The sequence below is a fragment of the Brachycentrus maculatus genome, unplaced genomic scaffold (genome assembly GCF_059751285.1).
Source record: "Brachycentrus maculatus isolate JH-2025_06_01 unplaced genomic scaffold, ASM5975128v1 h1tg000185l, whole genome shotgun sequence".
Lineage (NCBI taxonomy): Eukaryota > Metazoa > Arthropoda > Insecta > Trichoptera > Brachycentridae > Brachycentrus > Brachycentrus maculatus.
Window position 1 is genome coordinate 1,086,703 of NW_028280936.1, and position 288,358 is coordinate 1,375,060.

The 288,358-nt window shown below is 32.5% G+C and overlaps 16 protein-coding genes and 4 long non-coding RNA genes across 24 annotated transcripts; 10 read left to right on the forward strand and 10 right to left on the reverse strand.

Annotated features, from left to right (window-relative positions):
• Positions 1 to 449: 449 nt before the first annotated feature.
• LOC148307922 (protein Mo25-like) lies at positions 450 to 5,175 on the reverse strand. Its single transcript, XM_088262621.1, has 6 exons — positions 4,648 to 5,175; positions 4,448 to 4,566; positions 4,221 to 4,363; positions 2,696 to 2,864; positions 1,197 to 1,466; positions 450 to 1,021 (listed from the first exon to the last, which is right to left on the reverse strand). The coding sequence occupies exons 3-6, from the start codon at positions 4,226 to 4,228 to the stop codon at positions 842 to 844; spliced, it is 627 nt and encodes a 208-aa protein (XP_088118747.1). The 5' UTR covers positions 4,229 to 4,363; positions 4,448 to 4,566; positions 4,648 to 5,175; the 3' UTR covers positions 450 to 841.
• Positions 5,176 to 11,229: 6,054 nt separating this feature from the next.
• LOC148307923 (platelet-activating factor acetylhydrolase IB subunit beta homolog) lies at positions 11,230 to 17,019 on the forward strand. The gene is made up of 4 exons (XM_088262622.1): positions 11,230 to 11,458; positions 11,536 to 11,742; positions 11,861 to 11,983; positions 15,893 to 17,019. Exons 1-4 carry the CDS (start codon positions 11,393 to 11,395, stop codon positions 16,172 to 16,174), a joined length of 678 nt encoding a protein of 225 aa, XP_088118748.1. The 5' UTR covers positions 11,230 to 11,392; the 3' UTR covers positions 16,175 to 17,019.
• Positions 17,020 to 22,408: 5,389 nt separating this feature from the next.
• Positions 22,409 to 23,522, forward strand: LOC148307924 (deubiquitinase OTUD6B-like). Its single transcript, XM_088262597.1, has one exon. The coding sequence runs from the start codon at positions 22,492 to 22,494 to the stop codon at positions 23,350 to 23,352; it is 861 nt and encodes a 286-aa protein (XP_088118723.1). The 5' UTR covers positions 22,409 to 22,491; the 3' UTR covers positions 23,353 to 23,522.
• A 1,346-nt stretch (positions 23,523 to 24,868) lies between these two features.
• Positions 24,869 to 29,875, reverse strand: LOC148307925 (lysine--tRNA ligase-like). Of its 2 annotated transcripts, none has more exons than XM_088262572.1 (8): positions 29,774 to 29,875; positions 28,657 to 29,032; positions 28,264 to 28,515; positions 27,018 to 27,410; positions 26,337 to 26,519; positions 26,085 to 26,245; positions 25,733 to 25,973; positions 24,869 to 25,035 (listed from the first exon to the last, which is right to left on the reverse strand). In XM_088262572.1, exons 1-8 carry the CDS (start codon positions 29,806 to 29,808, stop codon positions 24,940 to 24,942), a joined length of 1,737 nt encoding a protein of 578 aa, XP_088118698.1. In that variant the 5' UTR covers positions 29,809 to 29,875; the 3' UTR covers positions 24,869 to 24,939. The 2 variants fall into 2 exon arrangements, with proteins under 2 accessions (XP_088118698.1, XP_088118699.1); XM_088262573.1 differs by having other exon boundaries at positions 29,490 to 29,875.
• A 632-nt stretch (positions 29,876 to 30,507) lies between these two features.
• LOC148307926 (uncharacterized) lies at positions 30,508 to 31,601 on the forward strand. Its single transcript, XR_015837766.1, has 2 exons — positions 30,508 to 30,812; positions 30,942 to 31,601. It is a non-coding gene; the product is annotated as an uncharacterized LOC148307926 (long non-coding RNA).
• A 5,120-nt stretch (positions 31,602 to 36,721) lies between these two features.
• On the reverse strand, positions 36,722 to 37,974 carry LOC148307927 (uncharacterized). The gene is made up of 2 exons (XR_015837763.1): positions 37,511 to 37,974; positions 36,722 to 37,381 (listed from the first exon to the last, which is right to left on the reverse strand). It is a non-coding gene; the product is annotated as an uncharacterized LOC148307927 (long non-coding RNA).
• Positions 37,975 to 37,996: 22 nt separating this feature from the next.
• Positions 37,997 to 43,159, forward strand: LOC148307928 (NADH dehydrogenase (ubiquinone) complex I, assembly factor 6-like). The gene is made up of 5 exons (XM_088262591.1): positions 37,997 to 38,369; positions 38,462 to 38,693; positions 40,300 to 40,532; positions 41,437 to 41,599; positions 42,209 to 43,159. The coding sequence occupies exons 1-5, from the start codon at positions 38,269 to 38,271 to the stop codon at positions 42,386 to 42,388; spliced, it is 909 nt and encodes a 302-aa protein (XP_088118717.1). The 5' UTR covers positions 37,997 to 38,268; the 3' UTR covers positions 42,389 to 43,159.
• A 5,029-nt stretch (positions 43,160 to 48,188) lies between these two features.
• Positions 48,189 to 55,882, forward strand: LOC148307929 (tyrosine aminotransferase-like). The gene is made up of 6 exons (XM_088262575.1): positions 48,189 to 48,402; positions 51,906 to 51,993; positions 52,366 to 52,624; positions 53,140 to 53,613; positions 54,553 to 54,735; positions 55,480 to 55,882. Exons 1-6 carry the CDS (start codon positions 48,261 to 48,263, stop codon positions 55,648 to 55,650), a joined length of 1,317 nt encoding a protein of 438 aa, XP_088118701.1. The 5' UTR covers positions 48,189 to 48,260; the 3' UTR covers positions 55,651 to 55,882.
• Positions 55,883 to 56,640: 758 nt separating this feature from the next.
• LOC148307930 (ER membrane protein complex subunit 4-like) lies at positions 56,641 to 59,073 on the forward strand. The gene is made up of 2 exons (XM_088262576.1): positions 56,641 to 56,828; positions 57,763 to 59,073. The coding sequence occupies exons 1-2, from the start codon at positions 56,770 to 56,772 to the stop codon at positions 58,223 to 58,225; spliced, it is 522 nt and encodes a 173-aa protein (XP_088118702.1). The 5' UTR covers positions 56,641 to 56,769; the 3' UTR covers positions 58,226 to 59,073.
• Positions 58,235 to 60,190, reverse strand: LOC148307931 (uncharacterized). The gene is made up of 3 exons (XM_088262578.1): positions 60,051 to 60,190; positions 59,474 to 59,527; positions 58,235 to 58,465 (listed from the first exon to the last, which is right to left on the reverse strand). Exons 1-3 carry the CDS (start codon positions 60,063 to 60,065, stop codon positions 58,367 to 58,369), a joined length of 168 nt encoding a protein of 55 aa, XP_088118704.1. The 5' UTR covers positions 60,066 to 60,190; the 3' UTR covers positions 58,235 to 58,366.
• A 1,322-nt stretch (positions 60,191 to 61,512) lies between these two features.
• On the reverse strand, positions 61,513 to 70,395 carry LOC148307932 (zinc transporter ZIP5-like). Its single transcript, XM_088262596.1, has 4 exons — positions 69,846 to 70,395; positions 65,165 to 65,315; positions 62,933 to 63,130; positions 61,513 to 62,582 (listed from the first exon to the last, which is right to left on the reverse strand). The coding sequence occupies exons 1-4, from the start codon at positions 70,017 to 70,019 to the stop codon at positions 61,696 to 61,698; spliced, it is 1,410 nt and encodes a 469-aa protein (XP_088118722.1). The 5' UTR covers positions 70,020 to 70,395; the 3' UTR covers positions 61,513 to 61,695.
• An 848-nt stretch (positions 70,396 to 71,243) lies between these two features.
• Positions 71,244 to 78,174, reverse strand: LOC148307933 (esterase B1-like). The gene is made up of 4 exons (XM_088262586.1): positions 78,053 to 78,174; positions 75,898 to 76,038; positions 72,698 to 73,992; positions 71,244 to 72,620 (listed from the first exon to the last, which is right to left on the reverse strand). The coding sequence occupies exons 2-4, from the start codon at positions 76,030 to 76,032 to the stop codon at positions 72,446 to 72,448; spliced, it is 1,605 nt and encodes a 534-aa protein (XP_088118712.1). The 5' UTR covers positions 76,033 to 76,038; positions 78,053 to 78,174; the 3' UTR covers positions 71,244 to 72,445.
• A 3,265-nt stretch (positions 78,175 to 81,439) lies between these two features.
• Positions 81,440 to 87,208, reverse strand: LOC148307934 (juvenile hormone esterase-like). The gene is made up of 3 exons (XM_088262583.1): positions 86,939 to 87,208; positions 82,833 to 84,136; positions 81,440 to 81,949 (listed from the first exon to the last, which is right to left on the reverse strand). Exons 1-3 carry the CDS (start codon positions 87,071 to 87,073, stop codon positions 81,802 to 81,804), a joined length of 1,587 nt encoding a protein of 528 aa, XP_088118709.1. The 5' UTR covers positions 87,074 to 87,208; the 3' UTR covers positions 81,440 to 81,801.
• Positions 87,209 to 92,532: 5,324 nt separating this feature from the next.
• LOC148307935 (large neutral amino acids transporter small subunit 2-like) lies at positions 92,533 to 114,224 on the reverse strand. Its single transcript, XM_088262579.1, has 5 exons — positions 113,239 to 114,224; positions 99,971 to 100,189; positions 98,243 to 98,513; positions 96,654 to 96,978; positions 92,533 to 96,258 (listed from the first exon to the last, which is right to left on the reverse strand). Exons 1-5 carry the CDS (start codon positions 113,522 to 113,524, stop codon positions 95,866 to 95,868), a joined length of 1,494 nt encoding a protein of 497 aa, XP_088118705.1. The 5' UTR covers positions 113,525 to 114,224; the 3' UTR covers positions 92,533 to 95,865.
• Positions 114,225 to 114,892: 668 nt separating this feature from the next.
• LOC148307936 (uncharacterized) lies at positions 114,893 to 116,973 on the forward strand. The gene is made up of 2 exons (XR_015837761.1): positions 114,893 to 115,217; positions 116,290 to 116,973. It is a non-coding gene; the product is annotated as an uncharacterized LOC148307936 (long non-coding RNA).
• On the reverse strand, positions 116,964 to 121,567 carry LOC148307937 (angio-associated migratory cell protein-like). Of its 2 annotated transcripts, none has more exons than XM_088262580.1 (5): positions 121,416 to 121,567; positions 120,285 to 120,902; positions 119,222 to 119,399; positions 118,374 to 118,490; positions 116,964 to 117,404 (listed from the first exon to the last, which is right to left on the reverse strand). In XM_088262580.1, the coding sequence occupies exons 2-5, from the start codon at positions 120,897 to 120,899 to the stop codon at positions 117,097 to 117,099; spliced, it is 1,218 nt and encodes a 405-aa protein (XP_088118706.1). In that variant the 5' UTR covers positions 120,900 to 120,902; positions 121,416 to 121,567; the 3' UTR covers positions 116,964 to 117,096. The 2 variants fall into 2 exon arrangements, with proteins under 2 accessions (XP_088118706.1, XP_088118707.1); XM_088262581.1 differs by lacking the exon at positions 121,416 to 121,567 and adding an exon at positions 121,231 to 121,367.
• Positions 121,568 to 122,683: 1,116 nt separating this feature from the next.
• Positions 122,684 to 124,678, forward strand: LOC148307938 (uncharacterized). The gene is made up of 3 exons (XR_015837762.1): positions 122,684 to 122,817; positions 122,904 to 123,416; positions 124,360 to 124,678. It is a non-coding gene; the product is annotated as an uncharacterized LOC148307938 (long non-coding RNA).
• Positions 124,679 to 126,058: 1,380 nt separating this feature from the next.
• LOC148307939 (homeobox protein Mohawk-like) lies at positions 126,059 to 129,678 on the reverse strand. 2 transcript variants are annotated; one of them, XM_088262594.1, is made up of 4 exons: positions 129,471 to 129,678; positions 128,723 to 128,981; positions 127,733 to 127,892; positions 126,059 to 127,022 (listed from the first exon to the last, which is right to left on the reverse strand). In XM_088262594.1, exons 2-4 carry the CDS (start codon positions 128,791 to 128,793, stop codon positions 126,351 to 126,353), a joined length of 903 nt encoding a protein of 300 aa, XP_088118720.1. In that variant the 5' UTR covers positions 128,794 to 128,981; positions 129,471 to 129,678; the 3' UTR covers positions 126,059 to 126,350. The 2 variants fall into 2 exon arrangements, with proteins under 2 accessions (XP_088118720.1, XP_088118721.1); XM_088262595.1 differs by lacking the exon at positions 129,471 to 129,678 and adding an exon at positions 129,323 to 129,463.
• Positions 129,679 to 134,780: 5,102 nt separating this feature from the next.
• On the forward strand, positions 134,781 to 152,031 carry LOC148307940 (large neutral amino acids transporter small subunit 2-like). Its single transcript, XM_088262623.1, has 7 exons — positions 134,781 to 135,133; positions 138,150 to 138,448; positions 139,902 to 140,027; positions 142,258 to 142,399; positions 148,507 to 148,630; positions 149,820 to 150,020; positions 150,472 to 152,031. The coding sequence occupies exons 1-7, from the start codon at positions 134,988 to 134,990 to the stop codon at positions 150,868 to 150,870; spliced, it is 1,437 nt and encodes a 478-aa protein (XP_088118749.1). The 5' UTR covers positions 134,781 to 134,987; the 3' UTR covers positions 150,871 to 152,031.
• Positions 152,032 to 156,716: 4,685 nt separating this feature from the next.
• On the forward strand, positions 156,717 to 170,929 carry LOC148307941 (sorting nexin-21-like). 2 transcript variants are annotated; one of them, XM_088262625.1, is made up of 6 exons: positions 156,717 to 158,164; positions 159,125 to 159,362; positions 159,768 to 159,989; positions 161,834 to 162,042; positions 163,180 to 163,303; positions 167,255 to 170,929. In XM_088262625.1, exons 2-6 carry the CDS (start codon positions 159,141 to 159,143, stop codon positions 167,255 to 167,257), a joined length of 780 nt encoding a protein of 259 aa, XP_088118751.1. In that variant the 5' UTR covers positions 156,717 to 158,164; positions 159,125 to 159,140; the 3' UTR covers positions 167,258 to 170,929. The 2 variants fall into 2 exon arrangements, with proteins under 2 accessions (XP_088118751.1, XP_088118750.1); XM_088262624.1 differs by having other exon boundaries at positions 163,180 to 170,929.
• Positions 170,930 to 288,358: the final 117,429 nt, after the last annotated feature.

Consider the following 288,358-nt stretch of genomic DNA (forward strand, 5'->3'; position numbering starts at 1 on the left):
ATAAAAGGATTCTTTTGCATGGCTTGAAGATTTTTCAGCTTCAAAATAATAAGATTTCTTATATGGGTTTTTTTAATAATTGCTGCTGAAATTCTGCAGTATATTTTTAATGTATTTGCCATCTCTGCTTAAGGCTCTAGCCATTGAATATTTAGTATATTCATTAAATTTTTAATGGCGAGTAAAATCTGTACATAATTTTTTTATCACGCTATATTTTCCAATACCAATCCAATATTAATCGGTTTTAGCTGTAAACACATTACTTTCACAAATAAAAGTGTATACCCGATCAAAAGTAAGTGATAATGAATACAGATATTCAAAAGCTAAATTTTTGGCGTCCAGAAAACAGAAAATCAGCTCCATCCTAAATCAAAATTGATTCTATTATGACAATCTCTACCACTCAGCCACAACTGGTTAATGGTAGTAAATATACTAAAAGGTTTCATTTAAAATACCTGTAATTTCACTCCGCCACTAACTGTCCTAATTCACATTGACATCATTCTTAAAATCTCAAATTTTCTCCCGGGAACTTTATTCACTTCTCTTTCAACCAATTTCCAGCAATATAAATGGATATGTTACAAGATACTAATAAATTAGTATTATGAAAATTGTACCGGTTAAACTATTGACTACTTTACATTGCAAGTTACCAAGAATATAAATTACATTCATACAAAAAAAACTGTTTCAATTATTGGTTGAAATAAGAAATATTATATTTCCATTACACAGCTAAAATAATGATATATTCTAATATTCTATCAATTCGAAGGCATTGTAGAGAAGTTTTGGGAGGAAGAGTGGGTTTCATCAAATGCATTAAATGTTAGTGATCTGATGGCTTCAATTCTTTTATCTGTTTAATGAGATAAGCCTTCTCGTCGTTGAATTGTTCATCTTCTGAACGGTCGGTATGGAACTTTGTAAGGAAGTCCACAAGCTTATCTTGGTTCCGTAGTAATATATCCAAAATTGGCTTTGGTTTATTCGGATTTGCAACAAACACCTAAAATAAAGCCACATTATTAATAGTGTGGAACATTAAAACAATACACATACAACGGGGGAAAATTGTTTCAGATTTTAAGGACTCAAATACATTTTTATTCAAAGTCAAATAAAGTTATTATTTTTATATGAATTAAAAAATAGAGGTATAGAGCATATAATGAAAATGTCACCTTAAAGACGTGGAAAGCCTCAAACTGTATATTGCGTGATTTTTCTTTAAGCATGTTCATCATAAGCTTAAGATTGTCAGGATTAGAAATGTATCTCGTCATGACGGAGAAGTTATGCCTATCGAGCAAAAGTTCACCCAAAAGTTTTAGACTTTGTCTTCTCGTAACATAGTTTTCAGAATTTAAAAGTCTTTGATAGTGGCCGAAGACTTTGTCATAATTCGCTTCCAAAAATTCAGAGCATAGCAATTTATGTCTTGTCAGCAGTTCCTGGAAATAAAATTTGATAATTTTTATTTATTATTAGAACAACAATAACTTCAAAAACTTATTATTAACACCTTAATTTTGAGTATTCATTACAAAGCAACTTAATTTTCTTCAAACCCAGGTAACATTTGATGTTATTGTTTTTTTTAAACACCATTTTTGTACTGAAAAAATAAGTTTTTCTTCAAAATAAATATGTGGTTTTGAAAAGAAAAGAGTCATTTGTGTCGGGTTGTGGTTTCTCGGTTCGAATCCACTCTACCACAATTTGATACCTATTTCTAATAATGAGCCGCTTAGGCTCACATATTTTTTCAATACATATTCAAAAAAACAAAAAACATGTATTCTAAAAAAAGTTGGGCATGACCTGACGTCTAGGTCTATGCATTGTCGGAAGCTAACTGACTTTTATTATTTCGAGTATGGCCTTAATCACGGCGGATGCATACATCTGAGATACTAGCCAATGTGTCTGATATAGTATGATTTGGCAGTACCTGGGATTTCAAATTTTATTTCTTAGAAAGGAATACCGAGATTGTAATATATTTTTGTTTAAAACATGACTTTCTACAGGATTATCTTGCAGGAGATTATCAATTATTGCATCGAAAGATTTCATGTTGAATAATAGTAAAAATATTTAACACCTTTTTGATTAGGCTTATCTTGAAGGACACTATCAATTATTGCAATGCGAGATTTTACATTGAATGAGAACACAAAACCACAATAAACAAATCAAAAACATTAACGATTATCTGTAAGCCACATTAATGGAGACCTTCGACAATACAAAATCATTGAAAATATTATTTGCTCAAATGCAAAACCACAAAGTTTTAAATAATTGAATATGAATATAGTTTTTTTTTTAATAATACATTTTAGCTAAAGAAACAAAACTCTTTGTTGATAAATTATTGAGACCTTTTTATTAATTTTTTATTGCAATAAATTATTGGAAATAGCAGTTAGAATAACCCAATACCTGCATTGTTATTTTGACGACGTATCGATTTTTTATAACATTTTTTAAAAATATATATGAAAGTTAAAAAGGTGACTTCTTCCAATAGTATTTTAGGAAAAATATTAAGAAATGGTCCAGCTGTCATATGACATTGATATATCTAGAAAGAGGTACTAAATATGATCTTTAAGAAGCTGAATTGAACATGAAAGTTCCAAGATTTTTGTTTACTGTAATACATCATAAATTCTACCTTAAATGTAGAAAAGGCATCCGAGGCAATATCAAAAGTAGAAACTTCAACATATCTAAAGAAGTTGAAAAAATCTTCAGAATAAAGCATTATTTTTGCCAGAGCTTCATATCTGGCACATTCTCTTAGCATTGTTCCTCCGTTTAAGGCAATTTCTTGATGTTCATATCTGGAAAAATATCAAACATTAGATGTATTATAAAGTCATTCATATGATACATATTTCAATATTGCATTTATATATAAAATGTTGATATCGTTCCATGTCAAAAGTTATTATAATTTATGTACTACAATAGGGATCTAAACACATAATTTAATTTTCACTAACTTATTTGTACGATACCAGATTGTAACTGTGGAATTATTTAGGCAAAACGAGACGCAGGCAGTATTGGACATATTCTCATTTTAAATTAAAAATTTTAAAATCTCACATAAAAAACACTAAAATTAATCCATTTTAATAATGAATACTTTGATATTTGTATATTTATTGGCAAAGAGTAGTCGAGATTATTATCTGGGCAGCTAATCGGCCAACCCACAGAACAAGCTTCCTACTGTGAGTGCCAACCCTCTGTGGAGAGATCGCTAAGTTAACTAGACAAGATAAAATGCCTGACCTCGTTCATAATATAAGAAACTGTAATGTATGGCGGTAATTCTAATATATTTAATTTATTTTTAGCAAACGACAATTTACAAAATAATATTTGAAAATGAAAAATCTCCCCAAACTGCAAGGCTGGCTTGTCAGGTTTTCTATGTACAAAATAAATTCATACATAAAATAACATTCTTTGGAAATAACAAAATAAGCAGTCTTAATAATTTATAAAACATCTTTGTATGATATGATCAATAAAGATCGTTCCTATTCATCAACAATAGCATAATTTTTCATTTAAGCATTTTTAAATGTTGTCCTAAATATAAAGTCATGCAGAAGATTATTTTAAATGTTTGGTATTACACATTATTATGTTAATTAACCATATTTATAATCTAGGGTACAAATAGTTTTTCAATCTACGCTTATGCACAAATCGTTGTTTTTATTATTGTATCCAAGGTTACCAATTTAGACCATTCGATAGATGGTTAAATATTTGCTTTTTAAAAAGTTTAGGCATATGCCATTTTATGCAATTTTAAATTTATTATTAATTTCGTTCTCAAAACATCACCCTCTGTACACCATGCGCTTAAATCTGTATAATTTTTTTTTGTGTTTATAAAAAAAAACAGCATTATGAAGCAGAAATAAGGATAAATTTCATAATTTCAGCACTGTCTCTATGCTTTTATTATTTCAGAAAACTTTTGGCTGTTGGCTTTTGCAAAATTGCTTTGTAATTACCATTTTCTTTTCCTGATAAATGATGAAAAAATACTGTTTTACTTTCAAGCAACACTTTGGATACTTTAAGCGCGTGACATAATAGAGATTTAGTTTTTCATTATGCTAAAAATGATGGTGAAACTCGTGTGGAATAGACACAGTAGACAGAGAGATATTTACCCTGTCATAAGGGTGAACAGAATTTCAGGTTTCGTACAAATGTACTCGACAGTTGGCGATCTGGTACCGATTTGTCGACGGAGAACATTGTTGAACACTTGAGCTACATCTTTCTTCCCTTCGAAGTCAATTCGATTCAAATTCTAAAAAGACAATGTAATATTAATATCAGTATAATAGTGTATATTGGTGGCAGTCGTTGTGTGCGGTGAATATATTGAATTAACCTGAATCAAAAGTAGCAGAAGATTAGTGTTATACAGCTCTTGCGCCAGCTGGGCACAACGATTATGTCAGTTTGTGGTTCTGCATCAGATGTGCCATACAGCATATTCTTTATCAAAACCTGTAAGATATGTAGAGTTATTGTACAAAGCTAAAATAGTGAAAGGAAACATATATTGTGAAATCCGAAATCAGTACTTACAAGATTTTTGCTGGCATCTTCTTGAGCTTTTTCCGCTTTCTTGTCTCCTCTCTCCAAGGCACTGACGGCATCTTTCAGAGATCGAACTAACTCCGAAGGACTTTTTTGAGACTTACCGAAGAGAGGCATAGTCTTATATTATTTCGAAGGCGAAATTTAGAAAAATCAATTTTCTACATATGATTACGTTCAAACTATTTCACTCGTATGACATGAAATATTTACAGTAGAATAAGGTGACGGGCACTAAATGAATCACTTGAAAATGTCCAAGTACTGATAAACGAAAATATGTTCACACAAGAATTGCCAATGACATTTAAACGATTTCAATCCTTTTCGAATGTTAGCGATAATACGAAACTACACACCTTTCAATCGTGAACATTAATACGCAGTAAAGCAAATATTTTAGTTTGCCAACTAAAAGTTTTAATGTTTTAAGTATTATATTAATTATATTTGAAATCGTAACACACAGTAATACCAAAAAACTATCGCCATAACACACTGGGACAAGTTCAAGGTAAAAATCGGAGTTGATATCTATGGAATAAGTCGACAGAGCCAACTGATAAAAATGGCAAGTTTATTAAGTAAGTACTAATTTTCATGTTTGCCGCGCACACATAAGTTTTACGCTGGCGTTTTTATCTTTCGGAATTTCAAATCTAAATTTCATACAGAAAGTACAAACCAAGCACACAGTCTCATTTCCTAGAAGAAAGTGTTTAAAATTGCGATTATCGTATTGGTCCCAGCATTTGGAAGTAAGAAACAAGAAGATAGTAGGAACACGCGAGTTCTACTAACTCGCGTGTTCCTACTATCTTACAAGTACCTACATTTGTATGTATATATATATATATATATATATATATATATATATATATATATATATATATATATATATATATATATATATATATATATATATATATATTTATATAAATATAAATATTTATATATTTAAATATATATATATATATATATATATATATATATATATATATATATATATATATATATATATATATATATATATATATATATATATATATATATATATATATATATATATATATATATATATACATATATATATATATATATATATATATATATATATATATATATATATAATATAAATATATATATATTTAAATATATATATATGTATATATATATATATATATATATATATATATATATATATATATATATATATATATATATATATATATATATACAAATATATATACACATACATACAAATAATAATACATTCCAGTTGCTAGTGTTTTTGCCTAGAATTTTTACTCATGAATTACATGAAATTATGGTAACTTTTAACAAAAAGAGTAAATGCACTCACGAGTAGGCATAGGCTACGAAACTTAAAAAGTTGAAGCCTGAGTAGGGTCATGACAAGCGGTGTCTCATAAGCCATTAACAACACTCTGATTATTCGGGATTGCTATTCGGACATAGAGAAGGGGTTTGATCGATAATTTCGGAGGGAAATCATCCTGACGGCTACGTTCTGGAGAGATAATGGGGGGGGGGAATCGCCATTGATCGTTCTCGCATGGCGGCGAATACGAATTCCGGGAACTCGATTATCCGCGGAAAAGGAAGCCTCGTGTACCGTGTTACCCCGCTATGTACAATATATTAATATCGCGCTTGTTAAAATCTAATCTGAATGAATTTAATCTTTGTTTATTTGAGCCCGGAGGAAGTATGCATCGAATTGAATACAATTACAATCAAGATAAAGGTAAAAGAGGGGGAAGGATAATTAAAACTTGAATGTTTCATGTACCTGGTTTAATCGATTACGTAGACATATTATTAAAATGACTTACCCTAGATTACAACACTTAGAAAATAGCTTATACTAAACGAAAGGTCCTCAACACAGTCCAAAGTTCACTTTTCTAGCTCATGTCTTGTTCACAGATTCACTTAACGAAACACCGTAACGAAGATTGAGATTGTTCCACAGTTATGAGCCATGAACGGCTCCGGGGTTGTGGAATCCCGTTGGGCGTGACGGCCACAGGTTGTAGGCTGGGCGGTCTTCGAGGGGCAGGAATCTGGTGTTCCTGGAGGGGCAGGAATCTAGTGTTCCTGGGTGGACGGCGGACGTCCTAGATGAGCAGTTCCTTCGCTGTTGGAAGGAATCTGGCGTTCCTCGATGTGAAGGATGAGGGATGAGGCATCTTCGCGGCTGGAAGATGGCCTTGTAGTGCTGGCTACATCGTGTCTTGGAGAAATGAACACTTTTCACTTCACACGATTTCTCCTCGCGGCTGAGCACTTAGCTGATGAAGTGCCGGGTTTGGGCTCGGGCCGAGCGCGACGGCGTGCGCGTTCGACCTGCGCGGTCGGGGATTTTTCGTCGACTGGGGTGAGGCGTCTTCAGCTCGCGTGCTACCCCTACTGTTGCTAAAGCAAGAGGGTCGTACTACCCCTCTCGCTTACTCTTTACCCTAGTTAACTTAAGAATAATCTTATCGTAGCTTACTTACTATAATCTTAAACCCATATCTGCTCCCTAGGTGGAGCATATGGTGTCCACAACTACTAGTTAATAGTAACCGAGTTATAGACTTACAAATAATTAAAAGTTAACAAAACTAATTATATCACGACTTATTATTAACTAACTGATTCTTAATTAACTGATTATGATAACTAGATTAACTTATAATTATTACATAAAATAATGAATTAATAGAGACTCCTTTCAGAGTAGTGGTTGACGCGTTTGTCAACCACTCGAAGTTCAGGTTCGATTCCTGACAAGGTTGATTTTAATGTAAAGTTTAATTTTCAATTTTAATTGCTATTTCAAGTTTCCTAAATGGAACTTAGAGCGTGATGTATATATATATATATTTTATTTTTATTTTTTATTATTGTTTATTCATCCATATGTATTGCCAGTACACACGGGAGTGCCTTATGGACGCGTACAAGGAAAGATGGCGGAAGTTAGACAAGGTAGTGTGACGTTCTATCCTCTCTCTGCCTTCCACTCCCGAGAGGCGGCGCGAGGGTAGTTACAAAGGCGGCATAATATTTATGATCGTAGCCTTGGGTCCGTGGGTCAGCCCGTTTTTAACGACCCTAGACGCGGCCGACGAAATGCATTATTCCTAACGGCCGAAAATTCCCTTAATTGCCGGTCTTACCCATCGTAAACATTGATGGTCTGTTGTCATTGTTCCGAAGCAAAATTATTTTACAATTCGAAATAATAAAATATATTTTTCTAAAGAAAGGTTAGGCTTTGAAGAAACCCGCCGTCGTTTTATTATATTTTTTTTTTTGTCTGATAACGAACAAATGATCTATCTGCGCGCCTAGAAGTGAATATTTTAATGGGAAGAAAAACGATTTTTAATGTAATATTTTAAACACCCAAATTATGCAATATATCAATCGCCACCCCTTGGAATGTTTAAAATATACATTAGAGAAAGGAATTGATTAGAGTAGTTAGAGATTAGGTAATGCGATTGTTTAATTATTATTGGAAAAATTTAGATATTTTTAATAGTAATTTTCTTTTTCCTCCTTTTGAAATTTCGAACCAACCTCTTGGCGAATAATTTACCAATCGGCAGGTTCCCTGTTTTAATAACTAAATCCGAGTTAATCTTCTCGATAACAATATGAAAATTCGCATTTGTTTTGTCACTGAGAAAACTAACGATAATTATCAAAAATATAAACATCTTTTCAAGTCGTTGTGATTAGGTACATGAAACAATTCCGTTTAAAATTACCTTCCGTTGATAAAAATAATATGGGATTTTAAGAATCTATAAAATAATTTATTCTTCAAAACGTAATTCATGCAATAATGATTTAAAACTTTAACCTATTTCGATATCTCTTTATCAAAACATTATGTAACCATAATTAAGTTGTATCGTTTTTCAATAATTACGACATAGAATCGCGATTTTACAAATGGAAATTATTCGATCGAGGGGAAAAAAAAATACTAATTCTATCGTTTCTATTTAACTATATTGTGCGATTTTTTTTTTGGAGAATATGAAAGCCGTTGTACTCTCGCTTGAGTAAAACATTACGTAAACATAATTTGCTATCGTCAACTCGTGAAAATTACAATTATAATCGCATATTACAATAAGAATTTAATTACGGGCGCCAGGATATTTTTGAATAAAAATAGCCAAAATTCGGGTGCAAGAGATTATCATTGAATGCGAAAGAAATGTGATGCATAAAATTTGAGAGGATCGGGCATATAATTAAGAAAATAAGATCGTACTTATAATATTAATTTGGCTAGTCGAAGGAGCATTGAGACGAGAAAATTTTTGTATGTTTCAGGGCATGAGTAAGGAAAATCGCACTTGATTTTTCCGATTTTATTGGTTTTGCTAGAGGGCGCAAAACTAATCAAATCGCGCCCCACGTGCGGGCGACAATTAACAACACTCTGATTATTCGGGATTGCTATTCGGACATAGAGAAGGGGTTTGATCGATAATTTCGGAGGGAAATCATCCTGACGGCTACGTTCTGGAGAGATAATGGGGGGGGGGAATCGCCATTGATCGTTCTCGCATGGCGGCGAATACGAATTCCGGGAACTCGATTATCCGCGGAAAAGGAAGCCTCGTGTACCGTGTTACCCCGCTATGTACAATATATTAATATCGCGCTTGTTAAAATCTAATCTGAATGAATTTAATCTTTGTTTATTTGAGCCCGGAGGAAGTATGCATCGAATTGAATACAATTACAATCAAGATAAAGGTAAAAGAGGGGGAAGGATAATTAAAACTTGAATGTTTCATGTACCTGGTTTAATCGATTACGTAGACATATTATTAAAATGACTTACCCTAGATTACAACACTTAGAAAATAGCTTATACTAAACGAAAGGTCCTCAACACAGTCCAAAGTTCACTTTTCTAGCTCATGTCTTGTTCACAGATTCACTTAACGAAACACCGTAACGAAGATTGAGATTGTTCCACAGTTATGAGCCATGAACGGCTCCGGGGTTGTGGAATCCCGTTGGGCGTGACGGCCACAGGTTGTAGGCTGGGCGGTCTTCGAGGGGCAGGAATCTGGTGTTCCTGGAGGGGCAGGAATCTAGTGTTCCTGGGTGGACGGCGGACGTCCTAGATGAGCAGTTCCTTCGCTGTTGGAAGGAATCTGGCGTTCCTCGATGTGAAGGATGAGGGATGAGGCATCTTCGCGGCTGGAAGATGGCCTTGTAGTGCTGGCTACATCGTGTCTTGGAGAAATGAACACTTTTCACTTCACACGATTTCTCCTCGCGGCTGAGCACTTAGCTGATGAAGTGCCGGGTTTGGGCTCGGGCCGAGCGCGACGGCGTGCGCGTTCGACCTGCGCGGTCGGGGATTTTTCGTCGACTGGGGTGAGGCGTCTTCAGCTCGCGTGCTACCCCTACTGTTGCTAAAGCAAGAGGGTCGTACTACCCCTCTCGCTTACTCTTTACCCTAGTTAACTTAAGAATAATCTTATCGTAGCTTACTTACTATAATCTTAAACCCATATCTGCTCCCTAGGTGGAGCATATGGTGTCCACAACTACTAGTTAATAGTAACCGAGTTATAGACTTACAAATAATTAAAAGTTAACAAAACTAATTATATCACGACTTATTATTAACTAACTGATTCTTAATTAACTGATTATGATAACTAGATTAACTTATAATTATTACATAAAATAATGAATTAATAGAGACTCCTTTCAGAGTAGTGGTTGACGCGTTTGTCAACCACTCGAAGTTCAGGTTCGATTCCTGACAAGGTTGATTTTAATGTAAAGTTTAATTTTCAATTTTAATTGCTATTTCAAGTTTCCTAAATGGAACTTAGAGCGTGATGTATATATATATATATTTTATTTTTATTTTTTATTATTGTTTATTCATCCATATGTATTGCCAGTACACACGGGAGTGCCTTATGGACGCGTACAAGGAAAGATGGCGGAAGTTAGACAAGGTAGTGTGACGTTCTATCCTCTCTCTGCCTTCCACTCCCGAGAGGCGGCGCGAGGGTAGTTACAAAGGCGGCATAATATTTATGATCGTAGCCTTGGGTCCGTGGGTCAGCCCGTTTTTAACGACCCTAGACGCGGCCGACGAAATGCATTATTCCTAACGGCCGAAAATTCCCTTAATTGCCGGTCTTACCCATCGTAAACATTGATGGTCTGTTGTCATTGTTCCGAAGCAAAATTATTTTACAATTCGAAATAATAAAATATATTTTTCTAAAGAAAGGTTAGGCTTTGAAGAAACCCGCCGTCGTTTTATTATATTTTTTTTTTGTCTGATAACGAACAAATGATCTATCTGCGCGCCTAGAAGTGAATATTTTAATGGGAAGAAAAACGATTTTTAATGTAATATTTTAAACACCCAAATTATGCAATATATCACCGTAGCTAGATTTCAGGGTCACTTGGACGTTAGGTAATTTAAAAAAAATACTCTTCATGGCAACTTAAATACGATACTCAACAACTGTCAAAACTCGATAAAAAATATTTACTGAATTTCGGTCAATTTCGGCTGTCAATTGACGTTTAGCGCGGATGGTCGTATTTAATGATTTTATTAACAGTTTTAACATTCTATCGGATCATTTATTTTGATTTGCTAGTATTTAAGGTTTTATAATATTATTTTTTAACTTCTTTATCACTTTTGGCAATGAATTCATGTGCAGTGGCAGCCGCTGCAAAGGACAATGATGGGGATGATAGGTGGATCAGTATAGTAAGACCTTTAGTGTACCTAAAATGCTGTATGTAAAGTGTTTTTGGATATCAATGAAATGTATTTAAATTTTCTAGCACAATCGGTTTCTTTCGGATGCCAGAGATAAAGACCCCGAAGTGCTCTTTTTGGGTGATTCGATTCTCCAATTCCTAGAGCATACAGATATTTGGAATCAGTGGTTTGCACCATTACATTCCTTAAATTTCAGCATTCATAGCGATCAAACTCAAAACGTGCTATGGAGAATCGTTAATGGAGAATTGGATAATGTCCATCCAAAGGCAAGTACATTTGAAAACATAAACCTAATAAATAAAAAGCACAACATATTTACTTCCTGCACTTTCATCCGAATAGCAAGATCTTCTCAGTATTTATATTGTTTATCTTGTATTTCAGGTCATTGTATTACACGTCGGCACGAATAATATTGATTTCTCTGCAGTTGAAACTGTTGAAGGAATCATGGAAATAGTGCAAACAATTAGACAAAAACATCCAAACGTGTATATTATTATTCCTGTAAGTATTTTTATTGATTTATAATAACAATCATGTGTTAATATGGAAAATTCTCAAAAAATCACATTTGTCTGATATCTATGGACATAGAAAATAAATTTAAAAAGAGAAATATGTATATTAAATACAGAATATGTCCATGGAAGCCAAGCTAGCGGTTCACAACGGCGTGCTGGTACCGACCTAATGTATGGAAGCGAAATATGGAACTGGCAAAAGAAGGATGAAAGCAGAGTGAACGCTGTTAAAATACGCTCCCTCAGACGAATGTGTGGAAAATCATTGTATGACAGAATTAAAAATGACGATATAAGAAAGGAATGTAAGTCTGAACGAGGAATAATTGAAAAGATTAGCAAGAGTTCTTTGCGGTGGTATGGACATGTGGAGCGAATGGGTAACGAGAGAATGACTAAGAAAATATATGTGCCGAATGTGAGAGGGAAAACAGAACGAGGATGACCAAAAAAGACTTTGCACGATCAGATCAATCAGAACCTAAAATCTGGCGGTGTCAAAAGTCTGCGTAATCGGAGGGCATGTATGACTAGATGTATGGATGTGAAGGAGGCAAGGAGTGTATGTCAGGACAGAAAAGTGTGGCGTTCCATCCTCTCTGCCTACCTGATGGTAGTAGTAGTAGTAGTAGTAAATATTTAAATTTTAAACTATTTTTGTAGGCCCAAATGGCCTGTTATTAAAGTTGTGGTAGAGTGGGCTCCAGTATAGAAATTGATACAGAGTCTGTGACACTTGACTCCGGCACCGCAACCCGACTCCATGGAGACCTCATCCAAATTGACTAACTGGTTGCACCCATCTTTATTTTCAACATCTCATTGTCACTGTTAGAGACTTTGAAAACATTAGTAATAATTTTTGTCTTTGATTGTGAAAAAAATTGCATGATGTATCAAATACTGATAAAAGATTTTTTTAATAAAAACGTTTTTGCACGGATGGGTCTGAATGGATTCCGAGAATTTCTATACTGAACCAGGAAATATGGCGGGTCCTTACGGAGCTCATTGTTACTGTGTGAAAAAAGTAAGTGCAAAGTACTAAAAAGTGCAATTCAACATTAAATACTGAATTACAGCTGTCCCTCATACAGCACAGTTAATTCGTACTGTGCTGTATCGAAACCATATTATATGAGACTTTTTATTATTTATTTCTTCTTCTTTAGCTAGGACTGTGTCCTGTTGTTCTCGGAGGAGGATGACCAGCTATCTTTCCATCATTCAGGTGGTCTTCCTGGGGGTTTGTTAACTCTTATGCAATCGTCTGCTGCTATCCTCACTACTCGATACTAACTTGCTCTTCCCTTATGATCTCTCCAGAAGCGTCTTCTTACTCTTCCCCATTGCACAAGATCTTCGACATCACATATTCTTCTTATTTCAGAGTTTCTTATTCTGTCACAAAGTGTTAGGCCTGCAATGGGTCGTAGAGTCTTCATTTCAGTGGTTCTAAGAAGGCTTTTCGTTCCCGTGGTGTCCGCTCTTAAACAAGAGTATGTCATGATCAGTATTATGCAGGTCTTGTAGATTCTCACCTTACTCTCTTTCAGCGTGTGTTTATTTCTCTATACAGCATCCAGCCACAGCGGTGGCCTTGTTTGCTTGCTCTCTTACTTCATCATAGAGGTTAATGCTGCTGGAAACTTCGACACCCAAATACTTTAATTGCATCACTTGCTCTATGATTTTATTGTTAATTTATTTATTTATTACATTAATTATGTATGTGCATAAATAAATCAGGGTAATATGTACTGTGTTGTATCTAAACCATGTTTTGTGTAACATCGAAACCGTGTGTTGCAAAACATTGAAATAATATAAATCAAGGCAATGTGTTTTGTGCTATATCGAAATCAAGTCTTAAGGTATAAAATTTTATGATAGCTGAATTTTTATTCCAATAAAACATACAAATGCAAATTTAAGATAATTTCCAGTTTTTAATAAAAAATAAAAATATGAAATACAGCATTATGATGAAATACAAAAAAATATAAATACAATTCAATAGCTGGGTTGAAGTGTGCGAGTGGAAAAGTAAAACAAGACTTGTCGAGCAGTGCATACCCTTTATTTAAAAAATATCCATGCTTAGCCGCCACGGTTTTATACCGTTCCGTCAGCCGTCCTAACCGAACCGAACTGATCACATCATACAGTGATAAACATGAATAATTAATTTAACAAATATCCCGGCGCCTGTAGGTGTTGTCTGCATAGCGGAAAAGTCCTTTATTGGGAGACAATCGCCCTACAGACATGCGCTGGGTTCCTAATAATTGTTAAATACAAAATTTAAGTAATGGCGGCTAGACGTCTGCTACAGATCCTATTAGAAGTTTGGCCTCTTAACAAAAGGTCCATGCAAAAAAGAGATTAAACAGATCTGTATCTGTACCAAGTGTTAAAACTTCTTTATAAAACAATACTTTTTATTAATATCTGACCTATTCAAGCGAATTCATTGTAAATAATTCCTCCTGATTGTATAACGGTGATCATTTCCTTCATGTTGCTACAACTCTGGTGCACTTTCTTCGGTCGATGCTCTTCAGGCATCTTTCACTATGAAGATTGAGATTTTATCTTGAGATCATTACCATTAAGCCACGTCTTATCCCCAATAATGACCTTTTTTAATCATTTCCAGATTGTTTCTGATTTTCAGTGTACCGGGTGACTTCCACATGGTTGCTCCTTTGGTTTTTTGTCAACAGCCTTAGATTGAATTGAGATCCATAACATTTGGAACTAATTCTCCAATCTTCGCTTAGAACTCTTGACACAATTTTTTTTAAATTCCTTTGTCTTCTACCTCTCAAACAGTCCAATAAAGGTTTTCATTAATTAAAACTTAAACTCACTCTTTCTTTGGGAGTTTTTACTATTGCAAGTCTACCAGAACAAGAATTGCTTTGATACGATGTATGATCACTTATATAACCTTAACCATTCTTCAATATGTGTAATACTCATGGATTAATTGCTATATTCTTTAGAATAATGTTTTTAGTTTCCGATAACAAATGGCCGAGTATTTGGCAAAATTTCATGCGTACTCTTGTTCCATGCATTAGTCATCATGAAATACATGTTCTCAATACATGTTCTCATGCGTACCGTTGTCTACTAAAGATTCGCAGGACCATGTTACCTGGTAGAGGTACTCGCAAAGGTTCACTACACATTGTGAATTTTTAACTATCGTACCCCTAAGTTTGAGGTTAGAGCATAAGGTTGTATACGTATTTTAATTTCGACATTTTTGTGATTATGGATATTGTTGATTAAATATGGTTTTGTCAGAAAATCATAGATGAAAAATCATATTGCTCAGTTATTATTTTGAATTCACTATGTAATTTTTTGCTGTAAAGTTAAAAACATATAATTCGTAAAAAGCGGTAAATTTTATAAATTGGGCATATTATCATTTTATCACTGAGGTGTAATGTTTTCATTAGTTACATTGAATTAGCTTTTAATTGACATTGATATATTGGGAGAAGTCCTTTTCTTTATATTTAGTATTATTTATCTTACAATAGAGTGGATGATGTAGAATTTCATTTTAAATAGTGTCATCCTATTTTCTATGTTTACTGGTTATAAATATCGTGGCCGAAGCAATCTATAGTGACATTTGAACTAGCTGATAAGATAGGCCATTTGACCCATTGAGATCTTATAAAATGCATAACTGCTAGCAAGATCTCTATAATGTGATTCATGGGCAGAGTTGATTTGAAATGTTTCTGTAGTGTGTTAATCTTATTCTAGTGTGTTAATCTTATTATATCACTCTGAAATACACTTTTGTATTTATTTTTAGTAAAATGTGCTGTTTTGAAAATTTTGTTAATATTTATTGGTTTTTTTTTAGAGTTTGCTTCCTAGAGGACAACATCCAAATAAACTTAGAGATAAAAATAATAAAGTAAATGAACTATTAAAAGAAAAGGTTTCGAGCATGAATAGAGTGGAAGTTGTGTCGATCGACAAAGGATTTGTGCAACCAGATGGTACTATTAGTCACTATGACATGCATGATTATTTACTTCTAACTAACGCCGGATGTCGAAAAGCTTTCGAACCGCTCTATGAAATCCTTACCCAGATTTTATCCGAAGGAGAAGTGGAAAAAGATCTTACACCATCTGAATGAATATTAATTTTTAGATTAGTGAGTAATCTGTTAATTTATTTTAAACTTAAGATATTTAAATTGTGATTCAAAAAAGTTTTGTAAATTTCTATACGACACTCCTACTCGCATCCAAATATACTCTTTGAATAATTCCATTTATTTTTCTAATGAGTTGTGTTTTAAATGACCTGATTAACTTTATATAATATTTGCAATCTCAGTACATTTACATTTTTCTGCGCTTTTAATCGATTCAAAGTGGATCTAACTGTTAAAGTGTGTTTACTTTTTTTCTGTTCTAAGCTTTAAATTAACATACTTTAAAAGTTAATAGCTTTAAGGAATCAAGTCACAGAATTCCTTACACTTTGTTGTTTTCAAACGATGAAAAATTTATTGTTTAGACTTAGATTTAGGTGTCTGCTTTTTGTAAAAGTTATGCATGAATTTTAGAAACTTATTTTGTTCCATTATGTACATATATTTTAGCCATATAGAAACGTGTAGATGATTTATTAATTCTGTTTTAGTAAAAATATGTAGATTTTTTTTTATTCTACGTATGAGGTAAACTGCATATTTTAACTTTTCATTGCTCATGAATTTAAATTATTTAATATTATTGGTGGTACCATTTTTTTATGTTTTAAGTCAGGCATATTTTTTTTTTAGTTTTAACATAATTTTTTTTTTAAGATTGATTTTTACTTCATTTTTACAGTACATTTATATGAAAGGTGTTTGAACATGAATGAATGTTTATTATGTATAACTTAATACTGTTTATTCCAAATTACTTAAAATGATGTGTTCTCAATTTTTGTATAAATTATGATTATATAAATTCCATTCCTAATAAATACTTAAAATAACCTATTATGTATTATATACGGGGACTGCTGGATTACAGGATAAACTTGTTTGCAATAAATTCTAAATATGTTCCTTCTTTGTTGTGCATACTCTATTGCAATAAATATAAATACATTGAATTATCTAGAAAGCAAAGCATATTGGAAATTTCTGAAAATTTTAAGATCTACATTATACAATCTTTATAATCAGCAATTGATTTAGGGACCACTGTCACAATGGTTTATAAAACATTATGATAGTGGATCTATATTTTTTATTAACCTAACATTCTACATTGGAGATTCTTTAAATACTACAGGGTATTAAAAGTATTTTATTACCAAATAATTTATACTACCTCACCAAATAAAATAATTTAATATCCCTTAATATATGCAAATTAAGTGTAATTAATGTTATAAAGTATTTTTATTTTCATTGGCATTTAACATTTCTTACCTTATTTACGGCTGTTTTCTTATCGTTGAGGTAATATTGCAGATTGACCTTCTTACTATAGTAATAATGTTGCGGGTCGTGACATTTTTATTTATCTAGCAACCGGCATTACTAATATTTCAGTGATTGTTAAATATTTTTTCCAAATTAATTAAAGTCCTAATTTCCATTTAAGAAGAATTTCTTCTTTGAGTATTGAAGTAAATAAAAATAAAATATATGCATATTTTGTATATCACATTCCTCTTTACAAAAATTAACACTGTTTAGTTATATTTTGATAATTTAATTAATATGTATGTATAATATTTTTATATTGCTTATTTTGTATGTATTGGTTTTGTAAAATTTGATAAAAGTGACTAAAGTAGTTGCATTGATCAGAACCCTGCTCAAGTTAATGATTGTAGTGTTTCAAATAGTCAACCCCACTCAGGACTTCAGGGTTGGACTGGAAGGCGCCCGGAAGGCCTTATGGAATAAGAAAAAAGATGTAACATAAAAATTCTCAATTTGAAATTTCTTATTAAATATTTAATTTCACACACGCAAGATGGTTTTCAACATAATTCTTTACTTTTATTGCACAATGAATTGTAATTTTTTTTTAAATTTATTCCTCAGTTGCAGAAAAAGATCTAAATAAGCACTACAAACCTAAAGATATTCTGACTTTTTGCATTAACATATTTTTCTTTTTCTTAACTATTGTGCGTAGGACAGCAAAAAAAATACCTTCACCTTAATCCTATTGCTAAAATTTTAGCCGCCTACCTCTGGCCCTACTCCCATCTTCCAAATTTGTCCTCGCAATTGTAAGTTTGTCAACACCTTTGGACAAATAGAAATGTAAGCAAAAATTGGCGGTTGATGTTATTATTCAGAAATATAATATTGATTTTTGCATTTGAATTTCATAGATTATTAGAGTGAAGGATGGGGATGGGAGAATAGATCTAAATTATACAGATCTTCTAAGCAGGAGTTTAGTAACTTATTTACAACACAAACAGCTTCCATTCAAACACTGTTAATCTGATCCCCCTATCTATATCTTTTAGGGTTCAAATAAACGAATCTCTTTTGTTTATCTTGTTCTGTTACTTGAAGATGTACGTACATGCTGCCACGTAATGAGATGGGATTTAAACTAATCTTGTGAATTGTTTAAAATAACCGGGTAGATAATTAACAAAAAAATCATCAGATGAAACCTTGACTTTTGTCTAATTTAATCTGGGGATAATATTTACATATAAAATGATATTTTTAACTGAATGCAATCATTTTAAGGGTATTTATGGTTTATGGGATAATCGATTGTAATCTAGAATAATTTTATGTTGAGTAATGCTGAATAATATGTAACTAGGTTAGTAATTTATCCCACACATCAAATATGTAATGCTTTACACATTCATAAATCCGTATTCACTAATCTTGTCAAAATTTAACCTCGTAACAAAACTCCATATAAAAAAATAGGCGGTACCTCATTCCGTGTATCATACCATCATACAGTTAAATTCTGCTTTCAGGATTCTATTTTACCATATTGGTGTAAAGCGCTGATAATTTACTAATGAATATGATGATTTTAACTGCATGAGAGTGGTATACAGTGGGTGTGAACCGGCCTAACAAGTTTTTTGTTATTGGAAGTTCATATCGCTCACTCCTTTCAAGAACGTCATAAATAAAAAAACTTGATTTTTCAGGAGAACGTTTTTGAAGTTTAAAAATATAATACAATGTAATAAAAATAAATTACTAGCCACTTATTGAACTTTTTGCTGTGCAACAGATCTTTTTAGGTAAAACTTGAAGATTTTTTCTCCATTTGAAAAATATTTAGTACATTTAAAAAAAAAGTTAAACAATACCATTTCTTCAAAATGCAAAAAAAAAACACTTTCTGCCCTGTAGCGGGTAAATATTAAGTTAAAAATATGCCTCTTTTGCTGGGATATAGTACATTTTCTAGCATTCCGAAAACATGCACAACTGAAAATTGACAATTTTTGATTTATGACGTTCTTGAAAGGAGTGAGCGATATGTTACTCCAACTACACATTGTATATATGTTTTTAAAAGACATTTAGTTTTAAGAATACTACAAGTATGCTTAAAATAATTTGGAAGTATGCAACGGCTGTTAGGAATTAAATTAGCATTTGTGATATTTGAATAAACATTATCGTATTGAATAGCATTGCTTTTTCATGTGGTGAATCTCAGAAGACTGTCGATTTGAAATGTGATGTTTGTTTTCAAATTATTGTCAGAAATGCTGGGCAAATACTTTTCGAGTTTTGTAAAATTTGGATGCTGCTTGGATATATGTACATATGTTGTGTGCCTGGTATATCACCAAAGACAAGCAAAGTAAAGCTCAATTTATAATATGTCGTATTTCATTTTTACCCCTTACTACCCTTACAAAAATTAGAGGATATTCATACCTTAGAGGACATTCAGGTACCCTGATCATATATTCACTTTATGATCTAGGTACCTGAGTATCTGTCATCTACCCAATACACCCATACCTCGCTTTACGGCCTAGATACGTTCCACGAAACTTGGCCGTAAAGCGAAAAGCCATATAAAGAATCAATTATTCCAATACAAATTCAATGGGATCGGTTCCAAAATTCTTAAATATGTAAAATGTGTTATCTTTCAAAATACATTTTATCTTTTTATTTCATTTAAATAAAAAATACATTCATAACACCTACAAACATTAGTACATAAAATAATGACAGACTCCAAAAACTGACAATAATCTATAAACAAAAATGAAACAACTTCATGTTACATAAAATATGTGCATGTTTACATACATAATTTTGAGAATTGGTAACCTGCAGATCACTGTTATCATTTTTCGCTGGTAAGGATGAGTCTGGCTTAAAAAAATGTCCGACGTTCTTTGTCTTGCCTTCTTGTCTATTTCGTCCTGTAGTGATTGGCAACGTGTAGATGTACATCGAAAATATTTTTTTTGCCGTTATAGCGAAACATTGTAGGCCGTAAATCGAAAATGTGCGAAGAGGGCCGTTATAGCGAAATGCCGTATAAAGAGCGGCCGTATAGCGAAGTATGGGTGCATACATGATGTTTGTAAAATAACATTTTGAAAAACTTTTTCAGTAAATCTTCTTCTTCTTCTAACCCTTATCAGCACCCTATAGTGCATAGGGTACTGCATCATATTGTCGCAGTGTTATCTTGATCGTTACTTACATGAAGGCAAGGTGATCACTCCTGCGCTTCGGAGACCAGTCCGGGGTAATATTAAATAAATATAAGAGTGAAATCACTAATATTTATTTTTACCCCCCCTGGGAATCGAACCCGGGACCTCCAGCACGGTAGCTAAACACGCTAACCATTACACCACTGAGGTTTTAGTAAAAATCAACAATCTTCTATATAATATTATTTCATACTATCGGCCATGGAAGAGGGCTACCAGGTGGACGCCATATATACTGATTTTGCCAAGGCCTTCGACAAAATAAATCACAATGTCTTGATTCGTAAGATTTGCGAAATGGGTATTCATGGTGATCTTCTTAGATGGCTCATTTCTTATGTTGAAAATAGAAGCCAAGCGGTAGCGGTTCTAGGATTTACTTCTAATTACATTATGATTCCTTCAGGGGTTCCCCAAGGATCCCACCTGGGGCCATTATTATTTTTAATAAATATAAACAACATTAACAAATATATCAATCAAAATTTTCTCATGTTTGCTGACGATACCAAGTTATTTATACGAGTCAAGTCTATAGACGATTGTTCCATGTTGCAAAACGATCTCGATAATCTAGTGTCTTATTGTAATCTTAATCAGTTTTTTTTAAATGTCAATAAATGTTTTAGCATTACGTTCGCAGAAAAAAAAAAAAAGTTTGATTATGAAATTAACAATAGTCGGCTGACCAGGAAAACTGAATTAAGAGACCTTGGTGTCATAATGGACGAGAAACTTTTGTTTTCTTCACATATTGAAGCCTGCGTTAATAAGGCCTACAGAAACTTAGGTTTTATTTTTCGAACCACTAAACCATTTAAAAATACATCCTCTCTTGTAACTTTATATAACGCTTATGTTCGTGGTCACCTCGCGTGGTCAATTCGCCTCAGTCGTTTGGAACCCTCAGTACGCTATATATATAGCTCAACTTGATGGTATTCAAAATAAATTTCTAAAAATGTTGAATGGTAAGCTTCATTTAAACTCTTACGAAGAATCTTAGCCTTCCATACATTATCTTCACTTAGTAAACATAGGAATATATCAGATTTATGTTTTTTGTATAAAGTTATAAATAGTATGACTGAGAGCCCCTATCTTCTTGAGCAGATACCTTTTCACTGTCCAATTAGAATCAATAGACATAGTCATACCTTTTATAATCCAGCACCAACAAAGAATTATTTAAAAAATTCCTTTATTTATCGAAGTTGTGGAAAATTTAATAAATGTTGTACCCACCATGATATGTTCTACTCCAATCTTTCAAAATTTAAAGCTAAATTGTTCGAAATCTTATAAACCTAAAAAAGTAATTCTATTCCCTGTCCTTTCCTTTTCTTCTTTTCCTATCACTGCCATCTCCTTTTCTCTTTATCCCATCCTTGTCTCATGTCTCTTCCTTTATATAGACCTATATACAACATTTTGAGTGTGTCCAAATACTTGTTCACAAAATCTGGATTATCCCTAATTACAGGAGTAATAATAGACCTATATATATTGTAACTGTTGTTCTTCCTTCCAATAAAATAAAATATAAAATTACGTTACATTTGAAAATACGGTAGTACTTACCTGACGTTTCATAAATTGGAAGCCTTTGTCTATGGCGTTAAAATGTAGATTTACGTTAATTTGGTTGTCTTTGTCCTTTTATATAAATTAGTTAGTCTGTGGTCCTTTGTTGTTGACGTTTCCGAGGTTTGTGTTCCGTTTTTCTTCATTTCTTTTAAGTTACCATATACAATTACGATGTCAGATGATGAAGCTAAATTAACAATTGATCAAAAACATAGAAAAGAAAAAAAAGAACTTCAAGCAAAAATACAAGCCCTTAAAAAAGTAGCATCTAAAAGTGATAAAAAGAAAAAGAAAGACATCCAAGAAGAAATTTTGAGGTTAGAAACCGAACTGGAGTGTAGACATTTAGAAGAGTTAAATGTTTCGAAACAAGAGTCTCTTCCAAAATCTGAAAATAATATTTTACTTGAAGATGTTGCACCGAGGATATCCAAAGCACAAAAACGCAGAGATAAGAAGGCGGCTGAAGATAAAGTTAGGGAGAAGATGATTTTAGAACAAGAGGTCGAAAACATTAATGGACCTCGCAATATTGAAATTCAAACAATAAAGAAAATTCTCACAGAGAGGGGATTGACTCTTCATATTATTCCTTCCAATGGTGACTGTTTGTATGGTGCAATAGCTCACCAATTATTAATCACTAATAGGCAACCATCCTCCGTAGTAAGTTTAAGAAAACTAACCGCAGATTACATAAGGAATCACAAAGATAATTTCATGCCTTTTTTATCCGATTTAGAAACTGGAGATATGTTAACCGATGAACAATTTGAAGAATATTGCGATAATGTTGCCAATACTACAACGTGGGGAGGACAGGTAGAACTACAAGCATTGTCGGAGATCCTCAAATGCAGCATTCAAGTTTTACAATCAACGATACCTTCAGTTATTACACAAGGAGAAAAATTTGAAGGTGCTCCTTTAGTAATTACTTATCATCGACACATGTTTGGACTGGGTGAACATTATAATTCTACTAAAGCTATAGAAACAGAAAATAAAACAAGTGATGAATTTAATAACTGACTATAGTAGACTCCCGCTAATCCGAACATCCGGTTAATCCGTACATAGTAATGAAATAATTTGTTTTTTAATGTGACAAAAATATGCATCTTAAGGAATTCATGCTGAAAAGAATTAAAATAAGTGCATGTTGTCAAATCAATTCATGGCTCTACTCTCACACATAAAAACACAAACACCGAACAGAAAATCTGACGCTTACACTAAACAATAGGTTAACCTATGCACTGGCGACTGATGGATGACAGAAGTGGTGTTGGCGTGCAGCGCAAAGAGGGAGAGGGAAAGTAGTGTAGTTCGAAACTGAGCATCTATTCACAATACGCTCACATTTAATTACAGTAGATACTCAACGCTAAAAGCAATGAGCTGCATATGTACCGTATTGAAACAACTGTTAGCCGTGAACTGTATTAATGTATTATTACATAGATACAGAAGAGTAGTCTGTTCCGAAAACGTATATCTACATACTATCCGCCACCATTATAACACAAGAGACTGGTTCTTTCACTTCCAACCACGTTATCAGTTATTTTGGCTAATCCGAACAAGGTCCGGTCTCAATTAGTTCGGATTATCGGGACTGCTGCATATCACAACTTTTCTATTTTAAGACTGCTGTAATTATTATACAAATATTTTTTTATTGTATTTCTGCTGGCGTTTGACTTTTATCCCTCTCTAGGAGATTGTTTATTCTTGTATCCATAAAACATTTTTCGGGGTTTTAAAAAAAGAACACCCTTATCGTAAGTAAATGTCCCCTCTCTAACAAAATTAATAGAAAATAATTACAAATTAATCAATTTATTTTCCCTCCTTTTTTAATTACTTCCGGTTGACTGTTGCCTTAATTTCTTATGTGCTGTTGCTGTTTTTTTTTTATTATAATGTAAGAATATGTTAATATGTATAATGTAATGTGTATTAATAGCGAATTAGTTTTATACACAAATTTTCTAAATATGTATTTATTTACAAAATCATGTAAAAATATCAATAAATACAAAACAAAAAAATGAATTTATTGTATTTAGTTCATTCATCAATCAATTTTTTGATCATTTACAGCATGTATTTTAACCTCCCTGCATAAGAAATACACAGCAGAATCAAGTGATCCCTTGAAAGGATATGTTACAGCTTTGTACTAATTTACTTGATTTATTAACTCATTGTTTGCGGCTAGTTTTTTCATCAACCCCGACTCTAATTAGTACACTAATTAGGGTCGTATACTAATCACAAGTAACCGCAAACCCAACTCCGGTCCATACATTATTTTTTGGCGTCTCGCGCTGTACCAAAAGTGAGCAAAGAGAACGCATATAAGCGTCTCCCGCTCTATACTAACAGTATGTTAAAGACGCCTTTAAGCGTTTCCCGCAAACAGTAAAAAGCAAATGTGGTTGGCAGTAGAAGCAGAGGAAAACCGAAGAAATCTTGGTATGATTAAGTATTTCAAATGTTTGAAGGTAGTCAAGGTCAGGAGTCGGAATAATCGGAATGCCACTTAGTGTTTGGTTATTTATTTTAGGTAATAAATATATGATAAAATAGGTTGTTGCAAATAGACACAATAAATCAGACTGGCTTTGCATCAATAATATTACTTTCCACAGATTCAGTGTTGTGTTTATTTGGGTCATCGGGCTTCATCGCGGGGAACAATAGCACTTCCTAAAAATAAAAAAAATATTGAAATAAAATGAAGTTCTGAAAACAGACAAGTGTGAATTTTCCTCTCGATAATCATAGGAGTTTTATAAGTCTCATTTTTTTTGAGAATGTGAAAACAACTCTCCTCACCCCCCTTGATAATAACATTAATAATAGTCCTAAAAATATAGGAAAAGAAAACCCTTTTGCCCCTTCCCATCAATATAAAAATTGTTGGTGTGAAGATATTTGGACGGGATCTCAGGTAAATGTAGTAATCCTAATTTAATACTAAAAAATAATCCAGTCAAAACTATATATTCAACACTCCCATGTCAGCCACCGGTGGCTGAAACAAGGCATTTCAATTGCGTCTCGTTAGCCGACAATACGCAATTCCCTTGTGTCAGCCACTGGTGGCTAATGTAGCCAATGTGTTAACTATATAATTATCCAATAATTATTGATATCTCAACATAGATGAAGAAGAATATGGAGGTCTGAGTATTTACAGGGCTTACGACCTATCACAAGCTGATTTTAAGTGGTCACTTTATACACATGTAATATCCACATTACTACCCATTACATATTGACAACCACACTACTCAAATTTAGGAAATTGTATTTATCCTTCAATTGACACCTTCTTTCACATGCTAGATCTCAGGACCATCAATAGAGATCTTTATAAAATAACTTATTTCATAATTTATACCTTGATATTGTTGGCGTCCGTGAGGAACATGGTAAGCCGGTCAATGCCCATTCCCCACCCTCCCGTGGGTGGAAGGCCATACTCCAGAGCAGTACAGAAGGATTCGTCCACTCCTTGTGCTTCATCATCTCCGGCCGCCTTGTCTTTAGCTTGTTGATCAAACCGCTCTCTCTGGACAACTGGGTCATTCAACTCTGTGTACGCATTACAAATTTCCTTCTTCATCACAAACAGTTCAAATCTGCAAAACAATTACCATTATGTTTAAATCAGATGACATTTCTGGGATGCGTTTGGTCAGATGCAAGCATTTTACACCGCAAAAATGGATAAGTTTATATATTAAATTAACCTTTCCGTAAGTCCTGAATCATTCCTATGATACTTGGCAAGGGGACTCATAATTTGAGGATGATCACAAATGAAAGTTGGGTTGATGCAAGTCTCTTCCAAGAATTGTCCAACTAGCTTGTCTAGTAACCTTGCCGTAGTCCTGGGAGGTGGGCAATCCACCTGCGCAAAACAAGGACACAATAAATATATATAATATAAATATAAATATTCTCATTTACTCATTTCCCAATTGCTTCGAGAGAAACATTACCTCATGTTTCATACATAACGAACTTAGAAATTGATTTGCTTCTGGTGTTCCAAGTTGGTCAGACTTAGGGAATTTGACTTTCAGTATTTCTTCTAGAGAAGAAATCATAGTTACTTTCTTGAAAGGCGGAGTGAAGTCAATTTCTACTTCCTCACCAGACGGACCGTCGGGATGGTATTTGATCTGAAAATATAAAGAATTAAAAGCCATTCTATTAAGTATTTAAGAAAATTCTTATTTATACCCACATCTAAATACAATGGCGCATAGAGGATTGCATTATATTGATGCCTATTACCTTGATTGTTAATTATGTAAAGGCAAGTCCTACCTTTAAGGTAACAGTCCGGGGTGACATCAAATAAATACTAGAGTTAAAAATCACTTGTATGTATTTATTTCGACCCCACCGAGAATTTAAATAATAGTGGAGAAGTAATTTTTTAAGTTATCTGTATAATAGTAAAATACATAGATGTTAACTTCCATATGTAATATGTGCCAACAGAAAAACTTTGGACCTCATAAGAAATATTTATTGATGTGCTCTGGCAGATAAATATCCCATAAATGATATTTATCTGGGACCGGCACATTAGTAATGGCATCCTAAAGGAGGGATGAAATTTTATTTAAATAAGCATTTACTTTTTTCACATAATGTAAAAGTTTTATGCAAACCTTGTAAGACCCATGAATACTCTTGACCATTCCAGAGACCATAGTTTCTGTAATAGACATTATATCATGATAGTCTGCATACGCCATGTAGAATTCACAGGTAGTAAATTCAGGATTGTGAGTTAAATCAATTCCTTCATTTCGGAATTGTCTTCCTATCTCATAGACCCGATCCAATCCTCCGACAACTAGTATTTTATGGTAGAGTTCAGGGGCTATTCGCATGAATAGATCCATGTTCAAATCATTATGATGAGTCACAAAAGGTTTAGCAGTAGCTCCTCCCGCAATCATGTTCATCATCGGCGTTTCAATTTCTAAAAATCCCAATTCATCCAGAAATCTTCGTACGTAGGCAATTATCTTAGCTCTGGTGTAGAAGGTTTGTCTGACCTGTGAAAACACACACATTTTTATAGCAATCATACGCAACACAAGACACAGGGTCATCTCTAACCAATAGATAAACACGACTGTGACTAACTCTTAGCAGTACTTGCAAAGGGTGGAATAAAGATTTTACAATAGTAAAAATCTTCATAACATTAAGGGTGACATTTCTTGATTGCCTAAGGGTAGAACTAAAACAAAGGGATACCTCCAATACTTCCAACTAAAACTGATAAATAAAATTAGGGTACTAACTTTTACCCTTTATCTCTAATGCAAAAAGACAAATTATTTTTGTATCCTTAGTACTTTTTAATTTTTGAATTATTTTTCATAATTATTTTGAAAATCAATTACTAATTGATAGATTTATAAAAAGTGTTACATTACATTAGTTTTTTATCGGAACATTGTAAAGTGTGTTAATTTATTCTTCATATTATTTTAGATATTTATTTACATAATTTTAGAAATCGCATAAAATATAAAGTCAAGCGAATGTCGAAATCGGAATTGGCGTAATAAATACGATATCGAGCGGCACTAGACGTAGGAGTGGTAAGGATTGAACAAAATATTTAAAAATTCATCTCACAGAATGGGAAGGTTCCATACATATTATTCATTACGTAGCAATGTTACATGTAATATAAATATGTAAAGAAAGGCCAAACGAAAGCTATGCATCAAAATAAAGTAATAAAACATATTCAGAGCATTTTTGGGTTTGTCCAAATCCTTGTTTACGAATCTGGGTTTTTCTACTTCGGAGTTATTTTTACATTTTGACATCTCAACATTCTTCTCCATCAAAATGTAATAATAAAATATACATTGTTATTACATAATAATTTACCTTATCATTAAGAATGAGATCCAAATAACGCTGCCTGAATCTTGTCTCCTTGTCTTTAAGACCAAAATGTAAATGAGGAAGCATATGAAGACAAGGAGATAATAATGTTAATTTTGTGGGCATAATAGAAAGCTCTCCTTTTTTTGTTTTTCCGGGGTGACCGACAACGCCAATTATATCCCCTCTCCGAAGTTTGGCCGTATCTTTCTCAAATTTTTCATCGGATCCGTATATCTTAGCGTTTGCCATCACCTGCAACCATTTACAAATTGACATTGGTTTGTGCATTTAAATTGAATGGAGAAAACATAGTTTTATTGCTTTGAAATACCAAAATGTGTCAAAATTTAATTAATTGTATATATCAGTGGTTATTTAGAAAACATTTAGAACCTGAATTTTAACTCCTTCTCCACGTAAATCATAAAATGCTAACTTTGCGCCAGATTCTCGGATGGCATGAACTCTTCCTGCAACTGATAAAGTAATGTCTTCCAACATCTGGCCATCGTTCAGATTTGAATATTTGGCTATAAATTCAGAAAGTGAAGTATCAACATGAAATTTATGAGGATATGGGTGATCTTCGGGAATTCCAGTTGATTTTAATGCTGCAACAGCTGCAGATCTCAATTTAAAGAATTCATTGGGACTTATTTCCTCCTCTTTGGGTTTACTTTTATCAGAACTCTGGTTTTCCACAACTGTGGCTGCTTTTTCTGATTTAGTTTTAGCCTTTTGTTCAAGTTTCAAACGCCTTTTCAGCTCACTGAAAATATAAAGCGTTAACATTAAACATTATCTCGCTGATTTCAATGATTGAAATAATCAGCAGTGATTTCCGAATCGGCAAATTTGGACACCGGCAATAATTAAGATTGGTCAAAAAAGGCAAACTATGTCGGTGATAAAAATATAATAATGATTTTTTATGCACCAATTACTTAATAACAATATAAATATTACCGGTTGTACACACACATATGTTTTTATCTGACAATGTCAATTCTATTCTAATCCTCTTTTCATTGTGTAAAATTCATTATATTTTTTGATTTGAAGGATTCTAATTTTATTTTTAACCATATATTAAAAATATCCTTAAATAAATAAGATCATTGATCAATGTTTAAATTTCAGAGATAACTGTAAGTGATCAAAATGCACGCAACAAAAAAGTAATCGACCGATTAGGAAACACTGATCGGGTTAAGACTCTTTAATACCGTTCTTCGCTAACGAGTTCATATTTGCTCATCGTACGTGGATGTAGATATATCCTGTTTAGATAAGTTTTAGGTATACGCGTTGCAATCAAAACTTTACATCCCGCTCTAAACATGATTATTCGAAACCTGAGTCGTATGCTTAAAAATTTACATCATCCAACCATTCGACACGACTCGGAATTATTATAGGTTATAATGTGATAAAATGATATTATACTTAAAGCATAACCGACAACTAAAGAGGTAACTATAAATAAACGTTTGTATCAACTTCAACTCACTTTTTTGATAACTTTTCATTGACTTCATCGGCCATGGTGGCAAATTTAAAAAAATCAAAAGTGCACAACGTGACCGGATTCGACAAACGACAAACTAAATTTGACAGCAAAAAAAAAATATTACCAAAGACAAAGATCATATTCATTCTGGCAACATCCGTTTCATCGACAAAAGTGGACGAAATTTAAATTGGAAACGGGTGCTACCAGACATGCGGAAATATTGTTTGACCAGGAGTTTGTTGAGACCCATGCAACAGAAGCAGTACTAGAGACCAAAGAACTAGCTCTCAAATTAAAAATGGACAGATGCTTAAAGTTACATGAGAATACATATATACCGTTTGGAAAAGAGTTTTGGTACAATCAGAACAAAACAATAATAAAGCAGCAAAAGATATTGAAACAGATTACGAAGACATAATTTACGAAGTATACAAATCCCCTTGGGGATTCTCTCCGATACCCACAGTAAAAATTGATCAAGTTTTCTTCGGTCAATTAATAAGTTTGAAATCACAATCACAGGGACTTCAGATGCACTAGAAATCTATGAAATCCAGAAAAGGTAATGCTGGTCACTCACGACGAGGAAAATAGTAGATTTTGTTACATTTTCTCTGGTTTTGTAACGTTCAAGTACGAAATTTGGAAAGACGAAAGATTTCACTGCCAACCTGGCGATATGACGCGAAATCGAATACCTACAGCGCCATCATTAGTATATAACCTTCGTATATAAGCTTCGTTCGAGTCTGGCCGGGCGGCCGTTATGAATTCATTGCACAAACTAATTTATATAATTCATTGTAAACAATAAATGACAAGCCGGGTGATCTCGTGTTGAAAATAACTATTATATATTGGAAATGTGAGTACTTCATTATTGGTAAGGCGTTTCCTCTCATTCCGCCGTTTGCTAAACAGCTGTCAAACAAATTACGCAAGAAATTTGTCTCGACTGCTGCTCAAATAAGCGCTAATTAGAAGAAATATGTATTCTATAACCTCCGGAATGACCCCATCAACAGCATTGCAGGTAATCAACTGTTTTTGTTGTTGTTTTTCATGCCTGAAAAACTGTGCAATCTTCTTTGTGTGAAATGTCATTTTGACAGTCCGTTGACAGCGAGTCTGTTTTTATTATTGTTTTTATGTTATATTTTAGGTAAAGTACGGACAACCGGCATAGTTACAAGCACATTTATAAGCCATAAATAATATTGGATATATGATGTAAGAAGACCAGCCCGACGAAGCTTGCAATCGCAAAACCGGACTGGACTCTTTTGCTGACAAATTTCCAGCCCCCATCTGTGCTCCACGAGTAGTTTTATGATGAGGTTGGAACTCTTCATATCAACCCCTCCGAGAAGCCTGCCACTGTATACCTTATAAGACCATCTTAGTGTATACCGGTGTCTGATATCCTCATCATCGGAGATCGCTCAGTGGGTCGTAATGCTCGCAATTATTTTTCAAACATAAAAACTAATTCTGTAACTTTGTTACCTTTTCAGACTCTTGCAACTATTGGCAAATGACTTGTCGCGGCAGAAGGGTTCCATTTCCCCCATCGTGTTGGCGCTTTGGACAGTTTCATTTCCTAGCGCTGGATCAGAATATATAAACTACAGAGGACGACTCGGCATTGTTTTATTTGGATGTGTAGCCAGTAATTACTGTTTTAGTGTTTGCAGATATGTATAGGCAGATAGATGATATAACCATGAAACGTGTGTTATTGCACAATTTTCTTGGGAGTTATTCATCGTGACTAATATATGTATACTCTCCCCCCTGAAAATAAACATATTATGCTCTTAAATATGTTTTTATTTTGTTCATTAATGACCGAGATCCTTGAAAAATATCATCCTATCCCGCTCTCTGTGATCTTACAACATTGACCTTAATTTTTTACAGAAATGCAATCTAAAGTAACTAACTGACCATCACGCCGCTTCCGCAGGGATAGGCAGAGAGAATAGAACACCACACCACGCTACTCTTGTCTTTGTACACATTCTTCTTTACGCATCCCCTCACACATCCTCCTCCCAACCCTTGTCCGCACCCCAAAGGTGCATAGGGCACTGCATTATATAGAAGCAGTGTTATCTTGATCGTTAAATACACGAAGGAAAGGTGATCAGCCTTTCGCTTCAGGTACCAGTCCAGGGTCATATTAAATATATATTTGACTGAAAAATCAATAATATTTATTGCGACCCTCTTGGGAATCAAACCCGGGACCTCCAGCATGGTAGCCTAGAGCGCTAACCGCTACACTATGGAGGCGGACCTCATACATACCCGCCGATTATTCGGATTCCTGAATTGACCACTTTCAATTATTTTGAATACTTGATCATGCCAAGTTTTGCCCGGTCATCCTCTGCTCATGTTCCCAACAAGATTCGCCTCATAAATTTCTTTTACAGTCCTTTCTTCGCTCGTTCGTTTAGATCTTTTATAACTAACTAACTAACCATCACGCCGCTTCAGGCAGAGAGAATAGAACGCCACACCACTCTGTCTTTGCAAACATTCTTCGCCTCTTCCACGTTCATGCATCTCCTCATACATACCCGCCGATTACTACGACTCCTAACCTGACCACTTTCAAGTATTTGGCATACCTGATCGTGCCATGTTTTTCTTGGTCTTTCTCGGCATAAATTTGTTTTACCGTTCTTTCCTCACTCATTCGTTCCACATGTCCAAACCATCTCAACGCACCTTTCTTAATTTTATTGATAATGGTTATCTCCGCTTTGCATTCCTTCCTTATTTCACTATTCGAACATCTATCATACATCGTTTTGTCGCACATTCTTCTGAGAGATTGCATTTCGACTGCACTCAGTCTACTTTCATCCTTCTTTTGCCAACTCCATGTTTTACTTCCATACATTAGAGTTGGAACCAGGACTTCGTTGTGCACTGCCAGTTTAGCTTCCGCTGATAGGCTTTTATTTGCCATAACTGATATTATTAGAGGGTATTTCTTTTTCATCGAGAATTTTAATGACTTCCTTTAATCCGACTATCGAATGCTTTAGTAAGACCTACAAAGCAGAGGTAAGCTGTCTTATTGAACTCTTTTGCTTTTTTAACTAATTTGTCTAACAACAAATTTGTTGATCTTATTTACGTCCGAGTTCACTCGGTTTCTCAGCGTCACATATTTAGCATATTCTTCTGGTGACGGTGAGCTTCTGTATTTCAGATGGCTTTTCTTCGGCGAGTTCCTTGACTTCATCAGTAAACCATTTTATCAATAATGATTATCTCAGCCTTGCATTCTTTCCTTCTTTCACCATTCGAACATCTATCATACATCTTTTTGCCTCACATACAAATAATGTATGTAAAAATAAAAATAATAGTTCAACCTGGCTGAACGGTGATAATATGCGTGAATAGCCTATAAATAAAAAAAAGACATTCATAATAACAGCAATGGGGGCGCGAGATAGAGACAGGCATGAATATAGAAAGAGGTAGAAAGACATTCGCCGGAGCTAGCGGTTGAGTTCGGCTTCGTCCACAGAACCAAAGATCAATTAACGAACATCTATTTACTTATATTTCTTCTTTTTTTATGGCTATTCACCCTTCTAGCCAGTGAGAGTTATTTTTTAATTATATATAATTATTCTACACTTTTTACAATTTAAAAAAGATAATTGTTTGAGTTTTTATTATTTACAAAAAAAAACTTCAATTTCATACTATTTCTGTGAGCCTGAGCGGCTCATTATTAGAAAGTGGTATGAAATTGTGGTAAAGTGGTTCGAACCGAAAAACTTTGATTAAAAAATCCGAGACACTAGCCACGGGACCACAACCCGATATGATTTAAATTGAAATCGTTTGTTTTCCTGTAATTGGGGTTAGCTTCATTATTAAGTTGGTTTGTTTAGTTAGTTATTTTATATATTTCATACACATTTACAAATGATTTTCAATTAATTTTGTTTGTTAGGGGAGGTCGATGAGATTGAGATGTTAGTGGAATATGGAATTGGATTGAGAAGACAATACTTGACATGTAAATTTATCTTAAAATTTTCGACTAAAAAATATAATATTCTGATTTAAAAAAATGATAGTTAATAATTCCGAGGGGGCGTCAGAGGCCTGCACTTGCAGGGCATTAATTGGAGACCTAGATCTTATTTCATTGGGCGCCCGTTTAATGACGGCTTCCTTTCAGACCTCTCCAGCATTAGCATTCCATTTTCCACTAACCTCTCAACCTTATTAACCTCCCAAACATGTTTGTAATAATTTTTATTTCTGCTAATAGTTTGGATGCAACTGGCTATCCAGAAGCATAAGATAAATTTACATGTCAAGTATTGTCTTCTCAATCCAATTGCATTTTCCACTAACATCTCAATCTCATCGACTTCCCCTAACAAACAAAATTAATTGAAAATCATTTGTAAATGTGTATGAAATATATAAAATAACTAACTAAACAAACCAACTTAATAATGAAGCTAACCCCAATTACAGGAAAACAAACGATTTCAATTTAAATCGTATCGGGTTGTGGTCCCGTGGCTAGTGTCTCGGATTTTTTAATCAAAGTTTTTCGGTTCGAACCACTTTACCACAATTTCATACCACTTTCTAATAATGAGCCGCTCAGGCTCACAGAAATAGTATGAAATTGAAGTTTTTTTTAGTAAATAATAAAAACTCAAACATTTATCTTTTTTAAATTGTAAAAAGTGTAAAATAATAATATATAAATAAAAAATAACTCGCACTGGCTAGAAGGGTGAATAGCCATAAAAAAAGAAGAAATATAAGTAAATAGATGTTCGTTAATTGATCTTTGGTTCTGTGGACGAAGCCGAACTCAACCGCTAGCTCCGGCGAATGTCTTTCTACCTCTTTCTATATTCATGCCTGTCTCTATCTCGCGCCCCCATTGCTGTTATTATGAATGTCTTTTTTTTATTTATAGGCTATTCACGCATACTATCACCGTTCAGCCAGGTTGATCTATTATTTTTATTTTTACATACATTATTTATTATTTATATATATTATTTATTATTTATTACATTATTAATTAAGAAAGGTGTGTTGAGATGGTTTGGACATGTGGAGCGTATGAGTGAAGAAAGAACGGTTAAACAAATTTATGGAGCGAATGTAGTTGGAAAAAGAAGCAGAGGACGACCGAGGAAAACTTGGCACAATCAGGTATGTCAAATACTTGAAAGCGGCCGGGTCAAGAGTCGTAATAATCGTCGGGTATGTATGAGGAGATGCATGAATGTAGAAGAGGCAAAGAATGTTTGCAAAGACAGAGTGGTGTGGCGTTCGATTCTCTCTGCCTACCCCTGCGGGGAAGCGGCGTGATGGTTAGTTAGTTAGTTAGTTTTATTTGTATGTGAGGCAAAAAGATGTATTATAGATGTTCGAATGGTGAAAGAAGGAAAGAATGCAAGGCTGAGATAATCATTATTGATAAAATGGTTTACTGATGAAGTCAAGGAACTCGCCGAAGAAAAGCCATCTGAAATACAGAAGCTCACCGTCACCAGAAGAATATGCTAAATATGTGACGCTGAGAAACCGAGTGAACTCGGACGTAAATAAGTTCAACACATTTGTTGTTAGACAAATTAGTTAAAAAAGCAATAGAGTTCAATAAGACAGCTTACCTCTGCTTTGTAGGTCTTACTAAAGCATTCGATAGAGTCAGATTAAAGGAAGTCATTAAAATTCTCGATGAAAAAGAAATACCCTCTAATAATATCAGTTATGGCAAATAAAAGCCTATCAGCGGAAGCTAAACTGGCAGTGCACAACGGAGTCCTGGTTCCAACTCTAATGTATGGAAGTAAAATATGGAGTTGGCAAAAGAAGGATGAAAGTAGACTGAGTGCAGTCGAAATGCAATCTCTCAGAAGAATGTGCGACAAAACGATGTATGATAGATGTTCGAATAGTGAAATAAGGAAGGAATGCAAAGCGGAGATAACCATTATCAATAAAATTAAGAAAGGTGCGTTGAGATGGTTTGGACATGTGGAACGAATGAGTGAGGAAAGAACGGTAAAACAAATTTATGCCGAGAAAGACCAAGAAAAACATGGCACGATCAGGTATGCCAAATACTTGAAAGTGGTCAGGTTAGGAGTCGTAGTAATCGGCGGGTATGTATGAGGAGATGCATGAACGTGGAAGAGGCGAAGAATGTTTGCAAAGACAGAGTGGTGTGGCGTTCTATTCTCTCTGCCTGAAGCGGCGTGATGGTTAGTTAGTTAGTTATAAAAGATCTAAACGAACGAGCGAAGAAAGGACTGTAAAAGAAATTTATGAGGCGAATCTTGTTGGGAACATGAGCAGAGGATGACCGGGCAAAACTTGGCATGATCAAGTATTCAAAATAATTGAAAGTGGTCAATTCAGGAATCCGAATAATCGGCGGGTATGTATGAGGTCCGCCTCCATAGTGTAGCGGTTAGCGCTCTAGGCTACCATGCTGGAGGTCCCGGGTTTGATTCCCAAGAGGGTCGCAATAAATATTATTGATTTTTCAGTCAAATATATATTTAATATGACCCTGGACTGGTACCTGAAGCGAAAGGCTGATCACCTTTCCTTCGTGTATTTAACGATCAAGATAACACTGCTTCTATATAATGCAGTGCCCTATGCACCTTTGGGGTGCGGACAAGGGTTGGGAGGAGGATGTGTGAGGGGATGCGTAAAGAAGAATGTGTACAAAGACAAGAGTAGCGTGGTGTGGTGTTCTATTCTCTCTGCCTATCCCTGCGGAAGCGGCGTGATGGTCAGTTAGTTACTTTAGATTGCATTTCTGTAAAAAATTAAGGTCAATGTTGTAAGATCACAGAGAGCGGGATAGGATGATATTTTTCAAGGATCTCGGTCATTAATGAACAAAATAAAAACATATTTAAGAGCATAATATGTTTATTTTCAGGGGGGAGAGTATACATATATTAGTCACGATGAATAACTCCCAAGAAAATTGTGCAATAACACACGTTTCATGGTTATATCATCTATCTGCCTATACATATCTGCAAACACTAAAACAGTAATTACTGGCTACACATCCAAATAAAACAATGCCGAGTCGTCCTCTGTAGTTTATATATTCTGATCCAGCGCTAGGAAATGAAACTGTCCAAAGCGCCAACACGATGGGGGAAATGGAACCCTTCTGCCGCGACAAGTCATTTGCCAATAGTTGCAAGAGTCTGAAAAGGTAACAAAGTTACAGAATTAGTTTTTATGTTTGAAAAATAATTGCGAGCATTACGACCCACTGAGCGATCTCCGATGATGAGGATATCAGACACCGGTATACACTAAGATGGTCTTATAAGGTATACAGTGGCAGGCTTCTCGGAGGGGTTGATATGAAGAGTTCCAACCTCATCATAAAACTACTCGTGGAGCACAGATGGGGGCTGGAAATTTGTCAGCAAAAGAGTCCAGTCCGGTTTTGCGATTGCAAGCTTCGTCGGGCTGGTCTTCTTACATCATATATCCAATATTATTTATGGCTTATAAATGTGCTTGTAACTATGCCGGTTGTCCGTACTTTACCTAAAATATAACATAAAAACAATAATAAAAACAGACTCGCTGTCAACGGACTGTCAAAATGACATTTCACACAAAGAAGATTGCACAGTTTTTCAGGCATGAAAAACAACAACAAAAACAGTTGATTACCTGCAATGCTGTTGATGGGGTCATTCCGGAGGTTATAGAATACATATTTCTTCTAATTAGCGCTTATTTGAGCAGCAGTCGAGACAAATTTCTTGCGTAATTTGTTTGACAGCTGTTTAGCAAACGGCGGAATGAGAGGAAACGCCTTACCAATAATGAAGTACTCACATTTCCAATATATAATAGTTATTTTCAACACGAGATCACCCGGCTTGTCATTTATTGTTTACAATGAATTATATAAATTAGTTTGTGCAATGAATTCATAACGGCCGCCCGGCCAGACTCGAACGAAGCTTATATATGAAGGTTATATACTAATGATGGCGCTGTAGGTATTCGATTTCGCGTCATATCGCCAGGTTGGCAGTGAAATCTTTCGTCTTTCCAAATTTCGTACTTGAACGTTACAAAACCAGAGAAAATGTAACAAAATCTACTATTTTCCTCGTCGTGAGTGACCAGCATAAGAACATATCTCAACCGACTGTCAGTGTCAAAATCTCATATTTCTGAGCTTTGACACAGTGGAATGTGCATAATACATTATTTAAATATCAAATGTGTTTTAGTGGGAAATAATTAATTTTTTACTAAGTTTAAACGTTTCTTAAGTAATTGAAAATACACAATAACTACATTTATATTCGAAATTAACAAAAAACTCGTATAAAATTGTTATTTAACCGCATATCTTAGGCTAAATATAGTCATAATTTAATTTGTTCCCGAAGTATAAATTTGGAGTTAATTGAAAAATGATTTTAATGAAACCTCAAAAATTGTTACCTTGTATCGTTCTCAGAAGTATTCGATATAAATCAAGTAGTTCTTTACAATACTGCTTAGATTCTGTAAGGTAAGGTGTTGTCTCATCAATTCGATTTCGAGGAGAAACCTTTTGTATGATATAATTTTATGAAGTTACTTTATTAATATTTTTTTAGGTAGACAGCACGACTATGAAAACTATTTGTCAACCCTTTTTCTCGGAAATCAATTACGATCATGCGCATTTATCATCCGAGCATTCAATGTCGAAATTTCAAGAGTACAGGAACAGGCCAGTGAAGAAAACATTGCCCTCATGCGCTTTCAGTTTTGGACTGACACACTTGAAAAAATAAATGAAAAAAATATCAAGAATTTTCCTGCTCATCCCGTGGCACAGGAACTATGTCGGGTAAAAAGTTATTTATGTATTTGAAGATATAGATACACTAGTTAAAGTTGCCAAATTAAAACCAAACAGTAATAATTAGAATGTAATCCAACACTTGATAGCATTTCCAACGCACCACCAAAATATTTTACTATAGAATGTTACTACTCAAACATGTTGGTTAATTTATTCACATGAACTTGTTAACTTATTTAATGTAAAAAAAAATATGTGGTTATTTTTTAAATATTGAGTTTTTTCCTCTCCAGAAAATATTTACATAAGAATTTTAGCATTTACTTATAATAGTAATAATATATTTGGATAATTTATATAGCGCCATTTTCGTAAAATACTACCTCAAGGGCGCTTCACTGTGAATGAATTGTGGAAAAAATGGTTGTAAGTAAAAAATGTTGTAGCAAACAAATGTATTTTTAGATTTTTTTAAAGATCATCTCACTCTCATTATTTCTAACCAGTGGTGCAAGAACATTCCCCGCCATCAGTCCCGCAACAGCAAAGACACGCTCGCTAAATTTAGTGCGCTGGTTGCGAGCTGGTAAGATCACTTTGGCCACTTCAGTTATTGTAGCCGGTTGAAGCGTGAGACGTCTATCAACCAATTTGTCTGAAGCACACAGCTCTTTTAGATACTCTTAACTGAACTTATAGATAAAAACATAAATTTTACAGTTCGCTTGCTAACCCATCCGCATATCAGTTTTTTTTCAAAATATGTATATAAATACACTAATTGAATGTATCCCCGCAAGTAAAAAAGTTGCCCCGCCCGGAGGGGAGGTGATATGGTTTGTCAAACAATGAGGCGTTAATATTTTGTACCTGATACAACGAGAACAAACATAGAAATAATCTTTAAATGCAGAAAAAGGTAGCACGCACTAAACAGTTTAATTTTTGTAGTACAAATCAGTCCGACAAATCATAACGCTCGCGTGTGACTCATACTTTGAAGCGTCAAAGGCGTTAAAATTCAACCGAGTTATAAAAATAAACTATCTCATAAAATTATAACTTTTACTGTTTTATCAATAAATATGGTACATATAACTATTATGCATGTATTTTATCGTGTGTCTAGATCAGAAATGTGACAAATTAACAAGAAAACTTAAAAAATAGCTCATTAAAACATTATACCTATGTAAAGTTTTGATTTCTAACTGATATTAGTTGATATTTTAATGAAAAGGATAATTCTATCCTTACAGGGACATCTTTGGTCAAGTGTTATCAAAAAAATTGTAAAAAAATTATAAGAAATAATGCATTACATAAAGCTTTCTTTACTGATTGTAGATATCACACTTAGTATCTTTATAATATGAACCACCACGGATGGAGGTGTGCTTTAAACCGCGACTGATATGGGAATGTAAAGTTTTCTTAGCTGCCAAGATATGGCGGCCGGTATGCCGATGGGTTAATAATCAAATATTACTTTTTTTGGTAATTTTACCATATTATATAGAGTACATAATAGGTTACTACATTCCATATTAATTAGTTTGTCAATAGCCCCATAAAGTAACCCATGAGAAGATGTTTTAAAATATCTTTGTATATATATTAATAGTTTTCAATGTGTGAATGTTTTTTTCAGGCCTGTTACAATTTCAACATTTCAAAAAGAAATTTATCCAAGCTGGTTAAAGCTCGCAAAATGAACATAACAAAAAAATACTACAACAGTCTTGAAGAAATGGAAAAATATGCAGATGAAACTGTATCTCCAATATACTATATTCTTTTAGAAATTGCCGGCCATAAAAATGTGCACTGTGATCATGCTGCTTCGCATCTCGGAAAAGCACAAGGTCTTACAAATATGCTCAGGTAAGCAAATTACCACCTTAAAGACGTTTGTGCACTGCACGGAATTTTACCATCCGGCAGTCTATTTTTGAAAAATGAAAGCAACTACGAAAGTTGAGCATGATTGAATTTACGCGCAACGTGTTCACGCACCGATCAAGAGCACCGATCCGAAGAAAGATGGACAAAAGCACAAGCCAATCCAAGCCAATCATCGTTTTGTATGCTAACTGACGTGCTGGACGGTAAAATTCCGTGTAGTGCACAATTGCCTAAGATGGATATTTAAATGTGTTTATAATTAGAGTACTTTTTCAGAATTTTAAAAACATATATATAAACTCATTTAATTGTATAAACTTATCCAACAGTTAATAAAAAGAGCCACAGTCTTCTAGTGATGCATCATTACAACAAATTTTCAAAATTGTTGAATTATTTTGACTCGTTTTAAAAAATAATTACCAACATAAATGCCTCAAAATGTAACCCAAAAAAGAGAATTGTTTCATATATCTATTTATATTTTTAAAAAGGTAATAATTAATTCTGGTACCTGAAGCAGAAGGCTGATCACCTTTTCTTTATGTGTTAACTAACGATCAAGATAACACTGCGTTTATATTATGCAGTGCCCTATGCACCACCGGGTGCAGATAAGGAGAGATAAAAACAGTCTTACTGATTTAAAATATGCACTGATTTAAAATATGCATTTCTATATTACAATATAGAAAATCTTTAACAGTTGTGGCAACATTAACTGAAATACCAGCAGAATGACGTTCAGTATGACACCCTTACATCTACTTATGATCCATTCTTTGGATTAGTTTATAAGAGTACTGCGAAATAATTTAGACTTTGCATTTTGTGTATGTCATGCTACTTTATAAATTTATTAAATGTTAATGATTCTTTATAGATCTGTGGAGCAGTCAGCCAAAAATAGATTTGTCGTGTTACCATTGGATCTGCTTGTGAAGCATAATCTAAGCCAGGAAAATGTCCTTCGTTGTGTTGACAATCAGAATATGAAAGATGTTGTATTTGAAGTGGCTTCCCGTGCTAATCAACATCTAGAAAAGGTATATTTATTTAGAAAAAAATACAATTCTAGAAATTACATTAAAAAAACCTATGAAATGACATATATCGCTCATTCCTTTCAACAACGTCTCATATCAAAAAACTTTTTTTTTATATATGACGATCATTTTAAAGTTTAAAAATATAATAAAATGTATTAAAAATAAATATCAAGCTACTTATTGAACTTTTTACTGAGTAACGGATCTTTTTAGGTAAAACCTGAATGTTTTTTCTCCATTTTAAAATATTTAGTATATTTAAAAAAATAATCAAACAAAACCTTTTCTTCAAAATGCAAAAACAACACTTTCTGCCCTGTAGGGGGTAAATATTAAGTTAGAAATATGCAGCTTTTGCTGGGATATAGTACATTTTCTGAGCATTCCGAAAACATGCACAACTGAAAATTTACGATTTTTGATATATGACATTGTTGAAAGGAGTGAGCGATATGAGATGCTAAATTTTTAATAAAAACAAACTTCATTCTGAGATAAATATATTTTAAGGATTTACAAAAATATCATTTTTATTTAATAAAACATATCTTCATATCATTAAGTGACTGATAATTTTTATATAATAATAATATATTTTGTTTTCAGGCTCGGAGCATTGATGTCCCAAATGATGTAAAGTCAATTCTCCTCCCAGCAGTGGCAATAGATAAATACTTAAAAAGATTACAGATAAATGATTTTGATTTGTTCCATAAAAAAGTCAAGGAAAGAGATAATTTATTGCCATTTAATCTATTTTTTAATAAATTAAGATCAAAATATTAATTTTTTGTATCATTTTCTTACATCAATTTTCGTTATTAGTGTTGCAAGGAAATTATCACTACTCTATTCTATGTGATTCCCCGATTTCCTAAATCACATTTTGCAATGACGACAAGTTATGACAATAGATCAGTAGTACATTTGTTATGACTTATTTGAAATCCCTTCCCAGTAAAAAATTTACATGCGATGTACGTGCCTTGTTTTAAGGTTTGACCTCTTGTATTATTTTTATTGCTAGATTAATTCCTTTCAAATAATATACTAGATCTGTTGGATAAATGAATATATCGTATGTCGTATTATTTTTCATAATTTCATACAGTAAGTCAGGTGTGTGTTTTGACCTCTGCTGGACCCGGGAGACTGGCTCATTGAACCCCTGGGGTTCAATCAAACCCAATTTAAAAACCACTGGTTTAGATTGTTCCTTTACGATGTAGGCAATTATATTTTGTTCCAAACAGGAGATACAAACTCTACTTTCCTTATGAAAAAATAATATATTTACTGGTAGAAAAAATACTATAACACAATAATACATAACGCAATAATAATAATAGCAAAGGATGCTATAACTCTTAACTCTCTTATTACCAACATCTTTCCAAGTTATACATGTAAGATTTAACTTACCCCCAAACTCGGAGCAGTGCAGATTTATCCAGAATGTGCCACTGTTTGGTGTTGTTGTTGTAGGAACATTGGATCATATTTCTTTGACAAAGAATAAAGTCCAACAATTTCTGTTTTTCGTATGTCATGATATGATTAATTTTTTGCTGTTGCATCAATTTTAGATTTGCTAAGATTTGGAACATGATGGGACTACTTCTCATACTGCTGATGAAACCTGCAATAAACAACTTTATTGCAGGAAAAAATCCCTGACTGTAATTTCTAATTGTGAAAATTTCAATCGGCCACAGCTTTAGAAGTTTTTTTTTATCTTAATAGTATGCCAAGAATCTAAAAACCATCATTGACCTCAATATTAATATCTCTGGTCATAACAGATATTACACAGATTTAAATAAATGGATATTGTACATAGGGATTTATTTGAATTCGTCGTTGTTATTATTTATTTATTTTTATTAAAAAAGAGAAATATTTGTGTTTTTAATATTTACATAAATATTTCAATTTCATACTATTTCTGTGAGCCTAAGCGGCTCATTATTAGAAATAGGTATCAAATTGTGGTAGAGTGGATTTGAACTGAGAAACTCTGACTTAAGTGTCCTCGACACTAACCACGGGACCACCACCCGATACAATAGTTAAAACAAAAGTTCGAAGAGTCACCCTTTGTTAAAGCCAATATCATTTTCCACACATGATTCTAATTAGATTGATACCAATAAACATTATTATTTTTATATCTTAGTTTTATTATTGATTATATAATTCAAATTAATTTTGTGCCAACCTATAGTTGCTCAATAAATTTTAGGTAATTGAGACATTAAGGTGTTTAAACTGTTGTATTTCTAGGTTTGATTCTTTCTGTTCAAAATACTAAAAACAAAATTACAAGAGATGAAGCGGATACCCAGTTACCATCCGGTATCCGGCCAGAAATCGGATACTACAAAAAGCCGGGTTCCAAATCCTCTATTAAAGTAAACGTTTATTATTTATTATTCCGTTTATCATCATAATCAAAAATATAATTTTTGTACATTTTGAACATAGATGAAGAAGAATATGGAAGTCTGGGTATTTACAGGACTTATACTGTCATAGGCTGATTAAGTGATCAGTTTACACATATCACTCACTCCTTTCAAGAACGTCATAAATCAAAAATCGTTAATTTTCAGTATTGCATGTTTTCAGAATGCCCAGAAAATGTACTATATCCCAGCAAAAGAGGCATATTTTTAACTAAATATTTACCCGCTACAGGGCAGAAAGTGTTGTTTTTGCATTTCGAAGAAAAGGTATTGTTTAATTATTTTGTTAAATATACTAAATATTTTTCAAATGGAGAAAAAGCCTTCAGGTTTTACCTAATAAGATATGTTGCACAGTAAAAAGTTCAGTAAGTGGCTTGATATTTATTTTCAATACATTATATTATATTTTTAAACTTAAAATTATATTTAAAAACGTTCTGAAAAATCAAGTATTTTGATTTATGACGTTCTTGAAAGGAGTGAGCGACATGTTACATTCACCATTCTACCTTTGATTGAAAACCACACAAGTTTTAATATAAATTTAAATCAAGAATTACGCATTTACAAAAGACGCAATTATTGATTTGATGATAATTTTAAAAGGTATTTTTTATAAACAAAATAAATATACTGCAAAAAAGAGAAAAAATAATGAAACAGTAATTTGGAATTTCCTACATCTCTCGCATATACTTACTATCAGCACTATGCGCATACGCATGCAGAAAGGGAATCATTTTTGTTATCTTGAATTTTTAAAATAAAATTAAGAAATAAAAAGCAGTTATGATTTTTATACAAGGAAACCTATCTACCATACTTTTTTCAAGCCGAACGTACAGTGGAACCTCTCATAACGGGTAATTCGCATAACGAGCAAAAAAATATTAAAAAGTTGCTCCCTTAACGAGCGAAATTTCGTATAACGAGCTACAGAGAAAGGGCAAGTCCCTTTTTCACGACGTTTATTTGTGAGCCGGGACTTCCGCGCCAGTCGAAACAAAAAAATGTTTCGCTTAATGAGTATTTCGTTTAACGAGTAAGATTCTGGAACAAATTATGCTGGTTATGAGAGGTTCCACTGTATCTATATTGTAAAGAATACTCGGTGTACTCCCACCTCGTCATCCGAGCGCGACAAGTTACGACTTGAAATCGGGTAAAACATAAAAATCGCTCGCTCCTTTCAACAACGTCATATATCAAAAAAATTGATTTTTCAGGAGATTGTTTTTAATGTTTAAAAATATAATGTAATGTATGAAAAATAAATATCAAGCTACTTATATTACTTTTTACTGTGCAACAGACCTTTTTAGGTAAAACCTGAAGGTTTTTTCTCCATTCGAAAAATATTTAGTATCTTTAAAAAAATTATTAAACAATACCTTTTCTTCAAAATACAAAAACAACACTTTTTGACCTGTAGCGAGAAAATATTAAGTTAAAAATTTGCCGCTTTTACTGGGATATAGTAAATTTTCTGGGAATGTTGAAAGGGGTGAGCGACATCTGGCTGTCGGATATTCGGCGCTTCGTTCGAAAACCTTTGCCCAATACCCGCAAAGCACTATCCAAATCATTTCTAGTATTACATATTTATTTCCCAGGTATATAGACAAATTTAATGTTTTAATTGTATTGCTATGTTATATTGTACTGGCACTGTAGTGCCAGATCGCTAATCCGAACGCTCCGTAATCCGGAAAGTCTCATAATCCGAACGATTTCGCGCCTCTGGTGACGGCAAGCAGCTGATGCCAGTTTAAAAAAATCCACCTTCTGAAGCCGTAAAAGCTTTAAAAATAGCCATCAACTGGGCTGAAAACGTCGTCCAGAACATTAAGGAATTTTATAGTTTTGAGACCAATGCGTGATTTAGTCCTAGTTATGTTCGTTAATTCAAAAGAAAATATCTGATTTTTTCGAGCAAATAAAAATGTTAAATTTTAATATTCAGTGCCTAAATAAAAATGTTAAATAAAGAACATATGTATTTGTAAACGAAATTTCCTTTATTTTTTTTAAACACTCCGAACGATTCCCTGATCCGAACTACCCGCTACAGTATTTACTATCATAAAACATAATTTGTATTTTTTAAAAGGAGAGTTCCTGTCATTGATAGGACTCAATATTATAACCATAATAAATCACCCGTAAACGAGTGTAGGCAAAAAATAATTGAAAAAATATATGATTCAAAGACGCTAAGCTAAATATGATAAGTGGATGGTAAGGCTGAAAATAGAGATGTGGCGTTTATGGAGCATCCGCTATCTTAAGCATTACTATAAAATAATGGTTTTCTTTGAAAGTACACGGCTGTCCAAATTTAAAACACAGTAAGGGACATTTTTTTGTAGTACGCTTTTTTTGCATTTATGGACTAAGTAGACTCTACTTAGTCCAAAAATGCAAAAAAATGTCCCTTACTGTGTTTTATATTTGGACAGCCGTACATGTTGCGCACGTGAACGTGAACACGTTGCGCGTAAATTCGATCACGCTATACTGTCGTAGTCGTTTTCATTTTTCAAAACCGGACTGCCGGACGGTGAAATCCCGTGTAGTGGACAATCGCCCTAAGACGATTCTTATGAGAACATTAATCAGTGATTTTATTATTATTCACTATTTTGAAGTTTAAAATGTTTATTTTAAATGCAAAATATCATTAGATGCACGTGCTTTAAAAATCTATTTTCGTATTTACTTAAATATATTTGAAGTTTGATTAAGCAAAAAAGAATAAATAATATGCTGTTTATTTATAGACTTCAATACATTGTATTTGAACATTAAATTGAATAAGATATTTGACATTGTGTATCGTTGTCAATTTGCATATAATTTGGTTGATAACGACTTGTTGCAACGCGCAATGCAGTTATCGAGGTAAATATTTCTTTAACGAGTCCGCTATTTTATGTAACTCAAGTAGAAAATTAAGATTCCCATAAATATCGTCACCATTTGCAGAAACAAACTGCAAGCAAGGAAATTTTACAGGGGAGGCAGTTAATCTTTAGAATGTGTATATGTACATACATTGACTCCCGATAATATTTTTTAAAAATAATTTTTCAAATAATGAGTTGTTATATGAGTCATAATGAGGTTGTTGTATGTACGAGTATATATTCTTGAAAAATCGTAATATCGTTGAAAGGTTTTTTGTATTTTGACAATATATGAGTCCCACGTTGCGGATGTCGATTTATTACAAAACTTTCTTAAATAAAGATTACTGCGAATCAAGTGCACCCCTAAACTTTAGTACAAGTTCATTCCTTATATAGAAATTTTGAGGATAACTTCTATATAAATAATGTTTATATGCGCTACTAAAATATCGATTTAGATTATTTCGCTTTGAAAGAGCGACGATCACTTTGCGTACTAAGAAAACCAGTTGCCTTTGTTAATCGGGATGAAAAATACCTTCCCAGGCGTCATCAAAATTATACATTTCATTGGAGAAAAGCATTCAATGCCTAGGAGCTTGAAGTTCCATATTCTTACTCGCACAAGCTGGTGTCATAAATATACGTGGCACTGTACGACTGTTTAAACTTTTAAAGTCGTCCTTATGGTGTTGGTTAGAACGGTTAGCCAATAGAGAATAGAGACAAAGCCTTAGGGCGGTGATTATACACAATACCTACTTCATTAGTTGATCTAAACTATAATAATAAGTTCAATTTCTTTTAGGATAGATTTTTTTAATTGAATTATCGGCTTACAAAATTTGAATTTTCGCTTTTGAAATGGGTCACTATTCCTGTACAATCCCTAGGAACGGCCCTGACCTTATTATTCTGGCATAATTTATTCGGTTTCGTCTCAAAATACGTAGATGAGGTAGCTAAATTTCAATATCAAGGAAATTGCGCGTAGAAGAAACGGGCTTTTCGGAATTAAATTGCAATAAACACCGGTGTTTTTGTCGAGATGCCTTTGACAACAAGCACATCACCATCCTAATCTGCATACCTGTCATCGGACTATACCGGAGGTGTGTTGCGGTCCACCAATGGCGTCAATATGTGACGCAAACGAGTTTCCAAGGTGCCTCGGAATATTGAACAAAACCGGCGGTCAGCGGCGTCCGTGGACCCATTACTGATAGTCTTCGCGAAGTGGCACCTCGGCAAGAGAAAAGTACAAATTTGGGCCTCGTGTCGATGTCTCGCGAGCGCAACAAGACCCGCTGGGAGGTGATAGCCTCCACCGCAGCTCTCAACACCCACAACCCCATCAGGAGGATTGTGGATAGCCTCTGCGTGGAGCCGCACCCCGACAAACCTATGATCGCGCTTTCAATTGGTTAGTAACGTATACCCTAACTATATTTAGTATATAATTAAGTTTAGGGTTGTGGTCCCGTGGTTAGTGTCGTGGACTCTGAGTGACTGTCTGAGTCAGAGTTTCTTAGTTCGAACCCACTCTATCACAATTTGATACCTACGTCTAATAATGAGCAGTTTAGGCTCACAGAAATAAATAATATTGAATTTAAGTATTTTTGCAAATAAGGAAAATACGAATATTTTTATATTCCACTAAAAAAATTACTATTTATTCTCACATAGACCCCAGCATCATATCGAAGCGGTGTTATCTTGATAATTACACGATGACAAGATGAGCAGTGTGCGTTTCAGATATTAGTCAAGGGTGATGTTAAATCGATGCTTGTGTGTAAAAAGCACTAATGTATTTATTTTAACACTCGATTTAAATTAATCGAACGTGGGACCCTCAGCACGAAAGCCAAATGCGTTAATAAGTAACCTACAAAGACATACAAACGACAAACATAGTTTTCAATTAAATTAAACTATTCAATTGCAGTAAAAATATTATTGTCTACTTTTTATATTGAAGTTTTCCAGATGCTTAACAATAAAATAATAATTTGTTATCGGCAATCGCTTCAAATGTTAATTTGTTAACCTTTTAGATCGAGTATTTTCTACAATATCAATATATAAAGAAATAATCATACACTTCTCTGAGATTTAAAAAAAAAAATGCGATGGTACGTTCGAAACCTATCATTTACTAAAGCTACACTAATTTTATAATAATCAACATTAGTTCTATACAACGAACATTTTTTTATTCATGGATAAATATAAAATCGATATTAGTAGCTGTATAATTCTTATACCCTAGTATAAAGCTTTTCATCACTTATGTTTTTATTACAGTTTATATTTGAAATGAAATGAAACTGGATGAATTCAAATTAAAATTGGACCAAACATATAACAACACAATTAATGGTATATTTCGTTAAATCCATGCACTGCTTCATCTGTAATCATCGAACTCTTTAATAAATACAAACGTTTTTAGAATTTTCTGCGTTTTATAGAGAAATCTACAATCTTCGGTATACAGTTATAAAATCGCATATAAAGTTCGTTCCAACAGATCAGTAAACTGTCAAATTTTTGTTAAAATGCATGATCACCCTCAAATCCTAACGTTGGTTAATATTATAACGATCAAAGCACAGTTATATGTACGCTATTTTTATTTTATTAAAATCACATTTTCATAACCATCTGGAAATCACAATTAAAAACAAAAGTTTGGTATAAAGAATGAGTTTTTTAAGCTAAACATTTCGTACGCCAAATCACGCGCCTGATTGTCCGCAAACGTTTTGACATATCTCATATTTCTATAAAAATAATATATTTAATTGCTGCTATTTTTCTTTCCGTGCTGTTGTTTTTCGTCCATTTTTTATTTCATCAGTAATATCCGTTACTCTATACTCTTTTGCTTACGTCACCTGTATGCCGCTGAATATCCAAGAATATTTAGTGCAAGACCTGCCTTCACTATGCACCATTCGGGTTTGAATGGTGATCAAATACAAATAATAGTTATTACAATAATATAAAATTAAAGAACAAATAAGGTAGAAATTTACATTTATTTTACAAGGTGCTTCGTTGTGCGAATTATTCGCTAGCCGAATTCTCCATATGTACGGCAAAAGTAGTATTTCTTCCGTTGTAGTTACGAAGCAGGGATATCTACCTTAATTACATACAACTTGAATTTTTATATTTTTATAACAGCTTAGTAACACGCTATATAATTTTATGTGCATATATTATTTATTAATTATAGTTAATAAAAATAAAATTCTTCTCTCGTTTTAAAAATACTTTTTCTCGATTGTTGAATCCTCCTATCCCATTATTTATTTGATTTTATTGTACTTTAAATATAATTATATTAAATATATATAATTATATTATATTTAAATAACAGTTCGTTAAATAATTATTGTACAATACAATCCTTCGTTCTTTTCCCATGAATATGGTATTTGACTGGTATTTTATACATATGAGTATTTTATACATATGCGGGATAGGTTTATCGCTATTGTTTTTGTCTGATTTTACATACTGTACTAGTTTTGTGTTTATACAAACTTGGTTTAAGTTTTTATTTTATTTTTAATTTCGCAAATTCAAGTAAGTTAAAATTAAACCATAGCTGTTTATTCCATACGTTACTAGAGATTCGGATAGTGGGTAATATTTAGAGAACGAGATATAGGCTTAGTTTAAACCTATAAGCTAAATTGCGGTACATGCCTTCATATTTTCAAAAATGTATATTTTTAATCCTCCGAGATTTATGTAAAACCGCACTTTAATTTATGACGTTCAAACTTTTAAAAGTTTGGTCGTTAGACAATGGAAGTTCTTTCCAGATTAAGTAGACATCGTAGAAAAATTAAATAAAAAAATACTGTTTTGAAAAATTAATTATAAGTTAGGTTTTCATAGTTTAAAAAATTAAAATGAGGGAATTCGGGATAAAATCTCCTAAAGAACAAAAAAAAGTTTTTTGTTGTTTTTTTTAAATTTCCTTTTAACTCTTCCGTTTCACTACAAAAAATACAATGTGACCTAGAATGTTAAAATGTAATTAAGGAAGTGTATGGGTACAGGAAATTTGTGCAAAAAAACTTGTAAAGATGTTGACAATTTAAAATATTTTTCAAAAACATTTGACTGATAATGTGAAGTAGATTATTTCAAATAATAACATGTTTGTATCAAAAACGTACCTTATGTATAAAAAATATGTTATTTAAAGTTTCAAAACGGGTTATTACAATTAAATTGTTTTTGACGTAATAAGTCAACGTTGTTTGTTTGTTTGTTTTCCACTTGTTTTCACATTTGCTACAAAGTTATTCGCATAAATTAATAAAATATTTATTTGTTGTATGTAAATCAGCCTCGATTTCATTTTATTACGCGGAGATAATCATATATTTATTTAACAAGTATACTGTGTGGATTGGAAAGTATAAGTTGGTATCCAATATTATTTCATTTGTGTTTGAATATCGCTAGCATGCAGTCACAAAGTGGTCGCCACGTGATTTTTAATGAAATCCTAATGCTGTTCTAATGTAGAAACTGATGGGGTAAATTCTTGCAACATCTCCACGGTTAGTTTGTATATTATCGGACGATTGCGGTGTAAAATCATAATTAAAATTCAAACCACTATCACAAAAAGTTGAATTATAATAATGTAAAACAGGTTATTGGCGGTTTTCCACTGAATTCCAGTGGTTTCTCGCCAAATACAATGTATATAATCTTGTTTCTTTATCAAGGGCAGCATGATCCACGTTGCAAGATGAATCCTTATGTGTATTAGGACTTAGATTCTTTGGTTCTAAAAATCTTACGAAAAACTCACAAAGGACTGTTTTTCGGAAATAATTATTATGCAAATGTAAAACATTGATATTTGAATATACGAGTGTGTTATTTTAGGTGACCCAACTATTCTCGGATATCTTAAACCTGCTCAAGAAACATTGGATGCTGTGACAAAAAGCTTGAGCACCCTTAATTTCAATGGGTATGTATTTTAAAAGCTAACATTAAAAAAATAATGTTAGGCGTGTATTTCATATTCAACTTTTTTATACTCGTATATACACACGTATTGCGAGCGGTTGCTTATATTAGCTAAAAGGTTTACAACGTATGCAAGCACACAATAAGTTGACATAATATGAAATACTTGCTAGAAATATTTACATAAAATTAATCTATAATATCGTTACGCTGGTAATAGTTAATTAGAATAAATATTTATTAAAATGTTTTCTATATTAATAATTCAAGGGCATTTTCTTATTACGATATCATACACTCAAGTACTGGATCGAATGAAAGGACGTCGAATGAAGTAACGTCTCTGAATTACTAATTTTATTTGTCTGCATAGATATGCCCCGTGCACAGGGTACAAGGAGTCACGAGAGGCGGTAGCGGAATACAGCTGCTTTAAGGATGGCGAAGGGATCGAATGCCACGTGAAGCCTGAAGATGTCATTATCTGTAGCGGATGCTCTCACGCCCTGGATCTGTGTATCACAGCCCTTGCGACTCCTGGACAAAATATCCTTATCCCGAGGCCAGGATTCTCTATATACAAAACTTTGGCAGATGGATCCGGGATCCAAGTTAAATATTACAATCTTCTCGTACGTAAAATTTTTAAAGATCCACCAATATATTTAAATATTATGTTTAAGATATAGAAGGGAATATGGTAGTTTGGGCATTTATATGGTGTACTGCCTATCAGTGCCTGATTTGAATGATCACATAGAAGTAATTCCTTATCATATAAAGATATTCATGTATGTTAAGTTTCAATATTAAAGTAAATATGGTTGGTCAATCATGGACAGGATGCTGAATGTTGCACAGTGTATAAAATGATAACTTAAACCATCCAATGACCGGTTGTAAAGCCTTATGAATTATGAATAATCAGACTTTTATACTTCCTTTTGAAAAAAAAACTTTTTCGTTTTTCTTGAGATATACAAAATATATTGGTTATCAATCCCTCGGGGGTTAAATACAATATTTAAATGTAAAACTCTAAATAATGTTATATTAATATTAAAATATGACAAAATTGCCATAAATAATTAATCGTCGTTTTTTCAATCTGTTTTTATAACATACTATTAATATAAATATTTTTCAGGAAGATCAACTATGGAGGGTAGATATTAAGGACTTAGAAAATAAAATTGATAACAAGACGTCCGCGATTGTGGTAATAAATCCATCTAATCCCTGTGGATCGGTTTATCCCAAGGAGCATCTAGAAGAGATACTCGCAGTCGCTTCGAGAAACTTCGTGCCTATAATTGCGGACGAAATATACGAACATCTGGTTTTCCCGGGACATAAATACTTTCCACTCGGAGCCCTATCCCGGGACGTCCCGGTCCTGTCGTGCAGCGGTATCACCAAGAGATTTGTGGTTCCCGGTTGGCGAATAGGATGGATTGTAATTCACGATCGGAATAATGTTCTGTCGGCCACTGTCAAGGGTGGTTTATGTAATTTATCGCAAAAGATAATAGGGAGCAATACATTAGTCCAGGGTGCTTTACCGGATATCCTCAGAAATACTCCACAAAAATTTTACACGGACGTGATCAACGTTATCCACGTAAGCAAATATTGAGTAAAATTATATTAATTATATTCCTCTGCACAGCTATGAGATGGGAGTAACGAATAATATTCTATTAAACATTGAAACTATGGGATAATATTTGATTATACATTGAAACTATGGGATGTTTGAGCATCATTGTTTTACAAATTCGAAAATAATTGTATTCAAAATTAAAAAAAAAACAACGAAAATTTAAAAAAAAAATCCTTTAGCTTTTAGAGATTGTGAGAATCAAACAGCGTCAACTTGACGTGGATCGTTCGGAATCTTAATGATCCGTTCGTGTACACTGATTGAGAACCGGATCCCAATTTTTATTAAACTCGTTTACCTACGAGTGCTGATACGTACGATTGGGTTACTAATTAAAAAAAATTATACACTAAATAACTGATTTTGGATTACAAAAAAAAAGGTTTCATGATGGTAAAAATTCTTGACGACCTTTTTTGTCGGCTTTCGTTCATTTGTGTTAAAAAATATTCCCCTTCGCCGGCGTGATTTACTCGACGAAAGATCCATTGCTCAATCGATCCGGTCTTAATGATACGATCCACTGATGCGGATCTTATGAATAACCGGAACCCACTTTTATGAATTTAGTACCAACTGACTTTAATTTTTGTATTAGCAACTTACGTAAGAAAGTTATAATTTTTAAGCTAATATGTATTTTTAAATAATATGATATTACGTAATTATAAACATTCGCCAAACCAAATTATTTTGTTGTTTTAATAGTAGTCTATTCTGATTCATGTTTCAAATTTAAACATCAAACAGTAACAATAATCAAATCTGCATTTGCAACTGTTGCGAATGCAGATTTGATTGTTGACATACGAAATTACGATTAATGTACTGCATATTGTGGCAAACAAGGGGTCGTAAAAAACCGAAGAGATTATAGTATTTAATATTTATTTATAGTTCCAAGCAAAACTGGCATATGACTCACTAAAACGTGTTAAAGGATTGAACCCAATGATGCCAGAAGGAGCCATGTACATGATGGTGGGAATTAAGATAGACTTGTTCCCAGGAATAAAGGACGATTTGGAATTTGTCGAGAAACTTGTATCGGAGCAGTCTGTCTTCTGTCTGCCGGGAAAGGTGAATAAGGATTTTAATACTATAACATCTCCTTTAAAAGTTTAATCCGTAATTAATTTCCTTTGTAAAACCTTTTTATTATTATTTTTTTATCAATATGAGGCAAAAGAATCTTGCATCCCTTATATCACTGCGACCATATCGCTCACTCCTTTCAAGAACGTCATAAATCAAAAATCGTCAATTTTCAGTTGTGCATGTTTTGGGAATGCCCAGAAAATGTACTAAATCCCAGCCAAAGAGGCATATTTTAACTTAATGTTTACCCGCTACAGGGCAGAAAGTGTTGTTTTTGAATTTTGAAGAAAATGTAGTGTTTAATTAGTTTTTTAAACATACAATTTTTTTTTCAAATGAAAAAAAAACCTTCAGGTTTTACCTAAAAAGATTTGCTGCACAGTAAAAAGTTTAATAAGTGGCTTGATATTTATTTTTAATATATTGCATTATATTTTTTAACTTTAAAAAAGTTCTCCTGAACAATCAAGTTTTTTGATTTATGACGTTCTTGAAAGGAGTGAGCGATATGATCTCCCTCTGTATCATAGCTCATTCTCAAGACCTACGTACAACCTCCATACAAACCATAATGTAAAACTATACTCAATTTTTTCCTTGAGTCTCTGTTTTCGCTTTGTTCAAATTCATTGGAAAAGTAAAAAAGATAGCCGATTTAACTCATCAAATGAATACGATGATATTAAAATTTACATCATTACAAAATTGTTTCTTTGTTTGTTTCAGTGTTTTAACTATCCAAATATGATGCGAATCGTCCTAACTGTTCCTGAACTCATGTTGAGAGAGGCGTGCGAAAGGATTGCAGAGTTTTGCGACAGTCATGCTTTGATGGGGAACAATATAAAAAATTACAAGATCATCGACTGTGATGACAACGTCATAGGATTACAATGACTTTTTTTTACCAACACAAATCTAAAACATTTTCCATGAAATTGTGAGTCTGTGTTGCGTTGGAACTATCATATCCATATTTTTTACAGTGATTTGTATAATTTAACAATTAATTGTAGGTCTCATAAAACAATAAGGATTTAAGCTTTTTAGACTATATACGATAATACCTAAATATATTTAAATTTATTGTATAACTATAGACCTTAATAAAACATTTCTATCTTAAAAATCTTTACTTTCTATTATGATTTACACATGTTCAGACAGAGTGCGTAATCCTCGAATACTTGTATTACAAAAGTATTGTACTTACTTCAGCCTTCTTCTTGTGTCAATAATTGAATACAGGTCTCCCTCTTGGACATTCACAGTTCTCTGTTGGACGCGACTCTCTTCCAGTGCAAGCCCGCCACTTTTTTAAGACCACCTTGTCTGGGGCCTATCCATGCTTCTGCCTCCTGTTCTAGAGCCTCCAGTCAAGCCCCTTTTTCGTCCATCGTTCCTCAGATATACGTGCCACACAAATCTTGTGTTGAGAGTTTATTTTTAAGTTTATATGAATGTATTAATAATAATCATAGTGATCCCGTAGTTAGTATCGTGGTACCACTTCTGTCTTACTTTGATACAATTTTTCAAACACAAGTCGCAGAGGGTTACCTGAAAATAGAATTTACATAAGATGTATATGTTTTTAAATATAATAATAAATTTTATGCTGTAAAATACAAATCTCATTTGATTTATTTGCACTGTCTGAATGATCTAACAAAAAAGTGTTCGAAGAAACTAGTATTCAAATGAAATCACTATTCATTTCGATTATACTCGACTCAAACATAGATTGAAAATCTCACTTTAAAAAACACCGCGCAAATAAAAGTTATGTCTATTGTACAGATGTCGCTAGGTAAGGTAAATTTTTTGTTGCCAGTATGTAAAAAAGATCAATAATTTTATGAGGATGATTCTATATTTTCTATTTGTTCCCTTGTCTATGATTGGTCAGAGTCTGTCAAAATTACACGAAATGTCAAATTGAATGTAGGAATTTGATCGTCGCGTTATATATTTTTAGTTATAAGTAATTTGAAGAACGTTTTTACTATTCTGAAAATGACATCAGTCAAAGCAGCGAACCGTAAATTCAAATGGGCATTAGATTTCAATCAGAGGTATATTTTTTCTTCTTTTCTTATGCTAGTAATATTTATGTTCTATTGTTAATTTTCTTTGGTGTTTATTCATCTTTCGATTACTTATACGTATGTTTATATTAATTATGCCTCAAAATGTGATATCACAAAAATATTTATGTCATTTTCTTCATTCAGTTCTTGACAGGATATGATGATTATATCCATTTTGCGTATGAAACTCTTTTACACGATTTTGTGTGATACGAAATGGTTGCTCGAAATGCTATTGCTAAATATGTAAACATAGGTGATAATAGCATTAGAGTTGGCACACCCAATACGCCCTCCAGTTTGTATTTTGAGTGGAATATATGTTTTTGACAATCCGTATACAAACGGAAGCGTTTGTAATCACTACTTTCAAATCAACTCGATTATACTTCTGCAGCAATCACGAATAAATGTTGCATTTTAGGTAGTTAACACGTTAAACGCCAATTCTGAAATTCACAAAAAAAAGTATTTGGAAATTTATGTATTTCAGTAATATAATATAGCTATTTTAATTTTAAGATGGGTTCCATAGTTAAAACATTTTGAATACACTGGTGCCCCCCCATGATACTGCGGTCCTACACAGGCGAGGTCACCAGTGCTCCCCATGGCGTTCAACGTGTTAATATAAGATACACCCCAAATTTGAATGTTTGAACACTTATAAAAAAATATTATAATAAAGAAAATACAGCACAATTTTTGTCAGTCTAGCCAATTTTTTTGTAAAATAATATATTTCTAATAAACAATTATTTTCAGTAATTGCTTATGTTTGTACTGTGCTTAATAATAACGATTTGTTCATTTTATCTGCGAAAACACTTGCTGAAAAGTGAGAGTTTTTAACAATTAATAAAGAATTTTTAAATGAATGAACACCAGTTATTTACATCACAAGTCTTTTTATTTTAAGGGGTAAAGCTGGCAGTGCGGATTTACCATCGCCTCCTGGATACAACCCCACAGTAGTACAAAACCAGATCGAAATAATGAAAGAAAATGATGCCAATCATCTCATATTAAAAAAGTTGTGGGATGTTGCTCTGGGCCCGTTGAAGCAGGTCCCGATGAACTTGTTCATCATGTACATGGCTGGAAACTCCATCTCTATATTCCCTATCATGATGGTTGGAATGCTGATTGTGAGACCATTTAAGGCCCTATTTACTACCCAGGGAACATTTAAAATGATAGAAGGGTCCCACGCCATTGGTCAGAAGTTTGTTTACTTCATCGGTAATATAGTTAATATTCTACTGGCCCTGTACAAGTGTCAGAGTATGGGGTTGCTACCGACCCACTCCAGTGACTGGCTGTTCTTCGTGGAGCCGCAGACAAGACTGGAATTCATGGGTGGAGGAATGTCGATGTTGTAATAGTTCATATTTAAGGAGCATTGTATTTATTATGTATACTAATAAAACATTATTATTTACAAATTAAAATGCATTTCAATTAATCATAACAAAATAGTGTAATCCTATTATCTAAACGCCGTTTGCGAAAAAATCTTGGAATTAGTCGCCTTTCTTTTTATCACCAGCTTTATTCATTTGTGCATCCACAAACTCTTTTAGTTTTTCCACGATTTTTCCAGGGTCATCCACTTTAGGGACCTAAACAATTAAAAATAAAAAAATAGTTATTATTACACTGTAAATAATAGTTTTAGTGGAGAAAAATAATAGATTTTTCTTCGTAAAATAATTAAAATGCTTTAAGGTGGGGACTGACCGGAGTCATTTGCAAAATGCTCAACAAATGCACGCATCGTAACGTGTTACATTACGATGCGAGCATTTGTTTCAGTATAGTGAGCTGAGCTGCTCGCCGCCCGTTCCGAGTCTGAAGTCGTATGCTCGCCGCGAATATTACGTTACGACGAAATGCTCCCGTCAGTCCTCACCTTTAAGGTTTTTTGATACTCTTAATATGTTTATACATTAGTTTTCTCATTTATTTCTTTTAAATATGCCTCTTTTGCCTATTTATTATACCTGTTTATTGCTTTTATATTTTGCCATGTATTAGTTTTTGTTATTTAAAAAAAAAAAATTGTAACTTTATTATTTGTGTTCAGTCTTTTTGTTAACCTTAGTCAGTTTGTTAACCTTAATCCCATGTCCCAAAATGAGAAATAGAAATTAGTCATCGGGAATATTTTATATATAACTTATGTATGTAATATGTTTTGAAAAATAAATAAATGTAATGAATTTTTAAAGTTCTGTCTTTATTTGCAAACGAATGTAGGCTAGAATGAATAAAAAGTTACTGACATGCATACAAATTAATAAACTGTGTCTGAAAAGTGCTATTTTCGTTTGAACATTCTAAAATCATTTCAATAATAATGACAAAAGAAATGTAGTATATTTTTCTTGAAATATGAAACTCCTGTTCCAGTTATGTACTTTGAATCCATTTCCACTATGTACTACAAATATTGCCGAATGCAATCAAATATTGACCATTAACCCGTTAAGGAGTAGACATAGGAGTTATTGTTTTAATTCAAATACTTTGAAATGATATTTCACTGAATCATGTTTAGTCATACATTTTTTTTCCATTATAGCACTTAATGTTTGGCATATCAATATAGTATGGAAATTTAATATCACCTCATGGTTCTGTGCCAAGTAAAGTCCGGTATAAATGCCTCCTCCAAATGTAAACTGAAAAAGTCAAATAATAATTATTATATGAAATAAATATATGGAGCCTAGAGATATATTTAAGATGAGCAATAAGCTACATATAACGAGGCATTTCAAGATCAGCAACATCATCATGACATTACTCTTTTGTATGGTTTGAGGTTAGGTTATATAATAATCAAATATAAATATATTTTTACTTAGTCACATCAATATTGTCCTTCAAAACGGGTTGAAAATATTGGGAACAACTTCAAGGATCACAAAACTCAATTGTTATTTAAATTAATGTTTTATCATAAAATATTAATAAAATCTTTTCCTTTCATATATTTCACCCATTTTCAGAATGATAATAATGAAAAATCGTGAAAATAAAATGTACTCCTGCGACAATAGTAATCTAATATTGTAATCGGAACAAAGAGTTAATAAAAGTCTCATTAACAATCAATGAAATATTATAGTTTATAATATAAAAAACATATTTCATTATAAAATAAAATAATCATTTAAGGTTAAAAACAAATAAAGAGCTTACGATAAATCGGAACATGTTTCAAGTAATAAAATCAATAACTGTTGATTTATTGTGTCTCCAAAAGGAAAATGATCATTTTATTTCAAAGCGACAAAACGTCAATACGACACTTCTTTTGACAGTAGGCAAGGACCGACCAAAGTGTTGCCAGTACAATAAAATGTCATTATTTACGTACCGAACAAAAGCGATCAAAATATAATGTAATCAACTTGATTCCCTTACCCTTACATGAAAGGTTCATGAAAACTATGTTGTTTTTTTTAAAGCCAGGTGGATTATGTAAGCATTTTTATTAAAAATTTTGTGGTTTTTAAATAAAATAAACAAAAATATACTTATTTGACCATTTCAAATAAATTTAAGTTTTGAAAGTTACAAATTTTAGTGTGATTGAAGTATGATTATATGTATGTACATATTATCCAAGGATGCGATTAATAGCCCCTAGCGTAACAAATTTATTTGTTTTTTTAAATCAGTATTTATTCAGGTGTAACCTGAAACTATTACACTTTACTTCTAACTCGTGCATATGAACATTATAAAGTGTACAGAGCATCGAACCAATGCTGCGAAAACTTGATCATTAATTTGATGTAGGCGATATGTCCAGTCTTGTGCATCAGATAACAGGGTTGGAATTCCATACGGAAGTTAACAAATTATCTTTGTAGTGTAGATTTGGTTTAAAAAAATTATTAATTTACTTTTCGCTTACTCAGCACCGACTTCCCGAAAATATTAAACGATAACCAGTTTCAAAAGTCGTTTGAATTGAAAATTCAAAAGTATTTTTAAAGTTATATACAATGCGTAGTTAATTAATTACCAAAACCAAGAAGTCCCAACCCAGGTTTACGGTAGTATTAAATAAATATTATAATGAAAAAATCACTTCTATAATTTTTTTTACTTTGTAGATACTTGTTCGTTTTCACATTTTGAACACAAATTTAAAAAAAAATGAAGTAAAAAAAAAAATGCGTAATTTTATACTCGCACCAACCATTCTCAGTAATTATTATCACCTACCATTCGTATTTATACATCTCGTCTCTCTTCTCACGAGGGAACACTTTCAATTTTTCCTTTTACCATAAGATTCTTAATTGATTTATTCCTTTTCTGTCCAGAATGCTAGATATTGAAATAAATTACCTGCACATATAAACAAAAAACGTGCATACTTGCATATATCATTCAAGAAACGTATGAATCCTAAGAACTCTATCTGTCTGCCATATAACCTTTTTAGGGATCCTTTCCCTTTTCCTATTAACTTCTTATCTGGTACTGATTCCTGAGCCTTACTTATTTTGTCATCAAATAATACTAATGTAATTAAGAAAAAAAAAATAGCACACGCACTATCTGATTAATAATTGAAATACCTACAGTTGGTATAAATCTTAACCATTTTGTATTTAATATAAACGTAAAATAAAAACATGTTAACCAATTTTTGAGAAATAAATTTTAATAATCAAGTTTGTTTTAAAATACTTAAAATATTTAAATATTTTTATCCACTTAATAACAATCACAATTAATAATAAATTCTTCATAAATACATTAAAAAAATATCATATTAATATTATATTCTACAGATTATTTTTTACAGTAGACCTAGGTACTTACAATATCACATTGCTGGATCAAATAAATAAATTAACTTATGTTCATATAAAGCAATACTTAACATTAAAATTCCACCTAAAACTATCCCTAAAAAGGCTAAAGTGAAATCTAACAAAGTTCCACTTCCGTGTCCGCTTATTTCTGGAATTAAATCAGCTAGAGCTATGTAGAGAAACGTCCCTGCAGTTGCCGCGTAAATCCATTGTGACGCAGAATGGTGATCCTCCGCCAGCCAAAGGCCGATAGCCATCCCGATAAAACTCAAAATAGAAGACAGAACGTTGTAGCACAGGGCCTTTTTGATAGTCATTCCTGATTTTATCAATACGGCGAAGTCTCCCAGCTCGTGTGGAAGTTCATGGCAGAATACAGCGAGTGCTGTAGCGAACCCGGTGACAGGATCAGTACTAAAAGCAGCACCTATTGCCAAACCGTCTGTCAAGTTATGCAGACCATCTCCCAAGATAACCATTAAAGCTACAGGCGTCATGGGTCGCTTTATTTTTTTCACTGGTCTCGGCATCATTTCGTGTAATTCGACTTCATCAAAATCGTGTTTCACATCGATTTTTGAATGTGTGTGCCCATGGGCAGGTTTTCCAGTAGCTATTCTCATTACTGTTTCCAGGGAATAAAATAATAGGATAGTTATGAGTGTTAAACCGCATTTAAAAATTGGTATGGAATGATCTTCTTTTTCATTTCCCTTAACCAAAAGGGCGTGAGGTAGTAGGTGCAGCAAGGCGTCTCCGCATAATGTTCCGATAGCTAATGCTACCAAGAAGTGAAGAATTTGGTTGAATATGACGGAATGCACCATCGGCATTACAGCCACTCCGAGAAGACCAGTAGCACTGATAAGGAAAACTGTCAAACTTGCATATATCCATCCTGAAAATGGAGATTTTTTATGAATAGTTATGTAAACAAGGTTGCGGTGCGACTAATATGGTCGTAGGATTTTGTAGATACCTATTTTGTGACCATTTTAGCCACCACCGTGAACAGAAAATCATTAGGGAATGAATTATGCATGTAGTCTTGTACGTAATATAGGCTATTTATTTTTATTACACGTACTTATTATTGCTATCAATTCCAAAGCTTTTATAAAATTATTTTCTCCCTTTTTTAGACCCATTGGTCATGAATACTAGAATTCCTAAATGTAAAATACTGTTTGTGTAAAAACCGAAAGATTATCTAATCAAAATAAATAGTTTTGTAATATTTCCACGAACCTAAATATTTATCCTTCAGCTCGATTTCTGACGGTTCTGTATGGAAACATGTCTTTTGATCGAGTTGGTACACGAGCGCTGGACACAAATTCATAAACGAAATAGGCTCGATTTTGATGATTCCTGATTTATTTTCAAATCCATATACTTCTAGGATATCGTACGGCGTCATACACTGCCACAATTTAGGTTGTCGGTCTGAAATTAAATGAAAAATAACATGCGAAAAGTTACTAAATAACTGATATAGAAAACATAAGCAAAGAGAATCTCTTCAATACAAAAATAACTTGATACAAATTGTACAGTACATATTTAAAATGTAGTGTTATGCAGAACGGTAGATGTTTATGAAATATATTTGGTTTATCCAATAACAGCAATATTGGCCGTTTTGGTAGTCGATGTGGACTTTGGCGTCATATCACAGGAAATATTCATTTACCTTCGTTAAAGCAATCGGGATACGTAGGTAGGTGTTTAGATAACAATACTTGACTTGTTTACATCGTCTCTTGTGACCACATCTTCACATATTTTCGTACAAAATATACTTATATCATAAGATTTACAGTGAGATTATTTGCAAAAACCTATCTATTAATATTTCCGAAGGTTAGGGATAGAAAATGATAAGTAATGATTACATTGTAAATTTAGATAAAGATTAGTTATAAAATTTAGCATTTCAGGGTCAAAAACATTAAAAATATCTTGTAATGTGTGCGTTTTTTTTGTTTAGTGATAAAACCTAGCTTATCATTTTTTTCTTCATGATTTAAAAGAGAAACCGTTAATTATTCATTGTTTTGGGGCATAAAACTTATAAGGAAAATAATAATAATAGTTTTCTTAATTAATTTTACATCATACGATATTGACAAATACAATAAATGTTAAATAGAACTAGAATTACGTTTATGTTACGTTAAAAAAAATATTGAAAAACAGTCGAAGATTACAGCTATAATATTATTACGTGATGATTCTCCACTAAATAGAGTGATCAAAACATTTACAAAGTAGGTACAATGAAATTATATATATATATAAAACCCTTATCCGCACCCCAATGGTGCATAGGGCACTGCTTCATATAAACGCAGTGTTATCTTGATCGTTTACACATGAAGGAAAGGTGATCAGCCCTCCGCTTCAGGTATCAGTCCAGGGTAATATTGAATAAATATTACAGTGAAAAAATCACTTATATTTATTTGACCCCCCCCTGGGAATCGAACCCGGGACCTCCAGAACGGTAGCCGAGCGTGCTGACCATTACACTACGGAGGCGGACAAAATTGGCGTACAAACAATGAAATTATAAATCTTAATTTATTTAATAACTAATGTCAATTTTAAAAGAAAACTTATGCATATCTGCTATTTTTATTTAATTTTTAAATATATTATTATAAAACTATGCTTTTACTACATCAGCTTTGTGTGTCAGTATATAAATGTTTTCTTCAAGTCGTGATCTCATTTAAGATTTTGTTCGGCGCCCTCGTCCACACTCATTTTACATATGACTTATCTAACATGTTCTTGACCCTAGTCCACACCCATTTCATATATAACTTATCTAACATACTTCTTGACCCAAGTCCTCACCCATTTCATAATGACTTATCTAACATCCATACTTCTTGACCCTAGTCGTCACTCATTTCACATATGACTTATCTAACATACGTACTTCTCGATCCTAGTCCTCACCCATTTCATATATGACTTATCTAACATACATACTTCTCGATCCTAGTCCTCACCCATTTCATATATGACTTATCTAACACAAGTTTCGAAGATTTGCTCCCTCGACATTTACAGGCAGACTGAAGTGCAAAAGCAACGTAGTTCAACTATCAAAATTGTTAATATATTATTAGATTAAAACCAATATTTTTAGCTTTTCCACTTTATTTTTATTTGACCAGCGACCGGGTTTAGTCGTTACCGACATCATCAGACTGGTCTGACATCAGTCTGATGATGTCGGTAACGACGAAACCCGGTCGCTGGTCAAATAAAAATAAAGTGGAAAAGCTAAAAATATTGGTTTTAATCTAATAATATATTAAAAATGCAATTCCATCACGAAGTGTCAGTGCATAATATAAATCTATTATCAAAATTGTTTTTTTTTCTTTCTTTTTCACTGTTAAAAATATGATAGTGCTTTTGGCACAGGCTACATAAATTTGTAAAAAATAGAGAATCAAGTGTTACCTTGAGTATCATCGTGCGCATGACGTTTGTGCCTGTGATTAGGATCGTGAATTTGTGTAAATGTCCCATTTACCCTGTGAAGGGCTAGTTCATGAGGATCATGAAATAATTCTCCACCAAGGCCCAAACTGTACAGCAGATGCTCAAACCCCTAAAAATAAACATTGTTTAGAATAATTTTCTATGAGGATTAATGAGAAATGTACACTTTTCTGTCATTAACAATACATTTAACTCCAACTTATAAATCTGTCAAAAATATTTCGTCAAATCAATTGATTGTTTATTATTTTTAATTGATTTTTTTTAAACGTACATAATAAAATAACATTTGAAACATACATATTTGTACGAACATACATATATACGTTATGTAGGTACTGCATATTGTGATAATGCAAAAGTATTTTAAATTAAAAAAAAAAAAAAAACACCTGTATAACGAAAACAGTCGTGTGTAATGAAATAAAACTCAATAAGTTGTATTATACAAGTGTTTATTAAAAAAAATAATGGACACTTATAATATGTCATTCCATAAAGTTAATGCCGAATCAAAAAATAATGTAATGCAACATCATTATGTTCCTTTTTCAAGTTCGATAGGACACTAGATTTTTTTTAAAACACTTATTTTTAGTTATATATTAGTTAAATATAACTTAAAACAGGTGTTTAAAAAAAGCGTAGATTATGGTATAATGAATGTTGTTTCTTCATTTAATGTACCCACCTTTTCAATAAATAAAGTATTTCTGTAATAAAATATCTGTAAATTATTATTTTGTTGCATAAAATTACAGTAATATTTATTTTTTTATAATATATCTTGAGATGTAATTAATGTTATAAATAAAATAAATTTAGATTTAATTTATTATTAGATTAAAACCAATATTTTTAGCTTTTCCACTTTTTTATTTGACCAGCGACCGGGTTTCGTCGTTACCGACATCATCAGACCAGTCTGATGATGTCGGTAACGACGAAACCCGGTCGCTGGTCAAATAAAAAAGTGGAAAAGCTAAAAATATTGGTTTTAATCTAATAATAAATTAAAAATGCAATTCCATCACGAAGTGTCAGTGGATAATATAAATCTATTAAATTTAGATTTCGCGATAGGTGATTACAAAATAGAATGTAAAAGGGTCCACTCACAGTCAAGGCTATCTATCATCAACATTTCATTTACATTAACTTCACAATGTAATCTCATAGTCCAATGTCAATGATTAAAAAAAAAACTAAACCTTTTCTTTATCGCCGGCATAATCCCTTCAGTATCTAACTCCGTCTGGAATTTCTAGACAAAAGGGAGTAATAATATTTACAATGTGACAACCATCAATCGTAATCGTCATCATCGATTTTAAAAATACACTTTGTTGTGTGTATATGGATACAATAAAGTGAATTTTTGGAACCGATAAATTACGTTTTATTATAAAATTATACTGATTTAATTCCCTTCTGTACAGGTCCACATGGAATTAAATACTTTGAGGATTAAGCTACATCCGGAGCATATGTAAGACGGAGGATATCGTGAGGTGGGGACGACAACGAAGGCGATACCGGAATGATCATGTTAACAGAATGTCAGATGATAGACTTCCACGTATCGCCCTTCAAGGAATCCCTGAAGGACGCAGAACCCCAGGCAGACCTCCAAAAAGGTGGAAAGACAGCTGGGAGTCAACTTCCCAAGAGCTACAAGCGGAGGCACAAACAGATCCTTAGGATCTAGAAAAAGAAGAATAAGAAGAAGGATTAAGCTGACGATATATTTATTATTGCTATTTAATAAAAAAGCGGCAATTAAAAAAAATTGCTTACTGACTTACTTTCATAAATTTATCGGCTAAAAGTAAAGGAGAATATTTTAATAAATTTGATTAAATCTGCAAATAAAATGTAGAAAACTATTTTTTTATGTAAAATTGAGGTCCTGTCTCAGGTCTTCAAAGCTTTTTAGGTCTATACACGCCGCCGGAGAAGATGAGAAGGAATACGTTCTCCAATAATATATTTGTTTCTATTTCTACTATTTCTTAAAATTTATTGTGACTCGTGTTTCGATGCATTACAACATGGTGTTTCAAAATACGGTTTTTTGAAAATGATGCGGAATGCATTGAAACATGTGTCACAATGATTTAAGAAATACAAAGTGGTATTTACCAAGTAAAACTGATGTAATAAATGGACTGATTTCATTGCCACAATGTGACTGCCGAATCAAGTAATGAAAATATTTTTGTTGTTAAAATGAATAACGTACTTAATTTTAGAAGTATGGATAATACTAACAACCTCAAAATAATTATTCTTACATTGATGCAAGGAAGGGTGTGAATGTTTTGTAAAACAATTCACCAAGCACCAATAATATTTTTTTTAAATCTGTTGGCTGTTGGTAGTTTGAAATACAAAATAAATCCAAAACTATTCACAGATTTTGTTTAGACTGAATAGTTTACTATCGATAAGGAGTGATTTGAACATGTTATACATTTTAATCAAGCATTGAAAATCTTTCCTATCTTTGTTGCTTAATTATCTGGTGGCAATAGTAAATATACCTTATCGTTTAGTAAATAAAAAATAATCATATTTTTTATACGAACATTTCAATTAATTTTCATGATTGATAACAATTTCTTTCAAAGAAGGGAAATATCGGTATTCTTAAAACATATAATTTTTGTTTTTCATTAATTGATTCGGCAGTCACTTTGTGGTAAAATCTATCCATTTTTAATTTAAGTTTTACTTAGTAAATACCATTATTTCTTAAAATCTTCTGTGACTCGTGTTTCGATGCATTCGGCATCATTTTCAAACACCGTATGATTTCATTTTCATTTTCAAACACATACGGTGTTAGTAAGTGAAATAGTGGTATTTACTAAGTAAAACATAATTATATTTTCTGTCTGTTTTCAATATTAATCAATTTATTATATCGGACACTGGATTATTCACCCTTCAGATGATATGTCAATATTGTGCTACCGGTGATGCTCATCTTCTTTCTTCCATCTTCTTTCATATAAAAAAGAACAATACATAGATTATTCATATCAAGTTGAGATAGGTACCTATTTTATTTTCCTGCTATTATCGTAGGCCTAAGCGTCCCGTTATTCAAAATAGGAATCAAGCTGTGGTGGAGTGCGCTTGAACCTATAAACGAGTCCCCTATACTAACCATGGAACGACAATCCATTAACAGCAATAGGTGCATGGCATGAAAAATGTTTTATATGTATAGTTGCCATTTAAAAATTATCTACCCCCAGCGCTGGATATAAAGAAATCTAGCGCTCAGTCATTGAAAAGGGACATGAATAAATATGTTTGTAAAATACGATAATAAAATTCTTCCTTCTCTTGTAAGCAAGTGCTTTGGCGCTCGTACCATGTGAACCAAGATCCGGCCCTGTATACTTCAATATAGAAAAAAAGGACAGCTAGTTAAAACTAGACTATATATTGATATATTACATTAACTTGCTTAAATCCATATCCGCCCCCTATGTGCATCGTATGGAGTTCATAAACTCTTCTGTCACTTCCTTTGCATCCTACAAAGTCAAGTACGCGTCCCTTAGTTCAGACGAGAACTGCCTACGTATTGACAGCTGTCCACGTCTGGGGTATAAAATGACGGCACTAAAATTATTTACCTGTAGTTCTTTAACTTTTTTTGTCGAATTTTACTTTTGTTTTAAATAAGGCATTACTCGTATACTCTGTAATTGGGCCTAGCTGAAGTACGCGTGTAAATTAAAAATTTATTTTATTTTTTGACATCTCATCAAAGATGAAGAAGAATATTAAATTCTGGGCATTTACGGGGCTGACGACCGTCATAGGCTGGTTTAAGTGATCACTTCACCAATTCTACCCATTATTGACAACCACACTACTCAAATTCTTGGAAGTTCTATATATATAAACCAATTTAGAAACCTTGTTCTTGAATCACTAGAACTTCACTAGAGACATCTATTGGTGAGATGTTAAGAAGCTTTTTTTTACTAAGCAGAGACTCTTATATTAGTATGTGAGGTCCGAATCCTATATTATAATCACACACATGAGAAATGTCAGAAAATACCATTTTCATTTTTATTATGTTGTAATATAAAAATTAATTAATAAATATGAATTTTAATTTTCTTTTTTAATTCCAATATTTATTTTAATGGTTCGAATATTTAGTAAAGACAAAATTTTCACATTACATGGTTCTATTATGAAATTGTAAATGAAAAAAATTGTTTTTTTACCACTTGAGATATATTTATTTTAATGACTAGTTTCGGAAGCTAAAGATGCTTCTATATTCGGGTCTGAATATAAACTTATATTATAAATGTTTATAATCAGACCCGAAGATGGAAGCATCATAGCTTCCGAAACTAGTCGCTAAAATAAATATAACTTAAGTTGTAAAAAACAAGTGTTTTCATTTACAAATTCATAATGTTTTACCACAAAATGAATGGCGAAATAATAAAAATAACATGTTTTGATTATATTTAACGATATTTTTCTACGAAAATCCCGATGGTGTAGATTTTTCCAGCGTTTGAATGTTTTTCGTCATATTTTGTTTTGACGCGGAAATATCGATATCTGGAAGTAAATAGTTTGAGATCACCGTCCTCACCTCGAATGTCATAATCCCTTTATCCCCATACTTGTTGAATATTCTGTCCAAGAAGAGATGTGAGACGGTGGTTATTTCTGTCTCGGGCGAGTTTCCCTCGTCCGCAGCCGACAGGAGCGCGCACAATATCACTCCGCACGCCACAACTCTCAAGTCCGTTACACTTTTCACCATCGTTATAGTGTCGTTTGACTCAGTTTCGTTAGTTAACTGTCAATAATCTGAAGGATGCAGCGATATGCATGGTGTGTTAATTGAAAATGACGAGTTAATCGGCTCGTCTAGATTACATTCAAAATAAACAGTCAGAGATAAAGAGTTCTCGAGTGGGAAACATCGAAGTAACGTCCGGCGATCCCCACATGGCTGACGGGAATATCTGCTCTTCCCGATCCAGAAACTGCAGAGCTCCAATGCCAACTAGTCCGAGTGTGAGTAGTACTACATAGTACGAATGCGATCTGGTAGGTACTGCGATATTAGCACGATGTATACGAGTGGCTTAGCCGCTTTATTAATTTATAGACTCACGTATCAACTCCGCTCGAATGATTGTATCGATGTGTAAATAATGAAAAATTCCAATATTGATAGCGATATCACTCAGTAAGTAAATAGGTAAGTACCGATTAAAACAATAAGAATAAGCGGTCGATAATCAAACGCTTCGATAAAATTAAGGAGTACCTACCTAGTAGTTGTATACGATTGACCAGAGGAAAACCAAGTACTCATTTTACACGAGAAAGAAAAATGATATTGTAATTTTGATAGTTTTTCTTTATTTGTTCAATAAAATATTATTATTCGCAGAGTGACTGACTGTATTAAGATTCAGTGCACGTTAGAAATAAATATGAAGGTGTTCGAAACAAAATTATAATTATCTGTTGTAAAAACAAAATGTTCGATAGTATTTCGTGAATACACCAGTAACTTCTTAAACAGTGGATTACATTTTTTGTAATTAAAAGTAAAAAAAAATTAGCGTGTGTGTTAATATGTCTTTATATAAGCACTCGAACTCGAAGTAGAGAAAACAAACACACATATGCATATTTGTCATATATATATATATGTATATATATATATATATATATATATATATATATATATATATATATATATATATATATATATATATATTTATATATATATATATATATATATATATATATATATATATATATATATATATATATATATATATATATATATATATATTTATATATATATATATATATATATATATATATATATATATATATATATATATATATTTATATATATATATATATATATATATATATATATATATATATATATATATATATATATATATATATATATATATATATATATATATATATATATATATATATGTATATATACCTATACCAAATTTTAAATCAAATAGCATTATGAATCATAAAAAATAACCTTTTAACATTGATAGAATAAGGTTTATTGAACTAATTTATCAGTAAAATATTATTGAATTTAGGTGAAAAAACAAACAGTTTATATAATGTTGTACGTTAACTTATCTTATTATCCACGAGTAGTCTGCCTTTGATACCTATGTTATTTAAGAGTGGAGAATTTTCCTGAACTTGCAGTTTTCGGAATATTTTCAAGACTAAAAATTGTTGGAGGTGTCCTTCTCCTGAAGGCAAAGATTTTTGTTCGGATTTATTTTCGCTTTTAAGGATTTTTTCTCTAGTCATTTTCCGAATCATTGTAATGCATACATATATTGTTATGACGCCTAAAATGCTGACCCTGACTCAGGCGACTACCGTATCGTCTAGGTCTAGGCCAGTGTTTCCCAGACTCTTTTGGCCCACGGACCCCTTTTCATAGTCAAATCTTGACCACGGATCCTGGGTGAAAAACTACTGACTGTACTGTACTTGCTACAAACAAAGTTGGTATAGGAGTACATCTCTCGCCAACTATTGTTTCAATAAATTTCATCTTGTGCCGAAATTGGAAAATAGTCCTTAACACATGTTTCGAAAGGCCTATTTTCTAATTTCAGCCCGTTCGGTGTCTTACTTCAGATTAAAAATGATATGAAAAGTGAAGAAAATGGGATTAATACCGTTTATGAAATTCGCATTAAAATCAGCTAATAATGTATTCATTGTTATTTATTATAACTTTCATATTGATAAAATATGTATTCTTTTTTATTTTATATTAAACCTTGCGCGGACCCCCTGACGTTGTTCAGGGACCCTCAAATCAATTTTAATTTTCCACGGACCCCTGAATGATCCCAGGGACCTCTGAGGGTCGTAAGGACCACTCTCGGAACTACTGGTTTAGGCATTAACGCTAGCACTAAATAAACCCACAATAAACAATAGATCATTTGTGCAGCTAAACATTATATTTTTAGAATCAAAATACCTACTCTGTTATATTGTACTGATTTGGGAGTGATGACGTATTTCGAGTGATGACGTATTTCGAGAAATAATTCAAATTGATTACGTTTGCCCTTTTGCAGAACAAATTTGAGCCTGCGGGAAAGTAAATATGAAACATTAAATATGCGGAAAAAATATTTTGTTAAAGATAGGTTTTTTCCGTATTTACAAAAATGCTGTTTTTAAATCATCTCTGAGTTGAATCCAAAAGTTTAAAGCCTTAAAATTGGGATCAATGCCGGGAACTAGATCTTCATTAATATCCATGAAATTCGTATTTTCCGCAGTTACCGGTTTCCAAATAACAGGGATTAGCTCACTTTTGCTTGGAGTAGGGTTTCTGAAAATTAAATCACTGAAAATAATTAACCATTATTTCAAGACATATTTTTTTAATTAACTTAATATAATACAAACCCATATTTCGCGAAATTAGTCCACATCTCTACTAGTCGTTCTCGGACTAATTTATCGCTCGATAAAACCTCTTCAGATTCTAAATTTTGTGTTCTGAATAAATATCCGACCTCTTCGGAATGTGCGGCTCCCTTTATATTCAGTTTTTTGGAAATCGTTTTATACCTGTTCAAATTTCCAAAGTATGAAAATTGAAAGTAGTAGACAGGATTTCTAGAGTATTTTGCGAGGAGTTTAACAGTTAAATCTATCGGATGACGGAATAAATAGTCAGACAGCAGATCTATTACGCTGTGGACACTTATTTGATTTTCATGAAAGTAAAAATTCTTCAATTGAGTTACCGCTGATGAAATCTTTTCAGGATACAGTGATTTATCTTCTCTCGATGGTATGAAATGACGCAAATCATTTACTAATTCCGAAACTCGTTTCTCGTCGTAAGATATTTTTTCCAAAAGGAAAACTGCTTCCTTCGCAGAATATCCTGCCATGATAGGCATATGGTCGAAATCCGAGGACGTAATATTTATGATCGAGTCTTTATTGATAATTGACTCGATTCCATCGAAATTTTCTTCGATAACTGGTAGGAAAGCGCAAGGTAATAATTTTGCCGAATCTTCATCGGACAATATTTTTAAAGACTGTTTTACCAAATCGTTTACTGGAACATTTTGCAAAAAATTCAATATATTTTTTTCGTCGCAATCCACGCATCCCAAGCTCGTCGCAAGTTTGAAAGCGTACGCTAAGGGATTTGACAGCGAGCCCCACTCGCATAAAGCTGAACCCGATTGGATAATTACTTTATGAAATAGGCCTCTAGATATTGGAGACCACGACAGGTACTGTATGGAAACTGCCCCCGCACTTTCGCCGAATATTGTAACATTATTCGGATCTCCACCAAAGTGTTTAATATTATTTTGTATCCATTTCAACGCTAATACTTGATCCTTTAAACCCGCGTTTCCCGGAACTTCCGGAGTGTTGAGACACAGGAATCCAAGTACAGATAGTCTGTAGTTTATCGTGACGTACACTATATTTTTCTTGATTAGGAAATCAGGCCCGTACTTGTCGACTGTTCCAGATCCTTTAAGAAAGGCACCCCCGTGCACCCACACCATGACGGGTAGAGGTCCCGAGTCTAGCTGTCGGGGTGAGTAAACATTCAAGAGCAGGCAGTCTTCACTCCCTGAGACAGTTAGGTTAGGGTCGAGTTGTGCGCAGATGCTCCCTTCGTGGGAACAGTCCCGAATACCCACCCATTTTTCTGCTGGAAGTGGGTCCTAAACAAACCAAAAAATATCAATTAATATAATAAAATAACGACTATGTAATTTTTTCCACATGAATTTTATTTCACCAGCAACCGGGTTTCGTCGTAACCGACATCATCAGACTGGTTTGAGGCTAGACAAAATTTTATGCTACTTACACAACAAGGCAGGAGTTGCAAACCGTGATTTTATAAAAAATTCTGACAAATGAATTTAAATTGAATGAGTTTAAGTATTGTATTATAATAATAATTACAAGTAAGTTATGGTAAAGGTTTTAGGCATGATTTGATACAATTTAATGTTAGAAATGGATTTTGTATGTGAATTTAAATAATATACTTACGTATAGTTAATGTTTCCAGATTAACATAGAATTTAGACAAAATTCTATGTTGTGTTGTAACATAAAATTTTGTTTGGCCATGAGGCCGGTGTGAACCAGTCTGATGATGTCGGTTACGACGGAACTCGGTTGCTGGTCAAATAAAATTCAGGTGGAAAAAATATATGGTTCTTATTTTATTCTATAAAATGCAGTTCCGCCAAGTAATGTCAGTACAAAACCTTAATCTAATATCAATTTATAATATTAATAATATCAATAACAATATGAATCATTTTCGGTGATTCTAAAATAAAGATTCTTATCAGTACGAGTTATTATTACAAGATGGTATCTATTAGCAATTAAACATCAATTTCTTACAAATAAAATAATAATGCATTAGGAATTGAAATAAATATTTTAATAATAATCTTATCAACCATAAAATTATTTTGCAGTGTTATTTGAAATCTGCTCTATGTGTGATGAATATTAATAAATATTTTTTTAAATCGACAATATTTTATTATCCCTAAATTCTTTTGTACCAAATTTATAAGATAAAAAACAGCAATAACAAAATATTACTAATAACATCTGAAACCGATAAGTAAAATAGTTGATAATGAAGATGAAACATTTGTTTTTTTTTCATTCTTAGAATTCAGCAATATTAATTATATCATACATTGAAACGGACTTATTTTAATTATGTCTTAAAATATCTCAAATATTTTTTTTCTTATATATTGCATATGACATAATATAACATCAGCCCTCTATATCACTGTTTTTTTTTTTAAATTAACCAAAAAATATTATATTTATTTTATTAATATAGGATACCACATTTTGAAACCTAAATTCCATATTTCAGGATTTTATTGTTACTTTTAATATTTTCAGCTGTGTTTCAGAACGTTTTTGTGAAATTTTGATTTCCTTATAAAAAAAATCCATCATTGTTTTAGGGATTTTCAGAAACCTTCAAAAAGTTGTCCTACTATTGTATGTTCTAGGAAAGGTAATTAAAAAATATTATTTTTGACATCTCAAAATATATGAAGAAGAATGTGGAAGTCTGGGTATTTATAGGGCTTACGACCGTCTTCGGCTGGTTTGAGTGATCACTTTACACGCGTGAAACATTCACCAATTCTACCCATGATTGACATACACATTACTCAAACTTTCGAAACTTCAAGATATATGTATGTATTGAACAAACTCGAAACACAGAATGCGAGAGTTCACTAGAGAGACCTGTGGTGGGATGGGAAAAGCTTTTATTAAGCAGAAACTCTTTCATTTGTATGTGAGGTCCTAGATTATATTCACATACTTTAGAAACACTACAAAACATCATTTTAAATATTTATTTAAGATTATAATTTGACCAGGGTTATTTTATTTAGCCCAGACTTTCATATTTTTCTTCATCTATGTCAACATGTCAAAAATAACTCCTAATTGGAGATAATCCAGATTTGTGAACAAGTATTTGGACAGACTCAAAATGTTGTAATTAAAATAGTATTTTTATAATCGCATTTAAATAAATACATACAAAGCATCTTCATACTTACTTTAAACCTTAGTTCTCCTACAGGTGGTTTTCCATATGGAATACCTTGAAAACAGTTAAATATAAACCCTTCAGTAGTCTTTTCTGTTTTCCCCATCAATTGTCCCTGAGACAAATTCACTATTGGGGTTGCCATATATTACTGAAAAAGAAAACATTCTCAAGGCTCTCAAATTTTAGTGAAGCATTTCTAGTTGTATTCATTTGATTTGTTTTTCTTATAAAATCTAAGATGTCTTTAGCGATATTAAAATCTAGGAATGTATTATTCTCTTCCAAAATAAAATAATACGATCATTCATGTTGTACTTATAAATACATGAAGCTTATCAAAAATAGTGTTTATTAAAGTGGTATTATTACACAAAGTGAACGATGAATGATAAGGAGAGTTATTTTTTGACATCTCATCAAAGATGAAGAAGAATATGGAAGTCTGGGCATTTACGGGGCTTATGACCGTCATAGGCTGGTTTAAGTGATCACTTTACACACGCGTAACATTCACCAATTCTACCCATTATTGACAACCACACTACTCAAATTCTTGGAAGTTCTATATATATGAACCAATTTAGAAACCTTGTTCATGAATCACTAGAACTTTACTAGAGACATCTATTGGTGAGATGTAAAGAAGCTTTTTATTAAGCAGAAACTCTTATATTAGTATGTGAGATCCGAATCCTGGATTATAATCACACACATGAGAAACGCCAGAAAATACCATTTTTATTTTATTATTAAGCTTATAATTTGACCAGATAATTTATTTACAACATTTTGAGTGTGTCCAAATACTTGTTCACAAAATCTGGATTATCTCCAATTACAGGAGTTATTTTCATATTATTTTTTGACATCTCATCAAAGATGAAGAAGAATATGGAAGTCTGATGAAGATGAAGAAGAATATGGAGACTTCCATATTCTTCTTCATCTTTGATGAGATGTCAAAAAATAATATGAAAATAACTCCTGTAATTGGAGATAATCCAGATTTTGTGAACAAGTATTTGGACACACTCAAAATGTTGTAAATAAATTATCTGGTCAAATTATAAGCTTAATAATAAAAATGAAAATGGTATTTTCTGGCGTTTCTCATGTGTGTGATTATAATCCAGGATTCGGATCTCACATACTAATATAAGAGTTTCTGCTTAATAAAAAGCTTCTTTACATCTCACCAATAGATGTCTCTAGTGAAGTTCTAGTGATTCATGAACAAGGTTTCTAAATTGGTTCATATATATAGAACTTCCAAGAATTTGAGTAGTGTGGTTGTCAATAATGGGTAGAATTGGTGAATGTTACGCGTGTGTAAAGTGATCACTTAAACCAGCCTATGACGGTCGTAAGCCCCGTAAATGCCCAGACTTCCATATTCTTCTTCATCTTTGATGAGATGTCAAAAAATAATATGAAAATAACTCCTGTAATTGGAGATAATCCAGATTTTGTGAACAAGTATTTGGACACACTCAAAATGTTGTAGATAAGGAGAGTGTTTTATTACATCTGTATTATGTAGTTTTTTCTTTACTACCATCATCATAGTCTTCTAGAGCTAAGGTATCGTAGTCAAATAAAACTAAGCTAAAGAATTTGTGAATAAGTTGTATACATGACGCTTTAAAGCCAAACTCGCATTAATTAAATTCATTAAGCTTCCGGCAATGCAGGTCACGTCCATTTTTTTAAGAATACATTTTGTATTTATTTAAATTTTTTATAATATAGATTGATTTTTTAAAAACTCCTTTCCTTTCAGTAACTGTTATTTTCAAACCCATTTATTTATTTCGTAGAAAAACGTATTTTTTCAATACAAAAACTGTGTTTAATAAAAAACAATTACGTCAAATGTTACCTAGGTTAAAAGAAAATTAAGTTGCCATTTAACGAATACTGGGCCTTAATCTCAAGTATGACTGCATTTACGAGCACTCATAAAATACGTGAATGAATAAAAACGAGCCATGTCGCGTAATTATTAAACGCAGTATTCATTTTATCTCTCAAAGGAGATGACAAGATTAAAGTCAAAACGATTTACTTGTTGCCTTCATCAAAATCCCATGAATTATGTTATATTTACTTTTATTGTGGTTAATATCTTAGCGTTTATCAGTATAAAAATATAGCAAACTCACCGTTTATTTGATATTTAACAGAATGTTACTAATTTGGGACGTGGATAAATAAACTTACGTAAATCACGAACTATGAACTGTCAAATTTCAGTGTTCACTATTTCGTAATGTTGTCTACAAACAGTAACTATGTTTATGCTCAGTATCTACCCTAAAATGTTTATATCTACGCGGATAGATAATTCAGAAAAAAAAAAAATGTTTGTTGATGGTAACACTTACTACAAGAGTCACCCACAACTTATCTTTTACCTTCAAAGGTGTCTCTGTGTATGCTTAGTGATATCTAATGGCATGTTCTTGAGATAAACTGTTCTATAAACCAAAATAACATTTTTTGCCGAAGTACATTTTTTGCTCAGGAATGTTTTTTAAAAGGTGACTGTTAGTAATAAATAGACATAAAATTTGTAGGACCTGCACTATTGGGAAGTCAACTATTAATACCGTAAATGCGTATCTACTTATCAAGATAATGTAATCATTGAATTTTAGGTTTCACTGCTGCATAACAGCGATTATTTACATAATACACGATTATATAATATAAAGCATACGTAAATTAATTTTATCTACTCTTAACAAATTAAAAAATAAATCGAACGTAGAGAAAAACAGAAATCAGATTAGATCAAGATAAGAATTAAGATCAGAAGAGAATTAAATTTCCTACATGTTTAATTACTACAATTTTCAGCCAAGTAGATGTTACCGTTTTAAAATTGAATAAATGTTGTTTTTTCCGAATAAATGTGAAGTTAAATTTACCGGTACTTTACTGATTAACATAGATACAGGGTTCATGATTTCAAACCTTTGGATCGCTCGGTGTTATTTTAATTAATTTAAATTCATTTACTTTTCTTTGTTTGTTTGTTTTGATTTGCGCATCTTTAGTTGTACACGAATGATTTTTTCCAATCATAAACAAAGGTATTTAGTCGCATTATTTATTCAAATAAAAATATGCATGGTACGATTCGACTTTTTGTTTCACAGAAAGTGTTTTCGCCTAATGATTTGCGAAATTCATCTTTACAGTAAAATTTATATTTTCAATGAAATTATATTTCTGTTGATAATTTTTCCACTCTTTTTTGGTCATAAAATGTAACTTGTTTCATACATCTTGTTATTTTCGGCAGAAAATGTTTACGATACCTGAATTACACAATACGCTTAACCAACAAAAATTAAATAATATGACTGAACTTGTCAACTCATGTATTGTATAATGTACTCCTATGTATAATATTAAAAAATAGTTATTTTTTGTTAGAACTTAAAAAAAATATTTGTTTTTTACACTCTGAAAATTAATACCCAAAGGCACAGTGGTGTAGTTGGATAGTCGCGGGTTCAATTGCTATTAATAAAAAAATGAATTTGGGAATGGTATACATATTTCAAATTAGCCTGGATATTTTGTTTCATTTTCCACACATTCATCTCCTCTTATTTATTAACTAAGAGATGCACCGAACACAACTTTTCCGTCAGATCTTCGGGACGCGGGTCTGACTTGGGAGGATGCAAAGGGGCTGGCAGCCGACAGAAAAGCCTGGAGACTGTTTGTGAACTCTATATGGTCTATAGGGAGCGGATGTGGTTTAATAAAATAATATGTAAATATAAATATAAATATAAATATAACGATATATATATATATATATATATATATATATATATATATATATATATATATATATATATATATATATATATATATATATATATATATATATAATATATGAATTTACATTCATATAATGAATTTTATTTCGCAAGCTACTAACTGTTCATTGAACAATGATATTTCTAAAAGTAAGGCTTAAATAGGGTGTTACCTTACACACTCTAAGTGCCTACATATATTTGCGTCGTGCGTCATGGGGGGATGCGTCGCCGTCGGGTCGCGGCGTCGCGGAGCCTTTCATTACAGGAACATTGTTCTATAAGATCTACTGTAGTATGTATATATGTCGCGTTTCCAGTCGAGTGATCACCGCTGTACCATAATTTTATTTATTTATTTAAACTTATGTACAGAAAATAAATAAGTACATTGGCGGGCTTATTGCTAAAAAGCAATATATTTTAACCAACCTAAAACATACTAGTGATATTGGTCGAAACGTTTGATACCATACATAGCTATTTGCAATCACAGGGTAGATGGTAGTTGAAAATTTAAAAAACATTAATTACAAATTGATGATAATAAGGAAGGGAAAGGAAAAAGGGTGTTTGGGGAAGTAGGTAGAGGGAAAAACTAAGGGAGGAGTTTTTGATGGACGGTTAGGACATGCGTGTGTGCGTGGAACTTTTTTAGTATATACTAATACCAAATAATACCGAAACTAGTGCAATGGTTATCACGTTCGGCTACCGTACTGGAGGTCCCGGGTTCGATTCCTAGGGGGGGTCAAATAAAAATAAGTGATTTATTACTCTAATTTGTATTTAATATTATCCTGGACTGGTACGTACACCTGAAGCGGAGGGCTGATCACCTGTCCTTCATGTGTTAACGATCAAGATAACAGTGCGTTTATATGATTCAGTGTTCTATGCACTATCGGGAGTGGATAAGGGTTTGAAAAACAAATACCTACACTAAACTAGTTTCAATTTTACAATAAAAGTGATATTGAGTTTTTTTTCTTTTTGAATAAATTTGATTAAATCATTTTCGTCACATAGCTTTATACCATTTGAAAGAGCTATATCCAAATGCTGTTTACCCATTTTTCATTTAAAAAATGTTTAGGATTAAAATTAATATTGTGATAATATCAAATACCAGTAAAATCAGTCAATCTAGCAATATCAAAAAAAAACTCCGTACATTTGTACATAAAGAATATGCATACTACATACATACATACAATAGGTAGGGTCAATGAATGCTTTCTTTGGTTTTACTTACGTAATATTTTTTATACATTATTTCATTCTTTATCCACTAAACCTCATTTTATGTATTAAAGTTATATTACTTAACATTATAGGATATAATATGATTATAATGATTCATCAAATGAAGATTATTAAAGATTATCAAAATTCTCAGGTTTGTCAATCATATTTTACTAATTATTTTTAAATTAAGTAAATTACATATTTATTTTTTAAAGTTTTTTTTTAAAGAACAGACCAAACAGAGCCTCAACTCTTATACATATATATATATATATATATATATATATATATATATATATATATATATATATATATATATATATATATATATATATATATATATATATATATATACACACATACTATTTTCACTTCTTTTTTACAGAAGAACAATGTCTCTCAACATATTTAACAAGTTCAATAAATATTTTGGGATTATAAATGTTAATATAATAGTGCGTGGAGTTTTTATATTATCTTTTTAATTTTTAGATTATAATGTCCTACTACATAAAAAGAACTTAAAAGAACTATCGTACACGTTATAAAGTTATAATAAGGTATATTCATTATTTATTTTTATTATTTATTTATTAATTACACTTTGTGATTTTTTTTTTTTGGTGAGATAAAATGGTAAAATTTATAATTCATGCGTTTTTTTAAACTATACATACATATATGTACTTATTGTTAAGATGTCCATAGATGAACAAATAAAGAATATAAAAAATATATGTATTTTATTTCTTATTAAAAATACTTTAACATAAGGCTTTATCTTAAAGGTTTGGTTATACACTCTTTTCATGAAACAGCTTTCTTTATTAAAGATCATTCCAAAACTTCATTCTCTCTTGGAAGGGATTTTTTATCATGGTACATTCTTCGTTGATATCCAAACAGTTGATTTCGTCCTTAGTTACTGGTTTCCAGATAACTTTTATGTTTTCAGTAACACTCGGAGTAGGATTTCTGAAAAAAATAAATACTTTTACTTAATGTTCTAACATTTTCTTTCAAATCTGTTTCTTTTATTGAATTTCGTATTTAAAAATATTACAAGTCGATATTGCAAAGAAAAAAATTACTACACTCTGAAAAAATATTTCCTTTTATTTTTTACAGGAGAAACATTCTTCACTCACCTGTAAAATTTGTTTGGGTGACGTTTTCGATGTACATATTGTACATATTTACTTTACTTTAATTTATGTCTTTACATATTTCTGAATATTATTTAAAATATGATTTATTTTGTATATTTTTGTGTGTTTATTCGTGTATAATACTGTTTGAGCAATTTGTTTTTAATTTAAATGTAAAAAAATAAGTCCCCGAAAATTATGACTTCGTACATGCAGGTTATGATGTTTTCGATAAACAAGAATATTCAAATAAATAAAAATATTTTACATGTGTTGTATGTATACGAGTATACACGTATGTATCAAAACATCAATTTATTTCTCCATAAACGTAAATAAATTTCCATGTCTAGTAATAATTATATCTACATATGTAATTAATTATATCTACATACATAAATTCTTTCTTAAAATAAAAATAAAAATTGCCATGTCAATAAATTCTCCCTTCCCCGAAAATAAATATAAGGGTACATACCTACATCCCCCACTACTTAATAACCTATAAAGGTGGAGACTGACCGGAGCGTTTCGTCGTAACGTAACACGTTACGATGCGAACATTCAGCGAGCAGTACACCGAGCCGAGCGCTCCATCCATTGTTTCGGATGCTGTGTGATGCTCGCCGCGAGCGATGTTACGACGAAATTCTCCGGTAAGTCTCCTTAAAACTATTTATTGTTAACAATTAATTTCAAATTTAATTTACCCAAATTTAGCGAAATTAGTCCACATCTCCGTCATCTTTTTAATCACGGAAGTGTCGGCATCTGTTACTTTTGGCATTTCGAAATTACCGACGGATGGTGAGATTGTAAATAAATATCCCAATTCATCACCGTGTGACGCTCCTTCGTATGACAACTTCATCAAAAATTTTATCAAGTTTATTGATCCGCTATAAGAAAATCTATAGTAGTAAGTAGTATCCAATTGCGACAACTGTTTCACGGTAGAGTCTATATCTTTTACGAAAGCGTAGTCAGACATCAGCGTAAAGAAGTTTTCAACCAGATTTCCTTTATCCGCGAAATAAAAATCTTTGATTTTTTTAGCAATAACTTTGCGATCTTCTTCACTTGTGCTGGATTTTAAGACATTCGGAACATATTCTTCGAAATTCGGAACAATTTCCTCTAAAGTCGCTGTCTCCAAGTTTAATGTTTGCAATTTCATCATGAAGAGAAGGCCTTCTCTAGATGTAAATCCGGATAAAGTAGGAACTTTATTTATTTTACCGGCTTTCATAAGCTCCCTCGGGTTTTCAGTTAAAAAGGAATTTATTTTCGGATATACTTCCTCCACTACTGGAGAGAAAGCTATGGCATTTTCGACGTTTAACGTGGGGTTGGCAGAAACTTGGGTCAAATTTTCTACCGGAACCTTCTTTAAAAACTCCAAAAGTTCTTCTTTACTGTCGGTTTTGCAGCCTAAAAGTTCTCCTAATTTAAACGCAACACCTATCGGATCAGTTTGCACGGCCCATTCGTTGGTGCTTCCTCCGGATTGCATAATCGCTTTAGAGAATAGTCCCTTGGCTGCCGGAGACATCATCATATAATGCACAGAAGCAGCTCCGGCACTTTCTCCGAAAACAGTTATATTTTCAGAGTTTCCTCCGAAGAACTTGATATTATTTTTCGCCCACTTCAGCGCTAAGATTTGATCTTTCAATCCGCAATTTCCGGGAACTTCGGCGTTACGTAGACAGAGAAAGCCAAGAGGACCTAGTCTGTAGTTGATGGATACAACAATTACGTTTCTTTCAATGAGGTGATCGGGACCGTACATTTCCTTGGCACCAGTGCCTGCAGTGAATCCACCTCCGTGAATCCAGAACATAACTGGTAATTCTGCGTCAGCAGTGGTTCCTTCCGGTACATATACATTGAGGTAGAGGCAATCCTCCTCACCACAATATGCCTTTTTGAAAAAAACATCTATGTGGGAACACATATTTCCGGCAACGCTTGCATCGCGTACTCCTTCCCAGGCAACTGCCGGTTCCGGATCCTATTAAAAATCACACATTCTTATTAGATAGGTTTGCACGTAGACATATACCATATAGTATGTATTTATGTATATATATATATACATGTATACATATATATATATATATATATATATATATATATATATATATATATATATATATATATATATATATATATATATATAAATATATATATGCATATATAAATATATGTATATTTATATATATATATATACATATATATATAAATATATATATATATATATATATATATATATATATATATATATATATATATATATATATATATATATATATATATATATATATATATATATATATATATATATAAATATATATATATATATATATATATATATATATATATATATATATATATATATATATATATATATATATATATATATATATATATATATATATATATATATATGTATATATGTGTGTGTGTGTATGTGAATATTTAAACATGCGTTTCGATTTATTTATGAATACTAGGGTCAACAAATTATAGTTCCACTTTATAAATTTGTATTAATATCAATATTTATGTCAAAATCAATGTAATCTGATATAATATAATATTTTATCTTGATTATGAGGGATCAATCGAAATTATGGACTTCAGATTACACACTGTATGTATTGTTGTCTGCAATACAGTATTATTTTTACCTCGTAAAACGTTAGATAAACATATGGTTCCTCATTAATTTCGATCTTATTTAAGATTTAATCTATTATAAATGACAAATACGGCGAATGCTTTTGAATGAAGTACTCTAATTTATATATTCCAGAGTCGATTTGTTTAGTTTGCATGTAAATACTCAAAATTTTCAATTTGTCATATAATCGATAATTTGTGAAGGTTACTGATGATGGAATACTACTCGATTACTTCGCGATTTCATATGCAAAACTGCCAAGTACGTGCTTAATACTTCATAAACCACTTAAGTATCTTTATGAGCAGGAAATCATCTAAAGATACGCAGATAATACGAATATGATTGGAACCAATTAAATACTACTTAATTAACTTCTTGCTTGGTAGCGAGCCCGCATGACAGTAATTAAAATTTCTGGTTTTGAACAAATCGATGATTTAATTTCTGACTTTTCTGTCGAAATGGTGGTCAGGTAGATAAGACTTGGGAGACACACACACCCACATATATATATATATATATATATATATATATATATATATATATATATATATATATATATATATATATATATATATATATATATATATATATATATATATATATATATATATATATATATATATATATATATATATATATATATATATATACATATATACGCATGTATGTAGGTGATTACTCAGTTTAAAAATACCCAATTCAGAAATCCTGTTAATATTTGACCTTGTAACCACTAGTCCGTGTAAAAAAAGAGTGGGTCGATTTTCTTCCCTTGTATCTTCCCCTCATTCAGAAGAATCAATATTTTATGTGTATTCTACAATGTTACACAATTAATTTTTAACTTTGTGGTATGGTAATATAACACTCTCCTCATAATTCATCGTTCACTTGTGTGTATATTTTAGTTTTTTACATATCGCTCACTCCTTTCAACAACGTCATATATAAAAAAAAAACTTGATTTTTCAGTAGATCGTTTTTCAAGTTTAAGAATATAATAAAATGTATTAAAAATCCACTTATTGCAACAGATCTTTTTAGGTAAAACCTGAAAGTTTCTTCTCCATTTGAAAAGTATTTACTTTAAAAAAAAAATAATTATAAAATAACTCTTCTTCAAAATGCAAAAACAACGCTTTCTGCCCAGTAGCGGGTAAATATTAAGTTGAAAATATGCCGCTTTTGCTGGGATATAGAACATTTTCTGGGCATTCCGAAACTAAAAATTGACGATTTTTGATAAATGACATTGTTGAAAGGAGTGAGCGATGTGGCAGACCTTAACAATTTCACTTTAGTCTACATTTGACCTGATGATGGAATGATTATTCCTAAACCGGTAGTCACGAAGTGTTTTTTTAAAGTTGTATTACATAAAGTGAACGATGAATGATAAGGAGAATGTAAATTTCTATTATTATAAATTCACATAATAATAAAGTAATTATCATTTTGAATATATATTTTTTAATTTTATCTTTATCGTTATCAAATTGAATTTTAAAACAAACAAATTTCGCCGAACCACGAGCCAGAGACGATGTTATAATCAGAAATACCAGTGGACGTGACGCAATGCTGATAATACCATATAACGGTTTTCGTTTTTCAGTTCGGTCTGGCGTCTGGGGACTGAAATTTCATGAAATCTCATTCATTCTTGAGATACGTGGACGGCATGATATCTTTCTATTGAAATTTTTAAAAGAGTATCGCACTCTCAGAACCGTCATTTCGTTGTGAATATTTTACGATAGTTTGAATAATAATTCAACGATAGTATAATATAATGTAATCTTATCTAATTGAATTCTGATAATCTTTGCGAAAAAAAGATACCAACGATTAATGTAAACAGTTATCATAATTTATACACTTCTCCTCTATGTTGGAGTACCATGCTCACTCATGGTTCCGGGTCCGAATTCCATTGGAATATTGCAATTATACTAAGATTTTCATCCGTTGATCCGTTACTCTGGTCTGACGCCGGATACAATAGACAAGTCACCTTGTGTTCGGATAATGATGATTACGATGAAGTTGCGTTATTCAAAGGCACTACGTATGTTAGGTGTAAAGTGTGGATAAGGTAAACATATTATTTTTTATTTGGCTTACCTTAAATCTCAAGTCTCCGATAGGTGGTTTGGCAAATGGGATTCCCGTAAAAGAATTGTAGGCGAATCCACTCCATGTTTTGTGCGTAATTCCTTCCAATTTTCCCTCGTGAACTGTTACCATAGGTCTCGCCATGATTGCAGTCAGACTATTATGTATCAGTAAAGTAAATTCTAATTTGGTTTACTCGTGCAAGGAACCGGCTTTAGTGTAAACAGAACGTCGTGTCGCAAAACACAGTACCGACACTGCCGCGTTATGTTTGACACTGGATTTAGAAGTTGGTTGAGGTGGGGGAATACGTCATTTTATTTACATAAGGTGAACAGTACAATTACTGGTCTTTGACGAAGCTAAATAAAAAATATTAATTAGTCATCGATACAAATAAACGATTTTATTTTATTATTAACAGAAGTTACTTAATAATTAATGTGTATTAATATTTAACAAGTCAAAATTAACTAAAGTCTATGATAAATTATTTAGTTCTTAGTTTTTTTTAATGACCGCCTCCGTAGCGTAATGGTCAGCAAGTTCTGGAGGTCCCGGATTCGACTCCCAGGGGGGATCAAATAAATATAAGTTATTTTTTCACTCTATTATTAATTTAATATTACCCTGGACTGGTGCCTGAAGCGGAGGGCTGATCTCCTTTTCTTCATGTTTTAACCATCAAGATTACACTGCGTTTATATGATGCTGTGAACTGGGATGCGGATAAGGGTTTTAAGAAGAAGAAGAAGAATGTATATATTTTTAATAACTAAGATTTCCATTGTTTAAAAAAAAACATACTTTCTGGTATACATTTTAAACTCGCGCATTTTCGCGAAAATGTTTTTTCATAAAAGGTAACCTTACTCTTCTTATTTTAAGTATAATATTACAATTATCACTACTTAATACAAATTTACTGGAAAAATATTTATTTAAATAAAATTGTCGTATTGATATAAATATAATACGGTAGGTACATTTTTATAAGTATGACAACATTATAAAAATGTACCTTATTTTATTTCAATCAAATTGGGCGTTCTTTTTCGTAATATTGGTCGATTTTTTTTTGTAATATTCTCACTGCTATATTTTCAATCGCTTGCAACTTCTAGAGATTGTCCTAAAAATACAACACAGTTTATCGTTTATGTGAGGAGTAGTTATGATTGTATTTTTTTTAATCTCACCGTTTCAAGATATTTATAAGACAATCAAAGTTTGATCCTAGACGGATTGAAATATTTAAAATGTTGCAAATTTTTACAAATAATAAAATACATATCTTTTTCGAAAATACAATACCAATTTTTTCATTTAGTATAATAATAAAAAAATTGAGTTAATGGTCACAAAAAGCCAGCAATTATATGCCACTCAATAAAATCAAAGCGTTTGTTCGGTTAAATGAAAAAACCTTTTATTTATAATTTACCCACAATAAGCATAATATATTATCTAGCAAGTAATTGTTCATTTATAGCCACTGAAACCGGGACGTATGGTAAGCCTTATTATAAAGGAAACATATTTCATGAGAGTAATTTGCGGTAAAATTGATGAAAACTTTGGCGAGAAAAAAAAATTCGGGGAAAAAGTGGCCAGTAATTTTCAACGGGCCAGTAATTGTGCTCTTAACCCCACCGATCTACGAATTAATCTGATTTCTAATATTATGGTTGTCTTAAATCATCCATGTACTTGTTGTAAACTATAAATATGCAACAACTATTTAGAAAATAGGTTGAACCTTCATCTTGTTCCATTATTAAAACATCGCTATTTACATACATACTTGTATATTATGCTTTACGTACTTGTGGGTTCCGTCGATGGATGCTGTGGATGCTTTGCATCCTTTGAAATTTGTATGTTTACAACGTATGTATACCTACCTATTTCAGTAAAACCATTATTGGTCGTATATACTACAAAGGTCTAGAAAACATCCTTATAACCCATCATATTAGCAACCTATTCCTTTTGATATATGTGACGTATGTACCTCCCACTATATGTTTTTTCATCATCTTGAAAGTTGAAATTTCTCAGAGCAAATTTTTGCAGGTACTATTCATCAATTATGTGATCCAAAGGTTAATTATAATGAAGTTATTGGGTTGATTAAAAAATCTCTCTTCTTTTAGCCACTTTCCGCACCCATGGTGCATAAAGCACTGATTCAAATTGACGCAGTAAAATCTCGTCACTTACATTAGGGCAAGATGATCAAGCTTGCGCTTCAGGTGCCAGTCCAGGGTAATATAAAATAAATATTTTAATGAAAAATTACTAATATTTATATTGACCTACCCTTGAGAATCGAACCCGGGGCAGCTAAACGCGCTAACCATTACACTATGGAGGCGGACATTGTTCGCCTCTGTAGTGTGTATATATCGCTCACTCCTTTCAAGAACGTCATAAATCAAAAATCGTCAATTTTCATCTGTGCATGTGTTTGGAATGCCCAGAAAATGTACTATATCCCAGCAAAAGCGGCATATTTTTAAATTAATATTTACCCGCTACAGGGCAGAAAGTGTCGTTTTTACATTTTGAAGAAAAGGTATTGTTTAATTATTTTTTTTAATATGTTAAATATTTTTTAAATGGAGAAAAAACCTTCAGGTTTTACCTAAAAAGATCTGTTGCACAGTAAAAAATTCAATAAGTGGCTTGATATTTATTTTTGATAGATTGTATTATATTTTTAAACATCAAAAACGTTCTCCTGAGAAATCAAGTTTTTTGATTTATGACGTTCTTGGAAGGAGTGAGCGATATGTGTAATCAATATGAATTAAATTTATTATATTTGTTCTTAAGACAGTTATGTGTTTTAAAAAAGTTTTGTCTGTCTTTTAACTGATTATTGGACCAATTCTTATTTTATTTAACCTTCCAGCGGGCGCACTATCGTAAAATTTACGACAATTGCACCTTCCGTTTCCTCCACTCTTACAATTTCACCTAGCTCCGAGCTATTCGAGGGTCATTGCCTCTCTAAACTACAGACCTGTAGTGCTTAGAAGTTTTTGTTATTCTTTGAAATCTGAATATTTCGTAAAATTTACGACAAGCGCCCGTTCAAGGCAAATTTCTCAGCACGCCCACTGGGAAGGTTAAGGATAATTTTGACATATCGGAATACCAGCGACCGTTAAACGTCACTTTTCGCATCGTATTGCCATCTCATCTTATATTGGTCAAAGTCAAGAATCGAAGAAGATGGGTAACTAGTAGTTTTTGTGATGAATGAGATGATCACACCATTCACGACATAACCCTACTTTCCTACAGATTCGTGACAGGTGAGTGAATATACCATAAACAATTTATTTACTGTCCTAGAGGATGCTGTGAATTTAATTGTCTTCGATGAAAATTTCTTTTTTGAATTACCTAACGTCCAAGTGTCTATGAAATCTGGCTATGGCTTATGCAGCACCGCTTATCGTGACCCTACTAAGGCTTCAACTTTTTAAGTTTTATAGCCTATGCCTACTCGTGAGTGGATTTACTATAATTTCATGTAATTCATGAGTGAAAATTCTAGGCAAAAACACTCGCTTTCTCGCTAGAGGCACTAGTTTATACAGTTCATTGATTCTAAGTTAGTAGTGAAGTTACTTAGGTGTATGATTTTTTAATTTTGTTTATTAAATTAGATTTTTTCGCATATTATTTTTGAGCGCTGGTAATGTACTAGAGGATATGATGAATTAAAATAAATGGACAGGCCATTTTAAATTTACTTTGTCCATACAAGGATAAACTTTTAACATAATTACTGATCATAAGTTAGTGTGATACTTTGTGGAGGCTGTCTTAACACACCCAAAGATATGAGGGAGATTAAGTGCACTTGGTAGCTAGGTTTATTAACGACCCAAGGCTGGAAGACGAGATTTAACTTGGGGACCCGCCACAACAGATCATGTAATAAGAGTTACATTGCTCTGACCCACAGTGAGAATGTAAGGTAAGCTTTCAGAAAAATAACCTTTGCTGTATTAAACAGTAATAAAATAATGAAAAAAGAGTAAAAACAGAAGATCTCTTACTATTTTGTAAACAGTGGGATGAATAAAAAAAGGTTTAAAAATTGAAAATGTTTAATAATATAATAAAGATACCTACATAATTCTCGAGAGCAATATATAATAAAGCTAAAGCCATTTTATTCATAATACATATTTCCAAATTAATGAGGGCATTAAAAACAACTAAAATAATATTTAAAACTATGAAAATATAGAACGCAATCATTTAAACACACTACTTTACCAATTCCCAACGTATTATTGTCATTTCAAATACAAATCTTTTTCCAAAATTAGTATTTGTTCGTACGAACCCTTAAACACAAAGTATACCTTTGTGCTTAGCAACATATTAGGAACTGTTGCATTAATTTGTCTTTATGTATAAAATCTACAAAAACAATAATTTTATCAGTTTACGGATTTCATTATTGTCTTATTCAAGTCATTTTTCATAAATATTAATATGACACCTGGTCTAAAAATATCATACAAATGAGTTCAGTCGAAAGAATTAACTATTTAAGGCGATGAAAGCTTAATGCATATTTTTGCATATATCTCGTTATAAAATTTATTTATTGTGCAATAAAAAAAAGAATTTTCATCGGTTTACAGAAAACCCTACATTTATTACATGATTTTATAAACATTAGGGGTGGCAAATCCCTTATTATTATGTATAAGGCATATTGAGAAGAGCAAGATCATTGATAGAATTTTAATTTCATCTTCTTTTGAGTCAAAGTATATAAAAATAATTAAACTGCAATAATCAATTATTTGCACTGGCTGCTGAATAAAATATAAATATCAGAGCTAGTAAATATTTTTTAAATATCCTGTTATTAACACACTAAGGACAGGAAAGGTATTTCTACCCGTTCGGTCGATTGACTCTTAAGGACGGGAAGGGTATTTTTGCCTTCTGCGCCGGCCTCATTTCAAAGTCAGAAATGAAGGAATTACCTATTTATTGTTTTTATATGAATATTATATGCAAACCTCTTTGTTAAGGTATTAACTATATGTACATAATTATCAATTCCCGTCGCCAGCGGTCCACAGGCGTAAAAAACACCCGTCTTTAGTGTGTTAATAAAGGAATCGTTTTATTTTATTTAGGGATACATGAAAAAGTATGTCAAAAATGAGGTTTTATGGCGTTATAAAAATGCTTACATCTATGTAAGCATGAAGTGCTTTGCACCAGCAACTAGGTAATTTTTTAAATATCAGATATCCAATATTGCAGGATAAACCATACTTTCTTTTCTTTACTTTTGAAAGTGAATTATTGAAAACAATCATGTGAATGAAGTGATATGCACGGTAAAATTAAGTAATATTAGATTTATATTATCCACTGACACTTCGTGATGGAATTGCATTTTTAATTTATTATTAGATTAAAACCAATATTTTTAGCTTTTCCACTTTTTTATTTGACCAGCGACCGGGTTTCGTCGTTACCGACATCATCAGACTGGTGAGAGGCTATACAAATTGTTATGTTAACATAACAATTTGTATAGCCTCTCACCAGTCTGATGATGTCGGTAACGACGAAACCCGGTCGCTGGTCAAATAAAAAAGTGGAAAAGCTAAAAATATTGGTTTTAATCTAATAATAAATTAAGTAATATTAACATGGACCTTAAAATGATGAAAGTAATGTCATCAGTTCAAGCCACCGGCTATAAAATAGAGGTAGAATATAATTTTACTTTAAAAAATCACTTGCAAATGTTATGTAACTACAGTAATTTGCAGTTTTGGTAAAAGGAACTCTAGAGTCTTGTAAAGCAGTACAAGATAAAAAGTAATTAAACATATATGTACCATTACAACAAGAGTAATCTTTTCATTACATAAAATTATTGATATTTATAGAGATTTTATTACATAAATTACTAATCATATTAATTAATAGAGGATTGAAAGTATTAAACAGAGTAAATGATTAACAAAATCCCACAATTTTTCTTAACTAATAATAAAAGGCTTTTAAGGTTATTACAGCAAGTGAGCATTTTATGGATAGATAACGGATATTGTATACTTTATTGCATTTTAAGTAATAAGAGTTCAAATTCAATGGAAAATCAAGGTGAAAAACTAAAAGAGAAATATTATTCTATGATCATACATTCTACTATGGTTTGTAAAATAGGATAATTATTTTATAAATATAAAGGCAAGTTCAATATTATTATATGGGCTTGTTAAAACAACTTCTAGTTTTTATCGGCAGAATAAGCAGTCGATTTTGTAACAATGAATTCATACATATCAAGTACTTATATATTTATCAGTGCTGTCGATTTTAAATTGTATCTTAGGTACCTTAAATTTAAATCATTATATCAAAAGTCTCATAGCTGTTCAATACCATGCAAATGAATTTGCAAATTCAGTAGTAAAACATCTGTTTATTTTTATTTTCAGTAGCACCAAAGTTCTATTTCTGAAAGTACCGGAAGTTTAGTGGGCAAATAATTTTTGTCGGAACTTACTTTAAGACATCGCACTTTCATTCATTCATTCAAACTCTTATCCGCACCCCAATGGTGCATAGGGCACTGCATCATTTAAACACAGTGTTATCTTAATCGCTAATACAAGAAGGAAAGGTGATAAGCCCTCCGCTTCAGATACCAGTCCAGGGTAATATTGAATTTATATTAAGGTGAAAAAAATCACTTATATTTATTCGACGGTAGCCGAGCGTGCTGACCGTTATTACACTATGGAGGCGGACAAGACATCGCACTATCAACATAAATAATAGATTAACTTTCTGTACTTGCAAATATAAGATTTTGCCAGCACTGTGGGAATCGTAGATAAACTGGATGACCCACCATTGAATTCGCTAATGTATGTATCCAGTGAGGATCAGCTGGTAATAATAAAAAGCGGTAGACTGCATGATTTCATAATATGACTATTAGATTTTCTTAATAAAAGGCTGGTAAATAAATGATAAGTGTTGAATTAAATCTTATGGAATGTTGCCAATATTACAATATTATATTAAACCATAACAATATTAAGGCCACTATTAGTACATATCACATTTGTCAGAGGAAAATTAAATTTACAAAGTTGATAAGGTGAAGTCGAAATCCATCGATAAATGATTTCATGTACTATTACATAATGCATAATAAATTAACCACATTACATTTTTGATTCCTTTTAGTACAGGTTTTATGATTTTGTCAAAACTTTTGAGTACAGGTTTACTTAATAAAAGTAAACCTTTTTAAAATCAATTAAAAATTAAAAACCTACTTTAGTTACAAATATGCTTGATTGATTGGTTTAACATGTCCTGTGGGTCAAACGTGGCTCCCGTGTCCATACAAACATTAAACATTACAGTCACGCGTTGAACATTTGCCTAGGAGTAACATGCATGTCATTTTTACTATGCATTACGTTTGAATAAAAAATATTACAGCGTTACTTCAAAAGTTGACAATATTTATAAACATAACTATATATGCTTCAGTTTATTTGTGCAGTTTCATGTTTTTTTATATGATATGCTCATACAAAGGGTTGTTTTAATGAAATAAAAAGTAAAATATGAATTTAACAAAGAAATGTGTTTTCAAAATTTATCACATTTTCAGATTCTCTGTATGAAATTAAGTAATTTAAACGCTGAGAATGTGTTGAAAGGGGACTGACCGCAGCATTTCATCGTAACGTAACATTCGGGCGAGCATCCGAACATTGGATGGAGTTTTCGGGACGAGCTGTACTGACTATACGGATGCTCGCATTGTAACGTGTTACGTTACGACGAAATGACTCCGGTCAGTCCCCATCATAAGAATTAACATACATGTTTTAATTGAATTATTACACAATGCAATATCTGTAGGTGTACATCTACATGAAAAACAATTCATTTAGAACTATTTAAACTAATTAGCAGTTAACCTGCATTAAGTCAGATGACATTAAAAAATACACGATTGCGATATTCCATGCTTTACTCAGACACCCCCTGTCAAACGATAACTAAAACTCGGTGACGTAATGGTTTATAAAACTCCATTCTGATCTGTTAATACAAGGTTAGCCAAACCTCATGTTTAAAATACATAAGTTGTTGACTGACTGAATAAAGTTTGAGGGATATAATATAGTATATCTGATATTATAACTGAAAACAGATTCAACATTTGGCTAATAAAAAACATTGCATTGGTTTCAACGAATTTAGGATTACATAATGCTGTAATAATGCAATATAATTTCCCCATGCACCATTGGGTGAAAATAAGGAAAAGAGAGACAGTATGAGAACTACTAGTAACTAGACTTAATATGTATTCTGATTATAGTTACCTATACAATAATTATTGCTAACATTAATTGACAATATTTACACCCGTTAAATTCAAGTTGTTATATTTCACATTTAAATAAAATAATATCGACTACTCAGTAGTAAAGGCAACATCTCAAAAATGTCAAGATTCCTTAAATATTATGATCTTATCTTATTATAAGATTATCTGATTATAACAAGTCACAGCGATAGAATGGAATTGGACTATACACCTGTAAAACTGCAGTGATATTTTTCGAGAAGAGTAAGTATTATAGATCTGTTTTATTTTTAAATTTTATAATAATTATGGAATAATTGTGGTCATTAATATCGAGATTCTTTCTACAGAACTAGAGAAAATATACATTTTACCATAGTATCAATGATTCCCGCTGAAAAATAGCAGCATATAAATCCAATCATTTCTCGTCTTTAAAACGTCACTGTTTAAAATGTTACATGTTAATGAGATGCCAATTATTTACAATAAAAATAAAATGGACACAATACAGTTTTAAGTGACAAATTCCTCAGAATTCTTTTCCGTCCTCGGGAACACACATAAACATTTTAGCACAAAACAAATTGAATGACGCTGATGTTCTGACGAGCCATAGTGGTTTGTTTTTCCAATATATAGTTACGAAGTATACAGGAATGCCGATTACAATAAATACTAAACCAACACCTACTTCATACGGAGAGACATAACACGGGAATGTAACAAGGAATGTACATATTACAAAAAACAACAAAGGGAGAAATATATTGACTTTTATAGGCCTTGGTAAATTCGGTTTAGTATATCTCATCCACAACAGCCCCGACACTGATATCAATGTGAACAGCGCTTCCACAAAACTCACATAGTTTATTAGAGAATAAACATCCCGGATTACGAGCAATGCCAACGTCAGAATACACTGAAAAAAATGTAATTTTGTATTATTCAATATGACAGAGTTCAAATACAATTAATTTATACAAAACAAATGCACATAATATTTATTATAAACAAAACAAGGTAAGGTTGTCCCTTTGCTAACTTATATAATTTTATAGTAAGGAGGTATTTTGTGATTGGCAGGAAACAGTTTTTGCAGTTGAATTTGAAATATGTATGTATATACATATACAGAAGATTTACTAAAAACTGAATGCAATATTTTAAACAGACATGAAAATAGGTGATGTTTTCCTTATCAAATTACTACAATTTTTTTTAAATAAGTGATCAAATAAATACACAATACTACAATCATTTATTGTCATTGCTAAATTTACTATATTTAAAAAATGAACGTTAAACACTACTCACCATAAATATTAGTGATGGAACTGGAGTCAGTCTTTTAATATCGATTAAGGCAATTGCTTGGACTAAATGGCCATTTCTTGCTCCTACGAAAAATAGTCGAGATGAGGCAAATATGGCCCCGTTCAGAGAACCAAACGTGGAGCAAGCCACAAAGAATGGCATGCACCAAGACATCACCCCCAACATCTTATCTGCAAATGTTACAGCTACTGCATTGGATGATAAAATTTCATCTCTTGTCAGCACAGAAAAGTATGCCACATTTGTTATTACATATATAATAGTTACGAGAGGCATGGAAATGCATATGGCTTTGGGTAAATTTCTGAAACAAACAAACTTATATTAGTAATAACAAAACATTATAAATTAACTAAATGTCAATACATAAAAAGTTAGGTTCACATAATCTGAACAGTTATGTTCATAATACATATGAAAAAAAACAGATCCAATAATAATATATTATAGAAATGGATTTTACATTGTTTTAATTAATAGATTAAATGGATTTTAATCGAAATGTAAACATTAGGTAATATTTTTAAATACAAAGACAATGTATTTTATTTTTTATTAGATAATGTAAAGCCTTCCAAAGATGATCAATAAGATTGACATCACTGATGCTCATTGAAGTGACCAATTGATATTTCACAGAGACAATTGAAGTGATAGGTATTTGCAACTTCTCATTGATGAAGAAAGACGAAAATTTTCAGTAACATAAATTAACAGTTGTATTAACTTTTTACAGAGTGGTATTCTTGTATTACAAACATTAATAACCAAAAACCATTATTTTAGTCTTTATAAATGTGAACATTTTATTAAAAATTTTACATCATCTCGCTTCATTCCTGTATATTTTTATAATAAGTAATACAAAATTATATAAAAAGTATATTAATAAATAAATATTCATTAACATTGACATATCGCTCACTCCTTTCAAGAACGTCATAAATAAAAAATTGTCAATTTTGAGTTGTGCATGTTTTCGGAATGCCCAGAAAATGTGCTATATCCCAGCAAAAGAGACATATTTTTAACTTAATATTTACCCTCTACAGGACAGAAAATGTTGTTTTTGCATTTTGAAGAAAACGTATTGTTTAATTATTTTTTCAAATATACTAAATATTTTTCAAATGGAGAAAAAACCTTCAGGTATTACCTAAAAAGATCTGTTGCACAGTAAAAAGTTCAATATGTGGCTTGATATTTATTTTTAATACATTGTGTTATATTTTTAAACTTTAAAAATGTTCTCCTGAAAAATCAAGTTTTTTTATTTATGACGTTCTTGAAAGGAGTGAGCGATATGTGTTGGGTTGTGGTCCCGTGGTTAGTGTCGCGGACTCTTAAGTCAGAGTTTCTCAGTTCAAACCCACTCTACTACAATTTAATACCTATTTCTAATAATGAGCCGCTAAGGCTTGCAGAAATAGTATGAAATTGAAGTATTTTTGTAAATAACAAAAACACAAATATTTCTCTTTTACTTTAAAAGAAAAAAATATATATTGAGGTGATTGTTTGCCAGTAAACTTATTTATTAATATTGAGCTTATGAATGTGTTTCTTACTTATAAGGATCTTTGAGCTCTTCAGTTACAAAGTTGAGATAATTCCATCCGGAGTATGAGAATAATCCAGAGTAAAATGCCAGAGCGATATATCCCGGAGATGTCTGTGTACCCGCCATGGGAGATTTCCATGTTTCAGTATTTCCACAGGCAATGTAATATACTCCAGCAAAAACTATGATCAGAAGCGCAAATATCTTGGTTGCCGTAAATATGTCTTGTACTCGTGTCACCCATTTCACGTTGTAGCAATTAATCACCGTAAGTAAACCTAAAACATATGTTTAAAAATTATTTTATAATTACGATTATTGACAGAATATTTTGGAATTTGGAATAGAACTGGAGATTTATGTACTACACCTTTACTATGCAAATATGATCTTGTACCTAAAAACATATTGTATTGCTACAGTAAACATTTATGACCTTCAAGTATAACATACACTTGAACAAATCATAATTTAAAATAATTATTAAATATCATTTTCAATTGTAGAAGTAAGATGATACATAGTATAACCTTTATACAACGGTTTCATATGATTTATTAAAAAATGCAAGTCAGAATGAATCATGTGTGCGTTATTAACTAAATTCAGTATATTATGTAAATTCTTTTCAAAAATGTATTCAATAATATGGCATTTAAAAAATAAATTTTTGGAGTATGTCATGTTCTATTGGAAACATTATTGGTTCACACATTATTTGCTTAAATTTATCTGTCACTTTTTTGGTCTCATTAGTAAAGTAATTTATCTCTGAGAGAGAGCATCAAAAATACTTAGTACATATTACTATGAAACAAATCGAAAAATGAAGATGGTCATAATTAGAAAATATATTTTAGTAAAGATAAAATATAATCTGGAAACTGTTCAATGGAATAAATCTTCACGCATTAACAAACAATAATTTAAATGATAGATTGGCCACAAATTAAAAAAATCCTGTTTCTGGAAATATTCCTCGGGAAACAATATTTTTATTAATTTAATTGTTTTACTATCATTTTTAAAGTACAAGAACATTGATAATTTTGTTTACCTATATATTGGTGTTAATCAAAGCTTAAGACATGACCGATATTGATTCAGGTGTGAAAATCAAGTTATCAATAATTATATTTTATAAAAGCCAGAAGTTTATATACAATATGAAGAAGTATTGAGGCCAGTGTTATATGCTGGATTAATTAGAAATTGAAGTAAGGTATATTTACGTTCACAAATTATAAATATGACGTATTTCTTATGAAATTTAATTTTAAAAAAAATTCATACAGTGTTTCAACATGATTAACAGAAGCATGGTGATAAACAACCTCAAAATCTATCAAACAACCGTTATATTTATGGGTTTTAATGTAAAAACCCACTTATGAGTTGGAAAATTTGCTTAGTTTTGTATGAACGGTAGTCTAAATTTATTAAATTAATAATAATAACTACACTATTGAGGTGTATTATTATAAAGTCTTAATTTTAATTTTAATCAAATTTCATACTGGAATAATTATAAATTTTTGCTGGACTCATTACTGTAAATGATTTTTAAGTATCAACCATAGTTCAATTCCTTTTGCAAATAATACACAAAATAATTACTTGTGTTAGGAGTTCAATCTGGGTGATTGATTAATTTTGGTATATTAATTCAGTGGATTTACCAGAATGACTGAAATTCAAATCCGGAAGAAGTGATTTAATTTAATTGTAAACATACATGTTATAACAGCAGCAAGGAGTCTCACGGCTTCGTAAGGCGGATCGCAAGCCGGCCAGACGGGTTGGAGGATGTATTGCGCGAAGGTCAGGGCTGTGATGGCATTAGCTGTTGGGACTAGTACGAAGAGAGCCACCCACAAGTACAGAAAGGCAGGTAAAGGGCCAAATGCTTCTCCTATGTACGCATAGTCCCCTCCCGACTTTGGTATCATGGTCCCTAAAAATACAAAGTTAAACAAATTATAAAAAAGGCAAAAAATAAGTGATCTATCTGAAGGAAATGGTTTAAGAAAGGAAAACAATAGTTGTTCCTTGAGAGATTTGACAAATGAGCTGTGTCCAGTTACAAGTTACATAGGCTAGTGAGATTACGGGTATGCAACCTCGAGTTCACTAGACATTGTTTTGCTGATCCTATTTTCATTCCTACATTTCATTTCCCACATAGCATTGATGCATTTTACCCGGAGATTTTTCACTTAAGTCACTGTATCCTATCAAATATTTTCCACTCCCATGTCCAAAATTTGTGTAACAGAACTAATAAAGCAATCAAGTCTACACTCCATTATTCCAAGGCCATGTCCTATGCACCATCTGAGCTTGGATAGGGGTTAAAGAAAGAACGATAAAAGTAAAAAAATCTGATAAATAAAGGTAATTTATAATAATTGACAGGCACCAATGGCATACCAGGTATAATTCTACCTGCCTGTAATGGTGGGGACTGATCGGATCCATTTCGTCGTAACGTAACATGTTACGATGCGAGCATTCGTATAGTCAGTACAGCGAGCCGAGTTCGTTCCGATTACTCCATCCGATGTTCGGATGCTCCCCGCAAATGTTACGCTATGACGAAATGCTTCGGTCAGTCTCCACCTTAAAATAGAGGCTTTGCGGTTATCCCTTTAAAAGACTACAAAGTGTGAACGAACCAAATAGAATTTTAATTGGTTCACAATAGATTATATATACAGATTTAAGCGACAATTAGTATATTAACAATAACTGCAGGTTTTTTAAGGAAGTCTAAGAAAAAAATTCTGCCTCTATAGTGTAATGGTCAGCACTCTCGGCTACTGTTCTGGAGGTCCCGGGTTCGATTCCTAGGGGGGAGTCAAATAAATATTAGTGATTTTTACTCTAATATTTATTCAATATTACCTTGGACTGTTACTTGAAGCGGAGGGCCGATCACATTTCTTTCATGTGTTAACGATCAAGATAACCCTGTGTTTATATGATGCAGTGCTCTATGCACCATTGGGGTGCGGATAAGGGGTTGAAGAAGAAGAAGAAAAAAATAAGGTAACGTTTTTTTAATTACATAATTTTAGTTTTTTTAATCAATAATTGTTTATTTATAATACTGTTTAAAGAAATAGCAGGAGCAGTTACTGTTCTGACGAAGAGACAGGTAAGTTTCAAAACAGGTAGACAAAAATCCCAGTGAGTGGATATATTGCGATATTTCTGACTACAATATTGAAGCTAAATATTTTAATACCATTTTGCTTTAGATAAGAAAAAATATTCAAATGAATGGACTTTTCTTACAGGCAAAGTGCAAACCGAATTTTAATGTTCTAGTTGTGATATTACGAACTGTGATAATTAACAGCATTTACGATAATCTTCTCAACATTATTTTCATCACAAATAACGTAAATGAATTGATTGTGAAAAAGTAGGACAACATTTACGTAATAAAATTAAGACATTATCATAAACACGTTGTTTACAAACGGTCTGCAAGTTATAAATAGCACGTACTCCTGTACGTGCTATTTCAACAAAATTGTGATATTGATATGGAAATGTGTTAAACACTATATACGAATATATTTTTTTTAAAACTACCTCTACCACAAACAATTTCGTGACTGATCAGATTCCTTATATTGTTGGCGATATTTCAAAACGAGCTATCTACAGAATAAACGTTTTAAGAGTGAGCAAAAATATTTTTTATTACTTATATTTTTTGTTTTGAGGTGCAAGACTAACTATATCCAAGCGCCTCTTTAATCAGAAAAAATACATTATCCTTATACAGGTTTTGACTTCAAATTGCACGTTTAACAAACCAAATTGGAAGTTATATTGCATTTTATAAAAAATATACAATTTAAAAAAAACGTGTAGTATTGAAAATCTTGTCCGAAAACTTCAGCAAACATCGTGCGCACAGACTTTGACAGCGCGCCGGGCAGGCTTGCCAACTTGACGACAAACGCACTTACTGGTCTTAAGAATAAAAGATGTGGGCAGGTATTCACACTGACGGTATATGTAGTACTAATATGAATACTTATATTTTATTTTATATAAATATTAGAATTAAAAAAATTCTACGCACTACAAAACAAAATGGACGTTTTACTTAACAAATTGGACGTATATTTTATTTTATATAAATATTAGAATTAAAAAAATACACGTCCAATTTGTTAAGTAAAACGTCCATTTTGTTTTGTAGTGCGTACAATTTGAGTTGTAAGGCTTTCAATTTTGTTTTTAAAACGTCCAAATTGAAGTGAAAAATCTGTATAATATTAAAGTTACCTCAACTTAAACATCGCTAATGGGTGATTTACTATAAGGTTGTTTTTGTTGGAAATAGTGGCTAGTGGGCCCCAGAACATTAGTGTGCATATTATGAAGTATAATATAACAAAAGTATCCTAACACATCAAAAAACGATATAAACTAAAGGGCTGTAACTTCATATTTTCTAGCATCAATGGTTTCCAACGCATTATAGGTCATTGACATTTTCGCCTGCAAGAAGGCTACTTATTAAAAAGAAACCATGTTTTTATATGAAAAAAATGAAACGTCATTATTTCGTCACTGATTTACGCATTTTTTTTTAATTGAAATGATATGCATCTGACCTAGAGCGTATCTAACACACTGAAAATAATTGACCGATGTTGACCCGATCGCCTGAAAAGTGGTCAGATAAGCGAAAAAATAATCTTCATTCATTTAAACAATATTTGAGGCAAATTTTTAAATGTTGGTCACACTAAAAATATTTTGAGTAAAAAAAGGATAGAAAAAAATATCAAGCGTTTCCTATGAAAAAAAAATCTCACATGTATAAGGTAAAAGTTTCTGCTATTATGACATAATTTATAATTTTCAACCGTAGATCGCCCTTGAAGATTGTATTGAAAAATATGAAACGTTTCTGTCATTTCAAATACGTACAACATTCGAAATGTGAGTAATATGGTTGGCAATCATGGGAAGCATGGTGAATGTGATCAATTAAACAAGGCAGTGACAGGTCCCAAACCCAGATTTTCATCTTTTCATTGGTATAACTTTTTTTCATCTCTTTTAGTTGAGTAATTAATGTGATTAAAAAAACGAATGTCAATGACATTAAATGTAGATGTACACAAATAAGATGGATATTTTGAAATCATAAATATAATGTGATCAATAGTATGTGGTGTACTTATCTTTCAATTAATATCACACTGCTATATAAATTTTAAAAAAAACTTATTTTGTATAGATATGTTAATGTCTATGTAGTAAAAACATACTCGTATATAATATTCATGCTATGTATATTACTGTTTATAAATTACATTTTGTGACTCTCTTACCAAACACGAAAACAATTTCTGTTTGGTGATGTAAAACAGTAATATTTATAATTTACATATGTTAATATGTACTAACATCAAATTAACAGAGAAATAAATAATTTTGCATTAAAATGATTTCGCGACGGATTGAAGCTGAAGAATTGTAACTGATATGATAATGTGTTCGGCTTAAATTATCAGTGTCATATGACATTCCCTTGCATAAATATATATTTTTTTCATATAAAAACCAAATTTATGTTTTACTTGGTATATACCATTGTTTCTTAAAATCTATTGTGACACGTGTTTCGATGGATTGCGAATCATTTTCCGCATATGGTGTTTGAACGCCGTAGGCGGATAATTTTACCGCAAAGTGACTGCCAAATCAATTAATAAAAACATATTTTTCATTTATCCGACCGATTTGAAAATGCAAAAAAATGAATTTTAGTGAAAAATTACGTGAACAGTAAAGGATGAGAAGCGACTGAGAATTCTTAGATGCGTTGAAAATGTGATGCCGGAGAAGGATTTGACCACGACAACTGTGGCAAAAGTGAATGGTCAACAAGTCTTAATTATCGTATAAATCTTTAAATTTGCGATAGAGAAAAATGTCCAAATAAAGGAACTCTTAAAATACAACAACCGATATATCGCTGGTTAAATACCAAACGGCCACAACGCAAAAAACTCTGTATTCCAAAAACGAAATCTAAATCGTCAATATTTTCATATTCGAAAAACACCCATGATAATAAATGAAATGGACATTTCTAACGCTAGAATCATGGGTGTCTTTTTCGAATATGAAAATATTGATGATTTACATACCATTTTTGGAAAAAAGAGTTTTTTTTGCGTTGTGGCCCTTTGGCACTAAACCAGCGATATATTTCTCGCAGAGTACTAAAATGTAAGTTCTCCGATTTCAAAAGGGTGCAGGATTATGACTCACGACTGGCAGACGTGCGTGTTAATAACGATTTTTATTCAAGACGAAACAAAGAAATAAAAACACCGAGTCTCAGTGCGCAGATGTTCAGTAAGTAATACCTACGCAATTCATAAATACATAATTCAATGCGCCAAATTACTACCCAACAGAAAGGTTCAAAAGATTGTGAATGGAAGCGGTAAGTAATTTAAAAATTGAAGGCACATTTAAGTCATTAAGCATACACAAAGAAACCAACATGGACAATCCCGAATCATACAATTCCCAGTATGTAATGAAAAGGTAAATTCTAAAAGAGTTAGGATAGCGAAAACTAATGTGAAGTAATATAGCATTTGATATCTCGGAAACAAATTATTGAATTTTTGTTGATTTTTTTCCTTTATTGACGGTCGTAGCCAATTTGTACAAAATATATTACATGTTGTATACTTTATGATACAATAGTGTGTTTTCTCTTTTTAAGTTTATTATTGGTTCGAAATGTACTTATATAAACAAGGATAAACATACAAAACAAGGAATTATGCATTAGCCTGGAATATTGTAATTATTATTGCTTTATAGTTAGGAAGTGACATATTCCAGATATCGATATGGTCCGCGAAATCATTGCCGAGGTTTTGTATAGGAGTATTGAATCCAGACACAAAATTCTAATGAAGTAAAGTTGCAAGACCTGCTAAATCATACATCAAGTTCTCGCGGGAAGTATGCAATCGGGATGTTTTAAATAGAGTATTACTCAGTTCGGATCCATTACTAAATTATACAAGACGCACCCCAAGAAAAAAGGTAAACCATTTTCACACAAAACTATGGATTTACTATTGCCTGAATCAGCAGATGAAGAATGTGGAGATGATTCGGAAAACGGATATTGATCTTCAGATTCCAAATAGTATTTTATTATGCATAATATATTTTATTTTAGTATCTCTGTACTTAAAACTATTAATTTAATTCAATGTATGATTGACATAAAGACGGAAAAAATATTTCTTATGTTTTTTATTCTCTTTTTGTTACATGAAATTTACAAAGAAAAGTACATAATTTACACTATGAAGTGTTGTATTAGCGTTAAATTAAGAGAACAAATATTAAATAATGATTTTGTTTCACTTTCAAAACATTTTCAGCCATAAAACTTCATAAAATAATTTCGCACACTTTTTATCAAGGCGTACTCCACCGTGCACTGTCCGGCTGTTGTTACAATAAAACATTTGACGGTTTCTCGTGATTCTGGTTGGGGCATAAATATGTATCATTTGCCATAACAAGGGACAGTCTAAAATGTTATTTAAAATGTTGTATAAATAAATCAGATTAAATAGTTTACTCCTATCACTAAACTTTATTAAATTTAGTAAAGAAAGCAATTGATTATAATGCCAATAATCCCTGAATGATTGAATTTATTTTGAATTAATTTAAATCGGGATAATACAATATTAATTAAAATCTATAAATAAGGTTTTTGGTTGGCACGGTTTGATCCACAACTTTGTTACTAGGCTCTCCTGTGGTTCAAAAATAACTTGTTATTTGAAATGCAAATTGTATTGTATATTATGTAGGTACATAGGAGCTTTTCACGCGTTCTGAATCAAAACACGTGGGTAGGAGAGGGAATATAAATAAAAATGATTAAAAAATTGGGATTCGATTTTCCGTTACCAAAACGCTGTTGCAAAAAGATCGATCTAACATAATACTAATCTCAAATGATCGCTTCAAGATTATTTGTGTCCTTTCTTCATTTAGCGAGGTTCGATCGGCATGTTGGCTACTACAGGGTGGCACAAAATTAATCATTCTATCAGAAGATGTTTTCATTTTTGCAAATGGCGTCGTACGTCAATAATATTTGACATTTCGCTCACTCCTTTCAAGAACGTCACAAATCAAAAATCGTCAATTTTCAGTTGTGCATGTTTTCGGAATGCCCGGAAAATGTACTATATCCCAGCAAAAGAGGCATATTTTTAACTTAATATTTACTCGCTACAGGCCAGAAAGTGTTGTTTTTTCATTTTGAAGAAAATGTATTGTTTAATTATTTTTTTATATTTACTAAATATTTTTCAAATGGAAAAAAAACATTCAGGTTTTACCTTAGAAGATCTGTTGCACTGTAAAAAGTTCAAAAAGTGGCTTGATATTTATTTTTAATGCATTGTATTATATTTTTAAACTTTAAAAACGTTCTCCTGAAAAATCAAGTTTTTTGATTTATGACGTTCTTGAAAGGAGTGAGGGATTTGAGAATTAGACAGCTGCAGTGTACAAACACATTTAGGGTGGCGCAAAATTAAGCATCCGATTTTGTTTTTTAATAACTTTTTACTAAATAAAACAAAAGACATTCAGTGATGGAAATCTTTTTATTTCATCTTCTTTATTTGGACCTTTACATAAGTGGAAAAGATGATATCCGTCAAGTGGCTGCTGCCAGTGTTGTTACACATTTGTGTCCGTTTTATCAATATGTTTGTATACTGCAGCTGTCTTGTTTACAAATTTTAAATATGATTGACGTATGAAGCCATTTGAAAAAATTATAACATCTTCCGATAGGGTGATTGATTCTGTGCCACCTGTATAATACGCACTATGAATGACAACTTATAAATACGTACGGTAGTTATTGATATAACGGTTTCGGGAGTACCAAAAGTGTAACAATAGTAATACTTAAATAATAATAGTGTACCTACGTACGTAGGTACGTATTACGTATCTACATTAATGACAACGTTTAGTAAAGGTAAGATCTACGTGTCTTGTGTGTGTAGTGCGTACGTGTATATATTAATTCAAAGAATACATTAAAAAATACATATAAGATCTTACATACCAAACTAAAATCGCAAATAACATCGGACGGGCATGCTATACAAAGAGCTTTTTGAAGTTCGCATAATAATCTTTGCGAGAATCAAGGGGCCCTCGTAAGCTCAATTTCTCTATCCTATATCAACATATCGCTCACTCCTTTCAAGAACGTCATAAATCAAAAAACTTGATTTTTAGTAGAACGTTTTTAAAGTTTTGAAATATAATACAATGTAATAAAAATAAATATCAAGCCACTTTTTGAACTTTTAACTGTGCAACAGATATTTTTAGGTAAAATCTGAAGGTTTTTTCTCCATTTGAAAAATATTTAGTATATTTAAAAATAAAATTAAACAATACCTTTTCTTCAAAATGCAAAAACAACACTTTCTGCCCTGTAGCGGGTAAATATTAAGTTAAAAATATGCCTATTTTGCTGAGATATAGTACATTTTCTGGGCATTCTGAAAACATGCACAACTGAAAATTGACGATTTTTGATTTATGACGTTCTTGAAAGGAGTGAGCGATATGTACTCTTATGTAAGTGTAATTTTTTGCCAGATGTGCACACTATATAAGCGCTATAGTTTCGTATTTGAATAAGATCATCATTTGACGTCTTGATGGATTTAACGTAAAAGGATATAGCTTTTTTTGACATCTCAACATAGATGAAGAAGAATTATTTAAAAGTCTGGAAATTTACAGGGCTTACCACCGTCAATGTCTGGTTTAAGTGATCATTCTACACACATGTAACATTCACTAATTCTACCCATGATTGACAACCCTACTTTTCAATTTTCGGAACCCCTAGATATATAGATCCAATTTGTAATACAGTTCACCTGAGTTCACTACCGGCATCTATATTGGACTGGGAAAGCTTTTATTGAGCAAAGATTCTTTATATTTGTATCTAAGGTCCAAATCTTGGATTAAATTCACATAGGTACCTGAAAACATGATTTTAATTTTTTTATGTAGCTTATAATTTGACCAGTTATCTTATTTACAACATTTTGAGTGTGTCCAAAATACTTGTACACAAATTTCTCGATGTTCTTTTGTTTTAAAATTTTATATCTTACCCATTTAATTTTTAAATTAAATGGTTGATATCGTCCTGACTTAATATTATAATAAAAATCGGTTAAGGGTTATTTAAGGAATTTGAGCTACAGTTAGTGATGGGATTCAAACTTTTCAAAAACCGGTACTACTCCTACCCCCCCCCCCTATAAAAAAATAGTTTTTACATTTATTCGCTTATTTGTATTTTATTCTGCACATAAACAGAACATTCACATTACAACTGAGAATACTCCAAATGCTGAAGCGCACATCTATCACGATATTCTTTTTTCTAAGTGCAATAACTTAACTGAATTTTTCCACTATTTTTTTTCAACTTTCCAATATTTTTTTCTCTTCGTGAGGTTCAAATATTTTTACAACGTGGCGAACCAGGTTCAAATATTTTTACACGTAGTAGACCGAGCGTGCTCCGATACATCGCTCACTCCTTTCAAGAACGTCATAAATCAAAAATCGTCAATTTTCAGTTGTGCATGTTTTCGGAATGCCCAGAAAATGTACTATATCCCAGCAAAAGTGGCATATTTTTAACTTAAAATTACCCGCTACAGCGCAGAAAGTGTTGTTTTTGCATTTTGAATAAAAGGTATTGTTTAATTATTTTTTTAAATATACTAAATATTTTTCAAATGGAGAAGAAACCTTCAGGTTTTACCTGAAAAGATCTGTTGCACAGTAAAAAGTTCAAAAGTGGCTTGATATTTATTTTTAATAGATTGTATTATATTTTTAAACTTTAAAAACGTTCTCCTGAAAAATCAAGTTTTTTGATTTATGACGTTCTTGAAAGGAGTGAGCGACATGATCTCAATCGGAATATTATGTGACAACCAAGGGTTAAGGACCGGTTCGGCGACCTCTTAAAATTTTAGGCACCGGTTCCAGAGAACCGGCTGAATCCCACCACTGGCTACAGTCCTCACGTTTCAAAGGAACAAAGTCCACTTCCGAAATATCTGGGCATTGCATATTTTTAAAATAATATTTATTGCGCCTTATTTGACATATTTAGTAGTTTCAACATTTGGCTTCGATAAAAACAACATTTTTTTAATCGTCATCTAAATATCTGATGGCATTGCTAAAAAAATCAATTTCATAGTAAAACCTGCCGATAAGTGCGGACTTGTGTTTTCATTTTACGACTTTTACATATTTTATGTTTATACAAATATTTTTATATGGATTTATATCCAGTATGAATATATACTAAGACCTCATAAAATAATATCAGCCTACATAATGAATATATGTAGTGGTTTGAAATAATAATATTCGAAATTAATTTTAATTTCGCTAAAAAATTTCAAGCACAAGAGTTCTGTCTCTTTTTTGGAGAGAACTGCGTTTTTAATTTTAAGATTGTAAGTAGAAATGTTTAGAAAAATAATTAAAATTATTTAAAAAAAGTTTGTAACCATATTAAATAAAATAATTATAAAAAAATTGCACATTTTTTAAACCACGATTGCATTTTAATATTGTATAACGGTAGAATGCAAAAACTTAAAAGTAATGTCAATATCATCGCTACATACATTCTTGTTTGTAGAGCTATTTCAGCTTTTCCAAATATCTAGTATATCTCCTTACTACGCTTTAGGTTCTGTACGGCAGTATTGAACTGAAAATAATACAAACATGTTCTGGATCTTGGAAAATATACCAGCACATACCTAAGTTTACTCGTACGTTTTTTACATCCATACTAGTCTATATGGGTTACTACAAAAGATCACCTTCTCAATGGATCATTATCAGACGGGAGAAATATCTAGTTTAACATACTTATAAACGATTGTATTAGACTCGTTTTGTGTTTGTAACAGCCGATATAATCAATATTTTCATTTATCATTTTCTTGTGGAAAATTCACCTTCGTAAATACGTTGTTTTCGAATGTTGGTAATGAATGACGTCAAAGAAACGATGGACTTATTTTAATATTTTTTTAATCGAGAACTAGAGTGTGGCGAATACCCTGTGATTATTGTAGATTACTATTTTGAGAAATACTGTATTGTGTGATTGTGTTACAGATCATATTGAGTTACATGTAAACGTGGGTCGTTCATGAAATACCGGATCTCGATGACCCGTTCATAAGGTGACCGGATCCCAATTTTGAATAAATTTGGCTGACCCTTCAAATGGTTTAGTGAATCACACATTAACCGACAGATAAAAAAAATCGCTAATAATTTTATAAGGAAAAGAGGTTTTATTTCACGATAGCATAATTTCGCGGCGACCATTTTTTAAGGTACTTGCTCGACAATTTTAATATTGGAGCACGTTCTGACCTACCATATCGATTACTATTACCTCTAGAAACAATATCCATTGTCATAATGCGGTGGGCGCATTGCATTTTTTTTATCACCCAATGAAATTTTAGCCCAGTGAAATGTTTTATCACCCAGTGAAATTTTTGATGATGAATTTTTCCCAGCTTTAAATGTCGTGCTTTTATATGGTACGTTATACTTGAGGGTGCAAAATAAATATATATAATTTTAAAAAAATGTTTAAAATTAATAATGGCAAGGCATTTTAAGAGAGGAATTTTAAAGTGATTTTTTGGGGGTCTAGACCTCTTTGATTTGATACCTAGGTATTATTTTTTTTCGGGAAATTGAAGAACCGCATTGCGTTGTTTATTTCAATTATTATTACATATAGTATTGTTATACTATACCATTTAAGTGTTATATTGTACGTGATTTATCTTTACTTACTTTCTATTTTTATTTACAATGGTATGTTAATAAAGGTATATATAAAAAAAAAAAAACTTGTAGCAAGGTCGCGGTTCAGTAACCTATATTATTATTCATTAAGCAACCATAGCTACGAGAACATGAAAAAAAAGTAATGGTGTTAATAACCTGTTCAGTAACGTACGATGTATCAAATTAGTCCAGCGAAAACGATTGTAAAAAAATACGTGATTTTTTTAGTAGGGAAATCGGTCGAAATTGGGTTTTTATTTATTTCCCGATTCAATTTTAATAAATGCGTAATCAAGTTAATATTTTTTCGGCTATTAAGGTTTTAGAAAAGCTTGCAAGTGTGGGTTTGTTTTTGATTTTGTCGGGTTGTGGTCCCGAGGTTAGTGTCACGGTCTTTTGAGTCAGTTTCTGGGTTCGAACCAACTCTACCACAATTTGGTACCTATTTTTAATAATGAGCCGCTTAGGCTCATAGAAATAGTATTGAATTGAAGTATTTTTGTAAATAGTAGAAACACAAATTGCATTGTTTTTTTAAATAGGAGATATTGTCAAAATACATCAAAGATGGGTAGAATATTCATCATGTTCCACGTGTGCGCAGTGATCACTTAATCAACCTTTGACAGGTCATGGCATAACTCTTGCAAATACCCGGACTTCCATATTCTTCTTCATCTATATTGAGACGTCAAAAATGTAAAAGTAACTCCTGTATAATATCCTTATAATAATAAAAAAGTGAAGAAAACTCAGATTTGTGAACATGTATTTGGACATACTAAAATGTGAGTAAAATTATTCTTTAAAAAATAACGTGCATTATCGGAAATAGCTTTCATAGTTTTCGTAAAATGTAGGCGGAAATGTGTATAGGGACAACCCTATTCTCCATTACAATGTAGGTAGGTACACGTGGAAAATAAAAACATGACAGGTTAGGTACCTACACAACTATATTTTAAAATCGTTTGACATTCGGATGTCAACAGATAATTGCGAACTATTTTTTAAATGATTACAGCTCACAAATATTATTTGGTATGTAAAATGTAATAAAATATCCGTAAAATGATGTAAGTGAAGAGTTTTATACTATATAATGTGATGCATGAGATGTGGTAAATTTATTGAAATAGTTTTTTTTTTGTATCTTTAAAATAAATAATGTATTTGGCACGCCTCATGACTACAACATTATTTTCATTTGATAGCTAAAGGAAATTAACATTTTTTTAAAGTTTATATTGAATTTTTCCTCGTCTGCATAATAAATAACAACTTTTCAACAAAATTATTATGCGGCAGAAAATAATCATTGGAACTATTTTGTTGCATTATTATCCCCTTTTTGTGCATAGTGGTACATAGTCTACTACACCGGATGATGTAGTTTTATCATGATCGTAAATTACGTGACGGTAATATCAGCTTAACGCTTCAAGTGTCAGTCCCGGGTAACAATATATTACGGTGAAAAACATCAATATGGAGTATGGCGGTTTACATTAGATTAAAGCACATTGTACAACAGTGGGTAAAAAAATATTTTAGTTACTATGTATCAAAAAGCCATTGAATTTATCGTAGATAGGTAAGCGATAGGAAAAACATATAATCTTATTTACTTAGGATATTATATTATCTTTTTAACCGCGTACAGGAAATGGGTTGAATACGTATAAACCGATGTATTATTTATACTTATTCGACCAATTTCCTTTTTGGCAATAAATAAAATCCTAGTACCGTTTTGTACCCATGTTATAAGGATAGGGTACCTATCTACTTTACGTATAAGTAGGCAGGTACCGGGAGTTTAGTCCTCGATTCCGGGGCTCTCGGATGAGCCTTGAAGGGCCATCAAGTAACAAGTGTAACTGACGGACTAATCCCACCATTACAGAGTAACGTGGTTTTCAACACCCAACGTATTTACCAAGTGCCGGTGAACTTTCGCAATGCGAGGCACGGGTGTCGGGTGCGGGCTCGTAAGTGAATAATTATTTAGGTTACCTAGTTCAGCGTAGCACAGGGCTCCGATCATGGAGAGCACTCCAGACATAATCCACACGATGATGGCCTGCCCTATGGAACCGGAGTTCAGCAGGACTCCTTTGGGAGACACGAATATACCGGCTCCGATGATGATGCCGACGATAATCGCCACTCCGTCCATCAGTCCGAGTTCCTTCTTCATTTTAATCTTTCCATCTGAATCCGACTTCTTCAGCTCTTCGAAATTGTCCTTCCCTCCCATGATTTGCGGGGGATGCACATCCGACGCGGATACTTTCGCCATGATATAAATATATGATAATACAACTGACACAAATTAATCGGATTATTGTTCGCTGTTTTTTTAATTCCCGCACTTATTTGTATGCAAACTGATTTATAACATAAACACAGCCCGCGTTCATTTAACGAAACATCCCCACTAGTGCAATTTCTTATCGACCGCGCGCCGCAGTTGCATCACCCGGACAGAACGCTCGCTGTCGCGTCCACCGACCACCGACCGACGAAGACCGTCTCACCACGTGTGCCCGTCTTGCGGCTGTCTGCGTCTGGACTCGACTTGTACTACTTGTCTCGATTCGCGAACTCGACACAACTCGGCTGCCGGCTGCCGGCCACGCTACATTCTACCGATTGCTCTACCCACCTCGGAGAATATTGAATTCGCCGCGTCACGAATACATTCGCGAGAATGTCCGCTGTACTCAAATTACAGCGTATAAAACAAAAATATCGCGCGAACAAATCGTATATCGTTCACGACTCAAACATTTTGTAACGAACTTAGCCCGTCTGATTTTTTCGAAATGAGAAACGAAATACCGACGGCGAAGGATTTGAATACATTATAAAGGGACATCACGTATTTATTTTGAATAAGAACACTTTATATTAATTCGTTCAACTACGAGGGCACTATTACAACACATCGCAAATTGACGAACGTTCGTCCCGTGCCTCAGCCCCGCACGCAAATAACGTGAATGGATGAATGAGAGCGGACAGGAGTGGAATGATTGTCAACTGAAATAGTCCTGCGGAACAGTCTTACATACTTTGCATGCTACATACATACTTCCGGCTTCTATGGCAGAATATCCTGATAATATTGCTATGTGAGTAATGCAAACACTAACAGAGATTATCGACGCTAGAGAGTCGACAGTATGTAAGCGGCATTTTGGTCAAAATAAGTTTAGAAATATTTCCGTTACCGTATATTTAAAAAAAAAGTTTTGATAGAGTGAAAATCGTAATTTTTCTGGTCTTTTTATCTGGTCTCGTGTGAATTCGATGACAACTTTTCACGATTTCTCTCTGAATATCATTCTAATAAATTTGGGTTTAAGGTTTGATTAAAAAAAAAACAAATCTTATGAAAACTTTACAAATGTCGTTTACTCTCTTCAATGACGTTTCAATGTTGATATTTAAAATAAACATTACAACCCATGTGCAAAAGGGTTATTATCACCATAACATTGACCAGTTGCATCTTTAAAAAAAAACACATTTTGTGAACATCCTTTTTATTAAAATAATTTAAAATACAATTTGGCACAAACATAACACAAATATTGTTTGTGCCAAATATTTGAGTATATCCGCAACTTCTTCTAAAATTTACATCTACTCAATGATGCATTGCATTAGGCACTATATTTGATTAATGTTATATTAACTTGAATGTAAGACAAGGTCCAAGTCCTGAACCTCAAGTATCGAGGCATAAATAAACATTTTAATAGAAAAAAAACACTTAACATTTATTTTGACACCCCTGGTAATTTAAGATGGGACGTCATGCACAATACTTACTATGGAAACAGATTTGTATTATACTTTCTTTGAAAGTATTTTAATTATTGTAACTTAATCTCAGCCATATACCGTACACTCCCGATTTTCCTGGATATGTGGTAAAAAAAATCCCGTATAATCGATTTCTCGGTTAATCCGAAAACTTGAAAAAGGTAAATAAAAATAATTTTTAAATTGCACTTTATATGCTTATGTATACCTACTCGCTTAGTACGACGCATGTGTTTGGCACGTGTTGACAGCACGGAAAGAGACAACTAACCTAAAAGTGGATATTTTGAACATAAAAAGTTCAAAATATCCTTTTTTTAGAGTTCAAAAGATCCGAGCATTTAGATGATCCGCATCAGTGAATACCGAAACAATGGATCTTTCGTCGGATAAATCGCACTGATATCTTATCACAAATATTATGACGACTAAGAAATTAAAAAAGGTTTTCAAGTATTTTAACCCTCTGTACTCTACTATTTTTTTAACAAGAAAAACCAGCTACTCAAAGCACAAAGCACACTGAAAATAAGAGCAAAAATTACGATATTTTTAGAACATTAGGAAAATATATTTTTTGGTAAGGCAGTAAATAAAAAGTTGTTGGTTATTTATTATTACAGCATTCACTTTGTGATAAGACATGATTAAATTATAAATAAAATACTTGTTTATCACTAATACTCAAGTGGTACAAAACAGGTGTTTTATTTATAATTTAAAGTTGAAGTTATGTTAAGAAATAAACATATATTTATTAAAATATAATAAAAGAAAAATTTGCATATAAACTAACTTACTAACCTACCATCAAGCTGCTTCTATGAGCCCGATCCCTGGTGGAGTGGAAGCAGGCGGTCTTCGAGGATTTATGTACTCACCCTCTAATTGATTTACTAAAATTTTAATAATTTATTTATAATTTTTCTTGACAAAAATCTAACACAATCCTAACAAACGATGGAAAAACAACCCTAGCACAAAGTCCTAACCACAACACAGAAAGACAGCATAATACAGTACCTAACATTAAAAAAATACCTTTATGATGTATCACCTTTGATCAAACATAATTATACAGAATCACAAGTACAACGTCCATTCTCACAAAAATCCCACTTTTCCTCCTTGCAAACTCAAGTTGAGACCTAGAAAATTTGTCAATTTCATATATATAGTTGTTCATATTTTTGAAAAAAAATCTAAAATTCATCCTGGCTGACTAACTTCCAGACCGTCAAGCATGAGCTCCCTTTCCGAGTCTAGGACAGGGTATCTCAACAGGATGTGGTCTGCCGTCTAAGATGGAGCCTCACATACACAGCCCGGATTCTCCACTAAGACCAGCTCATGAAGCTATCCCCTGAACTCTCCATGTCCAGACACCAGTTGGACAACATAGTGGCCCATGAAGACTTCAATTCCTGTATTTTACTAACGTCGGGGAAGAAAGAAAAAGTCCAACGTCTAGTCATGACAGCATCCCAATAATGCTGCTAATTCTCGACAGTCTTCCGTTTGATTGCCGCTATCAGAGAGCTGATCCAGCCACTCCTATGAAATTGAAGTGTTAGTCACAAATATTCTGCAACCATACCCTTTTTTAGTTTTTTTTTTACTGCAACAGACTCCAAAACCTCTAAATCTGCAGAAAGTTCCTCGGCATCACTCATAATGGTCCTGTACGCCACTGATGACGAGCAAGGAAGTCTCTGTCCACTTAGGAGTGTCCTCTGGACATCTGTCCTCTGGAGCTGGCAGATTCTCGTATCCTCAATGTTGAGACAGTAATAAATCTAGATAACAATGAGGTTCAAAATAAAACAAGTATAGTGGACTCCCAAACAGAAGAGATTTTATTTATTGGGGGGAGCCGAGTATGTACTCGTAAATAAAAAATATTTGAAATGTCAAAAATAGTTTATTTTAATAACTATAGGCTTAAAGTCTTCGTAAACAAAGTACAAAAAAATATATTATTTAAATAAATTTGTAAACAGGAACATAAATAAAAAAATAATAATTTAAAGCATTCTATAATCAACTTGATACATCAAAATTGAAAATTCTGCCTGTTCCATCTTCAGATGTTGTTAAAAGAACATTAGAAGATTGTGAGTATGAAATATCGAGGAGTTCCGCACGATGTCCAGTCAATGTTTTGATTATGTTTCCAGATTTCCCATCAAATATTCTTATACTCCCGTCTAAGCAGGCAGCCACTAAAAATGACTTAATCCACAGAAGAGAAGTAACACCAGATGCATTTTCATCTTTACTATCTGCACATCGGTGCCTGACAGTCTGTCTTCCTACATCCCAAATGCTAATAGACCCATCTAAAGTACCTAAAATAAAGTATAAAACAAAGATCATTTAACATTTCATTACAGTTAACTTTCCACTATTTTTTAACTAATCCAAGACATACATATTTTGAAATGATCATTCCAAAATTCTTAAAAAATTATCTAACAGTTAAAGTAATGAATATGATAAAAGTACGTTTAGCCTTTATTCAAAGGTAGAACATTTTATTAAACAGCATTACTTTAACACACTAAGAATGGGTAAGGTATTTCTACCCGTTAGGTCGCTTGATGTTTAAGGACGGGAAATATATTTTTACCTTCTGCGCCGGCCTAATTTCAAAAATCAGAAGAGAAGGAATCATTTAATTTTTTTATAGGAATTTCATGAACCAATTTCTTTGTTCAGGTCTAAACTATATGTGCACGATTATCAAATCCCTTCCTCCCGCAGGCGTAAAAAAACTTTAGTTAAAAAAAAGAGTGAAGAAAATGCACATGAACATGTCAACAGATGGGTCTAGTAGATATAAACACGCATCAGCTAGACAGTCATTTGACATGTGTCATGGTCTAAGACAGAGGTGTCAAACTCAAAAGGCACCAAGGGCCGCAGAAGGTATTTTGGGTACGCCAAAGGGCCACATCAAAAAACTCAAAAATCTCATTTTCCTTTTTAACTAACTTTAGTTTATTATCATAGACAGTCACATTACAAACAGGTACAATAGATCCAACTTAATGATTTTGTAAAAGAATTTCCCGTACATAAAAATGATTTCAATGAAGATTTGAAATAAATTAAAAGTATAACCGCGGGTATCCACGGGCCGCAAAAGATACTCGCGGGCTGCATGCCGCCCGTGGGACGCGAGTTTGACATACCTGGTCTAAGACATTTTAAATGATAAAGTGAATAAAATTATAATTTAATTGTAGTACAAATACAAAATGTATAATTTTTATTATTTATTTAAGTTTTAATCAGTATGGAATAAGTATACATACCAACAGCTAAGAAACCGAGGGAGTTTTCTTTACAAAATGCTAAGGCTTCGATTTCTGAACCTGCATCTAGTATACCAATTGTTTTACCAATAGCCGATTTAGTTAAAACAACTTTACCTGAAAATAAAAACCAATTTAACATTTTTGTAATATGTACTGCACCAACGATTTTGAAGATTATTTTCAAAAATAAATAAAAACATTTTTATAAAATGTTACTTCATTGTATAATTGAACTTTCCACTTCTAATTGGATTATATTTCATTTTGAAGAGTTATGGAAAGAAAAATATTTAAAAAATGTATGAACACTTGAGGCGTTAATGATGCAGTTTACATCCTGAGAACAATGATATGCAAGGCATTCTACACAGTACAATTTTTGGTGGAAGTACCTCTCTTTGAATATAATAATTTTATTATTAGAACTTATTTTTAACCCAAGGTTTCAACTGTCATTGTAGAGATTATCTCCGGGATGTTCTTAATAATAATAATAATAAAACCCTTATCCGCACCCCAATGGTGCATAGGGCACTGCGTCATATAAACGCAGTGTTATCTTGATCGTTTACACATGAAGGAAAGGTGATCAGCCCTCCGCTTCAAGTACCAGTCCAGGGTAATATTAAATAAATATTACAGTGAAAAAATCACTAATATTTATTCTTACCCCCCCTGGGAATCGAACCCGGGTCCTCCAGAACAGTAGCCGAGCGCGCTGACCATTACACTACGGAGGCGGACCATTACACTACAGTCTGAATATAAATAACAATAACTTGAAAATAATCATTGTAACGGCAGTGAAAACATCTGGAAAATATATTTAATAATCATAATTATACCATCGAGGGAACCAGTAGCGATGATATTATTATCGTGGTAGGAATCAATTGCCGTTATGGATACTGAGTGAGCAGAGTCGGCAGCTATATGATGAATGACTGTTGAAGATTTAAGGTCCCAAATTTTCAATGATCCATCCTCGTATCCTGCAGCTAATCGACGTCCATCGGTCAATATCTATAATAAACATGAATTGTTACTGTACTTGTTAGTAAAGAAACACATTTCATTAGCTCATTAATACTTATGCCTACTCGGCATAAAATTCTGTAAATAAATCACGCCACTGCTTCAAAGGGTTTTCTTTTGTGGCCTTCTGTTAATCCAAAGGATTTGGCTTTATTAGCTCGGAAGACTTAGTTTTTTTTTTAAAAATGAAAACACAGCTTTCATTGTTTAGAAATTAAAATATAGGTCGGGTAAAACTCTATATATTATTTTGAGAAATAAAAAGACTTTTTTTTTAATCCACTCACATTTTTATTAACCAACTAGTTTCGGCAACAACCTGTTGCCCTCTTCAGGGTTAAATTTATGACTAAATTGTTTAGTCATAAATTAAACCCTGAAAAGGGCAACAGGTTGTTGCCGAAACTAGTTGGTTAATAAAAGTGTAATTGGATCAAAAAACAAAGCCTTTTTATTTCTCAAAATAATATATCAATATGATCCACAAAGTTAATGCTTTCAATATTCAAAAAACAAAACTCTATTTACTTAATACTTTATAAGGTCTGTTTAAAAATTGTGAAATTTTATTTACAGTGTAAAACTGACTACTCTAGTTGGTTCATTTTGGGATTTTATGGGGCATTTGTATTGAAACTGAAGAATGATCCGACCGCATTAGCTCCAAGCTGCTGTGTGTATATCTGGCTTGAGGACCCCAAAGAATTTAGTAGTTTTAGACTCTAATCTATCAATATACATTTATTAGTTATTATCACTTATGTCAGTCCAGACTCAGTACTACTTTCTGAAGAATACAGATATATAGAGGGGCTAAATAATACCACCTTCATCACATAAATGATATTTAAAAATAATAATAATACAACTCACCACTCCACATTCTGATTTCTGCCCGTGACCTTGCAAGACTTTAGTGTCGCCTGATGGAATTTTCCACATGTAAATTTCACCCGTAGTGGCTCCGCAGAACAGTACCCTAGCTGCGGGATGCCAGCGCCCCCAGGTCAAGTCTCCCGCTTGGTAGTCCCATACGCACTCCCACTTCTCCTCACCGGCTCCGGGGCACTTTAGTACTCTCACAGAGCCGCCCATGTCGGCGGTGGCCAGGTACGCGCCGTCATGGCTGAAGTCCGCAAACACCACAGAGTCCATGTGCTCTGTACACTCCAAGACAACATCTCCCGTCTCTGTATTCCAGATAAATGCTTTGTCATCCTCTCCGCCTGTCACTGCGATTTTTCCAGCCGGATGGATTGACCCGCAAAACACTGATCCTGTATGCTTAGAGAACACAATCTTAGCATCGTCTACCGGAGGTTCTCCCTCTAATATGTCCGAGTTATCATCATCAGAATTTTCCCTTTCTGCAGCATCTAGCACTTCATCTATGTCACCGACATAAAGTAACTCTTCTTCATTTAGGTCTCCGTTATCCATAATTTCATCATCTCCGTGGACTGATGACGGTGGAGTCTCAAGTCTCATTTTCTGAAAAATATGTATTTTTTAAAAAATATTACACATCTAACTGATAAAAAATCAAGTAACTATTAAACAAACTAACTAACAAACAATGACTCCACTGAAAAGTAGGCAACAGGAAAAATACATGTCCAAGGGAAACAAAATGGTTTGAAACCTCAAGAAAATTTATAGCACTCCTGCAATGAGGATTTTAAATAAGAAAACAATGGAAGGATTTTCTCTTTGAGTAAAATATGACATTTGGATGAAATGAATATTAGAAGAAAACGGTCCGAAGATACAAAAAAGCAGAATAAGTATCCAAAATACATCATACGTATTGAATACTAACCTAATTATTTAAAACAATATTTATTGTTATCTTATGAGAAAATCGGGTACGTAGTAATGTTTTATTCGTCGTGAGCAATTTAAAATTTAAAATCGCTTTTATTCAGGTATATTTTAATTGAATTTACGTTTCTACGGCGCAAAGCTTTAAAAATATAAACAAACTAATATGAAAAATAAAATTACCGGGTAACAGTATTTTATTTAATGTATAATAAAAAAAATATTTTATATAATAATAATACTGTCAATCACCACGTGCTCCCAGACTTTTTTGTTGATTTCATCTCAAACCGAATGTGACAGTTGATAGCGTTCGGTTGATAGTAAAGATAGACAGGATGTCGGAGTTCGTTCGTTTATTGTGTACGATTCAAAGATTATATACTACACTCTGTTCACAGATATTTTAGCTCAATTTACAAAAAAAAATATTTTTACTTTAATTGATTTAATTATTTAAAAAAAATAAAGGTAAAATAACTGTGAACAGAGTGTAGTACGGTTGTTGGGCGATCATTTAAGTTATCACCACCTTTTTACTGTCAATTTTTATTTTGGAACCGAACATTGACCAGATGGAGATGTGTGATCAAATACTTTCATTAAATATATTATTATAACTATTACTATAATTTTACATTTGTACATTTAAAAAATTGTAAATGATTTGGCAGAAGTTGAAGGCTGGATGTGGCAGGCTATGATAGTGAAACTGGATCCTTGAAGGCTGCTTTATGTAGGCAGTTGCATAGAGTTAGCCTGAAAATAGCTGGCTTCAATTACCCGTCTCAGGTGGATGTCCCGGTCCAGAGTTTATATGTCTCAGCGAGGAAGTTTCCACGTGTCAGTGTAGCTGTCAGTAATGCAGGAGAAGCAAGAGCACCAGAGGAACATGAGCAAGAGAACAAGCGAACAAGAGAGTTGCAAGAGAGCTGGGATTTTTCTTGTACTGCTTTTATAGCATCCCACATAGGGTCGTTTTGGAAGAGGTTGCATCTAGCTTCCTATTAGTCAACTCTCTTTTTTCATAAAATAACGTTATCTTTTGCTAATATTGTTTAATTACAGATAATTAAGCGGACATATGAATCTTCCTTCCTTGCTTTTCATGTTTAAAAAAAATCTAGTTATTGTAAAGCTTTTTTAACAAAGCAGTGACTTTTAATGGATGTAAGGGCATCTCGACAAAGTATTCTGGGTTTCCTCCACTCCAAATTCGGAAATTCTGCTTATTGACGTAGCCACTTAATCAAAAATGTGCCTCATCAGTGAACAAAATTTTGAGTTGAAAAAGAGGATCAGGCTGAATATTGTTTCCGGCCATTCGCCGAACGAATGGTCATTCATTCTATTCATGGTAAAATGGCAAAACGTACTGACTACAAGTCAAAGTGTAGATACAATGTTGCCAGTTTTAAAACCAAACCTCAAAACAAACAAAAAAAACCCTTACTTACTTACCTCTAAATTTTTTTATATGGCTACAAAGTAATTGCACGTCAAAATTGTTTTAAGGTTAATTTACAGTTTTAGTTTTATAAGTTCACTCACTAAGTAACTTTTGAAATGTCGTTTTTACAAAATGGTAAATTTCTAAACATTTTTTATTTTTTAGTAAAGTACGTACCTATTATCTTATTGATTTATGCTCAATTTATTTATGTTTTTTAGTCCTGCTCCAAGTTAAGACGCCGATGCATGAATTAAGAAGGTTTAGAGGGAAAATTAATATTCAGAGACCCAAGAAGCCCAATTTTTTACGGCAACTTGTAATAGATACATGTAAACCAATATATCCGAAAGGTACATTCAAGAGTACGAGATATGTCGCAAACAAGTGTTCAAATATTAATCGTAATCCAGAAGTCAAAGTTGAGAACCCATTTGAGCGTATTCTTGCTAAAGAATGTCTAAACTGGTTCAACCATTCCAAAATGGTTGCATTTGTTCATGTCAATCCTGTTACAATGCTGGAAAAGTACGAAGTATTTTCTGATCTAAAGTTTGAAAATATGCACTTGAGAACTTATGGTAAAAACATTCTGAAGATGGCTTTGAAGGGCACAAATTTCGAAAGTATTCAACCCTTGTTTGTTTCACATACACAAATAATATTTTCTGAAGAAATCCAAGTAATGACATTGCTTAGAATTTTGAAAAAGCTTCCCCAGTTTGTGCTAATTGGTAAGAATTTAATATTCGTTTATTGATTTATTTTTTAAATGGTATAAAGCTCTTGCAGCTACAATAGGCTTAACATACTTCCTGTTTGACTGGGATTGTCCCGGTTTCAGACACGGGTCCCGGAGTCCCGGCCAGTTTATATTTTGACCCGGTTTGCGCAAGCACTCTCTATTTATCTATTCAGACGGTGCATTCCTTACATAGAATTATGGGAAAACAGTTTCGGTAAGCATGAGAAACTGTTGTACCATACATTCAGAAGCATTACTCTAATAAGTGGGTGACTATTCGCGCTACAAATTTATTCAACGATTATGCTTTGACCCATTTACGCCAAATTTTGAAGCGTCAGCAAAAACAAATGTTTTTATTTTTTTTTTATTTTAAAATTTAAATTGTATTTGGAGTTGTTACACTCCTTAACAATTTATTTTAACAAGTAATTTTACATACATAAACGTTTATAAAAAAAAATACACAAAAATTTAGTATTTTTTCGGCATGGAACGCATTATCGTATTTTACATAGATTTCTAGGGGAAAAAATGTTTCGCTTAGCGAGTAAGATGCTGGAATGAATAATGCTCGTTATAAGAGGTTCCACTGTATTTGTTTATTTTCCCTACCTGTCCCGGTTAGGAGCTTCATAGTTATGGTAATCCTAGCTATGTATGATTTATTTTCTAATTTGTTTAAACACAAAGTTCAAAGTTTTGTTATGTGTCATATTAAAACACCGATCACCAACCTCTTGACCTAGTCTAGTTTTAATTTTATTTATTTTAAGTGAGGATGTTTTTCTTTAAGTTATTAGGCCTCCGTAGCGCTTGTTCACATAGCTTAACAAAAGCAAATTAGATTTTTTGAATAATTTTATTACGGGCTTTAATATGGCCAATAATACCTTATTGTTTATTTAGTAATCTTCTTTTTATAATTTCAGCTGGGATAGTTGACGGGCAGTTATTATCCAGAAATGAAATGGTGAAGTATGCCGCTTTTCCTGCTTTGCCCGCAATGCTCTCCCATTTATGTCATCTTCTAGACAAGAGCGCTTCCAATGTTGTGGACAATTTGTCAAAAAATCAGTCGATTATTGTAAATGAACTCGATCAATATGTAGATATGCTTAGAAAAGGCAAAGAAGAAAATAAAGAAGAGTAAGATATCTAGATATTCAGAGTGTTTTTTTTTAATTATAACCATAGACATTATTTAGTTCAAAATATAAAAATAGTCATTGAATAAATTATAAGTATTTACCATTTTTGTTTTATTTCATAACCTTTTAATTCTAGATTGGAACCAGAGATATCACTCATTTTTGCGGATATGAATCAGCCAAAGAAAAAACTAGCCATGTCAATATAAGTTACTATTATTATTATTTTATAGTCTATTCCATAATTTGTAATTTGAAATTGATAGTTTCAAATTTACTTGTACAGTTTTTATTCCTTTTTGAAGAAATGAGAGTAGCTATATCAAATATTAGACCTAATATTGCTGAAATTTGTAAAAGCCAACAAGCTCAGGTGTCGACAAGCACATTAAATAATTTTCGCCGCAAAAAGTTTCATTTTATGAATGAATTTATGCAATTGTGTTTGATAAATTCATTCATAAAATGAAACTACATTTATTACATTACATTAATTACATTTATTAAAAAAAAAATACATGATTTTATGTATTTTTTTTTTAATAAATGTAATTTTTACATGTCTAATAAAATAATCAGTCTAATTTTTAATAAAAGTTATCTTTGTATGTTTTTTGGATCTTTAGTTTTGCTGTACCGCGAATTTTCCTTATGATAAAAAGTGCTCCCTGATTTCAAAAAGGTTCAGAGCCACCGCTCTAGATTCTAGATGACAATATCGGGCATAGCGTTTCTAATTTTTCATTTATTGATTCCCCAGTAATTTTGTGGTAATATCAATCCATTATTTTAATTTTACTTGGTAATAATTATTATTTCTTAATAACTATTATGATACGTGTTTCGATGCATTCGACATCATTATCAAACACCATATGTGAAGCTCAAATTTGAAAATTGTGAATGAGGGCTGTTTCTTACTTTTTATCAGTGGGAATATGAACAATATGTAAGAAGAAAGAAGAGGCTTTACTCATTGTCATATTGTCAACTATGGTTTTATTACTATTTATATTTTTATAGAATTCTAATATTTCAAAATCTTGAAGTTTATGACTTTTCGTATTAGTATTTGTGTTATTTTCAAGATTTTTTTAAAATGTAAAAATATAGTTACTTTGAACTAAACATTCACAATCTGAATATTTTTATAGCATAAATTAATTGCATTAATAGTTTGAATTGTTTAGTCGTAATTAAATACTGACTGAACAAATTTGTTTAAAGTGACAGTAACAGTGGTCAGCTATCTAAACTTAAAACACAGTAAGGGACATTTTTTGTGTAGTACGTTTTTTTTGTTGCATTTTTGGATTAAGTAGAATGTACTTAGTGTAAAAATGCAAAAAAAGTACTACAAAAAAAAGTCCCTTACTGTGTTTTGAGTTTGGACAGCCGTGGTGTTCACCCTACCAATCTGGACTTTCTGATTGGAACGTCTATTTGTGGTTAGGTACGTAAAATAAATCAAAGTCTCGGAGGTGTTTCGATATTGTTTTTATATAATGTAAAACATAGACATAATAATGTAGGTACGTTTAAATGTAATGGAACTTGTCGATGTTTAATTTTGAAAAGGAAATCACAATAATAATTAAATCTACTTATAAACTATTCACACAAAACCTACTCTAAGGTGTCCTCCACTATTCTAATATTTCACACATTTACGCGTCGCACTTCGTACATAAGTACTATAAAATTAGTATTATAAGATCAAAAAATTGTATCACATTTCTCAGTCGTAATAAATAAATCTTAATTGAGCAGTTTTAAGATCGGAAAAGGCCGGCGAGCCTCGTAAGGGTGACGGCCGCCTCGACTTCCTCTCTGCCGTGTCCGCGGGGGTGTTCCTCTCGTCCGGGGAGCGCCCTCGGCGGGGGCGCCGCCCGGCGCTGCTTGTCCCTGCGCCCGCCCGCGCCCCACGCCGCGTAGTTGCTCTGACAGGGCTGGAAGTTGGCGGCGCTCTCCAGCCACTTGGTGAGCATCACCGGCTGCGGCGCGGAGTCGCCGCCTTCCCCACTATCCGTCTTCATTCCTTTCAGATACTTCTCGCACAAGTGTCTCTTGTACTTGGGCGGGCCGACAGACGCGTCGTTCTTGCACTCCTCGGTGGTCGAGCTGACTTGGTAGCACTGCGCGTTATAGCGGTTGTCCGACTCGACGATTTCCAACTTGGCGAAGGAGGTCAGCTTGTGGAGGTCTGGCGAGGGGCGCGCGAGGGCCGTGCTGTAGCAGTGGTCCCCCGGGGAGGCGGCTCGAGTGTCGGGACTGACGGGGTCGGGCTCCCCCCAGATGCTGTCGTCCGAACAGATACTGAATTGCTCCACGTTACCCTGCGCGTGGTTGTTGTAGGACTTGATCAAGTGTCCCCATGTTTTCCTGTGTCGCTCGTTTCCGGCATTCTTCAACTTTCGGCGCCAGTTTGCGAACCAGTTGCAGATCTGGAAACGAGAGAATTTCCGTTAATAATATGTCGCGCGTTTATTTAACCTTATTTTCAAAAGGGTTAAGCATTTCGTTTGTTAAAAACGTGATGTTTCACATAAAAATGCATATGAGAATGTTTAGAAGTAATATTATAATTATCTAAGGCTTTTTTTTAACAAAAAAGGTCCCAAAATTCATGTCAAGCTTTTTACTGAAAAAAAATTCAAATATTATTTAAATATTCATTACAATACCACATTTTATAATTGTGATGAATTATATAATATAGTTTGTAATTACGTAGGCGCAAACGTTGTTTCGTCTAGTTAATTTTAAACATTTAATGAAAATTTAATTTATCCGTGAAAAAAGGTGCCAGAACGCTGTTCCACCGCGTAACGTGGACATTTTATGAGTCACAAAATATGCATTTTAAAACGTTCTTTAAATCATTTTAAAAGTACGTCCAAGTTTCACCAAATTTCAAAATATTATGTGTGCTTAAAGTTTTTCGTGAATATCTGAGAAATTCTTTTATTGGAGATTTGTAATTATCACCCAATACGCTCGTATTTAAATTGCAGATTTGTTGGTAAAATTAACATGTATTGTTTTGTCAGAAAACTAAATGATTCATTCGGTGTATAACTGTGATATATTAATAGTATTTTACGCATTATATAAGTGCATAATGTGAATGTATTAAAACAAAGATCCTGCGCACCTGTATGTATGTGAGTCCTGTGTCTACTGCGAGGATTTTCTTGTCCTCTCTGTTAGGGTACGGGTTCTCTCTGTGGCGGATCAGCCACTCTTTCAGGTATCGCTTTATTTCAGGCGTAAATAGGCGCTTGGCAGGACGCTGCCCGACTGCGAATGACTTTCTGTAAAAAAAATACACACCCGTGAACCTCAAAAACATATAAACTTCTCCATTGTTCTTGAAACATTATTTTATTTATTTATTTAAACTTCATGAACAGAAATGAAATAAGTACATTGGCGGGTTTATTGCTAAAAATCAATCTCTTCCAACCAACCAAAAGCAGACTAGTGTTATCGGTCAAAACGTTTGGTACCTTATCAATCTGTTTTCAATTAGAACATTAAAAAAAATCACAAATTGATGATCAAGGAAGCAAAGGAAAAATGAAGTTTAGACAAGAAGGTAGAGGGAAAAACTAACGAATGAGGTTCGATGGACAGTTAGGATTCTAGTGATAGGTAGTAATGTCTCAGACGTTTCATAAAAGTTATTAGAGAGGGTGCATTTTTTACAAGAAGAGGTAAATTATTCCATAGTCCAGCCGCTTGGACAGAGAAAGAATTACTGAAGAATGATGTGTTAGGGGGCGAGGAATGGAAAGTTCTTGTGAAGAAAGAATTATTTTCTTGAATGTTTTTCGCAGATACTTAGTGGCACATTGTATGAACTTTAAAAAATAAACAACTTTGTTTTTAACCACTTCTAAAAAAAAGTGGTTAAAATCAAATTTGTTTTATTTTACAAAGTTTAAAGAATTATTTTGTCGAGAACATAAAGTAAATATATAAAATATTTGAATTTTGAACAAGAAATATAAAGGTAAATTTAGTAATTAGACATGTGAGAGTATGATATAATAGAAACATTTAGTATGGTAGGTACTTGCCTTTATTAGTATTGTTAGTTGTGTTAGTTAACGGAGACAGACTGGAGAAGTCGCTGACAAACCTGGAGTATCGTCTGTTTCTCACCGGCCGCAAACATTTGCCTCCGACGGTTTTCGAGCAACTGTCGTCCATGATGAGTATGGTTAGGTAGACTTAGCGTCGCACTGCGCGACTCGCATTGTGCGTGTGTCCCGAGATCCTGCGCGCGATGACGAGTCCACTAGAGTTGTCTCCAGAGAGAATGGGCAACATCTGACGGCGCGAGGCGCTCTGGCGCGGGCCGGTGCGGCGCGCTCTCGGAATTCACAGTAGGGGATGTCCTAAAGACAAAAAAGCGCGTCAGTAAAAATAGAAACGACCATATTAAATTTACATTCGATCGAATATAAACTCGAAAACGGAGCATGCTCGTTTTCGAGATTTACATTAAACTTTTGGATACATATGAAAATGAACAATTCTGACGTAATTACAATATGGCGCCCTCTTCTCGTAAAATCTGTTGTTATCTTTGTTTTTGCACAAAGGACGAGCTTTCCTTGTTATGTAATTACCCCTCGAGCGAAAGCGCGATCCTTAAATGATAAATCGATAAAACGATCGAACAAATAATAATCTAAACCGAATTAAAATACGAAAACATCAAAAGCAATTAACGTACCTGCGTGTTTCTCGAACGTTTTCCCGGAAAGGAAATATTAACGGGATAGTTGGCAGAGAGACGATATTTTTCTTTGTCCGAGAATCACGGTCGCGTGGTCCGATATCTTAACCTTAGACAATGAAAACAATGTGCAGAAACAGCTCACCTGCGGCGGAGTAGGGCGGCAGAGGGGAAGTGGCACCGGCGTCGGCGGAAGATGCACCGTGACGGCGACTTGTTGCAGCGCCGGACGGCGTCACCTGGCGTCGGGGTGCGGAACTTCGCGTCGGAGACGGATACCACGTGACGAAACAAGAAAAGAAGAAAACCGAAGAAAATGACTAGGAACACGACAGCCCAAACTTCGCGAACGCGGTTTTATTTAGGGCGGCCTCCCGCGCGGCGACTGAGCGCTCCGACTCGCGTTGGTCCCTCGTGCACCGGTGCTAGTATCGGTATCAACAGATCGGATACACGCTACACATCAACACCATCGCAATGCGTCTCCTGCGCGCACGTGCCATTTAAACATGATGTGAACATTTATGTTTTTAACTCATTCTCGCTGTTTGGCATCTACGATAACACGTGTTTGGTTATTTTTGAACCGTTTACTATTTCCACGAAGTATGATCATTATTATATTTACCTGAGATAAACGACAGTGTTTGGCTGCCATGCTGGAGGTCTCCTGTTCGATTTCTGGGGGGGTCAACGTGAATACAAGTGTTTTTTTCACTGTAACATTTATTCAATTTACCAGGACTGGTACCAGAAGCGCATGCCTTCATGTAATTAACGACTAATGTAACACTGCGCTTATGCGAAGCAGCGCCCTATGCACCATTTGGCGCGGAAAGGGGTAAGGTTAACTTATATTAAATATAAGAGATAGATTTATCAATAAGTACTGCTTGTCTCAAACAAATTCAACGGATATGAATAATATCGTCACTTGAATGCAAAACTGTCATACAAGTCAATTTCGTCTTTACTCTTGTTTTGTGTACCATAAATGCTACTAATTTTTTTTTCTGAAATTCGTGTAGAAAGTTCTAAGCATAAATAACTTTTCTAACATTATGAAGAATAATAACTTACTTCCGAAAGTTTAATTGCCTTCCTTGTACAGTAGTCAAGAAAATAATTTAACATTACCATGTGTTCTTATTAGTTTAGGGTTATAACCTGTTCACAATATCATGTTATGGTGCGTCAGTATCATTGGGTGAAGGTATCGGGTTACAATTTGACAGAAATAGTATTTTTCTATTTAGAGATTTGCAATGGATTTGTATTGGTAGAATATATGAACATTTCAGGAAAACATATCCGTTGCTGATTAAGGAGTTTTATTCAAAATATCTACTAAAACTGGTATCAATTATTGATGTAAAGTTTGAATAGAGTCTCGGTTTTCGTATTATTGTTTTAAAATTATTTTATTTTGAGAATGTTAACTTATTTTTTGACATCTCATCAAAGATGAAGAAGAATATAGAAGTCTGGGCATTAATGGGGCTGACGACCGTCATAGGCTGGTTTAAGTGATCACTTTACACACGAGTAACGTTCACTAATTCTACCCATTATTGGAAACGACACTACTCAAATTCTTGGAAGTTCTATATATATGAACCAATTTTGAAACACTATTCTTGAATCACTAGAACTTCACTGGAGATATTGGTGAGATGAAAAGAAACTTTTTATTGAGCAGAATTTTTTTTATTAGTATGTGAGGTCCGAATCCTGGATTATAATCACACCATGAGAAACGCCAGAAAATTTCATTTTCATTTTTATTATTAAGCTTATAATTTGACCAGATAATTTATTTTCAACATTTTGAGTGTGTCCAAATACTTGTTCACAAAATCTGGATTATCTCCAGTTACAGGTGTTATTTTCATATTATTTTTTGACATCTCATCTTTGATGAGATATCAAAAATAATATGAAAATAACTCCTGTAATTGGAGATAATCCAGATTTTGTGAACAAGTATTTGGATACACTCAAAATGTTGTAAATGTTAACTTGTCGGATCACAATTATCTTCAAATCCTGTTCTTGTTCGATATTATAACGCATAAATCACATTGACATATTAACTTTTTTATACTTTACTTGATGTCTTTTCAAAAACATATTTTTAAAACTATTTGAGAACCGTTATTACAAGAAATATACTTGTGGTAAGAAAGTGGTTACGTCAGGAGTCGGAATAATAGGCGGGTATGTATGAGATGTTCTCTTTGCCTACCCCTGCGGGGAAGCGGCGAGATGGTTAGTTACTTAGTTGTGTAAATATTTAAAATTAATGCCATATACTGTATTATAAAAATAATATTTATTTATTTTATGTACAATATTCGATAAATAAAAATCAATATACCGTAAAGTGGGTATACTTTGCACCATGGGTGATACTTTGCACCACCTTCTGTAAAGAAATTGTGGAGCTGGTCATCTCTGAAACATGACATTTTTCATTCTACTTTCTATTGTTTCTGATAGATGGCACTTCAATCTACTTTTTAGTTTACGGAAGTAACAGTCGGTCGCTATTGCTTCAATGCGTTTTTCCTGTCTGAACGTTAAGAAAGTTTTCTGTCTGAAAATTGTGTCCGAAAAATTCCAGTGTAATCAGTATACTGAAACAAGTTACAACAAGTGAGTGGTCTCTAAATCGTAGGTAGGTAGGCCCTGCTTTTCTCAAATGCTGTATTTTTTGGTTACGTTGTCAAGTTTTTGTAAAAATTATATTTTTTTCATAACTGACTTGTATTGACCACATTTGGGGTAACATTGCACCTGGTGCAAAGTATCCATAAAGGGCCATAGTTAATTAATTTGATCAAAAGTCTTAAAACGGCTAATACAACTTGACATTTTTCTAAATATCTATAGGTTTTGTGTACTTACTTAATTCCTGATGGTATATTTTTATTCAAAAATGTCAAGAACACACAAACAGCGGCCTTATGCCAGACGATACTGTGATTTTACACCAAAGAGAGTGGAGCAGTGTTTGGAGGCTATTTGAAATGGTACAATCAGTCAAAGAAAGGTTGAAGAAATTTTCAAAATCCCCAGAAGGACGATTAACTATAAGCTCAAAGGTCAGCACACAAAACCTGTGGGAAAACCTCCGATATGTGACAAGGGCGAAGAGCAATCCTTCGTAAACTGCATAGTAGATATGAGTGAGTACGGTTTCCCAGTGAGTGTTTTTAACATTTGCTGCATTCTAATAGCCTATTTGGATAGATTTGGCAGAAGAGTACGAATATTAAAGAACAACGTACCAGGCTCTGAATGGATAAGATCATTTTTGCAAAGACATTAAACCTTGACTGTTGCTAAAACTAGTCAGTTGCTTAATCGGTTGCCATTAAAAGCGTATGACGATGACGTGCGCCAGAGTTTTCAACAGTTTTTGGAAGAAAACAGATTCAACCCAAAGAATTCAGTCTTCAAAATTCAGAATTCAGAATTCAGAACCAGGTAAGAGCATTGCTCACGATCCAAATGTCGAAATGAACGAGACACAAATGCTACCTGAACCAACTACTTCAATGATCCCACCTTCCGCATCGAAACTTCCAGCATATCTAGCATTAACTGATAATAGTTCACACGGAAGCTTTGAGGAAGAGGGAGAAGAACAAAAACGATGACTGAAACCAGTTATCGTATTTGTTATTCAGTTTCATTACGACCAGTAAAAAAGAAGGTGGGAGAATATGTCATATTTCATTATGAAGGAGAAAAGTTTCCGGGACAGATTTTGGAAATAAAGAAAGATAGAGCAGTTAAATCCATGCAGGAGAGTCTCAAATCGTGGATGTGGCCGATGAAGGATGACTTTCTTCAATATTCTTAGAAGGATGTAGTGGGTTCCATAAAAGAACCGAAAATGCAATCCAAAAGAGGTTTCTTTACCGTCCCGGAACTTGACCATATTTAGACCTAATTTCATTTTAATTCCTATTACCTATGTAGTACGATATGTTTTAATATCCACCATTTATTTTATATAATTTTAAACATTCAGTATTGTAAAAAAAAATATTTGTGCTAGATTTTTTAATATTTAAAAAAATAAATTCTATCAAGTGTCTTATTTTTCCATAATTATACAACATTATAATCTGCATTTAGCGAACTGTGAGCCAAAACCCTTCATAAGGTGCAACGAAACTTGTAGGATAGCCTTTACTTTGCATCAATTTGGATTCTAGTACGAAAAGTGTAGAGAAAATATCATGGTGCAAAGTTGTACTTTACCCCGGGATACTTTGCACCAAAATATAAATATAAAAAAAAAATACAGGCAAAATATATAAAAATTTTAAAATGTATCAGACATGTTACAAGTATATGTGTTATTACATTGCAATAGTTGAAACCTCAGAAAAAGTAAAAAACCTGATCTGAATAGACAATTTTTTGAAAAAATGCAGTATTTTGGTGCAATGTATACCCACTTTACGGTACCACCATTTTTTTTTCTGTCGGCCTACCCTTTCGGCGTTATGGTTAGTTAGTTAGTTACTTAGTATGAAATGTTTAAATGTAAATATTCTTTAATATACATTGTCCATTCATAAAAGAAAACAGGAAACTTCTATTACATAAGGCGACATCACTATACGTTTTCGTCTCTCCTGAAAAAACAGTTTTTTTCAGTTGATACTCTTTTGATCTAGGGGTGCGATAACTTTGTTGCTTTGTACATCACAATTATAACATATATACAATAACATATATGTTATTGTATGTTTATATAAAATAAAACAAAAAATAATAGACTTTCTTTAGACCTATCAATAATCCAAAACGAATGATTTTTTTGGTTTTTACATATTTCCTCTTAATTCTTTCTTAATTCTTCTGTATGTTTGATTAATATTAATTTAATAAGTAAGAAGCATATTGAAATATGTCTATGTGTAGCGGGATATTTCATTATTGAAAAAAAAATTAAATCTCAATGCCTTTTCAGTATTGATGAATTTCATTACAATACGGTTGTTCTATTGTTACCCATGCTGCTATGGGAAATATAATAGTATTGAATAAAATGATGCAATCCCGCATTAGATTTACTAAGGCGGGAAAACTTTTCGTGTTCCCGCTCAAGTCAGCTGAAATCGAACAGAATTCAGCGAATACCTTCATCTCATTTCCACGATACACCCGACCCCGAAATTCACGCGGGATTCCGCATTCATATTTCGGTCCCCTTATTCCTGACGAGAAGGCGTCTGAAATGCTAGCGTCTCGTTCTTCCCGCAGGCAAATCATCGACAGCGGTCGAGTATATCTGTCCTTGTCCTAACCGTTATTTCAGTAGGTCGTTGTCGCTTTTGCTTGTCGATTTTTATTATGTTCTTGCACATGCGTGTTCCCTAGTTGCAAACCGGCACGGATTGCGAAGGTTCGCGCAGACACATGGCGAGAAACGTTCAAATACGGTTCAGTTTTAATCCAGGCAGGTTGTCGGTGCGACTGAATTCCTCGAACCATGTAAAATGACTCATGTCAGATTCCAATTAGATTCGCACAGACTTCAGTTGTAAAGATTCCGTCTTCAGTATTAGTTTATCGATTACCCGGCATATTAAACAGCCGGTGTCAGGTGTCTCGTCGCGAGTGTTGTAAATAAACCGTAGCCATGGGGGAGGAAAAGCAAGCAGGGGGTGAGGAGAAAGTGGTGATGAAACGAAAAATCACCCTTTTTAACGGTGTGGGAATTATAATTGGGACCATCATTGGTTCTGGAATTTTTATTTCTCCGACTGGGGTGTTTGTCTGCACAGAGTAAGTTATCTAACACTAAAAATTCGTTAAATTATTTATTTTTAATATTTTAAATTAAAGCTCTTAATACGCATGCTCATAACTACAACGTCATATCCTGGTGTGGGTAACAGGTGGTTATCTGATCCACAGTTCAAGTTTACTGGAAAAAATCTCTACATAATACAATTGTGTAGATATAGATTATATGGGTACCTACATATTTGCATAATAGGTACTCGTATCCCCCTAGTTTTGAACACCATGATACCTACCATGGTTATTATATACATAGAAAAATAACTCCCGAATAAAGTTATTTTTCTCTTCATTATTCCAGCATACGGGTTATGTTATTCATAGCAATACAGGTTATTATATTTTTCGTATCTTTAGAATTTTTATTTATAGAATCTTTTTATTTTAGTACTATGTAATTTCATTTACGTGAAAAGAATTTGTCCTGCAAATTCTTTTCGCGATTTAGCACATTAACCGATAATCTGGATTACTTGAGTATTTCATGAATACATATACCTATACTGACCTTGAGTTAATTATTACTAACTAAATAAAATAGTTATTTATATTTAGATGCTTACGTATTTAAGCAGTTTTCTCCAAAAAATATTTTGTAGCGTTGCTAATTATGTATTAGTAATAATGACATAAGTATGAAAGTTGTAGGTAGAATTTATTTTTCTAGTACACTTTTCTTAAGTCATCTAGTATTTTTTGAGTACAAGCATTGTATTGGAGTACAAATACACAAAATAAAAATATTAATTGAGGTATTGAGTGCTAAATTTTAAATTTCTCGGAGATATATATCTTCTTCTTCATGGCTCCATCCTAACTTGGTCTTTGTGGACTGTTAAAGTCAGCTCTCCTCGTCTTCGGGTTGAAGGTCTTTCTATCATATACAACGTCACCTAGGTCAGGTCTTCGAATCATCTTATCTTTCTGTAGCATCCATAATTTTTTTAAATCTTTCTTTAGATGTATTTCGAGGAAGATCACGAATACAATCTGTTGATAGAATAAGGAAACAGGATCATGTAAGGATTTGATGGGGAAAACGAGATGATTAACAATAGAGAATGAGGGAGTGATCGGTATATTCTTACAATCGAATTATTATTCGTTATAATTCATCGAATTTTATCAATAAGAACTGCAAACCACCAATGAACCCGAATAAAAATAGTCTTTGTACTCAAAAAAGTACTTTAAATTACAAGTTTTAAGCTCATTGAATTGTATTGTAGTACCCGCCTGTACTTTAGCTATAGTGTCCCCATATTGTCATTCAGAAGGTATTCGTTTTCGGTTCATACATAGAGAACAGTTTTTTTCCAGTGCCGCATCGTGATATCACAAAAAATTGCCAAGCAAAATGATTTTTATTAAATAATATATTTAAAAATTCATTAACCATAAAATACAGTATCCGTGAATTATTACAACAGTACCCAAAATTAACACAATATGCATATATCGTTCAGTTTAAAAAAATAGATTTTAAGGATTACATATTAAGAAAGCTAAGTCGTTTAGTTTTCGTGATGGACTCATATAAGGTGTTACAGGATGTGGGCTGATAATTTTTTAACAAGTGGCTCGCGGGTGGAGGGAGGGGGGAGGTGTATAATTTTGTTTTAACTATCCAAAATACAAAATAATAAAAAAATCGATAAAATATACATGATTTATTTTTTATGGTAGAAATATTCTTTAATTCATCGAATCAAATATTTGATATTAGTTGTAAATGTATTTCTCGAGAAATTTCAAAAGGCAAAAAGTTTTATGTGTCATAATACATTAAAACCAACCACTGAAATTGCATTTAGTATATTTAATCAGAGAATATTGATTTCTCTTAATTTATCACGGGGCTCGCCGACCCAAATCAAATTTAACAAGGGGCTCGCGCGAGCCCCTGAAGCCCACCGCTGAGGTGTTACAAGATGACTATTTGTATCACTTGCTTTCGAAAATTTTGATTATGTCAGTTTATTATTAAATGTGCGTTTTATGTCAAATAATACAAAAAATAAAAATTGTTTTTTTAAACATATGTGGTTAAACTAGTTAAGAGTTATAAAAAAAAACACCTTTGACCATAGAAAATTCTGATTGCATGTAATAATAATAGTTTATTTCACTAAAATACGAATATTCGGTATTAAAGTACTTTATTTGTCTAGAAATACAACAATGTATGAAATAACGTAAAATCCGTAAGTAATAAACTCGTTGCTTTTAGCCGCACCTAACTGAATTCTAAATGACTAGCTTTAATCGCCTTTCTAAACAAATCATTTGGCTATTCGCTTCAGTAGGCTCATTGCACTAATGCAAACTTATCCAAGTTTAAGGTCACAGTGCTTACACAAAAAGCCTTTTCGTATATTTTTAATTACTGTCAAAAAAACAAATTTTTCTTCGTTTGTTTCATTCATTTGTGAAACTATGAAACTATGCAACATGTGTAAGTGTTTTCCTTCAATATTTATTGCTCCTGTGGCCGCCGCCTGTTCCTCTTGGGATATCGAATGCCACCTATCATCTCTCTACCTCCTTGGGGGTCAGTCCGGGGGTCCTGCAGGGTCCTGCACTGTTTCCTTGAAGTCTGTCTTCTGACATTCTGTTTACGTGTTCATACCAGCCAGTATTGCCTTTGGTGTCGTCCCCACCTTACGATATTTTCCGTCTTACACGTGTTCCGGATATCAGTATTTCGTACGAGGTCTCGCAACGTGTTTCCGGTTATAGATCGGAGAGTTCTCATTTCTTAGGTTCGAAGTCGAGATTTTGTTCTCAAAGTGCCTCAATTCCATGAGTGACTATTGGTCGGACACACGTTTTGTATATCTTCATTTTTCCCTCAATTCTCATGTTTGTTCCTCTACACTGAATTTCTGAGGCATCCGGATATATCTCATATAAACACGACCGGCTCTTATCGCAGCCGTTTGCGTTATGAATTTGATCGTCTGAGATGTCAGGCTCAAGAGATTTTTTTTTCCATCAGGTCAGTCGGCAGTTCACTGGTGATATGGTGTCTCTCGGGCCTCATGTCCACGCTGGGCGCGCTGTGCTACGCCGAGCTGGGCACCTCCATCACCAGGTCCGGCGGGGACTACGCCTACATCTACGCCGCCTTCGGGCCCATGCCGGCCTTCCTGCGCCTGTGGGCGGCGCTGCTGATCATCCGCCCCACGACCCAGGCGATAGTGGCCCTGACCTTCGCGCACTACGCGGCCAAGCCCTTCTTCCCCGACTGCGAGCCGCCTCAGAACGCGGTGCGGCTTCTTGCGGCGGTGTGTCTCTGTAAGTTTGAAAAAAAACCGTTCTTATTTATTCATAATGATGTTTATATCAATGATTTTATCTTCTTCTTACCGATATAAAAGTTTCTGCTCAATAAAAAGCTTCTTTTCATCTCACCAATAGATGTCTCTAGTGAAGTTCTAGTGATTCAATAACAATGTTTCTGAATTGGTTCATACATATAGAACTTTCAAAAATTTGAGTAGTGTGGTAGTCAATAATGGGTAGAATTGGTGAATGTTACACGTGTGTAAAGTGATCACTTAAACCAGCCTATGGCGGTTATCAGCCCCGTAAATGCCCAGACTCCATGTTCTTCTTCATCTTTGATAAGATGTCAAAAAAATAATATTAATCTTGATCTCTTACAACGAGCGGTGGTATTGAACCTCCCTTAGGATGACACTATCTTCATATGTTTGAACGTTAAATAATATGAAGTAACGATATTATGTTTTGATAATACTCGATGACTAAAATGAAAACGATATCTTAAGGAAAATCGAGCTCTTCGATCAAACAATAGTTAAGAGAACGGCCGAGTCATACCCCTAACGAGCAAATTAATAATGTCCTTTTAATAATCTGTTACATATAAGTATTATATTACTCGCATGTATATTTAATATAAATCCATACTTGAGATTGTAATACACAAGAATGTAACTATACTAGAAGACAATAGAGAATACTTACTTGTAACATGTGAAAAAAGGTTTCACATTTCTGATGTAGACAGTGAGATAACTATGTATTAGATTTTTTTCATCATAATTAATATTTGGCGCTTGTTATAAAGACAGTCGTCAAGGATGCTTTAATTGAACTATTAATTTTTGTGTTGTGTTCTTTAATTGAACTTCATTAGATCTTTCCCACTACGATTTATTTTAATTAATATGTTTTGATAGAAATAGGTAATTCTTCTTTTTTTTGACATTTCAACTTAGATGAAGAAGACTATGGAAGTCTGGACATTTACGGGGTTTAAGTGAAAACTTTACACACGTGTAACATTCACCAATTCTAACCATGATTGACAACCACACTACCTAAATTCTTGGAACTTCTGTAAATATGGTTCAATTTCGAAACATAGTGCTTGAATCACTAGAATTTCACTAGAGACATCCATTGGCGAGATGAAAAGAAGCTTTTTATTGAGTAGAAACTCTTTTATTTGTACATACATGAGAAACGCCAGAAAATATCATTTTCATTTGATTGTAATATGAAAAATAACTTTCATAATTGGAGATAATCCAAATTTGTGGACAAGTACTCAAAAATATTATAAAGGTAATTCTTGATTATCAATTTCGAACAATCAAATATGTTTGCTATTTTTTCTTAATGTTATATATTTTAAAATACATATTTAGGTTACCACTTTATATGTACATATGGGTAATTGTGACTCGAATTATACAATCATCTAAATGGTTTCCCATAGGTTTGCTGACTGCAGTAAATTGTTTAAGTGTAAGATGGACTATGAGAATTCAAGACGTATTTACATCATCCAAATTGCTCGCCCTAGTTATCATCATAATAGCCGGACTTTATCATTTAACGACTGGTAAATATCATTTAAATTAAAAAAAAAACTTACTTATTAAGTACCTACTTATTTAATATACCCATACTCATGTTTCAATCCTGATTCTTATTTGTGTTATATCGCTCACTCCTTTCAAGAACGTCAAAAATCAAAAATCGTCAATTTTCAGTTGTGCATGTTTTCGAAATGCCCAGATAATGTTCTATATCCCAGCAAAAGAGGCATATTTTTAACCTGATATTTACCCGCTACAGGATAGAAAGTATTGTTTTTGCATTTTTAAGAAAAGGTATGGTTTTCAAATGGAGAAAAAACCTTAAAAGATCTGTTGCACAGTGAAAAGTTCAGTAAGTGGCTTGATATTTATTTTTAATACATTGTATTATATTTTTAAACTTTAAAAACGTTCTCCTGAAAAATCGAGTTTTTTGATTTATGACGTTCTTGAAAGGAGTGAGCGATATGTATAGCTTTATAAAGGATTTTTTAATTTTTTAGTTGATTTTCATTAACATATCATTTATATTTTTATTTTACAATGCCTGTGTTTTTATTTATTTTTAATAAATATAGAATTATGGGCATTTTCAGGACTTAAGATCAGTATTCAGTGATCACTTTATACTCGTACACTTATGTAAAGTTTCCCGTTCTGCCCATGAACATCAATACCGCTTGATTTTTTTGAACTTATAGTAAATATCTAAGCATCAAATCATATCGCTCACCCCTTTCAACAACGTCATAGGTATCTCTCTGGAGATTTTTGTGTAGGAAAAAGCCAAAACCTTTTTGATATTGTATGTGACATTCTTTAAAATTTGACATTTTTTACACATACTAGGAAACGCCTGAAATTTTATAAATATTTTTAATAACTATGTAAAATCTTTGAGATATCACGTCGTCGCAATTGAGACATTTATAATATATCGCTCACTCCTTTCAAGAACGTCATAAATCAAAACACTTGATTTTTCAGGAGAACGTTTTTAAAGATTAAAAATATAATAAAATGTATTAAAAATAAACATCAAGCCACTTATTGAACTTTTTTACTGTGCAACAGATCTACAAGTAAAACCTGAAGGTTTTTTCTCCATTTGAAAAATATTAAGCATATTAAAAAAAAAATTAAACATTACCCTTTCGTCAAAATTCAAAAACAACAATTTCTGCCCTGTAGCGGGTAAATATTAAGTTAAAAATATGCCTCTTTTGCTAGGATACAGTACATTTTCTGGGCATTCTGAAAACATGATCAACTGAAAATTGACGATTTTTTATTTATGACGTTCTTGAAAGGAGTGAGCGATATCTTGATAACAATCCATCGGAGATTAAAAGAATATTTGTGTCCTTACAAAGATTTGGAAGTATAAAAAATATTCCTAAGGTGCATGTATTTTACATTTTTTTCTGTAGTTTAGTTTGATTTGAAAATCACCATGACTTTTTTTTTACGTAGTTATATTATGTAGGCTGATTCTTCTGTAACCCATGGTCAGTATCGTTGGTCACAGGTTTCAGATTACACATGCATAAAAGGTGTATACGCAATGTGCACAGTACAACAGCTGCTAATATTTTACCGCTGTGTGTACATTCAATTATAAGCATAATGATTTCATTTCACACATAAATTTTAATCAGGGGTCGTTCATTGACGAATCACAAATCATTATACAAGTGAAGGTATATGTATGTGCATTAGCGAGTTAAAAACCAGTTGCATTAAGAAAAACATTAATCGACTGTGATGTGGCGGAAATCGAAACATGCGGAATGCGAAATGCATCAAAACACGTGTCACAATAGATTTTAAGAAATTGTCGAATTTACTAAGAAAAACTTAAATTAAAAATGGATAGATTTTACAAAGTGACTGCCGAATCATTTTTTTTAATTCTCCAATTAATTAATTCAATGAAAAATTATGACTTTTTCTAAAATTTTCGTACAAAACTAATTTAGTATTAGAAAATATATTCCTACATATATGTTATTTAGTTTTTTTTTACTTTAAAACAAACCTTTAAAAAAACTTGAAAAAACACATTCTTTGTAAGCAAGAAATATCTTAAAAGCAACGCTAATGCCTGATTAAATTATTGTGCTAGGTTTCTGTTTTTTTTTTACTTATTAATTTATGCTTTTTAATACTTGACTCACAGTCAATCCTGAAATCTTTTATTTTACGAATTCTCTCGCATACTCTAAACTTTAAAAAAATAATGTTTTTTTACAGGACACGTAGAAAATTTTGAAAACGCTTTCGAAGGTAAATATAGCGTTTCCAGTGTGGCAATTGCCTTTTATTCAGGACTCTTTGCCTTTGGGGGCTGGAATTATCTAAACTTTGTAACTGAAGAATTACAAGATCCGTATAAGTGAGTACTATTTTTTTTATAAATACCTACTGATTTACATTTTAAAAAATGTATCCTCTCAAGTGCCTTTCTTTTAGCCATATAAGTAGGACCTACCTTAATTTTGTGGGTTTTTTGTATGGTAAAAGGAACTAACGTTTAACCACAAAAAGACAGCAAGAAAACACAAAACTATTATTTGACTTTAAAAAAGATTAATGAATTTAGCCATTTGTGGCAAATTAAAAAAATACATAAATTAATATTCTATTTTTAATATTTTATTTTTTACTTACTCTATCAAAAAAACTTTCCACGCCACTGTATCCACTTATAAAGGTGGAAACCGACCGGAGCATTTCATAGTAATGTAACACGTTACGATGCGAGCATTCAGGCAGTCAGTACAGCGAGCCGAGCGCTCCATCCAAAGTTTCGGATGCTCGCTGATGCTCGCCGCGAACGATGTTACGACGAAATGCTCCGGTCAGTCTCCACCTTTACATAACATAAAAAAAAAAATGTGGAATAACTTGGTAGGTACAAGGTAAGCAATCTTAAATAAAACGTTAAATGTCCGGGAGAGAGAAAAATTATATATTTTAAAGATTTTTTTAATGCTTTTAATTTTAATTCCAGATTAATGTTAAAAAATAAAAGTATCTATAAATCGTTATGTTTTGATTAATAGCGATACATGCTTACACGACATTTTGGAAATAAAAATACCAAATATATGACAGTTTGTATTTATAATTATTAAAGTATTAACTTCATTCTTTTAGTGTCAGTTGTATTTTTCGCAATATACTTTTCATCTTTATAAAATTGGGTTCATTTATAAAGATCACGCTTGTACGTGACGGTATCCTTCGATAGATGTTAACAGTTTTCATAAAATATTTTATTATTATAAATACATAAGTATAGGTCGACTCGAGATTGAAGTGATGGTATTATTTTTTCGATATAATATTTATTTAATATTAATTATCTGAAGCTTAAAACTGATCAACTTGCCCTAATGTAATTGAATATAATACTTATATAACACTGCTTATGTACGATGCGGTGCCCTATGCACCAATGGGTGCATAGGACACTGCATAAGAAGAAACGATTGTTTAAAAAAATCGTTTTTTTTATCTTAAAGTATCGTGTAAGGGATTCTAATCGGATTCAGACCACGCACTCCCATGATCAATCAATCGAAATTTCGTCGCATAGGTAACGTTAATCGTTTAATTGTTGTTCGGAAGCGCTAGTGTGCGTATACATGTATGCATGTACATTATGTATTTACACGTATGTACGTATTACAGATGGGCGATCGAATAAAAAAAATTGAATAACGACCTCTTCAAAAAAAGACGTTACTTTTTGGTTTTTGGATGTGACCTCTAAAAGTTAATCATGCCCTTTAGTCTACAGTGCACAAATTTAGTCGTGTAATATCGCTCACTCCTTTCAAGAACGTCATAAATCAAAAGTCGTCAATTTTCGGTTGTGCATGTTTTCGGAATGCCCAGAAAATGTACTATATCCCAGCCAAAGCGGCATATTTTTAACTTAATATTTACCCGCTACAAGGCAGAATGTGTTGTTTTTGCATTTTTAAGAAAATGTATTGTTTAAATATATATTTTTTTAAATCTGAATACTTTTCAAATGGAGAAAAAACCTTCAGGTTTTACCTAAAAAGACCTGTTACACAGTAAAAAGTTCAATAAGTGGCTTGATATTTATTTTTAATACATTGTATTATAATTTAAAACATTAAAAACGTTCTCCTGAAAAATCAAGTTTTTTGATTTATGACGTTCTTGAAAGGAGTGAGCGATATGTACTTTTAGCTCCTAATACATTTATTAAAAATTTGGCATTAAGCTAGAGAGGAATACAAACCCAGAAAAACCAACGAATACCAACTCAATCGGGTATCCGAAAAACTAACCATTAGGTACCCGTTAGCCACATTTCTAATCATACTTAAATATAAATGAATGTGGAACTTAAAAAAATTGTATTGGATAGATACGTTAAGTAAAATTTTTATATTACGCTATCTTACAATTTAACGCTTTGTAGTATTTTTTTAAGGATGAGTAATTTGAGGGGTTTGAAGTATTTCTTAAAGTATAATTTTTGTAGTTAAGTACTATTTTAATATTACCTAACTGAGCGGCCTGTGTTTTTTTCTATGTAACAAAACTTGCGTTTCGAAAATGGTTTGTAAATTTTTAAAAATTATTAATATTATTATATAAAAGTTATGTTTAAGTGTAAATAGCCCTCTGACACAAAGCCCAATATACTACTACGAAACTACAATATATCTCAAAAGCATAATTAGTTCAAAAGCGGGACTTTTAAATAATTTAGATCACCTTATTTTATTAAATATCTACATTTTTATTCAAAATGAATTTTTTCAACCATCCCAACCTCGAAATTACAATGTAACTGTTTTCCTTGTTAACTGATTGAAAATACATAAACCAATACAAAATCCTGTAAAGTTAGTGAAATGGATATTCGAGAAGGTCAAGGGTGGCCAATCCGCGGGCCGCATGTGGCCCGCCGGGTGTCTTCTTGCGGTCCGCGGAGCAAATCACACATTGTTTCCTTTAGTGTACACAAAACCACCAAAAGAACATTCCATCGTGCGTAATTCGTATACTATCCAATATATGGGAGTATTTCACTATCCTGGCAATTTCAAGACCCATAATGGCGTGAAGTAGTTTAAACGTTGGACTACGGAAGAGAAGAGTAACCGAAGAACTAAGAAGTTTTTAAGACAGATGGACCATGAACTATGACCATGATTATGTTTTTATCTTGGAAAAGTATAACATTGAACGGCGTTTCGAGGTATTGTTTATTAGTATGTACTTATCTTGTTGCTTTGAATAATAAAATAAATTTTGTTGCTTTGAATAATAAAATAAATTTTGTTTTACGGCCCGGTAGGAAATCTCATTTCTAAAATCTGGCCCGGCTACTGAAAATGTTGGCTACCCATGATATAGGTCTTTCAGATCTCTACATTTACTTGTATATGACGTGAAGTAGACCGACTGGGAAGTGAGTTTAAATGTTAGTAGGTCAAGTGAATTTCTTCCTCGCTACTCCCGTAATTTACTCCCCCATTTTCCAACAAGAAAAGGCGCTTTGTAGAATCAACAGTTGAGGGAATTACGTTGATTGAAACCACCTTCTCCTCCCTCAGTATTCAGCACCTACTTCTTATGTACGAGTCTTATATACCATGATAAATATAGAGACCCTCTCGACTAATTGGAATTGCGTTCTCCCCTAACTTCGCAACAATCAACACAATGCGTCATAGATTCATTATTTGGGTCAATGAAGTATTTACGTCATCTCGTTTTTATTTTCCGGCAAAAGATAATATCCGAATTTGCGAAAATACAATTAAAGATTGAATAACTATGAAACGGTTGTTGCACTGTCAAAATTAAATACAGCATCAAACAGATTAATTGAAACAAAACTTTATTTTCGTATGTTCGACACTCTCTAAAAAAATGTTTTGGAGGTGTTCCTCGTATAATGGACCAGGGCTGCTTCTTTCAGTGACTGAGATGATGAATAGCGAGAAGTATCACCCAATTCTACTGGAAAAGAGATAAAAGAGATCAGAGATACAAAAACGAAGGTCAAATGGTAATGGAATATTTCAGCAGGATTTAATCCCCTGCCATAAATCCAAAAAAAATATTAAATTTTTCACACAAAAACAATGAACTGTGTTGTACTGGTCAAGAATTTTGCCAGATATAAACCTAATTGAAAATCTGTAGGCAATCTGTAAGAATCGGATGTTTTCAGAAAAAAAAAAATTGCGTAAAATGTTACCTGCATTTAGAGAGAATACTGTTATGACTTAACGAATACTTGGCCTTAAATACTAATCTGAATCACTGAATACTTATCGATAAAATTTAACAGTTTTTTTGTTATTTATTTAGTTTTTTGTAACTTGTGCTATTAATTCCATTGTTTTAATCATACGCCTGTTGGATTCGTTGTAGAATACTTTAATAAAATTTAAGCTATGTTAGTATGTAGATACTTAGTCTACTGGTTTACGAACATGCCCGCCCCTTCGTCAGGACAATTACTGCGTCTACCTGGGTTTAGAGAAAATTTAGTTGTGATTTATCGTATATTGGACCTTAAAGTAACTGAGTACAAAGTTAATTCTTTGAATATGTTAAAATATTATAGCTTAACCTCTAAGCTGCTCGATTTCGAGTGTCAAACTTTTCGTCCCCTGCTGGATTATTTTACATTACAATATTTTTGACAAAAAAAAAAGCATATTTTTTGTAGTGAAACTTTCGGTGTTCACAGTACACAATTCAGTTTACTTATTATGTTTTTATAGTGTATTTACACCAAAATATTAACATTAACGGACTCGCGGCAGAAAATTTAACGGTTGTATAGAAGACGCGGCCGTGGTATAGTCCATTCGTTGCGTGCGCGCAGTTTTTTTTTTTTTAATTGCTGATACTATGTAGGTCTATAAGTAGTTTTATACAACATAATTTATACGTACCTTCCTATCCGAGGGTAAATATTCGCCTGAATAAAGGACTGAGGAATTTATATGAATCACAAGGAAAAATCTACTGTATACATTTCCACAAGGGAATCTCTTAGTGTTTGCTTGCTGTATTACAATGAGGGTAGTAATAAAACCGGTCTTTTATTCCCTCTATTTTCTACTTTCATTTTGCTTGCAAATATAAATACAGACAGCTTTAGCATCAACGATGGATTCAATAAGTTAGAAAGTAGTAGTATTTACTTAGTAAGTAAGTTACTCAATGGTGCATAGAGCACTGCTCGGTATCGTTATTCTGTCTTATTGATTGTCTATTACACGAAAGCAAGGTGATCAGTTTTGCGTTTGAAGTACCAGGGCAGGGTGAAATTAAATAAATATTACAGAAGATTATCATCGATATTTATTTTGACACCTTGGGAATCGAACTCGGGACCATAAGAACGGTAGCTAAAGGTGGTTACCCCTACATTACGAAGGTGGACATGTTAATGTGAACACATTCAAATATTGAATCAGCCCCTTATTCAGCACATCATAACAAAATTTTGTTTTTTGTTGTTGTTTTTTTTAGATGTTCGTGTGCCAAATCCAAATTTTATTTATCCGATTCAGTTTTTTTTAAAAATAATAATGAGAAATCGCAATTTTAGATAGTAAATTATCATTAAAAAAATATGTACTCGTATTAAATACAAACCGAATTTACTACATTTTACCTTTTTGTAGATTTTTGTGTATCTTTTGTGAATTTTTAGGGTTTTTGTGTAATCCTTTATCCCTGAATCTGGATATTATACGTTTTTTGTTTAGTACTAAGGTTCTTAGAGTGTAAATTACACGTGAAGAACCTTAGGACTAGACAAAAAATGTATAATATCTAGAATCAGTGTAATCAGCGACTTTGATAGTGTCAGAATACGGAATTTCTTAGGAAGCTATTGTTCAAAGCATGATGTAGAATTTCAGAATGGTACTAGTATAAAATTAATGTCGCGTCGTCCAAATTAGATTTGTTCATCAACTAGCCTTATACACACGCAGTATCAATCCATGTAATTTTGGCAAAACATCATTCAATGCTAAAAAAACTTTGTTTTAGTCGATTTGTAACTATGGTAAAAATCAAAGTTTTGTGAATTTCTTCTCAATTCAATTCAGTACAATACTCCGATATTCTAAACATGGGTTTTAAACTTTTTCGGGGTAAAACTATGATTCAGAAAATATATTATGAAATCATGTCAACTAATTTGAATAGTAACATTTAAATATTGAATTGCTCATTCACACGCGAGTTTGGGGCTAGCAAGATTCTAGTATGTATAATGATAAGTAGCGGGACACTACACTGCATTCGATATTTTTTAAATGATTGACACGTACTTGAAAACTCCTGAAATATCACCTCATTATTTGACTTTTTATTTATTTTGACCAGTTTATTTATATTGAAAATATTTTGAGCATATTTATTATTTTAAGTACACGTATTGGATTAAAAATAATAATGTTAATATTTTATTTTTAGGAATCTTCCCCGTGCTATATGGATTGCAATGCCACTTGTAACTACTATCTACGTATTAGCCAATCTGGCGTATTTTGCTGTGGTCACTAAACAAGAAATGCTCGCTTCGGCTGCAGTAGCCGTGGTAAAGTATAACACAATAAATATCACCATACAAAAGACGCGGGTCATTCGTGAACTACAGGACTTTAATGACCCATTCACATATATTAGTTGAGTGAATCGATCCTCACTTTGACCCGTTCTTACCGATTCACAGGTTTATTGAGTCACTGATTTTGGTCACAAACGAAAAACATGGTTTCATCGACATTTCTTTGGTTGTCAGCTGTCGTCGATAAGATTTGTGAAAAAAATCTCACCCTCGCTGGCGCGATTTTTCCAATGAACGATCTATTATTCAATTGATCCGGTCTTAGTGAACGGATCACTTAAGTGATACAGATCTACTGATTCGGATCTTCTGAATGATCGGATTTTACCCACATCTACTGCACTTATAAAAACAAATAAACAACAATTTTTGTTTTTAATTTAATTTTTTTTCTTCGTTAAAATGATTAGAAGTAAAGATAGATTTCAATAATCGGATACAAATAAATAACTTAAGAATGCATTAAAAAAATTGCAATAAAACATTTACACCATGGTGTAGTTAGATTTCAACCAATGTAATTATTTTAAATAAAATAATGTTAAATAAGAAAAACTAAAATTTAAGTAAAATTTTGAAAAAAACATTGGTAATTATGACATTATTGTCATGAAAACTCCTTGTACTTTATAAAATACTGTTCCAAATTGAAAACTAATTTTAAATATTAAAAAAGTAATTTAGATTTTCTTCAATAGCTTGGGGTATTCATTATATATATTTTTTCAATCGTTAATAATGACTCTGGTTGTAAACCCATGGTAATGTTTCGGACTTCTGATCCTGATTTCCGTGGTTTGATCCCTGACTCTGCCACATCCTGACTTCTATTTAAAAAAATTAAATTCACTAAAATCAAACATTTTCAATTAATACACATTGAGTAGACCACAGGTTCCTGATCTTTCAAGGTAAAGTACAATTCAGTTGTCATCGGAATGCCATCTTAAAGAGGGGGGGGGGAGGATTAAAAGTACATTGTCCGCTTCCAAGCTCTCCCTTCTGACTCCTAGGTACTCTAGCACCCCCTGTAGGTGGCGGTACCGCCCCCGTTAGGAATTTGTGGAGAAGTCGGATGTGTGGTGTTCGATAACTTGTACGGAGAATATAAAAAAACATATATTTTAGACTAAAGCAATGATGCCTTTGTAATTTTCAGACATTCGGGCAGAGGATGTTCGGGAACGCATACTGGGCTATTCCCTTGTTTGTTGCACTTTCAACATTTGGTGGAGTAAATGGAATTCTTTTCACCTCTGCAAGGCTATTTATGACAGGATCTCAAGAAGGACACCTGCCGGACATCTTCTCCCTGGTTCACACCAAGAGATTGACTCCAGTACCTGCACTTCTGTTTACAGTGAGGAAACTTTTCATTTAAATTAACTAAGTATTGTAAATAACAAAATATAGCTTTTAGATATTTCACATATGAGTTAAAGAGTCATGTAATTGAAATTTTGTATTGATAGTTGTATTAAAATTCTACATCCGATTTTTTTCAACATGCATACACGATGAGACTTATTAAAAACATATAAAATGTTTAAATTTATATTGTTAGTAAATATTGTTAGTAGTCCTCTCGAGGGACTCGTGCATATTAACAGTGCACAGCTTACGTATGGTAGTGCAAGTAGGTATGCAACCCCGAGTACTCTAGCTATTATCCAATCGTAACTACTATTTCTCCTCTATTTCCTCTCCCAAATATCATTCATCTCGCATTCATCTAATGCAGTTCCAATGGGGCGGTGATAGGGACCAAAAGTAAGCATTTGATTAAATAATACTATTTTCTTTTGTTTCAGTGCTTGATTTCGTTGCTGATGCTATGTACAAGTGATATTTTTGCACTTATCAATTACTTTTCGCAAATCTTGTGGCTGTCCGTTGGAGCCAGCATTTTGGGTATGCTCTCACTGCGTAAAACGAGACCCGATATACCTCGACCTATAAGAGTCAATACATTCCTTCCAGTGTCATTCCTTGTTTGTATAGGATTCCTAGTGATTGTGCCGGCTATTGCAGAGCCTTGGAATACGGCTATAGGCATCGGAATTCTTATATCCGGGATTCCGGTATACTACGCTTGCATAAAATGGAAGAAGCCCCAGGCGTATGAGGAGTTCTCTAAAACAACTATGATTTTTACTCAAAAATTACTGGATTGTACTTATGTAGATAAAACTGAAAAGTTAGGAGATTAAAAAGATTATTATTAAAGTTACAATAATGCAGAAATACATTCCACTTTTGTCATAGCCATAATAACATATGTAATTCATAGCTCAAAATCAAAGCCAAGTTTTCATAAATTTATTGTCAGGGACAACAAAACACGTTTTTATTTTATTATGATTATAACATGACATTTACACAAATATTATGACCATCTTTTCTTACAAATTACAGTTATTTTACGCAAAATAAGCCTTATTTACACACATATGCGTACACAGTTTTGTGTCTAAATGTATTTATATATGTATGTGGTAAAATATCTGTACACTCTTAAGTTCAAAATGACTTATTAAAAAAAATGTTTTGTATGTTTAACATTTTAAATTTTATTAGTTTTTCACATTTTTTTATTAAAATTGGAAAATACGGAATAATGACTTTGGCATTAGATTATAAAAAAATTAATAAGATATGTAAAAATAAATCTGCACAAAAGTCATGGCTGAATGTTTGATCCTAGTTTGTGATACTTTTGAAAATTGTAATTATATTACGTTCTACATGCATAGTTTGCAACCAAACGATTAGTCTCTATTAGTAAATTATTATTGTAAAATTATGACTTCTTCTGTAAAAAAATAGTAATCCTGTAAATAATTTTATCAACTCTTTATGTAGGTATCGAGATATCTCCTACGAAGTACATGAAATGCTTAAAAATAGCTATGAAAAGTATATTTTAAAAGTGATACTATGCAAAAATTTGTATATCAATATATTGATTCCTGTCACTGATTTTCTCCTTGTTGTTAGCTTTTATAAAAAAGTGAAAATTCCTCCATATTTATGACAAACTATTTAAACATTTACATAAAAGGTACTTTATTTTCATACAAGTATAGTTATACTATAAAAACATGACCAATTTGATATTAACATTAGCTCCTTTTATTGTAAGAATTGTATACATGTAATATATACAGCTGAGCTTTTTAAGGGTTTCCTCTTGAATATTTATAAAGCAACGCTTTACATGTTATTAGAATGTTTATAAAAAATCTGGATACCTAAGATATTATATAACAAGATCTGTAAAAATATTAATAATTAATGATAATATAATTGAAATCAAATGTAATATTTATTTTATTTTAAACATGAATGCCTACAAAATATACGGCAAATATAAATGTACACATTGTTCTTATTTTCATTTTTTATCATCCTTCCATCATTGACATAGTGACATTATGTTTAAAATAATTTAATGCAAACTTGTGCAGAATATAATTATTCAAGCTGAATAATTATTGATTTTATTATTTGATAGATTAAAACAGTGAAAAAAAAATATTAAAAAAGAAAAAAAAATATGGTTGCTTTGGATACAAAACTACTTTTATTTTTATCCTTTTCTACGCGTGGAAAATTAGTCTGAAGTTCCGAAAGATTGACACCCATGGTTATATAATAATTACCTCATATTTGTCAAAAAAACTAGTACAATTTTTTTACTAAATATCCTTTGAAAACTTCTCTCCTGTACACCGAGCAACTAGCACTCCAGTAGGTACTAGAGGTCAATTAATGTATCAAACAATATTTTTTAACGCAGTTCTAAACCATAGATTTGCCATAGAAACATTATAATTTGACGTTTATTTGATGTTTTTTTTGCACATTGTAAATACGTTTGTAAATGGATCATTTGTTTAAATATACTTCTGCAAAAGAAGCTTAAATTTGTAATTTAAGTATGGATAACGAATCAAGATACGTAATGCATGAAGTAGTCATGCAAAATCTCCAGTCTCAAAGAAAATTTGGAAGGTTCTGTGATGTAAGACTATCCGTGGGAAAACAATTTACTTGGATCCATTCTGCTGTTATGTGTTCTATAAGTCCATTCATAAATAAAAAGTGTTGCAATGCTCTAAGGTTTCCGAAAATGAAGAACTCTAGAAAATTTTCTTTTACATCACCGCTAACGGTAAAACTGTGTGATAAGGACAGTTTTGAATGTTTCCAGTGTGTACTTCTACTGATTGATATAATTTATGGACAGAAAACAGAGATAGAACCTGCACACGCTGCTCATATTCAAGCTTTGTGCACATTGTTGAGTTTTCCCGATGCAGTTTTAAAACCGATTTTCAAGCTTATGAAGTGCACCTCTGAACAAAACAATAAAATTAAAGTCGAAGACTCTTATGATTCCGAGAAGAGTACTGATTGCTTAGAAGAAAATAATGTTACAAATTTAATTAAAAATGAAAGAACTATAATAAATCACCAAAAAACGCAAAAATACGTGTTGGATTTTAAAGGATTAACAGGTAAAATGCAATCTTGTATAGAGTGCAAATATAAATGCTATAAACCATTTGACCTTTTAGCACACTTACGAAATACTGGTCACGGAGAAGACATTTGTTCCTTGTGTTTTGTAAAAATAGAATCAGTTCAAGATTTAAATAGCCATTATACTTTGCACGATCATCCAAAACCATTCTTTTGTACTTTCTGCGATGCGAGATTTCAAACCAGAACATTACTAAGTCAACATCTGCCAAGACATTCCAGCGAGACTCCATATACCTGTCCACACTGTAAAAAGGGATTTAAGTGGAAGCACGGCTTGAATAGCCATCTTGTGACACATTCTAATGAGAAAAAGCACTTGTGCGATGAATGTGGATTCAGTACAACACACGCCAAAACTCTGCGCGCGCATAAACTTACTCACACCGGAGAGCTGTTCCGTTGCTCCCATCCAGGATGCACACACACTTCTTCTAGAAAAGAAAATATGAAAATTCACCTAGGGACGCATAACAATGATAGACCGTTTGTGTGCGAAATTTGTGGACATAAATTCACTCAGAGCAAAAGTTTGAAAAGGCACGCTCTGAAACATATTGAAGGACGCACATTTAATGTCTGTCCGCATTGTCCATTTAAAGCTTTAAGAACGGATAATTTAAAGTCACACATATCTAGGCAGCATACAGAAAAACCTTTAAATCTTGAATTGAGTGATAATTTTACTGAAACATTAATTCACACGGATTGCACACCCATTAAATTTGAACCTGGCATCGAAATCCCACCCTCAATTGACATTAAAACTGAAAATGATTTATCTGTTTTGGCTGATGCAGCTTCCTCGCGTACCAAAATACAGAATACAAATTTAGTTCCTATCCTTCAAGATGATCAAATTTGTGCATTATCCAGGAATTTTGATAACTTAATAGCCAATCCTACTTTTACGGATAGCACAGAATTGTCTATTAATATTGATCAAATTCAAATGTTGGTTTTATGTGATGAGAGTAATAGTTTGTCTCAAGATACAATAAATAAATGATATAATGTTTGAAAAAGTTTTTTACTTGATTATTTCTTAATTTATTTGATTGTTCCACATTGTTTGCCCAAACCATTATTCGACAGTCTATTTTAATTTCCTTTTTTGTACTCCTCGCTTAAGTTTTCATCTGCTGCACCCGTGTCAATACATTTCTGTGCATTACTTGCTGGCTGTATACAATTTCTAACTATTTTACTAGACAAGGTCAAGTATTTTTGACAATTTTGATATTGGAATATGCAAAAATAATTACGACATACAAAGGTGTTACGTTCAGAGACAAGTCTCGGATTAGTAAGATAAGACTATTTTGCTAAATAATTTGTGGCGTGCCAGGCATTGCTTTATTAACCCCTTGTGTGATTTGCCCGAATACAATTCGGGTAGGTATTTTGCTGACACAGTGATTTGCCCGAATCCAGTTCGGGCACATCGTACATGAAACTTTTTATAGTGATTTGCCCGAATCCAGCTCGGGTTATTCCCCCACCAGTCTAGAGAACGCATCGCGCGCATTGAGTGACACGTCGCAATTTTTTAGCTTTACTGACAATTTGACGTACAATACCAACACTCATCCAAATCCCAAACATAATAGTGAATAAAAGGGTGGATTTTTTTGACCCACTTTTTCCAAGAGGTTTACCACAGAAGTGGTTAATACCCACTGATATTTAAAAGATTATGTTTTGATATTACTTATTCAGTTTTCTATGTGCATAATTTGTGTGAGGCGATGATCCATTAAAGAGAAGATGGTGAGTAGTCAGGGCTTATAATGGAATAGTGAAATGAGTAAACCCTACTGTATGTGAGGTTCTTGTGAATATGACTGCTTTGTAAGAATCATCTCACATGTACAATTCTGACATTGAAAGCAGAGTTTTCTACGCTATGTTATATGGACAGATCATTTGGGTTGGTGAAAAGTTTCACATCTGATCCTATATGTAAGTATCTAATGCTCAAGAAGTTAGTTGTTATAGTATCAGGTTCTTAACACCTCTCAAATAGAGAAATACAATTTACTAGAACACCTTCAGGTGGTCTTCAATGTCTTGTTTGGCATCTTGTAAGCAGACAATTTCTACGTAACGTTTAATATTATTTTTCTTATGTCAAATTAAATCATCAATAAACGCACAAAACTGCCCATGTGATACATATGATTTTAATAATTCTTTTATTGAATCTTATGAATTTGTAAATCAAAAAGGGTAGCATCAAAATTTAAATGACAAAAAAGCATAGATTTCAAAATCGGTAGAAATCTGCTCAATTTCGGTAGAATTTCAATCAAGAAATAGAAATAGTTATTTAGGTACCGAAATTTTAGTAGGTAGATCGAAATTTACCGACAAAAAAAGTCATACCTACCATAATATTGGTACACAGAGTTGGCAACGCTGTATTTTTACAGTATCTACTCAATGAATTAGGGCCACCCATTATTTTTTTGAATACTCTGAAATCTTTTGGATTATTACATTTATTTTACATAAATACTTTAAGTTTTTTATTGACATCTAATATCATGTATATTACCTTCAATAATATGTAAAATATACCTGGATTATTTAAGCGTTTACAAAATTTTAAACCCTTTTTCTGAGAAAGGTCCCTAATTGGCACAGGTAGACAGATAGTTGAAAGTTCAAAAAAAAGCCCTATCTCATTTATTAGTGAAGTTTCTTGAGTTCTGATTGTTGTTTTGTTCAGAGAGGTTATATAGTTATCGTGTCTTGTGAAAAAAACTTAATTTTTAATTTTAGTTCATAAAGTATAATTTTTTTTTGTAAACACAAGTGTTTTTTTTGAAAAGGACAAAATGGGAAAAAGTAAAGACATTTCTGAGGAAAAAAAGTCTAGTGTTATAGTGCTACTGAAATTAGGAATACTATCTAATAGAGAAATTTCAAAAAAAGAAAACGTTTCTCGTCAAACAGTGGACAAAATTTCAAAATCAATAAAAAATCAGTCACCCGCCACCAGCAATCAGCGAAAGAACTGTCGTAAGATTAGAAAAACAACACCGAGGACTGATCAAAAAATCGTTCAAAGTGCCTTAGAAAACCGAAGTGCATCAGCAAAAACATTAAAAATAAAATTGGAAGAAGAGGGTATAAATATATCGGTATCAACACTGAGGCGACGTCTTTACGAAGTAAATCTGAAATGCAGGCGCCCTGTAAAAGTACCAAAATTGACACCACGAATGAAAGCGGATCGATTAAAATGGGCCAGGCTACATCGAAATTACTCGGTAGATGATTGGAAAAAGGTATTTATTTAAATTGAATTTTCAACATATCATTTTAGTCAATAAACTTATATATTTGAATTAAACTTAAATTTTCATTATTTTTCAGGTCATCTTTAGTGATGAGTGCCGGTTAGAAGCCGTGACAGAGAGCCGTCGATTCGTCAGGAGAACACCAATGGAACGTTACAATGAGGCCTGTGTGGTTAAAGTTATCAAACACCCCCCTGCAACAATGATATGGTCATGTATTATTAACAATTTACCTGGGCCGTTGTTTTTCGTGGAAGGAACAATGAACCAAAATTCCTATAAGCAGGTCCTCGAACGAATTTTATTGCCCTTCTACCATACACTCGACCCAACAGAAGGTCCATACACCTTCATGCAGGATGGGGCACCTTGCCACCGGGCTAAATCAATAATAAAAATTTTGTCTAACAAAAATCTGCCTTTGCTCCCCTGGCCTGGAAATTCTCCGGACCTTAATCCTATAGAAAACGTATGGAGCATGTTAAAAAATAAGGTATACTCATTCCCAAATCCGACAGTAGACTGTCTAAAAAAAAAATTCAAAAAATTAGGTCAGAAGACGAAGAAATAAAAAACACGATAAAACAGTGCATTTTAAGTATGCCAAAAAGAATTGAGGCAGTTATTTCTGCCAAAGGTGGAAATAATAAATACTAACTATATTTATATGAAAATATATGCATAATTTAAGCGTAATAAAGTGTTCTTGTGTAAATAAAATTCAATGTTGTTTTATTCAAGGTTTTCTCTGAGTTATTCCTGTTTGAATTGAGAAATTGCGCGAAATTCTGCGTGGCCCTAATTCATTGAGTAGATACTGTATAATGCGGAGAAATGGAGTGCGTTCATTTACTTACCCGTAACATTATTCGTACTCTATTGTAGTAGTGGAAAGTCTTAAAAATCTTATATATTAAAGTCGTAGTCATGCTACAAGTCAACTTTGTTTTTTTTTGATAAATTAAAGAAGCGTTAATCTATTCAGGACCATAGTTATCTCTAAAAAGTCTACATCACATTTTTGATAATATTCCCTATTTTTTTTGCTGTTTTCATTGTGTTAAATTTTATTTTTCCACAAACTGGTGTCCAGCATGGCCCTTTAAATAATTTATTTTTAATTAATTTACTCGATAAAATAAATGTTGTTTACGAATTCAGTACAAAGGGAATAAATATTGGACAAATATAACAAATACGCTTTCATGTATTTCTGAAAAAAATTAAACTGATTTAATCAATTTTCACATTAAAAAATGGCGATAGTGAGTTCCCATCAATCCTACAGATAAGTATATACCTAAACATTATCCACTGAATTATAACTGATGGATCATTTAAACGAACACTCGAATGACGGAACGCGATATATTTTGCCATGGTGTTTTTGACATTGATTCTATGACTTTTATCTCTGCATTGACTTTGACTTTTGACTTGTTTTTGACGTTCTCAGCTGTGTTTCTATGTTGACAATTTAATTAAAATAATATTTGATCAATTTAAGCAATAAAGATAATGTTAAGTAAATAAATTTAAAGAGATAAGGCTTGTTACTGAAATTGTGATGTTCTGCTTATAACATTTCTTTATTAGCCATTCATTTTGATATTCATTGCATCCAGACATCATCCTGCATTGTTTCACAACAAAGGTATTATTTTTAGTTAGTGTTTACCAAACTCATGATATAAAATATATCAGAATTAAAATTCCGAACACTTGTAATTGTTTTCTCAACCGAATATATTATAGAATTATACTTTTAATTATGTTTGTATGAAGTTTTTAAATGCACTAATACATATTTTATTAACACACCAGCATTGGGATTTGTTCCTCAAAGTACAATATTAAACAATACTTACAATATTTCTTACAATATTAAACAATAAATTGTACGTTTAACCTACTTCATGAATTGATGATTCATTATGACCAGTGACACATCAGAACCCATTGTGGTAAACACAAAGCTACCAACACTCATTTTTATACACATCCTGCAGTAAACGTAATATCGTTGTCAATTTGTCATTATTGACTTAGTTATTGATTGATTGAATAATAATTGTGTATTCTTTTGAATAGCGTAGGGCCATGTGTCAAGTTAATGATAAATATTTAAATTTTGAAACAAATCCTATAAATCCATACATAGTATATGAGCAAAATATTTTATATTTTAATAATCGTTTTAGTTTTTTTGTCTTTTATATTAAAATGTAATAGTTAAAAAAAATTAATATCTAATTTTTATTTAAGCATATGTGATGCTACCAATAACATTTGATTGACTATGTGATAAAAATAAAATTCCAAACCTTATTTTAAACAATGATGATATTATTGATTTGTAACTAAAACTTACCAAGCGTTTTTGAGTATTCAGCCCACTGAGATCTTTTGAAAAATTTTACTTGATGATGCACATTGCATATTAAATATTATTATATACATTATATTTGTAGGAAAATAGATATATTGTAATTATGTTTTTATTATTTGTTTATATGCCTTTAGAATTTTTTAAACACATTTTTTTACATTATTTTTAATTGGCAACCCCATCGTTTGACGCATTGTAATGTTAGTGTGAATTTATCCATTTCAGTGATTGAAGCGCTATCATGCTTAAGTTTAAAATAACAGGCTACAATGTTGTTGAAATTCCGGAGTCGGATAAAAAGTATGTGGCATATAACCTCACAGTTTGGAATTCTACCATTAATCCCGAATCTCCGGATTCAGGTGCCACTATCCAAAGAAGATATACCGACTTCCTTAATTTGTATAACAATTTAAAACGAGAATATAACAATCTGATGACTGGAGTTAATTTTCCCAAAAAGGTGAGATATAATTAGATTTTATTAACATATTTTGGACGGGTGTTTTTTACGCCTGCGGACTGCTGGCGACGGAATCGGATAGTTGTGTACATATAGTTTAGACCTTAACAAAGAGATTGGTACATAATATTCATATAAAAACATTAAATGATTCCTTCTTTTCTGACATTGAAATTAGGCCGGCGCAGAAGGTAAAAATCCACTTCCCATCCTTAAGCATTAATCGACAGAATGGTTAGAAAAATACCTTTCTCGTCCTTAGTGTGTTAATTTAATTTTTACCTGTTTGATTTATAAAATACATATTGTTATATTATACATTATATTATCTTATCTGGGTTATTTACATTATGTTATTGCATAGTTCTCATATTGCAACTGTTTTGTTTGGTTGTTTGTTTTCAGGCTGTTATTGGAAACTTTGAACCTGAACTGATTTCCTCACGGTCTGCTGGATTTGAGTCTCTGTTAGAGCATATTGCCAAAGATGTGAGGTTAAGGGAGGCTCCTTTCACTGTTGACTTTTTTGAAAGAATAGAATTAACCCTAGCCAAAAATTTTATGTTGGAAAATAGATATGATCAAGCTCTGTCCCCCCTAGAAAGTACCTTTAAACTGTTAAGTATGGTAAGATAAATTAACATACTATTTTATTGTATTAGTTTTTGTATGCTGTGGGATTCTTTACCAAGATAAGAGTTTACTTATGTAAATTATATGGGATTATATAAGAATAAATAATTGCATGATAATATATGATGTACGGTTTTGAGATTCTTCAAACCTCAAAATCCCTTCAAATTTTTATGAGTACATATAAAAATTTCACATATCGCTCATTCCTTTCAAGAACGTCATAAATCAATAATTGTCAATTTTCAGTTGTGCATGTTTTCGAAATGCCCAGAAAATGTACTATATCCCAACAAAAGAGGCATATTTTTAACTTAATATTTACCCGCTACAGAGCAGAAAGTGTTGTTTTTGCATTTTGAAGAAAAGGTATTGTTTAATTATTTTTTTAAATATACTAAATATTTTTCAAATGGAGAAAAATTCTTCAGGTTTTACCTAAAAAGATCTGTTGCACAGTAAAAAGTTCAATAAGCGGCTTGATATTTATTTTTAATACATTGTATTATATTATTAAACTTTTAAAATAATCTCCTGAAAAATCAAGTTTTTTTTATTTATGACGTTCTTGAAAGCTGTGAGTGATATATGTACATACAATATATTTTTATGTCATTATTTTTATAATTTTTAACACATTTACAAGTTATCGTTGGAAAATTTACTACAGTAGCAATTTTAAATAATTAAGAAAAAAATCATAAATTGTAACTACAAATTAATTTGCACTAGGAAATAAAACTGTCCATCCCAGGATTCAAACCTGAGTTCTATTGATGTCCGATCAGATGTTCTATGTACTGAGCTAAAGTCGCTTAGCTATTAAACAACCGTGATTTTACAGTGAATCCAACACAGACACACCTTTATTTTTTTATATTCATGGAATTTTATTGTATGTACATGTTTGTACAGAATTTTTCCATTTAGTATATGGCCTGTGGTAGCTCTGAAATAAGAATTGATTATCTGTATTGTTAAAATTGGTTTGATTAGTAGTTCTTTGTTATAAATAACTTTATTGTTGTTGTCAAACTGGTATTCGTATTTTCCCTCAGGTTGGTTCAAAGCGATAGTATAATATATTACAATTAAAACATCCTGTGTATACATATTACGATTGGTCAAAAAAAAATTATGCAAAAATTGCTTCCATCTTTGCTAATCAAATTTTTGTTTGTTTTCGGGCTCCAAGGATATTTAATTATGGGTACAAACTGTACATATTATACGACACAAATACTGAACATTAACAGATTATAACAATCCCACAAAGTCTGAAGTCTCAGTCGGAATGAAGGGGAATAGAAGATTTGAGATTATGTTACAAATACCCAGACCTATTTGAAATTAAAATTTCTTGATTTTACATTACAATTGGCTGGAATCAAGCAATTTCAGTTTTGCAGTTGAGCATTTCCTCAACTGACCTATGGTGCCCATCAAAATCACTTGAAAAGGTGCTGAAGACGTATAGTGCTAAAGAAAATAAATATACGAAGTTTTGGAAATTCAGTCAGAAAAGTGTTCAAAGGAGCTCAATAAAGGAGCTCAAACCATCATTAAATTTTTTTAAATAAAAAAAAACTTTTGATATGTTTAAATGTTATAATAATATAACTTTTTCTAATGATATTTTCAGAATGTTTAGTGTATTGGATAACTACACTTGTACCATAAGTTCACAATCTGGGTTTTAAGCACTGATTCAATGTATCTTGGTTGTAATACTGATATTTTGTTTATACTATTGCACAAATAAGTATGCATCATTAAAAAAATAAGAAAAACATGTATTCTATTTGTAATATTCAAGTTGTATTGTGCATCTATTTCAGATATACACAGACCGTTCACGTGTAGTGTTAGTGTCCCTATGTCGCTTGGTGGCGTGTGGGGTGGGGGGAGGGTCGGGGGGCGAGTCTAGTGGACTTGCGGGCCCAGTGGAGAAGTGGGCCAGTTTGGCTATGAAAAGATTTGACGGAGTGAGCGACGCGGACCTTTTGCCTCTTTATGTGCCTTTGATAAAAACCTGCATCACTATATGGTAAGTAAACGCCGCCTGCAATTTGTTATTAGCTACTTTCATACGTACGTGGCTATGTGTTTAGTAGTTGTTTACCATCACGCACCAAAAAACTATTTGAAAGACTGCGGGGTCGGTGTGTACAACTTATAAAAGAAATACCATGCACTTATTACAGGAGAAGAAGTATAATCCTGCACACTAGATGTCCACGAAACTCACTCTTCGCTCACTCCTTTCAAGAACGTCATAAATCAAAAAACATGATTTTTCAGGAGAACGTTTTTAAGGTTTAAAAATATAACACAATGTATTAAAAATAAATATCAAGCTACTTTTTGAACTTTTTACTTTGCAACAGACCTTTTTAGGTAAAACCTGAAGGTTTTTTATCCATTTAAAAAATATTTAGAATATTAAAAAAAAAAATTAAATAATACCTTTTCTTCAAAATGCAAAAACAACATTTTCTGTCCTGTAGCGGGTAAATATTGAGTTGAAAATATGCCTCTTTTGCTGGGATATAGTACATTTTCTGGGCATTCCGAAAACATGCACAAGTGAAAATTGACGATTTTTGATTTATGACGTTCTTGAAAGGCGTGAGCGTCTTATGTTTTGGGTATTGTTGTCGTATTGCACACATTTTTTTTTATTGCGTGCTTTAGGTTATAGATATCCTTAATCAGTATTAGAGAGACAAATCTCAGAAAAAAAATTAGGTAATAGAAATGAATTTTTCATACATATATGGAAAAAATACATGAAGAATATGAAGTTAACCTCTTGAGTAGTAAGATATCAATAACATTTTAAAACATCGTTTGTTCAGTCGGTAAAACATGTAACTAGCCGATAAATGATTTGATTCTACTGTATATTCAATAGATGGCATTGGTAGTCCAAATCCCGATATAATCTGGAAATATTTGAGAAATAACCACTACGCTACAAAAGTTGGGGCATACGCTATCTGACCTGGTATTTTATGCCCCCACAGTTAGGGTGGTATGAACAGAGAGTTTAATACTAAATATAAGTTTAAAACAGTTATTCATATTAACAGCAACAGTACTTTATTGATTTAAGAACTAAACTATATCTTACTTTTGTAATTACATATTTATCTTCATTAATAATCTGTTTTACAAATTTCAGGAAGGTTTTGGGAAAAGACTATCAATCTTTGGAGAGTAATTTGCTTTGCATGAAGAGAAGAGGAATGAAAGTGGACTCTTGTCCCAACCTCTTGGAGGCTATACAAAAGCTAGAAGAATCCATGGTAACACCCTAAATCTAGTCTAATAGTCTGACGTATTATTAAGCGTATTTATTTATGTATTTCACATTGACTTTTAACATACTGAAAATTTACTCTGATATGGTGAAAATTAGTTATTAGTACCTTGTGAGTAGGGACATTCTGTTATAACATCATATTGACCTATTTGACACCTTAAATGAATCCAATACCTTCCGATTTTCATGGATATCCTACATTGACTTGATGGTAGAAAAATAACCCTGACCCGCAAACTTTACTATATATAATTCCAAATTACCAAGATATTAAATTAAAGTGACTTGTACATTTTGCCAAGCCAAAATTAGCCAAGAGGTGAAGACCAGTTGTGAGTCGAAGTCGGTTTGGTTTACTTCAAGTCTTGACCTTGATCCCGAGTTCTAACAGATTTCATTCTGAACTTATCCAGAAATCTCTAGACACCAATAGGTCTATTATTAAATCTCTATAGGCGGTTTGTTCTTTGAGTCACCTCTGTCGATCCAAAGCTGACTGCATTCTATATTTTCATTTTAAAAGCTGTAGTTTTTTTTTCTTCCTGCTGACAAATCTCATTAAATTATGCAATTTAAAGATGTGACCAATGGGCAAATACGTGTTACTTTTTCGGCTACCCAATTAGGAAAGTTATTGTTACTTTTTCTTGGTTTACATTTTATTTCAGCTGAATTTTTTTGATGTTTAACCTGTTAACCGGGCGGGACGCATAAATACGTCAAACATAAATAATATCGGGTACGGGTAGAACATATGAATACGTCCTTGAAATATATTTTGCGCCCTGGAACGGGCGGGACGTATATTTTTCGAACAACAAAGGTATTAGTCATCCATACATGTCTCGACACAAATTTAAGACACGGAGTGAATCAGTATTCGCGCCCGTTACAAGTTGTGTAATTGAACAGCGGACTGCCCGGTTAACAGGTTAAATGTTGAACATATGTATTAGGAACTAGAAATCAGAAATATACTACCAAATTTATGCACTGATTGGCGTGATTTAAAGCTAAATGATAAAATCTACAATATTAAGTGACGGTTTCTTTTATAAAAAGTTTTGAAAAAATTCAATCACCCGATTCAATTGATTACTATGCATCTGATTTTCTTTTCCAAACAATTCGTCATAAAATCTAAGATGATACACTTTTCTTTCATAATAGGATTTTTTTCACAAATTAGTGATGTTCTTTTGAATGTATTTTTATATTGAAAGAGTATTTTTATAATTCTAAAGATTTTACTATGAATGCATGAAAATTATGCTTTCATTAATAAAGGAAAATATTAAATAATTCATCATTTCTCACCATAATTATAATATCTTAAACTCCTTTGTCAACTCGCCCTGCTTGTGTTATATGTCAAAACATTATTGCAATTTTATAAAAGGTGAAATTCTCTTTGAAATATCCAAAACAAATATTGATATATCGTAAATTAGTTTTGTGTAATTCAAAAGAATGAACAATACTATGATGAGAGTTTTTAAAAAAATTTATTTAAAATAATATAAAATTTAAAATAAAATATAAGAAACAGCCTGTTGTAATTTAAAAAATAAATAAAAGATCAACAAATTGCAATTATTCAAGAGACTTTTTAATAATTTTCACATATTCAGTTATAAACTTACTTTATTATGGTGTCAATTATGCTTTCGTACATTTAATGCATTTGTAATGAAGTTTTACTTTACGTCATATTGTTTTGTGTTGATAAATAAAACATAACATGTTTAATTATGTATTAAATTCAGTCAATTTAAATTACTTTAACCTATCCTAGGCACGACTGAAAATCATTAAGATGTTGGAAAGAATTGAAGCGCTTGTATAAAATGTATGTCTAAGTAAATGAAGACATAAAACAAAAAAATTATGTATGTTCAATTATCATTGACATATACATTTACACATTTAAATATTTTATAATATGCCACACTCACACACACATAATAAACAAGGTTTTGGAAACTACATAATGGAAACAGTCATCAAACAAATCAGTTAAATATTGCTGAAATGTTGAAGGTATGATTTTTTAATCACCATGCATGCCTTTCGTGGGGAAAAATAAGTGTATTTATGTCATATTTAAAAAAAATAAACTACCTATTTATTTTTCACCTATCCCAATGTTTGTAAATACTTAAAAAGGTTTTTTTAAATATGTTTTATTTTCATATTATTTTTTGACATCTCATCAAAGATGAATAAGAATATGGATGTCTGGGCATTTACGGGGCTTACGACCGTCATAGGCTGGTTTAAGTGATCACTTTACACACGTGTAACATTCACCAATTCTACCCATTATTGACAACCACACTACTCAAATTCTTGGAAGTTCCATATATATATGAACCAATTTAGAAACCTTGTTCATGAATCACTAGAACTTCACAAGAGACATCTATTGGTGAGATGTAAAGAACATCTCACCAATATCATGATGAGATGATGTTCTTCATCTTTGATGAGATGTCAAAAAATAATATGAAAATAACTCCTGTAATTGGAGATAATCCAGATTTTGTGAACAAGTATTTGGACACACTCAAAATGATGTAAATGTTTTATTTTATTATATTTTTTTAATTAAATATAAAAATGTCATATATTTGAATGTGTGGCATTTTTTATAAAAGTAATATGTATTTTTCTAATGTAGGTACAAAAATAGCGCCATATAAATTATTCCAAATTATTTTCATGTATGATAATTTGGTCATCATTTAAATATATGTACATGCATATTTTAGCGGAGAAAAGTATAAAATTTAATTTCAAACATTATGAGAACTTATACCATACACTGAGAGAATTTTTTTTTTACATTGTATTGATAATATTAAAAAAAAATTAATACGATAATTAAGACTTCATATATAAATCATTCCTCTCAATGATTTGATTTTTTTAAACAGTATAGGTTCTGAATCTTGTAAATGTGCCATAGATTTAATAAGGTATGACATTTTTTAATTCATATACCCTCTTTTATAAACATATGTATGTGTACACATAAACGTCCTTCGTTCAGTCATAGCAACAGAAAATAGATGCATGTCATTTATATGTTGGTTTGATTTGTAATTAATATATCTTCGTTTAGAAATACACCATGTGGCATTGTGTTTTATGTACATTATCATTGTAAATGTTTTCACTTTGTACCTTGAGATTTTGCACGATGTCCAAATCAATATATTTACTTTGTTTTGTAAAGTTACTGAAGTTTGTATAAGTATCACCTCATATTGGATTTGTAATGAGTAAAATAAACTTTTTGTGTTACAAAACCCAGTGATCAACTCAGGTATTGATGTGAAAGTAGTGGATTATAAGTAGATTTTTAACAAAAAATCCATTTTTAACAAATAACAAAAAATCTTCTTACAATCCACTATTTTCACATCAATATCTGAGGTGATCACTGGGTTTTGTAATACAAAAAGTCCATTTTACTCATTACAATTACAATATGAGGTGATATTTATACAAACTTCAGTACATATATTGCTGTAAAACTAGCAAACAATTAAGCATCCTTGAGGTAGTATTTGATCAAAATGGAGCTGTTTGAATTATCTGAAAATATAAGCAATTAAACTCACTGTCATGTCTTTTTAAGAGTTGAAAATAATTAATTAATTAAAATTCAAAACTTAGTTGGAGTGCAATTCATCACCAAAATGTAAAAAAGTCTCGTGTTACAAAAATGATTCCCTTTTTACAAAAAAGAAATTAAGTTTTGTAGTTTGGTCTTCCATAATAATTCATAGAAGCTATAAAAACTCATTATTTGACACATACGGAAACTTTATTTTGGGCAAGATTTGATCTTGTGTTACTCAATGCTACTTAATATTTATAATACATGTGATATTATACATATATATTTATGTTGTAAATTTTATTGTAGTGAAATGAATATGCCAATCTAATGGTACACAAAACTCAGCATTTCTGTAGCAATTTCGTTGTTGTAAATTGTTTAACAGCAAGGCAAAAAATAACAAGCTGACTTTACGTTGACTGACATGTTCCTGTGACATCATAGGATAATGGGACATTAAAAACTGCAATTGGAGTAAGCATATTAGAATAAAATAAAAGGGTGAAGTTTTATTTTTTCAAGATTTTTATTATTTTACCTCATCACAGATAAAGAAGTCTATTGAAATGGGAAACTTAAAGTTTAGGTATTTACTGGGATAGAAATGGGTATTTCTTTACTCTACCCGGGAGAGAGAGTTTAAACACTATAAAGTAAAGAAAGCTGGTGTACTTTGGCTATTTTATTAGGGGTAAGAAATACAAAGTACTATGTATTATATTACAACGCAACATAGGAAGAAGGCCTATATCTTGGCTTAAAGACTCGAGACAGTGACTCCACTGTAGTACTAAGTTTCTGTTGAGAGCGGCTCCAGACAAACCAAAAATTGCCATGATGATTGCTTGCTTTTAGCGTATTTCAGGATAATTGTAAATAATTTCACATGTATTTATGAAGGTCTGTGCTAAATCACTAAAAACTTACAAATTTCAACCATACATGTCACCATGAAGTTAATACTATAAAGAAAAGGTTGTTATCACTTGCGACATAAATATTATTTTAGAAATTTGCGTAATGTGGTTGTCAATTATGGGTAGAATGGAAATTTTTATACAATGTCCAAAGTTATCACTTAGATCAGCCATTACAGGTTGTTAACTCTCTTAGACCTCTATATTCTTGTCTCAATAGACTTCTTCATCTTCATTAAGATACAAATAAAGGTCTTGATATGAATAATTCTTATGTGGAGGAAATCCGGCACTTGTGAACCAATATTTGGATATACTCAAAATATTGTGAATTTTATATCTATTTATTTTATCACACATCAGTTGATTCTGTTGATGTTTACAATCAAATTTAACACTGTACAATAGGTTGCCAAAAACTAGCCATAGTCCTGTGAGAGTCGAAAACTAATCTGACCGAGATTGATATCTTGCTTGAAATGTTTGAGATTATACGGCAAATGCATTTTCTGCAGAATAAATAATTAAAATAATTAAATAAATAATTAATAAAACTTGATAAAATGTCATTCAAATTTATCCATGAATTTTTTTTATTTTTATAATTATTAAATTATTTTTACATAAAGAATTTCATCACTTTTTAATCCATTCAATATGGGCACAAAATATTTTTTGATTTATGCTAATATGTCAAAATGTTTCACGCTTTCAGAGTTTTTGTTGTTGTTTCTTTGAGAAAGTATGTTTGACTAATGAAGCACCGAATAGTGCATACGGCACTGCTTTAAATCAGTGCAAATGTGATATACTTTAAAAAAATGAAATCAGTGAAAAATGTATTAATTATGTTGCATTGATATTGATAATAAATGAAATGGTAAACAAATGAGTCAGTACAAAGGCCAAGTGAATTTGCCAAAGAAAACAATTTTGCAAGGAATATTATTATATTTACAAAAATTATGTTAAATTTTTATGTTTTTAATGTTTGTGGACAAAAAATAAATTGGTAATTTGATTGTATTTTGAACATACACATCTTAGTCATACAGGAGAAAGTGACCAAGTGCATTTATTTTACAAAAACGTGATTATTGACTATTTGATATCTTACTAGCTTAATATTGCCCTGAAAAAATCCCAAAGGATTTTAAACTTGGAAGTATAATATATTGACTTGTTAAAAATGACTAACTGCATTGATGTTTATTTTCTTGCCAAGCAAAAGTGACTTAGATGGCCCTCTTGAACATTTTACGTTATGTTAGTTGGTCACTTTCTCCTGAACGACTACGATATATGAATATTCTTCTTCACCAAATATTTTGAATTATTTAATATGTACCTATTATAATTGTAAAACCAATTAAGGTGCACATTATTTGGCATTAGCGTAATTATTTTACAAAAGTTTTTAATTTTAAATTGACTAAATATCTAATATTTTTTAATTAAAATAAATTAATCTGAGAAGTATTATTTTAATGTCACTTTCATTGGATTATTTTTATTTCTTCACTATTTAAAAAAGATATTAATCGATTATTTTTTGCGTGGGTTCTATTATAACGTGTTCATTTTTGTTATTGCTTACAATTACTAAGTATTGTATATATTATACCTTGTGAAAATATTATATGTACAAATATACTCAAGTATTTATAATTCTAGGACTTAAAAAGATGAATATTTTTATATTTTAAGGGTTGTTTTCAATTAACAAACTTCCAGCAATATCGACCTTAAATTATTCTCATACTTAACACGTTATATCGTTCGCTTCCAAATTCGTAATAGTGTATGAAGCATTGATACATTAAGAGTTTATTACTTGGTACTAAAATATCTGTAGATTTTATCCATGTCATTTGTAATTGACCATTTTAAAAATATTATTACGTATGTCTGTGACACATGTTTTTATAAATTTGTGGAACACATGTTTTGATACAATTTATATTTGAAGCACTAACTGTGATTTTCCATTTTACAATTAAAATGTAACTTTGTTTTAAAATCACTGTAAATATTTTATTATAACTTAATTATAATGTCTACCGGATTCGAAGCTAACCGCTTCTTTATCAAGACTTGATAAAGAAAGTCTGAATTATAAAGATAAAGAAGCGGTTAGCTTCAAAACCGGTAGACATTATAATTAAGTTATAATAAAATATCTATAGGGATTTTAAAACAAAGTTACATTTTAATTATAACATGTTTTGATGTTTAAAATGGCTTAGAATGAATCGGAACAAACTAGAATTTGACTTGGTTCATGAGATTTTTACAAATATAGCTCTGATTTGTGAGGGTCTTTGAAATATAGCTCTAGCATAGGAATCAGGGAGGTTTACATTAGATTATTATTTGATGCTTTACCTCAGTAAGTTTTCCATTTCAGAGCCCGTGCTCAAAGTATTATACAATATTTGACAATGATGTCATGAGCATTAAAACACTATAAATATATATTTTTATGTTAACTAAGATAACTTTTATTACAAATGTAAATTGTCTAATACATTTATTTTTCTGTTGAGATGAACAATACCAGCATACGAGTTTAGTAAATTTTAATATAAGTAAAAAATTATGAATGAAAACAAACTTTCAGCAAAATTTGCACATTTATAGGATTTGGGAACGATTTTTAACAAGAGATTTTATTTTTGCTTCATAATACAAAGATTTCATCATGACATAAACGAACGTTTATAAACACAACTGCATATGAGGGTGTTAGATGCAAAATTAGAATAATCCTTAAAAAAATAGTTCTTGAAATTTAAATAAAGTTTATACAATAACCCGCTTTTTGGAAAGTAGCGCGTTATAATTTTTTAAACTTCACAACGTTTTAACAATTTTCAAACTCCTTAAAAAAGTTTTATGTTTTAATTTTGAATTTAATACCCTTATATTTGATAGCAATAATATACAAGAAGTTTTAATATTGTAAGCAATTATAATTGTGAACTGCAACATGTCAATTTTAAATGGTGAGCATTATTCGATTTATATTTATGTAAATATTTCACAATAAAGAACCAAAACCTTACTTATGTCTTTATTCATTCATTTTTATTCAGTTAACAATATTCCATATTACATTTCAGCAAATGAATATGCCTCAACGCCTCAATTTTGGCAGGCGCAATGGCATAGTTGGTTAGACGCTATACTGCAAAACCGGCTTCGTGGCTTTGATTTATTTTTTATTTAAAATAATAATAGAAAGTTGTATTTTGTCATCGCTCAGTTGTTGTAATGTATATTTCGAACTTCCTTCCCATCCTTTCTCTCACCTGCAGATGAGCCTCTAAAATACAGGTTTTATGAGTTATTCCTTTAAAAAAATCCTACGCCTCTTTATCACAAATCCAAGCTAATCTTTCTAGTATTCTGGGAAATGCGATAAATTCTTTTTGTCCTAATGTTTGAAGGATATTTATTCTATACATTTAATTTTAAATAATTTATTCTTCTCACCTTTATTTTCACCCAATGGTGCATAGGATTTTTTAAATTTTTTAAAATCCCTTACCGCACCCCAATGGTGCATAGGGCACTGCTTCATATAAACGCAGTGTTATCTCGATTGATTACACATGAAGGAAAGCTGATCAGCCCTCCACTTCAGGTACCAGTCCAATGTAATATTGAATAAATATTAGAGTGAAAAAATCACTTATATTTATTAAACTCCCCTGGGAATCGAACCCGGGACCTCCAGAACGATAGCCGAGCATGCTGACCATTTCACTACGGAGGCGGACAAATGGTGCATAGGATATTATAGCATATTGAAGTAGTGTTATTGTGATCGCTAATTACTCGTATATGAAGGCAAGGTGATCAGTCCCCCTTCAGGTACAAGTCCGAGGGATATTAAATAAATATTAGAGTATAAAACTACTTACACTATTTCGACCTCCCTGGGAATCGAATTCAGGATCTCCAGCAAGGTAGCTAAACGAGCTTACCACTGCATCTTTGATAATTTAGCTACACTTGAATATTCTAGGTCTAAAGGAATCGCTTTATTTGCTTTTTAGACACTCTGCCACTACTTTTTATGACCCAAGATAGTTTTTTTTTTAAATATTTAATTTAATTGATATAGCATTAAAATTGTTAATTTCACCAAAATACTTTAATTTCATTAAAAAGGTGTGCAATATCGCATATGTTTCATAAAGATAAATTGCATAAGGAAACTTTTACATGAAGCATGAAGGTATGTATTTACTTTTTCTTCTTTCTTTTAACCCTCATCCACACCCAACGGTGCATAGGGCACTGTAAATGATACAAGGTAATCAGTTCTGCGCTTCAGGTACCAAGCTCAGAGTGATATTAAATAACAATAATTTACTATTTGAAAAATTAGTTTGTTAAAAATATTACAACATAAAATATCACAATGAACAACAATTAACGTATTCAGATATGAACATACATAGAAGTTACGAAAAAATGACTTATTCTTTGCTTTATTATTTAATAAAAAATGAGTAATAGAAATTACTCATCGGGAATATTATATGAATTATGTATGTAATATGTTTTGAAAAAATTGAATAATAAAATAAATAAATCTGTTCTCTAAAAAAAAAGAATTTCGCGTCTGAAATTTTAGGTAAAATGTTAAACAACAAGGTGAAAGGTAAAACAATAGTGAATTTTATTATTTTTGCGTTTTTAATAATAAAATACAATTTAGTAGACTCTAAAACTCAGTATTTGATAATACCTTTTTTATTTTCAAAACTATACAAATAGTTTGGAAATATTTTTACAAAACTAAATAGCTCTTATAAATAAAACTACTCATAGAATAAATAGTGCATGAGAGATACATACATACATTTGCATGATATGTATCTCTTATACAACAAAATGATTCATACATTTTGTTGCATTGGATTTTTCCTGTTTTTTTTTGTTCTTTTATTTTGCTGAAATCTGTATAATCGGGTTTCCACGATAACTGTTTTAAAATAAAGAAAACATCTCGTAGCGCTAGTCTGTCCCTGCTGGCGAGGTGTCCCGCTCTGTACTCCGCACTGTATCGATGGGTGATTAATCTGAACATGCCGGCAGACTTTATTATTAAAGGCCGCCTCGATCAAACCACAGGAGCGGCACTCAAATTATAATACGAAATTACTTTGCGTACCACCGCCATCTGGGACGGTACAGGAACGGACTGGGATGGGGAAATACAAGTGCGAAGGTATTAAGTGCAACAAAGCTATATAATTTAATTAATTGATTTTATTTGGAAATTTTACAGAACAGTTACATAAATACACTTACAATAATGAGTAACAAAAAAACAGGTATTTGTAACATTCCATTTACAAATGTTCACATATATCGCTCACTCTTTTCAACAACGTCATATCGCTCACTCCTTTCAAGAACGTCATAAATCAAAAAACTTGATTTTTCAGGAGAACGTTTTTAATGTTTAAAAATATAACACAATGTATTAAAAATAAATATCAAGCTACTTATTGAACTTTTTACAGTGCAACAGATCTTTTTAGGTAAAACCTGAAGGTTTTTTCTCCTTCTGAAAAATATTTAGTATGTTTAAAAAAATAATTAAACAACACCTTTTCTTCAAAATGCAAAAAACAACAATTTCTGCCCTGTAGCGGGTAAATATTTAGTTTAAAATATTCCGCTTTTGCTGGGATATAGTACATTTTCTGGGTATCCCGAAGACATACACAACTGAAAATTGTCGATTTTTGATTTATGACGTTCTTGAAAGGAGTGAGCGATATATCAAAAAACTTGATTTTTCAGGAGATCGATTTTAAAGTTTTAAAATATAATAAAATGTATTAAAAATAAATATCAAATAACTTATTGAACTTTTTACTGTGCAACAGATCTTTTTAGGTAAAACCTGAATGTTTTTTATCCATTTTAAAAATAATTAGTATATTTAAAAAAAGTATTAAACAATACCTTTTCTTCAAAATGCAAAAGCAACTTATTTTTTTTTTACAAAAATGTTAATAATATTAGCATATAACCACTCACCGAGATTTTTATGTCTACCGGTTTCGAGACGTACCCGTCTCTACGTCAGGACAATCACTACCACAGCATGTAAACAATACCACCCTTCACCACCATAGCACCATTTACACACTTAAAACTACACAAAATGTCTAACACATGCGACTTTAACACATGCGACAAAAACAACACTCTCTGCCCTGTAGCGGGTAAATATTAAGTTAAAAATATGCCGCTTTTGCTGGGATATAGTACATTTTTGGGCTTCCCGAAAACATGCATAACTGAAAATGGACGATTTTTGATATATAACGTTGTTGAAAGGAGTGAGCGATATGTTATTTAATATAAATACCTAGAAAAGGGACGGGAGGGAGGAAAAGGGAAAGATCAAAGCTCAAGTCCAAGACAAATTATGTGAGAATTAGGACACACCACGATATAAATATCGACTTTTTATGTACGCGATCGCAGTTCTGACAATGTGGAGTAGAACATATCAAAATTCCCATATTCATCGTTGACCAATTTTAATGAACGATAATATAGGAACCTTGTTTAGAGTTTGTTCTACTCCTGGGAAACGCTAGGGTGGCAGTTGTACTGGTGATCTGACCGGGAACTCTAAAACTTATACGTTCCAGTAATTCCGGCGAATCAATGGATTGAGTTTAAATATCTATAAAAGAAGATCACAATGAAAAGGCCATGGCGATTGCATTACATCAGTGGTTTAAATATTTAAAAAAAGGAAATTGCATTTATTATTTACCTGGCTTATTATGTACATTATTGTATTGTTATTGTCCGCCTCCGCAGTGTAATGGTCAGCGCGCTCGGCTACCACTGATGTACTAATGTCTGGTGGTATCATACATGATAAAAATAGTGAAGAACGTTGGTACCATAAACCAAGGTAAGACACAATATGCCGAACCCTCTTCTAGTGGAACGGAAGGTCTGTTGATGACAGTCAACAGTCCGCCTTCTCCTGAGGAGTTTTACGTGGTTTCCTCCCAGAAAAGAGCAAATGCTGGAAAGTCCCTGATTGGCTTACACTAGATTATCCCTCCTGTTCCCAACACAATTTTTTATTATTTTTTTTAGTTAGAAAAAACGAAAATTCACTTAATGGTCTATAAACCTTGTACATAATATTATTCTTCAAACCTTTCTCCACACCTGATGGTGCATAGGGCAATGCATCATAAAACGCAGTGTTATCTTGATCGTTAACACATGAAGGAAAGGTGATCAGCCCTCCGCTTCAGGTACCAGTCCAGGGTAACATTGAATAAATATTAGAGTGAAAAATCACTTTTATTTATTTGAACCCCCCCCCCCATCCCAGGAATCGAAACAAGGACCTCCAGTACGGTAGCCGAGCGTGCTGACCATTAATCTTCGGAGGCGGACAAAAGTTATTGGAAACACCACTAGTTCTTACAATCTATGTATTTATTTCAATGTAATTTGATTTATTTATTATTTTTTTTCAAAATATATTACATACATAAGTCATATATCTTACATATAATTTACCCGATGAGTAATTTCCATTTCTCATTTTGGGACATGGGATTAAGGTTAACAAGACTGGAACACAAATAATAAAGTAACAAAAAAGTTTTTTTTAATAACCAATACTAATACTAATACATGGCAAAATATAAAAACAATAAACAAGTATAATAAATAGGCATAAGAAGCATATTGAAAATAAATAAATGAGAAAAACATAAGAGATTGACGCCTGTTTCGATGCATTCCACATCATTTTGTTTTGAAAAAAAAAAGTTGGAATCAGTCATGAATTTGAGATTTCTTAATTGCAAAATAACTTGGATCAACCAAATTGGATGAGAATTTTATTATTTTTTGACATCTCATCAAAGAAAAAGTATTTGGACACACTCAAAATGTTGTAGAATTTTATTAGTGCAAAGATATTCGTTGGAATCCAGTTGAACTCTTGGTGTGTACGAATATCGGTGTATCAAGTATTAAGTAGGTACCACCGACTAAGGCATATTCCAGAATTATTGCTGTAACATCGGCGGTCAATAAGTTGAATGTAAAATTTTATAGCACTCAGTTAATTTGAGTAGAAAGTTACCCAATTGGTAGAATAATAGCGGCCGATGTTCCGTATGGTACACAGACACGAGACAATATTCCTCTGGGTAATCTTGCTGCGATCATTATTATTGTTTTGGGGGAGGTTGATTGGATACTTTTAAGCAAATTGCCTGATGTGAGGAGATTACGGCGGTCCCGCAGTTGGTGTGCTCCATGCTCCTATCCAAGCATGGAAATATTCAGTACCTAGGGATTTCACTTCATTACACGCAAACGTTGTTAAAGCTGCTCTATAAATTAAACGGAATCACGTTTTTATTTGGCTATGCAATAAGTGGATAGGTATAATGTATGATGCAGAGTGTACGCGAAGTACAATACTTTATCTAAAGGGTGGTCTTATTGAGGTGTATCTAGATTTCCTAAAAAATCTAGAAAAAAGGTTATACCGGAGAGTGCCACAAGGTTTAACCGCGCACAATGTGTAAATACCTTCTGCAAAATTTATTTGAGCAATCGACATTCCTCAACAATTGAAATAATTTATTAATTTATTATTTTTTGACATATCAACACAGATGCAGAAGAATATGTTAGTTTGGGCATTTAAGGGGTTTACGACCGTCATAGGCTGGCTTAAGTAATTAGTTTACACACGTGTAACATTCACAAATTCTACCCATTGACAACCACACTACTTAAATTCTTGAAACTTCTATATATATATATATATATATATATATATATATATATATATATATATATATATATATATATATATATATATATATATATAATATATATATATATATATATATATCATCCAATTTTGCAAGAATTTGAATATTTGGACACACTCAAAATGTCGTGAAAAAACATTTAATTTAATTTAAGCTTTAAATAAAAATAAGATAATAAAATAACATACAAGATTATAAAAGTTAATTAAAATGAAGGATTCATAGTTATATTATTAATTTGAAATTGCTGGAGGTATTTTTTATTCGTATATCATAACGAATAAAATAGGCTGGAAATCTGCATTAAAACGTAAACTTAGTCAAATTCAGTCACTAAAATTGATAACCTATTCCAAATTTAATATATTCATCTAGTTATTTGTTGAAATTATTTATTTATAACTCCATTAAAAAATAAATTAGTAAAACAATAACTATTATAAATAATGTTTCCCACTATTCTTTTATTTGGCATCAGGCTGGTGAAAGTAAAATAAATTGTATGGAATGGGTAGATAAAAAACGCCAGTTATAAATGTATCAGGAGGTTCAGGGTGTTTTGGCAATAGTAAAATATTTTTTCATTATTTCATACACTTTTATAAGCGAATTATTATTTTTGGATACATAAAAAAAGTTAATTTTTTTCATGTAAATAAAAAATAAAGCCATACGCCTGAAATTGGATCAACCTTTATATTTTTAACATTCACGCTTGGGTGTGTATTATAATTTGCTTTGTTTTAATGCGAGTTAATTGTGAGCTATTAAAATATATCTCTTAACTCATAATTAATGCGACTGTAAAAAATGCAGTCCAAATTTGCAGTTAATAACTTTTCGGATATGAGGAAATGCATCTTATTTGTATGAGTTTCTTTCCTTCTTGTAGGGAAACTCTCGCGACTGGTCACCTTTGATATGTTAGTATTATATAGGAGTATTCCATATCGAGCAAAAATTTATTCAGTTCACAAATGTATTTATAAAGGTGGTTTTAACGTATACATTTTTTTGAACCCTTATCCGCACCCCAATGGTGTATAGGGCACTGTGTCATATAAACGCTGTGTTATCTTGATCGTTTACACATGAAGGAAAGGTGATCAGCCCTCCGCCTCAGGTACCAGTCCATGGTAATATTGAATAAATATTACAGTGAAAAAATCACTTATATTTATTTTACCCCCCTTGGGAATCGCACCCGGGACCTCCAGAACGGTAGCCGAGCGTGCTGACCATTACACTACGGAGGCGGACATATACTACCTTTTATTCGAGTTTTAATATGTATATTGTATTAAAACTCATACGAAGTTTTTTTCGTCGACATCTTTATGTCGCATTTTTATTTTTCTAGTACAAATAATTGTACAATAAGTACATTGGATTTTCCATTCAATAATTAATATTATTAAATTGAATTAAAAATCGTAACCAATTAATTAATGCGTACGTTTTTACTTTCAGGTCAGCTGTCACAATTTTAAAAGATAATTTTCCTGAACAATTGCGACCTTTTCCAATGATTAATGAAAAATAATCAAGCATAAAGCCAATATTTATATTTACAAATGCATTTTTTTTTATATGAAATATTTTTCATCAAAAAGTTTTTTCCTGTAAAAATAAAGATTGAATCAAGTTTTACAGTATAAATTAACGGTTCGTTCCGATCGACAGATGTTTAAAAGAAATTTGATGGAAAATGACTTCATTCTTTTTTAAATAACCTGAAAGTACCACACATTCTTAATTTAAGTCTGTCGCACAATAATTATCATTCAACATGTGATTATTTAATTCGAGTAGTCGTCTTGTGAATATTTGATAATGGGTTCGGTTTAATTTGGGCGCAGGAATTCCGACACGAGTCCAAACTTATGACTTTCCGAGGACTGCCATTTTATGCCCCCCGAAATAAAGATTTGGTTGTGAAATGGGATGTCCGATCACGCATGCACTTTACGCTTGCTTTATTAATACGACTGTGGCCATCTGCCGGAACGTATGGAAGGTGTAACGCGTGCTGGTAATATGCACAATGAATGGCCACTTCAGTTGACATACGAGATTTCGTTACCGAATTACAACCGTCCTAAGTTACATGTCTTCATATCGCATTTGACTACACTGGACTAACAGCAATAATATTTTAAATGCTTTTTGTTTCGTAATGTTTTTTGTTGTTTGTCCGCCTCCATAATGTAATGGTGAGCACGCTCGGCTCGTTTATGGAGGTTCCGGACTCGATTCCCAGGGGGGTCAAATAAATACAAGTGATTTTTTCACACAAATATTTATTCAATACTAACTTGGACTGGTACTTGCAGCGAAGGGCTGTTCACCTTTTCTTCATGTGTTAACTCACGATCAAGATTACATTACTTTTATGTGACGCAGTGCCCTATGTACCATCGGGTGCGGATAAGGGTTTGAATTGAATTTGAATACAAGTGGTACGTTTGTGGCTATGTTCGGGACAACTCTGATTGAAATGCCTGTATAAAACTACTTCAAACTTTTATCAATAGATTGCACTAAAATGCACACAAAAATGCCATCTTCTCATTTTCCGACCGACGAAATGATTTGATGTGTTAAAACTTTATGTAAGTTTAAGATTAATATAAATGTCAATTGGTTGTCTTCTCCGATAACGGAGAATATATATAAATATTTCATAAAATATAGACGAACTGTTTTATTTGTTTGTTAAAATGCTACAATGCAGCAGGCAGATAATTATTATCTGTGTAAAGGAATAGTTTACAGTTACTAATTTAGTTTATCTATCAATATGTTAAAAACTCTAATGTTAATTTTCAAAAAGTAATTATTTAGATAATATAAAGACATTCGTCTTTTGTTCGTATAGTGTGGACACAAGGTTCGAAGTAGATTCTCCGTTAACCCCGAATATTTACATAGTTTGGGGGTCTCGGACACGCAATCCTATGTAATTGTTTCAATTTGTATCAATTACACTGAGGATGTTGGTTAAACACCTTTAATGCACTCTGAGCTATTAATTCCGAGTCAATTCCTCACTAATTTATTTGTTACCCCGGCGCAGAAGGGGGTGGGGGATATCGAAACACTCGTTGTACTTTATTGGTATTTTGAATTAATATTTTAAGAGCAGGTAAGTGGTTTTGAGGATAAATAAAAGCACTAAAATGAATTCCACTTAATAATATTAGTTAATAATATACACGTTGCGTGCTTGTAAATTTTAATTGTTAGGTATCCATCAAGTATTTTTATTTGAAGGGAATATTTATCCATCCTACTTACATCATATCATTTTTTTTTTATTTATTTTTTTTATTTCTTAAGTTAGCTTATATTAAAACTAATATAAACTATTATATACATTTACATCATCTTTATATATTTACATTTCCTTACAGTAACTTAGACATTTATTTTTAAATTCTTTCAGACACTTTTCATTCTTCATACATTCAGGCATCTCATCATACATTTTTAAACCCTTATACATCAAGCAATTTTGCGACTCAGCTCTTTTCAATAATGGTAGTCTTATTTTATCCTTTTGTCTAGTAGCATATTCATGACAATTTTTGTTTAAGACAACTTTATCCTTAAAATATTTTGGCAACTTATCGTGAAAAAATTTATGTACAAATATCAACATATTAAATTTAAGTCTTCGTCTTACAGATAACCATTTTAGTTCATCTCTCATTCCTTTTACATCCTTCTCATTCCTTTTACATATACTTAGTATATATTGTAGTATATTGTAGTAGAGTATATTGACGTATGTGTGTCTGGTACATTTGTCATTTTTACTATTACAATAATTTTCAATTACTTTAGTAAACGAAACAACTTTAATATTCGTCCGCCTGCGTAGTGTAATGGTCAGCATGCTCGGCTACCGTTCTGGAGGTCCCGGGTTCGATTCCCAGGGGGGTTCAATAAATATAAGTGATTTTTTTCACTCTTATATTTATTCAATATTACACTGGACTGGTACCTGAAGTGGAGGGCTGATCACCTTTCCTTCATGTGTAAACGATCGAGATAACACTGCGTTTATATAAAGCAGTGCCCTATGCACCATTGGGGTGCGGTAAGGGTTTTATTATTATTATTTTGTCCGCCTCCGTAGTGCAATGGTCAGCATGCTCGGCTACCGTTCTGGAGGTCCCGGGTTCGATTCCCAGGGGGGTTTAATAAATATAAGTGATTTTTTCACTCTAATATTTATTCAATATTACACTGGACTGGTACCTGAAGTGGAGGGCTGGTCACCTTTCCTTTACGTGTAAACGATCGAGATAACACTGCGTTTATATGAAGCAGTGCCCTATGCACCATTGGGGTGCGGTAAGGGTTATATTATTATTATTAATAAACGATGTTTTTATTTAATAACATTTTTTATTCATGCTCATATTTATTATCTAAATTTGACAAGGGGGGCATTTTAAAATCCATGTTTAATAAATTATTTATTAGTAACTTGCCTATTATGAGTCGTGCAGTATAGATGACGTGGTCGAAAGACACGATCTATTTCGTTTCTACCTGTCTCCATTATCCATCTCATCATTGGGTATGTTAATTATTAACAGGAAAGACTACACACATACACAGTTAATTCTAGATAGTTGTTTTTTTTTACCGTTTTCAAATTTGCAGACTCGTAGTTTTGCCAAACATTTTAAATTTGTCTTGATTTTTTGTCTGATATATTATAGTGGCTTGGAAAATAAAATTATTAGCACATATGCATGCATGAATGAAAAAACACGACCAAATCATCATAGTATGATTTCGTAAAAAAATCCTTCTGATAAATTATTAAGTCAACACTGAAATTAGAAAGTATTATAAATAATAATTAATGTTTCAATGTGGTGATTTTGCAGTATTAAGTTTGCTACCTGCATACTTTATTCGATGAACGAAGCTAGTTATTAATTAATATAATCTGAATAATCATGTAGGTACCCACTTGTCGTACTAGTTACACCCAAACCCGTATAAGCATGAAGTTGTGCAAGTTACATAAAAAATCTTGTTTTAACTGGTAGCAGTAAAAATATCTCGGATAAAGAATTTTTCATCGCTTAATTGAATGCCCGGCAAATTTAAAAAAGAAATTCAATTACCATGCATAATTGCGATCAGAATTTGATATGTAAAGCAGGAAGCCAACTTGCAACTAGTTATAGTACGTTGGTAGTTAAATATTTTATTTTTTCATCAAGATGGCGTTCCCGCCAGATTGCACCGGAAGCTGCCGCATTTGCAATAAATTTTATGAAGAGACTCAATAAACCACCTCGAAGTGAAGCGCATAAGTACGCGGCGGCTCTGTAATCAGACTAAAAATTATAATATTCACCGGGATCCACTACGCGATTAGAGTTTATAAAACTGGTAATTACGCTAAAACGAGTCAAGCATTTGACTTGAATAAATCTAGCTCAAGTTGTTAGAAAAAACACTTTTATTCGCGCTCTTCTACTTAGAACGAAATGCCGCTTTGAAGATGCACCTTGACGCGAGAATTCGCTCGTTTCCCAGAATGTGTATTTATGATTGTGTATTTAAACAGACAGACGGAGAGGCGGCATGAACAGCAAGAGAAACAATGCAAATTATTCGCTTTCTTCCATGGCACACGATTGCAGCACAGTGGAATAAAAAGCGCGATGTATTCGAATACGAATGACCACTTGTTAAAACATTTATTTACATCAGAGTCTTGGCTCGAGAAACTCTGAATATAATGTATGGAATACATCTACGTTTGATGTAAATATATATATTACAGGTATATTGGTAAATATGTATATTGTGGACAAAATATGAAGATACAAAGCAATTTAGCGCGAGTCTTCCAGTGTTCCCGCAAGGTAGCATTTAAACACGTTTGTAGACTAGACGGTTCCCAGAAGGCGGAACAAAATATCCAATCTACAAACACGAGATTTACCGCTTTAGGAGCTTATTCCCGAGCTAACTTATCTGCACGCTTATTCCTATACAAGTAGTCTGGAAAAGTATAAATTTTCTCGCGCAACAGCATAAGAAATGTTTCTTTCTTAATCCATAGAGTAAGTAAGCCGCGCAGTGGGAGGGGGAGCCTTGTCTATGTCTCGAAGAAAATCTAGATGGCATTTAATGCGAGCACGCGCACAAGATGGCGGATTAAGATGGGACTTTAGCGGATTCTTTCAGTAAATGGGATGTCCCCGGAGCTGAGCGCCAAGATGATTATCCGCGCGGCGACGCCACCTGGGGCGCGGGAAAACTAAAGCTTTTTATTATTTGCGACCCGCGCTGCCGCAAATGAAATATTCAATACGAATTTGTGTACAAAAGAGGATCATCACCGTAAATCTCCAACGTAATAGCTGTACTGGCGCTCTTGCTCGTGTTATTCCGCAAAAGTAGACAGCTAATCCAACAAAACTGCGCATCAATTACTTGGCTCCTGCAGTTCTCTTTTACATGGGAAACAATTTACCCTCATAATATGAATTTTATTTTATTTACTATTCTAATCCGTGCTTTGAAAGGAGTGATATTTGTACTAATGAAATTGTTTATCTCGGGTATTTCGAGAAAGCGTTTTGATATGACTCAACTCTAGAGACACTTATTTAGGGGTTTAAAAATAAACTGGTTTCACGTTATTGTAAATTGTATTAAACATTTTTTATATAAACTAATATTAATTTCCCTTCCATGAGAATTGTACCAACCGTTAAATATTGAAAAATATATATTATATTGTTTGACTTCGGCATGATGTGAGCATAATTTCCTATTGAATACTGACATGTTATCGCCAAATATAATACGGTAAAACCTCGATATAACGGACTAATGGGGGGGGGGGGGGGTGTCCGTCAATGCCGAAAGTCTGTATATAAAAATAGATATAAAATAAATTATAAAAGTTTTTTTTGAAAATATGAAAACTGTATTTAGATATACTCAACAATACAAAACGCCAATAAAACTATATTTATAACTCTCAATATACTATCGTTTTGGCTAGGTGCAGTCTACGAGCAGAAAGGTATTATGTTTCAAATTCTGGTGCTAGACATATGACGTGATTATCATGGCCTCTAAACATTGTTTACTTGAAATTAAGCATGTATAATATTAACTGAACGTTTTTTTTTACTTATATGATTGGATTTTTTGTCCGTTATATCTGAAGTCTGTTATATTGAGGTTTTACTGTATATCGATCTGGGTGTCGATTGTAAAACCTCATCATACATGAAAAGTTATCTACTTTTTCCTGCAAGTATTCCATTTTTTGGCACTATGTATATGGGCATTATGTTCATATCTACATACTTCTTAATTAACATAAAAAAGAAATTGACATTGTATTTTAATTAACAACAAAGGTACATTGGGGAGAGAGAACGTACTATATTTTTATAGTTGACCACTACATACTGCATACTTTATATAAAAATTAATTGATATTGTGTTAGTATTAATTAACGACAAAGGCACATTGCCGGGTGAGAACGTACTACAGTTTTATAGTTGGCAAAAGTTGGTAAAAGTTTGTCGCCGCTCGTCCTTATGTATGCAAGAGTGGGTCGGGCCAAGACACGGCAAGCTAATGGGAAAGCTGGCTTGTTAAGCGTCGGACTATCTTCGTGTCGGGTTTAGCTACGATTAAGCTTTTTGCGGCGGCGGATCGGGATCGGTCGGGCGGCTATTAAGTAACAAAGTAGCGGTTTCTAATAAGGATTTAATATGACACAGGTAGGTACGGCGTAACGAGATTACGGACAAAAAATTGTCGGTGGGGAATGGCCGCTTCAGGTGTCACGTTTTGAGCGTAATTGATTATGAAGCTTCAGGAAGGTATTTTGCATACTGTAGGATTTTGTCTTTTTGTAATACGCCTACACGCCTTCAATTATTTTGATCCTTAATATAATACGAGAGAAGACTCGCTAATTGAGTGCATCAGTTACTAGCAGATATATTATATGTGTGTGTGTTTTGATACTTTGGCACATTTAAAATTATTATTATTTAAACCCTTATCCGTACCCAATGGTGCATAGGGCACTGCATCGTATAAACGCAGTGTTATCGTGATCGTTGATACATGAAGGAACGGTGATCAGTCCTCCGCTTCAGGTACCAGTCCAGTACAATTTTGAATAAATAGTAGAGTGAAAATATCTTATATTTATTTGACCCCCCCCTGAGAATCGAACCGGGGCCTCCAGCACGGTAGCCGAGTATGCTGACGGAGGCGGACAGTAAAAAATAATAAAATATAAAAATTTTAAGTACAATAAAAAATAATAAAATATAAACTTTATGTTAAACCACTGTTTATTTATTTGCAATTTTTCCAACGGATTTTGACAAAAAAAAGTATTCTTCAGGGATAGATAGGTTCTAAACTTGGCACAGAAAAATATCATGGCTAAAAATAATTTATGTTTAACCATTGGAGTAAATTGTACATAAACGACGTTCCGCTTAGAAATATATATAAATAGACACTATTTCCTTTTAAAAAATCCAGTTTTTTGGGAATAAATAAATACATATACATGTACCTATATACAAGTATGTGCATCAGTGGTGAGAACAAAGGACCCTTTTTTCGATGAAATGTAGAAAATTAACTCACTTTTAAGCGGAAAGGGTTTTTGTTCAGTGATTCCTCGCCATATTAAAATGTTTTTCACAACGTAGATCCTGTAAATGTTAGCCCTTGTTCCTTACAGGAAGGATCCAATTATTTATTCGCCAGCTCTAAACGATTAAAGGATATTATATATTATAATTATATTATGAGAACACAGATTGAACGCACATTATTCTTTTTAGATTGTTTTATCTTTGAATGTGCATATGATAACATCAAGCGCTTCAACTTAAAATACTGTAAAGCTGGTTGGTTAGGTTAGTCGCTGAGCACAGAATTAAGACCATTAAATTGTGTCTTAAAGACTTCCTCGGTATAAATTATGATGTATTATGATAAGGATATGAATTAATCACTCTAAAAAAATACGTCATCATTATCATAAACTTTTCATAATTATCAATAAAAATATTATTTCCAGTTTTTAAGGACATAGGTATTGCGTTATCAGAAGGAATGTTTTAAATTGTATTTATACATTTTTACCAGTGGAAACGACTGAAATGAGTGATAATTAAGTTAAAATACAATTTAAAAACATTTACCGCTTATAACTATTCCTCCGATAATGCGGTACTTATCTCAACGTTATAGGGGGTTAACTGTATTTTAAGGATATATTAAACATTTTCCATGCTTATTGTTAATTTATTTATTAAATAATTTTTGAGAAAATTTATATTTCTGAATTGATATAATATTAATATTTCTAAATTGATAATGACATTTGGTAGTGACTGCCGTTTCAAAATTTTTTTCGTTTGTTTTTTTTCTCCAATTGTTGCATGTTTATTTATTCAATTGGATTAAAAACAGGTTCAATCTGCATATAAAAAAACTTTAAAAAATACGTGTAAGATTGTTTTTCTTTTAAACATTGTGTTTTATTTTTGTATTTGATTAATTAATTAATCAATAAATTAAATTTAAAAATAAAATAAATATCTAAAGTAAGACATTCGTACAAGTATTTTTTTAAATACAGAATGAACTAGTATTTAAAGTTGATACACATAAAAAATGTGACGATAAAAAAGATCTTTAAATGTTAAATACAGTTATATTGCTATATACGTTGAAATGCCTTCACAGTCAAAAAACAGTTAGAAAATTACCGCGAAAGTCCAAAACATTAAAATCATATCAATCTGAAAATAAAAAGCTCTGTATATGAAACGATTTATTGTTAATATATTGAACTAATACAAAGCCAACTGGACGTTGGATATCTCTGTTATACTATTGTCATTGCGGATTGAGTACTAACTCTACCAAGTGCCTACGAAACCTTTTCAGAACACGTTAATAAATATCGCTCGTAAATCGTCCTTTTTCGTTCTTTTGACCGAATGGGGGCTGTGGGCTGTTTAGGGATGATTACTGTTCACGGACTGAGCTCATGCTGCGATATTAAGCGCTGGTGAACAGAGCCGGACTGTGACTGATCGTAATGATACAAAATTTAATTTTATCACAAAAAAATATGTCGTCATATAAAAACATAATAAAAATATTCGTCAAAATATTTGGCGATCAAACATTACAAATGAATTTGATGTTAAATTCATGACAATATTTATGTGTATTTGGAGGGACGATCAGATAAATGATTCTATTTATTTAGTGGACAATTTATATAGCGCCTTTTTCGTGAGAAATCACCTCAAGGGCGCTGTACATTTTACTGTAATTTCAAGATTTAAAAACGACTTAACTAAAAAATTATTGTTCACTACAATATATAATACGATAATGTATATATACATACATATCGTCTCCGTAGTAGAATGGTAAGCACGCTCGGCTACCGTTCTGGTGGTCCCGAGTTCGATTCCCAGGGAGGGGGTCAAATAAACAAAAGTGATTTTTTCACTCTAATATTCGATATTACCTTGGACTGGTACCTCAAGCGGAGGACTGATCACCTTTTCTTCACGTGTTAACGGTCAAAATAACTCTGCATTTATATAATACAGTGCCCTATGCACTACCTGGTGCGGACAAGAGCTTGAAAAACAAGAAGAAGAAGAAAAAAGAAAGAATACTTTATTTGTAATTTCGAATAAAATACTGATTGCATAAATACGACCCTTTTTCTTAAAGCATGTTTTTAAAAAATCTGTTTAATTTTTACAAGAATAAAACGAATTATGCATCGGAAAAGTAATGAGAATTGTAGTCATTCCCAGTAATCGGAGTCAATTAAGTACTAAGGGTAAGCAGATGCTAAAATCTGTCTACCGCGCACCGCCCCTGTACTTTGAGTTGGGCAGATAGGTACATTGAGTTACTGGTGAGACCCCAATCTGACAGATTGCTGCTGGAAGAGTAATGGCTAGAAGTGGTCATGTAGTGTTGTGATGGCTTTGGGGGTATTTAACGGGGCCATGAAGATGAAAAAATCTGACCAACATCTGTTTTATTCTGACACCCTTAGTGTTGAGCTTTATCTAAATAAATATGAGTTGCAAAAGGGCTTAATTTATTACCCTATTCATTACACAATACGCTTTCAGATAGTATGAACACATAATATAAGTAGGTACCTACCAGTCAACTGTATTTTGTTGAATCTAAATTATGTAAAAAATCAAATATTTTTTATGCAATTTTACAATTATGACTTTATTTCGCGCTTTGAATACTTTTGATAATTATACATTGACTCGTATCTGCATACAAATGATATTACAGGGCACAAAATCTGTCTTTAATTGCGCTCCTGATTCTTCGATATGGGAAAAGAGTTTATTTTAATTAACTTTGTAAAAATCACAAATTTAAAATGTTAAATTTCATTATAAAAAAGGGATTAAAGGTGTCAAGTTAACGCTGTTAAACAAAGAAATATAATTTCAACTAGATGTAAATTTTACCGTAAATTTTTGCTTATATTGTCATCTGATCTTATGCCAAAATCAGTAATGTTGTTAGGAATAGAAGGAAAAACTGACCAATCCTGTGTTAAACCAATATGAAATCATTAAATCGCACCAAAACGTAACAATTTCACAAGCTAGAATTCTTGATTACTAAAAATCATTTATAATAGAAATGTAACGTTTTGGTGAGGACCTCCACAAATATCTTTCCACAAAGTATTTATTTCATTTTATTGTTTTAATTTAATTTTTATTATTTCATTCGTTTGAAAATGCCATGACTAGGGGAAACAATTTTCACAATATTAAATTTTTATATGCTTTCGTTAATAAAATACAACTTAGTAGACTCAAAAAATCTGTGTTTGATTTAAAAATTAATACATAAATTAAAATGGAGTTCTACAAATTAAATGCCAAATCAATAAATAAACATTTTTTTTAATATTGTGGTGTTGTACGCATCCAATTGGAGTTGTACCGTCATTGTGAGGAAAGCTGGGAGCACGTATTCGAGGGTGGTCTCTCTTCATGGCCGACAGCGGGTCCAGTCAGCAGACAGTCGCCTGCCGCCCGCAACACACGGCCGCCCGCAACCGCTGCTGGGTGCCAACTTTGGTCTTGTGTCACTATGATTAATTGCATTTTTAGATGCTGACCACTAAAGTGTGCGGAATCGTTGAGATGGTAGCACGAAATTGTTACCATTTTTTTAAAAATTCATAACAAATGTAACTAACTAACTAACCATCACGCTGCTTCCCCGCAGGGGCAGGCAGAGAGAATCGAACGCCACACCACTCTGTCTTTGCAAACATTCTTTGCCTCTTCTACATTCATGCATCTCCTCATACATACCCGACGATTATTACGACTCCGAACCCGGCCGCTTTCAAGTATTTGACATACCTGATTGTGCCAAGTTTTCCTAGGTCGTCCTCAGCTTCTTTTTCCAACTACATTCGCCTCATAAATTTGTTTAACCGTTCTTTCTTCACTCATACGTTCCACATGTCCAAACCATCTCTAGAACCATCCAAACATCAGCAAATTTGCATGTAAATATATTACTTAATAATTCGGCATTAACTTTGTGGAATGACATGTTGAATATTTTTATAAAAATTTAAATTTGTTTTAAACAATCACCTGTCGATGAGAACAGCTGTAGTTTTTGAAACTAGTCGTGTGTAATGAAATAAAACTCTAAATAAAAAATACAATATTTCAAAATTCCTATTTGAAATACTTTGTCATGCTAAGCTTTCCTCGGTCTTCCTCTGCTTCTATTTCTAACTACATTTGCCTCTAGAATTTATTTTACATAAATAAATATAGAATTCTTTTTAAATATAAAATTCGCTTTATTGAATTTTACGTTTTTGGTTATTACGCCACACTGGTTGATACATTTTTTGGTATTTTTCCCAGATAATATTTCCGTCAGTATAATCAGCTGTTCACTATTCGCAAACTAATAATTATTGCCTATAAATATTTTGCAATAGCTACTCATTAGTTAATAGTTACTATGTACCGATTTTGTAAATGTATCATTATCCATAGAAAATAGTTTTTTAACTGTGTCAAATTTCCGGCGTAAAGCGTAAATTATTTTAGCCATAAAACCGAAATCTATTAATATAAATAGTTATTTTAGAATGATTATTTTTGCAAATTCATATACTTTCATAAACTGTTCATTTCCAAACTCATCAGGTATAACTGTTACATGCCAGGATTACGTTTTAATTGATTTATTGAACTTGATGAGCACCCGTGTAGCTAAGTGTACAATGCACCAAACTGGATATCAGAAGACTCGAGTTCGAATCCAGGAAAACAACTTTATTTTCAGGAGTGATATGTTTATTTTATTTTATCATATTGATTTTTATCTATTAATTTTCTTTATTTTAAATTCTTTCGCATTATACAAACATGACAAATTCAAATACAACAAAAATATGAATAAATATAAATACAAAAAAAGATCTCACAAAAACATGGCTTGTGTGGGGGTAAACAATATAATTTAGGTCATAGTAAAGGACACTGGCAAGAATATTTTTACTTAAGGTTTACTTGGTAAATGCCACTATTTATTATAATCTATTGTGAAACTTGTTTCGATGCATTCCGCATCATTTTTAAACATCGTATACATACGGTGTTCAAAAAAGATACGAATTAGAATGAGCGATATTTTACCAAAGTAAAACTTAAATAAAAAATGGATACATATTCCCACAAACTGACTGCCGAATCAATTAATGCTATGAATTTTAACTCTTTTTTTGTTAGTAATAAGGAACAGCTATAAGAAGAAGAATTCAAAAGTCTGGGCATTTGCAGGGCTTACTACCGTCATAGACTGGTTTAAACCAGAAAATCTGGTGGTGTCAAAAGCCTGCATAATCGGAGGTCATGTATGACTAGGTGTATGAATGTGGAGTAAGGCTAGGAGTGTATATCAGGACAGAAGAGTGTGGCATTACATCCTATCACCCTACCCCTGCGGGGAAACGGTGTTATGGTAGTAGTAGTAATGTAAATAATAACATCTTGGCCATGCTGCAGATGCTGCAGCCCAAGAAGACCGAGAAGAAGGCGCAATAATACGGCGGCTCCACTTTCCCCCCTTCAGACTCAGCGAATTGATGACGTTTTTCTTTAATATTTATAAATATATCATAATCCATTATGTATAAACAAGCGCCCTTGAGGTAGTATTTTTCGAAAATGGCGCTATATAAATCATCCAAAATTATTATTTACTATAACGGTTTGTATATTTTTATGTCACTATTAATACTGTTTTTAAATGCGATAGTCTCTTTATGTGTAAATAAATCACAACATGACAAGATGCATCATATTATTACAAATAACATATAACTGTGAGTCGGTACGAATGCGAACGAACGCGAGGGCAAAAAAGCTCCAAGTCAGAACGTTCCCATAGCCAGTAATGACACAGGGAGCCTTTGATAAATTCGTTGCCATTAGTGGAACCTGTTGTGGGCTTTATCTTACAGCATCGCTAGCCATGATATCTTCGGATGTTTTTTTATTCATCTGAGTGACAAGCGACTTGACATGGCATGTTATTATAATTTCACATAATGGATGGATGAATCGTGTGGGTCGCCGCGGTGAGCGCCATCGGTCGATTCAAAAGAATTTCGACGAATGATGAGAATTTTGATAGCGCGCCATTTGTAAATGTTATGAAGGGAAATATCATATTATTTTTTCACATTTCAACACAGATGAAGAAGAATTTGAAAGTCTGAGCATTTACGGGGCTTACGACCATCATATGCAAGTTTATGTGATCTATTCTACTCATGATTGACAACCACGCTACTCAAATTCTTAGAAGTTCTACTACTACTACTACTACTACAACCATCACGCCGTTTCACCGCAGGGGTAGACAGATATATATATATATATATATATATATATATATATATATATATATATATATATATATATATATATATATATATATATATATATATATATATATATATATATATATATATATATATATATATATAAATTTATTATTAGATTAAAACCAATATTTTTAGCTTTTCCACGTTTTTATTTGACCAGCGACCGGGTTTCGTCGTTACCGACATCATCAGACTGGTACATATGTCATATATATATATATATATATATGTATATATATATATATATATATATATATATATATATATATATATATATATATATATATATATATATATATATATATATATATATATATATATATATATATATATATTATATATATAAATATATATATATATATATATATATATATATATATATATATATATATATATATATATATATATATATATATATATATATATATATATATATTTATATATATATATATATATATATATATATATATATATATATATATATATATATATATATATATATATATATATATATATATATATATATATATATTCCAATATTGAAAAATAGAATTATAACTAAAGACATTTACTGGTGAGATGAAGAATGTTTCGAAATTGGATATACAGTCAAACTCGGTTATTACGAGCACGGATATAACGAGATCTCGGATATAACAAGGAAATGTTCGTTTACATTTTGGTTTATGATTTTCTCCATACATTTTTTCACGGTTATAACGAGCATAGCGAGAAGTTTTATTTATGTAAATAATTTGAGTGGTGTGGTTGTCAATCATGGGTAGAATTGGCGAATGTTACACGTGTGCAAAGTGTTCACTTAAACCAGCCTATGTCAGTCGTAAGCCCCGTAAATACCCAGACTTCTATATACTTCTTCGTCTATGTTGAGATGTCAAAAAATAATATGATAAATAATTCCTGTAATCGGAGATAATCCAGATTTGAGAACAAGTATTGAAAGGACACACTCAAAATGTTGCTAAGGGAAATATCCGCGAGGGATGCTGGCATATCATCTGAGATGTTTCGAGACATTTTTTCTGTCACCGAGACATCCGACATCGACGGGAACAGAGGAATGAAGCCGCAGACGGAGATACCATCTCGAGATGTTACCGATTCGGAGAACAAACACGGCTAATGAGTTATTTGTTTGTCTCTGGGATTCGATCCCCGACAACTTCAATCTGTGGTGAGATAAACGTTAACAAATTGACCAGGTTTATTATGAACTTCTCTTTAGATACGCTTTCAAATAACGGCGTTCGTTTAAATCAAAAGGTTAGTTTTTTTGGAGTTACTTAATACGAAAAACAGGCTTTAAAACGAAAAGTTTATACATAAATACCCACAAATACATATATTAATATTAAATCTTTAAAACAAAATGAAATTTATTTATTTTATTTATTTACATATATATTTTAATTATAATATATTTTAAATTTTTTGATGAACTTCTTCTCACTAGCCAGAATTCGTGACGATACACACACAAACAATGAACTGTGTCGGACTGGTCAAAATTTTTCCCGACATTTATGTCGGGCTAAATTCGATGTTCAATTATTTTTTTAAAATGAGGTTTACCTAGCTGAAAATCTATCGGCAATCTGTGAGAATCAGCTCTCCAAAATTGATTGAACTACGGCGGAAAAGCTCATTTTGTCCATAATTAAGGTATGGTTTTGAGACGAAAAAATGGCATCCACGTGCCAAAACCTTATATTATAAATGCCAAGAAGAGTAAAATCTTTGATTGAGCTCAAATTAGATCATATTTAATATTAATTAGAGATTAATTACTAATGAATTAATGAACAAAAGATTTTACATTTTATTTTACTAAAATAGAAAAAAAAAAGTTTTCATATTATTTTTTGACATCTCAGAATATGAAAGTCTGTACGACCGTCATAGGCTGGTTTAAGTGATCACTTTACAGTTTCTTCTTCATCTTTGATGAGATGTAAAAAAAGAATATGAAAATAACTCTTGTAATTGGAGATAATCCAGATTTTGTGAACAAGTATTTGGACACACTCAAAATGTTGTTAGGTTTGTTTCAATTAATCTGTTCGATTCTGTATGTATGTATGTTTACAAGCATATAATGTGAAACGATGTTATTGAGCTGCTTTGTATCGAATCCTTTAATACAATTACGTAATATATTACTAACACACTACAATAATGAAAGGTTGCTGATTTCCTACCATCAGTAGTTTCATAAATAGTACATTTGTTTAGATGACATCATTTGGCGGTTAAATCAAAACGGGCGCTACGCCATCGTAGAACTACTTACCCCGCGCAGAAAGCAAGACAAATAAACTGGCAACATTCAAACGTCAAAGTCGGCTTTGGTGTATTATTGCGCGGGAGCGGTTTCCCCGCCTCGGATAATCCTTATTTATGGCTGTGTGTTTCGCCAAGTCGCCAGCGAGATCCGCAGTGATGGATGACGTCACGTGATAATAGCTTTGGGGTTGCGATTCCAGAACCGCGGGAAATTTCTATGCATATAATGTATTCATTTTATTCCGTTCAGTTTAAGAAATTTCGTTTGAAGACTTGAAGTCTGTATCTGTATTTTCCTTAATTGAATTAAGAAGTATTCTTATTGGCGCTGGAATATAAAACGAAAGTTATGTATAAGGTTTTCATAAATTATTTGACTGCGTCGAAAGCATCTTGTTTGGTATAATTCGGGTAATTAAAAAAAATTAAGCATTTGTATAATACATACCAATTAATGAGTTTTATTTCATTACACACGACAAGTTTCGAAAACTAAAGGTGTTTTCATCTATAAGTGAAAAGTAAAACACTTTTCACTTTAACTTTAACTTTTCACATTTCCCTTATTACTTTTTACTTTTCACCTTTTCGAAACTGATCATGTTTAATGAAATAAACCTCATTAAGTAATATTATATAAGTGTTATTCTGGTAAATTATAGTGCTTTATTCAATTGTTTTGGTGCTAGTTGGGCCACAAACTTGCAAGGTTTGGTATTTTTTAATAGAAACGTGAAATGACATGCTTTTAGCGTCGATGTTTCAGATATATCTTAAAAAAAATTTTTACTAAGAAATCAGCGTCTAAAGTACGGTAGCGAAAAACGCTAACCAATATACTATGGAGTGTGATAGACTTCACAATATAATAAACAAACGGTGGATGTTATCTATATATGAGCGATTGTGTAAGTGCATATGTTATATATGTACATATATAGGTATATTGTGTAAGTGTACATGTTATATATATATATATATATATATATATATATATATATATATATATATATATATATATATTTAAATATATATATATATATATATATATATATATATATATATATATATATATATATATATATATATATATATATATATATATATGTGTATTTATATATTTACATATATATACATATATATATTTATATGTTCAATGTTAGCTACTTTAGTCAATGTTCGTATTTTCTCTGTTTTGTAAAAGTTTGAGAAACTTAGTAATAATTACATCAGAGTCTTTGTGAATCAAGGGCTTTTGAAGAAAAGTATTCCAATTCATTGAATTCATGTTAAATGGTGCGAACGGGTTGTTATTTACTTGGTTATACAAAGTTACATCAAGTTATACCAAGGAATAACAAGAAGTGCAACAAATAGCTACTAACATGCGTAGATAGTGCAACTTACCTATTTCGTTGTTAATATGTTAGGGTATAAGCACAGTGGAGACTTGGTAGTCGCATGTGACCTATTGGGTATATTAGAGATGTGACTCAATGGGTAACTATCACTTTTCGGTTACCCAATTGGGATGGTATTTGTTACGTATTCTCGGTTTATAATTCTTTCCAGATTACGTTTTTGTTGACAGATCGTTAAATTAGTAGGTGGAAATACGCAATACGCAACAAACTGTGGACTGATTAAAATGATTAAATTTGAATGATCGTATCTCAAACTAAAATTATTAACGACTTTAAAAATCGTTATTTATGTACTTTGGTTTTTAATACAATCGCCGATTTCTTCAACATACTATAAAATGAACATTTATATTTACTCGTATATGTTGAAAAAAACGTTGAAAAAACAAGCACATAAAATACGTTTTTCGACATGTGATTTCTCATAGCAAATATATATTACAATAACTTAAATATGAAATTGTATCATAATTTGTTTCCTACTATCGTATACTGTTTCGTATTTATTCGTCTCTCTGAAAGTATTATAGTATTACAAATTGAATAATTTGTGTAGGCATTCAAAAAATCAAATATTAATAATTTATTCATAAAATTTTCACTTCTTTGAGATAAAGGATTACATGATTAGTGTGACTAAAAATATATTGTATATAAACGATTTTCTACTAGAAGAATCAATTCCCTACGTATATTATAATTTTTGGCATGCATTTCCAACAAAATAATATTTGCTTGCAAAATAAGTGAAAAATAAAAAAAAAACTGCACCAAATTCGAGCGTTTGAACAAGTTCTAATATAAATATGGTAGCTTTACGTTAGGCTACCAACCAGATGACCAGGAGTATGTCCTGCAACCATGCCAGCACCAATGTGTAGGCACCCTTATACCATCAAACGGGTACCTGGATTTCGGTAATCCCAGCTTTGAGCGCGATGTGTCGCGATTTTCGGGGATTACAGCACATCCGAGCTGGCAACACCTAAGCGATACACGCTGGAGATACGGCTCGATTAACTGATTAATTAAATGACAGCCAGCGCTCTGCATTTCAATTTTCGTGAACGTGGCTCATGACGGCGTTGACGAAATTCCCAAGGTAACTACGAAACAAAACACGATACATGGAACGAAGTTAATTTAGTCGGTTAATTTAATTATTAACCGTGATTAAAAAAAATGAAAGAAATGAATTGTTATTGTCGTTAAACCCTTTTGTTTTTTTCAAAAAAATTAAGCGATCAAATATCATTCATATATCGTAGTCATACAGGAGAAAGTAACCAAGTGTATTTTTTACAAAAACGTGATTATTGACCATTTGATATCTTACTAGCTTAATATTGCTCTGAAAAAATCTCAAAGCGATTTTAAGCTTGTAAGTATAATATATTGACTTGTTAAAAATGACAAACTGCATTGATGTTTATTTTCTTGCCAAGCAAATGTGACTTAAATGGCGCTCCTGAACATTATACGTTTTGTTAGTTGGTCACTATCTCCTGTACGACTACGATATATGGAATACCAACATCTATTTTTCATGAACTTTTCATTTGTTATATGTTTTATTTGTAATCTATACAAAAAAACTGTGCGTTTGAACCAAATAATTTTGATTGGAAAAATTTATTGTTACAAATGGAATATTTTCAGTTTAAGTTACATACCTACATATCAATTTTAATTAATGATATTTAAGTTTCGTACTGACATTTCTTGGTGAAACTGCAATTTATATAATACAACAACGGCTTTATAGTTTTTCCATTTTTATTTTATTTGACCAGTGACCGGGTTTCGTCGTTACCGACATAAATTGGATGATATGGTAAAGATGAAATAGGTTCACTGGTAAAATTATAATTAAGTTCGTTTGTAATACATAGCATTAGATATAGTAAATGAGAAAAATATGAAATTAAGACAATATTTCGTAAATGGCGCTACATAATTAAGGTAAGTTATTAATGCAAAAGTTTGTTCTCATCCGCAGTGATGTCTTTCATTCTTAATATTTTAAAATAGATGTTACATTTACTATGTTGAGACTACCATTATTTATCTAATAATTGCATTATCTAATAACATGCTCGGCTACCGTTCTGGAGGTCCCGGGTTCGATTCCCAGGGGGGTTTAATAAATATAAGTGATTTTTTCACTCTAATATTTATTCAATATTACACTGGACTGGTACCTGAAGTGGAGGGCTGATCACCTTTCCTTCATGTGTAAACTATCGAGACATCACTGCGTTTATATGAAGCAGTGCCCTATGCACCATTGGGGTGCGGTAAGGGTTTTATTATTATTATACATATGTATATATACATATATATATTTGTGTGTGTGTGTGTATAAACCATTTTATAAATGAACAAGTCTAATATTTTAAAGGTCTTTTTTGGTACTTGGTACGTAATATATTATGTATAAATTACGTTTGTTTGTCAGCCCTCTCATAAATTATTAAGGTAGGTACAATGTAATGTATGTTTAACGTATGTTATGTATACTATAGCTACATTAACGTCTTTAGTCGAGGGTGGGAGGCGGGGGTATTGCATGTAATGTGCGTGATAATCAGTAGTTGTAGGGCGGGACTAGGAACAATGGAGGGCGGTAGTGACTGTGTTTGGGCCCCACTAATATGATGTGCGTAGTACGGTCGGTAATAGAAAAAAAAGTGTAAAGGTAGACATATAATGTATGCGAAGGAAACCATGCATAAAATATGGCTATGGTGTTTTCTAATAATTGCCGTTTCCTGTGTACTACATACGTACGTTCACAAATAAATATGGTGGAGTTTATGTGGTTGAATTTATTCGGTGTTCGTAACGAGTATTTATCCCCTACACTTTTTGAATTTCAACCGATTTATAATATGATTTAATTTTTTTCAATTACAACATTAATTTCAAGTAATTTATTTGTAAGTTGTTTTATTATATAAATTATATAAAACAACTATCAAGTAACAATTTCTTCACTTATATTATATAATTTGATCTGACAACAGATTTTTTTAAATTAATGTTTAACTTAGTAAATACCACTATTTCGTAAAATCTACTGTGACACGTGTTTCGATGCATTCCTCATCATTTTCAAACACCGTATGTAATGCATTTTCAAACACGGAATGCATCGAAACACGTGTCACAGTAGATTTTAAGAAATAGTGGTATTTACTAAGTGAAACATTAATTATAAATGGATAGATTTTACCACAAAGTGACTGCCGAATCAATTAATGAAACAGATTTTTTAATAGAGAAAAAATGGTTTTAACTAACACTCTCTTTATCATTCTTCGTTCACTTTCTGTAATGCCAGTTTAAAAAACACTACTTCGTGACTACCAGTTTCGGAATAATCATTCCATCATCAGGTCAGATGTAGACTGATGATGGAATGATTATTCCAAAACCGGTTGTCACGAAGTAGTGTTTTTTAAAGTGGTATTACACAAAGTGAACAATGAACGATAAGGAGAGTTTTATATTACCATACCACAAAGGTTACAATGCTTTTAATATACAAAAATGATACAACTATATTAAATATCACAAATAATAATAATAACTTTGGATAATTTATATAGCGCCATTTTCGTAAAATACTACTTCAAGAGCGCTTACAAGTACAATTTAAAGTTAAACTCGAGTTTAATATAATTACGGCTTCTTCTTCATCTTCTTTTTTTAGGACTTTGTCTTGTCACTCTCCGGTCTGCTCCTGGGAGGTGGAAGACCAGCTATTCCTCCATCGTTTAGGGGGTCTTCCTGGGGGTCTGATCCCGCTTATGCTGCTGTCCTCGCCACTCGATCCGAACTCGCTCTTCCCTATATAATATAATTGTAACTCAAAAATAGGTAATTGTTTACTCCGGGACACGAACTCGAAACATTAGAACCTCGTTCTTCATATTAAATTTAATCTTACTTGAAAAATGAACCAAAATTTATCACATGTAATCACTACTTCCATGAATTTTCCTGCAACGATTAAAATCGTCATCCCCTAACACACTACACCCTGTTTAGGTAAATGTCAGTCTGTTGTTACCTAATGTTATCTTTTTAAATTACCATAACCCCCGAAATCCTATTACAATGATTGATCTGAGGTGTTATATTATTTCTAAATTGTCTCGCAGTGTGCGTTTAAAAAAATATTAAATGTCGACCCATTTTAAAACGGACAGATTTTTATCGTGTTATTCTGTGACAGAAAAGAATAATACAGACCATGGGGCGGTCTCCTTCTCTATTTGTTAGCTTATAAGTGGGTACTTATTTAATGAATAATGTATCAGTTTAAATCGTGTAGTCCTCGAAACTTTTGAAATAAAATATGAAAGGTATTTTACATGCATAATTGGTACCACATAATATTTCTAAGGTAAGTAAAGATTACAGAGATGGAGAAAACTAATGTTTGAAAGAAAAAAAATACTTATGTGTATTTAGATTTAGGAATTTACTAACATTTCTCGATGAAACTGCGCTTTATATAATAACTGATAAATAACTAAATAGCTCTTTCCATTTTCATTTGAATTTACAAATATATATATATATATATATATATATATATATATATATATATATATATATATATATATATATATATATATATATATATATATATATATATATATATATATAAATGTATTATTTTTTCTTTTTTTAAAAATAAATATGTATTTACATATCCATATATGTATATTTATTTTTATTTTTAAAAGTATTTTGTATTTACTTTCAATTATTGTTTCGGCAGATACTTTATGATGAAATCTTGTGATGTTTTTTCTGTGCAATGGTAAATGCATTCTGCATAATGACGGGAATCTGTTTGAAATGATGCAATAACAATAGATTTTAAGGAATAGTGGTTTTTTCCAAGTAATATTTATTTTTAATAAAAACTATTTACTTGGGTACAAAAGATGCCGAAAGACACGTGGCTCAATGTATCACTTTTTGTGTGGCAAGTTGTTACAAATTTATATTTTAATTGTCAGTTTATCAGTAACACATTTTAATAGATGGATAAGTACGCTGAGGCGCCAGCACAGCGGCGTTTCGGAAGCTTTTTACTGAAACCACTTGAGCCGGCGCTTTTGTCGAAATCACCTGCTTACAAAGCTTTTACAGAATTACGTAAACACTGTCGCAACGTGTGTTTTACAGGTCGTTTGCCTTTGGAAATTGTTTTAAGTTTACATAACTCTGAAAATATACGTATAAAAATATTAGAACCAAACCAGTTAATTCAATCACGATTTGAGCACAATTTAAGTAGACATAAAAAAAATACATGAGCAGTGAAATTTTTTAAATGATAAATATAAATTGCGTGTTTCAAATCATAAAAACTCATAATTTAAAAATATTAACACTAGAATAATTTATTTAAACAATAATTACTATTTAGTATTTTGGCTACAATTGCAAGAGTCATCTTCAAGAAGCTATTATAGTTAAATTGTAGTAGACGAAACGTTAGTTAGAGGAACATAAACACGGTTCATCTAAAAATTTAATGCTTAACCGTAGGTATCTGTGAAACTCAAAATACATAACCTAAAAAGTTTTTTTAAATACAAAAAAGTGAATAGATTTTTTGATTTTTGATAAACAAATATTACGAATTTATCAATTTGAATGTCTGATAGTATAATTTTTTATTATTTTTGTTTAAAAATATTACACTCAAACAAAAAATGTTACGTTTATAGAGAATAAATATCCACGCATCACTCCTCAGTACTAACAAAAAAGCTTTGGATTACGATAAAAAATAAACAGAATTCAGCAATATTTACACAAGTAGATTGTATCGCCTTATGATGTTTGAGAGATATCATAAAACATAACTCAATTATCTTGTATTAAATACTTGAAACAGTTTAAAAAAATATGTTAAAAATCATAGCAATCGCTACGTTAAAACAAACATGCTTAATAAAAATCTTATCTATGTGTGTATGTACATATGGAAGAATGTTTAAAATTCTTACACACTTGAAGATTGTGTTTTTATGAAAGAGTTAAACCGAAAAATATTATGTCACCATTATTGATGTAATTTGAAACATGACTTAAAAACAACCATATGTTTACCAAACAGATACTAGCATTGAAAAACAAGTAAAGGTATACCTTGTTTTTATTATCACAACTTCGATAAGTTCTGATACTGTGGCGTCTAAGAGCATGATACACACATGCTTGTATTATGTCATAATGGATTGCGTATTTATTTACATCGATAAAATGAAATCGGAAAAAGGGTTAGTTTCTAATTACAGAGATGTAGTTCTACACTAAAAAAATAGACACTGTAAAAACAAAAACAATGACACGGTCGTTCCATACATTAACATTGATTCTATTATTTTCTCATTTTAAAATAAACTGCTTGGTATGGGATTGTCATATGACAGTGTTTTATATAATTTAAATGAAACGATTGTGATTTTGAACAAGTAAAATTAAAATCTAAGTAAAAAAGTAGGCAAATAAAGTAAAATAATCCTAGGTTTGACTAATATGTAATCTCAAAGGTGGTGTACGCGATATATGTGTAAATAAATTCGCAAATAAAGAATATCTCGAAGGGATGTTGCACGAAATCAAATTCTGCGGAACACTCGTACCTAGTTTATAGCCACATTTGCTGTATTATAAGAAGACAAACATAAGAGAACGGTCGGCCGATATTGGTTGGGGTCGGAGCGCATGAACCCACAAACGTTTAGAATAAGTAATTCGGTCGGAATCGCGCACGGAAAAGCAAACAACAAGCCGATCGTGTAAAATATATCCGAGAAAACATTTTGACGCGTGCAATATTCCGATGTGGTTCGGGCAATAAAAGTGTTTTGAAATGTCGACTGGCCGAATAAGTCCTCTCCGAATGCTCATTTCGCGTTTCACCATACGCTGCACAATATGACCCCTTCCGAGGTTTATGTCCTTGCAGATGTTGGGAACACTAAACGACAAACAGAAGGGATGAGGGGGGCCCGAGACGCGACCCCCTCCCCGGAGCGATCGAGATCAGACGAGATATTCGAATCGTATTAGGGCATAAACAAGAGGATAATGCCATCTCCCATTATCCTCGGAGTATTAAGCCAATACCGTCCCTCGCCGTTTTGGGGAGATGCTCCGGAACTATTTACTATCATTTATGTCATAAAGAGGGTGATTTTTTGTCTTTCCGACCACATCAAATTCGGATTAGAATTAATAGTCCATATGGGAAAACCCTCGAATTATTCTCAAGAATATCTACGTATACGTAACTAAGATGGAGAAATAAGGACACAACAATTGATTTCTTAATGGAAGACCACAAGGGATTGAAAAAAGTCTAATAATAATATCTTTATGTAAACAATACATAATGGTGAGACGAATTTTTTATTTGTTTGAAAGTATTGCAAGGATTATATGAATACAAATTAAAACATTCTTAAAAGTTAAGTTCTTATTATAATGATAATTATGATTTGTTTAAGGTGTACAGTACTTACATCCACCAATCTCTAGAAAAGTTAATTCTCCATTATCTCTTAAGATAGTCTATAAAATTGATCATTTTAATGGATAACAGGAATAACATTGCATCGAAGAAATGTTATTTATCAATTTACAACGCGTAATTTATTCAATATCAACACAGTCATTTTCTGTAGGTATTTGCTACCAGTCTCGAGTTTCTATGCAATCTAGACATATTGTCACGTCAGCAAATCTCACGAATAATGCAAGATGGTGAACTTTGTGATGCTGAAAGCTTCTTGTGCTTAATATAATATAATGGGTATATTCTCTTATGTCTCCGAACAGTACAGGATGTTATTTTCTCCACCTTGCTCAACCTGGTCTTCTGAGAATACTGTAAGTGATTACATTATTTTCTTTATAATCACACTTTCATATCCGTAGACCACTGTATTGCAATGCTAGTGAGAAGGTAAGATTTAAGGCATTTCAAACTATTGATGGAAGTTCTAAAAAAGAAGAACGAAAAAACAAATAACCTAACATACAAAAAATACCATCATGATTTTTATCTTTTGTGTAAAAAATCACAAATTAAGTTTTTTGATTTCCATATATAATAAAAGGTAAAGTACGTTAGTTACATATTTAGTAAATAGAATCTAGAGCAGTGTTTCCCAACCTTATTTGTACTATGTCCCACATTAAATAATAAAAATTCTTCATGCTCCCCCCCCTATCAATATTTTATTTACCAAACAAACTCTGAAAAAAGTGAATTGCTTCGAATAAAGGTGTATAAGTATATGCAATATGTACCGAATTTTTTCATTTAATTTTCATTGTGTTACATTTATGTTACATTACAGCTCGAAAGAAAATTAGTGCAATCCTAGGTCTTGGTTTGAGAAACCAAAAAGCAAATAATTTTCAGAATACTGACGATCTTCTTTCATACTCGTACTATTCATTTTTACATGGGATAAGAAACTATAATTAAAATAATCTAGATTCTAGATTTATTTTTTTAGAGCAAAACTTAGGTTAGTCATAAAATATTTGACGAAATGTTGGTAGTTAGTTACATAATAAAACTTACCATGTATTGTAGATGGATAGATTTAGTCCAAACAATAATGGTTCAAAAAATATATATTAAGTATACGTTAATTTATATTTGGGATTATTTGATCAGCACTTAACTTAAGTGACAAAAAATATTCCATTCCAAAATGACTACAATTTTTTTAATGGGGATCTCTAGATTGTCTTTCCATGGGTATAAGATAAGGCATATGATATAATGGCATTTGTAGTTATGGTCGGGTAAATTGATTTGAAAGGAATCCAGTCGCAATTGTTCTTATGTACCTACCGATACACCAATCATTGGGTGCAGATGAATATCTACCGGGTGGGTCTATCAGACCTGGCCTTTATAGAATTCAATAATCGAGAAAGACGTTAACACTTCACCAAAAGGTTTTTGCATCCAAATGAATTTGAAAATATTCCTTACAAAGAGTTGTCATTTTTTAATCAAGTCTTCAATTTAGTACATGTTTCCTTATTTATTGTTGTGTCTGGATAGACTTCATCAGGCTTCTGACGTGAAGTATATTTCGATTGGGACATGACCGTGAAATGCAATAATTTCATACATTTGTAGTGCGCCCCATACACAATAATAATTGCGACGAGCTGTTGGTTGTTTTGTATTCGTAATAATTATTCATAATAATACTGAAAACCAGCGACGCATTTTTGAAAAAAAGTGAAGGTATAGCAACTTTGTCGAACAGGCACATATACCTTTTGCGGGAAATATTGGAGACTGTTAGTTATGGATCATCTAAATTAAATTGCTTCCCACACCGCTTCCCGTAGGGATAAACAATGAGAAAAGAATCCTACATCACTCTGTCTTTGCAAAACTTCTTTGTCTCTTCCACATTCATGCATCTCTTTGTATATATCCGCCGATTATTCCGACTCCTGATCTGAACTCTCCCAAGTATTTCAAATACTTGATCATGACAGGTTTTCCCCTGTTTTCTGTATTTTTATTTTCAATAAATTCGCCTAATATATTTGTTTTTACCGTTCTTTCCTCACCCATGCATTCAACATGCCCAAACCATCTCAACACACTTTTCTTAATTTTGTCGATAATGCTTATCTCAGCCTTGCATTCTTTTCTTATATCGCCATTCTAACACCTACCATCCACGTATCCAAACCATGTCAGGTTTGGACACCAAACCATCACATATCATTTTTTAAAAAAATTGTACGTAGCATGTTCTAAAAAATTGGGCATTTGTGGACGTCCTCACCAAAAGTTGCATTTCCAATATTGCATAAAAAATCCTTTAAATGCAAATCTGTTTACTGTATTCTATCAAAATCTTTAGTAAATAATAAGTAAGTAATAATCTTAAGTAAAGTTGCGACAAAACGTGACCAATCTTTAAGTGTTAAACCAATATGAAATCATTAAATCGCACCAAAACGTAACGATTTCACAAGTTTGAATTCCTGATTACTTGTATTCATTTGTAATGGAAATGTAACGTTTTGCTGAGGACCTCCACATTTATATTCTGAATGATCTTTAAAAAATATAGCATTTTCTCTCGCATTGTCAGTTAGTAAGAGTTGTCCGGTAATGCATTAAGTCGCGGGATTTCAGTGATGTTTTCACATAACTGTCGCACGCGTGTGGAGAAATATCACCCGTCCGCCGGACAGTGCACAGATGGGCGGATCTCTCGCACGGAGCTGGCTGATGGACGGAGATAGGATTCGTATTATGCCGGCCAGGGATGATGCCGCGTTACTTCGCATCAAACCACAAAATAATATTCAAACGTAATATTCATAATGTAATTTTAAAATTTCATGTAAAAGGGCTTGATTTAATATTTTTCCAAAAAATGCATTTGATATATTTATTTCATCATAAGAATAATTATCATCATAATAACACTGAGTTTATCATGTCAAGGCAAATTAAAAAATATATTTAATGAAAAATTAAATGATTTTGCAATCAAATACGACGTGGCCGAATGATGCAATATACATGTGTACTTCAGATCTCCTTACTTTCATTATCCTTTAATGAATATTACTCTTTATTAAGTTTCTATTTTTAATGACTTTATGGATAATGGGAGCAGAGAGTACAACTTTATTGCACAGTAGTCAATTTTTTTTTACCAAAAGAAGTATGTGTTAGATTATGTTTGATGTGTTTCTGTGTTCGGAAAAAAAAACAGTAGGTACCTGTCGAATAATTTTATTCATATATTTTAATATAGGCCATAAGTATAGGCCATAAATTTTGCCTTAAAAAAATGAATCAATTGAGTTTTAACTAAGTATTTATAATAACTGCTTTTAGTTTTATTAAAATTTATTCAATAACGTAGCATTAATAAAAATAAATAAATAAATAAAAATTGAAATTAATTAAAATCAGTGCATTATGAGCCACAGAATTTGTATTTTGGTTAATAAATGTAGTAACAGCAGTTTACTTAGGGCACGTCGATGTGAGATTCGCTATCCTTAATAAGAGAATATGCGCTCTCTTAATTTTTCAACTCTCGTAAATTCACAAAACCAGATTTTAATTTACCTTACCTGGTTGTGATTTTGGATGAGTGGGCGTAAAAAGATTAGCCGAGCCGCCGATTTATGATTCGATTGTTTCCGATAGGTCGCGACCGAAGCTGCTCCAAAGAGCCATCTAAAACTACCCAATATTAAATATGAATTCTTAAGAAGCGAATATACATATGTACAGTAAAAACTCGATATAACGGACAAAAATCCGATCAAATGTAAAAAGTTAAAAACGTCCTGTTAAGCGATACATGCTTAAATTAGGGCCAAGATACTAGAAAATCGGAAACAAATACAAAAATAAAATATGTGAGACGACTAAGTATATGGTATTATTTTTTCTTGAACATAGACACCAGTGCATTGTTTCCCCCATCACTCAAGTTGGTCACTTGATTTGTCGCGTGTTTAAAGGTCAGTTAAAAGCGGTTTGCTTTCGATCAAGAAGTACGTGTAAACCGGCGACTTTTGCTACCGATACTTTAACCAATATTTTCTCATAACAAAGCCGGTTTATATTTTTTTTCGACATGAATCCGATGCCTTCAAGTATAAACTTTATATTTGTAGTTTAAAAAAATACTTTTTACTATTTTATTATTTATTTTCATTTTTTGAAGCCTATATAGAAATACGAACAAAAAAACAATATTTTTTTAATCGTTGAGTTATAGTTTACTTCCAAATGCCATGAAACGTTAATTTTAATGTTTTTTTTTCTTTAACTTCTCTAATTTATGAATAAATGTCAAATCGTGCTCTTTAAATAATTAATTAGTTTTTTTGAGTTAGTCGTGTATAAAGGTATTTTTTTTTTTAATAAATAATGTTTTTTAATTCGTATATTTTTTGCACAGGTTTGAATCCAAATGACTTGTTAATGAGAACAATCGTTGGTATGAATATCGTTAGCATAAAAAATTTAACAATTTTTAGCGGCCATGATAATCATGTCATCGTCTAGCATTATATTTTGAGACATGATGCCGTCCTGCTAGCACCAACAGCAGCAACAACAACAATTCCAAAAATGAAGTTACCAGTAGTCAGATCACATCTCGACGATCTAATAATATTTATTGGTTATCAGTCAGATAACGAAGTTTAATTATTATATACGCATTTTCGTAATTAAGGAGTTGATTATAATGAAAAAAACAGTAAACTTAAAAAGTGCAATTAAAACTTGATTCCCTTTTTAAAGCAGGATTACCGAAAACAAAAGACGTCAATACTGAAAAGCACTTTCAACAGCACTTCACGACGAGTCTCCTGAGACAATAAATACAATTTTGTATTAATTTTATTATTGTTTATTTATATACAATATAATGTTTGTATTTTCAAAAAACTATTTTTGATTTATTTCTTACCTTTTTTATATACGGACTTTCTGCATTAACGGACACCCCCTCCCTCTGGTTTGTCCGTCATATCGAGGTTTTACTGTACTGTAAAAATGCAGCCATCCCAGGCAGTAATAACACACGTATTCATTATATTCGACACATTTTATTTTATTATACCATTAAATTCGATTTGCCTATAAGTAGGGAAATATAAATCTAAACTTCCGGACTAGTTATTAAAGTGTGACTATTCAAATTATTTTTTACGACCTAAAGGTGTGTAAATATAAACATTATTACTGCATTTGAAATACCTCGATCAGAACTTATAAAACGTGATTTTAATAACCATTAAATTAGCGTTAAACCTCGAATTCTCGTTAATTTTCATATATATAATTTTTTTTTGACATCTCATAAAGGTGAAGAAGAATATTAAAGTCTGGGTATTTACGGGGCTGACGACCGTCCTATGACAGCCTATGCTGGTTTAATCGATCACTTTACACACATGTAACATTTACCAATTCTACCCATGATTGACAACCACACTACTCAAATTCTTGAAAGTTCTATATATAATATATATGATCCAATTTCGAAACATTGTTCTTGGATCACTAGAACTTCACTAGAGACATTTGGCGAGATAAAAAGAAGCTTTTTTTCTTTGAGCAGAAACTATTTTATTAGTACAAATAAAATAAATGCATTTTTTGACATGTTAAACGGTTTTCTATTCATGTGTATGTATATAAGGGCATTTCTAACGTTGTAAATTCGTTACATTTACAGTTTAAATTCAAAGAGTTGAATACCTCGGATATAAAATAAAAAGTTTCAACAGGAACAGCTACTTATGTCTGTTAGGCCAATATCATTGTGATTTAAAAAAAAAAATTATGTAAATTTTCAATGAATCAACACAGCGATGGTAATTCTGGCTTTTTTTCTTATAAGTACAAAAATAATTTAAACAAAATATGTGAACAACATTTTGAGTGTGTCCAAATACTTGTTCACAAAATCTGGATTATCTCCAATTACAGGAGTTATTTTCCTATTATTTTGTAACATCTCATCAAAGATGAAGAAGAATATGGAAGTCTGGGCATTTACGGGGCTGACGACCGTCATAGGCTGGTTTAAGTGATCCCTTTACACACGTGTAACAGACGGTCGTCAGCCCTGTAAATGCCCAGACTTCCATATTCTTCTTCATCTTTGATGAGATGTTACAAAATAATATGAAAATATGTGAACACAAATTCATAACTATGTTTTTCTCAACTGTGATATGAAGGAGCAAGCTATTTACTTCACAAAGTTCTCATCCAATGGAAGTTCAATCTGTCAATTTTAACTGAAATACAAAAACGGCCGACAAAATATATAAAACATACAATCAACTAAAATATTACAAAAATCTAGGCAATATTGATAATATAGGGAGCCGGGCGTCGTAGCGTGGTTGGGTAGACGCTCGATTGTAAAAATGGCGTAGCGGATTCGATTCCCGCCAATATTAAAATGAGTTCAAGAAATATTTAATTTTAAATGGTCTGGATGTCGGTGTAATGTATTTTTCATATGTACCTTCTTTATCCTTGCTATCTCACCTGCAAACAAGCCTCTAAAAATAAAAGCTTTGCGGGTAATTCATTAAAAAAATTGGCAAGATTTTTAAAATTAAACACTTTATTCAATATTTTCTTAAGTCAGCCAGTGATAGGTTGCACGAAAATGCATAAACTTCTATTCACTTCGTATGAAAATATACTTTTTTTCTGTTAATACTTCTACAATATATGTATGTACATATATTATATCGAATTCATGTTTTTGATATTTGATTACTTAAAAAAAAATACTAAAAATTAATTTGTTACTACACGATTAAAGGGAAGATTCAAGAGATACAGGATGTATACATTTGCGTTAGGTTATCATTGAAACTACATTTCAACAATTTGAAGATTCAGTGTGGCTTTTGTATACAGTTTGTCCCCAGCCTTCAATCAAAGACTTGTAAGGCAGGGTAATAAAGGAAGGCGAGGAAGAAATAAATAATTTTTTAAATCACCATAACATATTGCGAATTATAAAGTTATAAGTACGTTGGTACTTATTATCTTGACTAATTACAGTAATGCTTTTTTAATTTAATATGAGAGCGGGAAAATATTAAAATTTGCAATCTTTATGGACATCTATTAGATAAACTTGTTTTTGTAATCGCCAGTGAACATGTGTGAAATTTAATGAAATAATCTAGTGTACAGTAATAAATTTAAAATGATTCATCCGGTAAAAAAATACAGTTACCCATAAATTATTATTTATGGTACTTACAAAATCACATTTTAAGATTTTCCACTAAACGTTTTCTGAAAATTTTTCGTTTGCATAACATTTTTCCTTATGTATGCTACATAAGGAAAAATGTTATAGTTTTATTAACGTTTTCTTTAAATACTCTGTTTGTGGACTGCAAATATATATTTTTTAATATATTTCTTAATAATTATTATATTTTGAACTCACGGAATCACATAATATTTAACATTTCTATTTTTAAATACCATTTTATAATGTTGCTCTTAACTATTTTTATAACTCAATATACGAGTTTTTTACAGTTTTCATATTCTTAATTTTATGAATAAATTGAATTCTTAACGAGAGTTAAAAATATATTTATAATTGAAATTCTTATATTTTAATTATATTTAAAAAATGTCTAATCGCTTATAAGATTGCATTTTTAAAAATTGTAATGGGCATGTGTAACATTCACTGATTCTACATATGATTGACAACCACACTTTTATATTCTTAGAAGTTCTATATTTTTATTTTTGGGTATTATAATTTATAATTATTTTAAAGGAACACTCAGAGTTATCTGAATAAAATAAAGGGAGTTGGTATAATTATTGGTGTAAGTATCGTTTCTGAGTATAACGACTCGAAATTACTTTTAATGCACAGGGGATATTGTACAGTAATACAATTACTTATCCTTAACATAGAAACGTAATCAAGAAGTCCTTAAACGGTTGTATTATTTTACGCACAAACCCTAGGAGGATCTTTTGGAAACCAATTAACCGCTGAAAAAGAATCTCATTAGTATTTTCTTTGTATTTAAACTTAATGAAAAAACATTAAATCGTAAGACCTCTCTGATTAATAACAAACCAAAATCCCGAGCACGATTTTAATACCACTTTGAGAATAAATCGTCCATAGCAAACTTTTAATTACTTATTTGTATCTCCGACGCTAACAAGCTTAATTTTTTTGCATTAAAGACGGGCCCGGAAAAATCAAAGTAATTTCGCAATAGGTATGCGTAAAACTTTAATCGTCCAGAACACCCCCCTCAAATTAAACAAAGCTTAACTTGGGGAAAAATAAAGGAATGGCAACACTATGGGGTAAGAACAACCCTCGCGAAAAAAATATAATCCCCGGATATTAATTGCCTTCCCTTACAAACAGATGGGAGGAGGCCGAGGCTACTCGCGACGCGACGCCGCCAAATCAAATTAAGAACGCGCTATAAAAACCAAATTAGTGCCCGTTTTAACCGTAAGAGGGTATTAGTTACAAGACGTTACTTTAAATCCCATTTTCATTTACAATAAATATTGCCCACGTTTTTATATAGAATTTCTGGTCGGCTTTCTTACCTGCTCCCTTGCGACAGCTTCCAGCAACCTTTTCGATACTTGCGATTTGCGATTTGAAACGCTCTCGTACTCTCACTTATTTATTCGGCAATCTTTTTATTCTTATTGGATTTGTTGGGCAACCATATTTGAATGATATTCCAGGTATGAAGAAAGGGTTCTTCTTTCTTTTAGGACTAGGTTACATCGGAAATTAGACCTGTTGGAATAATAACTATACTGCATCGTGATAATGAGAACATCCAATCAATATACGAGACCTCAAAAAATGGACAAAAGACTACATAATATTACTCAGGAAAATTGTTTTCTGCACATGGATAGAAAATCTACCTGATTATAGGGAGATCTATCTATATGGACATAGTCAAGGAGTATTCTCAGAGGAAATCCCCGGATGTGGCGTGCGGTTGAGGTTAAAAGCTGTCAACAAACTGAAAGGAAAAGTTGTTTTATATGACCATACAAGTTAAACTCCTTTTCTAAGGATATTAAAACAATTACACTAAATTAAATTAGGCACTTTCTGATATCTGTAATAAAATGTAAGCTTATAATTTTTGTAACAGCATTTTTGATATTTGATTTTTATCAAAGTAGCCTAAAATAATATATTTGAAATGTAGAAGGCAAAGGTTTCTCTTTGTAGAACTTTGTTAAATTGAATGAAAAATATTAATCCTCAAAAATGTCTTATTTTTTTTTGTTACGAAGGAAATGAGATGCCCAGGTACGGTAATCAGATAATAAAACAATTAGATTAAAAATATTTTCCTTGTATCATTAAAGACATCACCGTCAGCCATACGTTCGAAATCTATCAAATAAGTACCTACTAATATATGAAAGGAATTTTATATACTCGTTATGTCACAACTTCTAAAAGATAATGTTATATGGATGTTCAATGATGGGCGGAGTGGTGAAGTTATTATTTTATTCACAAGTGTATAAAATGATAACTTGGCCAGTCAAATGCCAGGTCGTAAGCCCTGAGATACTCAGACTTTCAACTTCTTTCGTGTAAAAACGATAGTTGGTTCATCTAAAATTGAGGCACCCATAGCAGTATATTGTAGTAAAGTGTACTAGTTTCTTAAGGAGGAATACTTAAATATCCAAGATCTTTATAAAGTTCATCAGACTCATTTGTAAGGTAGCGAAGGAATCTCTCTCAGAAGGTAAAATGTGAAGCACCTCTGACTTTACCGGTCGAGAAATGGTACTTTATAAGACTTGAGGGGATGAAGATTGCCCAGTTTTTCTAGCGGAAAAGGGGTGGTCCCTCCCTTGGCAGGCGGTGGGCGGGGAAGGGCGGGGGCGGGGGCGGACAGTCTATTGGCAAGCACCCCCGGGAGATATTAATTTGATTTCCCTTCTGGGTTGGGAGAATCATTTCCCGCGGCTTACAGCTCCGCGAGCCCTGGTTTACAAACGACAATATCAGTGCATAATTTACGCCTGCCATTTTTTCATGGGTTTATACGTCCGTACTTCGGCGTCCTGACGAGCAGTAAATATTTTCAGTATTTTTAATTCAAACGGCAACCCAAACCAAATAAGTAATGTGACTAATTTAAACGTTATCTAAGCTTATTTATTGTAACTGCAGACAGTTGGTAGGATTCTATATTGAATTTTTGGGTAATATATCCAAAATAAAACACGGTTTTTGTTGGATTGAATTCTACATTTATTTATGTATATTTTAATACGTGACGCGTTTCGTCTTCTTAGGACATTCTCAAACACTCAAGGAGTGTTTGATAATGTCCTTAGAAGACTAAACGCGTCACGTATTAAAATATACATAAATAAATGTAGAATTCAAACCAACCAAAACCGTGTTTTATTTTGGATATATTAACCAACAAGTTATCTAAGCTACAAAATTCTTTACAATGAAATGTAAACGATTAAATTAAAACATTTTGAGTGTGTCCAAATACTTGTTCACAAATCTGAATAATCTCCAATTATAGGAGTTGTTTTTTGACATCTCAACAAAGATAAAGAAGAATATAGAAGTCTGGGCATTACGACAGTTATAGACTGGTTTAAGTGATAACTTTACACGCGTGTAACATTCACCAATTCTATGCAAATAAAAGAGTCTCTGCTCAATGAAAACGCTCTCACCTATAGATGTCTCTGGTGAAAATTCTAGTGATTCAAGTATAGGGTCCGCCATCTAAAGTTTTTTTTTTCAACTAGTGCTTATTTCGTGAATTGTAACACTTAGCTCATGTCTGATTTGACAGATAATTAGTTTTATCCTTCCGCTGAGCGAATATGGTTGTGCATACGCTTGAACAACGCTGGGAAATATTGCGACATTACTTTGAAAATCATGGTAATGTTGCAGAATGTGTGCGAAAATTGCGTACGGTTTTTGGAAGAAGAGAAGCACCGTCAGCTCCGTATGTTCGTTATCTTGTGAAAAAAGTGAAAGAAACTGGCATCCTCATCGATAAACCAAAGCGTGAAAAGCCAAAAACAGTGCGTACACCCGAGAATATCGATGTTGTGGCAGAAAGTGTGCGTGAAGCGCCATCAACATCAATTCACCGTCGTTCTCAACAATTGAACATTTCGGAGACATCATTGAGACGAATTTTGCATAAAGACCTTGGTATGACGCCATACAAAGTCCAATTGGTTCAGGAGTTGAAGCCAACTGACCATCCAATGCGTTTTCGCTTCGCTGAGTGGGCCTGCGATCGACTTACAGAAGATGCCGATTTTGCCAAAAAAATCATCTTTTCGGATGAAGCTCATTTTGATCTTGGCGGGTATGTAAACAAGCAAAATTGTCGTATTTGGGGCACAGAAAACCCGCACGCATACATTGAAAAGCCGGTACACCCAAAACGAGTCACTGTTTGGTGCGGATTTTGGTCCAGAGGCATAATTGGGCCATTTTTCTTTGAAAATGAGCAAGGAGTGGCCGTTACAGTCAATGGCGATCGTTATCGGGCCATGTTGAACGGATTTTTGTTCACAAAAATTGAAGAGGAGGATATTGGCAACATTTGGTTTCAACAGGACGGCGCTACGTGCCACACAGCCGAAGCTACACTCGATGTTTTGCGCCCTGTTTTAAAAAAAAAAAAGTTATTTGGCAGACCCTTTACAATGTTTCGAAATTGGATCGTATATATAGAACTTCCAAGAATTTGAGAAGTGTGGTTGTCAACCATGGGTAGAATAGGTGAATGTTACACGTGTAAAGTGATTATTTTTCATCTATGTTGAGATGTAATAAAATGATTTAAATAACCATTATTAATTTCATATCAAGGTAGAACTTCTTTTTCTTCTCATTCATATCTGCACCCAATGTTGTATAGGGTTCTCAAAGTAAGAAGTAGTGTTATCTTGATCGTTCAATACACGAAGGAAAGGCGATCAGCACCGTGGTTCATGTACCATTCCAGTGTGATTGATCACAAATATTCATTTTGACTCCCCTAGGAATTGAACCTCGGATTTCCAGCGCGGTAGCCGAACGTGTTGAAAACCACACTACGGAGGTGGACAAAATGGTTTATTTTTAATTTTTATTGATATCTCACCTAGATAAAGAAGTCTATTTCATTTGGGAATTAGGAACCTTGGACGTTTACGAAGCTTTCAATCTGTCGTTGGCTAGTAGAAGCGATCACTTTATATATTATGTAAAATTCACTATTTTACTCATGGCTATCAACCACGTTACTCAAATTTCGAAAATTGAATTCGCAAAGGTCAACTGCATGTAAGTTTGTTGGCGACATCTATGTTTGTTAAACCTTGTTAAAAAAACGGTAATTTTTATTAACACAAACCTTCATAAAATTAATGTAAGATTCCTTCCCGATGTAAAGTCCAGATTTGCGAACTAAAAATTGGGCTTCCCAAAAATATTGTGAATACAAATGACAAATATGAATTTTTGATTTTTTTTGTATACTAATCATGTATTTTTTTATTATTCTGGCATGTGTTATACTGTGCTTAATTTTTTTTCTTGATTTGTTACGCTTTTTCCCATTATCTGTTTCAAAAAAGATTAAAAAAAGATGTTCATAATTTTATTTACACCCTGTGAACACATCCCACAAAGAGAGTCGGCGCCTCGGACGACCATCCGAAATTAATTTTTTCCATCTTCCGGTGTGAATTCAGGTAGGTTTAATAATATAAAATGTAATATTATGATGAGCGCCATCTATCAGAAGTAGTGCTTTAAAACAATAACGGGTGTCATTAGGCAAGGACCGCCTGATGGATTACTTCTCACTCGTCGGACGGTTCCCATCAAAAGAGGATATTATTTAAAAGCGAGTTTTAACAGATATCGGCTTGAAATGCGTGCGAGGGCCATGATACGCGTGAAGTTTTTGTTCGGAGGCAGCTGATGCGCAAATGACGCGGCCAGAAGATATTAATAACGTAATAAACCATGTTGGAATTGTAAAAAGTTTCATTTCACATGCTCTGAAAGTATCCAACACGCCTTGCCGGAGAGTAATTGGACTCATTTGTAAGTTCTTAATCGATTGATGATAATATTCCGCTGTTCAGAGGTTACGATATTTTTACTTTAATGCGTTTCATGCACTATTCGACGTAATGAGATATTAACGAAAACTTCGTTCAGCTCAATTTTGGTCAACGATGTTTACTAAATTACACATATATGTATTATCAACGTGAATACATTTACGTACAAAATATAAATATATCTACATATATATATATATATATATATATATATATATATATATATATATATATATATATATATATATATATATATATATATATATATATATATATATATATATATATATATATATATATATATATATATATATATATATATATATATATATATATATATATATATATATATATATATATATTTATATATATTTTTTTTTGTTGATATCTCATCAAAGATGAAGAAGAATATGGAAGTCTGGGCATTTACGGGGCTGACCACTTAAACCAGCCTATGACGGTCGTCAGCCCCGTAAATGCCCATGTAATTGGAGATAATCCAGATTTTGTGAACAAGTATTTGGACACACTCAAAATGTTGTATATATATGTAAATATATATATATATATATATATATATATATATATATATATATATATATATATATATATATATATATATATAAATATATATACATATATATATATATATATAAATATATATATATATATATATATATATATATATATATATATATATATATATATATATATATATATATATATATATATATATATATATATATATATATATATATATATATATATATATATATATATATATATATATATATATTTAAATATATATGTATAAATATATATATATATATATATATATATATATATATATATATATATATATATATATATATATATATATATATATAAGTCTGGGTACAAATTCTTTTAAATGTAAACTTAATCATTTCCGCAAATTCCTCGAATTTAACTCAGTGAAGCACCTTTGGGGTAGTATTTTATGGAAATGGGGGTTTATAAATTATCCAAAATTATTATAAAAAATTACAGATAGATTTGACAAATGAAAAAAATACCATTCATTTTGATGTAATTAATACTTATCTTTGCGCTCCATGTCAACATCCATAAGTTTGTGTTTAATTATTTGCCTTAAAATCTTACCTTACACAAATAATAAAGTGTATGGTACTTAGTCAGGCATATTTTGTTCACGAGAAAAAAAGTAAAAAAAAGAAAAACAAAATAAAAATAGTACAAATAATATTGGAGGGGAGATATAAGAAGATCAACTATCTGATGCTAGAAATTTCAACGCGGTGCTTTTCCATGTATATTTTGAGCTGCTGATATAGATCAGTTTTGGCAGTTCTCGTCAGAACTTCGGGGCGCGGATCTGACTTGGGAGGATGCAAGGGAGCTGGCAGCCGACAGAAAAGCCTGGAGACAGTTTGTGGACTCCATATGCTCTACCTAGGGAGCGGATATGGTTTAATATATGATATAGATCAAAAATATTTTGTATAATATTTTACTATATAAAATATCCTAAAACGCTATTTTTTGTCATCTGATGTATTTTTTATAATACAACTACATATACGAGCATGTTATAAAAAACACGTGTTAAAATGTAGGTAATCGCGGTACAGACCACACAAAGTTAAATTAAAGTAAAAAAAACAGTTACGTTATTTCCGTTATACACAGTAAGCCTATCATTATGTCAAATGCTGTAATAGGACACGTAGAAAAGCTACCTGAAACTTGCTTGGGATGCGGAAGGCACTTAAATGGAAAGCTTACTGAATTGCCTACTATATAATCATAAGTCAAGACACCCTTACGCTAATATATCTACAATTATAGAAATAGTACAATTTTATTTGTAATATTTTAAACAAAAACTGTAATTTACACAATTCATATGAATATAATTTGATTTAAATTACTTATTCGAATTTAAAGGTATGGCAAAATAATGAATAAATTATATTTTTGATACCTCAACAAAGATGAATAAGAATATGGAATTCTGGGCATTTAGACAGTAATAGGCTTGGTTATGATGGTCTAAGTCTAAGCCTATGTTGGTTGTAAGACCTGTAAATCCTTCTACCAGTTTTAATTAAATAACTACAACATTTTGAGTGTGTCCAAATACTTGTTCACAAAATCTGGATTATCTCCAATTACAGGAGTTGTTTTCATATTATTTTTTGACATCATCAAAGATGAAGAAGAATATGGAAGTCTGGGTATTTACGGAGCTGACGACCGTCATAGGCTGGTTTAAGTGATCACTTTACACACGTGTAACATTCACCAATTCTACCCATTATTGACAACCACACTACTCAAATTCTTGGAAGTTCTGTATATATGAACCAATTTAGAAACCTTGTTCTTAAATCACTAGAACTTCACTAGAGACATCTATTGGTGAGATGTAAAGAAGCTTTTTACTAAGCAGAATTCTTATATTAGTATGTGAGGTCCAAATCCTGGATTATAATCACACACATGAGAAACGCCAGAAAATACCATTTTTATTTTTATTATTTAAACTTATAATTTGACCAGACAATTTATTTACAACATTTTGAGTGTGTCCAAATACTTGTTCACATAATCTGGATTATCTCCAATTACAGGTGAATGTTACACGTGTGTAAAGTGACCACTTAAACCTATGACGGTCGTCAGCCCCGTAAATGCCCAGACTTCCATATTCTTCTTCATCTTTGATGAGATGTCAAAAAATAATATGAAAATAACTCCTACTTAATAATAAATAGTCTCCAAGATAAATCTCTATAATAAAAATAAATAAATATATTTAATAAATATGTCACTAAGAAAAAAACGGTGAAATGAAATAAATAAACATATGTATTACAAATGTTTATATACATAATACATGTATGTGTATTAAAACGAATAAATTTACGAAAAAAAAATTGTTGTAAAGAATGTATATTATTTTAATAAAATATTTATTACAGTAAAAATGCCATTTAAAAATACATGGTTATTAAATTTAAAAAAATATATATGTAAAGGAATTATTAAAATACATAGACCATTGCTACTCGCTTCTAAATCATCAAACTAATAATAATTATTACGCGACTAGAGCATAATAATCAAAGTCATAAAAACAAATTATACTTTTATTGTATCATTTTGAAAAAATAATGAACATATTATGTTTATTTGAAAAATTAATGGAACGCAATATCCATGTTTACAAAATGGAACAATACGTTAGGTATGAATTTTTTATAGCTTACTTCTGTTAATATATTCGTCGGACAAAATCGAAATATATTAAATATTACTAAAGTCATTTGGGAAATCATCGCATTATGAAAATGCGGGTTCTTTGTTACTACAAATAATAATAATGATTTTATAAGCACGAAATATATATTTTTAAATGTGGTCTAGTTGTATCAGAATGATAATCGCTTCGATTTTTGTAATTCATTTCAGTGTCATTAGGTTTAGTACGGATGTACAGGGTAATCGAAAAATAATGCCGACATTTAAAAAATATAAAGCACCAAAACCCTTTATGAAATATGAGTAATTATAACATTAAACGCTAGCTGATAAACGTGAGTTTTGTTTTAAATATGGCGTAACCTTGATATGCAGGAAAAGTTCGCGGTGCATTGAACGCATGCTTTCCCAACGGCTGGATTGGCAGAGGAGACCCCATTGCCTGGCCTCCAAGAAGTCCTAACCTTACCCCTTTGAATTTTTTATGGGGGTATATTAAAAACATTCGGTCCACCTCCGTAGTGTAATAGTCAGCATGCTCGGCTGCCGTACTGGAGGTACTGGGCTCGATTCTCAGCGGGAGGGGGGGGGGATTAAATAATTATAAGTGATTTTTAACTCGAATATTTATTCAATATTACCCTGGACTGGTGTCTAATGCGGAGGGCTGATCACCTTTCCCTAACGTGTTAACAATCAAGATAACACTCTGTTTATATGATTAAGTGCCCTATTAACCATCGGGTGCGGATGAGCGTTTGAAATTAAAAACATTGTGTATGTAGAAAAGATTCGGAATTTGGATCACCTACGGGAGCGAATTTCTACTCTTGAAATGACTGGACGTACGTGGTAAGAAATCGACTACAGATCAAAACACATAACATCATTAAAATTTATGGAGTACAGGAGCAATTTTAAAACCCCAAAACACGCTAGCTCGCATCTACTACGTTGAGAAAGTTGGGGCTTGTGTGCCCGCGTACCTTGCCCCGAGGTGTTGGAAATGTCCATCAATGCCTCCAGTGACAAAAAGAAGACCAGCATTACTTCCGCCATCTGCAGTTGAATATCCACTATGACGGAACCTTAACAAGCTGTTCTCCGGCATTACCATTGTACAGTGAGGCGTCCTGTCCAATATCTTGGTAATGCTGCAGCCCAAGAAGACCGAGAAGAAAGCGCAACAATATGGCGGCTCCACTTTCCTGCCTTCAGACTCAGCCGATTGACGACGTTTTTCATTAATACATTTCTTAAATTTTCTCTCATTATCATTTTCATATCATAATCCATACCTGTATAAGCGCCCTTGAGGTAGTTTTTTTTTTTTACAAAAATGGCGCTATATAAATCATCCAAGATTATGATTATTATTATCTGCAGAGCAAATGACGATGCATACACTGCAAAAAATTTTTTGCTCACATTCTAAGATCAAAACCCTTGAATTACCTTTAAAAGTTATTTTTGAAACTTTAAATGTTGGCATTATTTTTCGATGACCCTGTAAAGGTACATACTTGTATCATATGTATATCATAGTATCGCAGGATACAAATAATGCCCCCGGATCTGATTAGACAAATTGTTTTGTGACTCCCGGGCCCCATTATGCGCCCTAATGTGCCCCTCGGGCCTGGGCTGGTGCCAGAATGATAATTTCGACACATCGAGGAATTAGGATTGTATCATGGATAAGATAAAGATCGACCATTGTTGTGCGACACGTTTTCATGAGTCCGGCTGGCGCGAATCTCACCTGCTGTAACAGAGTGAATGCCTGTTCGATTGCAACAACGAATCGGATAGGTTCCAAAAAAAGTAATTGCATATATTAGAAACCATTCAATAATAAGTCAGATATCAAATTGTACGATAATCAAAGCGCTTAATTGGTTTAGTCCGCCTCCGTGGTGTAATGGTAAGTGTGTTTAGCTACCGTGCTGGAGGTCTTAGGTTCGATCCCAGGGGAGGGGGTGAAAATAAATATTAGTGATTTTTTATTCTAATATTTATTTTATGTTACTCTGGACTGGCCCTTGAGGCATAGGATTGTTTACCTTGCCTTCATCTGTTAACTATCAAGAAAATACTGCGTCAATACGATGCAGTGCCCTATGCACCATTGGGTGCGGATAAGGGTTAGAAGAAGAAGAAGAAGAAGAAGATTATTCTGCTACAATTACTACTAACCCTTTTCCGTACCTAATGGTGCAAAGGGCACTGCATCAAATTGGTACAATATGATTGTGATCGTTTTATTAGTGATATAACAAGGTGAACCAGTATAATATTTATTTATTTATTTAATATTAACCTCAACTGGTACAGGACTGTACCAGTTCAGGGTAATTTTAAATCAATATTAAAGCAAAAACACACTTATATTTATTTTCACCTACTTAGAATTGAACCCGGGATCTTTAGTATAATAACCAAATATGCTAGCCCCTACACTATGGAGGCGGTAATTAACAGCACTAGTATCGGTAGTAAAATATTATCCATTTTCATAGCTAATATGGGTTTTTCAAAAACTCTTATAAAAAAAATAATATTTAAAAAAACCCCTGATTTAATTATCTGATTTTGTGGACTTCGGCTGCTTTCAGGTCCAAATTTACAGCCGTTATCTAAAGCATTTCTGCTTCCCGGGAAACCTGCTAACATTGTGTGTTTCTCTTTACATAGGTGGCCTTAATGCGTGCACACGCGAATTTCAACTTTACTGTCTATCGACACTAATGGAGGAGACACCCAAATTATTATAACTTCTTTCTAAACGTATGGAAATGGTGTCGTTTACACAAAAATTAGCTTCCAGCTAAGAAATAATGAACGATAATTTGATATTAATTGACGCAGCGTCCATTATCGACACAACGAAATTTCTATATTTATATCTTGTGATACCTTATACGCTATGTTCCATAATGGCGATGACAAAACTTAAATCGATTAAAGACATTACAATTAATTTTTTTAAACGACGCTACAAATTGTTTGGATCCGAAATACTGTGGCCAGTATTCTGACAGATATTTCTTTTCAAAACTGTGTCGTTTTTTTTGTCAGCAAAAAAATTTCATTATCATTCGTTAAAAAAAAACACCAGCGGCGTAAATACAGCCACTGAAACAAATTTTATTTTCTTAATAAAATTAGATTGCGTTCTTCGATATTCGTTCGTATTAGCGAACAGCATTTTGTATTTACTAAAAAAAAATCGTAACGAAATTGAATGCTGTATGTATTATAATAATCAATATAGCAATTTGATTTCTAGCCTAGGGGCTACCCGATATGACTATATTAGGTCGTGACGTAATAATGCTATCGGGCGCCCACCTAAGTTTATTTTGAACGTGTAATTTCGGTGTTTTTATTCAAATTGAAAATTGTTACAACGATTTTACAATTACCTTTCATTATAGACTGACGAACATTTTATTGGCCGTAAGCAGTTATTAGTATCGCTGCTTTGATTTCACACACTGAAGAGTAATGTGGGTAATGTGGGTAAGTCATTGCTCGTGGTAAATGGCAAGATTATTTATATTATTATTACGTATTACCTCACGTCTATTTGAAGAAAGAAAAAAACATAGTTTTATTAAGCGTTCACCCGAAAAGGAGATGCGAAAATCAAATGTTAGGCGTTGAGTTAATCAAACAGTTTTTTATTTACAACATTTTGAGTTATAGGAGTTATTTATCATACTATTTTTGATATCTCAACATAAATGAAGCCCCGTAAATGCCCAGACTTCCATATTCTCCTTCATCTATGTTGGGATGCCAAAAATTAATATGAGTTATTTATTTATTTATATACAGTCATGAATCGCATAACGTATTCAATTCGTTCCAGGAGCAAATTCGTTATGTGAAACGCGTAACAATAAAAGTTTCAATTTTTAATTCGTTCTGTAGTACAAAATATGGTCCTTTTTGTAGGTTAGAATTTTTGTGATTGCTATTTTGCTATTTTCATGTTCAGTCTCGACCTGTCTCTATCCTTCGCTCGTCTCTTCAACTTGGCGTATCCGCTACAACGCTACAAATATACGTTTTCTATTTCTTCAAAATTGAGATATAAATTAACATTAACTTGTACATATATACAGGTACATGTTGGATGATTATATAAAAAAAATAATTACGTAAAGATACGTGTGGCATTAATATCTACTGTTCGAAGTAAAATCGACAATATTTTAAAATCTTAAATCTCATATTAATTTAATATTTATGTCAACATCATATGAAAAAAAAAAATATAGTAACATTTAAAAGTGTTGAAAAAAATTGGCGGTAATGACTAAATATTCTTATTAAACAAACTTTACTCGACAAAGAAGAAAACAATCGCGTATTTTTTTATTATCGAAACCATAGATTTATAAAAAAGGTGTCCTCGTGCGTGGAAATTGTGGGGGCGCGGTTGTCACGCGGCCGCGGCACGCCACTGGCCCACGGTCCGGGGTGACAGAATCGATAAATAACACCGCCGCCCCTGCTCCTGTGCCATAACGGAATAAGTCAACCCGCCACTGGACAATTGGACCAAAGGCGACAAGTGATACATTTTAGTGGATAAATATTTTGTAATTTATACGAAAATGTTGATGTCCGCCTCCGTAGTGTATCGGCTACCGTACTGTCTCCAGAATCGAACCCGGGATCTCTCCCGGGTTCGATTCCCGGGGGTTGGGCAAATAAAAAAAAGTGATATTTTCTCTCTTATATCTATTCAATATTACCCTGGACTGGTACCTGAACAGGAGGGCTGATCACCCTTCCTTCACGTGTTAACGATCAAGATAACACTGAGTTAATATAATGCAGTACCCTATGCACCATCGGGTGCAAATGAGGATTTAAAGAATAAGAAAATATGTATATACTACTACTAGTACTACTACCACCATCACCCTGTTTCAAAAAATTACATATAACAATTGTTTCCATTTTTTACATCACATGGAAAACGTATGTTATTTATTCATTCGGTATTAACTTTGTGGAATGACATGTTGATAATTTTAAAAATTAAACACTTTTATAATTCCACTTTTTAAGATTTATTTCATTACACACGACTATGTTAAAAAAATTCAGTTGTTTTCATCATTATAAAAACATCACCTATTGACGGAAATAACTGTAGTTTTCCAAACAAGTCGTGTTTAATGAAATAAAACGCAAAAAGTGGTATTATACAAGTGATTAATTTTGAAAATAAAACATGTTTGCCTAAAAAATTAATGCCCATTACATGTTAATCTTTAAAAAATGTATAAAAGATAAGAAAAACACTCTTATACCATTGATCAAATAAAACTTTAACCTTGGGTGTAAGTCCCTCTCCAAGCACAAGAGCTTAGTATCTTTTTTTGGAGAGGCACAGCGAAACTAAAATATAAGATTGCCATATGTAATGTTTAGAAATTGTAATAAAAAATGTAACTACATTTAAAAAAATGAAAATAAAAAATATGTACGCCCTGTGTAATATTACGTGTTTCTATCCCAAACAGGGAAACACTTCCCTATCCTGGTCCCTCGTCTCTCCTGGTTCCGTGATTGGGGTTGACTGTCTTCAGATAAAGGATGGATAGAGCCTTCGTATTTCCGGTTTGTTAGAACCGATTTGATGTGTCGTGTGCCTATCTTGTACAGGAAGAACTAAACTACGACAAGGATCATCCAAATTGTTACGAACTATCGCATATTAAGAAAGATGTTTTGAAAAAATCATACTAATTGCTTCATAGCCCTTATTATTATACAAGGTCCTCAATTTTTTCGTATTCTATTAATTTCATTTGTTTATATTTCACTACCTACATAACTACAAATACAATAATGTGCCCTCACCGAGTTTTCCCATGCCGAGGGCACATTTTATAAAACTTTGTGTGAGAAAATTGTTTTTGACATGCAATCAAATCTATTTCAGATCTACCCACCTGCATTATCCATTTATGAATAGTTCTTTTACACTTTTTTTTAATATATTATATATAAACATCATATAAATCACAAATCAAAAGTTGATATGAGTAAGCTTTTATTTAGCACACTCTTTTTAAAAAAAAAATATGCAAAATCCTAACCAAATTATTTTACACGCTGAAAATATATTTTTTAAGTAATACAGATAAATGATTTGTTATCACACAACAAAAAAAGGAAAATGTCATGTTTGTACATTGGAGGGGATATTGGAAAGTTTCATTACAAGTTAGCGCAGGTTCTCCCTGGTCATCTCCCTGTCAGAATGAACTCAAAATTGAGTACGGAAGCCAAGTTCTGCAATCAGAAGGAATGAATTTCTGTCGCGCTAAACGATCTCACTTGCCGCCACCGGCCGCCACCAGCCACCACCAGTCGCCATCACCAGGTCCGGGAAGGGAGCGTCAGGACGGGAGGTAATTTAACGGTTTGTCTGCCCTGGGAGGGGTGGAAGGAGGGTGCTGTTCCCAACCCCTCGGGATAACCGTTATCTCGCTGCTGCGTTAAGGAGACTAATTCCTGACACTCGTCTCCCGCGATCCCCTGAGGCGCCAGTAATTATTCTACCGAGTGTTACGGACTCCGAGATTACTACCCAAATCGGAAATCGATGCACGGTTTTACTCGTTACAAATATACTCTCGATAATATCGAATCGACGTATCCTCGCTTCGAAAGTGATACCGCTTAACCCAACCGCATATCATTTAAAAAAAAGATACATACATATATATATACATATATATATATATATATATATATATATATATATATATATATATATATATATATATATATATATATATATATATATATATATATATATATATATATATATATATATATATATATATATACACAAATATACTAAGTATGGAGGCCCTCACTAAAACGTTACATTTCCAGTTTCAATGATTTTAAGTAATCAGGAATTCTTGCTTTTAAAGTTGGTACGATTTGGTGCTATTTAATGATTTCATATTGGTTTAACACAAGATTTGTCACGTTGTGTCGCAACTTTAATTCGGCTTTCGATAGAATACAGTAAACAGAACAGATTTGCATTTAAAGTATTTTTTGTGCAATATTGGAAATGTAACGTTTTGGTGAGGACCACCATAATTGAATGCGTCCCCAAAAGTAAAAAAGTTGCCCTACCCGGAGGGGAGGTGACATGGTTTGTCAAACAATGTCGCGCTAATATTCTATTACTATTTTACCAAAAAATATGGTAAGTACATATAACGCACGTATTTTATCAAAACACAGTTTGAATTATCAAATACAAAAAAAATTAAAAAAAGGTATTTGTATGTATGCGTACAAATTACGTACGTTATTTAAGTAAATACCTTGACGTAACGTACTTACGTTATGAATGTAACGTCTTCATGGAGTGTAAAGTCAAAAAACTATTTTCCTGACCAAGTTATGAGTGGTATCAAACACAATAGAGTTACACAGGTATTGCACCTTTTACGATGTTAAGGTATGGTGGTATATAAATATGGTACACATAACTATTACGCACGTATTTTATCAGGTGTCTAGATCAGAAATGTGATAAATTGACAAGAAAACTTGAAAAAAATACTCATAAGAAAACATTAAGCCTAAGATGTGAAATTTTGAATTTTAACTGATTTTAGTAGATATTTTAATCGATATTATAAGTATAATTCTATCTTACAGGGACATCTTTGGACAATTGCTGATAATAAATTTGTATAAAAATAATAAGAAATAATGCATTACCAAAAATTTTCGGAAGTGTGGCTTAAACTATTCTTATTCGTAAAATATTCTCATCTTCCAAAATATGGCGGCTGGTAAGCCGATGGGTTAAAAGATTTCAGATTTAAAACTAGATTATTAGTATTATGTCGAAGGTGCTAATTCCATAGACGTAATTCTGAGTGCTCATATTCATAAATGAGACGTTATTCTAATGACAGTAGATACGAAAGTCGCGTACATACTCCATAGGGGAAAGGTTCATCCAGGTAGGAACATAAAAACTTTTCTGTAGCGAATTTGCGTCTCGTAGAAGTATGTACGGGTACGTAGAATAAAGTTGTAAAATTGCCGTAAATATGGAAATGGTACCATTTTACACGAGTACAAATATATATACACACACACACATATGTATTATTTTTCAATTAAAATAAAAGGCATTTTTGCAAAGCATTTTAATATCTTCAACTTTTTATATACCTGTAGGGAGGTTATAAAATTATTTGGTTCTATAAATTGTTTGTGGTTTGGTTGGAATTGGTTGGTGTTGCATTTTGTTATTCTAAAATCATTATGGAATCTCAAAGTATTATATTTGTTAGATATTTTCTATAATACATCAGAGACTTGACATTTTGAAGATAATAAAAAAAGCTTCTGTTTGTTCTCCGAATATATATATGTAAATATATATATATATATATATATATATATACATATATATATATATATATATATATATATATATATATATATATATATATATATATATATATATATATATATATATATATATATATATATATATATATATATATATATATATATATATATATATATATATATATATGTATATATATATATATATATATAAATATATTTATATATATATATATATATATATATATATATATATATATATATATATATATATATATATATATATATATATATATATATATATATATATATATATATATATATATATATATATATATATATATATATATATATATATTTATATATATATATATTCAATTCGATTCAATTTCCATTCAAACCCTCATCCGCACCCCAATGGTATATAGGGCACTGCATTATGTAAATACAGTGTTATCTTGATCGTTAACACGAAGGAAAAATGATCAGCCCTCCGCTTCAGGTACCAGTCCAGGGTATTATATATTGAATAAATATTAGAGTGAAAAAACTTATATTTATTTGACCCCTCTTGGGAATCGAACCCGGGACCTCCAGATCGGTATATTTACATATATATGTATTTATATATAAATATATAAATATATATATATATATATATATATATATATATATATATATATATATATATATATATATATATATATTTATATATATATATATATATATATATGTATATATATATATATATATATATATATATATATATATATATATATATATATATATATATATATATATATATATATATATATATATAAATAAATATATATATATATATATATATATATATATATATATATATATATATATATATATATATATATATATATATATATATATATATATATATATATATATATATATATATATATATATATATATATATATATATATATATATATATATATATATATATATATATAAACGGTAAACAAATGTAAATACATACATACATGCGAATGTAAGAAATGGAAGAAGAAAGTAGGGGGAGGATAAAAAGCCGCCCTTCCGCGCGGCAGACCGTAAGTGGCGGTATATGACAGGCGTAAAAGAAAAGTGTAGAATGGAGGAAAGGGTATTAAAAAACCGCTATAAAGCGGAGTGGCGGTTCAGAGGGGCTGTCTTAATAAATTAACCGCCATACTATCCCCGCGGTCCTGCCCGCTACCCCCCGAGGCGCCGGTTCCCGGGGAAAACTTACGCCATTATTATTTTACGCGGGTAACAAGCGGCGCGATAATATGAAGAGCTCTCCTCCCTTCTCTTTCCCGCCGTCTTCTCTCCATCACCCCCTACCCCCATTACACCCTACTAATGCGATGGAGGAAATATGTCTCGGTTTACGGATGTTGTAATACAGACGTTTTAGAGGGAATTTTTTCCCGGTTTTAGTTTTCGCGGCAAGCTGTTTGAACCGCGGTAATGTTCTTTATTTCGTTAATAGAAAGGGAAAAGTGTTGCTATTTGGTAAATACATGTACGTTCATCAAATTTTCAAAATGAACACAGGGTTGATTAGAAAAAATAGAGATTTTCTTCTATTAACTAACCATTATAATTTTCTAACCCTTATACGCACCCAATGGTACATACGGCACTGCATCATATCGACGCAGTGTTATTCTGAACACAAATCGTACGAAGGTGATCAGCCGGCGATATTAAATAAACATGAAAGTGAAAACCACTCCTAAATTTATTTTGACCTTCCTGGGAATTCTACCGGGACCTCCAGCATGGTAGCCAGATGCGTTAACCACTACACTACGATGACGGATAAATATATATATATATATATATATATATATATATATATATATATATATATATATATATATATATATATATACTACTACTACTACTACCATCACGCCGTTTCCCCGCAGGGGTAGGCAGAGAGGATGGAACGCCACACTCTTCTGTCCTGACATACACTCCTCGCCTCCTTCACATCCATACATCTAGTCAAACATGCCCTCCGATTACGCAGACTTTTGACACCGCCAGATTTTAGGTTCTGATTGATCTGATCGTGCCAAGTCTTTTTCGGTCGTCCACGTTCTGTTTTCCCTCTCACATTCGCCACATATATTTTCTTAGTCATTCTCTCGCTATCCATTCGCTCCACATGTCCATACCACCGCAAAGAGCTCTTTCTAATCTTTTCAATTATTCCTCGTTCAGCCTTACATTCTTTTCTTATATCTACGAATATTTATTGACTGGACTGGTTCCTGAAGCGCAATAGTGATCACCTTGCCTTCATGTAATTAATGATCAAGATAACACTGCGTCAATTCGATGCAATGCCCTATGCACCATTAGGTGCTGATAAGGCTTATAAGTAATATATATACGAGTATATATAATTATAAAACTCAATATTAAGACGGCCATAATAGATATTTTCTTGCTTCAGAAATTATTTTTTAGCAGCATAGTCGAACACGTCGAATGTGTTTTTAATATAATGTTTTAGAATCGGTGGCCGTAAGTACTTGGTATACCGGTCAGGGAAAATGACTTATTCTCAATATTTCATGGCTTGCGGTAAACCTCAAAGCTCTTCCAGTAACTATGAATGAAGTATAATCTTGAATGAAGCAAAAAACTCTCGACTCGTGTCCGCAGCATTCTGACAGAGGGAATGAATCACATATGAGAAGGCCTACCTGTAAATCAGGGCTCGAGAGAGGCCCCCATCAACTACAAGTGTTTATTGGATAGTTTACTAAATGAGGGTCGGAGAAATATTGCGCACTTGATACGTTTTATACAAGCCGATCTAAAGAGCCAAAACCTTCTTTCGGTAGACTTTACAGCTATATATCGGCCCGGTCGTAATTTCGGTAATAGCATAAAAAATGCGGCGTACATTATTCAATAAAGAATCGCCCGTTTCATTTTTGAAAGTGATGCCGCGGTGGGAATTTTCTCGTTAATTATTCACCTCCCAACCAACTGATGAGCAAAAATACGCTTGATATAATTACCGAAGTAATTTGTAAGATGCCACCCGAGTCACAGTGATGCTTAAACGGCTTGACCCTCCGGGTGATGGATGACTACAGCGAATGAAATGACAACAAAACGCGGTTTAAAATATCAAATACACATATTCAAAAAAGGTAGTTGTACGTATACGTATATCACATAATTGAATACCGTGACTGTAACGTATGTTGAAGATCTTTATCGAGTGTAAAGTCAAAATATTATGTTCTTGACCACTTTATGAGTGGTATCAAACACAATAGAGTTACACAGGTATTGCACCTCATGCGAGACCAAAGTGTGTGGTATTTTTGCAGTCCATAAAGCGAATATCCAAACTAAAAATAAACCATACACAAAATAAGTTTATGAGGCGCATGTCGTTGGAAATAGGAGCAGAGGAAGACCGAGAAATACTACGGCGTGGTCAGGTCAGGAGTCCCAATAATCGGCGGGTATGCATGAGGAGATGCATGAATGTAGATGAGGCGAAAATTGTTTGCAGAGACAGTTTGATGTTGTGTTAAATTCTCTGTCGACCTCTGTGGGGAAGCAGGTGACAGTGAGTTAGTTTTTAACTTCCCTTGTGGTAGTATCTAACGAAAACGGTGCTACATAAGTATCCAAATTCATTTTTATTAATTTTGGAATCAGGACCGTTGAGGCGTTATTTAGAGCTTCCCAAGACACGAGCAATTACTCTCAAGTGATAGTCGACGTCGGGGGACCACAAAGACATATGACACACAAAGAAGAAGAATACTAATAAGAAGAATATAAATTATTGATTTCTTCTTTTAACATTCATACGCACCCAATGGTGCATAGGGCACTGCATAGCATAAATCAGTATTATACGTATCTTAATCGTTAATTACATGAAGACAAAATATCGATTTAGGGGGATGAAACGGAAGTAGAGAAAAGACGTAGGTACCTATATTTGAGAACGTACCTACCTTTATTTGAAAACGTACCTATATTTGAGAACGTACCTATATTTGAGAACTTACCTATATTTGAGAACGTACCTTTATTTTATAACGTACCTATATTTGAGAACGTACCTATATTTCAGAACCCACCTATATTTGAGAACGTACCTTTATTTTAGAACGTACCTATATTTAAGACGTATCTCATCAATTTTCTTTCATCTCTCTCTCTAGTCCATTGTCATGTAATGGGTATTAGGGACAAAGCTTTCCGTAGATTTTCTAAGATTCGCTCGAGCAGTCGGTCCGCAAGGACCAGAAAAGGTTCTCGCAAGTGATCTCCGCCAAAATGTCAGGCTATTAAGTTAATGCATCATTATGAGCATTAGGTTATTAAGTTAGCTTCATTATTTGGAGTCGTATAAAAGCCGGCCGGCCATTATGGAGATGTTCGCCTCGGCTAAACGCTCTTTAAGGCTAGACTATTTTCGGGACAGTAAAAATGTCTTAGCGGCGAGCAATGAGTTTAAACAATGCAAAAAATAACCTTCTTTTATTTGAGTATGTTATATAATAAAATAAAAAGTAAAAAAATAAATCCTACTGATTCAAGTATGGGATGTTTATTGTATATGATATCAAATAAGTTATTGAATTATTGTGTTCGAAAAGGTTGTTATTGAAAAATGATTTTTACAATAGAGTTAAGCAATATTTTTGATACTAATTTTCTATATAACGCCTACTATTTTTTTAGCTTATTTTTAAAATAAACAGTCGAAGAATCAAAAAAAAAAAATACGTGGGTTTTGCTTAAAAAATATTTATGTCAAAAATACTCTGAAATGAACCATATTTTACCGATGTATTTATGTATTTATACATGTACGTCATTTAGAATGAGATCAAAATAATATTTCGATTGTGTCCAAATCTTTTTACTTCCTTTTGGGCAAATCAAGGATTTTCAGATACCTTCATGAAATGTCCCTGTATAAAAGATTCTACTAAATAAATCTTCCGTAATCTGAGTAGTGTGGTTGTCAATCATTAGTAGGGGAGAGTGCCCATGAGTGGGACAGAGGATGAATGGGACAATCGTCCTCCAGCCCAAACTATTGTAACAAAAAAAAATAAAAAATTACCCAACATTAACGTTACGATATAAGACAGATTAATCTTCAAACATCAGTTCTCGACTGACAGTAAAGCGAGTAAGACGTGTTACAATTTTTTTGCGTCAAAAAGTAAATTATATACTGTAATTTGATTATGTTTGCACATGTAAGTTGTGATAAGTGCTCCAATTGATATTTACAATTATTTAAGTCGGTTCTCTCCGGATATTATAAAGTAAGTTCCATCAAATTTACTTAAATATAAATGTATCGATTTATCTATTTTTCTAAAAATCACGCATTTTCTTGAATGGGACGCGTACAGTGATCATGAATGGGACAGTCTCACTCAAGGGAAAATTATCCCATTCATGGCGAATACTTTTAATTTACATTAAAAATCGTTTGTACTCGTTTGTATCACACGCATTCTGAACATTATATTGTTTTTAGGTTATAATGCCCAGAATACGCATCACCAACGTTCAAATTGAAGCTGCTGTAGAAGAGGTTTTTAAAAAAAAAGCAAAATATTAGGTTGGTTGCAAAGACATATGCAATAGGAAAATCTTCTCTTTATAGACATGTTAAACAAGTAAAGGCTGATATTTCTAGTGGTTATACATTTTTACATACACCTAGCATAGGAAATAAAAGAGCCTATCAGCGGAAACTAAACTGGCAGTGCACAACGCAGTCCTGGTTCCAACTCTAATGTATGGAAGTGAAACATGGAGTTGGCGAATGAAGGATGAAAGTAGACTGAATGCAGTCGAAATGCGATCTCTCAGAAGAATGTGCGACAAAACGATGTATGATAGATGTTCGAATAGTGAAATAAGGAAGGAATGCAAGGCTGAGATAAGCACTATCGATAAAATTAAGAAAGGTGTGTTGAGATGGTTTGGACATGTAGAACGAATGAGTGAGGAAAGAACGGTAAAATAAATTTATGAGGCGAATGAAAAACATGGAACGATCCGGAATGCCAAATACTTGAAAGTGGTCAAGTTAGGAGTCATAATAATCGTCGGGTTTGTATGAGGAGATGGATGAACGTGCAAGAGGCGAAGAATGTTTGCAAAGACAGAGTGGTGTTGCGTTCTATTCTCTCTGCCCACCCCTACGGGGAAGGGGCCGGATGGTTAGTTAGTTTTTTTAGTTAGTTAGTTTACTCTGAAGCAAGAAGAAATGATTTCCACGTATTTAAATTCAGCTGGAAGAATATGTTCTACAGTACAGAAAAAAATCAGAATGGGGAAATCAAGTATAATCTCTGACACTCCAGAAAAGGACAAGTTTTGGAAAATACAATTATTGAAGAATGGAAAACGAAAACTTTTAGATAGACCAAAAAATAAGCCTAACGCTAAAAGAGTTTAAAAAAACTCACAGAAGAGATTTCAATGAGTGATGACAGAGATATCAGTTCACATAAATCAGTTGAAATAGAAGGTGTATCACTGACAAAAAAGGAAAGGAGGATAATAAGTGTCACATATGTGAAGGAGAATACCAATATAGTGTTATGCAATGGCTTAAATGTAAATTATGTGGCCCATGAAAATTGTGGAATATTCAGATATCTGATCTTTTTTTGCCAAAAATGTTGCAAAAATGTTTAATAAAATTTCTTTTGCATGCGTCTACGTATTATACAAAAGTGCCTACCAATTATTTTTGTTTTAAAATATAATTTTTCCATCGATCTTGCATTTTAATTGACGTCCCTTTCATGGTATACTGGTGTCCCACTCATGGGAGGGTGTTTATGAATGGGACATTTTAGGACATTATTTAAAATCGATTTTTCAGGCAGTTAAGTTATTTTTTTTAGAAAACAAAGTACTGCATATTTTTAGCTAAAAGATCAAATAAAGAGAAACCACGTTTACTTTTTGTGATTTATTTTACAGAGAAGAACTAGAGAGGCAAAATCAAAAACGTCCCATCCATGGGCACTCTCCCCTAGAATGGTGAATGTTACACGTGTGTAAAGTGAATCCAGCCTTAGCCCACAGCCAGGTCGTAAGCTCTGTAAATACACGGACTTTCACATTCTTCTGCATCTGTGTTGAGATATGAATGTAAATAGTTTTTAAGTATAAAAGGATTCATTTTCCACAAACTTGTTTGAATTTATTAAAACGTAGGTTTAATTGTTTGATTGATTTTTTTTCTCCAAAACATGCGAGACGTATTGCCTAAATATAGGCGTTACGGCTCAGTGAGCTAATAAAGCTGTATACATTTTGCGTTGAAAATGTAAATTAGGAGTATTTCTTTTTATATATTGTTAAATACTCGTATTTAATATGAATAATGTTTTATAAATATTAATATATTATTAGATTAAAACCAATATTTTTAGCTTTTCCACTTTATTTTTATTTGACCAGCGACCGGGTTTCGTCGTTACCGACATCATCAGACTGGTGGGAGGCTATACAAATTGTTGTTATATATATATAAAAATATTGTTGCCTTGTTTTATATATAACATAACAATTTGTATAGCCTCCCACCAGTCTGATGATGTCGGTAACGACGAAACCCGGTCGCTGGTCAAATAAAAATAAAGTGGAATAGCTAAAAATATAGGTTTTAATCTAATAATATAAAATGCAATTCCATCACGAAGTGTCAGTGGATAATATAAATCTATTATAAATAATAATACTAATTTTGTCTAATTTATATAGCGCCATTTTCATAAAATACTACTTCAAGGGTGCCTAAACAGACGTGAATATGAAAATGATAATGATAGAGAAAAAATATTTAAAAAACTATGTAATTGTTATGTTACAGAAAACAAATGATAAAGCTCATAAAAATTGAAGCTGACAATACAGAAATAATATTGAACATATAAAATTTACTACAATGTACTTGTATAACACACGTTCTTCATTAACCTTACGTTTGGTATGTAAAATAAATCAAGAAGAATTCAAAATATATTCGTAGTTTATGAAGGTTTTTTGCTAGTAAAGAATCATAGATGTTGAAGAAAAAGTCATATGCGGAAGATGTTTTTAACTAAACATAAACATAAATTCCGTAATTTGAGAGGTGTGGGTGTCAATCATGTGTAAAATGGTGAATGTTACCCAAGTATGAAGTGATCACTCAAACCAGGCTATGATAGGTTGTGAACCCTGTAAATGTAAAGACTTATCATCTTGTATCAATAAATAAATCCTGTTTTAATGATTTTTTTGTTTTCGAATCCTTTTTTATATTTATGATTCATAACAGGGGAAAAAAACATAAATAAAATTATCCAATTAAAAAAAAGCCCACAATGATTTTTTTGCCATATTTTAATCTGAGTGCGGTTATTTACAGGATACCTGAACCAGTAAATAAATACAGAGAAACCAATGTGCTATTTATTTAGGCACCAAAATGTGTACTGTAATTATTTATTGGTTTAAGCAATTTACGTTTTACCGTTCAACATATCCGAAGGTTCACCCCGGCCAGCGCGCTTACCAGGGGGTAGCTAGGCAGTTAGGTACTTTTGGCAGATATTACGTTTTTTCGGGTAGGTACCGGGCCGTTGTGCACGCGGAACAGGTAACACCGCATCCGCTGATAATGGCCGACCATAAATACGTTTGAATTTTATCGCATTCCGCTATTTTCCGCCGCCGAATTGAATTCGTAACAAATCGCCGTCGATACAGAGCCGGACGCAATTTACAGCTCTGTGTAAAATGGCCGTGTCGCCGTGTTGGGATTGAAAAATCCGCGACAAACTCGGCCGCGTGTAATGTAGGCCTCCGTTGCGCAAAAATATAAATTGTATATACACCGACGTAGATAGCTTTTTATTTATCGTTTTCGAATTAGCATATTATGAGCGAGGTATTCAAAATCAGCGGGAATGTTTTTTTGTGCGTTTATTTTTCGCCATATCGTTAGTGAGTAGATATGATACAAATTTAATAATCAACGAAAATGTTTTATCAAGTAAAACTACATATTTGAAAAATATGCGTTAACAAAGAAGGATTAATTTTACATGTTTAGTTGCTAATAAATTTTGTAAAATATAAAAAAATAGAAGTAATACTCGGAAATATTAAATACACAATATTGTACTGTAAATTAGAACACTTGTTTTTTTTACCACTTGCCTTATATTTATTTTTAACAACGACTAGTTTGAATACAAATTAAAGCATAAATAATTATGTTTACTGTAATATAATCAATTATAATCATGTCTTACCACAAAGTGAATGCCGATACAATAAACAAAATATTGCATATTAACTAGGTATTGATCAGTGCATCATTTATATAAGGTAGTTTCCACTTTAACTACGTAATAATAATAACATTGACAAGTTTTTTGTTGTATTTTATACGTATTACTTATCCCTCAATGTGTTTCTTTTTCGTTTTGCGTACTTATGTTTTTTTTGTATCATTTGTATCTATTTGTATCTCTTTTGTTTCTTAGTTGAGATCTCATTTGTTTATTTTTAAAGCATTTATTCCATTTTTAAAACATAGTTTATTTATTTATGTGTTACATTAGTTAAAAGTCATTATTTTTGTATTTTATTTAAATTTTATGTTTTGTATATACTGAATTTTTAAATAAAAAAGGTATTAAGGGGATCCTGAGGGGTGTTGGCCTCTGTCCATACATCCTCCCATTAATCTACATTAGTTTGTTTCCTTAGGAATGTATTTAAAAAAATTCTCTTTGCGCAGCTAACAGAGAGTCTCCCAGGACTCTATAACCACTGCGCATAACAAAAAAGAACCCTAATATTCCACAAGAGTTCTCTGTCTGATCCAAGTTGGTGGTTAAATCCGTCACCTTGCAAATTGTCTCGCTGTCGCGGTGTCGTGAATCTGAGTCCGATATCAAGTATCAGCCGTCCATTCAACAGCCCCATAAAGTGGGCGAACAATAACGCTTCGCGGTGAGATTAATATTCTCCATCTCTTGTAAACATACCCGTCGCGTCGGGTGCGCTGCGCGGGTATCGCGGGCAAGGCGCGGGGAATAAATCGCGAGTAGCGCTTATGGTCGCGTGAATAATGCGACGGTGCGTACCTAGGACCATAAATAATGCCGACTACCGAGTACCTACCTGATTGCGATGGCGGTAGTGTTGTTGCACTTGGAAAACACTGGCGTGAGATGAGTCCGTTAAGATGGTACTTCAGAATTCTTTCCAGTGCATATTCGAAATTTCTTCATGAGAAACAGTATATCTGTATTGTATATATTATATATACAATGATGTCATAAATTTGCAAAGAGAAAATGAGCAATTCCAAAAGAAATCATAAGGAATTCAATAAGACAAAATTGTGCATGACTCAATATAAGAGTATTTTTTTAGAACGCAACTAATTTTAATTTATTTTTTAAATAAATAGTAATGTTTTTTAAAGTAGGCTATAATATTTACTGTGCCTTCATAGCGTAGTGGTTTGCGCGCTATACTTCCATCCTGGAAGCCCCGTGTTCGATTCCCAAGAGAGTCAAAATAAATATCAGTGATTTTTCATCATATTTTTTATTTAATATTACCATGGACTGGTAACTGAAGCGCTAGGCTAATAACTTTCCTTCGTATATTTAACGATCAATATAACACTACGCCTATACAATGCAGTGCCCCATGCACCGTTGGGTGCGGACGAGTGTTAGAAAAATTATATTTAAATCATTGGTAATTTCTGACGTAGCCCGTCTTTTTAATTGAAAAGTATCAATAACAGTCGACAACAACGGGCATTAGACCATGGTGGTGGATTATATACACTTGTTAGTATTAACTTACATGCCCCGCTGACAGTGACTTTAAAAGCATAAGTGATATTATTTTTTTATCTTTGTTCGCGAAAAATTTTGCGTGATTGAATAAATATCGCAATAAGATTAAAAAGAGTTTAAAAAAAAATTATTGGTCCCCGAACCAGGAGTTTCTATACCGGACCTAGAGTTCTATAAGAACCGGAGTCTTATAAACAGCATTACTGTACAAAATTTGTGCGAAAAATCATTTCCAGTTATTTTCAAATATTAAACAGCTATCTTTCTATCTGATTAAAAAAATAAATCAACTAATTGTTTGTAACTGATCTGATAAATTAAATTAAATTCGATTTTTATTGCTATTTATAAATGCAGAAGCGTTCATTATTAAATTAAAATTGATTCTGTAATACATGTGTTATTTGTACTTCTTGCTGACTTTTCAGACCACCCAATAGCTAGCACAGGTGACGGATGCTGACGGTGCATTGAAATACGATTCAAAGCATAATAACCGAGGAAAACGTTATTAAATTATATTCGAAAACTCGTTTATTAATAATTAATTTATGTTGGATATGTATGTGCGATTATGATTTTCATACATACCAATTCTATCAGGCATATTATCCTAATGTACCATATTTTACAGAGAAAAAGACGCACCATAATTATTCAGATTATAGAATAAAATAACAACTATGAATTTTTTTCCACATTAATTTTATTTGACCAGCAACCGGGTTTCGTTGTAACTGACATGACCAGTCTGATGATGTCGGTTACGACAAAACCCAGTTGCTGGTCGAATAAAATTCATGTGGAAAAAATTACAACATTTTGAGTGTGTCCAAATACTTGTTGACAAATCTGGATTATCTCCAATTTTTTACATCTCATAAAAGATGAAGAAGAATATGGAAGTCCGGGCATTTATATAGAACTTCCAAGAATTTGAATAGTGCGGTTGTCAATAATGGGTAGAATTGGTAAACGTTACAATGATTAAAGAAAACACTTGTTTTTTACCACTTGAGTTTTATTATAGACTACATGTTTCAGAAGTTAAACTTCCATCATTCAGGTCTGTATAATAACTAAAATATAAAATTGTTCTATAAATAAGGAGAGGAACTTATATTCCTCTCCTTATTTATAGAACAATTTAATATTTTATATTTTAGTTATTATGCAGACCTAAGTGATGGAAGTTTAACTTCTGACTTCTGAGTTTAACATGTAGTCTATAATAAAACTCAAGTGGTAAAAAACAAGTGTTTTCTTTAATCATTGTAACATGTCTTACCACAAAGTTAATGCCGAAACAATAAATAAAATATGGTAAACGTTACATGTGTGTAAAGTGATCACTTAAACCAGCAAATGACGGTCGTCAGTCCCGTAAATACCCAGACTTCCTTATTCTTCTTCATCTTTGATGAGATGTCACCAAATAATATGGAAAAAATGCATAGTTGTTACTTGATTCTATAAAATGCAGTTTTACCAAAAAATGTCAGAATAAAACTAAAAAAAATTAGATTTTTTTTAAATAACATTTTAATTATTTCTGTTATAAGATTTGCAAAGCCAGACAGAAAAAATCTTAAAAAAAAAAACATTTTGGGCTTTTACGGATTTCCTTATTGGAGTGCTATTAAAAAAATCTATTTTAAAGGTGTCCAACTTGATATGAAATATGTATCGTTCTTCCCTTTTTATGAAAGAATATGGAAACCTGAGAATCCCCAGGCTTACAATTTGGCATTTGGCTGGCTTAAGCGATCGGTTTTTATACTTGTGTAACGCTCACCATTCTGCTTATTACTGAACATTCAAATTGCACTAATTCTTGAAACTTATATTTATGCAATGGTCTTATATCCTTCCGCACGCCGGTAAATTTTTCGATACATTTGTGAAATATTACTGATTGTTTCGCCTGTGAAGTATTTATAAAGCTTATTCGTTTTGAACTTACTTTCAAAACTAATAAGTAATGATTCATTCCGAATTATTTCCCGTATATTTTTTAGGAAACAGCCTGAAATAACATGGAAAAACTTGTCACATTAGATTTCAATAATAGATGGTATTTACCACGTAAATGTCAAATTTACAATTTACATTTACAATTTTGGTTAGTTTAAAATGTTCTAGATTTTTTTAGTTCTTGTTTTAATGGAGACAGGGATGTCTTTGAAACCAGAAAGAATAAACTATAATTTACGAGATGTTCTAGCAAGCTCTTGTATCGTTCATTCATATGCTCATGTTATGTTCATAGGAACAATCGTCTAACAAACAATAACGAAGTGATATATATTTTTATTAATATAATAAAGGAAGTGTGTGGGATTAAAATACTAACATGGTTTAGCGTTTAGTGTCACAGCTTGAATCGAAAATATCATATAGACTACCTGAAGAGATTTCGGCTCAAAGGTCAGGAATTTTAAGAGTTGCTCCCCTTTTCCACATGTTCTATTCAATATATTATTACAGTTACATTGATTTTTAAAGCGTTGTTAAATAAAAACAATTTTAATGCGTACTTTATTATTTATATATTCAAATAAACGTAATGTTACGTAAGTGGGTTTTTGTTTAGTATTTCAGTGCCCGAATGTTATTAGCTGTGAGAATAATTTATTTGAAATTTTGGTTGATAAAGGTTTTTTTGTTGTTATTTATACACAATTATGTATATAAACATGCAAAACTACGTACTTGAACTTTAAATCGAAAATCAGAAAAACTTGTTAAAATCTGTTGTCTTCTTAAAGCACTATATATATGCCATACCTTTTTGTAATATTAGCAAAGCTTCTACTTTTAGAGGTTCGTCTGCAGGTGGGACAGTAGGGTTAGAGAAGTAAATGTGAAAAATATACCACAAGCACCGAGGCCAATTGAAAATAAATCTGTAATGAATTTATTTTACACTTGGCATGAATCAAACCTGCTACGCCAGTTTCGCAGTCGAGCTTCTACCCAACTACGCTACGGCGCATCTCGGTGAATGATTTATATCATTCACTGAGATTCTTATCTATCAATTTCATGTGGTAGTTATTTAACAATATTTTGAGTGTGTCCAAATGCTTGTTCACAAATCTGGATTTTCTCCAATTAGAGGAGTTATTTTTCATATTATTTTTGAAATTTTTTGTCAAAAAATAATATGAAAAGTAACACCTACAATTGGAGATAACCCAGATTTATGAATTAGTATTTGGACACACTCAAAATATTGTTAATAAATTATCTCGTCAAATTATAAGCTCAATTAATAAATTGAAAAGTATATTTCTGGCGTTTCTCATGTATGTGGTTATAATCCAGGATTCGGACCTCACATACAAATATAAGAGTTTCTGGTCAATGAAAAGGTTCTTCATCTCACCAATAGATCTCTCTAGTGAAAATTTTAGTGATTCATATACAATGTTTCGAAATTGGATTATATACACATAAAGAACGAAGAATTTGAGTAGGTAGCGTGGTTGTCAATCATGGGTAGAATTGGTGAAAGTTACAAGTGTGTAAAGTGATCACTTAAACCAGCCTATGACGGTCGTAAGCCCCGTAAATGCCCAGACTTCAATATTCTTCTTCACTTGTTGAGATGTCAAAAAATAATACGTAGTTTTTTTTTATATCGCCATTTTGTTAAACGTGTATTCCGATGCGTTCATAGATCTTCATTTCTCGAAACGATTGGTTTTACGTTAATTCGATTCAGGTAAGAACTTTGTGAAAATGACTCAACCATGAAATAACCAGTATCGTCTGTATTATGTGGAATAAATTTATTATGTATACTTAATACGACATTGTCTGAAGAAAATATTTGCAGTGCACCCCGCTGGGAAGGTGTTCCTGCGACACCCTCGATTATTTGCTCTTCGTTTTGTAAATTGTCGTAATGTGATAATTTTTATCAGAAAATTTGGGATATCTGCAATTGCGCATAATTTACATACCAATCACACTCAGCATTTTACGAGATATGAATGTCATCAAACAGTGTATTGAGATTTTAAATTGTATTATAAATTATCTCATCCGGTTTGGGTTGAATATAAAAAGTTAGTTTGTAGAAAGGTATGATTGAGTATCGAAGTAATATATTTGACGTCTTAACAAAGATGATAAAGAATATGACAGTCTGTGTATTTACAGGGCTTATGACTTTTTATAGGCTAGTTAAGTACACTTACGCTTGTGTAAATCACTTTACACAAGTGTAACATTCATCATTCTATCCATGATTGACAACCATTCTACTAAATTTTTGGAACTCCTAGATATATATCATTAATCTCATAACACTGTTCATGTAAGTTCACTGGAGCAATCTAAGGTTAAATTGGGATAGCTTTAATTTAGCAGGGACCCTTTTATTTGGATGTACGCAAGATCCTAACCAGATTATTTTACTGGAAAACACCTAAAAACATGATTTATTAATTTGATGCAACCCATAATTTGACCTGGACTGGTCCCTGAAGCGCATGAGTGAACACTTTTCCTCAATGTAAGTAACAATTAAGGTAACACTACCTCAACACGATGCAGTGCCCTATGCACTATTGGGTGCGAAGAAGGGTTAGAAGAAGAAGAAGAAGTATAATTATAACAGTTATTTTATTCACAATATGTTATGAATCTAAATGTGTAATATGTATTTAAAATGTACACAAGTGAAAATAACGTGTTTCCGTTGTAACGGATAGTCGTGACGTTATCTGTGACATTACATTTAGGTAGATTCTTGGTGATTAAGGGCCTCTTCTCGATTACCAGAAGCGGCTGCGGCTGTCCGGTAGTCCGGAGGCGCACAATGCGAGCTGCCGGGTGAAGGATGGCGGACGCAGCGACTCCCGGACTCCCGGACTACCGGTGCCTGAGTGAGGAACCCATTACGTGGGCGCTACACTGGCCGGACACAGCTGAGGGGGTTCACTCCTCGACCTATCATATTTCACGCCTTTAATACCGTCACCCGGATGGACCCCAAGCTGCGCGCTACCTTGTACTATGGGCGCTTGTGCACTACACGGCATTTTACTGTCCGGCAGTCCGGTTAGCATGAAAAAACGGATTCCCCGGCTTGTGCACTTGTCCGTCTTTCGGTACGCATGAACTCGATCACGCTAAACTGTCGTAGTCGCTTTTATTTAAAAAACCGGACTGCCGGACAGTCGAATTCCGTGTAGTGCACAAGCGCCCTATGAGCGCTTGTGCACTACACGGAATTTTACAGTCCGGTTTTTTTTTAATATACTTTTTAAAATAAAAGCAACTACGGCAGTTTAGCATGATCGAATTTACGCGCAGCGTGATCACACACCGATTAAGAGCACCAATCCGAAGAAAGACGGACAAAAGCATAAGCCAATCATCCGTTTTTTCATGCTTACGGGACTGCCGGACAGCAAAATTCCGTGTAGTGCACAAGCGCCCTATCTCTCCCAAAGTGTAAAATATTGAAAGCTGTTCTACCGCATTTCCAGATCTGATGAAGCATCTAGGCTTCCTGATAGACCTTCTTTTGCAAAGCAATTTTTTTTTAATTTACGGAATTAATTGAAAATGTGAAACAAAATTGTATCCCGATTTTACTATGAAATAACATTTAAAAGCTTTCAATATCCCTGTCACTGCTAATCAAAATAAATACAAGTTCGTGAATCCACCAACAAATTTTTCAAGAAGTTCAGTTTCTATCTAAAATTTCTAAATTTTGAGTAGTGTGGTTGTCAATTATGGGTAGAATTGGTGAATGTTACAAGTGTAACCAAGCTTAAGAAGGTCGTAAGCTCTGTACATGCCCAGACTTCCATATACTTCTTTATCTATATTAAGATGTCAAAAAAAATGTGCTTTAGGTAAAATGATCTAATTCCTAACGAATTTTTCTCTAACTAACTAACTAACTAACTAACCATCACGCCACTTCCCCGCAGGGGTAGGCAGAGAGAATCGAACGCCAAACCACTCGGTCTTTGCAAACATTCTTTGCCTCTTCTACATTTATGCATCTCCTCATACATACCCGACGATTATTACGACTCCTGACCCGGCCGCTTTCAAGTATTTGACATACCTGATTGTGCCAAGTTTTCCTCGGTCGTCCTCTGCTTCTTTTTCTATTGAGTAATTATTGCTCAAAATGCCTGTAAACTGGATATGTGGCCATACGAATACAAGTTTAAACGATGCGCATAACTTAGAATATCCCTGTCACTGCCAATCAAAATAAATACAAGTTTGTAAATCCACCACCAAAATTTCTAGAAGTACCCCGGTGTAGGCAGTGAAAGGGATTTGTATTTAGATAAAGTGTAAAGCAACCGAATTTCTATCTCGCGTCCGAGCGATTCGTTTTAATTTGTAATCGGCCAATTAAATTACAAACGAACAACTCAATTATACACGCGGCCGAGAGACGCGCTTTGCCGAATGTTTACTTTAATTGCGAGGCAGATCTATTTTTCGGCGCTTCGTGGGCGGCCGCCTGTCGTAAATTATTTGTTACGCTTTATTAATAAATACTGCAAACAATCGATTCGTGTAGGCTGTAATCAGAAATTGTAATCGACCTCTCCGACGGGCGATTAAGACGCGTCGGCCGCATAAATATTCATAAAACTGTTTCCGAACAACTTGTTAATTACGAGAGTTCGGTGATTATTATTTTTTGACATCTCATCAAAGATGAAGAAGAATATGGAGGTCAGGGCGTTTACGGGAGGATCTCACATACTAATAAAAGAGTTTCTGCTCAATAAAAACGCTTCTTTTCCTCTCACCAATAGATGTCTCTGGTGAAGTTCTAATGATTCAAAAACAACGTTTCGAAATTGGTTCATATATATATATATATATATATATATATATATATATATATATATATATATATATATATATATATATATATATATATATATATATATATATATATATATATATATATATATATATATATATATATATATATATATATATATATATATATATATATATATATATATATATATATATATATATATATATATATAGAACTTCCAAGAATTTGAGTAGTGTGTTTGTCAATAATAGGTAGAATTGGTGAATGTTACAGTGTGTAAAGTGATCACTTAAACCAGCCTATGACAGTCGCAGCCCCGTAAACGCCCAGACTTCCATATTCTACTTCATCTTTGATGAGATGTTAAAAAATAACATGAAAATAACTCCTATAATTGGAGATTATCCAGATTTTATGAACAAGTATTTGGACACACTCAAAATGTTGTTCTATGATTATTACATTAAGAACGAGACTAGCATGTTCCCGCTTGATAGATGACAAAGTGTTGAAATGGAGCGATAAAATCTTCTACACAGAACAGAGTACACATCTCTCTCGACTCTGAATGTCGCAGGGACGCGGAGGAGCGGAAGATATCTCTTTTCCAGTGACGCGTGTTTTTCCCTTTACGACAGATTTTCCTCTACCGCAGTCCCGACTTGACCGGCTATTCATTACACTCCCGAGGGAGGGCACTTTCTGAATCGTTTAGCGTACTATTTAGCAGAATAACACGGATCGACCTAATACCTTGAAATACTGATTATTCTGGAGTTTTGTTTAACACTTTTTATACCCTCCTGGCTTACTAATAATGTTGCCAATGTTAAAAGTATTCCAGTGTTGCCAATTGATTTTAAAATTTTATATTACACATACGAAATATTAAAAAAAATGTTATTAAGACAGTAAACGATATTAAAAATATGTAAATATTAAAACCTATTTTCAACAGTTTTATGTAAAAACTGATCACTTAACAAAGCCTAAGATGGTCGTAAACCCTGTAAATAACCAGACTTTCATATTCTTCTTCATTTGTGTTGAGATATAAAAAAAATGTAAAAAAAGAAATTTCTTATTGATAATGATCCAGATTTGTGAACAAGTGTTAGAACATACTCAACATGTTATACATACGAGTATATCTAGAAGAATCGAAAAATTCGAGTAGTGTGGTTGTCAATCATGGGTAGAATTGGTAAATGTTACACGGTCGTAAGCCCTGTATATGCCCAGACTTCAATATTCTTCTTCATCTATGTATGTTGAGATGTCAATGAAATGTTCTAGGTAAAATGATAATTTAATTCCTGATTTTTCTCTTGAATAACTGCTCATTTGTGGTATAAATTAAAGCAAAATGCCTGTAAACTGGATATTTGGCCATACGAATACAAGTTTAAACGATGCTCATAATTTAGAATATTACTCAATGAAATTAAAGATCAGGCAGTTATGGCGACGATAAATAATAGACGGACAAATGGCGAAAATACGAAATGCCGTTGGTATTTTTAAAAATGGGAATGATTTCATCGATGACACGTTACAATAAGATTTTATAGGATTCTAAAATAAAGCTAATCGGGGATAATTTATTGTATTATGCAAATGGCGTCGTCCACTATCTCCGGAGTGGGAACGATCGTCGCCTGAATCACAGGGGTAAATATTATATTATTTATTGTGTATAGCTAACCGAGGTGGTCGGTTCCAGGGCGTACAAAATGGAAACTTTACCACTGGAATTGGATTCTTCATCAAAAGTTGCGTGGAAAGAATATTAAATTTATTCAATAGATTTATATTATCCACTGACACTTCGTGATGGAATTGCATTTTTAATTTATTATTAGATTAAAACCAATATTTTTAGCTTTTCCACTTTTTTATTTGACCAGCGACCGGGTTTCGTCGTTACCGACATCATCAGACTGGTGAGAGGCTATACAAATTGTTATGTTATATATAAAAGAAGGCAGGAGTTGATAACCATGATTTGATATAATTTTCTCATAAAATTATATCAAATCATGGTTATCAACTCCTGCCTTCTTTTATATATAACATAACAATTTGTATAGCCTCTCACCAGTCTGATGATGTCGGTAACGACGAAACCCGGTCGTTGGTCAAATAAAAAAGTGGAAAAGCTAAAAATATTGGTTTTAATCTAATAATAAATTAAATTTATTCATTTAAATAAAATCATTACATTTTTTGGTAACAAAATGATTTAAAATTACGTAACGATGAAATTGTTGTAATGTCGTAACAAACGCGATACGAAACATTAAATTTATTAATAATATTTGTTACATTTAAAAACAGTCAAACAATTTCAGTATACTAAAAATACCTGTATGTATTCGTAGGTTATGTTTGCCCATGTATGAAAATTGTTAGAATTATATAAATTATAATTTGAAATAAAACAGTATATGTCCTTCTTCAAGTACAAGTGCTTGTATTTTGGACAGGTACATGATTGATAACCACACTACTATTTTTTTGGAACTCCTACATATATCACTAATTTCATGACGCCATACATATGAGTTCACAAGAGTCATTTATGTTGGTTTGAGAAAACTTTTATTTAGCAGATACCCTTTTTAGATGTATGCAAGATCCGAAACCCGGATTATTTTTGCCTATTAGGAATTACCTGCAAACATGATTTGACCAGTAATCAATAAATACAACATTTTGAGTGAGTCCAAATATTTCACAAATCTGGGTTTTTTTCCATTCTCATTTAATTATTAGGATGTTATGTGTTTTTGAGGTCTGTATTCTTGTTTCCAAATTATTAGTGGACCAATTTGACATAAACATAAATGCAATGGTGTGCATTCAAATAGGCAGAAAAACAGGGCCTATCCTAACATGCCCGCGTGACATATCGCTCACTCCTTTCAAAAACGTCATAAATAAAAAAAAATTGGTTTTTTCAAGAGAACGTTTTTAATGTTTAAAAATATAATACAATGTATTAAAAATAAATATCAAGCCACTTATTGAACTTTTTACTGCGCAACAGATCTTTTTAGGTAAAACCTGAAGGTTTTTTTCTCCATTTGAAAAATATTTAATATATTTCAATAAAATAATTATTATGTGTAATTACACAATACTGCCTACCCTAATTAATTCTCTGCGCAAGCCACTGCACATATGGTACATATAGAGAAACCCAAGTGTGGGTGGTGTACACTGAACTTCTGAGCAGCATCCGTTCGCCTTTTGGGTAAGGTTCTATTCTTCAAAACTATTTTTTAAAATGACACCTTTAAACGTGATACCTCGGGCGAAGAATTCCTTGATATTAACACCATGGTACAAGTTAGTGCCATGAAATAGTGTCGTGGTGTCGTCTGTCCACTTGTTAAAAAAATAATGAATATCAAATGGGCTTTATCCCGGCTCGGGCACTAAACCGCAGGGCTAATTTATGGCTGCTGTAAAATAAAATCTGTTTTTAGGAATTTCATTCATGAGGTTCTGTTGATTTTTAATAATATAGTGAGTGGTGCACTTGAATTGAGCCTAAGTCAACGTTTTGGACTCGGCAGTATGTCATGACCGGGCTTTGGAATGTTTGAAATATTTTTATTAGGCTAATGCTGCAGTAGGAAAATAAATGATAATATAATTTTAAATACAATTGTCAATTGATTATTTAATTAATAAAATTATAAATAACAGTTTTCTGTATTATCTAGTTTGTACAAGATTAAAACTGAAATGGTTTATTAGGTATTAAAGAGGAGGGTGGGGTGTCAACTCCTGTAGTGTAATGGTTTGCGAATTTATCAACCCTGCTGGAGATCTTGGATTCGATTCGTAAAATAAGCATTACTGATTTTTATTTTTAGATTTAGAATTGACTTTGTGGTATTATATGATTACCTAAATTCTTGAATATAAACATAAAACAACGTTTTCGGTGTGTCCAAATTCTTTTCATAAATTTGGGTTTCTTATCACTTGGGAGTTATTTATACATTTTGACATATCAACAGAAATGAAGAAGAATTTGGACGTCTGGGTATTTACAGGGCTTGTGACCTATCATAGGCTGGTTAAGTGGTCACTTTACATACAGTGTTCATTAATTAAAAAATTACTAGTTTCGAGAACTACCGATGCTCTCTTCCAAAGGTGAAAATACAAAACATACATTTTAAATTAAAATCATAAAGTTGAAAAAGAATTAAGAAAAATAAGTAAAATCCTTCATAAAACCCTTAGCATAGCTTACGTGTTATTATTATTATTATACCCTACATAAATTCTTTCAATTTAATTTTGTCAGAATTTTTTTTTTAAAATCATGGTTTTCAACCCCTGCCGTATTCTGTACATAATAGCTAGCCTCCCAACAGTCTGATGAAGTCGGTAATGACGAAACCCGGCCACTGGTCAAATAAAATAAAAATGGAAAAAAAATATATATAAGCGTTGTTTTATTGTAGATATATTTAAATTAGTTTGTAGGTGCTGTTTGCCTGCTGATTTTTTTACGATTTGTCATAAATAAAAACATCATCCAATGCTACGTAGGCATGCCGTAAATAAAGAATTTTACTACATTTTATTAATGCTTTAAACATATTCAAATTAAACGAAACTCGACGAATTACATCAAACCGTTTTTATATTATATTCCAAAAGCGCAGATTGGCAGGTGATAAATTACAAATGGCGCTATTTTTTACTACCTTTTTACATTCGTTTACCAATTTATGCACGATACTAACGTCAAAATCACTAGAGTTGAACATCGCAGTAGCGTAATGAAATATCGTGGAGATATAATCGGCTTACTACTGTGGGAGATTTTACCGATATCCGTACATTTATTTTAAAATTAAATATAATTAAAAATATCCAGTAGCACGGAATTTATTTACCATTAACGCGTAGATTATTTTACTAATATCGGTATTTATTATTTATGGCATTTGGAAAACAAAAACAAGATAAAGGTTCCAACTTGTAGAGAAATATTATACTTTAATCTCTAAAATTATTAAGAACGTCAAATTTTTGTTGATATGTTAACATAAAGTTGAAGATTTTTTTTATTGAGATGGAAATCTAGGTGTACACAGGTTTTTAAAGTGATTACTTAAACTAGCCAATGATCTGTCGTAGGCTAGTTTAAGTAATCACTTTAAATATTGTGTAATATTCACCATTCTACACATAGTTGAAAACCTCTCCTACATACCTAATACATATATTGTGTTTCAAAAGAAAAATTATTTTCGAAGTTTGTCGATTGTTAGATAAATTATTTTTGTATTGTCAAGATATACCCAGCCACGCGTTGTGGCTTAATCTAATTAAAAGAAAAAGAAAGAAAATAGAAACCACACATTTATAATATTTACAATGCTTTTGATAGAACAATAATATTAAAAATATGTGCAACAAAAATGCAATAAAAAACAATAAAAATGCTGAGTGAAACTAGCTAACAAGAAGTACGCTATCCGTCCAAAGTAATGTTAAGTATTGCATATCTAGATGGCGCTGCCATTGCTCACAAAAGAAAAACACCTGTCACCTGTTACATTTTTATTGATTTATGCGGAATACATCGAAAAACGCGTCAAAATAGATTTTAAGAAGTAAGTATTAACCAAGTAAAACGTAAATTAAAAATGGATAGATATTACTACAAAGTGACTGCCGAATCAAATTATGAAAGTAATTATAGTAGACACAATGCAAGAGAGACGAAGAAATTTTTAGATTTATTTAAAATATGCACATACTTACCTAATTTTTTTCTTATTCAGGAGTACTTAAGGTACTTGGCCACAGTCTACTTTGTTACAACTTGCTTAAACAGCTTTCAGTGTAGGTTTGACCATTCCATTCGGTAAACGTTGATAAAATTGATTTACATCTAATCTTTATATATTACCATAGTTTATTCTTCATCAGGTTCTAAGCTTATGTTTTGAAAGCACTCTTCATAACATGGATTGTCGTTATGGGGAAGAAAGGAATGCGCAGTCCACAGTCAAGTATATTATTTACTTATTCGAATGAATGAAATAACATTAAAATATATTCCAGATTTGAAAAGGTTGTATTGTATACATTTAATAAGGTGTCTAGTTCTAAAATATTTGGTATTTTTAGTATCACCTTCATTAGTATTTTTTATATGAAAAATATATCACATTACAGGAAAACAACTCCTGGTTAAACGGTACACACGTCGCTAATAACACACTATAAGGAAATATTCATAGAACCACAAGATCAAAAACGCTTAAACAAGTCAAGCTTAGTCAAATATTATAGATTTGAAAAAAAAAATTTAAGCATGACATGATAAAGTTCTATAATTTCGTTTTTTTCTCGTTTCAATAAAGGGATCGTAAAGGTAATTAGAAAAGAAACATATCGTAACGTAAAATTTATGTGGAATAAACTAAATAGTTGTTATTCTACTATACGAAACATATCGTGACATTCGGCCACGTATACATGATTGCATAAATGGCAGATAATAACTTTTTGAGTGTTTTCAAATACTTGTTCATAGATCTGGATTATCTGCAATTATAGGAGTTATTTGTCAAATTATTTTTTGACATTTCGACGTAGATGGAGAAGAATATGGAGGTTTAAGTGATCACTTTACACACGTGAAACATTCATCAATTCTACCCATGATTGATAAAAAATACAAAAGAAATACTATACAAGTATGTATAGAAAAATGTTCTTAGTATAAGTCATTTCAGTACAGTCATTATTTAAACTGGACACGATAATTATGTGCGTATGAATAATATATGTATGTACTGAAATTAGATGTTTGTATGCCTTACTTAAATACGCCTGTTTGTGTCACGGATTACGGAACGAGAAAAATCCTTCTAATACCTTTGTTTTTAAAATAAACATTGTTACGGTTCCACATTATACTTTAAACCTTCCTTAATAAGGCTTCTTAAGGAGCCATATTGAATCTAAATCAATTCTGATGGCTTCTTGTACACGTTCACATTGTTTATGCTAAATAAGCACCGGTGTGACACAAGATGACTGTCACAATGCGGTGTAGTGGCGTCCCACAGTAGATTGTAGACCCATACTATTCGTGTTTATTATTAGGAGATATACCTGATCGGATCGCGTGGGCCTTAAAACAATGACAAGCCGAAAATCACTGTAACAATGTCTCATTGATAATGTAGAGTGATTGATGTTTAAAGCTAAATAAGGAGTCTATAACTTTTTTTGTCCGCCTCCGTAGTGTAATGGTCAGCACGCAAGGCTACCATGGGTTCGCTTCCCGCTAAAATAAATATTAGCGATTTTTCAGTCTAAAATTTATATAATATGACCCTGGACCCGAAGCGGAAGGCTGATCACCTTTCCTTCGTGTATTTAACGATCATGATAACACTGCTTCTTTATGATGCAGTGCCCTATGCACCATTGGGTGCGGATAAGGGTTAGAAGAAGAACATTTTTTTAATGAAGCGTATGTAGGTACATCTAGTAAAATATGTATAATTATAATTTGTATATTTTATATTTTTTATTCATATATTTAAATGCTAAGTGTATCTTATTAAAAAAATACTACATTTTAAAAATAAATACCTACATTTTCTTTAGATATAGGCTAAAAAATGGTTTTAAAATATTTTATCAAGCTCTGATGAGGGCAGGTAGGAGAGGGATTAGTGTAATTTTTAATAATATTCCAATATACAAAATTTTGTTTTGAAAATTATAAATGAAAACTAATTCAGCTAAAAAAAATTTTTTGCAAGAATTTTATTCCATTCAGTCAGTGGGTGAATTTTCTTTTTTGATTCAAATTCGTATCTAGTTATTTAACCCTTCGTATAATATATCATACTTTTAAAATAAAATTGTCATGTATTTTGATATCATTAATTATTACACACGCTTATGCACAATCCTTATTGATTCATCTTTATCATGTTTCATCGTTATTTTTAATTTTTAATTTTTATTCTTAGGTACTACGCATATTACTATTACCTAAATTAATTTTACAGTTTTTATATTTATTATGTTAACTGCTACATTTCCTCCTCAGAGATGAAGAAGAATATGGAAGTGTGGGGATTTACGGGGCTGAGGACCGTCATACTTAAACCAGCCTATGACGGTCGTCAGCTCTGTAAATGCCCAGACTTTCATTTTCTTCTTCATCTTTGATGAGATGTCAAAAATAATATGAAAATAATTCCTGTAATTGGAGATAATCCAGATTGTGTGAACAAGTATTTGGACATACTCCAAATGTTGCTAATGTTTTGAAAACATTCTTCATAACATGGATTGTCGTTTTGGGGACGAAAGGAATGCGCAGTCCAAAGTAAAGTCTATTATTTACTTATTGGAATTAATGAAATAACATTACAATATATTCCAGATTTTAAAAGGTTATATTGTTTACATTTATAAGGTGTCTTATTGGAGATAATCCAGATTTTGTGAACAAGTATTTGGACATACTCAAAATGTTGCTACATTTACATTATTCTAAGTACAATTTATTTTATTTTAAATTTTTTGAGTCTAGAAGAAATAAATAATAGATTTTAAAAAATACCTACGAAATGGCCTTTACGGTAGTTCTACTGTGGGTGAAAAGTGCTAGCATAAGCTTTTTTGCAGATTAACTATCCCCGTGCTCTGTAGACTTGTAGTCCCCCGGCTACAAATCTGACGCGTTTGTCTTTTACGCTGGATTTCCGCTTTAATCCGATTTGGTTTGTTTTCTTTTTACCGAACATTTGTCCGCGTCAGCTCCCGATACACTTGACAGTCCGGCCCTGGCCTCGGCTGGTGTCTATTTAGTAACCAACCCAACCCTGTGTTCTGTGTTCGGTTAACAAGTGACATCTACAGATTTTTTTCATCCCCTCGAGAGGGTGCGGGAAGGGGGGAACTACCTAACCTAACTTAATAAACTGTCGGTATGCGAAACATCGCGGTTCGTTATTAAAAATATATTCTTAGGTACTAATAAAATAAGTTTTATTGAAAGAATCCCTTTCGCTCGTTAATTCGAAATAATAAAATAATTTTTCGCTCATTCTAAGCTTTCAATTTTAGTATCATAGTAGAGTCTCTGTAATGATTACCAAAACTTCGGGAGAGGACAATAAATAACAAATTAACATTTAAAAAAATTATTATTTTAAAATGGAAATTTAAAAATATATTGGCTTGGGATTGTGAAGTCGAAGTAGAAAACTTTAAAGGAAAGCATGTATTTAGCGGTAGATGCAGGTAAATACAAGCTGACCGAAGAAAACGCACAAGAAAGAGAGAAAGAAAATAAGTACAGAAATGAAATACTACTCTAATCTATATAATAAGGTTCTTTCTGAGGGGGTTTGTGAATTATTTGAGAAAAACAAGTTATTAAAAAAATACAACATCTCTTTAATCTACTTCATTAAAAACGTATTTTTTTAAGTATAAAATTATCACATTACGTTCTACATTTATGGGGTGACCGAAATCTAAATGGTCTTACTTGTATGTATAGGGAAATATTATAATTTTTAATTTACATTTAACTTACTAAATGCCACTATTTTAAATATTGGTATTTACTTAGTAAAACTTAAATAAAAACTGGATAGATTTTACCACAAAGTAAATGCCGAATCAATTAATGAAATAACATCAGAATTCGTAATTATTTTTGGAAATGAAAATTGATAAACCAACCGCGTGCAAAATCTCTTTCACCGCATTATTCAATATTCGATTAAAATGAGCTGATGGTTAAGTAGAGCAAGATATTTTGCATTATTGCTGGTTTATAGTTAAACGCTTACTCGTGTTACGAATACACTACTAGGTACAAGTATCTATCTGTTGCAGTGCGAATAATGCATGAAGGGGGATTTCTACCTTTTATACGTACACAAGTGATTGAAGGATAAGGATACATGTTTGTTTGTGAACACTTTGTTTTGTTAGGGGAGGGGGGTTGTATTGATACATGAAAATAATAATCTTTTATACATACTATATATATGAGTATGTAGATCCAAATTCAACTCGCCCATTTATATGTTATTGTATTTGGTTTGTATGGATATGTGTTATGCTTAAATGATATATGTGTCATCTACTTTCAAAATCCGCTAAACGCAAAATGTTAGTCGATTTTACAAAAAATGCAAAATTCAAAAGATAAAATATTATGAAATACAGAATTTTCCAATTTCAAAAAATAAATCAGTATTTCAAAAAAAAAAACACGAGACACAAATCGATGATGACGTCATCTTAATTTTTGACCTATCCCCGCTCTCTGATTGATCGATATGGGTCAGAAGGCAAGTTTCACGAATATAGCGGAATTTGAAATACAACGCTGTTTTTAAGTATTTTTAGCAGGGTTTTCAAGTATATATATTTTAATCAATAAAATTAATATATATATATTTTAATTTTTTATATATATATCAAAATAATTTTTTAAATATATATTTTAATCAATAATTTGGCATTCCGATAGAGCTTACATTTTACAATCTTTTAAAATTGGATCTGGCGGATTTCGAAAGTAGGCGACACATATAAAGCATTGAATTCATTAATTTTGTACCGATGAATACCAGAATGCAAAGGAATGAATAATCTGATAACTTTCAAGAAACGCCTTTAACATTACTATATACGAGTATCCTTGAAACCTCTCCATCATATCATTTTTCCTTGGTTCCTCTACTTTTACCCTCTCAACTCCTTGCCTCATCATACTTCTTTTACCTCCCTTGTATTTATCTTTTTAATTTCTGCTCATCAATTTGAAACGATCGTATAATGTTAAAAATTTGTCCAGAATCACTGATTTGTTTTTGCTTGGTTGGCAAATATTTCTTCTAAACAAAAAGCCCGCCAATGTACATATGTTATATGTATGTAAAAAGTATTACTTTTTCTTCATTTAGTTGAAATTACATTCAATGTAGATAAAACATGATATATTTAAACAGTGAAAAATGCTATGTAATATTAAGTACATTTTGTGAATCTTGTCACACAATTATCATTTCAATTCCTCACATGAGATACGTTCCTAAGACATTTAAAACGTAGTGCATTTGTATAAAAAACATCAAGGTTTGATTGATGTGATATCTATGCTCCAATGAACTACCTTCTGATGGATATATTCTTACCTCTTTTTAGTATCGGAGCTATTAGTGCATTTAAAATATTAAGGATAACGAAGGTTGTCGATAGTTTTCGTAACTCCAAATTACAAAGTAAGCATTTACGATCGTAAAAAAATACGTTATCATAATTGAATTACGTCAATTATGTTTCAATTTTATTCCAAAAAACAAAATGTGAATTGGTTTGGATTATTATTATGTCAAGAATACTTCGGTTAAATCTCTTGGTTTATGTCATCGCTACGTTATCTCTTGTATTAGGGGTGCTGCGCTGTAATACGGGCCTAATGCTTTCATGTAGCGAAACAAATTAAATATGTAAAACCCTCTCGTGTGGTGGCTGCTTAGCCCGTAACAAAGGTAAAATGTAAAACACTAACCCCTCACAGTATTCTGGGATCCTGGGAGAGGTGTCGAATATCTATCTACCTATCTACGTACATTACATACATGTAGATACGGACTCTAATATCCTACCGTATTACTTAAAATTCCATACACCTACTTTTAACGTAATATAATATAAGACTGTGTTGATACAGAATTCTAATGTTGCTATTGAGAAAAATGAAAATAAACATTATGGCAAGTATAATTTATATTTGAAGCACTAACTTTGTGATTTTCCATTTTATAATTAAAATGTAACTTTTTTTCAAAATCACTTTAAATATTTTATTATAACCTATTTATAATGTCTACCGGTTTCGAAGCTAACAGCTTCTTTATCAAGACTAATTAATACTTCTGGTAAATATAAAGAAAAAATATTATTAATCAGTCTTGATAAAGAAGCGGTTAGCTTTGAAACCGGAAGACATTATAATTGATTTATAATAAAATATTTACAGTGATTTTGAAACAAAGTTACATATTAATTAATTTATGGTAAATATTTATTCTAATATTGGATTCAAATTACTGTCAATAAGTTATAAAATGTTTCATGCTTTTCCATATTTTCTTAACCAAATAACAATTACGCTGGTTTTCCGCAGAAGTAAGTATAGAGAATAGAACGTATTTGCAAACATTCTTCAAATTCATGCAACTTCTCATACATACTTGACGACTATTCCGACTCCTGATCTAACTAATATCAAGTATTATACTAGTATACTTGAAAGTGGTCAGGTCATTTCACGCAAAGCTTTTCTCGGTCTTTTGCTAACGTTTGTTTGACAAGTAACCTCACTCATTCATTCCATATGCCAAAATCATCTCAAATCACCTTTTTTAATTTTATGAATATTGCTAATTTCAGCCTTGCATTAATTCCTTACTTCACCATTAGAACATTTATCATACACCATTTTTACGCACATTCGTCTGAGAGATAAATAAAAACACGCGCATATTCAAATACAAAGTTGTGTCTAAATTTCACAGCTATTAGTGAATTATTTCAGAAGATTAAAGATTTTGCAAAAAAATCATATATTTTTTTATATAACATATAGAAGTTAGAAACAAAATGCAAATATACTCGTATTAGTAGGGAAATTTAAGTATTTTTTCTTCTTATTTACCAGAAGCATTTTCATTAGGTTTCTATTTTTACTGATCACCTTGAAGTTTTCCTAGAGTACCATCGGTAGGTGGTAGTGTCTGTATCTAATCTAATCAGCGGACAGGACCTTGCTTCGACTCCCATCACTCTCTTTCATCCAGTGTTAGTGTCGGGTAGATTACACCCCGCGCTAATCTCGGGTTGCTTCTAGAATGGGGTAGCTCAGTCCCGGGAAGGGATAAACCTAGGGGTAGTTAGAACAATTACACGCGTCCATTTTACTCGAACCGTAAGAGATGTAAAACGTGTTAAAATAAGCTTTAGCAAGGATCAATGGATCGGGAAAAATAATGTATTTAAAGATTTGGCGTTTAATTTGTAGAACTAAATTTTGATTTATATACTCGTATATTAAATTTTAAAATCGCACACTGATTTTTTGAGTCTACTAATTTATATTTTATTGTTAAAAAACACAACAAAATAAATATTGCGACAGTTGTTTCGCCTAGTTATGGCATTTTAAAATGAATGTCGTTTTCGTTTGAAAATGCGATAACTAAGCGAAACAATAGTCACAAAATTTATTTTTGTGTTTTTTAACAATAAAATACAAATTAGTAGACAAAAAAAGCGCTCTTTGATTTTAACAAATATTACATTAAAAACAATTTATTCATTTAAAAAAAAAGAAAGATGTATTATTATTCATTACGCCGATTATGAATCCTTAGTTTATCGATAAAGACAAACTAATCATATTTCTTCTTTCTTTTTCCATATTCGCTCCCTAGGTGGACAATATGGCTAACACAAGACGTTTTCAAGTCACACTGTCACGCGCCATCGCATGGAATCGAACCCGCGTCGCTACTTTTCTAGTCGAGCGTCTACCCAACTACTTACTCCACGGCGCCTGCCGTGTAAATTTGTCTTATATTTTTAGAGTTAGTTGTAATTAGGTGAGTTTGATACGTTAAGTGCGTAAGCAGGTAGCAAACGTTCGTACGTTTATGCCCTTTAAAATTTCGTGACGCCTCTCTCCCTGTGAGTTGAGCCGGATATCTGAAGTGTTGGGCGACCGTACGTCGGAAATCCCGCGCTTTGCCTCGGATAAGCTTTTATATGTCGCTTAATCCGCGCTGGGGCGGGGGGAAGGCCCCCGGGACGTGAGGTTGTGAAGTGACGGACATCGCTGGTGCTTTATGGGCGGCGTGAGGTTGATTAGGGCGGCGCGAGAGCTGATTAGGGCGGACTAAGCGGCCCATGTATCAGGCTCGGCCAGATGTGGGCCGCCCTTCCGCTAAGTTAATGAGAGCTTAACTATTTGCCTGGCGGTGGCAGGGCGGCAGGTAGACCCGCCGGGTAAATCCGCATTCCGTATGCGTGAGATGTGACCGGCCATGTCCGTCACAGGAATCTAATGAGTGTAATCATCCGTCTCGGAGAATTTTAAACAAGGTGAAAATATTTTTACGGGGTAAAAATATTTTTTTTTTCACGACAAATATATGTAAGACATAAAATCTTTTTCTAAACACGAGAAAAATATTTTTGTTTAGTAGGTATTAAATAACATTCATATTTACGATTTGCTATACATAGCTGTGTCGGCCACTCGTTGCCAGTTCAAAAGAAAATCTATCTAGTTCTATGGAAAATAAAGAAAATAAAAAGACATATTTCTAATATATTTGATTTCTCAATAACTGTGAAGCAACGAAAATAATAATAATAAAAAACTAAGAAAGACCAATGCAATAAAAAAAAAATTAAATGGCTAAGTAACAGCGGCTGTTAAAAAACATTATTCTTAGCAAAGATTATAGACATTAATTACATTAAGAAGCTTATATTTGTGTGAGGTCAATTTTGGATACCTTTTTGACAAGAACCTTTCAGGAACGTTAAATTAAAATGAAAAATAATAACTGTTTATTTAAAATGGAGAAAAATGTTATTCAAATAAATATTACGAGTACCATTAGAAAACGAAAAATACATTTTTGTCATTAAAAATGTTTGATTTATTAGCACTATACGGCTGTCCAAATTTAAAACACAGTAAGGGACATTCTTTTGTAGTACGTTTTTTTACATTTTTGGACCAAGTAGAATCTACTAAGTCCAAAAATGCAAAAAAAAACGTACTACAAAAGAAATGTCCCTTACTGTATTTTAAATTTGGACAGCCGTATAATTGTGATGTGATATTTTTACAAACGTGTCTTTATTTAAATTAACAAATTAATTGTGATCTTTTCCTCCTACACTAAAAAATATAATTGAGTCAAATCCGAAAAAATATTGCCCTCATAAATTCACCGGAATTTAGATTCAGAGTCTCCTATTGCACTGAAAGAACCCGCTAACTAAATCTGGAAATCTGAAGTTGGCACAGACCGTCGTACATCATCCGAACATTTCCATGTACCCAACCGAACCATAGGAATTTTTCGACTTCGGCTACCACGTTACACGGAATAACATTCATTACATTACCTTTTTGAAATCCCTCCCAAACCCGAAAAAGTCGCAAGTCCGAAGTAAGGATGTCTCGAAACAGCTCGACTGTCCAAAATCAAAACACAGTAAGGGACACGAGACAAATTTGTAGGAGAGCCAAAAAACGTTCATCACTGAGCGTGATGAGCGTGTCCTAAGAAAATTATTAGAGTAAGCTAAATTAAAATTTCTTGAATCTTTTTCGCAGATACTTTGAAGCTCATTTTATAAACTTTATAAAATAATTTATTATTAGATTAAAACCAATATTTTTAGCTTTTCCACTTTTTTATTTGACCAGCGACCGGGTTTCGTCGTTACCGACATCATCAGACTGGTGATATCATCAGTCTGATGATGTCGGTAACGACGAAACCCGGTCGCTGGTCAAATAAAAAAGTGGAAAAGCTAAAAATATTGGTTTTAATCTAATAATAAATTAAAAATGCAATTCCATCACGAAGTGTCAGTGGATAATATAAATTTATAAAATAAAACAACTTTGTTTTAACCACTTTTTTATTGGTACACTTTATCCAACCGGTTTCGACAAGAACCTTGTCATCATCAGGGTTTATGTAGTAAATTCTAAAACATTGAAATACTCGTAGTTAATTACCATTACCTTCCAAAAAACTTACTCCGTATGAAAATATGATTTAAAAAATATGATTAAAAAATATGATTAAAAAATATGATTTAAAAACTCTTAAATGTTGTTTTTATTTCATAGCGAATACGTCAACTCCAAATGACAAAGTTTTATTTTATAAAGTTTAAATGAAAATTATCTCAAAAGATGCCATATATCACGTAATTTAATATTTCATATTCTTTAATCTTTATAATTGTTAGGCAGCGATTACTACAGTTTTTTTTGTATTGTTAGGTTGAAATAGGGTGATTTAATATATTTTTTACATTGAGAATTTTAAAACACAGTAAGGGACAGACACTCACTACGTTCTTAATTTGGCGATGCGACTTTTGATAACCAAAGTGTACTTACTGCGTTTTTTAGAATTCTATCTTAGGATTTAGCTCTATTTGAAAGAATTTTTCTTCAGCAGGTTTTGAGGGTTAGTCTACTTAGTCCAAAAATGCAAAAAAAAGTTTTTCAATTAATATCTTTTACTGTGTTTTGAGTTTGGACTGCCGAGCCGTATCCGGGGGTATGCGTGGAGTTGGGCCTTTCTGGCTTTCCGTCCCCCAGACTTGCGACCTTTCGCATCACGTCCGGCGATATTTCACTCGCGGTTAGGATTGTTTGGTCGGACGGTGTCGAGCTGAGTTAGTGGAGGCATGTCTCATTATGATATGCGGGAGTTGGACAGCGGACTTTATATTTTATGCGAATAGCTATTCCGAGGAGTATTCAGATACAGTTCGAAACAAGTCAAATAGAAAAGTGGTCTTTGTCATGATGTCCGTTCTTATTATAGTCTAAACGATATTCAAAATAAAACAAAAGGTGAAAGAAAAATATTTTTACAAGTAACGCAAACCAAAAGTACATCATAATATCATTTAACTTCGTCAGTCGACATTGATATCGTGGTGTGTCCCTCGTTTCGTACAATTTTCCTTTGACTTGAGCTTTGATTTTTTCCCTTTTTCTCCATCCCGTCCCTCTTTCACGTATTTTTACATTAGTCGATTTTTGTAATTGGACACTACAAATACTTATTGTTTGATATTCTTAAATCGCTCACTCCTTTCAAGAACGTCATGAATCAAAAATCGTCAATTTTCAGTTGTACATGTTTTCGGAATGCCCAGAATATGTACCATATCCCAGCAAAAGAGGCATATTTTTAACTTAATTTTTACCCGCTACTGGCAGAAAATATTGCTTTTGCATTATCCCGGGGAAATTTATTGAGAAAGGGGACTTTAAGCTACCAGAAAAATAGAAGAAACTCAATGGTATACAGATGTACCCCTATATGTAGTAGATATATTGAAATTATTGTTTAAACTCCAAAATAACAGGAAGCATTGTATTATGGTAAAATATTATTTATTTATTTCAAAACATATTACATACATAGATCATATATACATATAATATTCCCGATGAGCAATTTCTATTTCTCATTTTGGGACATGGGATTAAAGGTTAACAAGACTGAAACACAAATAATAAAGTAAAAAAAAAACATTTTTTTAAATGACCAAAACTAATACTAATACATGGCAAAATATAAATATAATAAACAGGTATAATAAATAGGCACAAGAAGCATATTATAAGCTTATATTTGAATTCAAGAGTTTTATATCAATTTATTTAAATCGCTTAACACAGGCAGGAATCCAACTCCCCACCAAAGTATCTACCCTTCTTTCTGAACCTAATTCTAGAATTGCGGTCATAATTTCTAAAATTAAAAAAGCTTAACGTATTTAGAGTATTTTTATTAAATGTGATTAATATTTTGTTTGTAAATAAAAAATAACTTGACACTGGCAGAAATACTAGGTGACTGCCGAATAAGAATAAAAAAATAAATATGTATTTGAAAACGATTTTACATATTTGACAGGATTCCCTAAAATAATGTTTAGATTAGATGATGAGAAACGTTCGAGAACGAGACGGAGAAGAAAGAGAGGATGCTATGAGCAGGAAAGGCGGGAAGCCACAGGAACCTTATTCAAATGTAATGTATTATATCGTTAGAAAGAGAGCTTTGTACGGAATGTTTTATTGCTCACGGCGATGCGTTTATTCCCCTGGCGATTGTGATTCAATTTGCCACATCATATCACATTATACTGCGAGGATTGCGCTATATGCTGTACAGGGTTATTTATGGTATTTCGCTACGGAGGGTCGGGCCGTACCCCAGCCCCTAACGCCACCCTTCCGAGGTAAATATGAAAGATTAAGGGCTCACGACTGATCACAATACATTCAATCTGCTAAACCGCTGCTATTGAGGACTTACTTCATTAATCTCCTCTTAGGTGACTCGCCGGAAGAAAGGCGGAGTTATTAATCAAACTTCTCGGAAATGCAACGTTTTGATTGCTTGCACTTAGAGGTGATATTTATTATTTATTTTGTGCATTTGAGACTTTGATCGATGACTGAGTATCTTAAAATGAATAAAGAATAATATCATGGGCCTTTATCATATGTACGTATATTAATAGTAATATTTATAACTGATTGAGCTTTTACTGGATTTAACCCTTGGAGGATAGTTACTGCTCTATTACTGTACTTGTACTGTACTTGAGCCCAGTACAAAAAAATATTTAGATCTGTATTTGGTCTACAATAATGAACGTATCGACATGATTCAACGTTTCCCTGATAGATGACACTTATTGCCAAGATACGTTCATTATTGTACACCAAATACAGATTGTTATTTTTTTTGTGCTGGGCTCAAGTAACACATCAAAGTTCAAGTAGTCCCGTTCTACGGTAATTCATAATAAATTCAACAGATGGCATTAGAACCTTGCAAATAAATTGTTTCTTATCATTCTGACTAATTTATAAGAAATATATAATAAAGGAACATAATTTTATTATTTCATAATTTTATAATTTCTTAAATGATAAAGCTAAACGCATTGAAATAATGATTATTTTTTTAAATTCTTTTTTTGTGATTATTTTGCTTGTTAATAAAAATAAGACTTGACTTTTGCAGAAACATCCTCTCACTGGGTGACTGAAAAATAAAAAAAAGTAAAAAATAAATAAAAATAATAATAGCACATGAACCTACCTAAAAATGAGTAGGTACCTGTGTCGTGGAAAGTTGCGCGGTGGAGAATGTGTATTTAATTTGAATTTTGAACACGCTATACCGCGTGACACGTTGCAGAAGCCGCTGGTGCTGCCAGTATGTAGATACCGAGCGCCACTCCAGCGGTACTCGAGTTGTCAAGCCGCTTCCGGAAGTTTTCCCACCCGACGCCTTTTTTCGCGCCAAGAGCATCACAATGGCGCAGCTCGAGCGTGTAATTGGATAGCAACTCTCGCAAATCCCAATCGCCTTCCGTCTCCCTTCATCCCCCGGTCTTAGCATATGCCTGTCCTCGCCGCACTCTCTCGATCTTGTTCGGGGAACAGCCGGTTATTGGCTCGGGGCCGGGAGGATAACTTTGTGAGTGTGTAATTTAAGACTATACCGTTCATTTTCACACTTCTTTCGTGACAATTCCTCTTTCCGGGAGGGGAAACGTATTCGGATGGAATGCTGGAGACTCGGGGGGATAACCCGAGTCGTTTAATCTCCGCGCAGATGAGAGGCGGTTGTTTGATGAACTAATCTTGATTCTGAACGCTCGGATGGCCAGCGCCACCTTCTGCGTCTGCGAGCTGCGAGGAAACAAATTACTGACTTTCAACAAACTACTAAATTTAAAAGAAAAGAACATTAATACTACAGAAAAAAGTGTATTAGAATCTATGATACGTGCATAGATATTTTATACTTTATTCAAACCGATTTTGAGGAAGATCATCGCCACATGTATATTTAGATAATAAGGGGTACCTACATATTACTGATAAACTAACTGCTAAATTAAAAAGAAAAGATCATTAATGTCATAGACAAAAGTGTATTAGAATCTACGTTCTTAGATATTTTATTCTTTATTCATACTGTTTTTGGGAAGATCATCGCCACATGTATACATATTTGGAGATAATAAGGGGTACATATTACTGACAAGATGACTAAAAAGACTGAAAAGATCATCATTGCCATAAACAAATGTGTATTAGAATCTACGTGCTTAGATATGTTATATTTAATTCACACTGATTTTGACCGTTGCCATTGTTAGTGTCGTGGACTCTTGAGTCAGAGTATCTGGGTTTGAGCTCACTTTCCCACTCAATTATCAATTTGATATCTACAATATATTTAATAATAATCCTCTTAGGCTCACAAAAATACGATGAAAATGAAATATTTAAGAAAATAATAAAAACACAAATATTTATCTTTAAAAATGTTTAAAAAAAATTAATATTTTTAATACTCCTATCTACATCTAATGGTACATAGGACACCGTATTGGATTGATGCGGTGTTAACTTGATCGCCAATCATATGAAGGTATGGTAATCAGGCTTTTGCTCCAGATTCAAAGGACTGGAATATATAATATTTTATAGTATCCAGATGACGTATATAAATACAGGTCATAGTGAAAAACGTTACTGCTGTATGGGAAAGGGAATGTAGGTATAAGAGGCAGCAAGTACTCAAGTAGTAAGAAGTCAAGAAGGCGGAAATGGCCTAGGGTATTTATACCCACACTCGTACCAACTTGTGTAAGACAAGCTACCGCAGAGGTACACACATTAGGTGTTAAGGGATTATGGGTCAAGACAGAGCCACTCAGAATAAGATTCATAACACATTATAACATTGTTTATTTTGCCAATAGTGAACTAGCATATTTCGACAGATTTTAGATTTTATTCGTTTATAATTTTATGTGAAAAGGTTTATTTTAAAAGTATGCTCAAGTATGATGCCAAATACTTGAAAGTGGTCAGGTTAGGAGTCGAAACAATCGGTGGGTATGTATGAGGAGATGCATGAACGTGGAAGAGGCGAAGAATGTTTGCAAGGACAGAGTGGTGTGGCGTTCTATTCTCTCTGACTACCCCTGCGGGGAAGCGGCGTGCTGGTTGGTTAGTTAGTTTTTTAAAATTATGATTATGATAACGTTATTTTCACCTTAAAGTTGTCAACTTATAAACAACTAAATATATTAATTTTTACAAATATTCGCTATATTTTTCTTTTCATGGTTTTTCAGAACCTGATTCAATTTTGTCGGCAAGAGAGAGGAATCATAAAATACTACCTCAAGAGCGCTTGAGGTAGTATTTTATTAAATGTATTTAGTAAATGGAGCAATATAAATTATCCAAATTTATAATTGTTATTTAAAGAGGTAGGAATGATTTTCTCATGAATTTGTTTTCAAGAATTTTTCAAGATTTTAGGAGTATTCAAATGCGTGCACTTCCGAATATCAAATCTTTCAACTCATTAGCACATGAGGACAGTATCAATAACTGTGACATATCCCGACATATCCGTAAGAATGGCAGCCCTAAATTAGCAGGACGGACAGATTGTTTAATGAAGGAAAATACAAACAGACTAAACTATTACGCAGATTAGAAAATACATCAGACAAAGATTCCCGACGAGCACGCTCGCTGTTTAGAGTTCCGAAAGTTCTGTTCGCCCACGGCCGCCCACAGCCGCCGCCCATCGTAAAACGTTCTCTCAACAAACGTTTCCTCGCAGCGATCTCATGAAAACTTCTATTAGCATCCCTATCTGCCCTCACGTAAAGTGCCTTTATAAGTTGGCCAGCGTTGGGGCGGGGCGGGGTGGGAGGGGGGGGGCGCCCTGGGACCCGAAATGCTCACAACGCTAAAAAGCGAGCACTGTGAAGTGTCGTCATATTATTGCTGAGCGCTATCTGATCGTCCCGAGTGCTGGCTGGGGGCGGCGGGGGAGGCTGGAGGCTGCACGGGGGAGGAGTGCCATTATCTTCTTCGCGACTAACTCTGTACTACGTAGTACAGACGTGGATCTGCTATCAACTTTGTAGTTGAATAAAAAAAATCACAATCATGTATTTTCAATTTCAATTTAAAAATTTCTGTATTTTATTAGTTGATTCGGCAGTCACTTTGTGGTAAAAATGTTACATTTTTAATTTTAGTTTTACGTGTCAAATACTTCTATTTTTGAAAGATCTATCGTGACATGTGCATCAATGTATTCCGCATCATTTTCGAACACCGTATGGTGTTTGAAAATGTTGCGGAACGTATCGAGATACGTGTCACAATAGATTTTAAGAAATAGTGGTATTTGGCAAGGAAAACTAAAAATAAAATTTTGTATTCTACAGAAAGTCATACTTAAAATATGCTTTTTGATGGTATTAGAAACAAACATAACAGTGTTAACAATATCCTATGCCTAAGCAGTCATATCCTGACTATATGTTTATGGTTGAAAAAAGAAAAGTATATTTAAACAACTCAATTAACTACTGAAATTTATCGGATGTTCAATAAATAATTTTTCTTATGTTACTAAAAAAAGTTAAAAAAATATTTTTAAGTTCGTTGTTTCAGTGAATTTTATTTTTACGAAATTGAGTTTAATAATGACGTGAGATTACGTAAAAGTTAGTTGTTTATGAAAATAAAAACAAAACGACACAAGTAGAATACATCCCAGATAAGGAGGCGGGAATAAACTGCCGAGCACATTTCCCGCAATCCTTTTCTTATTTTAACGCCGTGCGCGGAGTTGTAGATAAGGGAGTTTCGTCGACGGCAGTTTGCAGTGATGGCACTTTGCCCCCGGCCACTCTGAGATAACGAAATAATATAGCGACAAATTGTGGAGCAAACGAGTATACCCGACAAATTGCGGAGCAAACGACTGTCGGGCGCGATAATTCCGGGGGCGGAATGGCCTGGCACAGATGTAGAGGGATCTACGATAATGTAGCACGCCAACAGTATATTTCACTGCTATTGGCTGGCGTGGAGATTCTTATCATCTCGGAATTTACTTTCTCGCGGAGTTTACCCAGTTTTGACTTGTGGACGTGGTGGCGCGGAATGACGAGCAGATACGGGTTAACCCTTAATGCCCTATCCCGGCTGCTCCAGAAATCCCGACCCCGGCAATAAAAGAGGCGGATTCTCCACTCTCCTCCACTTATCTCGCCAAATGCCGAATCTCCCCTTTTACTCTTTGCGCGTGCATCTGGACGCCATTCGCGGAAAGCTTAGTATCGTGATCTCTGGCAGCGGCGGCCAGCCGGCTAGATCCTGCAGATTATCTCCGCCTTACGCTCTCGGCCTAATGAAGGGATAGGGACGCGAGATTTGAAGAATCACTTTTGGAGGAAATATTCTAACAAAGAAAACTGTCAGCCCCGATTTTTCCCTACAAAATCTATTTTACGAACCAAAGTAAGTAGATACTTACGTAATGGTACGATTACTAAAACTTACGATTTTTAGGCCGGCAATGAAGTAGACGAATTTTAATATTTTTGTGATACACAAAAAGTAAAGATTAGTAAGAACATAAATTATTATTGAAATGAATGATTATAGTACATCTTTTAAATATATGAAGTATTACTATTGACCTGTCAATGAAAGCAACTTTAGTTTTCGAAACTAGTCGTTAAAAATAAATATAATACTCAAAAACAAGTGTTTTCATTTACAATTTTATCATGTGTTACCACAAACTGATTGCCAAAATAACAATTGAAGTTATTTTTCTTCTAATTGGAATTTAAAAAAGCACTAGAATTATCCATTTGTTTGATGGATTGTAAAAAAAATACACTAATTCATACAATAATATGAATTATGCATACCTACACATAATACGTAAAATTTGTTTTCATTTTACCAAAAATTGATTTTGGTGAAGAATTTAAAATGTAAATCAAGTTTACATATTAATTTATAAGTACCGTTTATAATAATTAATAAAATATCTTAAAATCAAATATCTTTAAAGCTAATTCTACTTTTTAAGATACTGATATTTTAAAATATCTAACCATAATATGTCAATGTTTGCCTTTTTTTTAGGCAATTTATCGATATTTTTGACAGGAATAGTACAGTTTAGTTGTATTCATTATTTATCGTTTGTTTGTTATACAAATACACATGTATATTTCCTACTAAAAGTAATTTGCACAAATCCAAATCAATAATTTAAAATAATTACAACTCTCCGAGCTTTTAATACTAATGCTACGGTTCGGTGCGGGATGAATATTCCGCAGGTAAATATTAGGAGTGATGTTATAATGACAGGGCTAACATTGTGGCAGTCGTAAAGTCAGGCCACCCGCATTATGTAGGCACTGTACCGAGCTTCATACGGCGCGGCGGCCATTACCTCTACTGAACATTTTATTTGTTTATTACTCTGTACTTCTGCTTTATGATCTGACTGAGGACCGTCAAAGGTAAAGAAAAACAGCTAGTAAATTGAGACACTTGGTAAAAAAAATATGCATTATGTTATCGAAGGGATATTAACAGGTTTTGTCTTTTTGCAATATTCACTGTATTATTCATTGGAAGTAAGCGGAGAATTGTCTTTATAGTGATGTCGAGTATCGGTTCGAGCTTTGATTTCATATTTTGATACTCTTGTGGTCTTAACACGGGGATATATTTTTAATTATGTACATTATTATTTATAAATGTATACATATTTAGTTAATTATTTTCAAATGTAATTTTTTTCTTAAAATAAAATTATGATTGATACTTAACATGTTTCAACTTTGATTTGCCTTGATTTCGTATTTTTATACTCTTGAGGTATGTTTTATTTGTTTAAAGTTAATTATTTTTCAACGTGTAATTTTTTTCTCAAAATACAGCTATGATTAATGCAAAATATTTTTCCAAGAGAAATATCATTGCAACAAATTTATTACAAATTACACACCTTTCTTAATTTAAAGGTGTCTCAACTTGATATGAAACATATATTGTTTTTCCCTTTTATATGAAAGGAGATGGAAATCTAAGCATTCCAGGGATTACGACCTGGCATTTGGGTGGTTTTAACGATAATTGAAGCCATTATTGAACAAATATTCCAAAATTATCTAACAATCAGTGCCTAAATTTTTCCCCATCAGCTGATGAGAATATTTGGATTCCTGAAAGTTGTATAAACTTGATATAATAAATTCGAGTAGAAATTTTCTCGATAGATTTTTTTTGTCCTGAAAAAGGTATGATAACCTGAAAATTAAAACCTCTCTTATTTCGATGTTATTTTAGTGAAAATGTTACAACCAGATCTCAAGAAATTGTAGTAACCCCAATGTAGTATGAACAACAGAATGAAAAAAAAACATGTACACATTTTTGAGACTATAAAATAAAATAATAATAACAACAGAATACGATTATTGAATAATGTAAGTATATAAGAGAATCAGAATTAAAGAGCCAGTTTCATATTGCAATAATTTGCCAAGTTAATGGTTGTTTATGATGCAGCCATTAAAATTCACTTACACCTCAGGTTTTTTGTAAAACTTATGTTTAAAGTTGAAATATACCATTACTCAAACCCCCGGAGGAAAATATGGAGAGTTTTATATTAATTCTTAATGTTAGACCCTTTTGATGGAGCGTCCTTATCATTACTTAAAGGTAAAGTCGCTTAAGGTGTAACACATTCTTATACACAAAAAAAGGATTTTACGTATTTTAAGAAGGATAACCGACACTAATGTATGGAAGCGAAACATGGAACTGGCAAAGGAAGGATGTAAGCAGAGTGAACGCTGTTGAAATGCGCTCCCTCAGACGAATGTGTGGAAAATCATTGTATGACAGAATTAAAAACGACGATATAAGAAAGGAATGTAAGGCTGAACGAGGAATAATTGAAAAGATTAGGAAGAGTTCTTTGCGGTGGTATGGACATGTGGAACGAATGGATAGCGAGAGAATGACTAAGAAAATATATGTGGCGAATGTGAGAGGGAAAACAGAACGTAACGACCGAAAAAGACTTGGCACGATCAGATCAATCAGAACCTAAAATCTGGCGGTGTCAAAAGTCTGCGTAATCGGAGGGCATGTATGACTAGATGTATGGATGTGAAGGAGGCGAGGAGTGTGGCGTTCCATCCTCTCTGCCTACCCCTGCGGGGAAACGGCGTGATGGTAGTAGTAGTAGTAGTAGTAGTAGTAAGAAGGATAATAAATTACGTATTTGTGGTTTTTATAACGCTAAAATATCCTATGTTGTAGATATGCAAGACTTAAAAATTGTGAATTTGATAAATTTTTACACGCATTCTTATTCACATAAATAAAGTATAATATATATTTTAAGTAGCAAGTAATAAATGACATAATTATATTTTTTTTAAATACTGAAAAATCCAATTTTTTATATGTGCTCCAAGGCTTATGAAATTGTGAATTTGATAAATTTGTAAATTGTGTATTTGTCTACATTTGAATTCCTTTACGTGTTAAACAGGGATATTCTACATATTTTCTGAATATGCTTTATAAGAAAGCACTACTACTATTAATAATATCACGCCGTTACTCTGCAGGGGCAGGCAGAGATGATGGAGCGCCACTCTCTTCTGTTTTGATATACACTCCTAGCTTCTTCACAATACGAAAGAGAATTATCACAAAAAAAACAAATCATAAATTATGTTTTCGTATATATGAATAATGATGTATTTGTCTTAATTTTCACGGAGACTAATTATATTTCGTATTTTAAAAAATACTTGGATATTGTCGGTGCGAATTTTCCTCAAAGGAGTATCGACATTAATGAACGTTGAAGTCCGTCTGTCAGTTGGTAAGATGTAACTTTTGTAGCAATGACATTTGTGGATATTTGTTCGAAAATTTGTTTTTAAGTAAAGCCTAGAGATAGTAAGTTTTTATTTTATTATTTAACATAATATCTATCGTCATAACACATAGATTTCATGATTTTTTTTTCGTGTAAAAAGAACCCACTCCCTAGAGAAAGTCTGACATCAATTATTGTACTCCTGGAAAGGTTATAGAAGTGTTAGTATATTTTTCCATAGATAAGTGTTAAGAATTAGGTTTTACGTTTTGCAGTGTTTAAAGTTTTACCTAAAGCTGCTTGCTTACCTGTATCGTCACCGGTGCAAGTACTTACATGACGAATGGTGTCGATTTTGGGAACGAAATGAAAATATAGATATTTGGTATTTAAAGAAATGTTTGTATGTTTTTTTTCTCCATAGATAAGTACTAAGGATTAGGTTATACGTTTTACAGTAACATCACCCAAAGCTGCTCGCTATACCTGTGTCGTCACCGTTGCAAGTACGTGACGAATGGTGTCGATTTTGGGAGCGAAATGAGGCGATAGATATTCGAGCGGCGGGCGGCGATAACGCGCCGGCTAGGGTGTTGAGAGTATTTACAAAATGGCAGATTACACGTCTGGCCGCCATGATAATCCAACACAAATTGCCTCCCGTCCATTAGAGTCCTCTGATTTGCCTACCCGGCTCTGATGAAATGTTATATCTTCACAAATTACCCCAAATAACAATATTTATAAAGATGTTGCCCAACCGGCAATTTTCTACAACACCTTAAAGTGGCGAGCAACATTAATTTGGGTGTAGTTCCATTACGCTTTTTTTTGTTTCGTATGAACCCTTTGCGAGGTGAAGCCGACAAAGGATCGGGGTTTGGCAGAGCGAGGGGGAGTATCACCGGGAAGGAGGGGTGGGGAAGTCGTAAGTTTGGGGAAAATGCCAAGAAATGTCATTTCGGAGCTAATGCAATCATTTCGCACATTGCGCGTGCCAAATAAAGCTTAAAAAATGGAGTTGATATTGTTTTTTAAGCTTAAATTTTATTTTTAATATCACAAAGGAACGTGGTGACCATTGCCTAACGTTTTGTTAACTCGAAAAATTTTTTTTTCAAGGTTCCCGCCGCCCAGGACGACCACTGCTGACAATTCGTCGGCAGTTCTCATCGGAACTTCGGGACGCGGATCTGACGTGGGAAGATGCAAGGGAGCTGGCAGCCGACAGAAAAGCCTGGAGACAGTTTGTGGACTCCATATGCTCCACCTAGGGAGCGGATATGATTTAATTAAAGTTTTGTTTCCAGTATACCTACCCACGATATGTAAGTGTTTGGTATTTAATAATCGAGATGTCGATGAATTATTTAGGATTATTACATCAGAGAATGACCCGATGTGATGTTATTAGTCCATTCTCGATGCTCACGTTCTGCGTTTGGCGGCCGCTGCGACTCGATAGCCCGCGCCGGTTCTCGGCTGTCGGGCATGGGGGTACGCACCTAATGGGCGGCCGGCGCAGTTGATTACAGGGCGGCCGGAGCCACAAACAGACAGGGGCCGACTTGTTATTGCTTCTTTAATCATTCCCCACACCGATCTATCCGGTGTCAATTTGGTATTAATGTCTCATAAATTGTTTTCGGACTTGTTTTTATGAGCGTTTTTTAATTCCGTCTATTCCTGACGCGCTGCTGTATCCGGCAGTGTGAGATATTCACTGGCGTGGACTATAGTCGGTGCCTGGTAACTTATGGCCACTGAAAATTATGTGATCTGAGTACTATCCCGGTGCCAAATAAAACATACACAACGAGTAATTAAAAAAAATAAATTAAGTAAGCATCATAGAGCTTACTTAGTTTTTACCGCAGGGATACGAAGAGGGAGTAGAACGCAATACCACTCCATCTTTGTAATCAATCTTTGGCTCTTCTATATTCATGAAATAGATCCTTAGTGGAGCAAATCTAGAATTTTTTAGACACACTTTAAATATTACGAACTAACTACCTAACCATCACACCGCTTCTCCGCAGGGGCAGGTAGAGAGAATATAACGCCATACCACTCTGTCTTTATAAACAAACTTCGCCTCTTCCATATTCATGCATCTTCTTATTTATACCCGCCGATTATTCCGACTACTCATTTGACCACGCCCAAGTATATGCAATACTTGATCATACCAAGTTGTCCTCGGTCTTTCTCTGCTCCTATTTCCAACTGGATTCGCTTCATAAATTTGTTTTACTGTTTTTTTTTACTCATTCGTTCCACGTACCCGACTTCCTAAACACACCTTTCTTAATTTTATCCATTATGGTTATCTGAGCTTTGCATTCGTTCCATATTTCACCATTCAAACATCTATCATATAATCCATCCTTTGCCGCAGATTCGTCCAAGAGATCGCATTTCAACTGCATTCAGTCTACTTTCATCCTTTTTTTCCAAATCTTTGTGTATTGCCAGTTTAGCTTTCGCTGGTTTTTATTTGTTATAACTGATTACCATTTCTCTGTTCCCAGCATTCATTCTCCATTCTTTATCTTTATCGATCTTTTTATTCTTCCCAAATTTACGAAATCATCCACTAGTTCCAAAATTTTTCCATATACTACTATTTTACACCCAGATCTACATTAATTTCTTTCTGGTTTTATGTAATATTCTTTCTATCAAGAATCGAACCTTTAAGTTTTGGGTCACACTGTTTCGAATAATATAACCTATCAAGGTTATAATCACGTGCCTATTTTTATTATTACATATTTCACGTATCTTTTTTAAACATAACATACTCTAAATGTTTTTTTTGTATATAAAACCGCGATTTTTTCTTGTTTTACAATTTATATTCGTAATAACTATCATATTTAGAATGTATTATGATCTTCGTTTTGATTAAAACTATTACTACTGTTACTACTACTACAATAACGCTGTTTCCATGCAGGGGTAGGCAGAGAGAATGGAACGTTACACTCGTCTGTAATGAAATATACACCTCGCTTCCTCTACATCCATACATCTTTAGTTATGAAGACTTTTGACAACCAGATTTTATGTTCAGATTATTGATTTGGTCGTGCAAGCCGTGTCAAAATTTCTTAGCGATCCGTGAATTACCTAAGGAGACTTAGGATTTTGAGCAAACGAACCTTTACGTACAACTTTTTGAGTGTGTCCAAATACTTGCTCAGAAAATCTGGATTATCTCCAATTACAGGAGTTATTTTCATATAATTTTTTGACATCTCATCTTCACTAGAGACATCTATTGGTGAGATGAAAAGAAAATTGAAAATTGAAATTTTTTGAAAATTGATTAATATATATAGAACTTCCAAGAATTTGAGTAGTGTGGTTGTCAATAATGGGTGGAATTGGTGAATGTTACACGTGTGTAAAGTGATTACTTAAACCAGCCTATGACGGTCGTCAGCCCCGTAAATGCCCAGACTTCCATATTCTTCTTCATCTTTGATGAGATGTCAAAAAATAATATGTACCTTAACGTTTTTTTTAAATGGATTTGGTGATATAAATATAGGTAAATGTGAACGGGTGAGCAAAACGAGGAAGGCTAAAAAGCTTGATAGGTGAGGATCACTCAGAATCTAAAATCTAGGTCATGACTAGAGGTATGGAAGTAAAGAATGCTAGGAGTGTATTTTAGGGCAGACAAGGCGGAGAGCTCTATCCTCTCTGCCTACCCCTGCAGTAACTGGGTGATGGTAGTAGCAGTATATGAAACAAAATTAGATTACATTTTTATCTGCGAGCAACTAAAAGAGCACATAACAGTAACCTTTGAACCAGCGATATTTCCATAAAGAAAATCACTAATATGTAAGCTTAATGGTTTTTTAATTGTTCAGTGTATTTCATTATCTTCTCTTTGAGGACTGTGAAGAACCATGCCTTTAAATGAGTCGTGAGACATTGTTTTGTAAAATATCTATTGAGTTTTTAATTAATAATAATTAACAAACGATTATACAAGTTACTTGTAATTACCAGTTGATCGATGAATCAAATTTATTATGCTAACTGAATAGCATCATCATATTTTACTTCCTTCCATATCCACGTAACTAATTAAAAATTTATTATTAGTTATTTATATCAAATACCAGATTATTCACCGTTAAATCAAACTGCTTAGATGGTCAGCTGGAGTGTCCCTTAGAGACAAAATAAAGAGTTCACGTATTCGTGGAATCCTGGGTGTAACATACATCAATAGATATTGCCGAGAACTCACATGTGAAAGAAGTTGTCGATTAAAGGATATATACAACTTCCGAAATTTTAGTAGTGTGGATATCAATCACGGGTAGAATGGTGAAAGTTATACGTACATAAAGTGATCAGTTAAACCAGACTATGAGTGGTCGTACTTCGGTTCGTAAGCCCTGTAAATACTTAGACTTCCTTATTTTCTATGTTGAGATGTTAAAATGAATATCTTATGCGATTTATTAATTTGACATTAATTCGGTACAGTAACATGATTTACATTGTTAGTTTAGTGTTAGTGTATTTTGGTATCCTTAGAACATCGTGTTTAAGTTAATTAACACAAAAACAGTCTCAAATGCAGCGTTGCCGATGCCAATTTTCAGAATTCCCAAAAATTAAGATCAACTTCCCCAAATTGTGGAAAAACAGTCCTGATTCCCCACAAATTCCCCACATAATTAACCCATGGAAATAAACAAGTTTTCATAGAAAATCAATTACTTTTAAAAAAAAATGTAAATAATAACGCTCAAATTGGGCTTTTACATAAAATACATTTGACAAAGAAAATATATAAGAAAGAACAGCCTAAAAAATATGTTAATATATATATATATATATATATATATATATATATATATATATATATATATATATATATATATATATATATATATATATATATATATATATATATATATATATATATATATATATATATATATATATATATATATATAAATATATATATACATAATAATTGACACACTTTACTTTTTATAATATTGTAGCATAAACAGAGTTCAAAAAATGAAAGTGTAAACAATTATGGAGAACATATAAAAAATAATACTAAAAGGAGAACACAAAAAAATGTTTTGAAAACATTATCATATAATAAAATGGTAAAATGTTAAAATCCCCGCATTTTCCACAAATAGTGCCAATCTCCACAAATTCCCCAATCGAGTTGAGACTCCCCGCAGTTTACGTAATTCCCTACATGAGTTTTTTTTTTCAAAATTTAAATTGAACATCTTATACATACTAAAAAATCCTTGTAAATATCAATGTATGTATGTATTCATGAATCCATACCATGTATTTGAACAAGGATGCGACACGTGATAATCATAAAAGTTTTCTGTTGACTTTTAACTCGAAATTCACAGTTCATCGCCACATTTACTGTCCTATTTGTCGTGATTTAGGATTAAGTATAGCAACTTGCGCGATATTTTAATTAAGTGTCGTCATCAGCAGCCTTTGATAGTTAGTGCCGCCTACCGGCAGTGCCGCCATCTGCACGGCAAATGCTGCGTAGGATGATCTCCAATTTGAGTCACGTTCACACACTTCAACTCCTGCGTAATATTAATTATAAACGAAAATAAATAAGATAATACATATATACAATTAAGTTCGGATTATATTTAAGTTTTGTGCTGACATTCCTTATTAGAACAGCGTTTTGTTATATATTGTCACTAATCAAATGAAATAAGACTTTTAAATCAGTCTTAAAACCAATTATTAAAATGATCCTCTGATGATTTTAAATAATTTGTCATAAAAATTATTTTACCTTGGAGCCCCATTCGTCAACCCCGATAATGTGTCCCTATCTTGAAAATTATATTTTAGGTTCATTGGGGGCATGTACGATATCCTACTATTATTACTACTACCATCACGCCGTTTCCCCGCAGGGGTAAGCAAAGAGGATGGAACGCCACATTCTTTTGTCCAGACCTAACGCCTAGCTTCCTTTACATCCATACATCTAGTCATATACGCCCTCCGATTGCGTAGACTTCTGACACCACCAGATTTTAGGTTTTGATTGATCTGATCGTGCCATGTCTTTTTCGGTCGTCTTCGTTCTGCTCTCCTGCTCACATTCGCCAAATATTCTTTCTTAGTCATTCTCTCGTTATCCATTCTCTCCACATGTCCATACGACCAGTTGGATCCTGGTATGAATCCTCGAGCAAGCAGATAGTTTTCAACTGATACAATAATTAATTTATATATATGGTCCCATGAATTTCCTTTTCATTGGTGGTGAACGTGGCCATATTACATTCGAAAAGTGCGCATTACGTCTGCGAGACGAGGCATACCTGTAATTTGATAGTTCCCTTGTGTCGGCATGAACCCGGTGAGCAGTGCGCAGGGGGCAGTGCGCGGGGGGCAGTGCGCGGGGGGCAGGGCGCAGGGGGGCCGTGCGCAGGGGGCAGTGCGCGCACGTACGGCACCGCAGATCACGGCGCAATTAATTCGATGCATTGGCGAAATCAAGGAGCGCGCAATGGCGGCCGCGGTGAAAGGGCCGGTAATAACGCTAGGAGGATTATTTCAAAATATTGGTCGTGGATATTGAGGCATTGGAAAATTACAACTTCCACCATACACCTTCGCGTACATTGTAAGGGTAACACTTGAAAATGTAGATGTGAAATCGTCAATTATTATCGACATTCGCAGTAGACTCGAACACATCCGCTAGAATAAGTACGGAAATGCTATTATACTACTACTACTACTACTACTACTATTACTACTACTACCATGACGCCGTTTCTCCGCAGGGGTTGGCAGAGAAGATAGAACACCATATTTCTTCTGTCCTGTACATACACTCGTAGCTTCCTCCATATACATACATCTGGTCATACATGCCCTCCGATTACTCAGATTTTTGAGCCCAGACATAGCAGGAGAAAAGGTAGTTATCTTCATTAGTATTACCTCACACGAAAAAAAAATAATATCTAGTAAATGAAAGACAATAAAAAATTCGTATTGCAAGCAAAAGCTCAATATAATGATGACGGAAATTCATTTAAAAATTGCTATGCCTTTAAGAATAGTATTTTTTAAGTAAATTATTGAGTAGGTATCGTTTAAAAGGTCCTTCACGTTTCTGATTCAGTTTTTGTTTGTATATTTTTTTAGATTTTGGGGGTATTCTCTCGAGTTCAGTTGTTTTCGAGTGCTTATTCGGTTGACAATAAAATTCGTTAAAATTTAAAGTCCGGTTAAAATTTAAATGATTTTAAAATTAAAAGTCCGCAGGGTTTATGTATATTTTTAATAAACCTACGTACATAGATGTATATTAGGTACATATCCTATGCTTTTAGGTAGGTAAAGGATAAATATCTATTTCGTGCATGTAATTTAAATGATAATAAAGCTTTTTTATACTAGCTATATTGAGTGCTTTCTGATTAAAATAAAAATAATTGTATGGTTATGAAACACGCTAAATAATTCGGTACGAGAGTTACAAAATTTCATTATATGCACCCATGTACATTATTATTTGTAGCTTTGAGCGTGTAATTTATTCAAAATGTCTAAATAATTATGTTTTCTAACGAATTAGCAACAATATGTCGTCACTCCACTTGCTGTCATTACATGCAGTATCCATTAGCAACAAAGCGGCCTGAATTGGTGATCAAATCGAAGACAAATTAATATTTATTCTTAAATAAATTTACCGATCAAATAACCGTTATTATTAACCGAGTATGTATTTATCGTTTTAGGTTAATTCAAAATTGTTGAGCGATTTGTTTTCAAATTAATTATTTAATAAACGTACATACTTTTAAATTATAAGGACTCGTAATACAATAATTTAAGTCGAAACAAAACTTATGTATAGCACAAATGGATAAAACATAAAATCGTCGGCATTATCTAACTCCATCTGGGTTTACTGTACAGGAGAGAATAAAAACGATTTATTTCTACCGTAAATTTCATGAGATACTCAGGTTTTCTTTTGTTATTATTTTACAAAATATTTTTCTACATGGCTCTAGCCTCAGTTAAAGTTTTTTAGTTTTGCTAGTAAAAAATGCGTTTTTTAACTATGATTTAACAATTATTTTTCTTTGATGTGTTAAAAGTGCGTTCGATGCATATGTGACCCTAAAGAACCCGAGAAAAATTATTATTATCAAACGGAATTTATCAGTTGCATTTTTTTGTATTTATAGAACAACAAAAAAAAAATTCCTTTAAAATCGATAAATTACTCCCAATAGTTAATTTGTTTTACACTATCTTGTGTTCAGTAATTCCAGATGGAGTGAGACGTTTTACGGATCATTCCAACGGTATGTATGCCATATTTAAATATATATGCGGGTTTATAAAGCTAGAAATAGTATAATGTGCATTTTAAAAGTTATAATAAATACAATACATTAAAGTATTAAAACAGAGTGAAAATTATTCCAAATTTCCAATTTTTAGTAAATCAACGTAAAATAAATAATTAAGGAGAGTAAAACATGATTTTGAAACTCCACATAAAATAATATTTTTTTCAAACCCCTATCCGCACCCCAATGGTGCATAGGGCACTGCATTATATAAACACAGTGTTATCTTGATCGTTAACACGAAGGAAAGGTGATCAGCCCTCCGCTTCAGGTACCAGTCCAGGATAATATTTAATAAATATTAGAGTGAAAAAATCACTTATATTTATTTGACGCCCCCTGGGAATCGAACCCGGGACCTCCAGAACGGTAGCCGAGCGTGCTGACCATTACACTATGGAGGCGGACAAAAAAGAATATAGGAATATAGAAATAATAATAATAAATAAATAAAAGAATATGGAAATTTAATTTAAAAATTAAACCCTGATTGGTAAATTTTAAAAAAGAAAGATACTCTTTTGGCAATTAGTTGAACTCTTATTTTATAAATACTTGTTTATATATCAAATCATTACTTTGTATTAAGCACCGATTTGATAATGTATATGATGCATTGTTCAGAAAATTGAATTGATTCCATTCGCTGTATAAATCTTAAATGAATTATACATACAATAATAGCACCCATGCTATCTTAACGCAGAAACAACACCGACGGTTATAAATTAACAAAGTCTAAGTGTGAAGCCTTTACGAACCCCGGGCGTTGTTCGTAATGACTAGAAACAGCGAGATAAAATAAGACAACGGGATAAAAATGCACAGTTTAAAGGGTGCGTGGATTTCATAATCTTCGGTTCCAAGAGGTATGTTTTTAATAAATGCGATTGGAATAGCCGTCGAAATCGATTTAGCACAGCTTGACTTGCCTCGGATGGTGCGAATCTGAAATGCTAATGACAACGGACGTTTCTCGGATAAACGGAGTGGCCGAGCAACTAACTGCCCGGGACCAATCGCTAATAGGGTGCCTTCTCTTGACGCTTGCACTAGCGGTCGCCGAGGGAAGGAGGCGAGGAACGCTCCACTAGTTATACCGTGGCTAATGCGTCAAACCTGGCCATATTCGGGTGAGGAAAATTTACTTTGTGGCTCCACACCTGCCGGCGAACGAAATTGTAACGTTTTGTCAAACAAAAAACCCGATACGTAATTCTACAGTTGATGAAATTATAATGGACGCGATGAACATAATTGCGTAGGAATACGCTTTAGTAGTTTGTTATTATCTATAAAATGGCGCTTTATCTGCGGTTTCGATCTTCGTCCAAATATTTTTGTGAACGATCTACTGTTAGGTGAAACATACTTTGTTGAATAGGAGAAACGGTCGTGCGCCGCGCAATTAGCGTAATGGTGTATTTTGTATGACAGTAATAAAGGCAGGTAGGCTGCGATTAAACAAAACTGCGACAATAATTATTTCTTCATTACACGTGACATTCTTTCTCAAACGATTACATCAATTCGGTATTCAATTGGCCAACTTTTTACGTACTACTACAATGAAATACCTACATTTTTGTATAAAACCATATAATGCTTTGGGTACAATGTATGTAGGTACCTAGAAGGAAAACCAAGTAGATATGTACCTATATGATTACATATTATTCACGGCAGTAATTACGTGTTCGATAAAGTATACTAGTGTGAATTTATAATTAGATTGTTTTCATGTATGAATAGTCCTTAAACAGGAAGAGCAATATTTTTCTGACATCTCAAAATAGATGAAGAAGAATATGGAGGTCTGGGTATTTACAGGGCTTATGATCTATCAAAGGCTGGTTAAGTGATCACATTATACACGTGCAACATTCAAAATTTACCCATGATTCAGATATATAATCAATCTCAGGATACTGTACATGTGAGTTCACAAAAGCTATCTATGTTGGATTGAAAGGCGTTTCCCAGTATGTAAAAATAATCCGCGGTTCAGATCTTACATATATCCAAATAAAAGGGTCTCTGCTAATAAAAGCTTTCTTTATTGAGAAAACCCATATTTTAGAATAATTATTTGGACACACTAGAAATGTTGTAAATACTAAATTAATAACAAAAAATACGCAAGAAAAGTCAACACACATAAGATCCTTAAAAAAAATCTTCAGATTGAAGATGCCAAGCACCTAACTCCTACCTCGTTACGTTAAGATGACAGAATGACGGCATAGGTGACTATTTAGTGTCAGTTTGGCAAAAACTGTTTTGTGGAAACATTTTAACGCGAGACGGGAATCACAAGAAGACAACAATGAGAAATCCTTCTACAATAGGATTAGCTGTGTCGGGTGTCGAGGATATTATCTGGTGACGGGTGACTGACAGATGAAAGGGATGTTGTGACACGACCAGGACTCCACCACGGTCCATCGCGTCTCTGCTCTGAAACTAATTCACTAAACTTGTCATTATCCTCGGTTAAACAGCCCCGATTTTTTTCGCAACGTATCGCCTTTGGTTGCGTTGTATTTTGGGTTGTTTTTCCGCGATATTCACAGCATGATATGCATACAAATGTCCTATAATACGAAGTGTCGTGCGCGGCGAAAGTGTCCGTAATTTTAACACGGGATTGCGGTGTGTTCACACACAAAAAACATCGATCAAATTAAGAACAATTATTATTGGAATTTTACTCAGCAGAATAAAGAGACTAACTGCCGTAATTAAAAAGAAATTATTCATGACCATAAAATATTGAAAAAATACACATATATGTACATAGGCACGTATTTTATGAATCATAAATTTAATTACGCCCTTTTGTAGGTATCTCACAAATATTCAAAAGATAAGGTAAAAGATAAAAACCCTTATCCGCACCCCAATGGTGCATAGGGCACTGCATCATATAAACGCAGTGTTATCTTGATCGTTAACACATGAAGGAAAGGTGATCAGCCCTCCGCTTCAGGTTACCAGTCCAGGGTAATATTGAATAAATATTACAGTGAAAAAATCACTTATATTTATTTTACCTCCCTTGGGAATCGAACCCGGGAACTCCAGAACGGTAGCCGAGCGTGCTGACCATTACACTATGGAGGCGGACAAAAGATAAGCTTTAAAATTGGTATGCTGAACATGATAGTTAAAAATTTTGAACATGAAAGCAATTTATTCATTATGTTCATAAAGATAAAGAATAAGTCCTGAAATTGAAAACTACGAAGCTTTCTTTGATATAGTATGTATTTGCTATTTATAAACCTAATAAATGATTTTTACCCAGTTTTTATGATTCACATGTAGCAATATGCCTTTTTTATTGTGTTTTTTAAACATGTCATTCTTGTCAACATACTAAAATATCAATTTATTCTGCGTAAATTGAATTTGAGGAAATTAAGAAAATTTCACTTTCGCGGCGCTTTTGATATGTTTTTAATATGTCGCACTCTGCTCAAAAGGCGAGCAAAGATCCTTAACGCCCAAAAACTATTTTAATAATTTTAATGAATGCGTAAAAAGGTCGAATTCTTCAAATGCAACTGCTAGAATTGCGTAGAAACTACTTGGTTCTTTTCGCGTGAATTGACTGACTTGCTACTCGATCGAGCTAGGTCAAAACGCCGAAAGCTTTCGGCATTAATATGGCGGAAAACTTTTTAGTTCCTTTTCGTATTTGTTACAAATTACCCCGGGCCAATCGCGAGCCTGGTATTGTCGTTACCAGACCATTTTAGATTTTATCTGGCTTCATGCGCGGCGATCATTAGTAGCAAATTTATATGCGCCTCATGACAAACCACACACGGCTAACTATGATATTAAATTAGGCAGAAAATCACCTGACGCCGTGATAATACAATGACGGAATATTTCTGTCATCCACACAATACAATTTACAATAACTGGCACAAAGAGCGACTTATTAAGTATTTATTTATTTTATTATTGACGTACAATATAACATGCAAATTGATATGCATTGGTCAGTGATATGAGGTTAACCTACATAAAAGAATTATGAAAGCATATCGCTCACTCCTTTCAAGAACGTTATAAATTAAAAATCGTCAATTTTCAGTTGTGCATGTTTTCGGAATGCCTAGAAAATGTACTATATCCCAGCAAAAGAGGCATATTTTTAACTTAATATTTACCCGCTACAGGGCAAAAAGTGTTGTTTTTGCATTTTAAAGAAAAGGTATTGTTTAATTATTTTTGTAATTATACTTAATATTTTTCAAATAGACACATTTTACAATATTCATTTATAAAACTATATGAAGGAAAATTATTTATGACATGCAATCAAATACGATTTAAATAATGCTTTTACAAATGAATATTGTTATTAATATGTAGTTGATAAATATCATTTTCAATTAAAGTTTTACTTCGTAAATACCACTATTTCTTAAAATCCACTGTGACACGTGTTTCGATGCATTCCGCATCATTTTCAAACGCCGTATTATGTATTAAAATGATTCGAATGCATCGAAACACGTGTCACAGTAGATTTTAAGAAAAAGTTGTATTTACTAAGTAAAACATCAATTCAAAATGGATAGGTTTTACCACAAAGTGACTCAATTAATGAGATTTATATCATCCCTAAAATGCATCAGAGAGCATTTTTGTTATGTATTTACATTTAAATAACCATTAATTATGCTACAAATAATGTCGATTAAAAAAACGCAAACATGAGTCACGGCTTTAATATAATTTCCATATTCCCATTATATAAAATTTAAAAGTAACTACATATTCAATTGAAAATCCTGATTTTGTATATCAACATTTAAAATACATATAATTAAAGTGAAATTCACAAGCAAAATAATGGCTCCTTGAATATGTAATTGGTCCCTGCATTACGCGTAATGTGTAATATATTGTAAAGGCCTATTCTCGCGTCGCAGGGTCCCCGACATAAAGGAATAATCGAATGGAAATGAGAATAGCACTTATTATTAACATTTTGACAAACAAACGTTTAAAGTTGTAAACGATCGGATGAGAGCCCCAGCGATGCGTGCGAGCCGAGCACTGCGCGGGTACAAATTGTGACAAATAAAAAATATGAAAATATTTCATTAAATCACACATTTTTATAAAAATACATGAATTACTAAAAAAATGTTAAGGAAAAAAGCAAAGTAAAAGTATTTTTTAGAAAAAAATACCAATAATTGTTTTCGACGTAACATATTGTATGTATTAACTTATGTTGTTATATAAATATGAATAATAATATAAATATGGACACACACACACACACATATGCACGAAAATTAAGAAAAAATAATTCACGAGGAAAACATATTTTTATATAAATATATGTATATATATATATATATATATATATATATATATATATATATATATATATATATATATATATATATATATATATATATACATATATATATATATATATATATACATATATATATATATATATATATATATATATATATATATATATATATATATATATATAAATATGTTCTGTGTGTATATATTTTATGTACCTTTGTTAAATCAATCGACTCTTTGTTATTATTATTGTTTTATAATGAGGATTTCGAGAGATTAAGAAAAATATACGTACGACTATTTATCAATATTATAACTACCTTGCTCATCCATTCTTGCTCAATCATTTTTTTTTTTTTTTACAAAAATGTTAGTTATATTTGTATACTCACTCGCTCGGTGAGTTGTTTTATATTAACATCACTAATATATTTGTTAAATGATAAAAAATATTTTTTTTTTACCATGCACAGCATCCTGTACCCGTCGCAGTGCTCTCCGCCGGTGGGCACCTTCGCCTGTCACGGAATATGACTGATCGCTTTTTGAAAGCTCTTTTTCTCTCCGTTTCAATTTTTTACCCGCTTGACATGAAAATAACTCAAGAAATATCACACGAACAATATAATTGTGTTAAGTCTCTCACCTGAACTGTATTGAAGGTTTAAACGATTTTGTAGGTACATACAAATAATTTGTAAAGTATTTTATACAATAATTATAAGTGAAATAAATTCATATTTACTATTTTATGATAAAATAAGGAAAGAATGCAAGGCTGAGATAAGCATTATCAATAAAATTAAGAAAGGTGTGTTGAGATGGTTTGGACATGTCGCTTACTCACTGTTTTCGGAGTGCCTAGAAAATGTACTATATCCCAGTAAAAGAGGCATATTTTAAACTTAATATTTACCCGCTACAGGGCAGAAAGTGTTGTTTTTGCGTTTTGAAGAAAAGGTATTGTTTAATTATTTTTTTAAAAATACTTAATATTTTTCAAATGGAGAAAAAACATTCAGGTTTTACCTTAAAAGATCTGTTGCACAGTAAAAAGTTTAATAAGCTTGATTTTTATTATTATGCATTGTATTATTTATTCCATCTTTAAAAACGATCTACTGAAAAATGTTTTTATTTTATTTATGACGTTGTTGAAAGAAGTGAGGGATGTGTAACATGAGTGAGGAAAAAAACAGTAAACAAATTTATGAGGCAAATGTAGTTGGAAAAAGAAGCAGAGGAAAACTTGGCACAATTAGGTATGTCAAATACTTGAAGGCGTCCGAGTCAGGAGTCGAAATAATCGGCGGGTATGTATGAGGAGATGCGTGAATGTGGAGGAGGCGAAGAATATTTGCAAAGACAGGGTGGTATGGCGTTCTTTTCTTTCTAACTACCCCTGGGGAGAAGCGTTGTGATGGTTAGTTATTTTGTTAGTATATAATTAAATATGTGTGTTAAAGATTCAAGAGAGTTATCAGATTTAATATTAGTTGTATAAACATGATTTACATAGTGACATTTGAATAAATATAAGTAAGAAATTATCTGTGGGTAAACATGCTCAATCTACGGACCTTGGATGATTTGAAAATTATGTCAATTATAGATTAGTTCCGATTATCGTGAAATTGTACAGTAATCATTTATTGATTCTTTCAATTCGAGCCTTATAGAGACATTTCGAAATGAAACAACTGGGTCAGGGATATTTCGTCTGTATTCTGTATTCTCAGACACGCGGTGATTTTATGCTCCAAATATTGTATCTACATAATGACAATGGACAATAATTTATTACGTATGAAAAAAGATGTTTTTAGCGTGATAACTTTCTAGAAACGCCTGAATTATTATATCTATCATTAGAACCCTAACTGGGCATCATATCATTCATCTTTGGTATCCTGGCCTCTCACCTATCACCTCTTAACTCCCAACCGAATCCAACTTCCTTTGCCTTTTGTCTAATCAATTTACAGTTCATAATACATATAATAATAATTAAAATGTTTCTTTGTTTTAAAATCACTGTAAACTGTCACTTACAGTGATTTTAAAACAAAGGAACATATTAATTATTCAATGGAAAATCACAAAGTTTGTGCTTCAAATGTAAATTATAATTTACAGTTCAATTAATATGTACCCAAAGTTGTAAATATTTTTTTGTATATTAAAAGTATTTTGTGCTATGGTAATGTATTCTCTCCTTGTCATTCACCGTTTACTTTGTGTAATGCCACTTAAATACT

Bases quoted from the DNA above. Each gene is read 5' to 3' on its own strand.
- LOC148307922 (XM_088262621.1), bottom strand. The intron at 1,467-2,695 runs GTAGAATTTATG...TTTTATTTCCAG, and splicing joins ATGCCTTTTCTACATTTAAG to GAACTGCTGACAAGACATAA. The intron at 1,022-1,196 runs GTGACATTTTCA...GCTTTATTTTAG, and splicing joins AGGCTTTCCACGTCTTTAAG to GTGTTTGTTGCAAATCCGAA.
- LOC148307923 (XM_088262622.1), top strand. From the start codon at position 11,393: ATGAATTCATGTGCAGTGGCAGCCGCTGCAAAGGACAATGATGGGGAT. The intron at 11,459-11,535 runs GTAAGACCTTTA...TAAATTTTCTAG, and splicing joins ATGATAGGTGGATCAGTATA to CACAATCGGTTTCTTTCGGA. The intron at 11,743-11,860 runs GCAAGTACATTT...CTTGTATTTCAG, and splicing joins TGGATAATGTCCATCCAAAG to GTCATTGTATTACACGTCGG.
- LOC148307924 (XM_088262597.1), top strand. From the start codon at position 22,492: ATGTCAGATGATGAAGCTAAATTAACAATTGATCAAAAACATAGAAAA.
- LOC148307925 (XM_088262573.1), bottom strand. From the start codon at position 29,605: ATGTTTAGAGCGGGATGTAAAGTTTTGATTGCAACGCGTATACCTAAA. The intron at 28,516-28,656 runs GTTCTAAATGTT...AAATGGTTGCAG, and splicing joins GAGAAGGAGTTAAAATTCAG to GTGATGGCAAACGCTAAGAT. The intron at 27,411-28,263 runs GTAAATTATTAT...GTGTTTTCACAG, and splicing joins ATCTCATTCTTAATGATAAG to GTCAGACAAACCTTCTACAC.
- LOC148307928 (XM_088262591.1), top strand. From the start codon at position 38,269: ATGATTTTAATGAAACCTCAAAAATTGTTACCTTGTATCGTTCTCAGA. The intron at 38,370-38,461 runs GTAAGGTGTTGT...TTTTTTAGGTAG, and splicing joins TACTGCTTAGATTCTGTAAG to ACAGCACGACTATGAAAACT. The intron at 38,694-40,299 runs GTAAAAAGTTAT...TGTTTTTTTCAG, and splicing joins TGGCACAGGAACTATGTCGG to GCCTGTTACAATTTCAACAT.
- LOC148307929 (XM_088262575.1), top strand. From the start codon at position 48,261: ATGTCTCGCGAGCGCAACAAGACCCGCTGGGAGGTGATAGCCTCCACC. The intron at 48,403-51,905 runs GTTAGTAACGTA...GTGTTATTTTAG, and splicing joins TATGATCGCGCTTTCAATTG to GTGACCCAACTATTCTCGGA. The intron at 51,994-52,365 runs GTATGTATTTTA...TTGTCTGCATAG, and splicing joins AGCACCCTTAATTTCAATGG to ATATGCCCCGTGCACAGGGT.
- LOC148307930 (XM_088262576.1), top strand. From the start codon at position 56,770: ATGACATCAGTCAAAGCAGCGAACCGTAAATTCAAATGGGCATTAGAT. The intron at 56,829-57,762 runs GTATATTTTTTC...TTTTATTTTAAG, and splicing joins GCATTAGATTTCAATCAGAG to GGGTAAAGCTGGCAGTGCGG.
- LOC148307931 (XM_088262578.1), bottom strand. The intron at 58,466-59,473 runs GTGATATTAAAT...TTAATTGTTTAG, and splicing joins ACTTGGCACAGAACCATGAG to GTCCCTAAAGTGGATGACCC.
- LOC148307932 (XM_088262596.1), bottom strand. From the start codon at position 70,019: ATGGTGAAAAGTGTAACGGACTTGAGAGTTGTGGCGTGCGGAGTGATA. The intron at 65,316-69,845 runs GTGAGGACGGTG...GTTTATTTTTAG, and splicing joins AAGGGATTATGACATTCGAG to GGGTTTGAGCATCTGCTGTA. The intron at 63,131-65,164 runs GTAACACTTGAT...ATTTAATTTCAG, and splicing joins TGCGCACGATGATACTCAAG to ACCGACAACCTAAATTGTGG.
- LOC148307933 (XM_088262586.1), bottom strand. From the start codon at position 76,032: ATGGCAACCCCAATAGTGAATTTGTCTCAGGGACAATTGATGGGGAAA. The intron at 73,993-75,897 runs GTAAGTATGAAG...TGGTTTGTTTAG, and splicing joins TAGGAGAACTAAGGTTTAAA to GACCCACTTCCAGCAGAAAA. The intron at 72,621-72,697 runs GTTTGTATTATA...TTTAATTTTCAG, and splicing joins ACTAATTTCGCGAAATATGG to AAACCCTACTCCAAGCAAAA.
- LOC148307934 (XM_088262583.1), bottom strand. From the start codon at position 87,073: ATGGCGAGACCTATGGTAACAGTTCACGAGGGAAAATTGGAAGGAATT. The intron at 84,137-86,938 runs GTAAGCCAAATA...GATTTTTAATAG, and splicing joins TCGGAGACTTGAGATTTAAG to GATCCGGAACCGGCAGTTGC. The intron at 81,950-82,832 runs GTAAATTAAATT...TATTTTTTTCAG, and splicing joins ACTAATTTCGCTAAATTTGG to AAATCCTACTCCGAGTGTTA.
- LOC148307935 (XM_088262579.1), bottom strand. From the start codon at position 113,524: ATGGCGAAAGTATCCGCGTCGGATGTGCATCCCCCGCAAATCATGGGA. The intron at 96,979-98,242 runs GTAAGAAACACA...TGTTTGTTTCAG, and splicing joins GAGCTCAAAGATCCTTATAA to AAATTTACCCAAAGCCATAT. The intron at 96,259-96,653 runs GTGAGTAGTGTT...CATTTTTTTCAG, and splicing joins TTCCATCACTAATATTTATG to TGTATTCTGACGTTGGCATT.
- LOC148307937 (XM_088262580.1), bottom strand. From the start codon at position 120,899: ATGAGACTTGAGACTCCACCGTCATCAGTCCACGGAGATGATGAAATT. The intron at 119,400-120,284 runs GTGAGTTGTATT...TGTTTATTATAG, and splicing joins AGAAATCAGAATGTGGAGTG to ATATTGACCGATGGACGTCG. The intron at 117,405-118,373 runs GTATGTATACTT...ACTTTATTTTAG, and splicing joins CCTCGGTTTCTTAGCTGTTG to GTACTTTAGATGGGTCTATT.
- LOC148307939 (XM_088262594.1), bottom strand. From the start codon at position 128,793: ATGGACGACAGTTGCTCGAAAACCGTCGGAGGCAAATGTTTGCGGCCG. The intron at 127,893-128,722 runs GTTTGTCAGCGA...TTTTTTTTACAG, and splicing joins AGAAACAGACGATACTCCAG to AAAGTCATTCGCAGTCGGGC. The intron at 127,023-127,732 runs GTGCGCAGGATC...TCTCGTTTCCAG, and splicing joins CAGGACTCACATACATACAG to ATCTGCAACTGGTTCGCAAA.
- LOC148307940 (XM_088262623.1), top strand. From the start codon at position 134,988: ATGGGGGAGGAAAAGCAAGCAGGGGGTGAGGAGAAAGTGGTGATGAAA. The intron at 138,449-139,901 runs GTAAGTTTGAAA...GGTTTCCCATAG, and splicing joins TCTTGCGGCGGTGTGTCTCT to GTTTGCTGACTGCAGTAAAT. The intron at 140,028-142,257 runs GTAAATATCATT...GTTTTTTTACAG, and splicing joins ACTTTATCATTTAACGACTG to GACACGTAGAAAATTTTGAA.
- LOC148307941 (XM_088262624.1), top strand. From the start codon at position 159,141: ATGCTTAAGTTTAAAATAACAGGCTACAATGTTGTTGAAATTCCGGAG. The intron at 159,990-161,833 runs GTAAGATAAATT...CATCTATTTCAG, and splicing joins CCTTTAAACTGTTAAGTATG to ATATACACAGACCGTTCACG. The intron at 162,043-163,179 runs GTAAGTAAACGC...TACAAATTTCAG, and splicing joins AAAACCTGCATCACTATATG to GAAGGTTTTGGGAAAAGACT.